This window comes from Ziziphus jujuba, chromosome 5 (genome assembly GCF_031755915.1).
Source record: "Ziziphus jujuba cultivar Dongzao chromosome 5, ASM3175591v1".
Taxonomy (NCBI): Eukaryota; Viridiplantae; Streptophyta; class Magnoliopsida; order Rosales; family Rhamnaceae; genus Ziziphus; species Ziziphus jujuba.
Genome location: NC_083383.1, coordinates 9,826,984 through 10,080,102, shown reverse-complemented (window position 1 = coordinate 10,080,102; position 253,119 = coordinate 9,826,984). Strand labels below are relative to the sequence as shown.

The window sequence follows — 253,119 nt, the reverse complement described above, 5'->3', positions numbered from 1 at the left end:
ATGTGATTATAGCAAACGAACAAAGAAAAGGAGCACGCACTACTGTTCTGAGATTTAACTTTTGTAAAGAAATAAACTGTTGTTATTTTGTTATTTATTTAGTAATTTCAGTAGAGATATAATTTCAATTACACATGAACTTTTTTTGGTGGAAATAACACATAAACTTTAAGGGAAAAATAAAAAATAAAAAAGAAGAAGAATAGTGATGTGCTTTTAGACAGTGATGGAAATTACACAAAAAAAAAAAAAAAAAAAAGAAAGAAACGAAAAGAAAAAGTGATGGAAATAGCACATCAAAAAAAAATTGACAATATTTAACCCGGTTGTAGTTGAAGATCCAGTGATTTTTTTTTTCCCTTTTTTTTCAACAATTGTGATGTATTATACCAAATTTATTTAAGAATAGATATGATAAATGATGTGATGATATATTTAATATTCAAAAGAAATTTATACAATTTTATATCGATATTAATATTTGAAATTCAATTTAAACCAAATAAATAACATTAGTAATGTTATCAATATTTATTCTGAATAAAAGATATTATCATTATTTTTATCTCATAAACGCTGATTTATGGTGAATATGGGACTTTAACTTTGTTGATAGCCTTTTGATTAATCTGCAGAGCATCCACATGGTTGGTCAGTCCAAAACCCTGCCCCACTCCTTGGCCTATAAATTATTTCAGTATTACAATGACTATTATGGAATTTTAGCCCTGTTGGATGCCTTTGGATTAACCTCCTAAGCCTCGGGTTCAACATACCTCCCGAGTTGAACTTGATTTCCCTCACCACCTTATTACCAATTTTTGCTTCCTCTACCAGATTTTGAATCTCTCGTTCACCCAAACTTGAAGCAAAACTACAGTAGAAATTTTTTTATCAAAATTTTGATAAAATATTAAATTTTAAATATCAAAACTTTGATAAAAAAATTTGATCATTTTATAATTATCTCCCAAACTTATCTTTTTATTAACAAGCCATGAAAATTATGGGTTTCAAGTAGTTCCCTTAGCCTTTTGGTGATGGGATACCATGTGCTTCAGTGACCAAAGCTGAATCAGCCATGACTAAATTTGTCTACATATGAAAATGGTGAGGACAAGACTTATCACCAGGAGTTTTAAAGACCATTTTAATCTTGAAGGTCGATTTGTAAATAACGGTATCATTCTTTCTTTTTTTGAATGGTGAATCAGCTAGCTATATCATACATATCCATTATAATAGTGAAGAATTTGAGTGGATACTCAACATGGAGAGCAATATCATCATTAAGTACTGAAATTTTTTTACTCAGAAGATAACGAATCTTGTTTTCTTCAATAGTCATATAATATAAAACCAACCCAATTTTTCTTTTTTTGTTAGCATTAAAATTTTAACCAACCTTGTAATATTTTCAACAAAAAAAGGGGAAAAAGAAAAAAAAAACTTAGAAGATAAAGACTTTCAGCTCAGTTTGACGTTAATTTAGCAACATTTTAGTGCCAAAAAATACAAAGCAAGAGAAATTTCCCAAATGAAGTATTTTATATTTGGATTTACCTGAATATAAATTTGATAATAAAAGCAATAAGCTTTTTTTGAAATAATAAAACCAATTACCAAATAATATATCTTAAAATATTATCGGTTGATATATTTATATAATCTAAATATAAAAAAAATATTTATATATTATTAATTATCATATTTATATAATTTAAATAAATTAATTAATTAAAAGTTTAAACCAATTAAATATTATTATATTATCTAACATATTATTTATTATTAATATCCAACATTTCAAGGGCGAAAATGCACTTCAATATACTTTAAATTTATCTTTTATCATTTAGGGATTTGTAAATTTTTTTTTTTTTTAACGCCTCATACCTTGTGAAACAAAAAACTAACTCTTTTGTCCAAATCTGTTAAAATATAACAAATTATGTCCAAATGAATCACGGCCAACTCATATGACTCAAATTTTTCTTCTTAATTGATTTGGGTAAAAGCTTTAATAAAAAAGAAATTTAAATAAATAAATAATTAAAAAGAGGAAGAAGAAGACAAAACAGAACATGCACCCAAACCCCAAAAATTAAAAAGAGCATCAATTCCAATTAGTATTGCAGCAAGGTAAGCACCAAAAGCTTATGTTCTTCTACAATACAGATTTTAATTTGCATAACTTTTTTTTTTCTTATTTTTTATATGTTTTTCCATACAGGTAAGTTATATTTTAATTGCATATTTAGTTTATTATTCTAGTAAAAAATCTTTTAGAAGCACATATTGCTCGAGGGAGCGATTGACGCGTGGGCATAAAGATTTTTATAACACAATAAATAATTTGATTTATTTTCAATTAGGCCTTATCCTAATCTATTCTAACCTCTTTAGGGGTTATTATTTTCTTAGTCGCTCAACACATGTACGTTTTTACCGATTAGGAAGATAAAAACAAAAACCATAAATAAGAAAACATGGAATCTTAAAGAAGCAAAAACGTCAGTTTTTGATTTTATAAAGTATCGAATGTAAAAAATAATTTATAAAACCCTAAATGAGAAAAGATAAATTTAAAAGGTATTTGAAATGCATGTTTCCCATAATTTGATGATAACTTTAGCATGATAGACTAAATAATGAATTTGAGCACCTCATGTTTATCCACAAGTAGTCCATTCACAATTTAGAAAAAAAGCATACAATGTGGCGTTTTACCACACGAGGCCCCACTGACCAAAAGTCCTAACCCACGTACTAAACGAGACCCCTGTTTTTGACTCTCACCATCATCTTGATTTTACCCATGAACTAATAACCACCACTCCAATTATTTACCCAAAAAAAAAACAAAAAAAAAACCACCATTCCAATCTACAAACCGAAAAACTATAACATACCCATAATTTCTATCCCATAATTTCTATCCCCATGGCCCTCACCACCACTTAAAATTTATAAACCCCACCGAATCACAATTTAAATTAAACAAATTTTTTATTATTAATTTTTTTTCGGGTAAAGCTAATCCAACAACTTCTTCAAAAAAAGGGGGAAAAAAAAAAAAGAAAAAAAAAGCTGATCCAACAACACCGCACCGCTTGGTAATTTTTCAGATTCTGCATACTTTATATATATATATGAAACACATTTTTTATATTATATATGTAAAATACAAAATTTTTTTAAAATCTAATAAAAATAAATTAAAAAAAATGTACATTCATTCCACCATCGACCACTTTCCCTTCCCCTTTCCCACCAACTACTTCGATTTTGACAAAAGTCTACATCTTTTTCTCTGATATTTTTGGTTTTTATTCTTTTCCTCTCGTTGACTCGAATACCAACCCAACCCCACCATGGGCCACGTTCTCCTGCAACGCGGTGCTTTGTAAGTGATGGTGCTCCCCTTCGTACGTTACGATCAGCATCGCCGGATCATCTGGTGCTCTCTCCACATGTTTTCTAGCCGGACAACCTCTCATTGTGCTGCACTTATAGTAACCCCTGAAAACACGACATAACAAAAACAGGTCAGATGAAATCTTGACCCTCCAGATTCGGCAATATAATAAATTATATATAAAATTAACGGTCAATGCTGTGGAACTGTACTGTATACATATATATTATTATTCTTTTACCTTGGATACGGTGAGCCTTTGATCGGCTTTTGACCGTACTTCCTCCATGAGTACTCGTCCGGTGGAATATCGGCGATTTTCGAACTGATCGCCGGAACTCGAATTGTTTTCTTCACCCGATTTTTCCTGAATTCCCCAAAAATAAAATAAAAACAAAATTAATTTTTTAATTCTTTATGTTCAAAGAATCTTCTCAAAGCATGCTTTACGAAGCACTAATTTAAAAAAATACGTGTCATCATCTGATGATTGGATAACGGACGGGTGATGTTATGCTTTTTTCCTAAGATATGTTGCGGTATCGCTATTATGCGCCATCAGTACTAACATAAACCGGGTGCGTGTCGTCATCGGTCAAAATTAAGATAACAATCAAAGTCTTCTTCTTCTCTTTGTGAAGAAAAAGACAAAAATATATTGTATTGTGTGTATACCGCAATTTAATGTTATTATTATTTTTTCTGTTTCTCAAACACGCTGGTTGAGAAAGAGAAATAAAAAATAGAAAAAAAAAATTTCTTTACGTCTCTGTCATGCGTGCTGCGACCATTAATGATCACCAACCTCATTCACTGACCACTAACTAGGAACGCCTAAACTCGCTCGAGTTAACTCACTCACAAATATAACAAATTATGTTTAATTTGAAAATATTGAGTTTTACTGAGTCAACTCAGGTGGGGATACTTCTTTTACAATTAAGTATTCGGCGTCAGAGGCAAACTTTCAACGCAGGCCAGAAGCGCCACTGTGCGTATGCCAGAGGCTAAAAAACATATGCTAAATTGTGCAGTAGGGTGAAGGGAACCAAAATATAAAAAAAGAAAAAGAAAAAAAAAAAAGCGTACCTTCTCTTGGAACAATGGCACTTGCCGGATCCGGATCCGGATCCAGACCCGGATCCAGAGAACTTGGCCGAGGCATCGTCGGAGTGGTCGTGTTCGTGACACCTTTTCTTAAACGGCGCCGCGGAGAGCGGTGGTTTCCCGCCGGAAACAGTCGGTGCCGCCGGCGTCAAGAATATAGACCCTTGCTTTCCGTTCGAGACGCTGCCGTCTCCAGTAATAGCCGAGGACATGAACGACGAGCTCGACGACACGCTAAAGCTTTCCTTGGCGAACTCAAGCTCCGTGGTCTTATGATTGGAGGAGCTGAAAATATTAGGTTTTGTGAAATCAAGAGTCATACTCTGAGGCTGAGTTGTCTGAACAAAACTCGCCGCCGGAGTAATGATGTGATGAGCCGGCTGTGCGGTCGCCGGAGAAATAATGGATGCCGGAGGAGGCACATTTGACGAGGACAAATTGAGGTGCTGAGGTTGATGAGGAAGAGAGAGAGAAGCACCGGAAGAAGAAGAAGACGGAGGCGAAGAAGACGAAGAGGTGTGAACCGGTCCGCGCCTGAACCGGGCATGACCAGTGCGGTTCAAAAGGGAAATGACTTTTTTGAACTTGGAAACGGTTACGTCCGTGAGGTCAGTGCAATCCATACGGTTTAAGTGGTGTTTAGTCTGTTGCTGGTGAGATAAGAGACGGATCAGATTCTCCATGCCCTTCAAGCCTTGCGAGGCAGCTTCCTGTATAGCTTTCTGGTCGTCCATTTTTGTGAAGAACATGAGCTCCACCGCCATCTTTTCTTCTTCTGAAGATTTTTCTGAGAAAGAAAAAGCTTTTCTTTTCTTTTTCTTTTAAAGGGGGTTTTTCAGTGATTGAAGACGAACAAAGCTCTCTAAACCATAGAAAGCAGCCGAATGAGGAAGTGAAATTCTGAAAAATTGAAAGGCTAAGTGGGAAAGATGAAGATGAGCGAAGAGGATGATATAAGGGGATGGAGGTGACCGGATGACCGGGTAAACGGAAGGGATAGAGAGAAAGAGAGAGAGAGTTTGTGTGGTGTTGTGAGTCAAAGTTGTTATATGATCGGACGGCTAAGATGTGTTTGAAGATTTCTACGGAGAGTGGTGAATAAAGAAATCAGATGCTGGTCCGTTTTCCTTAAGCAGTGGGTGGTGGGTCCCAGTGCCGTGAAAAATCAAAATTCTAGACCAAACTGGATCTCTTTTTAATCTTTGTTTATTATTTTAGGAAAATATTTATATATTAAAGAAGGTTGACGAGGGAGACTGTAAAATCTTAATGGTAGAGGGCCTTTTTGGTAATTTTGTTCTTTTTTTTATTTTATTTTTTTTAAAGAGTTGGTAATTTTTAGGTTTATGCTTTTAATCCAAGTCCCAGATACCTGGCTTTTAGAAGAAATTAATGATCTTTCACTTGCATTTTAAGTGCTTTTATTTTTTTAAGTACTATAAATTTTATTTATTTTTTTTGGTGTCAGAATAGGAGACTAAGAGGATTACTGTATGAATTGATTAGTGAGAGAAATAATAATAGATATTATCATTTTATTCTTTTGGTTAAAGTAGGATTCTAATACCCTATATAACTGTATACAACTGTTACATTTTTGTTATGATTTATTTTAATAATTACTATATAATATATATTTTTATGTAATCAAACTTCTAATATTTAAGGTTATGTCAAAAAATAAAATAAAATATCACATATATGTATATATAAGGTTGTTGACCGTGTTACAGCACATTCAAGAGTAGAAGAAATATTTGCGATCTTTCATAATTTAAAATGTTATTATTTTAGATGTTATCATAATTTAAAGTTTACTTCGACTGGTTGAATAGCATAAACTTGATAATATGGGTAATATATGCCAACAAAAAATATGTCCAAAATAATAAAGGATTCGATAACTCCTCCTTAATGTTCAAATTTTGGTTAGTATCATATTAAATCACAATAGAATTATTGGATAATATAAAGAGAAAACTTGTTCCATATGAAAATGATAACACTATTTTTTTTTTAATAACAAGAAAAAAAAAATTAATATTTGTAATAAGACAATTCAGTTAAAGACAACAAAATATATTACTTTTGGTATATTTTAAAGAGCTAAATAGTAGTCTTGACCGGGTTCAAACATTCAGTTAGAAGCCAAGGATTTTGGTCAAGAGAGACAAGGTTCTGAAGTTCTAGTAACTTGAAACGGTAAAACTTTACTTCAAGTAAGCATAATCATACTTATTCAACATATTTGACTCGAACTTTCAACTTATTATGAACTTTCTTATTTAGAAAAACATAATCAACACGATAATATTTGAACTCGGAAGAAACTCCGTTTTAATTTAAGAGGCTAATACATATATATATATATATATATACAACCAGGCTCCTATCAAAATATATATACAATCACGTTGACATTAGATGAAGCAGACTGTAAAACCATAAAAATTTTATTTGCCAATCATTTTATTCATTTCATCCTTTCAACTAATAAATTTTATAAATATAAAATAATATATTTATAGTTCGTTGATTTTAATTTAATTTTCTCAAATAGAATTTTAATATGTTTTAAATTTATATTAGATATTGAATTGATTTGATTTTAAAATTTTAACTGATTCTTTAACTAATAAAAAAATCAACAATAAAAATCAAAATGCGTACATAACTATTAATAGTAATACAATAGGTTCTAAAATATTTATTAAATAAAATATTTTAAAATTTTCTTAATTAATATATCCATATTTGAATAAAAAATAAATTTAAAAAATAAAATCATTTGGTCAACAAATTTAATATATATTTTGATACATATAATATTTTTCAATAAATAATATATATATTATTAGACAATATTAAACTCATTTTTAATAAAAAAATAATAGATTTCTTACAAATTATAATTTAAAGTTTGAATCTAAAAATATAATTAACTGTATTAAATATATTTTAATTCAAATTTAAAATCTGTATCAAACTTCTAACGTTTAACTCAACCTAATTTTTACTTATTTATCAAAGTTAAAATATTTTCTAATAAGAGAAATTACTATATGTTTTATTAGATCAAGAAAGCTGACCAAATGTGGGGGTTCACATGGAGGCATTTCGTTTTTCTTATTTTAAATTGGAAACTGTTGACCAACTTTTGATTTTCTTAAAAACTGCGAATTGCCGGTTCGCCTTGCTTGGACGCTTGGATTTTCTAAATGTTAATCCAACGGTTGTGATATACAGGTAGAGTTGACTAGGACTTCTATTTAAAGCACGCGGAACCCCCCCAAAGTAGTAAATGGTTCACCATTGACTTTTTGCCACGTGCCACAATTTTAACGTTTCGTAGAAATTAGCTGGTGCCAATTTAATGCTCGGGAAAGTTTTGCGATATTACGTCCTCTCCGACTTGATGTAAAATAAAATAAAATATTTGTCTTTTTAAAAAAAAAAAAAATTAAATTTGAAACATTTATCCAAAATAAAAAAACAGATGGATTATAATTTATTACTCTTAAACTCTGTCAAATATCAATCTCTGTATTTTTTTAAGTAAATATTGATATAATTATTAATTAAGATTATACAACATTTGAGAGTTTTGTTTTGTTTTGTTTTATTTATTTATTTTTCTAAATATTAAAAATAAAATGTTCAAATTTAGATATTTTTGCAGAAAAACATAGCTTTTACTAAAAAATTTGAGAGTTAAATTTTTAGACTGATTATTGATGAATTTAATTTTTCCTTTTTATTTATCCAATATATGTATATATATATATATATATTATGTCAATGAGTGAAATTTGGTGAGATTAATCAACACGAAAATACACGTGAGATAAAAAAAAAAAGAAAAAGAAAACTCACTTGCAGATTTCTAATCTACCGATAATGTTAAGTGCCAAAAAAATATACAATTAATTTGATTTAGACAAACGAACAAAATTATAAATTAATAGTTGATAAAGTTATAACCCCTTTAAAAACGTAATTAAAAAAAAAAAAGGGTGATGGTGATGGACCAAAAATAAACAAACAAAATAGCAAAATAAAACAAATAGCCAGTACTGTTTGAATAAGATCTATTAATTTAGTTAATGATAAAAGTATAAAAGGAAGATCAAATCAACTTGAACAAGTATATTGCTCCTATTGATAGAACTTTTTTTTTTTTCTTGATCAACTATTTGTAGAATTTCTTAATAGGAATTATTAAGATGGCCGTTTACTTCTATAATAAAAAAATGTTTTATTTTAAGGAACATCCAAAAGTCGATGCCACTTTAAATAATTCAATAATCTTTTCAAATCTTCAAAATAATAGATTATATCCGATTTTGACTTTATTATTATTATTTTTTATTCCTCTAAAATAAAAAGAATATGTTTGCAAGTTGTCGATCTCCCAACAAATAGAATCATTTATTTGTGAGCATGTTTGATATGCATACAGATTTGATTCCTTATTGGAAAATATCTGTGAGAATTATAAAACCCCAAAAACTATGATCTTCCATGATTTTAATGTTTCTTTTATTTGAAGTGGTAGTTCCACAATTTATTGTATAACCTATCTTATTGTGTCTTACTATATTTTTTATATATATAAAAAAGTTTGAAAAAAAATTATATAAAAAATATATTGACTTATACATTGTTCGAGAACATAAATTATATAAATAATTTATATGAAAAAAAAAAAAGAAGTTCGTCACGAGTGATTGATCGATCTGGATGGAATCCATTTAGATTAGTCAAAAGTTTTACAATATAGTTATCTCAGTTTAATTTAAATTAATTGCTGGTTAGGATTATCGTCTATCCCACGCGTGCAATTTATTCAACACACATTGGGTTATTTTATGTTTATACTTGGCTGCTACAAAACATTTTGCATGTTTTTGTATGAAAAATTACTAATATATGCAGTTTGGAATCTTCATGCAAACTTGAAATAAATTAATATATATCAAACTTTATGTATAGCTTCTCGATTGTCTTGAAATTTCAACAAAATATAACCATTCATTTTCTTCCACTTGTGCATTTAAATATATATATATATATATATAATAATATACTTTGTTGTTATTATTTTACTTATTACATGTTAGTGGAAGTCTAGAACTTATAATTGGCCTCAGAGGGCGTATAGCAGGCGAAGTTTGGCCCATTTAATTACCTAAAAATTAATAACAAATGTATTTTACGCTCCTGGCTCCAATTGTCAAAGTTTGCTACTTATATTTTAATTTAACATTGCTATAACAGAGGACCACATAGTAAAGAATTTGACCAATTGATATTTCTACCTTTTGGCTTAATAATGTTCATGCATGAACTAATCAGCGGCTGAACGCAAGGTTTTCTAGTTCCCAAATTGCTCTTGACCAACATTAACAAATAAAAAAGAAATTAATATAAAATTTGTGTATATATATTTTGAACTGATAAGTGGGTTTGTGATGGAAAGCTTGTTTAAGTGGCGCAATATCATGGAAAAAGGAATACAAATGTATTATGCTTGACTTTTACATTGATTAAGTTAATTAATATGTATTTACTCAAATTTGGTGCTATTGAGCAGCCTTCTAGAGGGTATGTTTGAGGATTTGATTCTTTCTTAGAGATTACTTTGCCAATAAATAAAAAATATACACTTGCTAGAATCTGCAGTGTTCAATGTATTTCTCGTATATAGAAAGTATAAATCTTTTTTATATTATCTGTCAGCATATGCATAATAGTTGTTATTCTTTCCCACGGGTTAAAATTAACTAAAGGGGTTAATTAATTATGAAAAATTTCAGAAAGTTGACTTATAGCAAAAAAAGGTCGCAAGCAAGGTTCTAAAAAGATTATATTCCTTCAGGATCTTAATTTTAAAAGGCAATGCATTATAATTGTGGGTTTTGGATTTAAATATATCTTTTGATTAACAAGGACAAATTATTTTCTTCATATAATAAATAATTTTGGCAGGTGAAAGATTTTTGGTTAACATATCAAAACACACACGGATAAGACTTTGACTTATTAATTGAGGGAAATTCACGTGATAGGCAAAATAATTTGAATAGAGTTTGTTTGTTTTTTCTTCTTTTTGGTCATGGATGATTCAACCATAAGCAATAATTATTTTCTACTTTCAAACCATTTCCATTGAATTACTGAATGCTATATTTGATTTTAATGTACATGTCAAGTTTATCTCAATAATGTAAAATTGATGTAAACACTAGGCACAGAAATCCAAAACCAATGTTTCAGGGCATACTTATAACATATAAAATAGTCACAAGTTAAATTTATAACATGTTTCGGTACAACAATATGTTTAATGTTTAAGTATCATGTAATTTTTTTTAGTTCCTAAAATTTTATTTCGGGATACCTTATTTTTATTGAATATTCAGGTTAGTGTTTTCTGAAATTTTTGTTTAATTTTTAAAAATATAATTTCAATTTTCGCTTTAGTTTCAATTGTGGCCCAATTTTCGTGTTTGATACTGTTTGTGCTCTTTTCTCGCTTTTTGTTTTAGATACCTGGATACCATCCATATATGGAATTTGGTAACTTTAGGACAAGTGGTTCATCCATTATAATTCATCCTCTTCTCTACCTTGGGCTCTTGTGTTTTACTTCTAGCCATGTGTCCATTTTTCCTTCAATTGATTATTTATGTTAACAAAAGAATTACAAAGGAAAATGGTTCATCTAGTTCTAGGTACGGACTTGATACTTTTCCTTTTTGTTGACTGTAGTTCAGTTTGTTTAATGACGTTCCATTATTTTTGACATTTATTTATTCAATTATAATATTAATGCAAGAAACTTGAATTGAACAGTTTGAATTTGGGTTTTTGCTATTACTTAAATGGATCATTATAGATTCTTATAAAAAGCAACAAAAATACGTGAAAACATAAATAAATTTATCTTAAAATGTCAACATTTTCGTTCTTTTGATTTGTCAACTATAACAAAAATAGATGAAACAATTTAATTTGTTTGCAGATCACTTGGGAAAGTTGAATTGTTGTGTAATGGCTTAACCTTGTATATTTGGTAATATATAGAGCCAAGACTATTTTCATCCATGATTGAGTCCGGTTTGTCCCCAAGATACTTATGTAGCCTATTATTTTTGTTGGAGTTAAATAAATACAGATTGTGAATATACATAATTAAATTTCATTAATTCATGAAAGTATTAACCTCTAAATACAGTTATTAATAAAATATGATTTGTAATTCTGTAAAATAGAAAACTTAATACCAATGCCCATATTGGACATACTGGTTTTAAATCCTTCTCTGTCTGATCTAAATGATCTCTCTGAAAACTGTAACACAAATGCAACGTATATTTGCTCACTCATACTAACAAGAAAACCTAAGCCCTTTTAAAGACTAAAGTCATGTGTTAGTCACATGACTTACCTATTAATTTTTTAATGCACACTAATAATAACAATAATAATATGGGTAAGTCAAATGAGGCTCTAAAGAGAACTGGTTATTCAACCCAATAAATCAACTGAAGTATTATAGAAAGTATGTGCTCAAAAACTCTACTACATGATTTAATAAATAAGTTAGTTCTATTAATAATATAAATGAGCAATGCAAGTGAGTACTTGATTATGTTATATGTATATATATCTAATAGTTTTGACTAAACTCATGTTTTAATAATTATAATGAAAATGAATACAACTGAAGAAAGAGAAGAGGAAGAAGAAGAAGAATAAGAAGAAAAAATCATGTAACAATTTATGAAAAGACATGGATTTTAAAATTAGCTTTCGTCACTACTTAGCAATTTTTCTAAAGCACAAACAAAAGCTCAATGTATATATCAAAATACCGTTCTATTACAATATAATTATTAACTTAAAAGTTCTAAATGAAAGGATTGTTTCACAATTCATTAGGCAGATCCAAAAGCAAGCTACACAAAATAGGAAAAAAAAAAAATATTGATAATAGTCAACAGTGGATCCTCCACAAAATGGCTCTTGGATTGATCATGCCTGCAATTAAATAAAAATATTTGAACTGTTTGTACAAGTGTATTTACAAAAAACCGCAAACATTAAAAAGTTAATCATATATGTAGCCATGTCAATTATAATATTTCAGTTAGGCTAAGTGTTCATTTGGTAGAACCTTTTTTTTTTTTTTTTTTTTTCCCCAAAAGCTTTATTTGATGACCAAAAACATTTTTGTCCAAAAATGATAGCGTTTGACAAGTATCAATAAGCATTTGTTGGCAAAAAATAAAAATTTTAAATTGTTTTAAAAAAGTTCAAATTTTGAGCTTTTCTAGAAAAATATTTTTTCTAAAATTATATTGTAAACCCAATTAACTAAAGATGTGGTTTTTTTTTTTTTTCATTTACAACCAAACATTTATTAATTTTTGAATAAATTTTTTTTTCAAAAAGATTTATTATGCAAAACTTTATAGACAAAAATTCTACATTTATCAATTATACCAAAAAGACATTAAATATAGTTGAACCTAAAAACAAATAAAATTCTTAATATTAATATATGTGTATATATATATATATATATTAAGAAAATATGTAGCATGAATATATTATGTTATTTTTTAAAGATGGTGAAAACTTACCAGCTAGAGAATTTCATCCTCATCACTGAATTTATATCTCTATTATCTATTATGGATCTACATAAATAATAACACATATTATGATATTAGTTTATTCTTGTTCATACAAGAAAATTATTAGTAAAAATTTATACAAGCAATTATAGAAATAAATGAATAATAAATTACCTTTCTAGCAATTTAGGATAATTTTTTTTCATGCGATTGATTGTGGAATCTGCATCCTAAAAAGATTGCTATCTCTTTTGAAGGTTTAATTCTTTTTCCATATCTTTTTGATATCATATGTGATGGATTGTGAATATTTTTGGGTCTTTGCTACTTTTATTGATAAATGATTCTAGCAAAACACTTCTACTATGAATTATCTCCTCAATTGTTCGATTTAGTAATTCGAACTCATTCAAAATGAAATCATTATTCTCACTAGTAAGTGATGCATCATCTACTATAATAGAAGCTACTTGAGATAGCCTTATGCATCATCTACTATAATAGAAGCTACTTGAAATAATAGCCTTACATGCCTTGTTATCAATGACATGTCTTCTTGGTTGTTAATGTGTTTAATGCTATCATTCTATACTTTTTCAATCTTTGCATTTTTAGTCCATCTCATCGTAATATTTACTTGGTAAGTAGATAACTTGTTTAACACGAAAAAATGCCAAATATGTCTATAAGGAATTCCTTTAAAATCAAGTTGCCTATAAGTGCATGATACAAAATCTATTTGTTTGTTATAAGTTAACCGCTTAAAATTTGAAGAAAAACTTTCATCAAGCTTTTGCACAATATAATGCACCATCTCATCATTCTTAAATGTGAAATTTATAAAGACCTCACTTTGAAAAAGCTAAAAACTTCTCTTTGATTTCATCATTTGTGTCTCTATAGGCCATGAAGATTTTATCTTTGGTTGCTCATTTGCATCGACATGATTTGTAACTATCTCCTCATATTGTTGATAACTGAGAGATTTATTAAAACAAGTGATGAAATCTATCAATGAATTCTTATTGGAGATATATCATTTGAAAAAGGAATGTGAACTCTAAGGTAAAACTTCTAGACATTCTGACACTAAATTTATTAACATATGTAAGAATCCACACAAATCATTTTCCAATTTAATTTAATGTACCAAATTTGCACAATGTTTTCCAAACTCTTTCTTTAGTCTGTGAGTCAAAAATTACATGTTAGAACAAACTATATTTATCCCTGATAAGTTGTTGAGTCAATCTTCATTTAAATTGTTTAAAACATGCCAAATACAATAAGAGTGAATAGTTAAATGAAGAACATTAGAAATGACCTTTATCATCATTGGTTCTTAATCAATGATAATCACTTGTGGTGCAACCTTTACCATAACATCCAACAATTTAGTGAATAACCAAATGGAAGACTTTGTTTTTTCACCATTAAAAAATGTACATCCAAAAATGATGGTTTGTCCATGATGATTTACATTAGAAAATGGAGCAAATATCATACTATACACATTTGTGCTGTATGTTGTATTAAACACTACAACATCACCAAAGCAATCATATGATCTCCTTGTAAAAAGACCTAATCAGAAGCATCTAACCAGTGTTTGCTTCATTAAGTTCAAAGTCAAAATAAAATGTAGCACATTTTTTGTCTTTCTCTTAAAAAAAAGGAAAAAAAATCCTATCAATATTTTGAAGACTCCTAGATTCAATTTCAATGATCCTCATTTGTTGATATATTGATATATTTGCTCAGAATAATTGCTGAGTCAAAACTTTCTTTTTGTAGTGGAGACATTTGTATGTGGCCTTAGTAAATGTACTTTGATAAGAGTTGCAACTACATGATTATGTTCTTCTACAAAAAAACTAAAAATCCATTGTCCTGTTTGCTGTTTCACAATTGTTAACTAGCTTTATAACCTACTCGAAGTACTCCTCAATTTCTCTCAGTTGATCGCTCCATTGAATCTTTAAACTTCTTTTCATAACAATAATTCATTTTTCCTTCCTTGAAACAAACAGATTGTTTCCAAGCTACCTCATTTGTTCCTTTTTTTTTTCTTTTTTTTTGGGTATTATTGATCCTCATTCTAAATCCACATTTTCAAGCATATGTGTTATAAAGAGTAAAAGCCTGACCCATTTTGTAATGGAACAAAAAAAACCCTCCTCATAGACGTTCTCAAGCAAAAGAAAATTCCTTAATGGCTAAATAAATAACTGATAATCCAAGAACTATCATAAGAATAGAAATATTGAGATAAAAGATGAATGTTTTCAGTAACTAATTGATCTATCATACTGGCATATATTGAGTCTATATATGGAACCTTTAGGCTTTTTTTTTTTTTTTTAATAATGATTAAATTTGGAGTAGGAATGTATATATGTCTCTTTAACGACTCATTCAAACAAATATATCAACTAACATTCATACATGCAAGAGGGTATGAAGCTAATATGCATTACTCAATGGGTAGAAAAAGCTAAAAAAAGAAAGAATTATCTGTATACATATATAGAGTAAAATTATGAACATCCCATAACAGCTCCTAATTTGATTATTCCAAAATTTTTCCTTTTTTTTTTCTTTCCAAAATATAGAAATATATTTCTCAAAACTAGTCTAAAATTTTAAAAATTTCCAACTTCCTATCACAACTCTGTGAGCATCCATATATGCAAAGCCAAACGATGAAAAAAAAAAAAAAAAAAACACAGAGGGGAAAAAGAAAAAAAAGAAAAAAAAGAAAGAAAGAAGCACATACAAACACCTGTTCATGAAAGTCAAGTGGTGGTCAAAATTTGGAGAAGACAACAAATTCCAGCTGTTACTTGAAAGGAGAAATGCCCAAAAAAGGAAAAAAAAAAAGTCCTTAAAACATTTTCAGTTTCTTAAAAAAAAAAAATTCAAGAAATCAATATCTCTTCAGAGTATTACGTAAGAATGATATAGAAGCCAAGTATTGATGCTAGGAGTGGGCAAAAACCGACCTTACCCGACAAAACCGACCAAACCGAAGAATTTGGGTCGGTTTGGGTTGGTTTTTATTGTTTAGTCGGTTTGGGTCGGGTTATACATATAAAAATGTTAGATTTTCGGTTCGGGTTATGGGTTGGAAGGAATTTTAACCCACCCAACCCGAACCGAACCGTTTCATAACCAAAGAGCCATTTTGCAAAAAATTATTTTCATTAAATTATTTCTATGAAATTTTGTAAGCCATTGATCTCTCACCATCTAATTACCACCGTTGGATTTCAAGATGAAAACACAATACACAACAGTGACAGCACTCAACAGTCAACACAATCTCAGATTCTCACAAAACGAAATTGAAGCCCTAGCATTCACGTCGCCAATCGCCACTCGCAGGCAGCATCCTCCGGCCAGCCACCACCCGATTGAACTCCCAAGCAACCACTTGAACAACCGCCGGCACCGGACCCAGTCCACTCGTCGCCCTCTCGCCGATCGCCATTCGCCACCACTCGTCGCCCTCCCAAGTCCCAAGCTCTGCAGGTAAAAATCATTATATTTCTTATTATTATTATAGTGATTATTGATTGATTGAAATTGAAAGGAAATCTTTCATAATTTTATTTTATTTCGAGTTAGCAACTTCTATTTTATTTTTTTTTTCGTTCCTTTCTGCTTCCCTTCGGATTGGAAAATTAAATAGATCTTTGCATCTCACACAATTCAAATCTTGTAACACTCAACACTTTCACGAGGCTCACTCTACATCCTAATTACACAAACACTGAAACACCTATGCACAAATTAAACAATTTTCCGGGAAATTGCAATCATCCTTCACAACCCAATTAAGCTAAAAACCCAGAAATGAAAGCAATGAAACACAGAAAACAAAGAGACAGAGACAGAAAGAGACTGACTTAGCTGAAGCAGACAAACGGAGTCTGGGCTCCACGGGACTCGGAGAAGCTCCTCTCATCTCAATCGATACAGCAACAAGATGAGAATGGCACCATCTGATTCTGATTTAGAGAAAAAACAAACACAAGCAGAAAAACAGAAAAATAGTATTTTTATTACTTTCTGGAAACACCAAAAAAAAAAAAAAAAAAACAGATTCAGAGAAAGCAAATACAGAGAACTGAAAACGAAAAGTAGAAAATACCCAGTTGCTGTGATCTATTTAAAAGAGTGAGTAGCGGAGCTTTTGCTGGCTTAAAAAGAGTTAAAGACTGCCATAGAAGGCAGTTAATTCATTACTTTTTCATGCTCTTGTCTAAAACCCGGTAATCCAATAAAATATTGACTCAGACTAGTCAATGTTAAGAGTTCTTTAAATATATTTTCTAAATTTTACATTTTAGAGAATTAAATGGACAAAAAATCTTTTTCCTTTTTTTTTTTTTAATTCAATAAAAATATTCACCTGGTTTTTCCTCTTAAAAGATAGTCAAATTTCACTTTTTTTCTTTTCCTGTTATTTGGGTGATGTTTAAGTTTATTCTTTTCTTGTGTAATGGTGTAGGTGCAGAATGATTTGGTTGGGGATAAGTGATATAAAAAAGAACAATGATTAAGAAAACTAATAAGTGGAAACTTTTTGGGTTATGTACAATTTCTTTATCAAATAATAGTAATTTTGAATCTAGAACTTTTAAAAATATTTGAAAATTAATTTCTTTGTTGAACAATCTGTCATTGCCAATTTGATTCTTGCTCTTAATGGTTAAAAATGCATACTTGTACTCAATTATGTCATTTGCATGAATGATGGAAAATAAATATTATTTTTTTATTTCAATTTATTTATATTTATGCCCTAAAATCTTGTGCAAATCAGAGTGTTTATATTGTTGTTTGTTTGATTCAAATGGCTTATTTTGTTGAATGGTGGACTTGGCAGTATCTGTCCAATTATTATATAAATTCATCATAATAATGTTCATAATTATGTACAAGCTAAACTTAAAGTACAAGCTGCATATATATATATATATATATATATTTATATATTTATATATAATTATATATGAGGTTCTTTTCCTCAAGTCACTCAAAATTATTTATGCATAACTAAAACTTTTTGTCTTGATAAATATGAATAAAAACCTTAACCTGCATTTTTTGTTCACAATCGCAGAATATATTGGAAGAAAGCTACTTCTTCAGTCACCTTCAAGGACCAAACAGCTTGCCTGAATCACCTGTTGGACAGGCTTCTCAAACTCTCAGCAGTCAGCACTAATTTGGGCAGTGAATCTAATTCCTCTCCAAATGGTAGAACAGATGTGGCAGGTTTGATAAGCTTCTAATTCTCTGGAATTTATTCTCTTTTAATTTCCTTTGGTGGTTGTTTCCCATTACTTAAAGAATCTATGCTATTTTAAATACATAAAATATTATACATGGAAACTATGGAATGCTGTTTTTTCTAATCAGTCTTAACACTAGGAGTTTGGATGGAAGAAGTGTATAGCAAACTTTTTTTTTTTTTTTCTGTTTTTTCTAATTAGTATTGCAATTTTATTTTTTTTATTTTGCTTTGTGGTCTAATATATTTTTTTCCCCTGTTTTGTAGATAAAATCAAACAGCCTATCGTGACTTGCATAAATCGAATAGCATTCCTTTTCTTCATTTAATTCCAAGATCACAAACAATTGTGTGATTGTCTATTATTTGGAGGTAAGTTACTTAGCCTTTTTCTCGTTATTTTTGCATGTGGGAAGGTCAAAAATTGCTTTTGGAAAGTGTAGTGAAGCATAGGCTATGAAATTGTTTGCTGTGAAGTTTGGAGATTGTGAAGTGATGTGTGACTTGATTGCTGTGAAGTTGTTAATATAACCTGGCCTGCTGATTTTGACAGCTATATGTATATATATTTGTATATATATATATATACATATATGTATATGTTTATTTTGTTTTTAATAGGTTCTAGATGGATGAGGGCCACAATGATTTGTATGATATTAATGAATTGGAAGAGTATTTAAATGAATCAGATAAAGCTGAATCTCAACCTTCACAGTTGGATAAACCTTATAAAACACAAAAGAGAAAACCTTCTAAGGCTCCATCTTGGGTTTGGGAACATTTTGAAAAAATTCCAGATTATGATCCAAATAATCCTAGGTGCAAATGTAAACATTGTGGGGTAGATTTTGCATGTAATACCAAGAGATGTGGAACTAGTACATTGCGAAACCATTTGATGAACCAATGCAAAAAATACCCTAATAGATGGAGGATAAAAAGCAACAAGTTCTTTCATTTGAAAGTGGTAGTAGCAATTTGGTCTCTATGAGTACAACATTTAGTAAAGAGGCATGTAGGCTTGCATGTGCAGAAATGATCATCATGGACGAGTTACCATTTAGCCACGTTGAAGGAGAAGGGTTTAGAAAGTTTTGTAATGCTTTGAACCCTAAGTTTGAACCGCCATCTCGTAGAACAATTTCTAGAGATGTGTTTCAGTTGTACTTAGATGAGAAAAAATTTTTGAAGAGTGTGTTTTCATTGAGGAAGCAAAGGGTTTGTCTTACGACGGACACATGGACTTCCATTCAAAATAACAATTACATGACTCTTACCGCTCATTTCATTGATGATGATTGGAAGTTGCATAAGAGAATTTTAAATTTTTGTATTGTGCAAAATCATAAGGGTGAGACAATTGGTAAGGTTATAGAAAATTGTTTGATTGAATGGGGTTTTGAAAGGGTTTTCACAATAACGGTTGATAATGCTTCTTCAAATGATGTGGCTGTTAATTTTTTGAAAGAAAAATTAAATTATTGGAAAGGAAATGTTTTGGATGGTGAGTTTTTACATGTTCGTTGTGCTGCACATATTGTAAATTTAATTGTGACATTTGGATTAAAGGAAATCCATGATAGTATTGCTGGAATTCGTAATGCTATTAGATATGTTCGATCATCTCCTTCAAGGTTAAACAAATTTAAAGAATGTGTAGAGAAGGAGAAAATTGAATATAAAGAAACCGTGGTTTTGGATGTGTCTACTAGGTGGAATTCCACCTATTTAATGTTGAACTCGGCTTTGAAGTATCAAAAAGGTTTTGATAGGATGATAGATGCTGATGGACATTATCTTGGATATTTTGAGGAAGATGAAGTAGGAAGGAAGAGAGCCGGACCACCTCTAATTAAAGATTGGGATAGTGCAAGGGTTTTTGTGAAATTTCTTGCTACTTTTTATGAAGTTACCTTAAAGTTTAGTGCCTCTTTGACTGTTACTTCTAATATATGTTTTCATGAATTGAGTTTGATGTATAATGCACTTGCTGAATGGAGTAATAGTCAAAATCATTTGATGGCCGATATGGCAAAGAAAATGTTGATAAAGTTTGACAAATATTGGGGTTCACTTGGAAATGTCAACAAGTTATTGCTTATTGCCATTGTGCTTGATCCACGATATAAGCTGGAATATGTATCATATCTTTTTGAGGATGCTTATGAAAGTGGTATGGTTGAATCTTTGACTAGGGATGTAAAAGATACTTTAGTTAACCTTTACAACTTCTATAAGGAAATTGATTCTATGAATGGGAGTTCTAAAGTATCAAATTCAAATGATGGTCAATCAATGCAAGCACAACAAAGTGGGATGATGATGGATTCATTGGATGATGGAAGCATAGATGATCGTCGGCGTTTGAAAGAATCACAATTTAAAAAAAGAAAAATGGAAAAAAATGAATTGGAAATAAAGAATGAGGTTGATAAATTTTTGTTTGATCCATGTGAGGATGTGGAGAGTGAGAAATTTGATATTTTGGCTTGGTGGAAAAATAATTGGACAAAATATCGAATTTTATCTCAAATTGCAAGAGATGTATACGCCATTCCAGTTTCTACAGTAGCATCCGAATCTGCTTTTAGTACCGGAGGGCGTATTCTTGATGCATTCCGAAGTTCATTGGGTCCAAAAATGGTGGAGGCTTTGATTTGTTCTCAAAATTGGTTGCAATCAAAGCCTATGACGTATGATTATAGAGTTGAAATACCAATAGAAGATGTCGCATATTATGATTCTATTGAATCGGGTAAAAATTTTTTTTATTATTATTATTTGTAATTTTATTTTTATTATCTATTTTAGAGTTTTTAGAATTTTTTAGTAATATTTACAACTTCTTTTAGCTTACTAATTAATCTAATATCATATTTTAATTTGTTTAGGAGCATTTTGGGTTACAAAACAAAGTTTACCTCCACCTAATTGATATATGATTACTTGGTAAGTTTGTTGTTAATTCCAAATCATCAATTATCTTTTAAGTTAGATAATATTTTAGTAATACACTTAATGTTTATTGATTGCTAATTCTTTACATTTAATGCTTAATGTTTAATGTTTATTTATAATTTTAATGTTTGTTGAAGGATGAATGGAATTTGGTTTATTGAGGTAGTGAGCTTGTGGTTGCTGCTGGTGGCTTTTCATGCAATGGAGAATGTGGAAGAAAACAATATTTAAAATAATTTTTATTTTTATGGATTATTAGTTTATTTAATTATAAGTTTATTTAAAAATTTTAGATTTCAAATATGGGTTGTATTTTATTTTGTAGCTAATAATGGTTGTAGACTTGTTATATACTTTATTTGTTGATGTATGGTTTATAATTGGGTGGTGGTAGTTGTAGATTTGTATTATAGTTGTATGATTATGTGTTGTATTATTTAATATGTTTGATGCTTAATAATTAACTTATTTGGTATTTTTGTTTAGGTGGATGGATGTATGTTAAAATTATTTAATTTAAAGAATAATTTGAAAAGAATATCTAATTTAAAATATAGATTGATGATTAAAAAGGCCTAAAAATTTTTTTATACAATTTTTGTCCAAAAAAATACCAAATTCGAAATATATATATATATATATATATATACAATTTGGGCCGAGGCCCAACACGAAGCCCAGACCGGCCCAACCCGCAAATCCAACCCAAACCGATCAAATATGGTCGGTTCGGTCGGTTTCGGGTTGTATATTGGGTTCGGTTCGGTTTGGTTATGTAACCAACCCAAACCGAATTGGTCGGTTAGGTTTAAAAAAACCCCAAAAACCGAACCAATCCGCACCGAGCCCACACCTAATTGATGCTAGGTGGAGAAGACGATTCAACTCCTTCAAACCCTCTAAAACGAATAGAAGAAGCATATTCTTTTTTTTTTTTTCTTTAATGTGTTTTTATTGATTTTGTCCACCACTTTTATGTTTTATGTTTTTACAGCTTTTACTTAAAAAAATAAAATTACAAAAAATGGTCGTTTGTTGAAACTAACATGCTGCTTTTTTCAATTATTTAAGCCGGGCTGTTTATTGCAGATCAACTATATATTTCTATATGTATATATATATTTGTTGTTTACGGATCATTTCCATCATCTTAGTTTCTCTCCCTTTTTCGTTTTTTGGTTAAAAATATCTTATGTTCTCTTAAGGCCCTAGAAAATGTACTGATTAAAGTCTTATCATATGCAAAATGTATCTAATGTATATTGATTTTCACGTTCATACAATTTGTTTTATGTGATAATAAGGAATAGTTCCCAACTTAAAATTTCTATTTATTTTGTATTATATATATATATTGTTTATAAATTATGGATAGGGGATGCAATTTTATTTTTAACATATAACAAATACAAAATTTTATTTTTGGTAAGAGCAAATGAAGAACTTTTTTTTTTCAAATACAAATGTAGTATTCATATTGATATTTTTTCAATATATCATTAGTTGGAATATAAAAAAAGTTTAAATACATTTGGGAAATCGGTGGGAAAAATAGTAGTCCCTATAAATAATCGGTAAAATAAAAATAGATCATCTGTTAATGGAGCTTGAAGAATCTCTATTTACTGGTATATTTTTGTAATGAAGATGATGATTGCTTGAGAGAAGAGTTAGAGGAGAGAAAGAACGTGAGCTCAGCTTGTATATTTCATTTTCTCAATGTAACAGTAAAAACAAATATTTTTGGCTTACATCATAAATGTAATGAATGCTAATTTGTTATAAAGCACAAATTTGTATTTTCTCTCTCTCACACTTTCACTCACTCATACTTTCTTTCTTCTAGTTAGTTCTATTACACGTGGCATATGAGCCATTGTAAAGTACACATGTAAAGCCTCATTTATCCACATTTGCATTAGTCTCCCTGTCAGCACAGCAGATTATATTCCAACACTCCCCTGTAACTTCTGTGCTGAAACAACTCCAAGCTTTTCCCTCAAATAATTGAATCTGTCCCTTGGTAATGATTTGATAAATATATTTGCAATTTGTTTTTTGGAAGCACAATATGTCAAATCTACAATTCCATCCTGCAAGGCCTCTTTAATGAAGTGATACCTCCTATCAATGTGCTTGGTTTTCTGGTGGAAGACCGGATTCCTAGTGATGGCAATGGCTGAGATATTATCACAGCGTAGTGGTGTAGCTTCCATTTGCATTTCACCAAAATCTTCCAACACAAATCGAAGCCAAATTGCCTGTGCAGTTGCTTCTGAGGTACTTATATATTTTGCCTCAGCTGTAGGAAATGCTACATAATTTTGTTTAATCGAGGCCCATGAAAACACTCCACTTCCAAAACTAAAAGCATATCCAAATGTGCTTTTCATATCATCCACAGAACCAGTCCAATCACTATCAAAATATTCCACCAAAACAATTTGTTTTCCCTTGACATATTCTATTTCATAGTCTAAGGTACCTTTAACATACCTTAATACTCTTTTTGGTATACCAAGATGCTTCTTTGTGGGACAATGCATGAACTTTGCCAGTAGACTTACAGTAAACATGATATCTAGTCTTCTAGCTGTCAGATATAGAAGATTTCCCACTACCTTTCGATACATCTCCTCATCTGCAGCTCCACTTCCATCTTCTTTGCTAAGTTTCTCATTTGCAACTAATGGTGTGAGAATTGGATTGCAATTGGTTAAGCCAAACTTGCTCAGCAATGTAGAAGCACATTTATTCTGGTGCACGAAAATGCTGGAACTTGTTTGTATTACTCCCATTCCAAGGAAATGATGTAGCAATCCAAAATCTGTCATTTCATACCTTTTTATCATATCTTCCTTAAGCCAATGCAACATTTCATCATCATTTCTTGTATACACTATGTCATCAACATATATGGCTACAATGAGTATTCCTTTTTCTCTCCTAGTTTTTGTATAAAATGTGGCCTCACTTTGACTCTATTGAAAACCACCCTCACTGAAATATGCATCAATCTCACTATACCAGGCTCGAGGGGCCTGTTTCAATCCATATAATGCCTTGTGTAGTTTATACACTTTATCGTCATGCCCTTCAATGACAAAACCATCTGGTTGTTCTACATAGACCTCCTCTTGCAGCACACCATTCAAAAAGGCTGATTTAACATCAAGCTGGTATAATTTTCAGCTTTTGTGAGCTGCTAGAGCAATCAAGGTCCTAATAGTGTCAAGTCTTGCAACAGGGGCAAAAGTTTCATTAAAATCCACTCCTGGTTTCTGTGCATACCCTTTAGCCACTAACCTTGCTTTGTTCTTCTGAATTGAGCCAACTAGGTTGAGTTTTGTCTTGTACACCCATTTGACACCAATTACAGGCTTATCTGCTGGTCTATTCACCAACTCCCAAGTTTTATTTTTCTTAATCATTTTTAACTCATCTATCATTGCATTGATCCAGGACTGATCTTGTGCTGCCTCATTATAGTCTTCAGGTTCAACGATGCAATTGTTGCCTTTTGCTAGAATATCAGTCAAACTCCTCTATTTTACTGGTGTATGATCAAATTCAGCATGCATTTCACTAATTTCAGTGTGTGTAGAATCCATGCCAATGCTTCTAGGTGTACTTGAAATGTTCCTGCTGTTGCTTGTAGTTTCTCTTGAATGATGCACACCTTGTGCTGATTTTCCTGATGTACAGTAAGCATCTTCGAATGCTGAGTTCACTTCTTCTGAGGCTTTACAACCATCCTTGGCTACTGAAATTAACCTTCCTCCATCATTTCTCTCATCTTTCTTCCAATCCCATGAATTTTCTTCATCAAATACAACATCCCTTGATAAATCAATCTTTTAGCTATAGGATCAAATATTCTATACCCCTTCTCATAGGTTCCATAGCCAACAAAGATTCCTTTTACACTTTTGGAATCCAACTTTTGCCTTGTCTTAGCTGGTACATGAATGTAACAAATGGATCCATAGATTTTCAAATATCCTACACCAGGTTTTCTTCCACTATAAGCTTCAAAAGGTGTCTCACCATTCAAAGCTTTATAGGGGCACCTGTTTAACAGATACACAGCTGTATGAACAGCTTCTCCCCACGGATAATATGGTATTTGTTTATGATGTAGTATGGCCTTGGCCATTTCAATAACCATTCGATTATTCCTTTCAACCACTCCATTCCGTTGAGGAGTGTAGGCCACTGTCATTTGCCTTTAAATTCCCTCAGATTCATAGAATTTTATAAATTCTGTAGATAGAAATTTTGCTCCTCTATCACTCCTTAAACACTTAATTTTAAAACTACTTTGCAGCTCAACCATTGCTTTGAATTTCTTAAAATAGATAAAAGCTTCATATTTGTTTCTTAGAAAGTACACCCAAACCATGCGTGTACAATCATCTACAAATAACATAAAATACCTGTTTTTAGCAAGTGTCTCTGTCTGCATTGATCCACACAAATCAATATGAACTAGTTGTAGTGGCTGATTTGCTCTCCATGCACCATTCTTTTGGAAAACTTCTCTATGCTGCTTTCTAAACTGGCAACCTTCATAAACCTTCATCATTTCTCCAAGCTTTGGTAATCCCAAAACCATATCCTTCTTCTTTAGTTCAAGCAAAGCATTCAAATGAAGATGTCCCATTCTTTTGTGCCAGGTTTCCACACTGACCTCAGCTTGAACTTTTAATGCAACCCGCTCACTCGATGTCATAGTTAGTGGATAGCATCAATTTGTTTTTGCTTTGACTTTCACAACCGGATTTTCCAATGTAGGTCCATCATACACATGACACATTCCACCACCAAATATCAGATAATAGCCATGCTCATCCATTTGACCAACACTCAACAGGTTTTCTTTCAAACCAGGTAAATATAGTACCTCTTTGATATGTCTTTTTCCTTTGTCAATGTCAATCACGAGTGTACCTTTCCTAGCTATGTTCTCTAGTGTACCATTAGGCATTTGAACCCTTCCAAAAAAATTTCTCTTAACATCAATCAATAAATTGATATTTCCTATCATATGGTTGCTACAATCACTGTCTATGTACCGTTCATTGCTTTTGCTTGAGCTAAGTCTCACTAGCTGCATAAAACATATTCCTTGTCAATTCCATCTAGTTTGTACAATTGGCTTTCTGCGCATTCTTTCCAATTGTACATTCCCTTATCCAATGTCCAAACCTGTCACAATTATAGCATTTTGGCTTGCCTTTAAACCTACATTCCCCAAAATGGTATTTACCACAGGTTTTACATTGTGGTTTTGAATTGTTTTGACTGCCTCCAACCTGCCATCTATTCCCCCCGTGAATAGTATTTGCAGCATGTGTGTTTGTCATTTGATCTCCATGAAACCTTAGCTGAAATTTCTGTTTAGGTTCCCATTTCTTCTCTTTTGAAGACCATGACCTTTGAAACTTAGCTACATTAGCTTGTGTTACTCCCTTGTTTTGTATTTTGGAATTCACAGACAATGTAGAGAATGCTTTCTCTGTGGAATTTGTAACTTGCAGGTCAAATCTCTGCTCTTGACTCTTCAAAATTGCAATTACTTCTTGAAATTCCACTGATGTCAAGTCCTTAGTATTTTCTATCACCAAACAGATAGGTTCATATGCTTTTGTCAAGCTGATTAATACCTTTTGGACCATTCTTTCATTTGACTGTGTCTCTCCAAACGTTTTCATCTGGTTTATTAGGTCATTTAGTCTTGTAAGGTAATTAGACAGTGTTTCATCATCCTTCATCTTGGTGTATTCAAATTCTTTTCTTAAACTTTGCAATTTCAGAGATTTTACCTGATCTCCACCATGGAATTCTTTGTACAAGAGCTCCCAAGCTTCTTTCGAGGTCTCTGCATTTGCTATCCTTGGGAAAATTTAATCAGTAACAGCACCTTGAATAATTCCCAAAGCTTTTGCATCCTTCATGTAAAACTCCATCATCTGTTCATCATCTTCAATTGCTGAGCTTCCTACAACCTCTTCAGTTTTCCCTTTCAGCTTCCCAACAGAAACTGGAATTCCTTTCTCCACGAATTTCCAAAGTGCAAAGGATTTGAAAATAGTGATCATCTTGATTCTCCAGAACTCATAGTTCTCACCTGAGAATATTGGGGCCCTTACCTCAGATCCAGCCGTTGATGATTCAGATATGATGTTCTAGCCTGTCTACTCTTCAATCGAGCTTAGATTTCTCGAGCTCTATTTTATTATTTTTTTTAACACAGTGTTTACTCCCAACTTAGATTCAACAAGCTCTGATACCATGTTAATGGACCTTGAAGAATTTCTATTTACTGGTATATTTTTGTAATGAAGATGATGATTGCTTGAGAGAAAAGTTAGAGGAGAGAAAGAACGTGAGCTCGGCTTGTATATTTCATTTTCTCAATGTAACAGTAAAAACAAATATTTTTGGCTTACATCATAAATGTAATGATTGCTAATTTGTTATAAAGCATAAATTTGTATTTTCTCTCTCTCACACTTTCATGCACTCATACTTTCTTTCTTCTAGTTAGTTCTATTACACGTGGCATATGAGCCATTGTGAAATACATCTGTGAAGCCTCATTTATCCACATTTGCATCAGTCTCTATGTCAGCACAACAGGTTATATTCCAACATCATCAACGATCACCAAAAGCGGCGAAAATAGTTTGGTGACGTCAATAAATTCCGACAACATCTCTTTGAAAACCATACAGTCCTAATCGCCTAGGTACTAAACGACAACGAAAATTGTTAAACAACAAAAGGAGGCGTTTCTTGTTTCTTTGATCTCCTTCTCCTTTCGTCATTTCTATTCATCAACTTTATTTTTCTTTTTCTTTTTTGGAGTATATATAGATAGTAAAAATTCAAAACTATTTTATTTCGAAGGTTGGATTTTGATCCTTGCATCAACTATGATTGTAAGGTTTTATAGATTGTTGTGCCTCAGAATATATATATATATATATATATATACTAATTGCATGCATCGCTGATAATCCTTTTCATTTCACATTTCAAATTCGCCTAATCTACCCACAATTATCAGTTCTAGGTAAATTACTATTTGCAAATCCGTAAATTGACTTCCTTAATGCACTAATTGTCTGTACTAGGTTATCTTAATCCAATGCTTCTACAAAATATTAGCTTCATTTGAACGGGTTTCATTCTGGGCATATTTGATTTGTATGGTGTTGTTACTTGTTATTTGTATAGTTATTTCTGGATCATAGATAAATGGCTTTCTTATGGTACCAACCTGTGAATAATTGCTGACATATGTTAAGCATGTCGGTTAAGTTATTTTCATAAAATTGACAAAGATGATACTATGCTATATTTATTATGTGTGTTGTGGTTTTTTATGTGGTGAAATTCCTCATTGCTTGTTGAAATTTTCTAGGCACTTGCTAACGATTGAAAAGTAGAGCAAAACTAGATTTAAAAAGAGTGATGCACATGTTATGGCGTCTTAGTTGATTAAATACTAAACTCCCTTGACCTTGAGAGTAAGCAATAAAAGTTATGATGACCTAATGTTTGGATAACATTGAATTTCAAGGCATAGTTTAGTAATTGATCATATTATCTTTACGGGAAGAAACTTGTATCCACATATCACATTTACCTTTCCTCTCTATTTTAATGTTAATGAGTTTTAAAGCATATCCCTAATGGTTGTCTTAATTAGTGGTCCATTATGATATTATCAATTGCATTTGCAACAAGAAACTCATGCAAGTTAGGTGGGCACATGTAACAATCGTCTTCAATCTATATGGGAAAATTAATGGTACCATGTATAGCATTTGCTTTATGGTTATAAAATATCAATGGTCTATCAATAATGAATTATATAAAATGATAGATGGTAATGTCTTTAATGCCTGTATTTATATATATTAAGTGTCTATCATTCTCTCTCTCTCCCTCTCCCTCTCTCTCTCTCTCTCTCTCTCTCTCTCTCTTTCTCTCTCTCTCTCTCTATGGTTGGATCCATTTCCTCTCACCTTTTAATACTTTTGAGATTGATGGTAAATTAACATAGCAATAAATTATACTAAATTGTTTATGTTGACTTTCTGTTCTTTGTGTAAGCAAGCACGCTTTCTGTTTGGTTACCCTTAAGCTTTCGTCAATACTTTTATGGCCATATGTTGAGAAATTTTGTAATAATACCTCAGTATTTACCTTATTGTTTAGTACTAGATACTTATTTAATATGTGGTACTATAGTTGCATTTTTTTTTTTTTTGGTGAAAAGAAATTCATTGCCAGAAGCACCAAAAAACCTCCCAAAGGAAGGGAATTACACAGAAGAACCACTTCCAAGCATATCAACGGCCATCAAGTCCAAAATGTCTCGTGGAAGGGTACTTAAATTACAAAAATTCAAATCAAAACGCAAGCCATCATAAATGGCTTTCTTAGCTAGCACATCTGCAACACTGTTGGAGCTACGAGAGTTCCACCTCATCAACCAATTTCTCTTTGCGAAGACAGAACGAAGGGAAATCAAACCATACCTGGTCCCCCAAACTATAGTTGCTTTGGTATAGTATATATGCTGATATATAATATAACATGTTGGTTTGGTAGATGACTGTCTAAAAGATGCATTATGCATATGGGTTCAATTTGAAAGAATATTCTATGATGTTGTGTTCTAGGACACTATTTTTACAAATATACGTTAGTGCTATGTTAGAAGCCTGAAAAATATCTTCTGGTCATCTGATGTATCTTTTGGATGTATTTTTAAGATTTTTTTTTATTCTTTTTGAAAAACTTAGACAAAGTATTATATCTCCATCAACCATTTTGCAAGATCATAGACTATAAAGTTGTTCTTCTAGATAATTACACCAGTTGCTTTTTTGGGTCTCTCGTATTATGTTTTAGTGTTTGTGATACTAATGGCTTACTTTTTGGATATGAGAATAGTTGGTGTAATATTCTGGTGAGAAGCTGATATTTTTTGTTGCCTTAATAACTAGTTAAATTAAAATGATTATTTGTTTTAAATAAAAAGGGTGATTCATTGGTGGATTTATACATTCAAACCACTAAGGAAACTCCTCCATCCAAGTACAATCACTACCTAAAGCAAAGTGATTGGTGAGCTACAAACATTAGCAACCTTATTGCGCCTAAAAAGATTCTTTTTTGAGCTTTGATATGTTTCAATCTAATATAAAAAATCTTTTATTTTTGTTTTCTTTCTGTTTTTAAAGATTTACCTGAAGAGCAGAGTCGATCACAGTTGATTCTTAGAAATACTTCCAGGGTATTTATACTTCTATGAGGTTGGGATGCCATAAAAGAAAGCCTCCATGGGTTAGATTTAATCCATCAATAACCATTCTAGAAACCAAGTAGCAAAAATTGGGTTATAGTTAATTTAGTGAAGAATATTCTACTCATTATTGATTAATGATTTCGTTGTTCGTTGGTCAATCTACCATTTTACTTGTTAAATTCCTATTTTTTGACAGTGGTTCTTTCGAAGCGCAAAGTAGCATTTGCCATTTTTTTAATCCATCATAAAAATAAGCAATCATGGCAAAAACTTACTAATACATACAAAATAAAGTTGCTTGTATGCAATCAAAGCGAAACCATAAGCAAGTAGAAGCCTATTTGTGATTCTGCTCAGAATGCCTGAAGGTCGATCATGAAGACAGCTAGGGACATAACATTTGGAGATGTATATATATATGTCTTTTTTTCCTCTAATGTAATGCAGTGCACTTCTTCTTTCAGTTGTTCTAATCCAATTTTCTTGGACTATTGATGAAATTATGAAGGAACATTTAATCTCCTCAAATATTTGAGTACAGTACATCCAATTTCACAGGGATGTATATGAGCTGGAAAACTTATGTAGCTTTATTTTTCTGTATTACTTATACTGCAAATATGTCAAGTTTATGGAAATTTTCTCATCTGTGTTGTTCAGGTTCTCATCTCTAATGTGTTTGAGTAATATTAAGCTATTTCACAATCCATAAGCATTTGGAGCCTTTGGAAATTAAATCTGAATATCAATTTTACTTAACAACAGAGTATATCTCACTAATTTTTCAATAAACTCTTGGGAAACCATCTTTACTAAAATGATGATCGTGGAAGAGAATTAGATCTTGGTGTTGCAGCAAATCATTCAAGGTTGACTTATAACTTCGTAATTGTATCATGTAGACTGAATGAACAACAAAAGCTACCCAGCCACAGCATCTTCTGGTGTGTGTGTTTGTGTGTATATATACACATAATAGAATTCAAATCCAGCCACAGCATCTTCTGGTGTGTGTGTGTGTGTGTATATATACACATAATAGAATTCAAATCCAGACTGAAGTTAAAAAACAGAGACAAATGTTGCCACTTTGACTTTTCTAGAGGATTGATATCTTTTTTAATTTCGGTGATTAGCAGATGTTATGGATTCAACACCTATCGAAATACCAAACTTTACTTTTCTATTGAAGTTGCAAAACAAAGTTAGGAGCTGATAAATGCTATGTAATGAAGACACTAATGGTGGTTGTCATGACGAAATTAGCCCGAAGATGGTAGGTGGGGCTTTACTCACTTCATGGTTGATGATGAGATGAGAAGCGAAGAGAAGGAGATGGTGAGGACAAAGGCAAGCATAGAGGGTATTTGAGAAACATTGATACTGTTTATATATATATATATATATATTTTTTTTTTTTTTGACACAATCAAATAACAAAATCATCAATATTTTTAGATAATAAATTGCATTTCAAATTTCTATATTCCAATATTAATAGTAAAAAAAATAAAAATAAATTATATTGGTCATACAGTGAACTGCTTTATTAAAATGCACATCACTTTCTTATTTATAATGACTAATGCTATCAAATAAGTCTACTCAGATGTCTTAATATTTTATTAATTATATTAAATGAAATGTATTAATATTTTATTAGTTAAGATATTAATAGAATTTATTTATAAATAAGTAAATTTTTACAAGGATAAAAATAAAATTTTGATAAATTTATTTGATATTTTTAATATAATTTATTTATTACACCTCTAATATTATTCATTCATAATTACTTCTTGAGCCTCTATTGATATCTTAAATGCAAAATTTTTTAATTATATTTAAATTTTTTTGGTGAATTTTTAATTATATTAATTTAAAAAGTTCATAAACACTCCAATGATAATAAAACGACGTTAAATGACTAATATCATTCTATATATGTATATATATGTATGTAAATAACAAATATTAAAACATATACATTATTTGATTCTAAATAAGATTACATACTTGCATTTATATAATTTTGTATATATATTTTTATCTATATATAAAGAAAATAGGACAACAGCCTAACCAAGCATAATTAAAATTCGTTCATTTAAAAAAAAAATGCTATATTTGTTCAAAAAGACACGTTAAAAGTGTTTTGGAAAAAATAATTGTACGAAGAATCCTTTCAACTTTTTTTCTTGATAGAGAATCCTTTTAACTTTACTAAATATTTATAAACATGAAAAAAAAAAAAAAACAATATGACATCGGAAAGAAAATCTTGGAATTTGGCTAATAAAAATTGCAAGTGTGACATTTACAAAAGCCCATTCGATGCATAACACGTGGTTCACACAGAGCGATCTTGTGGGTTCCCATTCCAACTTTTTTTTAATTTTTTAAATAAATATTTGGATTTGTACGGTTAAGAAATAATTTTTAAATTGGCAAGATTTTCTCTTTGTTTTTTTTTTTTTTTTTCTTTGTATCCAAGCAGGCAAAGTCCACGGAGGCGAACAATAGTGGAAGATAAAACGACACACTCTTTTGCGTTTTACAGACAGGGAAGGGATTAGCTCCTCCATATTTCCATTTCCAGATATATTGTAACTGCTGCTCATATATCAAAGCAACCAAACACACTCTTTTTAATTTTTTTTTTTTGTTTTTGTTTTTCTATTTTTTTCTTTTAAAAATAAAAATTTTCCCAGAAAAATCGACGTCTCACCTAGAGGTTACGGAGGAATATGAAAGTTTGCTTTAGATCTAAGAGACGAACAGATTAACAGAAAGAGAGAAGGGAGAGACTTATTTTTTATTTTTTCTCCTGAAACCAAGCCAATTTGGTACCAAATTTTCCCAAACACGCTACCACGTCGGATTGGATAAATTCAGCCTGGAGCGAAATCCAGGTACGGACTCTATTTTCCATGATTTGTTTGGGGATCAAAGCTCTTCTATATTGTTTCTTGCGAATCGAGATGTTTTCTGTTTTCGTCGATTTGGATTGGTTTTTAGGGCTTCGCGATTCGGAATTTTGATTTCTACAGCATTGCGAATCGTGGTTTTTGTGTTTTTATTAGTGGATATTTATTTTTATTTTTATCTGATTGAGGTTGAGCTTGATTATTTATTGGCTTTAGTTCCTTTTGTTTCTTAGTTTTTGAGTGCGACGTGAAAATTTTCTCTTCGAAATGATGTTCTAATGATTTGCAGAACTTCTATCAGCAGTTAAAATGAGTGTGTGTGTACAATTTGAGAACGGTTTGTTTTCATGGCATTGAGTCAGGATCTAATGGTGATTGAGGCTTGTCGGTGGTGATCTGTTTGGAGTTACAGTGGGCGCGAAGAACGGAGTGGATCGGATGGACAAGAACAAGAGCCGTACCGATCTGCTCGCTGCTGGCAAGAAGAAGGTACATTTCTATCATTCACTTCATACATTTTATGGTTGAGAGTTTTAATAGTCAGAAGTCACAGTGAAGGAAATGAGAGGAAATCAAGTTCTAAGCTCTTTCAGTGTATGATCTTGGTTCTAGAGAATTGATATGAATTTTTCATTGCATTATTTATGAAGAGATTGACATGACTGAACTTTCTTGCTTCTCTATAGTGTATATAGTTGTCATTTATTTTATTTGTTGTTTATATGTCCTTATACATATATTTTATTTTTATTTTACATAGATAATCTTTTTTTGGGGTTAAGGGCTGCAGTGAGCTGAAGGGATGTGGGGTTTATTTTTTCTTTTATACTCTTTATTTATCTGATTTCACTTTGAGCAAAATTGAACACTAGAACTTTGGATTCTGCAAAATGCATTGTATGAATTTGGGTTAACAAGTAGATATGTTAATGAACGAGAGCAAACAACAACGAATTAGTGAGTTATGTATAATCTATTGTTTAAATTTGTTAAAATTCAATTGGTAATAGGTGAAATAATCATCCTTTGCCATCTTTGTGTAAGGTCTTTTGTTATGATATGCATTTCTTTTTTCTTTTTTTTTTGGTTCCATGTTTTAGCAATTTAACAAAGAGTTATGGGAGTTTAATTTTGGGTTTTGTTTGCTCGACCTAGCTTCAACAATTTCGTCAGAAGAAGGATGGTAAAGGAAGTGGAAGCCATGGAAAATCAACAAAAAAGTCTGGCAAATCAGAGAAGCATGAAACTGATGCAATGCCAACTGTTGCTGAACCTACTGCCTCATCAGAGGTTCCTGGAGGGGAAATTGTGGCTCGTGTTGATTCTGATTTGGCGGTTGGTGACTCATTGGAGTCGCATTCTATGGGAAAATCTGTTGTTACTGATAGTGATGTTTCTGTTGTGGATCCATCCACACTGGCCATTACACGTGAGGCAAATGAATCTGTACTAGCGCATGATCCTGAATTGACAACAGTGAAGATGGGGGTTAGTGAGCATGAAGTTGACCTGGTCCAAAATGGGGGGACAGGTACTGGGACAGTTGATGCTGAAGTGGCAGGAATTATGCCTGTGAATTCAGATGGTATGACTTCTGGAGGGAAAACCGAAGATGGTAACATGTCTGAATCAGTTGATTCTACAGAGGGAGTGACAAGAACTATTGAATCCCAGAGTGTGAATAGGGGAGATCTACCTTCTGAGGAGGATACCCCTGAGGCATCCGTGTTGCAGGCAAGAGAAGATCAGGTAACAGCTGTAGGTTGTGCTCTTATCTTATACTTTGTTTTTTGTTAATAAATCTATATTTTTGTTTTTTGAGAGAAACTGGCTACAACTTAGGAATGCTAATGTGTGGATTTGATGTGTAATTATATTCTCATTTGTTGCTGGGTAGGGGCAATGCAGGAAGCTGATGGTTTGGATGGGACACAATCTGACCGTAGCCGTGAAGTAGATCTCCAAGGACATATCAAGCTTCCGTCTGAGGTTGACATATCTGCTGAAACTTTACCAGGGATAGCTTTGTTGCCCACCAGTGTGGAGGCATCCTATGACGTTGATCAATGTGGTAAGGTAGATGATGTTTCTATTTCAGCTGGAGCAGATGTGTCAGATGGGTTTTCAGCTTCTGCTTTGGCTTTACCTGACGTAGAGATTTCATCTGCTAGTCCTGCTTTGGAGAATCAGCAGAGAATGGCTGCTGAGACAGGCTCATTTTATGAAGAAACGGCAGAAATATTATCCAGGTCTGGTGATTACGGAAACGGATGGGAAAACAGAGTTCAAGATCATACGGGAGATAGTTCAGTTGCAGAGGGGTATAATCAACAGACACTGGTTAGCCTTGAAGGGCCTGTGGAAACCGATGTGTCTACTACTGCACATTTGAGCTCAATTAGTCTTTCCCAACTCACTTGCTTTATTAGGGGGCTTAGTGAAGAAGATTATAGGTTTCTGCTTAAGTCAAGAGAACCTGTTTCTAATTCAGAGCTGGGGACCTCTAATTCAATTGTAGTGGACAATAAATTTTCAGATCTGTTGGACAGGCTAAAAGAAGAACTATTTCTTACAAATTTTACAAAAGATATTTTTCAATTGCAACTTTCTCAGCAATGTGAACTACAGGTGGAGTTTGATCACAAGCATCGTCAGTTGGTTGATGAAATGTCTCTGCTTAGTGCTTCGTGCAATGAAGTTCGTGAAAGGAACCAACACCTTACTGAGGAGCTTGCACATTGCAGATATGAACTTGAAGCTGTTACCAGTGGGCGGATGGAGCTTGAAAACCAGTTGAATGCTGCGAAGGTTGAGGTTGGAGATCTATCTGCTAGAGCATATGAATTGCAGAACAGTCTTGAAAGGTCGGAGGGGGATTTGATGAGCCTGTCATCAGAGTTAGCTGACTTCAAGAATTTGGTGGCAACTTTAAAGGGAGAAAATGAGAACTTAAGTGAAACTATTATTTCATTGACTGAAGAGAGAAAGAAATGTCTTGAGGAGAATGAGAAGCTTTCAACAGAGTTAGCTGACTGCAGAACGGTGATAACGGCTCTACAGTTTGAATCTTCCAACTTAACTGGGAATCTTTCTTCGGTGACAGAGGATAGAAAGAAGCTTGAGGATGAGAAGGAGCATCTATGTATTGAGAATGGCAAACTATCAACAGAATTGGCTGGCTGTAAGGATTTGATCTCTGCCTTGCAGATAGAAATTGATAACTTAAAGGGGAACCTCGCTCTTGTGACAGACGAGAGAGAGAAACTTGAAGGGGACAAGAAACTTTCTTCTCTTGAGAATGAGAGACTTTCATCTGAACTTCTTGTTCTTCAAGAACAATTATCCACAGAACATGGAGAACGAACAAGGATTGAGGTTGATCTCAAAGAAGTGAAGATGCACCTGGAACAACTCATGGAGGAAAATATATCTCTTACTAGCAGTTTGGATGTGCATAAAGCTAGATTGACAGAGGCTAATAGCAGAAGTATTGAAATGGCTGCTCAAGTTGGGGAGGCTGAGAATCAAGTTGAAATTTCTGAAGTACAAAGCAAGAGCCATGAAAATGCAACTCCTAGTGAAGACTCTCATCAAATTGTGAAGGGAGATGGAGTTTCCTTTCCTTTAGTTAAGAGGCCTCTATCTGATAGCTTTTCTGGAGAGGAAGTCTACAATGACTCCTTTGGCTTTGTGGCCTTGAAGATTCACTTGGAGGAGGCAGAGAAAATATTGAATCATCTTGAAAAGGCAATTGAAGGGGTTCATTATCAATCAACATCTTTTAGCAGGTCAGGAGACAAATCTAGTCCACCTGGAGTATCTAAACTTATTCAGGCCTTTGAATCAAAGGTTCCTCTTGATGAACATGAGGCAGAGGACAAGGCTTCAACTGAAAACCAGTCACCAGCAGCAGATCCATTTATATTAACAAAAGAGCATACTGGAAATTTAAGGGCTTTATTGGAGCAGTTGGTCCTGGATGCTGCAAATGCCAGTTTGATGTTCAAGGGGGAACGTGATAGTAGAGAGAATGCTGATGCTGCATTTAGAGGGCTAAATGATCAATATGAAGCTTTGAGGGAGCACAGTAACAATTTGGAGGCAAATGTCATTGAGTTTGAGGTTCTATATGAGTCTGTAAAGCAACATGGGGGCAACATTGAAGCGGCAAACAGTGAGCTTGTGGTTTTATGTGAAGCTGTTAAACAACAAGCTACTAGTCTTAAAGCAGAAAACAGCGAACTTGTAACTAAGCTGCATGAATATGAATCTAGAATTAGTGAAATTCAGAGTCAGTTGTATGATGTACAGCAAAATTCAAAAGATATGGCATCTGAGATTTCTAAGCAACTGGAAATTTTGCAGAAAGAAGTGGATGAAAGGGTGTTGATACTTGAGCAAGATCGGAATTCTACTTTTGCTGAGATTGTTGAAATAGTCCGGAAGCTTGATGAATCGGTCGGAAATTCTGGTTTGACTGTATCCGGCCCTCACGATGGCTTGGATGTAGTTAGTCTTGTTGCTGCTTCTGTCAATGCTGCTGCCAAAGTAATTGAGGATATATGGAAGAAACTTGAAACTGCTCGAACAGACCAAGAAGCTATTTATACCTCCTACAGAGAAGCAAACAAGAACTGTGATGATATGCGGCAAAAGAATGATCTGGCTGTTGGCATATTACAACAAATGCATAGTGACCTTAGAAAACTTCTTACCGACCTGCATGGATCAACTGAAGAAAATGAGTTGAGCATCGAAAATGAAAAGCTTTTGGAACCTCTAGATTATGACAGCTATAAAACCCTAATGGAAGAGCTGGACAGTTTTCGGAGTGAGAGGCTGGAACTGGAATATGTTAACAAGAAGTTAAATTCAGAATTGATTAAAATAATGGGAGAATTTGAAGAACATAAAAAAAGATGTCTTGATTCAAATGCTATTTCCAAGTTAACTGAGGATGTTGAGGGTGTTCTAAAACTGGAAGATACTGAGATTGACATGGATGCATCGCCTGCTTCACGTTTTGAATTATTGGTGTCTATCCTTATACAGAAGTACAAGGCTGATGATATGCAGGTATGCTTAGCTAGAGATGAGTACGGATCCAAGGTGATGGAATTGGCTGAATCGCAGGAGGAAATAAAAAACATGATTGCTTTGTGTCTTCAGTATGAAAATGAAGTATTTGTTCTCAAGGAAGGTTTAACTCAGGCTAATGAAGCCCTTAGTGCCGCTCATTCTGAGCTACAAGTGAAAATAAGTGAACTTGACCAGTCGGAACAGCAGAGATTATCTACTAGAGAGAAGCTTAGCATTGCTGTTGCTAAAGGGAAAGGTTTAATTGTGCAGCGAGATAATCTCAAGCAGTCCTTGGCAGAGACATCTAATGAACTTGAAAGATGCTTGCAGGACCTACACTTTAAAGATGCGAAGCTTCATGAGGTTGAAATAAAACTCAAGGCATATTCAGAGGCTGGTGAGCGTGTTGAAGCTCTGGAGTCTGAGCTTTCTTACATTCGCAATTCAGCTACTGGGCTGAGGGAATCATTCCTTCTCAAAGATTCTGTTCTTCAGAGAATAGAAGAGATTTTAGAAGACTTAGATCTGCCAGAGCATTTTCATTCGAGGGATATTATTGAGAAGATTGATTGGCTAGCAAGGACAGCTACAGGTAATCCTTTGCCTCATACTGATTGGGATCAAAAGAGTTCTGCTGGAGGAGGTTCATACTCTGATGTAGGTTTTGTTGGAATGGAGCCCTGGAAAGATGATGGACAGCCAAACTTAAATACAGGTGAAGATTTGAAAAGAAAGTATGAGGAACTTCAAAGTAAGTTTTATGGGTTGGCTGAACAGAATGAAATGCTGGAGCAGTCTTTGATGGAAAGGAATAACATGGTGCAGAGATGGGAAGAACTTCTAGATAGGATTGATATGCCAGCGCATTTGCGGTCTGTGGAGCCAGAGGATAGAATTGAGTGGTTAGGAAGTGCACTTTTGGAGGCACATCGTGAGACTATCTCGCTTCAGCAGAAGGTTGATAACTTTGAAAACTATTGTGGATCACTAACTTCTGATTTGGAAGACTCACAAAGGAGGATATCTGACCTTGAGGCATCTCTACAGGCAGTCATCCATGAGAAAGAGAATCTTTCTGAAAGATTGGAGATTCTGAAACAAGATCATGAACATTTATCATCAAAGGCATCCCAGTTCGAAGTTGAAAACAAAATGCTACAGACTGAAGTTGCTGGATTCCAGGAAAATGAGGCTGAGATGCTTGGGAATGAGAAGCGCATGGCAGAGTTTGAAGCTGAGAACAAGGTTCTGCAGGATGAGGTAACTAGGTTAAAGGAGAATGTGGCTGAGATGCTTGGGAATGAGAAGCACACTGAAGGCGAAATTAAAAAATTGCAGGGTTTGATTTGTGATGCTTTGCATGATCCTAGAACTCAAGAACAAGTTTCTGCTGGCTGCAGCATTGAATGCTTGGAAGTCTTATTGAGGAAGCTTTTAGATGACTGTGCAACCTTTTCTTTGGAAAAAGCTGTGCTTGATAGTGCAGTTGATGGGCTCCACGCTGATGCCACACATGATGGAGTGAGAAGCAGAAGTTGGGAATCAGATATAGCTCTCTTGAAGAAAGAACTTGAGGAGGCTTTGCATGATTTGATGTGCGTGAAGGAGGAGAGAGATGGATATGTGCTGAAACAACAAAATATGGCTTATGAAATTGAAGCTCTGAACAAAAAAAAGGAGGAGTTACAATCACTTCTTAATCAGGAGGAGCAGAAGTCAGTTTCTTTGAGAGAGAAGTTAAACGTTGCAGTTAGAAAGGGCAAGTTATTGGTGCAACAACGTGACAGTCTGAAACAAACTAATGAAGAAATTAAGACTGAGATGGAACATTTAAAATCTGAGGTTAACATCCAAAAAAATAAACTCTCAGAGTATGAACAGAAGTTCAGGGATCTGTCTGTTTATCCAGAAAGGGTTGAAGCCCTAGAATCCGAGACTTTGTTCTTGAGGAATCATTTGACTGAAAGTGAACACCATCTGCAGGAGGCAGGAAATACTTTGAGTGCGATTTTGACTAGCATAGGTGACATTGATGTTGGTGATATAGTTGATTCTGGTGATCCAATCAAGAAACTAAAGCAAATTGCAAAACTATGTGCTGATTTACGTTCAGATATGGCTTCTTCACAGCAGGAGTCTAGAAAGTCTAAAAGAGCAGCAGAGCTACTCCTAGCAGAACTGAATGAAGTTCAAGAGAGAAATGATGGTCTCCAAGAAGACTTAGCCAAAGCTGCAACTGAGCTTGCTGAAGTCACCAAGGAAAGGGAGCTAGCAGAGGCTGCCAAACTTGAAGCTCTTTCACGTTTTGAAGAGTTATATAAGGTTCACTCTGCGGAACAGAATAATCAATTCACGGAATGCATGGGACTAAAAGCTAGTGTAGATCAACTCAGGAATGGTTTACATGACATTAATAATTTACTGACTGATGTTTTCCACAAGGACTGGGAAATTTTGCAGAGTCTGGAGACTGGTATGAACTCATGTACCAAACCAAGTAATGCTACTGCTGTGGTTGGTATGCCTCATCTAAATATATATGGCGGCCTTATATCTGCCAATTCAGATGAAAAGGTAAACTAACTATGGCGTTTTCAGTTTTATCGTGGTTTATTTTGATATCTAGCGTCTGCTACACTCATTATCTACCTTGTTATCTTTCTATTATTCCTAATATCTATTATATTTGTTTGCATTTTCTCTCAGGATAATTTTTCTTCTATGGAGATTTGGTCAAACTCCATTAAGCAGGAGCATTTTGATGGCAACTTTGTCAGTGAAATCTGTAGTTCTGTGGGCCATCAACTGCAAGACCTCATGATTGAGGTTGGTGTGCTTAAAGAAAAGCTACATAAACATTCCAGTTTATTGCAGGAACAGGCTGCCAATCTATTTAAAGTAATGTCAGTTGTCCATAAAGAAATAAATAATCTGAATGAGTCATATGAAGTTATGAAGAAAAACATCATACATGTAGAATCAACTGAAAAAGAAAAGGACAAGGAACTTGTTGCCTTGCGTAAATATATTGCCCTGCTTTTGGAAGCTTTCTCTAGTTCAGTTGCAGAAATAGAAAGCAGAAAAGCTGAATTGCTCGGAAAGAATTTGGCTGCTGGAGATCTGGGGTTGAAATCAGCAAATCTTTCAGGTGGATCTTTCAGTTGGCAAGATGATGTTTCCTCTGAGGAATCTATTAGAACTATGGCAGACAAGCTGTTCTTGGCTGTGAGGGATTTTAGTAATATGAAAGCTGAAATTGTGGAAGGTAGTCAAAAAGAAATGAAGATTACTATTATTGATCTGCAGAAAGAACTTCAGGAGAAGGAAATTCAAAAGGAAAGGATTTGCATGGATCTTGTGAATCAAATTAAAGAAGCTGAAGCAGCTGCTGCACGTCACTCACAAGATCTACAATCTTCAAGGAATAGGGTGCATGATTTGGAGAAACAGGTTGAAGTGATAAGTGTTGAAAGGAGTTTGCTGGAGCAGAAAGTGAACGAGCTGCAAGGTGCACATGCCTCCTCCACAGAGTTAGAAGACAGGATCACATCACTGACTGATGTGCTAGCTGCCAAAGACCAAGGTCAGTTAACATTTACTTCGATTGTATATCTTTTTTGTTTCTTCATTATTTATAATAGTTAATGGTGATTCAGTATTAGTGTGTGAAATTTATTTGTTGACCACAGAAATTGAGGCCCTAATGCAAGCACTTGATGAGGAGGAGGTACAGATGGAAGATCTTACTAACAAGATTGAGGGGCTCGAAAAAGTTGTGCAACAAAAGAATATAGATTTGGAGAACCTTGAAGCTTCACGAGGGAAGGTTGTGAAAAAGCTTTCCATTACCGTGAGTAAATTTGATGAGCTTCATCATTTATCTGCAAGTCTCCTATCTGAGGTTGAAAAGCTTCAATCTCAACTGCAAGATCGGGATACTGAGATTTCTTTTCTTCGACAAGAGGTCACTAGGTGCACGAATGATGCTCTTGCTGCATCTCAGCTTAGCAACAAGAAAACTTCAGATGAGATCCACGAGTTTTTGATGTGGTTTGATATGATCATTGCTAAGGTTGGTGTGCACAATCTGCATCTTGATTTTGATGGTCAGTTTCAGGAGCAGAAGGACATTATTCAAAAGAAGATTGAGTCAGTTATTTCAGAATTGGAGGATCTACGGGAAGTGGCTCATAGCAAGGATACATTGTTGCTAGTAGAAAGGAACAAGGTTGAAGAATTGAAACGCAAAGAAGAAATTCTTCAGAAGTCTCTGCATGACAAGGAATCGCATTTAAATTTTCTTGAAGGTGTTGGAGCTTCTGGAAAGGCAACAAGCATGACCCCTGAAATATTGGAAGTTGAGCCTGTGGTGAGAAATTCTAAAATATGTTATTTCTGGTCCTTTTATTTATTTATTTATTTGTGGGTGGATATGATTTATTTCATTTGTGTCATAAGTTTTGAAGTTTTATATATCTCTTGCGTTTGTTCAACTTTGAGCTGGTTTATTGAATGTATCATGTTATCTTTTGTGGGAGTTCTGGTGAGGTTGTAAATGAACATTTTCTATGTTTTGACCTATAATATTGATCAAAATTATGTGAAAGCTGTTATGACATTTCATGTATAAGTGGTTGAGTTTGTGCATCATTGATTTACTGGGACGTTATCTTTTTACTTTCCGGTTTTTCTTTTGTTAGTGTTCTTATGTGATGTGATTAAGCTTTTCTGAATCCTTTACAGGTAAATAATTGGACAGTTCCTGGAACATCTGTTGCACCTCAAGTTCGCAGTTTACGCAAAGGCAATAATGACCAAGTTGCAGTTGCAATAGATATGGATCCTGAAAGTACTAGTAGGTTGGAGGATGAAGATGATGATAAAGGTATTTTTTAGACCAATCTTTTGCTCACCAGCAAAGGGAAAAAAATAAAAATAAAAATAAAAATAGAAGTAAAAAAAATATATATAAATTATTATATTTTATATTCTGTCAGATTGCTTATAATGTAGTTTCTTTGTTTGCTCATCTGTAGTTCATGGTTTCAAATCACTCACCACATCGAGAAGTGTCCCAAGGTTTACAAGACCTGTGGCTGACATGATTGATGGCCTTTGGTAGGCATATCCATTTCCATTCTTTTTAGTGTTTTGTTTTTAATCCTATCCGGCTTTCTTAAATGGTCTGAAATCATCCTGTGTATGCAATCTGGCAGGGTTTCTTGTGATCGGACTCTGATGCGACGGCCTGTTTTACGGCTCGGCATTATATTATATTGGGCGGTATTGCATGCACTCCTTGCAGCTTTTGCATTCTGAGAAGCCAACCTGGTTAGTGATCTTCTTTCATATTGTCTTCCAAATCTTCTATTAATTTTACTCTGTAGGTCGGGTGCCATAGGCTCGTGTTATTCTTAACTTATTATGGGTCTCTCGCAGGTTAGAATTTGATTTGAAGGCGAAAGGACTTGGGTTCTCCACCATTACTATTCTCTTAATGGGCATTAATTTTGTATGCATATCGTTGATTTTTCCCTTTTTCCTAGATGTGGTCAAATTGATCATTCTTTTTAGCTTAACCAGGCAACTGCGATTCCCCTTTTTTTTATTTCTATGAATCTCAGATTGCATGGTTGTACTCAAATAAGAATTCCCCTTTGTAACCTTTACAGAGTAGAGTAAAATCCAAAGGATGTATACCATAGATTTTTATTGTTTTACAGGCCTTTTTTTTTTTTTTTTATTCGTTTTGAAATAAATTTAAAAGGGAAGTTAGTTATACACGAGCACTGATTCTACCATGGAACGTATACGTGTACCCGATTTTTTTTTTTTTTTTTTTTTTGAGTTATAATACATTGGTTTCCATTTATTGATTGTCTATCTGAATTTCCAACACTCAATACTAAATTTAGTTATAGTGATATTGATTTGCAAGGAGACGTAGAAGTGGTAAAAATTACATTAGATTTGATGCAGGATGTTTGATTGTAAATCAAATGGAGAGACGGATTCGATTATGAAGAAAAGCAGTGAAAGTTCACAATTCTTTTTAATATTATTATTATTTTTTAAGTTAAAACCAAAGTTCGCAATCACACAAACAATAAATTGGTACATATGACTGATAATGATTATTGAAAAGTCCCAACTTGATCTTCGAAAGCTTTGACATTCCCTTTCGGATTCTCATTAAACCTTGCAACCCTGAAATGCTTTAGGTCCACTCCTTCAGCTTCACCACTCAGCACCAAGTCAGCTAATATCCTCCCCACAACCGGAGCCATCTTAAACCCGTGACCCGAAAACCCGCCTCCGATCACCAAGTCCTTCCCGAACTCGCCTCCCAAGAAATCCATCACGAAGTCCTCGTCCGGCGTCATCGAATACATGCACAACTGCGTCGCCACCGGCCCGGCCGAGTCGACCAGCCCTGAAAATCTTCCTTGGATCCATTCCTTCAATGCTGCCAATGAAATTCCGGGGCCCCATGGCCTCTTATCCGGGTCACATGCGTACCCGCCGTGAACAGCAACTTTTATCAGCCCCGGGAACTCCAACGACGGAGTTCCGTAAACGTAAGGCTCGCCGTAGCTGGCGAACGTCGGAAAATCGCCTCCGATGGCGTAGTCGGTTTCGTGACCTTCGTTAATCCTCCAGTAACAGACGGTGGTTTCCAAGGGCTGAATTGGTATTTCAACCCCAATAACCGTTTTAACTAACTTTTTCATCCAGGCACCAACTGTCACCACGCATTTTTTACCGCGGAACTTTTCACCGTTGCTGGTGAAAACCACCAAACCCCCTCCTTCGCCATCCCTTTTGATATCCTTCACCTCCATGTTGTCCCTCAAAACGGCGCCGTTTTTCAGTGCCAGCGTCTGAAACATGGACACCGCCTTCGTGGGCTTGATAACCCCGCCGTACTCCGTCGAAACTCCGACCCAATCCTCCGGTATATGGATCCGACCCGAGAACTTCTGGGCCACTTGTGCTTTGTCCAGAACCTGATGTGGAAGAGAATTTTTGCGACAGCTCGAAATGAGGGCTTTAAAGTTGGTGGCGTCGGCGGGGCCCATATCGAACTGAGAGGCTTTGAAAGAGACCTTGTAGCCAATTTCGGACTCCGCTTGTTCCCAGAGAGTGTAGGACTCTAAGACCATGGAACAGTAATAGTCCTGCGGGTAGGTGGGGCGTATGGTGCGTGACTCGCCGTGCGACGAGCCACGGTGGTGGAGGAAATCGAATTGCTCGAGGAGGAGGGTTTTGTGACCCCTTTTGGAGGTTTGGTAGGCGGTGGAACTGCCCATGATGCCGGCTCCGACCACTATGACATCGAAGTCTTCGCCGGAAAAGTTTAGCATCTTTGCTCAGGGTTTTTTTGGTGAAGAAGACAAAAGAGAGGTTAGTGTAGTGTACAAGTGGGTGGTTTGCTAGCCAAGCTCAGTGTTTGGGAAACTATGATGTGAGAGAACTCGTTTATAGCGTGGCCTTTCTTGAGCGTGAATCTCCAAGTTACCATTGCCAGCTCTGTTTTCGATAATTTATTTATTTATTTTTTTTGTTTTTGGTAAATCTGTTTTTATTTTCATTTATTTTAAAATATAATTATAAATATTACCTTATATGCTAATAATATATTTTTTTTTTACTTAAATAGTTCAAAAACATATATATATATATATATATGTATGGAAATTTTATGGTGAGTAAGTTCTGTACGAGGATTGCAGTATTAGTGATAGTTTTTCATAATATTAATGATGGTTTCTTAGAAAATCGTTACCAATATTATAAAAAACCGTCACTAATATTGTGGTCCACATGAGAACTATCCACATCATAGACAGACTATATATATATATATATTGGAATGGGTTTTTCTATCTGTCACAGCTAATAATAATTACTAGCAAAGTCATCCTTTTAAAATGTTATTTTTAAATAGGAAAGTGACATACGAATTTTATAGATGATGGTGATGCATATAACATTTTTTTATAAATATATATTTTTTTTATTATTAATGTTATTATTACAATTTATAATCAAAAGAGAAAAATCCAACATTATTTGACGACTTCGAAATGAGATTAAGTAATTTGAAATTATAATAAAAATATTTTTGGAAAGTAGAAATTATTAGGTATATATGTTATATATATATATATATATATAAGATTAATGGCAACTAGTATAATATGATTTTATTATTTTGAATGTTTGATTTATGTAACAAATTACTTGACAAACATTCTATATATTCTTTCTATAAAAATCGCTGTTAAACAAAACAACTTTAATTTGGCTTTTTTTTTTTTTAATTTATTTTTTTACTTTCTATAGGCTTAATTAAAACCCTACGTAATGCCGAAGGAAAAGAAAAGAGAATATTCATACCTGTCAATGTTTATCGTTTCCGAACCTCATCTTGTTTGCTTATGGGTCATGCTGTTGTTGTTTTTTTCCTGGTAATTATGTGTCATGTTGTTTGATTTTCGTTCTCTTAGTAAAATCAAATATTTAAAAGGTACAAGATAAAAGCTTTTGGAGTAATCCGAAACATTATTTTGACGTGTATTTATTAGGAACCAAAATATTAATTGCAAGTAAAATTAAAATGAGTGGAATTATTCCATATAATTGTGATGTGATGTGAAAGGTGATAGGCTTGACATAAATAAAGCTTTGTACTTTAATGTATTAGTCAGAGTGACCATTCCTGAACGTCTCAGGATGATTGATGATTGACTTAATAACGTGTGTCGCGTGGTTTTTTATTTTAATTATTTTTTTATTTGAAATTTTATATTACTTGTCCCTTTGAATGCTCCTTTATTTAGTTTGTATTTATCCACCGTTTTTTTTTTGTTTTTTTTTTGGGTAAAAGTTAGCCACCATTTAGTTGTGTCATTCATGGTGGAGATATGAAACTTCATGGATGATGCAAATGAAGCTGCGTGTAGTATTTTATTAGGCTGGCATTTTGCATTTGAATTTTTTTTTTTAATAATCTGTATTTTAAATTTATAAAATTTTTGATTTTCCTGTCAAATACTAAATAGAAAATAAAGGTGTAAAGTTCAATTCTCTATGATTTCTGTTCAAATTACAGAAATTTTCAAATAAAAATTAAAAAAATAATTAAAGATGATTATTATTTTATTAATAAGTGAGGAAATTTTTTTAAAAAAAATTGCAAATGTAATTTTTCACAAATGAAAATAAAATTTTTTGAATATAATAAATATTCTAAAAAACAAATAAAAATAAATAAAAAATTTGAATATGTAAAAAACATGCATAGAACATTAGAAAAATGTAAATGTAATTTTTCAAAAAAATATTAATAATTAGTACATATTTTAGAGATTAATGAAAAAAAAACATAAAAACCTAAATACATTTGAAGATTTTATTTTTATTGGTTTTCATTTATTATTTTTTTAGAATATTTATTATATGTAAAGATTTTTATTTTTATTTTTGAAGAGTTACATTTGCAAATTTTGAATTTTTTTTTACTAACTTATCAGAAAAATAATAATCATCATTAACATTTTTTCATTAATTTGTTTGTTTATAAATATTTGCATTTTGCACCATAAACTACAAATAATTTGCAATTTGCATCCATTGTTTAATATTTTAATAAAAGGATTAACTATGTCAGAATTTTGTGGGTTCAGAGTAAAAAAGTGCTAGAAAAAATTCTTAAGAGTGCAAAAGTGCCAACCCAATAAAATTTGAGGTGCAACATTATCAATATATATATATATATATATATTTTTCCTATAGGGGCAAATTCTATGTGTGAAAATGTTTGAAGGAAAGTAAATCTATCAAATGTATTTATTAAATGTTTTGTTCTTTTTGGTCATTAGGCTTTATTGATCCTGGAACTCCTACTACTTAAAGAGGTGACCAATGAGTTGTCCTTTATTGAACACGTTTTTTATATTTTGTTTTTTGGGAACTTGTATTTGTTAAATTTGAATCCCAAATGATGTGGTAAACATTTTGACAATGAGGTTTAAATAAGGTTTACATCACTTTATGAAATTCAGCCTATAGATATAATCTAACAATTAAGAATAAATTTTAATTTAATAAAACAATATAAATCGTACTGACTATATATTTTTATATCCAACGTTTGATAACTTCTAGCATCATGTTTTGAAATTCCTTTAAAGAAAATGAATTGATATATTTATTTATTCCAATTTATTTTTACTTAATACAATTTTTTTTAATTAATTGCACTTTAATATCTTATTCTTTGATCAAATTACACATTGGGCTTTCAAATTTAAAACATTAAATATTAGGTCCTCAATTAATAATTTGTTTCACACAAGACTCTTAATTCCTAAATTATCTAGCAAAAAATTTAAAATTGATAAAATTAACTAGTTTTTTAAATTTACAAACAAGAAAAAAAAAATTAACTAATCGATTAATGAGAAAACTATTTGATTTTCTCTTATTTAATTTGAGAATTGAGAGTTTAAGTGAAACAAATTATAAATTAAAAGCCTAATGTATAATGTTTTAAAATTGAGAGCCTAATGTGCAATCTAACCAAAACCAAAGGACACTAAAATGCAATTATTCAATTTTTATTTTTTATTTTTTATTTTTTTTGGGGGTGATACTCAATACAATTTTGCTACATTTAAATCCCTCCTAGATAACACGTTTTCCACATTTACTAAATACTAGTAACGAAAACTGTTAATTAAAATTTAAATTAAAAAAAATAAATATCGAGAATATATTTACATAAAAGCTTTATCACGGATCAAATTAAAAAGGTCTTTATTTTCTATACGACATAATTAGTAGATTTTCTTTCAAAATAAACATTGGAAAATAAAAAATTTGATAAACTAAATTTATAAATCTAATTAATTGTTATGAATATATTTAGACCGAATTAGCAATAAGTTGGCAATGACAGCCACATTGCGAATGTACCGTGTTAGTTCGTCATGGTGCACTCATAAAGGCAAAAGGTAAAAAGTGTAAAATGTAGAAGCATCTTTCCGCACCACCACCAAACTCGCTGGATCTCTTATTTGATTCGTGCCTGCAAAATATAAGAACATGAAGATCTTTAAAGTATCGGTGTGGTATTGGTTAAAAAATATTTCAACACTTAAATCGATGAAAATGGTTTTAGATACTAAATTTCTATTATGATTTCAAAGGATTGTATTTTTGTAATTTGATTGTAACGATGTTTATATATAATTTAGCATTAGGTTTTCATGTGTTGCAAAGAAACTGGTTCACCAAACTTTAAAAGGCTCGACTATAAAGTCATATTTTAGAAAAATAGAGTTCCCATGAAGAATAGATAAAAACGACGTCGTCGTATAAAATTAAGGCCTTTCCAAGATAAGCTAATTAATCTTATTTGAAGCAAAGCCTCATATGATCCATATGACAAGTTTGCCTAACCCAAAGTAGAGACTTATCCAGTCCGAGGATAGGACTCATCTCAGACGCCTTTGTTTCCCTCAAGAATGTTGTGACACCTTTGAGCCTTATAAATCAGGTCATTATGGCTTAGCCCAGCCGAGCCATACATCGATTTGACATACAAAATCATAAAAAATTAATATCCAAAAATAATTCAGCAGTGCTAGCTTGAGGCACCACTCGACTTCCCCACCTAAATTATTAGTCTTGACTTGGAATGATGATTCATGCCTCCACAAAAACAAAGATTCAAATTTTGGTAAACCAAATTATATAGAGTGAGAAATTGTGCATACTTTTTTTTAACTTTGTGTGCTATTGCGTTTGCGCACAAATCTCAAATCTCAAACCTCAACTAACATATTTTTTTTGTTCATAAATGGTGTAATTGGCTGTGGATATTGTTCCCTTCTGTCACCATCCATTATCTTCTAGATGTAGACATATAATATATGTTATGTCATTCTTAATGGTCTAACAGTATCTCCCCCACTTCAAATATTTAAAAAAGCTCAACACTCACTTTGAAAGCAATAGGACTTCCTTTTTTTATTTTTATTTTATTTTTTATTTATTTTTTTGTTTGGTGAAATGGATTTCATTACTCACAAAAGCAACTGGGCATTTTGCTGATGATGAATGAGGATATCCTTATGGAATCCTTCCAGCTGGTTTTTTGTAATGTTTTGTTAGGACCTCTAGTGTATGCCGAAATGGTGAAATTGGACCACCAAAATTGTTATAAGAAGACAAACAGTTGCATATATAGAGACAGTGATTCATGAAAAAGAAAACCCTTCTTCAATAACGACATTTTTGTCCAAGTACAATAGTCAATAGTCGCTGAGTTCTCCATATATGCTTATCTGGATTTACGTGTGAATTTCATTCATAGCAAAATGGTAAATTATGCTCCTGTATTTCTTCTTCTGACATAGTTATCCACAATTTTTTTTTTTTTTTTTATATATAAAACCTAGCAGGTTAAATTTTTACTGGTTCGTTCTCATTAGTAAGACAATTTTAAAATGAATTAGTCTACAAAGTAAACATACAAATAAAATTACAACATTAGAAATATATATATATATATATATATATAAATGTTAATTATGTTAATTAGTTGCTGAATCAAATAAACCACAAAAAAAAAAAAAAAAAAAAAGAAAGGAATAAGGAAACAGAATGACAAGAATTAATGGTATTAATATTAAAGCTCAAATATTTTTCTCTGTAAACAAATGCAACAACCAAGCATACGAATAATGGTATATTTCAAGTCTTCTTGTTGGGCTCAAAAACATACTTGATGATTGATTCTTTGATGGACAACAATTCAGGAAACTCTTGCTTCAACTTCATACCATCCATTTCATTGTTACTCCTTGGTGCTACAATTACCTTAGCTTGTTCCTCCAAATCAAAATTCTCCCATTTGAATTGTGGATCAATGTAGTCCCTGTACATATCTAGGATCTCATTATGGCTAATCACTCCAGGATTGGTGAAGTTCCAAATTCCTCTACAATCCCTCTTTGCCATCTCTATAGAGATTGGTAGTAGCTCATCAAGCACTGTCATGCTATTAGGTATATTCACCACCCTGTTGTAGCGGCTAATCTTTGTGATGAAGTTTCTTGGGTTGCTCAAATCTGATGAGATTGGCATTCTAACTCTCAAAGTACAGACATTGTCAAATTCTCTTAACAACTCCTCCACCTGCATATGAATTCTTATCATCTTCTTTCATACATATCAATTCCACTAACGATAGACCTACAGCGAAAAATTGAAGATGTAACTGAAAACAAAATTTTTGAAAGAACAGAGAATTTGTTACCATGGCCTTGGTCTTGGAATAGAAAGAGCCGGTGAAATTAGGCTTGTCCTCCTCTTTGAAGCCAATACCTGATCCAAGTGGATGGTCTTTGTCATACTCGAATATGCATCCGGTTGCGAAATTCATCATTAACAGACCATGTTCTCTGCAAACATCTGCCAAAGTAAGTGTTCCCACTACGTTAGTCCTAATGGTTTCAACCTTGTGAGATTCACACCAATCAACATTTGGTCTTCCAGTAACTCCAGCTGCATTAAACACATGGCTTGGCTTTACTCTTCTTATGTCGTCCATGATGGATTTTCTGTCTTCCAATCTTCCTTTTCCATACTCAAATACTATCCCACCTTCATTGCAAAGCTTCCCCAGTAAACCTCCAATCCACCCAGTTCTACCATATATCAAGAACTTCAGTCCCGAACCGTCATTTACACCGCTTAAATCTCTGCTCAGCCTTCTGTATCCATATTGAAAGAACCATGCATCATCATTGGAAAGGTTGACGAGTGAGATTCGTGGGTGTGGATTAAGAGCGGCGGCTACATTACCCCACCAATCTGGATTCCTAGTATACCATTCCATTGTCATCCTTAACCCTTCATGCCATGGAGTCCTTTCATCCCAACCAAGCTTCTTGAGTTTTTGATCGTCCAAGAAATATCTCTGATCATTGAATGGTCTATCTTGGACAAAATCAATTACTTCTTTGGTATCCAAACCAAACAGTTTGCAGATGTCTTCAGCAACATCCAACACTCTTCTTTCCTTCTTGGTGCCTATATTGTAGACATGACCAATTACCCCTTTGTGAAGTATTACATCGAACGCCTCAGCTACGTCCTCGCAATACAGATAGCTTCTCACATTTGATCCATTCCCATGAATTGGCAATTTCTCACCTTTCATTGCAAGGAGTATGAATTTGGGGATTAGTTTTTCAGGATACTGATTTGGGCCATAAACATTATTCCCTCTTGTTGTAATTATAGGGAGACCATAAGATCTGTGATAAGCCATGACAAGCATCTCTGCCCCTGCTTTTGTTGCAGAGTATGGATTGGTTGGAAGGAGCTGAGAAGCTTCAGGATTGCCAATGTCAGTCTCCATATCAGTCTCGCCGTAAACTTCATCGGTACTGACATGAATAAACCTCTTGATCCTCTGTGTAACTTTGCAAGCTTCAAGAAGAACATGGGTTCCATATATATTATTGTTAGTGAATTCAAATGAGTTTCCAAAAGAATTATCTACATGGGTTTGTGCAGCGAAATGCATAATGGTATCGATTTCTTCAGCCACCAATAGGTGATTTACAAGGTCTGCACAAGCAATATCACCCTTTACAAACTTGAAATTTGGAGATGAAAGAGATGGGTTGAGATTCTTGAGACTGGAGCAGTAATCCAGTTTATCGAGAGCCACAATCTTGTAACTGGGATAGTTCTTGATGAGCCGGTTTGTGACATGTGAGGCTATGAAACCTGCTGCACCCGTTAAGAGGATGCATTTTGGTGCACTGCCAGATGATGGTTCAGATAACATATCTTTTATTCTCTATATATTTCCAGTCTCTGATCACTGAATTTATCACAAAATCAGTTAAAAATAATAATAATAACAACAACAACAACAAAATAAAAAACAATGTTAAAGATTTCTATATTCTTTTTCTATGAACAAAACTGAAATGGATTAGAAGATACACCTTGAAGCAAAATAATAGAACATGGAGAGAATATAATGAAAGAATGGAATTAGTTAAAAAATAAGAGTAACATGAAAAATGAAAAAGAGTGGCTTACAAGTGATGTAGTAGAGGAATTACAAATGTTCATTAAAGAGAAAATGTAGAACAGATAGGAGAAATAGGTTTAGATCCAGCAACAACCTTTTATTTTATTTATTTATTATTTTTTTCTTTTGAAAATTTGACAATGCTTGATGGTCCCAAAGGGACCGTTAGAGATTTTTCTGGCGGGTCTATGATTCTGTTTACTTGGCTATAACATACCTCACGTGTTGTTTATTCCAAAAATTTTTGTTATGTCTCAGGTTAATTGTTTGATTGATTTGATTTAATCTATATAAAAAAAATAAAAAAATAAAAAAAAAATTAAACTGATGAAGAGAGTTGAAATTTAAATGGTTTAAATTAAATTTGGATACTAAAAACTAATTTGATACATAGATTCCATATTCAAAAATCAAAAGTAATCAAAATTGATAATTGATAAGATTTCATATTGTTTTTTTTTTTTTTAATAATCAATATCCATATTATAATATTTATTTATTTTTTTACTAAAGAATTAAAGAATGGGGAATTGAATTTGCCATAAGTTCTCAATTCAAAATTACCATACCAAGAAAACGATATCCCACACGGCAAGAATCATCTCCATTTTATAGGGATGAATATCATAAGTTGGATTAACTATATTGCACCATATCCTTAAATATACAATCTATTGGTTCTACTTTTGACAAATAATCAATGTTAAATTGGAATTTATTCTATTAGCAATATAATAATATATTAGAATCATCCAAAATAAAATTGATAGTTGATTACTTGTAACACAAACGTATCAGTATTATGTTTGTGCCCTCTTCCCTTGCCGTGACAGAATGAAAAAAAGGCATTTTCAAACATAAACAATTTCTTAGACATCAAAATCGAAAATAAGCGGCTCAGGTCACTTTGCTTTTGCTCTTGTCTTCTCCCTCCCTTCATCAAGCTTTCCTTTAATGGTTGAGGAAAGCATTCTTAGTATGGCATTTAGGGTCCGAACCCAAAGAATAATCTATCTTTATAGATACAAGATATTTGTTGCTGATCTAAAAAAAATCTTTTTTCATGGGTGTAGAAATATGGATTCATAAACTATCTATAGAAATCAAATAGACAAATACTTTTTAATCAAATCAAATATATATTTTTAATTTTGGTATTTACATTTTCATATATGTTTTACAAACTTTTGTAGCGATTTATGTGTTATTTTGAATTTATTTATTTTTTCCTTGAATGGAATCAATTAGCAATTTTATTTTGAATAGTATTATTTATTACTTTATTTTTATTCCAAAAAAAATTAAAAGAAAATCAGCACTATTTAAATGCTAATAGGATGGGTTCCTCTCTAACAATGATGATTCCACAAAAACTTGAGTTATAACCATTAGATCTCATTCATCAACATGACGTCACATGATTGATCCATATTTGGATCTCCCTTTCATGGAAATGGGCATGATACTTGGCTGTTCCACAGAGACTGAAATTTAACGATTTGATAAATTAAATTGGAAAACATTGTATTTAATATTACTTGTCATTCACTACGAATAATGGGATAGATATTTTGATTCCTATATGAACAGCCTAATAACAAGGTTACCGTCTTACCAAATAAAAGCCACGCATTTGTTCTATCCCCAATATATATATCACTATGTTTTAATTTATTATGTCCCCTGTTTGTTGAAAAAGTTATCCAAGGATTTATAAGAAGACCCACCAACCTGAACTGCCCGCTTTGCCATCTTCCCCAACTCCGTTGCTTTCTCTCTTGCCTGCTTCCCTCTCTTTCCTCCCATTAATTCCCTAACTCCTTTGCTGATTGTCTCCCTCTCCACTAGATTTCCATCTCTAGAAAAATTTGGAACTCGGAGTCCAACCTTGAGCTCCTCAACCAAGTACTTTGCATTTAGATGTTGCTCAGCCTGCATAGGCCATGCCAAAGTTGGAACTCCATTTGACATGCTTTACAATGTTGAATTCCAACCACAATGGCTTAAAAACCCACAAATGGTAGGGTGGACCAAGATCCATTTCTGGTCCACCCATTCCTTAACAATTAAACCTTTGGATCGTCCACAAGTCCACAATTTGTACTTGGAGGGTCCCAATCTTTTTTACGAACGACCCACATGTAGTTTCGGCCTGAAAGTTCCAACCCATATCCCAATTCCTCAAGCTGTTCTGGGGACAAATTAGCCTGAGAACCAAATCACTTGTTGGTTCAACCAATTGGCCCATGTTGGAAATGGGTTTGGTTCCTTCAATATTTGACCATGTAATAAAAACAGAGGACCTATACAAAAGGCCATGGTTTGGTTATCATACAAAGACAGCAATGAACCAACATGATCTTTTTCTAGCTCATAAATTGTATTAGCAATTACACCCCAGCTTCCTAAATCAGATATTTCAGCGTCCAAAAAGAATCTAGAAATCTCACCATTTGTTTCCCTCAGAGAGTTTGGCAAATCTGATGTGGTTAGCACAAATGGAAGTTGAACGCCTTCCACATTTCTTATTGTACTATCTGAATCCACACCTTCTCTGTGTGTTTGATAAATGGACAGAGATTTCTTCACTGCCATGGCAAAAGCTCCCATGCCATGAAAGGTCAACCGAGGAATGCCAAACCTCCGACATGATGCATTAGTCCAACCCAAAAACGAATCGGAAATAACACATGCAGGTTGATCTCCAAGCTTAGTCATGTCTCTAATGGTTTCTTCAAAAGGTTGTTAAAGAAGTCTTGTTGCATTGTAGAATGGAAGGATATGGTTAGGAGAGAAAATTGTGAAGTCCAGCCGCACCAACCTCACCAACCACAGCCGCACCAACCTCACCAACCACAGCCACCATTGTTGACAGCCACCATTGTTGACACCATTGCTGCACCGATCAACAATTGTGGGCTAAGATGTTGAAAATTGTGGCCTTGTAAGCCTATAAATAGGCTCCTTACCATTGCATGAAAACCAAGCCAAGAGAGCAATCTCAATCATCCCAAGTGAGGAATATTGAGAGAACACCTCCGAGAGAGAGAGTGTTTAAGTTCCAGAGAGAGCTTGAGAGAAGAGTGAGCAATTCCAGAGAGAATTGGAGAGTGCAGAGAGAGGTTCCACGTGAGAATCCTCCATGAGAGAAGTTTTTATTTTTGTATTCTATTTTTAAGAGATTAATAGAATTCTTTTATTTTTCTTCTCATATTTCTTCTCTAAAGTGGTCAGAGAACCACAACAAGTGGTATCAGAGCTCCAGGTCGAGAGCTTGGGACCAAAATTTGAAGAAACAAAGCTACTGTTCTTCAAGTTGGTGTTTCGGAAAATTGCTCAAATAATTAATTTGACAATCCCAGGTGAACGTAACCGACGAGAGGAGAACAACGAAGTTCGCCGGAGAGAAAACGGACGTCTCACGCGCCCGCACGCGCCGACTGACATTTTTCTGCAACTGTTCACGCGCCCACGCGCCGCACGCGCTGTCTGGAGGTTGAAGACGACCACGTCAGCAGCCACGTCAGCGAACCCCTGCCACGCCATCTGCCACGCCAGCGACACGTCGTCAGCCACGTCATCTGCCACGTGTTGACACGTCAGCACTATCTGCCACGTCAGCAATATTTTCTGAAATTACGGAACAGCCCCTGAAGTTTCGGAAATTACGGAACAGTCCCTGAAGTATTGGAAATTACAGATTGACCCCTGTATTTTCTGAATATGCGGAACAGCCCCTGAAGTATTGGAAATTACAGAGTGACCCCTGTAGTTTTCTGAAATTACGGTGCAGCCCCTGAACTATTGGAAATTACAGATTGACCCCTATAGTTTCTGTATTTGCAGGTTGACCTAGAAATTTTGTGAAATTACATTTTTGCTCCAAAATTTCTGGTAATTATATTTTGACCCCGGAAGAGTGAAGTCCACCATTTTCGGCCGTTCCGGACGCAACGGTTAACTCCGTTTTGCGAAATTCAGCTCCAATTTTGGTCAAGCCATAATGTCAATGGAAGAATCATCTTCGGGAGCTATGGTCAAGCTCACTGCCACAAATTATACACTTTGGAGACCTCGGATGGAAGATCTCCTCAATTGTAAGGATCTGTTTGATCCTATAGAAGCTAAAGGCGAAAACCCCGATCCCAGTAAAGTAGCAGAATGGAAGAAATTAAACAAGAAAACGATCGGTCAGATCAGGCAATGGATCGACCACAGTGTCTTCCATCATGTATCGAAGGAAACGGATGCATATGCCCTCTGGACAAAATTGGAGGACATGTACCAGGCCAAGACTGCTCGGAACAAAGCCCTGTTGCTTAAGCGATTGGTACATCTAACATTACAGAGTGGAACTTCTGTAGCCGAGCATACCAGTGAGTTCCAGAGCTTGGTAAATCAACTATCTGCTGTGGATTACCAACTAGGGGATGAGGATCAGGCCCTCCTACTTCTAAGCTCTCTTCCAGACAGTTGGGAGACATTGGTAGTCTCTCTCAGCAATTCGGCCCCGAATGGCAAACTTACTATGGTTATGGTTAAGGATGCCCTATTTAATGAAGAGGCAAGGAGAAAGGACATTGGCATGGATCAGTCACATGCCCTCGTCACAGAGAGAGGAAGACAGCAAAGAGGTGGTCGAGATAGGGGGAGAGGCAGGAGCAAGAGCAGAGGCAGATCTACAGACGGCAGAAAATCATCCTATAAATGCTATCATTGTGGCCTGGAGGGTCACATGAAGAAGAACTGCAGAAAATTGTTGAGAGAGCAGAGACTCCAAGGTAATCAGCCGAAGAAGGATGGAGAGACACTAGTCACTTGTACAGGAGAAGTGGCGCTCTGCTCCACCGAAGAAGAGACATGCCTTCATATATCAACCCAAGATGTTGAGTGGGTAGTCGATACTGCAGCATCCTACCATGTCACTCCACATAGAGATTTCTTCAAAACGTACAAAGCAGGAGACTTTGGTACGGTAAAGATGGGAAATTCCAGTTTCGCAAAGATTATGGGAACTGGTGATATTCAGATAAAAACGAATATTGGTTGTACAATCACTTTGAAGGATGTCCGTCATGTTCCAGACCTTCGGCTTAATCTACTTTCGGGAGCAGCCTTAGACAAGCAAGGCTATGACAACTACTTCAGTAAAGGCACATGGAAAATGACGAAAGGTACCATCGTTGTCGCCCGAGGACATATTTGTGGAACGTTGTACAAGACTCATGTGAAGATATGTGCAGACAGCCTCAATATTGCAGAAGGAGAGGCGTCTCAAAATCTGTGGCACCAGAGACTCGGTCACATGAGTGAAAAAGGATTGTCCACTTTGGCAAGGAAGAAGCTTATCACTGTTTGCAAGGATGCTGCGCTAGATCCTTGTAATCACTGCTTGTTTGGTAAGCAACATAGAGTCTCCTTCAGTTCCTCTGCATTGAGAAGATCAGAGTTGCTTAGTCTGGTGCACTCTGATGTTTGTGGTCCCATGGAGGTGGAATCATTAGGTGGCAACAAGTATTTCCTGACCTTCATTGATGATGCTTCTCGGAAGGTGTGGGTATATTTCTTGAAGACAAAGGACCAGGTATTGGATTACTTCAAACTGTTTCATACCATGGTAGAGCGTGAAACAGGAAAGAAGCTGAAATGTCTCCGTTCAGATAATGGAGGCGAGTATACTTCCAAGGAGTTCGATGCCTACTGCAGAAGACACGGCATTCGACATGAGAAGACGGTCCCTCGCACCCCACAACATAATGGAATAGCCGAAAGAATGAACCGAACCATTATGGAAAAGGTCAGAAGTATGATCAGTATGGCTAAGCTGCCAAAGCCATTCTGGGGAGAAGCTGTTCGTGGTGCCTGCTATTTAATCAACAGATCACCATCAGTACCGTTGAATTTTGAAATTCCGGAGAAAATGTGGTCGGGTAAGATTCCCTCCTACTCTCATTTAAGAGTGTTTGGTTGTTTAGCTTATGTACATGTATCCAAGGAGCTCAGACAGAAGCTCGATGCAAGATCTACTCCATGCATCTTTATAGGATATGGAGATGAAGAATTCGGATACAGGTTATGGGACCCGAAAACCAAGAAGGTTATTAGAAGCAGGGATGTAGTATTCCATGAAAACCAGAAAATGGAAGACATTGAAAAGCCCAGAATGTCTCCTAATTGTAGTTCTAGTGCCGAGAATTTTTGTCCTAATCCAGCACCAGCACAAATAGCCACAGAGGATAATGAGGTGCATGAAGATATACCAGAAGCAGACCAGGAGGGAGAAGGGGATATTGAGCAGGGGGAGACTCAATCCTCTCAAGCAGCTGCAGGGCCATCACAGCGGTCAGATGATGGTACACCTCCTGAAACCAGTGGTTTACAAGTTCGGAGATCTGAGCGAGGCCGAATTCCATCAAAGAGATTTCCAGAATCTGAGTATATTCTGCTTACTGAAGAGGGGGAGCCAGAGAGTTTCCAGGAAGCTGTTTCTCATCAAGAGAAGGAAAAGTGGCTGCAAGCAATGCAAGATGAGATGGAATCCTTGCAGAAAAATCATACTTATGAGTTGGTTGAGCTTCCAACAGGAAAGAAGGCACTAAAGAATAAATGGGTGTTCAAGCTCAAGAAAGATGGCAGCGGAAGGGTGGTGAAACACAAAGCCCGATTGGTGGTCAAAGGATTTCTTCAGAAGAAAGGAATTGACTTTGATGAGATTTTTTCACCAGTGGTAAAAATGACTTCAATTCGAGTCATTTTTGGTTTAGTAGCAAGTCTAAACCTAGAGCTTGAGCAGATGGATGTGAAGACAGCATTTCTTCACGGTGATTTACATGAAGAAATCTACATGGAGCAGCCAGAAGGATTTGAGGTTTCAGGGAAAGAAAACCTCGTATGCAAGCTAAAGAAGAGCTTGTATGGTCTCAAGCAAGCACCAAGACAATGGTATAAGAAGTTTGACTCGTTTATGGTGAGTCAAGGCTATAAAAGGACTGCAGCAGACCAGTGTGTTTATATTCAAAAATTTTCAGGTGGAAACTTCATTGCACTTTTGCTATATGTGGACGACATGTTGATCGTTGGACAAGATGCAATGAAGATTAGTAAGCTGAAGAAAGCATTGTCTAAGTCCTTTGATATGAAAGACTTAGGACCAGCTCAACAAATTTTGGGAATGCAAATAATCCGAGACAGGAAGAATAGAAGGTTATGGCTATCTCAAGAGAAGTATGTTGAACGGGTGATAAAGAGATTCAACATGGATAAAGCCAAACCAGTCAGCATTCCACTTGCAAATCATTTCAAGTTGAGTAAGAGATTGTGCCCCTCATCCAAAGAAAAGATAGAGGAGATGGCTTCAGTACCATATTCTTCAGCGGTAGGAAGTCTGATGTATGCAATGGTGTGTACCAGACCAGACATTGCTCATGCAGTAGGTGTTGTGAGCAGATTTCTTTCAAATCCTGGAAAGAAACACTGGGAAGCAGTCAAATGGATTCTCAGGTATCTTAAAGGTACATCGAAGCTTTGCTTGTGCTATGGGGGAGGTGATCCAATCTTAGAAGGCTATACAGATGCAGATATGGCCGGAGACCCTGATAATAGAAAGTCTACATCAGGTTATCTCTACACTTTTGCAGGGGAAGCTGTGTCATGGCAGTCAAGATTGCAGAAGTGTGTTGCTTTATCCACTACTGAAGCAGAGTACATTGCCGCAGCGGAAGCGGGTAAGGAAATGTTGTGGTTAAAGCGTTTTCTCACAGAATTGGGCATCAAGCAAGAAGACTACAAGATACATTGTGATAATCAAAGTGCCATGGATTTGAGCAAAAACTCAATGTATCATTCTCGTACAAAGCACATTGACATCCGCTATCATTGGATACGCGAAGTAATAGATCAACAGTTGCTGAAACTGATGAAGATCCACACAAAAGAGAATCCAGCAGATATGCTAACAAAAGTTGTTGCTCAAGAGAAGCTGAAGCTATGCAGAGACATAGCTGGAATAGATGGCAGATGACCATCAGTTTTAAATGCGGCTGGAGGGGGAGAATTGTGAAGTCCAGCCGCACCAACCTCACCAACCACAGCCGCACCAACCTCACCAACCACAGCCACCATTGTTGACAGCCACCATTGTTGACACCATTGCTGCACCGATCAACAATTGTGGGCTAAGATGTTGAAAATTGTGGCCTTGTAAGCCTATAAATAGGCTCCTTACCATTGCATGAAAACCAAGCCAAGAGAGCAATCTCAATCATCCCAAGTGAGGAATATTGAGAGAACACCTCCGAGAGAGAGAGTGTTTAAGTTCCAGAGAGAGCTTGAGAGAAGAGTGAGCAATTCCAGAGAGAATTGGAGAGTGCAGAGAGAGGTTCCACGTGAGAATCCTCCATGAGAGAAGTTTTTATTTTTGTATTCTATTTTTAAGAGATTAATAGAATTCTTTTATTTTTCTTCTCATATTTCTTCACTAAAGTGGTCAGAGAACCACAACAAAAATATGGGACATGTTTTCGCAGCCTTTCGGAAGGCCTTCCACTTTAGGGAATGGGATTTCTTTGATGATGATCACCGTGTTTGAGTATTCTGAAATGTAGGATTTAATGGAAGAAGAATTTGATGGTGTGGTTAGGATTGTTACTTTTAGGCCACGGCTAGAAAGTGCCTTTGAGAGGTCAAGAAGAGGAATGGTATGGCCTTGAGCCATGAAGGGAAAGATTAGGATATGGGGTTTGGAAGCCATTGTTGACACAATGAAGGTTTTCTACAAATATATATGGGATTCTTCACCATAAATATGTTTATATATATTGATGATTTCTTTGGCATGGAAGTGATACATATGCTAATGTAGCTTTAAACGTAGACACGACTTTAAACCAAATATAGGGGCGTGATGACCAACCTATCTATATATTTTGATATCAGAGTAGGATTTGGCATGGAAGTGGTACATATGTTAATGTAGGTTTTAAACGTGGCATGACTTTAAACCACAATTGTAGGTGCGTGATGATCAGCCTATCTATAAGGTTGAGTTATGTCCACTAATTTGGATTTTTAAACAAGGGAAATTTGTATCTTGAAAAGTTGTCCTCAAAAACTCAACGAATTGGAAAAAGAAAAATCCTTTGAAATACTTGATTTCCATTAATCACGGCCTTCTCGACGCCCAGTTGGAGATTTTGGTCTATAATATACACATGTGGAAAGAAATATTGTGTATGAATTAACAAATACAAAAAATGTTTAGAAAATATACCAAATTTCCTTAAATATAAAGTAAAATGCCTTGAAATTCCTAATAGAGTACATTTAAGGAGTAATAGAATCTGATTCATCCAAAAAAATAAAATAAAAAATAAAAACAAGGTAATAATGTCTGGTTAAAATGGAAGAACAATGCTAAAGGTATCCAATAAATGTGTCAAAAATATATAAGTATTTAATTATTTTTATCCTCTTTAAAAATTTATTGATCCATAACTAAATTATAATAATATATTAATTAATAAAATATTAACACAAAGTATTTATTTACATTTTAATATATTTATTTGATAGCATTACTCAATGGAAACCATAATCCTTTTTATAGAATGTCATACCACGTGTAAGGGCATTATTTCCCCAAAAAAGGAAAAAAAAAAAAAAAAAAAAAAAAAGAGAACAATAGAAAAGAAAAAGTATAAAGCGGTTTTTATTTTTTTTGAAATTTTTGTTCTTAGCTTCATCTATTATTGATCAATGCCTTATTTCAAAAAACAAAAAAAGAAAAATCTACTACGCCTCTGTTTATCAGAAATCCAAATTTTCTAATTTAATTTTAGTTTCCAAACCCTTTTACAGATTTTTTTATTATTACTATTGTTATTTTGTTAATATAGCGCCACTAACTTAAGAAAATTTACATGTACAAAATAAAGAAATTAAAAAATAAAAATCTATAATGTTTAATTTTTTGGGCGCAAAAAAGAAGCTAGCTAGGGTTATGAGACTTGCCCCCCAAAAAAAAATATATATATATATATATATATATATATATATATATATTAGGTAAAGTTTTGAATCATAGAGGAAAAGAGGAGAATTTTCATTAATGCCATTCTAAGTCAGTCTGCTAGATTTCTAGAACTAGCATTAAATAAAAGCCTCTTTTTTTTCTTTTTTTCTTTTTTTGGAAATTCATATATGTTTTTATCGCTGTGATCAAAGTATGATATTATTTTTCTTTTTTAAACAGAATTCTGGATCCTCTGTCTTACTTTTTATCTCTTGTTTCTTTCAGTATCAGTCTAATTTTACTTGTGTTGGACCTTTGGGGTTGTATTTGATCCCATTTGCTCCCATTTGCTACAAGTTTAACAATGCACTGATAAGATAACAAATACAAAATTACTTTAATGTTTACATTTGAATTAATATAGCATATTGAAGTACCAAAAAAGTATTTCACTTCCAAATATTATATGATAAGTTAGCTAAGCCGTAAATTATTTTTTATTTCAAAATTTTTTATCATCCAAACAGTGATAAAATGATAAACTGGTGGCAACTATCCACAATTGAAAGATATAATTAGAATGAAAAAAAAAAAAAAGTTTATAGTTTAACTTTAAAATTAACTTGCCCTATAATAATTGAAAGTTATACTATTTATAATATATATTAATTCCTTGATATTATACACTTTCTCTTGAAGTACACCTATTTATTTATTTATTTTTCTTTCTTTATTTTTTTAATATTAGAGGTGGGATATAAATCGTGTATCTAAATGCAATTTTTTTCATTACCAAACAAAAAAAAAAAAAAAATGCAACGGTATTTTTAATGCCAATTTTTGGGACATGACATGCACGCTCCAACGCAATGCCTAATCAGCCAACTTTCATGGTCCGTCCAAAAAAAATTTTTATAAAAAATGTTGATGATCATAGGCCACTCCTTATGCAAAAATATTAAGGTATAAATACTTTTATTAATAGTATTTTGCTTATTTGTCAACGACTTACAATTTTTTTTTTTCATGCCTGCAAGTTTGTTGTTTTGTTATTTTCTTTTTTTAAGTTAAAAATAAAATAGCATATTCTTCAATATATAAAATGCATGTTTTCTTAAAAATATAATGATAGATGCTGAACAATCAGAATAGTCGAGGAGCAATATTTAAAATTGACTAAATTTTTGTACTTATGTCTCATACTTTTGGTATAGATTTTGGTCCAATTGTCTCATACTTTTTTTTTTTTTTTTTTTTTTGGTTTTGGTGCATTACAATGACATTTTTTAAGTCTTATTTTCACCCATCAACTAAATGTTAATAATTTATATATAGCTACATACACACAAATAATTAATATATATGGATCACTTCTGACTAATTGTATTATTAAGAAATTGTTGTTCATTAACAAGTGATAAATATATATATATATATATATATATATATATATATATATATATATATATATATATATATATATATATATATATATATATATATATATATATATATATATAGTTATACACCTTCAGGCGGCTTCAGCAAAATGAATTAGAAAATAATAACTATTTTAAATCGAATGATTGAGCTTGGAGATCAAATCCTGATCATCACATGAGAGAAATTTCTGGTATTGAAAAGATGAAAGGAGACAAATCCATACAAATTAAACTTAGAATACTCATACAGATAGTTTTGTTTGTTCGTCTCTAATTACCTAATTCTATAGTTGGCATTTTGTAGACAAATATTTAACAAGAATTGCATGCCTCCAAATTATTTCTGGTCATGATTTTTAACTTAAAATTTAAAAAAAAAAAAATCAACGAAGAGAGTCGAGAAACACAGAATAGAATATTAGATATACTTATCCATAATACACTTAAATTAATAATGATAAGCACATACTATATAAGTTAAAAAAAAAAAATTTCAGAGATTAAATTCTAGAAATTAATCATCACTAATACAGGTTTAAGATTTGCTATTTGATTTCTGGTTATTGGTTGGTTGTTTTCTTCATGTGATTTGTGGCAAAACGAATATCGTTTATATGAAGGTTGAATTATTTGGGAGATTATATTATACATATATATGTATATAGCTAGTAATTTTAATTTGTCACACTGCAGCTAAAAGTTAAAAAAGAGCAGCCTGGATTGGAATCCTGAATAATGAAATGCATGCCCATTAAAAAGTCCATTTGTCAGTTGGAGCATTTTATTGATATATAAGACTCTAATTATGTTGTTTCCAATTAATTACAGTAACGACAAGCTAATAGTACATTGACCAACGACTTGTCAAGTTATTTTATCAATTTGTTTTGTCGAAATTGAGAAAACGGCCTTTCGTTGGGATTTTGAGCAAATTCATTGCATGTTTCATCAATTGGCCAACATATTGGGTAAGCTGTCGGTGAGTTCTGACCTTACATTTCTTTGATGGAAGAGTTCTGGCCTTCCTTATTTGACAGAAAGACTTCAAAATCAAAACAAATTACGATGAAGTTATTTATTTATTTAAAAAAAAAAAAAAAAAAAAAAAAACAAACTAGATAACTGTAATGATCAACCTTGTTGGTCTTGCTGCTTCTTGAGCGATTGTCCTTACATAAGTGTGAGGTGTGATAAGTTGAAAGAGTCTTCCTTTCCATGTGGTCAGTAGCAAAAACTTTTTGCATGAACTTAGGAAAAGAAAGCTATAAACAAAATTATATATATATATATATATATATATATATATATATATATATATATATATATATATATAAATCTTTTGTGATACTTTTACATCTGGTAGCATAAAAAAAAAAAAATTCTTATTTTATTTATTTTATTTAAATATATATTATTTTAAAAAAATATTAAAATGGTTGACAGATCATGTAATGATAATTTGTAATTAAATTGGGATATTAAAATGGTTGCTTTTATCTAATTTATTTATTATATGATGTGGCAAATAATTTGATAACATTTAACTAATTTATTTATCCATTTAAAATTTTATTTTTATTTAAATTATATAAATATACTGATCAATCATGTTTAAATATGTATTATTTAATAAATAAATTTAATAAATATTTTGATATAGTTACCATTACTGATTAAATATTAAGTATTAGGTGCCTATATTTTGTAGTGTACCATTTGTATAATTCATTGCTATTGATCCCAAAAGAAAAGAAAAAAAAAATTACTAATGAACTCATATACTCACATGGAATTTTAATTTGCTATCCTTAAATTTATAGTTTAAAAAAGATATTAATATTTACAATGAAAAAATATATTAAATGCAATTAATTGATAATGATCATATTACAATGATTTCTATTAATGATAATCATTAATAATGATAAATGATAAAATTCATTATTTTTTTAAAAAGCAGAGAAGCACCCTTATCTTCCAGACATTGCTTTTAAAAATTATTGATTTGATTTCTATAAATGATTTCATTGTTTTTAAAAATTATTGTACATTAAAAAAAAATGCAGAGCACCCTTCTCTTCTAGACATATTGTAATTATGATTTTATGGCCCTTTGCAAATTGTCGAGACACGTTGAATGAATGAGTTCCTTTTGCCACGTATGCTGCATGACATGCTTGAAAACTATAACGTGGCATTTTCGCTTGACTATTTACTGACGTCAATTGGTTGAAGAGATTTGACCATTTATTTATGGAAAAATTAAGAAGATTTTTCATTAATTCGTCTTAAACAAAAAATTTAATCTTAAGCCAGACAAACACTTCCCTTGGATACAGTAACGAAGAGCATTTTTGTCTATCTAAATTTTTTTTTATCATATCTAATGGACAAATGGATTTCTGAAAAAATCTTTCTGATGGTATTGTATAAAAGATATACTAAGATGAAGTGACAATTAAAAAATATAAATTGTTTAACAAACTCTTAATAGAAGGTTCATTAGACAGTAAAAATCATAAATTTAATTTTTTTTCTTTATCCTCTTGTTTTATCAATTCACAGTTTCTTCTTTCATCTCTTTCCTCTCTCCTCTTTCAGCATGCTGGTTAATATTGTTAGATAAAAAGTTTAAATAAACATTATTTCTTAATAAATATTATATCATCCAATTTTCAATACCTTTCAAATTCTTCATTATATAAACTTCAATTCACAGAGCTATTAAAGACACTTTAACAGAGCGTGTTCTCTATATTAGATTTTATGTTTATGATTATTAAATTTATTTGTTTATTAAAAACAATGTAATCCAACAAATTTTAAAATTAATTAAAATAAATAAATTAAAATTAAACGAATCAATATTGTTCTTATAAATAGATGTTAGGTTTATGACTACTTAGAAGATCAATAAACAAATCAATATTAGTGACAATTCTGACATTTTATCTTCTGTCCAATTAGCTACACAGTAACATGCGTGTAACAAGTATCCTGTGCCAGCGACAAAAACAAAAATTTCTCGAATCTGTACTCTTTTAATTATTGTTTAAATTAAGTGCACTTTTAACATTTCAATATGTACAATGAAAAACAAAAATTGAAAAAAATAACCCAGATTTTTAATTTATAATTGTCGTGCATGGGTCACGTTAGAAAATTGTCTCTACATAACATAGATAATCGTTTCTTTATTATATTACCATTTTATATTAGCTCTATAAATAAATATTTTGTTGACCAATTAATCAATCTTAATTTAGTGCGTCCCCAATTAAATTAGTAACGCATTTATTATGAAAATTTTTATTCATAGGCAATCTTTCTCAAATAATAATAATAATAACCATAATTGTCACGTAGATTATCTTTATTATGAGCTCTCCAATATCGTTTAGTACAAAATTACTGTTATTATAAACATTCAACAACGAATTATATGAAATTCAAAAAATATTTCATTCCAATTTAGATGTTGTTTGTTGACCTGCATATATAATTGTTTAATTATAAGTAATTTAAAAAATATTTAATTCGGGATTACACACAGTCGGTTGCAGTGTGTATATAAACATATTATATATATGTATATGTTGAGGAAGAAAACTAAACAGATAGAGAAAGAGAGAGAAAGCAAGCTTAGTTATGGAAACGCCATTGATGCCCCATATTGTAATCTTCCCTTTCATGGCAGAAGGCCATACTCTACCATTACTAGACCTATCAAAAGCTCTTTCATCCAAAAACATCAAAATAACCATTATCACAACCCCATCAAACTCCAAATCAATTCTTCAAAAAATCGAAAACCACCCAAACATAAATCTAACAGCGATCACTTTCCCCACCGTTGATGGACTTCCAGAAGGCTGCGAAAACACCTCCCAACTTCCTTCCTTCGATCTCTACCTTCCATTTCTCATATCCACGAAGAAACTCAAAGAGCCTTTCGAACAGGTTCTTCAAAGTATGAAGGATTCCAACGCACTTCCTGTATGTGTTATATCTGATTTCTTCCTTGGCTTTACGCTCTCTGTTTGCCAAGCTTACTCTGTTCCTAGGCTTGTCTTCCATGGCATGGGTGTTTTATCCATGTCGATAAGCAAAACTGCTTTTGTTCACGCTCCACATTTGGAATCTTTCAACTTTTCCGATCGAATAGACTTGCCTGGTCTGAATCTTCCATTTGTACTGACAAAATCGGATTTACCCGACGGGGTTGTAAACGCAGCAGATCTCAACGACCCGTTTATTCAATTCTTGTCGGAAGTCGGCGAAGCCGATATAAACAGCTGGGGAATCATTTTGAATACATTCGAAGAGCTTGAAAGAAGTCATATTCCACCCTTCGAAGCTTTTTATAACAATGGAGCTCGAGCTTGGTGCGTTGGTCCTCTGTTTCTGTACGGTGGATACAACAACAATAACAACAAACAATATGACAATCCCTCTTCTACTTGTTGTTCAGCGATGATAACGAACTGGTTGAACGAGCAAGCAGTATCACCAGGCTCTGTCATTTACGTCTCGTTTGGAACGCAGGCAGAGGTATGTGAGGCCCAGTTGGACGAGGTAGCTTTAGGGTTGGAAGAGTCTGGACACCCGTTTATATGGGTGGTCCGATCCAAAACGTGGAACCCACCGGAGGGATTGGAAGAGAGGATCAGAGGTAAAGGTTTGATTGCGAGAGAGTTTGTGAATCAGAAGGAAATACTATGGCATAGAGCCGTAGGTGGGTTTCTGAGCCATTGCGGTTGGAATTCGGTCTTGGAGAGTGTAACGGCCGGAGTTCCGATTCTGGCTTGGCCGATGATCGCGGAGCAGAATTTGAACGCTAAATTTGTCGTGGAAGGACTGGGTGCCGGGGTTGGTATGAGAATTAATGAGTGGGAATCGAAAGGAAATGGGAGCGTTAGTGTATGGAGGGAGGGAATCTGCGAAGGAGTGAAGGAGTTGATGGGAGGTGGAGAGAAGGGAAGGAATGCGAGGGAGAGAGCAGAAGCTTTGGGATGTGTGGCTAGGCGTGCTGTTCAAGAAGGTGGCTCGTCTCACAGAGTTCTTGATCAGCTTATTCAACAGCTAATTGGATCAGAATCTTGATTAATGTTGGTTGTTTCGTTACACAGATTTGCAGCAATATTATTCAACTTGTTTAGTAGTTTACCTTGTATGAATTTGGAATAATGTCAAGTTGTCAACTTGGAAACAGTTTATTTATTTATTTATTTTTCTCCTTTCTACCTCCTAGAAATGTTTTCATAATGTAGGGGCGATAATATATATTAGGTCAAGTTTGATTATGTTCGTGTCTGAAAAAATAGCTTATCTCTCAATTGAATCTGTCATATATATACATATATATATATATATATATATATATATATAGATTATTTTTGGATTCCATGATACAACTTGGTCTCGGTTACCTGTTCCCTTTCCTATACGTCCGATGAGATATTGACGTCTCATTCAAATGATATCTAGAAAATGTTATCCCCATTTGTTTTGTTTATTGCCTCTTCAATATTCTACAAAATCTCCTTCTTTGCATTGATTTTTTCTATGGTGAATTTTTAAGTCTTTTTCATTCTTCAAATGCTGCACATTCACAGTTTTATTTTATTTTACTTTAAATTTTTTTTCTTTTTTTTTTTTTTTTGGGTAGAATCTTAAAATCTGAAATTAATTAATCGTATAGTTCTTGGGATCTCTATGGTGGATTTCTTCCCCTTAGTTTTCTTTCTTTCCCTTTCCTTTCTGTCTTTGTGGGGGGTTTTAGATTTTTTGGTCAAAAGGGTGGTATTACTGGTATGAGCCATTTTGCATATGGCAATAGGGCTGTCCTTTGGTGCGATTTGCTTTTCATTTTGGTTTAAATTAACCAATAAAAACAATGAGTCTTTTTGCAGTTAAAAGCGGGTGACACTGGGAAAAAGAAAATAGTAAAAAGCTTGTAAAGATAAAAAACCTGATCCAAATCTAACTTTTATTCAACGTGGAACACGCACAAAAAAACAAAATGGAAAAAAAAAAAAAAGGAAGAAAAAGAAAAATCATGTACGCTCTGAAAGACGGTATACTAAAAAGAATAAATTGTATATTAAAAAATGTTTTTTTATTAAAATAAAAACACATAGGTCAGAGTTACGTACGTATTATCAATGGCGGTGTAATGACTAATTTATGTATTAATTAATTAATTTCTTGTGCAGACTAACGGATGGATTGCTGGTTTGAAAGTTAAATGTTTGACATAATTTTGCGATGATATGATATGCTATAAAAATGGTGGGGGAGGTAGTACCTACGAGTGGCAACTGGCTAGTGTAGGGTGTGGGCGCGGGCCGCCTCTCCTGTACCAAGCTGGGCCAGCGTCATCTGTACCGCGTTCTTCCTGCTAAATAAATTAATAAAAAAATCTTTTTAAATATTTTTAACACAAAAGAATAAATATTTATATTATTAATTATATGTATATACATGGGGTGAATACAGAAATAAATCCTTGTCTCTATCCCGATTCTAATTTGGATATAAGGTTTTTGCTCTATTTCTGTTTTAATTTTCAGTTTAATTAGGAATTCTTTAGCAGGTTATAGGTGGATCCCCATAGAAATTGAGGATGACAGAGCAAATTTGCACTTTTAATTAGCAAAAATCAAAAACTTACTATTTTTGTATAATCTTTCCATAAATTTTAGATACATAATAAATATAATTTTAAAATACTAAATATGGTTTAACATTTTAAATTTTTTATTATAATTTTTATTACGTATCAAAAAATTTATTAAAAAACTATGTATAGATAAATACTCCAGGAACCATTTAATTTTATCATGTAACTAGAATTCACCTTTTTTTTTTTTCTTTTTTTTTTTTTGGGTAAATTGAAGGCCTCAATTTTGTTGTTTTGGAGCTGTGCATTTGATTTGACTAATTAATGTGGAAGCATCATGCATCTCTTCAGTTTTTGCCCATTGAACTCGCTAAATGGTTCAAACTATATTTTATACATATATATATATATATATATATATATATATATATGTACTAGAATCCAAGTACCGTTTTGATGTTTCTATAGTTTGTTATTAAGACCTTCTTTAATATAAAGACTAGTAAACCACCTTTTAATAAGATAATGACTCTTTCTTCAAAAAAAAGTTAAATAAATAATAACTCTCTCTTTATACAGCAATGATTTATTAGAAAATATAAGATATGAATATATTAACATATTAAGTATTGGAAGTTCAATGAATTGATGATTTAAAATTAATATTCAAAATAACAATTTTCAACAATTATATATCATATTAATAAGTGCCAAACAAAAAATTTGAACGACTCCGAAAGATCAAAACTACTTTTTTTTTTTTTGGGTGAAATGGATTACATTAAAACGCACAAAGGCACCTCACAATGAGGATTACAGAGAAGCTGAACAGCCTAATCAATACAAGTTAAGTCCAAAAAACCTCTAAACATTGCATCAGACAAAAGGAAAACTAAAAAGAAAAAAAAAATATCTTCATCAAGAGAGGTCTTTGCCACCAGATCAGCTAATGCTGCCGAATTAGATAAAAAATGTTTGTATATAGATATGCTACAGATATTTATTATTTTTGGTTTTTTGCTGAATATATGCTACATTTAATATATATATATATATATATATATATATATATATATATATATCAAAAAATCTAATTAAAAGTTAGTCAATTAACCCATGCACAAACTTTTTTGATGGTGGGAAAAAATTAAACAGATTAGCCGAAAAATGAAGGCAGCTAGCTATAGCTTTCAATATATATAAAAAATATATATTGTCAATATATTTTTTATGATGTGATACCTCTCAATATACAAAATTTAAGATATGGTATCCAATACCTTTTAAGCAGATGATGATGATGATGGAATAGAGACCTCCCCAAATGATGTATTAATCCAATTTAATTTAATTTATGTGTAGTACGTGCGGTTGTTAAATATACTTTAAGGTGTAGTGTTTCTTTTTTGGAGTGAATGGGTTCAAAATGATTCTTTTCTTACGTAGTATATTTGAGACATCAAAGTGAAAAAAGAAAATATTACAACGACAAAAAAAATTGATGTATCCCATGTTTTTTCTTCTTAATAGAATTCATCTTTCTTGGGAAAAAAATTAATTAACTGTCTGTTGGTTTCATTTGTTATTGTTTGAATGAAATACTTGAATTTTTTAAACTCAATTGAACCAATCTATAGTTTTGCATGGCAGAATCTCGTTAATTCTGGTCTCTTTGATTATTTTGTAAGGTAGGTTTAAATTTTAGTTTTGAGCTGATCTGGGTTTACAGAAGGAACTAATCGGTCCCCAACCTATGTCAAAATCCTTTCCTTTTTTAATTCGTATTAAACTTTTAACCCGTTTGAACTCCCCCAAAAAATAAAAAATAAAAAGAAAAAAAAAACTTTTAACCCTTTTTATTAACCTTTTAGTGGTATGGCTAAATTTGAAAATTTTGAAGGGTGTTCATATATGTAACGCTTCGAGAACCTCAAACCTCATATATATACGGTGCTTAATGTGAGCAGGAAATTGGTTGGGTTTTCAAATCAGCTACTTTAGAGAGCTAAAAAAATAAATGGAACTACGGTTTTGCTACTTCGTATTCTATATGTATATATGTATATATAGCATATTGTATTCTACTAATATATATATATATATATATATACATAGCATAATTGTATTTATTCTGCAAAAAAATGAAAAATGGAAGGATGAATGTGTAAAAGTTTCATAGTAAAATTACAATTCTCAATCAAAATTATCAGGAACCAAGTCCAAATTAAAGCAACATATGATTTGAAAAGTAACGGGCAGATATCACACGTTAATTGTAACTCCGAAGTGTCTCAGTCCTGGATACATAAGGCGTACATTAATTAGAAAGAGAGAAACATGATATTTCAATTTGCAACTACCATACGTATATGAGGATTTATGGCATGATTCTTGATCACGCAACAATTTGTACATGGACTGATGGTGATGGCGATATATACAGCTGATCTAGCAAGGGTCCACCTTATTTTGGACAAACCAATGTTGTCTAACCAAATTCAATTTTTGAATAGATGGTGATTGATATGTTGGATGACAATCATGGCATTTGGGGTTGTATTGAATATATATATGATTATTAATTCATTTGGCATATTCTCCCAATAAATAAATAGTAATATTATAGATATTAAAATATTTATCAAATTAAAATATTATTAATGGATATATTTATATATTTTAAATATAAAAAATAAATTTTAAATAAATAAATTAATTAACATATTAACATATTATCTACCATATTCTTTAATAAATATTTAAATAACTTTACTATTATCCCATAAAATATAAACCTAAAGTTACGCAAATGTGAATTTATTTTTTTAGTTAATCACTTTGGTACATATCACCAGTGTTCTTCGAATAATAATTTACTCTTGATTAATGCATCCAAGTAAAATATTGTGGTAATTATTAGAAGTGACATGTAGGTCCTAAATTTTGACAATAGGTCGTCCTTTTAAGCTTTTACCATTGGATCTTCAGTTGTACACTCCCAAAAATAATAATAATAATAATAATAATAACTGATTTGTTAATCCTTGCTGTAAAATCATCTAGCATATCAGATAGAAGATTGAAAATTATTGCTGTTAGAAATATCTAAGCACCATGGTTTATATTTTGCTCATGATTGATAATAATGTTATAATTATCAACACATTTATTAAAAAATATGATATATAATATAATAATTAATTAATTTTAATATATATTTTTTTAATATTTAAATTATATGAATATGTCAATTAATAATATTTTAATATATATTATTTAATAAAAAATTAATAATTATTTTGATAATTAAATCATTACTGCATAATTAATTTCATTATTATAATAAATATGTAAAGTTGCCAATAAATACATTACTAAACTAAACATTAATTGCATATAACTGTACATATATATTGGTCCAGCCACTAAAGTGCTTTCAAGCTTGTATATATGTAGGCAGCATCAATTCTCAGTTTCCATAACTTAATCACCAATATTAGAAAAACTAGTATGAACTGTATATTCTCTACCAATACCTTTTGACACATTGTATATTATACGTATCTGGCTTACTTTCAGACAGAAAAACACCGGCAATTGTGGACCAACATTGTTATTTTACTTTAGTGCAATGAATTGGGTCAGCTTCCCTTTGTCCATACAAGCTTAATCTACTAAAACTGCTACATTTTATACTCTTCCCTATTTGCGTAAACATCTTAAAATGAACATTAATTTTTCAAATTTCAGATTCTGTCTTTTTTTTTTTTTTTCACCCAATATTTTTGTCAATTCGATTTTGTTTTGCTTACGGATTCAACTTCTCACTGTCACCGATCAATTTTGTATTATATGTTTTTTCAAATAATAAAGATCCTATCAAGCAAAATTCGATCATGGGAACCTAATGACCAGAAATGTAATAAAGCATCGATATTTAATAAGATTATTGCTTTTCAATTACATTCTTGTCCTCCACCTCTGCTCTGAACCGATGTTGAAGTTGTTTGGTTAGATAGAAAATTTTCGGTTTTAATAGATGGAGAGTTATAGCTGTACTGTAAATTGAATGTTTTATTGAAGTTAAAATGTATTATCCCCATTGCTTTGTCTGGCTTTGTCACTTTATTAATAAAAACAAGTTATTGATAATAATAAAAAAAAAAGAAAAAAAAAAGAAAGATATCAGATATTTTTATAGCTATTCATCTAAGAAGATGCAAATATTTGTATATAGTTTTAAAAACATTTATTCTGTAAACCATAAGCTACGGCGGAATTTAATCGTACATTGCCAAAATTAATCACCGGGCTGTACCAAGGACAGTGCCTCTGTTTTTGTTTAACATTTTTCTAATTTGAAGTCAAATAAACAATGCTAAGTTCTAATAATCACTTTAAATTGCCTAGCTAGAATTGGGGTAGAAAAAGTCACAAGAATAATTTTTTGCCGAAGAAAGTCTTATGAATAATTGATACTTATCTAGCTGTATTCTCTCTCTCTCTCTCTCTCTCTCTCTCTCTCTCTCTCTCTCTCTCTCTCTCTCTCTCTCTCTCTCTCTCTCTCTCTCTCTCTCTCTCTCTCTCGCTATATATATATATATATATATATATGCAAACTGAAAATTTATGTGTACCACAATTTTTTTTTTTCTTCGAGCAGATAAACTATATATTATGTGTCTTATATATAACTTTTATTCAATTTCACAATTCAGTAATTATTCTAAGATTTTGAAAAATCGTTATATACTATATTGTTAAATACTCTATTGCTTTCCTTCAATCTCTTGCAAAGACGGTCAAATATTTAACTTCAACATTGTGCATATGTTGAAATCAAGCCAAAATTTATATATACATACTATGTGACTGCAAATCATTGTACACGTACAGTATATAACATGAAATATTCTTCATTGTGAAATCATTGAGCCGGCAAAGCCCAAACATATTGAAACTATATTGTGAATTGGAAAATTAAGTGAGATGTGATTACATTGTACTCTCATATATATATATATATACCAATTTGCAAAATACATCCCATTAGTGCTTTGAAGCTTGTATATATATAGATAACATTTCTCTCCATAAGTTCTAACACCAATACTGGAAACCAATACCAAAAACTATCCTTTCTAGCAGTTATTTCCTTCTGATTGTTCTTCCACATCAATGGCAGAGTGGATCCACTTCGTTGTTTTCTTAAGCGCAATGAATTTGATTGGCTTCCCTTCGTTAACACAGGCCCAATACACTGGAACTGCCACATTTTACAATTCTCCTTATATGCGTAAACATTTTAAGCCAAGCATAAATTTTCTTTCATAGTTAAGGGTTGTATTTTTTTTGGTTTTTTTAATTCAGATTTTCTGTTCAGCTTCTTACTGCTATGGATACGAAGACGAAGGGGTTATGATTGCAGCAGCAAGCGATGCAATTTGGAACAATGGGGGTGCATGTGGGCAAATGTACCAAGTGACCTGTCTAAGTGGAACAAACTCAGGAGTTCCATTTCCATGCTGGGGCAGTGGCTCTGTGGTGGTCAAGATTGTAGATTATTGTCCTCCTGAATCATGTAGAGGAACCATTGATTTGTCACAGGAAGCATTTGCTTCCATTGCCAATACAGATTCTGGATCCATTAACATCTCTTTCCAACAGTATGCTAACTCTGCACCATACCCTTTTTATTTATAAACTCAATAAATTTAATTTTCTATGTTCATTGCTTTTCCTCATTCTTATGCTCTATATATGTGTTTTCTTATGATCATTTTGCAGGGTCTAATTTATTCTAAAGGGACATTAATATTCTTGAAGTAGGCAGAGATTACACTTGCTGTGTTAGTCTGGAATATTTGTTTAATTTATTCTGGGTTAATAAAATCCCATGAAGCAAAATGATTGATCATGGTGATAATTGAAAATGTAACAATTGAGGTTCATATTCATTAAGAGTAGTATAATTCTTATTGTTAGACCTATTGGTCATCTTCTCTAGATGTTGATGCTGCCGTAGATCCTCAAGAAAGTAGCAATTTAATTATGTCAGAATCAAGTTTATGTTCTTGCAACTTCCAACTCCCAAATTATGTTGGAAATTCATTCTTGTTCATTCCAATCAATTTGCACCGGTTAATAGCCTTGAGAAGGGGAAAACTGTCTAGCTGACAATCTTTAATTTGACAAAAACTTGCATATAGTGTTTATATTATATTTAATCATTGTATGTAGCGTAAATTCATCAATGCATAATTTATATAATATCAAAATAAAACATGTGGAATTTATAAAATATTTATTAAACGTATGATTATGAATGATTATTTCTGACTTTTCATATAATTGTCAGTCATTACATCAACTTATATTCATCAACATATATTTTACACAACATCAAGTAAAACAAAACATATAGATCCCATAAAATAATAGTTATTGTATGGATTATTATGAATTATCTTTGTACCATATCATCCGTACAGAGGTTGTGTGAGGAGGAAAGGAGAAGTCGCCTGCTTTGTTAAATGGGCTTCTTCAATGGATTCAAATTCGGCCTTAAAGTTAGGCGGCCTTAAGTTGACCTTTTTTCCTTGATGGGAAGCGTGGCCATTGGGTAGCCCAATTTTATCAAACATTTTTGTTTGTCCAAGTCCAAATGATTAAAATAAAATCAGCTTTTAGCAGCTTTATCTTAATTTCTAATAATAACAGTAAGAAAATTTATTCATTGTTGATAACTTTCAAGCAATAAAATTAAAATACCTTATTAAAAATGAGAAAATTTAAATACAATTATTAAATTGTAATTTACATTTTATGTCAGTATACTCAATTTACATATAGATCTTTAAAAATTATGCACAAAAGGAATAGCACCGCATAAAAAATAAAAATAAAAATAAAATAGTAAAAAGGGCGTTTGTGTAATTTTAAATATTTAATATAAACTTGATAAGAAATTTGCCCTAAAAAGGAAAGTGAATAATGAATATCCTAAAAGGGGCGAAATAGAAATATTAAAATTTAAAGGGCCTCGGTGAGTAAATTTGGCGTCTATATAATTGGAAAATCCATATTAGCCAAACCAACCGCAATCGAGGCGACGAAAGGTTGTACGGACAGCTGCTAGGGTTTTTAGCTATCGTCTTCGTGCAACTCCAGGTTCAGATCTTTCTCTACTCGTCTATCTTCCGCGCGTGGCTTTCTTAATTGCTCGCCTTTCGTTTCCTAATTGGTTTGTCTCTGCAATATTTTTCCCGGAAAATTTTACAAATTCTGCGGTGGAACGCAAATTCCCTTTATTTCTTATTTCCTCTATCAGTGTAGATTGGGTATATTTGTATAAATTTCTTATTGGGTATATTTGTATAAATTTCTTTGTCCAAAAAGCTTTTACGGGTTTGGTTTTATTCTGCTTCTTATTAAGAACAGGAATATTAATAAAATTGTATGGTTTATCGTTCTACTGCGGCTGGTTTCTTAGCTAGCTATTTTTATTCTGAGGTGTTACTTTCAAGTTTTACGCTTTTCTTTAATTTTTCTGTCTATAGGTTCTGATTGTTAATGATACCAACCCATTCATATTCGGATTTTATAAGGTCCTCGAGTATTTAATTTACTTACTCATTCTTAGATTTGTGCAGTTTCTTGTGTTTCTTCGTTAACTTTTTTGACTTATGTTGACAGATTTCTTAAACGATGTCTCGTGTGTATGTGGGAAACCTAAGTCCACGGGTAACGGAGCGGGATCTTGAAGATGAGTTTCGTGTTTTTGGAGTTATACGAAGGTAGCATAAGTTTTATTAACCTGTCTTTTAGTAATTATTTATCTATTTATTTATTTATGTATTTCATTTTAAGACATTTGGTAGAGTTTAGTTACTAGGTAATTACTTTTCTGTTTAGATTTTGTTTATATAATAGAAATTTAATTCCTTTTGTATTCTGTCCTTTAATCAAATGGTTGAGTTCTCTACTTTCATGCCTACATTGGTTACAGAGTCACTTTGATGAGCGAAGTAATTCGTTTAATTGGAGATTGGCTGAACTCAATTTATAATTACTGTAACACTTGCTTGATGTGAGATGTTATGAGCTGAGAACGAGATTAATTTTTGCATGCTGCATTTTATATTTATCTCTTGCACGAATGCCACTTTAAAAAGTGAGAATGCGGCAGAATGGTGAAGATCTTTTGTCATACTAATTTTAAAAGTTCCAGATAACTTTTGAGGGAACTGAACCACAGATTGTCATGTTTGTGAAAATCATTCATTGGACTGCCCAGGGTGCAGTTTTATTGATTTGTGTTAGATTATTTGAGTCTCTCAAGTCTAGCTGTTTATTGTGTGTCATAATATTAAATACTGTTCATAAAGCTGCCGAGATAGTATTGATGATTTTGTTATTGTAAGATGAAGTCATTTTGATATTGCTAAATGTGCAGTGTATGGGTTGCACGAAGGCCACCTGGTTATGCCTTTATCGACTTTGATGACAGTAGGGATGCTGAGGATGCAATTCGTGAATTAGATGGTATGCATAAAGTGTTTTAGTCTTTATAGCACTGTTTATTGTTGCTTTGTGCGGCTTATTTTCCAGCAAGTCATATCTTTGAAATTGCTTAAGCATGGCTTTAGTTTATTTATTTGTTACTATCAATTTATCTCATATTAGATGTTATCCTTTAGACATGTAGTTTAAACTATTGTTGTCATTTAGCTGCTACCATTTTTATTTTATCACTGTTATATGAATCTTCCATACTTCTTGGTTATAATTTTCAAGCAGGTAAGAATGGATGGAGAGTTGAACTTTCTCACAACTCTAGAGGCGGTGGTGGTGGTCGTGGAGGAGGTCGAGGACGTTCTGGTGGTTCTGATTTGAAGTGCTATGAGTGTGGTGAGCCTGGTCATTTTGCTCGTGAATGCCGTCTGCGTGGTGGTTCAGGAAGACGTCGTAGCCGCAGCCCCCCTAGATATCGTAGAAGTCCCAGTTATGGCCGGAGGTGATGTCATTTTCTCAAACAATTCTTGAATAATTAGATGTCATTGTAGTTGTTGGCTCTGTTGCAAGGTGTGGGGAATGAGAAGTGTATTTCTTTACTGTAATGCCTTCTAATATTGTTTATTATTTAATTTCCAGGAGCTACAGCCCTCGCTGGCGGTCCCCTAGACGTCGCAGTTTATCACCTCGTGCACGCAGCTATAGCAGGTCACCACCATACCGTGGACGTGAGGAGCTGCCTTATGCCAATGGGTGAGGCTCTTAAAATGCTAAATGATGTTTCACTTTTTTCCCAAACATGGCAGTAGGAGTTTTTTTGCCCCCCGAAATATTTGATTTTATTCTTTCATGCAATGAATAAAGGAAATTGAAGTGAAAAGAATATGGAACTTATCATTATTTTAGTAGAAGTGATTGAGCTGGAAGATGACTTTTTATTTGACAATTCCCATCATGTGGGTATGTCAACTAGAGATAGTCTCCCATTACTTTCTTTGCATGTGTATGTAGATTAGGGCGAAGCTAAATGATTAAAATTTTATGTCATTAGCACTGGGGATCGACTTGAATACATTTGCATGCTAATACAACTGTTTGGTTGCCCAGTATACTTTTGATGCTGCTGATTTTTTATTTTTTATTTATCTATTTGTGCATAAACTATTTGCAGTAATGGTCTGAGGGATCGGCGACGGAGCAGGAGTTAAGGATATTGCAGGAATGGTAACTTGGCTTTCTTAAGTGATACTGGAATTGAGTGTATGTAGTGTGCTTGGACATCAGCACAACTCTGTTTAAATTGGGGGACGCCCTCTGCCTCTACTCTCTAATTTGGTTAAGTTCCTCCCTTTCTTAATTTGAGCTGGTTTTTTGTTTATTCTCTTTTAAAATAGTTGTAGGCAAAAGGATATTAAGGTAATGATCATAACTTTGATTTGAGTGTTTTGAAGAATGCTCTGCTAAAAGTCTATGCTTTTCTTTTTTTGTGTGTTGAGGTGTCGTCTGGTTCTGCTACATTGGTTTTGTGCTTCTGTACTCCCCTGCGATTTCGTACTTCACTGCCCAGCTTTGGGATCTTCAATTTGAATGGTTGGGGGTCCCAGCCGGCTACATCTGTAGATGCTTCTTCTATTTTGATTGAATCTCTGCGGTTGTGATGCGCCTCCCTCAAACTATAGTGGCATTTGTTTAATTTAAACTTAAAAGGATTGAGGAGCTGCATCAAACACTTCTGGCAGGTACTTATATCTGTTCTACAGAAGTTGGGTTTTGGGTTCTCCATAAACATTAGGCATTCCTGCATGTGGCTTTATTGACACTAGTTTTTTGAAAAAAATTGAAAAAAGAGCTTTTGGGGTGCGTAGAGGAGGGCATTTTGTTTCAGTGTTGTTTCTTTCCTACTTAGATGACAGAAAAAGCAAGAATTAAACTCGCAAAATTTTGCCTGTACTATTGTGCTGCCCCTCTTCCCTTGCATTTTAAAAGATTGAAGCCTAAAACTAACTAAATCTGATACCTTCTTCCTTGGGCGATAATGTTGTGTGAAACAAAATTTAAAGGATTCTAATCCTTCGAACATATTACTCCAGTTGTGTGGTTTTAAGAAGTTGAGGTTTGGGGACCTTAGCAAATCATACGCCGGTGCAATAAAGAGTAAGAGGCCAGTACATGTTCAGGTTGAAAAGATCCTTGTGAAATGCGCCTTTTAGTGCTAAAGTGTAGCCCTGTTCTGCATTTGGGTATACGCCGGATTATTGACCTACCTGCCGAGTACCAAAGTTTTGCATGTCATGGGCCTCGCTTTCAAATGACTGTGGACTTGGTTTTGATTTATCCTAGCTACCTTATAACATGAAGAAAATGAAAATGAGGTTGAGCTGAAACATTGGTATTGTAGCATTTGGCTGTAGATGTGTAATAAAATTATGAAATCAGTTGCTTGTTGATGGAGTGAATTGGTTTTATTAAATATAAAGTATTTTACGAACTGGTTTCTAAGACTTTCACATGTGAAACTGGTTGTCTAATGTTTATTTGTATCAATGTAGACGGCTGCATCCGTGGTGATGAGTGCCTATACAAATTATATTTTGAAATCCATCTTTAACATCAGAGGCATGGGGCATACCCAAGAAAACATAGGAGGTTAGGTTTCTAGCAAATCCATAGAAATGCTAGCGATATTAATCATTGAGTTATTTGCAAATCAATATTCGTGGGTGGTGAATTTGGTGTCTCCATCAGATACCATTTTTTTTTGGTTGTGGGAATTGTGGAAATGGGATTTAATCAATTGAGACGACCTCTGTCACAATCAGAGAGGTTAGCGCATTATCCTTGGTGTTGGCGCCTGTCTCTATGGGAGTATACAAGTCAATTTTTAAAAAAATTGGACCAAAAAAGAAAAAAAAAAAGCCTTTGCCTCTCCATTTACAGCAAAAGGTTTAACGATTTTTGTTTTGTAGATTTTGCATGTAACTTGTGAAACAAGTGGGGATTAAATGTATTAACTAAAAAGTGGGGATTAAATGTCCTTCGGTGCCATATGTAGTATATTCATGGATTTCTGATTTATTAGGTTTTGCATATATTTTATTTTTTGGTAGTTTATTAGGTTTCGCATATGGCAGTTGGAAGAGACGCGGATTAGATTAGGTTTAGCCTCTTAATCATCAAAATGGTGTCGGCACATGCCAAGTCCTAAATGGTTGCACGTGTGTCACATGCAACTGGATAGTGGGTGCTATTTGTGCAAATGCCCCCTCCAAGGTGGATAAAATCCAATCCAATCCGTTTAATCCGTCCAATCCAATCCATTTTTAACGATTTGGATTGGATTTTTACATTAATTGGATTGAATTGGATTCAAAATATTATAAATTGTATGGAGTGGATTGATTATGGATTGGAAATATAAATCCAATCAAATCCAAATAATATATTATATAATTAAAAAATTATATATTTTTTATTTTTTTTATTTTTATATATTAATTTTAGAATATATTTTTTTTATTTTTATATATTAATTTTTAATTTTTTTTCCATTTTTATATATTGATTTTTAATATATATATATATATATATATATATATATATATATATATATATATATATATATATATATATATATTTATTTTTTTTTTCTTTTACATCCCCATATCCCAAGTTCCAAATCAAATTGTAAGTTGTAACCCTAAACTAAACATTTACCTTTGTGGCCAACCTCCAGTCCATCACCATCACCATAATATATATATTTTTTTACATCCCTATTATATATATATATATACATATTTTGTATCCAATTGTTATTTATATATATATACATATATATAAATGTTTAAATATAATTTATTGCTAATTTAATTGTTTTGATCTTTGTAGAGCTTACAGAATCAACTAAAATTAGTGAACCCGTTAATGTTGATTGACTTATGATTTATCAAAATTTTAATGTTAAAAAAAAAAAAAAAGGAATTATGCATTGATTATTGAGTGAATGAATTTTGCCGAATGTATTATTTTACATTATTTGTTCTAATAATTTTAATTTGATTTTATATGAGTGAAACGATGACATTAATGTTTGCTATTTAATAAGTGCATAATGTGTATCATTTGCTATATTTTTTTTTTCCATTGAAGACTGTGTTGTATTATTCTAATTGTATTTTATATTTTGATAATTATAATTTATTTTTTATATTTTATATTTGAAAATTTTTTATTTATATTATATATTTATAAATTAGTAAGTTTCAAACCGATTAACAAATCCAAACCAAATCGATCATAAATAATTTAATTTTGTTTGAATTTAATATTTCAATAATTTAATTTAAATTGTAAATTAAAAAAATTAATATATATAAATTAAATTATATTTTGATATAAAACCGAACCAATCCAAGTCACACGGTAGCAAAGTATGTATGTAATGCAGGTCCCGGACTTCGAGTGCTTGTGCTTGACATGCCAAGGTCAACTTGTATCGGCCTGCAATGATTATAGGCTTCCGTTTTTTATTTATTACATATGATGCCCCTTGACTAATCGATTTTTCCATTGGAATCAATGCATATGGAAAACCCCAATGTATCTCTCCTCCCTCCACCTGGCATATGCTGTCTTCCATACTTAGAGCCAAAAGAAAAAGGTCGGAAAAAAAGTAAAAAAAAATTAAAGATTTGCATTATTTTGTTTAGGAAAATTATAAAAAAGAAGTAAGTTTGTATCATAATCTGAAAAATAAATATATCAATGCATATGGAAAACCCCAATGTATCTCTCCTCCCTCCACCTGGCATATGCTGTCTTCCATACTTAGACCCAAAAGAAAAAGGTCGGAAAAAAAAAAAATGAAAGATTTGCATTATTGTTTAGGAAAATTATAAAAAAGAAGTAAGTTTGTATCATAATCTGAAAAATAAATATCTTTATTTTCTTTTAGTATTGAATTTAGAATCCAAGAATAAGGTAAAGAGAAATAATCAAATGATCAGTTAGGTTACAACTTACAACTTTAGCTTTCACAATAACTAATGGTTTCAACGTAAAAATTTAATTAAAAAAAAAAAACAATTGGTTTAGAATTGTTGGTATAAAAGTGAAATAAGTGGCACAAAGCAATTTAAATAGGTATGGAAAGGTATTGATATATAGTCAGAGAGCTGGGATTAATAAATAAGAGTAGCAGAAGTGCATTTGGGTGTGTTTGTTATGAATATGGTAATATTTTATCTCTCCGGACCTATACATTGAAAAGTATGGGCTGGTTGAAGCAAAAAAATAAATAAATAAATAAATGAAGCATGTGGCCTTTGCCCATCGCATTCAGCTGTGTGTTGTTTTCTCTCACTTTTTAAATGATGATAGCCAAGCCATGGCTTTCAGTCGCTATCTAATATCTTCCTTCCTGGTCTAATTTCTTAGTAAGTGTTACTCTAATTTGAAAAGACCATCGACTATTTTACTTGTTTAGTGTTCATTTTCCACTAAATTTTTTAATAAAATTGTGATGCTGTGTATTTGTTCTTCTTTTTTCCTTTTTTTCTTTTTAAGTAAAATATAATTGAATATTAAGAGCTAGCCATATGGACCAACCGGCGGTAAGGCAATCTTTTGGGATTTGGACTTCTACTATTGTGTTGCTGACATGGCAGATCATGGTTCTGCCACCTCAGTAAAACAGCAAGGTCCCACCTTGTAGGACCCATATTTTGTTTGAATAACGGATCGTGCCTCCCTGTTCAACCAATATCAAAATAAATAAATAAATAAAATACTGCTTGAAGCAAAATTCAAGTGAGACATCTTGCAGTCATAGGAAAAGAAATTTTCTTTCTTGGTTTCTGCTCCAATCAATCTTTCTTTTGCCCATTTAATAAATATTTTGTTTCATGGCCATCACGTCCTCTTTTCTCTCTCCCCCTTAATTCAGCATGCATAAAATAACTATCTGAGCTGTGTTTTGTTTTCCATGTTTTAGCTGATGGTTTTTTTGGTGGAATTCTTAGAGCAAAGTCAAAACACATAGAGACAAAAGTTATATCGTTCTTCCCCAAGTTTCATCCTTCTTCCAGCTGAAACACACCCAACCTTTCATTTCCAAAATTTTTCCTAAACTTTTGTGCTCTGAAACTCTCTTTTTTGCTTTTTCTTTTCCTTAATATTTTTGAGCTTCAAGCTGGATTCATCTCTTCAAGAAGTGATTTATTTTTTAGCTTCAAGCAAGCTGGATTCATCTCTTTAAGAAGTGATTTATTTTTGAGCTTCAAGCTGGATTCATCTTTTTAAGAAGTGATTTTTCAGTGAAGTGAAGACCTTGTTAGCCAAAAATGGGAAATTCAGAAAGTTGCTTTTTTAACACAACCCATTTGTTTACTCTTTCCCATCATCTAAGTTGGTTTTGTTGACTTAGTGAATCATTATATGTAAAACTACAATCATGGAGTTGAAGAAAGCAGAGAAGCTGGTCAGGTAATTCCTCTACTTTACCTTCTGTATTTTTGTTCATTTTCAATTTGCTTACTGATTTTTTCAAAATTCATAGGTTTTACCATGATGGGAGAACAGATCCTCATTTTACTTGGATGACAAACGAAACCCAGCAGCATCTGGAAAAGCCATTGCCGGTTTATAAAGTATCAGGGCCAACTTTGTTGAAAACAGAAGGAGGTGGTGTTGTTGATGGGAACAGTATCAATATTGTCAAATTTGTGAAGGTTAAGGTTTTCCAAGAAAACCATGAGCGATGGCAGCAGAGAATTCTTGATCCGGGAAGTGATATTTTCTTGCAATGGAACCGGGTTTTTCTCATCTTTTGCTTAGTAGCCCTCTTCCTTGACCCATTGTTTTTCTACCTTCCATCGGTACAAAATTTTGGTACCACATCGTGTTTGGAAACTGATTTGAATTTGAGAATTGTGGTGACTTGTTTTCGAACTCTTGCCGATGTTTTCTATTTGTTGCACATGGTCATAAAGTTTAGGACAGCCTATGTCTCTCCAAGTTCAAGAGTTTTTGGGAAAGGTGAACTTGTTATGGATCCAAAATTGATTGCAAGGAGGTATTTGAGATCAGATTTCTTCATAGATCTCATAGCTGCACTGCCTCTTCCTCAGGTATTTTTTATTTATTTATTTATTTATTTTATACATATTCAATTAATTTTAGTTTTTATTATATGGTTTTACACTGGCCTAAAAAGTCATTGATAAAATCTTTTCATATCACAACACAGAGATAGGTTTCTAATAAAAATCACCATGTTTTTACATTTTGCATTCTATAATAGGCCTTTTCTTTTTTTTTCTTTTTTTTTCTTTGGGTTACTCTATCAGTTTATGAAGCTGAATTAGTAGTAAAAGAAGCTTGTTTTCCTATGTGCAGATTCTGATATGGTTTACTATGCCTGCAATCAGAAGCTCACATTCTGATCATGCCAACAATGCCCTTGTTCTTATTGTTCTGCTCCAATATGTGCCTAGATTATATCTCATATTTCCATTAAGTTCAGAGATTATCAAAGCCACTGGTGTTGTCACAAAGACTGCGTGGGCTGGGGCTGCATATAATCTCCTACTTTACATGTTGGCTAGTCATGTATGTAACTTTATCTTACTCACAATCTGATGCAACTAATTGTTATATATTCCTTTATAGATGTGCTTTGAATGTGTATGCAGTTCTGTTGAGACTCTACATGCTTCAATAAGCAAAGATAAGTACTTGAGTTATTCAACTTCTTCTTTTAGGTCTTAGGAGCATCATGGTATTTGCTTTCGGTAGAACGGTATGCAACATGCTGGAAATCTATATGCAGAAAGGAACTCAGCCCTGTGAGATGTTTTGCTAAGTACTTGAATTGTGATACTTTAGATGATGGTGATCGCCAGAAATGGATAAATGGTACTTCTGTCTTTAGTAGCTGCACTCCGGGAGATTCTACCATTTTCAACTATGGCATATTTGAAAATGCAGTGACCAATAATGTCGTCTCATCGGAGTTCATCGAGAAATATTTCTATTGCCTTTGGTGGGGCTTACAGAACTTGAGGTATAATTTGCAAAAGTGCTACATCATTTGTATGGACAATTGGTTTATGATTGATTTCCTCATCATTGATACTATACTAGTGAAGGGTCAAGCAGGCCTGCGATGTTATCAGTTTATTTATTTATTTATTTTTCACAGCAGGTGTTTGTTATCTGCTTTTTAGCTTAGAACTGCTTAGTGTTAATTGATGATGTAGATAGTAATTGGCATTAGGAAGTAAAATATTACTTTATATTACTAAGAGCTGGGAAATTTATATCTTTTATTACATATGTTCTTTGTTGGATAGTGATTTCATTTTCTCCTACTTCATTTGAATAATTAGTAGAAGTAGTAGCTTACCGATTGGCTATTTACTTGCAATTCTGATACATCTCTTTCCTCTATAAAATTTTGCAGTTCGTATGGACAGAGTTTGGCCACAAGCACATTTATTGGGGAGACTTCTTTTGCCATACTCATTGCCATTTTGGGTCTGGTTTTGTTTGCTCACTTGATAGGAAACATGCAGGTATGCTGGAAGATTTAAACTTGTTTTCTCTGTTCTCAATTGTATAAATTATAGTTGATTGAAGCCTTTTGCTTTCTTTCATAGATTATGCTGTAATTTTATTCTGCTTGGACATCTCTCATGCTGATATAATAATACTGATAGAAACTTCTCCTATTAAATTTAAATCATGTCCCACCCTTAAAAAAATGTCATTGTGTCAAGAGTGAAATAAGCATATATACTGGTAAACTAGCTCTTCCTTATCTCTATCTTCTATTTATTTATTTATTTGTTTTTTGGCCTTTATTATTCTTTTGTGCCTTTTGGTCCCTTTCTTCTTGTTAAATATTCAAATATTTCTCATCACTTAGATATGTTACATTTAGTGCAGACTTATTTGCAATCCATCACTGTGAGACTTGAGGAATGGAGGCTCAAGCGTCGAGATACCGAGGAGTGGATGCAACATCGTCAACTCCCTCAAAAGCTTCGAGAACGTGTAAGGCGTTTTGTTCAATATAAGTGGCTTGCAACTCGGGGAGTTGATGAAGAATCAATCTTACGTGGATTACCAACAGATCTTCGTCGAGACATCCAACGCCACCTATGCTTGGACCTTGTTAGACGTGTAATTTCTTTCTCTGATAATCTTTTTGACTAATATCTCCCCATTTAATCACCTTTCCATGATGTGTCTCATATCCACAGTTACAATTTATCAATTAATTGTAAGAAATTATTTAAAATTGAAAACAATTAATAACTAAAATCAGCTATAAAAACAACATTTTGATGGCATGGAATTTGACTCTTGGAAGAACTTAAAATTCATCAGAGGCACAAAGTGTAAAAATGAGCAACAAAGTTGGTTGTGTAACAAGGTTTTTTGATTGGAGCTGTTAAATCCTAATCTGCAATAAGCTGATGTTAAAGATAATCTGGCATTTTTGTTGTAGCCAATATCAGTTCTTTCTTAATAACACTCATAATTTTGAGTATAAAACTATATTGCCAATTGCAGGTCCCCTTTTTCGCGCAAATGGATGATCAATTACTTGATGCCATATGTGAGCGTTTGGTATCCTCCTTAAGTACTCAAGGAGCTTACATAGTTCGTGAAGGTGATCCTGTAACAGAGATGCTTTTTATCATCCGAGGGAAGCTAGAGAGCTCGACAACAAATGGAGGTCGAACAGGCTTCTTCAACTCAATTACACTGAGGCCTGGAGACTTCTGTGGAGAAGAGCTACTTGCATGGGCTCTGGTTCCGAAATCTACACTCAACTTGCCTTCTTCCACAAGAACAGTAAGATCCCTTGATGAAGTGGAAGCATTTGCACTCCGAGCAGAAGATCTCAAATTCGTTGCCAATCAGTTTAGGCGGCTCCATAGCAAGAAGCTGCAGCATACCTTCCGTTTCTACTCTTACCATTGGAGGACTTGGGCTGCCTGCTTCATTCAGGCTGCTTGGCGACGATACAAGAAGAGAATGATGGCAAAGATCCTTAGCATGACGGAGTCCTCTTACACTCTTGATCTGCAAGTACCTGGTGAAATGGAACGAGAAGAGGAAGTCGAAGATACGAATTCTTCGCCTTCCTCACAACCAAAACAGAACCTCGGTGTCACAATATTAGCTTCAATGTTTGCAGCAAACACGAGGAGAGGAGCTCAGAAGATTAAGGATGCTGAAATGCCCAAGTTGCAGAAGCCTGAAGAGCCAGACTTTACAATGGAGCCTGATGATGAATAATACTTTCAAAACTTTTTGCTAAAACCAGACAACCTCCATGACTATAGGTGTCTGAAGAATACTTAAAAAAAAAAAAAAAAAAAAAAATTGATATGTAGAGATTCCAAAAAATGTGTCTAAAAGGGTAGAGAATAAATGATTCTCTTGCAATGCCACGGTTTAAACGGTAATCAAGCTTTGGTTGCAGAATATTGTATGATCCTCCTATATATATATATATATATATATAAAATATGTTGTTAATGAAAGTAAATCTTATATAATAGTTTAAAGAGTGCAACCCATCATTGAAGTATCATACAACAGCATAAAATTGAGTTCTACATTTTATGGAATTATATGTACGGCAAATAGTAGCTTTGTAAATCGCCAAGGACGAAGCTGAAGGAGCAACTCATAAAATCGTTAAAGGAGGGGAGTGATCGCTGGGCCAAGTAGCAATAGCCTGTGACTCAAGCGAGGGCATTAAGATGGTAGAACGATGGGGTCCAACTAAGGCAATATGGGTCGCCTTGGCTCCTCAATAAAATGGCCTAGAGAGAGAGTTTTAGCCCCATGTCGGAGGCTTTCTACGTCCGCAAGCCATGTCTCTGGTGCTTTTGTTCTCAGCCCAGCCTAAATCTAGTTAATTTTAGCAAGCTTAAGAGCATATGTTATGTATACGTAATTTACGAAATACCAGGATTTGTATTTAATCAATGTTTGCAATTACCTAATGCCTCCTAATCATCCTCTAAATAATACGATTTCTAAATTTTGAAGAATTTTATTGAAAAAAAAAAGTTTAATTAATAATTAGTTTAAAAGATATTAATTAATAGATTATTTGATTCATAGCTTAATAAATGTAAGAGGTGTCAAACGTGAAATTTATTAGTGGTATATGCTCAACAAATTTTCCATAAGACCCATATCTATTGTCCAAATTTTTGTTACAAATTTTACATGTTTATAAAAAGACAAAGATCCACAACCTCTTCTACAAAATTCACCCACCTCAGTTTATGGATTCTCTTGTCCACGGATCTTCAAGTTTGACAACAATTTTCGTTTGCAATTGGATTCCATTGACCATCCTGAAATTTTTAATCTATTTTTGTTTGGGAAAAAAAAAAAAAAAGAAAGAAAAAGTGTGATGCACATTTTCAAAGGTAAACTAGATGGATTTGCGATTTGGTGTCATAAAGCAAATATATGAATTCTGCTGCCACCTCCTTCAATGGAAACCAGACTTTTCAATGGAGCCCGATAATGAACACTTACAAAACTTTTGCTAAACTATACAACGTCCATAAGGATCGAAGAATACCATTTTTTTTTTTTTGGTGAATGATCGAAGAATACTTAAAACTGATATATATATATATATATATATATGTGTGTACGATATGAATTAATTAATTAATTAAAGTAAAATCCTATTCAATAGTTTAAAAGTACATTAAGAGCACGAACGAAGCCATCATTCTAAAGTGTCATAGAGCACTGTATAAAACTGAGTTGGCCCTTTTTTACTTGGTTTCAAGTTAAGTGCAGTATTGGCAAATCCCACATCGGCAAAAACAAGGCTCAATGAGCAACTCATAAAACTGGTCTAGAGCCGCACTGGCGCCGGGCTGGGTAGCGATAGCCTGTGACTCGAGCGAGGGCATTAAAATGTTTGTCCAAATGAGCTTTCTGGACACCTGGGCTTGGGTCTACTATATAAAGCCCACCCTTGCTGGCTCTGGAGCATAAAATTCCTCAGGCCGTTAGCGGGCCTCCAGTTCAGGGAAGAAACTGGTCCGACGTGGAGGAGAGGAGAGAGGAGTGGGCGACGGTAGCCCCGTAAAGAGAGAGTGAGGTAACGCCACGTGTAGGCGGCTCTCTGAGTGTGCGCCCATGGTGTGGCGCTTGTTAGCCGGTAGCAGCAGCAGCAGGGTGGTGGTGGCGGCGGCGCATGGCCAAAGCCTTGGTGTCTGGTGGGCCCGGGCTCATTTGAACAAACATTTTTTTGACCCCAGTCCAACTTCAATCAAATTGTTTTTATTTTTTTTTCAAGTTGTTTTGTCAGAGTCAGTTTTAATTTCTAATAATTCTATGGTAACTATCCCAAAAGATAAGGTGTTGCAAAATTCGTATAATGTTTTTATTATTATTTGTTTTTTCTTTATGCATGTACAACGTATTTTTATTATAAAGTTTTATTAAGTAGTTTAAGACTTTAAGTAGAGCAAGGACTTGTATTTAATTAATGTATGGGGCCAGGGTTAAACAAAATTTTAGTTTGAAAGATGCTCACTAATAGATTATTTGATAATTATACCATAATATAAGGGATATCAAATGTCAAATTTATTAGTAGTAGATGCTCAACAAATTCAACAATAAATGTTATGCCTACTTTCTTAATTACAAGTGAACCATTTGTTCCCAATATTTGTATAGCCCTTTTTTTTTTAATAAATTGGAAATTGAGTCCAGATTCTGTTTGTATTTGTTTAGATATTTCATATACGAAAGAACGAAAATATAGTATATTATATGTAGACAATAAGAATTAATTATTTATATTTTTAGATCAGAATTCTATGCGCATATTATAAAACACAAGAAGAGAGAAAAGCCTGCCGACACAACTTTTACATTTTTATATAAAAAAAAGAAAAACATCCAATACCTTTTTTACAACAAAAAAGTTGGAACGCAACCCACTCATTTCCATTGTTACATGCAAATACAATGACATCTTGCTCAAACACAACCTTTTCCTACTACATGAGAAAAGGATTTCTTATGTTTTTTTGGTTATCTTCCTTATGAAACCCGTGCTTATAGACTTTTCCTTTTTATTGTAATTCTGATTTGGCTTCTTTTTTTTTTTTTTTTTTTTCCCCATTAATAAAGAATATGATCTTGAATATGTTAGGATTCAAACCAAAGACAGGTTGTCTAAAAAAGAAGAAGAACTAATCTTTTATTCAATTCTATTACCCAATATGAGTCATGAAATTCAGCCCCCTCAATTTATGGATGTTTATCCATAGGAAAATAAAATAAAGTGTGATACACAATTTCAATGGCAAACTCTCTGAATTTATTGCCCTCGGCAAAAAGAAAACAAAGAAAAAAAAAAAGAAACAAAATGAACGAGATTACAAGAATCCAACGGTTAGCCTGTCAAATCAAAGATTTTCTTTAAGAAGCCAAATACCTTCCAAAATTTAATGCAGTGGACCAAAGCTGGCTTGGTCAAGGAAAATGAGTAAACAATTGCCCATAATCAAACACCCTAAAACCTTGCCAAAATCTATAAAATCCAGAATCAGCATATGGCCACATAATATCTCTGGCCCCTCCACAAAAGCAAACCCACCTATAAACTCAAATGGGAGAGAGAGAGAGAGAGAGAGTATTCCAACCAGAAACTTGCAGTCATTTCCATTTCCATTTCCCTTAATGCTGATCTGGTTCCACTCGTTTTGCCTGCCGACACTTTTGATATTGCATCCAACATAAGTAAAATGTGCCACGAAATTTAATATTTTTAAAAAGCAAAAGCCAATGGGACAATTCAGAGAGAGAGAGAGAGATTATTTGCTTTGCTGGCTGATAGAGAATAAATGTACAGAAAAATGTTCTACATGTCTCACTTACTATGAAGAAGGAACCTACAACCCCAAAAAACAAAAATAATAAAAAAAACAGAACATTAGGCAAGATCATCACCCTTACACTCCACTCTCAAACCTCTTTTTTGGGTTTTACAATTACAATATTTGGCTTTCTGAATCTGAAATGCCAAATCACAACCAAGTAAGAATCGATAATAGCTACAAGGAATATAATGAAAAGGAACGAAAATAAATATTCCACTCCAACCTATATATAGCAACCTAGGACAGTTTAATACCTACGGAAAAGATCAATGACCACTGCCCTTTTATAGGGATGAAAAAATATGAGGTAAAAAACAGAAGGATATGGTATTGGGAGCGAACCATTAATAGAGTAAGTTCCTATCCATTCAAATGGAACTATGGGCTATATAAGTAATTCATGTAATTGAATTGGAGGGTATGCCTGCACTGGTATTTTCAAAGGCAAATGAGGGCTTATTTTACTTGCAGCAATGCATGCATTCTTATTTTACTTGCAGCCATGCATGCATTCTTAGCTCATCTGCTCGCCAATTAGATCGAGACCCACAAGGAGGAAGGTGACCCCTTGGAAGAGTAAGAAGTAGAAATGGACTCCTTGTGCAGATAAGAGGCTCCTGACAGCAGCTGTGAGGAGGAGGAATGCCAAAGCAAGTTCTTTCTTATACATCTTGTTAACTTTCTTATCGGGTGCTGGTGTTTCTTCTTTCTGTTCGTTGAGTCTGTTCAATTCAGAAAGTTCACTCTCGGAAACTCCTCTCTGGATTTGTAACTGATTCATTGTCTTTGATTCCCTTTCAGCAGCTGATAGTAAGTCTGATTCTGATGACCTCCCGGCCTTCTTTGTTACAACCCATTCATAAGAGCTACCCAACTGGAAGAGTCCAGAGATCATTGCATTGAATTTGGTAACAGACATTGTGTTTTCGAATAGGAGGTAAGGAACTACAAAAGGCAAGGATTTTGGAGCTGGAAGAATGTTGAGGAATGACATAAAAACGGGAACATAACAGATGACCCACAAAGGTAGCTCGGCCTCTGGAACAAACATGCTTATTGGAACAATTATGCAGAACAATGTGAAGGAATAGAAAGGAAGGATAAGTTTCCTCAATAGAAAGAACAGCAATATCAAGTTTGTTTTCTTCCATGCTGCTATCTGCATTGTTATGAGGATTTCAAGACATTTAGTCGAGATTGTAAATTGGTAATAACCAAGAATCAAGTTGAGATCAAATGTACCTTAGAAGTTATAATTGCTGGAAGACACAATCTAAACAGTTGCATAGGACCAGAGTGCCAACGATGCTGTTGTTTCCTGTAAGCTTCATAAGACTCGGGAAGTTCACAAAGCACCTGAAGGTCATGTAGATTTTGATCTTAGAAACATAATTCCAAAGGAAATCCAGGGAGATAATTTACATATAGAATTAGAAAAATCTCGAATCATTTGAGTGTAGTCTGCGTCAAAGCAAAAAACCCAGTTATAATAATGTTCTATAGAGTAAGAAATTCCTAAATGAAAATGCCTCTTTCCAAACCATGATTTTACTTTAGTCACTCAGTCCTTTTTTCTTTTTCCAACAAAAACATTTATATGACGTTAGTAGTTCCATATGGCTACCTTCTACATAAGCGATTTGAAATGGGATGGCCAGATTAGTGGAAGGAAGAAGTCCGATATTACCTTTACATTGTTAAGGAAGATGAATTTCCAACCATTGAGATGGGCCCTGACTGCTATATCCATATCTTCTACAGTTGTTCTTTCCAGCCAGCCTCCAGAATCTTCAAGGGCTTTAATTCTCCAAACACCAGCTGTTCCATTAAAACCAAAGAAATTAAGGAACACCCCATTAACCTGCTGTTCCACCTCAAAGTGGAAACACAAATTAATGTTTTGGAGACGAGTTAACAAGTTCTCATCCTTGTTCACAAAGGCCCATCTAGCCTGAACAAGTCCTAGTTCAGGATTATCCTGTAACAAAGGTAAAAGATACAGGAATTAAATTCCTCAAAAACACTTCAATCGAACATTCATGACAAAAAAAGTATGCCATTTGTTATTCTCCACCTTGAAATGAGGCACCGTTTGCTTAAGAAAATCTGGATTTGGTTGGAAATCTGCATCGAAGATTGCAACAAATTCATAGCCCTTAATATAATCACAACCCATTGCAGACTTTAGATTCCCAGCTTTGTAACCAGTTCTAACTACACGATGCCGATAGATTATGTTGACACCCTTTTGGCTCCACCGAGCAACCTCTGCCTGAATTAACCATTGGATGCTCTCATCATTAGAATCATCAAGAACTTGAATTAGTAAACGATCCCTTGGCCAATCAATTTGACATACTGCTGAGATAGATTGCTCGTAGACCTACAGAGGCCAGTGGACAAAATATTTCAGCTTCATTATGAGTTTGAAGAATTACCGTGTAGTGGAATGTTACTTATGATTAAAAAGTGAACTTATCTATTCCACTTTTTTAGCCACATAACAGATCTAGATACAGGAGCCTAACAATTTGAATCACTTTAAACAGTGTTTGACAAAGACTAAAATTTTGTAAGCAGAAAAGTCATTATTCACTTTTAGTAGAAAATTCAATCACCAGTTGTAACTTTAACCCTGTAATGACCCCTGGACTATTTACACAAATCTTAAATATCTGGACTATTTACACAAATCTTAAATATCAAAACTTGATTTTCACATTATTTTGATGGAATTTGTTGCAATAATTAAAGGAGAACTTTGTCATATCAACGACTTCCCAATTTCATGAAATCCGAATGCAAACTAGTTCAGAAACAAATAAAAAAATAAAAATAAAAAAAGTCCCTTGTACAGAAATTACTTCTAACCAGAAGTAATAGATACCAACTTAAGAAATCAAAGTAACAAAAGCAAGTGTAAGTTTAAGCAGAACAAAGGAGGAGATAGAGCTCAAAAATTACCTCTTTCTCGTTACACATTGGGATTTGAACAAGAACCATGGGGTACTCATAGCCTGATTTCTCAAGATCATCCGTTTTGAAAAGATCCCCATTAATCTTGGGCTTGATCTTCTTAAATTTTATCCAGAAGCAACCTAAGCAAAGTATAGTACGATCTGCAGACTGGATAAGGAAAAGAACAACACAAAACTTAGAGAGTGCTTGAATAGGGGGTGCAATATAATCAGCCCGACATGTTAACCAAGCAACATAGACCGAGTGAAGCCAGCCTTGCAGTTCGGAAGGCCTAGGAATATGCAAATTGGGATTCTGAAAATAATGCCAACCTTTGAAATAAGCAACCACCTCAAAAGCCAGAACGGCCAAGGAAGTTACCAAGAACACTCTAATAACCCTAAACAGTAACTTTCCCTTTCCCAACCTCTCACTGTCCACAGCTACACCTTGGCCATAGATTAACCGCTTCTTAATGGTACCAAGCAATGCCCAAAGGACAGAGGCTAGCCAAGCTATGCAACCCACAGCTCGATGAGCCTTGAGAAGCAAAACCCATGTGACTTGCTTGGCATTCTTACCTCGGCTTTTCTCAACCGGCCGGAATGCACCATCGGGACCGTTAATCTCCACCACTGAGAAGTTTGAATTCTCCATTGTCACTACCACTGGTGTTCCTTTCCTGTTATCCTTTCCCCACAAATTAGAAAAATCCAGTCTTGGAGCCATTTTTCTCACACAGAGAAAAAATAATAATAAATAAATAAATAAACAGCAGCCCAAAAACTTGGCAACAACTCAAACGAATCAAAAACCTCCAAATACCCAAGAGTTGTTTCTCAAGACCCGGATCTGAAAATTGAGAAGTGGCCAAAAACCATTTGAGAACACAACCAGGAAATGACTGAATTTTCACTCAACTTGAACTCCAAGAATCCATTTTTTAGGCTCTCCAAAACTCTAACATACACGGCAATGTAGGCAGGAAAAAAGCCGAAGAAAAATGAGTTTGTGGCAGACTTTATGTACTCTCTCCGAAGCACTCTACAAGACACCCAACATGAGAAATCCACATTATGGGGGAAGGTATCTGCAGCTGTAAGACCCTAACTTCATGTGGGGTATTCGTCAAGCACAGCCCTCCATTTTAACTCCCCCAAAATATTACCATTTTATTATTAATTTATTATTTTAGCCCACAGAATCTGTCTTAGCCAAAAAAAAAAAAAAAAATTGAAAAAAAAAAAAAATATATATATATATATATAATATGCACTAGGATTAAAAGTTTACCAGCACATTATATTTGTTACCCCGAGTCCAAGAAAGCTGTGAAGTCCACGGATGAGTTGACTATTAGTAAAACATTCAACTCCTGGTTTGGTGAATTCTTGTTCCGCTGAAAACCCAGTTTTTATTTCGTTGAAAACAATGAAGAAAATGGGGAGACTCAGTAGCTAAAACACGTTTACTAATTAAAAAAGAATTGTCTGAAAGGAACAGTTTAGACTTTCAGAGAGAAAACAAATTGGCATAGCACCACCAACTGTCAAAACTGACTAAATCTACCACAACAAATCTATATACAAAAATAATGGAATAAAATTTATCAATTTAAATACTTTAAAACCAGATTAATCTCACTTTTCTTATTATATAATTATTGTTAACTAAAGATAAACATAATCTTTACTCAGAATGTAAGGTTGTTATACTAGGAATATTCTTCTATTCCTTTTTTACTTCATTTTGGACTTTTCTTTTATTATTATTAGTGTGGAAATAATAAAAACTGTTGAGGACAAAAGGACAATGATTTATGGCCAAACAAGGCCCGCTTCAATTTGAAAACCCAACACTACCCTTTGTTTTGTTGAGGAAAAATACTTTCAGATTAGGGTATGTCAGTAAATTTGTCCTTGCTTTTCGCTTTCTATTCCCAGTGGCACTTTGTAATCAACGAAAATATTAAGAAGAACTATTACAAGTATGTATATGTGTGTATATATATATACACATGGAAACTTTACGGTGGAGGTATTGATATATTTTTACGTTGTAGATGTTTTAAGAGACAGAAATTATTATTTTTGTGCAATAGTATTGATAATATATATTTTTAAATTATTAATTTTTTAACATTCACATAATAAAAAGATCTTTTATATATATATATATATATTAAGAAAAAAATAGAAAGTGTTGCCCGCTAGAAGTAATATATATATATATATATTACATAGTATACTTTATTTGGTTCTATATGTTTGAGGAAAAAAAAAAATGAAAGAAAGAAGAAAGATTCATATTTGGCTTTACTAGCATAATTATAATCAATCAAATGGCTTGGACCTATTCCTTTCCCATCTCAGTAAACAAATAATGGTGTTGAGGCTTTTATCAGCTTTGAGTTTGAATAAAAAAAATAAAAAAAAAGAAGAATAAAAAAGCAAAGCTCTGTTACTATTTTAGTTCACTAACATAAACCTTTACCTTATCCAAAAATCCATCATAATAATGACTTGAGGACTAAATTCTTTGGTGGGTTTTCAGGAGCCGTCTTGGGGGAGTTTATCTCTCTTATCTCACCCTCTTCGTTACCGACACTTATTCAAGCTTTTCAAAAGGGAAAGAAGCACCAAATATTTTAAGAAAGATTTGCTGCTTTCGCGGACCATCTCGATGTATATGATACTGATATATAATTATATGCCACTTTGTTTGCTTTACTATAATTGTATTAGTAAAGTAGTTTAAAATATATATGTGTGGCTGTGTAGTATAACTTCGTTGTTAAATCCAAAAAATAGGCTCAATTCATTTAAACCTCTTAAGTCAGAATTTAGATGCAAAAGAAATTACTGCAATTCAAACAATTATAATAAAAGTCCAGCTACAAATTTCATGAATTTACTACAAATTCTTTTCTTTTTCTTTTTCTTTTTCCAGACAAGTATTTTACTTTGTCTATTTCATGCAAGGAAAATAAAGTACAAAAAAAAAATAAATAAATAAATTTGATGGATCCAAAAAGTACTAGACATGTTATATCTCCTAACAAATAAATATTAATTCCCGACATGAAAGTGTGAAGCATTAGGTGATTTGGTATTTGTCTTTGGGTGTTTTGGTTGTGTTTATAACCTTTTTACTAAACCAAAAAAAAAAAAAAAAAAAAAAAAAAAAGGTCAATGTATGGGTATTTGATTGAAGCTGATTTAATTGCCATTTTGCGGCTTTCTGTCTCTGCACCTAGTGACGTTTAAAACATTGAACTAATTTAAAACTAATTTATTGCATTATAATCATTTCTAAATCTATATATATGAGCAAGAGGGACTATCACTTTCAGTTGGTGTAAAAAACTATTATTATATATTTAATAAACAACTGGGTACTAATAATAATAATAATAATAATAAGTGGGTATATATATATATATATGTTAGTTCTAAACATTTGAACATTAACTATTAAACTAATGCTAAACAGTGGTCCAAAAAGAAAAATGAAATGCTAAACTGAGATTCTTTTTATTTTTTTGGAAATACACCGAGATTCATATAATATCTTTTGTTCTTAACAATTAAAAATAAAATAAAATTTGTTGAATGACCTAATGACCTAATGCAAAATTATATCTATGTTTTTTATTCTTTTTAATATTTTTTTGAATGTTTAATTTTTATTGTATTTAGTTTAAAAATTATTTATTTGTTGGATATTTATTTTATTCTGTAAAATGGCTATGTACTAGAAATAATATTTCCAGCAATATAAATTCATTATTGGCGTTGATGTTCTCTGAACTTTTAGAATGAGTTTATAATTTTTAAATATATTGTAATAGACATGTAAAAAAAAAAAAAAAAAACTAGAAATTTTTTATATTCATCTCTTTTAATAATATCTTATCATCAAAAAAATAAATAAACAAAATATCCTTCAATAATATATTTTTTTAGTATTTATTTTTTTGATTTATATATCCAAGTATGCTAGATCAGAATTCATTCCATGCTACACAAACCGCCCAACCAAAGGACCAAGGATGGCCATCAAGTTTAGCCGCTGAGCTGGAGAAGAAAGGTTTGTAATGCCCACTGTTCATGTATATTTATATTTATTAATTAATTTAAAAATTTTCGAAATGATAAAGACCTTTTTTTTTTTTTTTTTTGCTTGATTCAAAATGATAAAGACTTTTTTTTTTTTTTTGCTTGAAAAAATGATAAAGACTTGCTTGAATTTTAAGGCCAGTTTGAAATATCAAATGGATTCACATTGGTATAGGAACCTTGCACAACTAATTTGAACCAATAAGATTCCCCTACATGATGTACTTTTTAGCAATTTTTTTCTTTTTATTTTTCTTCAAGAAACATTTTAGCAAATTGAAAGTGATTAGATGGGTCAGAACTAATGTCTATGTCAAAATAAAAGTATATATTAGCATAAATTTTGGACCAAAAAACACGTGTTTAGTTTAATGACAATCAACAACCCTACTACAATGCTTTAACCATGAAAGTTACACGTATCCCAACACATGTCATGTTGATTTCAATCACTTCTCATTGACTCATCATCAACATCATCATCCATATTTCATATCCTCAAAGATTCCATATTGGTTTCAATTCAAACATTGTCTAAGAAAAAAAAGAAAATTACACTCAAATTGGAGGAGCATGCATGTAAATGTGACTGGAATAACTTCAGATACAATTCAAGTCTTTGACATGAGCGACCCAAAAAATAAAATAAAAAAAATCACTAAGTTAATTATTTTTCTATATTTTTCACTTTTTTTCTTTTTTGTTAAGATTATATCACTTTAATAAAGAAAAAAGAAGCGGAAAAAAAAGAAAGAAGGGTGATTTCCCAAGTTCAAGATTTGGAATAAAAGAAAACAAGAAGGCACGCAAAGCTTAAAATTTGATCATTAAAGCTCACCCCCATATGCCACCCAACACCCCAATATCAATGTCCCCCTAAATTTAATAATCCAATTCAAATTGAAGCTTTGCATGGACCATTCTTTGTTCCATCACATTTCAAATTTCCCAAATTCAATTTTATGATTAAAAACAAAACAATAATAGCTTATTATTTACCCCATTTTTAATCCAAACAGTTTCTGCACTTTTTTTTTTTTTGGAACAAACATAACCAAAGAAAGAAAGGAATTAACAAAATTCCCCATTTGCAAAGACCAAAATTTTCATTTTTGTGGTCCACTTTCATGGTCTTGTTGACTGAATAAATCACAAAATGCAAACCCATTTCTTGAAAAATCTGAATTCCTAAGTGAGGTAGAGAGGAAGGAGATAGGACCCAAAAAAAAAAAAAAAAAAAAACAGAAAAAAGAAAAACAAAGAAATTTAATACCGCCATGATTGTACAATGGAAACAGGAAACAAACCCATGTGCATCAGAATTCCAACCAACATTTGAGAATAAACCATTTGGTAGATTTTCCAATTCATGAAACTGGAAAAAAAGTTTGCTCTCATTACTGAAAAAAAAATCTCTACTTTTTTAAGATCTCATGGAATGTATTTAAATGTGTTGGAAGAGCCTAAGCCACTGGCACTTTAATGATGAAAAAATGTAACAATTTTTAATCTAATTTTCAGACTAGAAATTTATAAATATTCAACTTTTTGGTCTGATGAGAAAGTATTGCATATCATTACCTGATGAGAAAGTATTGCATATCATGACCTGGCTTTCACTTTCCAATAATAAAAAGATTCTTTGATAGCATACTTTCTAAAGTTTTCACCAAATAAAATAATTTTCTACAGTTTTATGTTTACCTGTAAAAGAGAAATTGTAGGTTATTTCGAAGAAGCTTTTAACAATGTATTTATATAGAGTACATGCAAATGTGAATGTGCAAAGTAGAATAAAAGTCAGAATAGACATGACGGCAAATATTTTTAATAATATAATCAAATTGTTCAAAGATATTGTTTGTAATAAAAGATTTTAAGGGTATAAATAACTTCTAAAAAAATACTAACCCCTTGAGACATTTTCTTAAAAATTTAATTAAAATAAATGGAAAATTCCATTTTAAAATTGTTCAGAACATAAGTGAATCATCCTTATCCAAATCCAAAAATCGTGTAATCTGCATTTTTCCATTAGAATAGAAGGGAAATAACCATTTGAGAGACGACAATTACCAAGAGTTTTATCTTCAGATTACTTGTATAATTACATATATGAATAACTCTCTCTGTGCCGCAACTAAAATCATGAAGAATACACTGCTAGAAACATGTCTGAGAAACTACACATCGAAATGAATGAAAAAGAAAATTGGATTGAAATATGCTAATGATACAGAAATCTTCTTCCAATGTCAATGATCACTTTTTTTCTTTAAAAAAAAAAATAAATAAAAATTATTTACGATGAGCCTCAACATCCACCACCATTTTTGTGGATTTGTTCTTCTTTTGCTGATATTTGGCATATGAATACCACACCCCTCCAGCTGTGTTGATCATCAAACCTGTCACATTCAAAGCATGGATTTGCACACCACCCAAAACGACAAAACCAAGGGTCTGGGAAACAAAGAAAACCATTTGTTAGCAAAAATGCACTTTGCTACCTTAATAAGTATTTTCATATTTAATAGACGAAGGCACATGAAATATAATTATTCCCACAAAAAAAAAATGTATGAATTTTCATTACTCAAAAAGGATTTGGGCGTTTGAATTATTGTTTTTTGAACTATGTTCTACACCAGCCACTTTACAACATGTGATGTATAGAGTTGTGTACATACCGTGGACCCAACACCTTTGAGGACCCCAACAATGGTTGTTGTCAGAGCAGAATTCACAACGGTACACCAGAACATGGTGAAGTTGAGTACAATGCCCATCACCAACGAAACGAGAAGGATCACCAAAAAATATAATGAATTACTCTGCAAAATAAAAGACAAATTCCATTCCATGACATGTCCGTTTCTTAAGTACAAAATACATAATTAAGCTGCAGGATCTTGCTACCTAATGCTACTCTGTAACGTGGATACTTTAAAATCTATACTTAAAAGAGATCTGAATGAAAGAATAGTACCTGAATGATACCTGTACTGGATACTTGTAATCACATTTCCAAATAGTTTAATAAAACATAATTACATCGTAAAATTTTTAACATATCCCATACACTAAATTTAGGATACAGCTGCTTATGGTATAAAAAGAGGGGATCGTAATTATGGAGTTACGACAAGACGATATAATTCATGTCATACATGCGACTAATGAGGAATTACATGTGCTTATTGATAAGATTCACAAAAAGTTATATGAAATTAGTAATTAGTTATTAGTGGACCAGCACCATATCATATCCTCTTCTTATTTTATTTTATTTTATTTTTTTTCTTGTCTCTCCAACCGAGGACCGGTGGAGTATTACACTAAGACGACAATCCCTAAGCAATCTTCACATGAACCTTAAGAAGTGATTATTGAGGATGCAGGCCAGAAAATTCATTCATACAGAACCCGCCAAAACCAGTATGCACAACACAGCAGTTTTTGACATTTTGTTACTAAAATTGTCAGCAAGAGGTTATGATTTGATATCCTGTATGTACTGCAAGTTTCGTTTCATTTTTTTTTTTGGTTTTGTTTTGTTTTTCCCTTTCCAAACCTACCATAACATTAAAAATTGTTTCTGAGCTGGTTCATCAGGCCAAAATTTCATTTATACAGAACCCAATATTTTTTCACTTTGCCAAAACCATTATGCAAATCACAGCAGTTTTTGACATTTTGTTACTAAATTGTCAGTAAGAGATTATGATTTGATATCCAATAGTCACAGCAATTTTTGTTTCCTTTTTTTTTTTTTGGTTTTGCTTTTCCCCCTGCAAACCTTAACCTCCAATAAAATTTGTTTCTAAGTTGGTTCATCAGTCCAGATCACGATTTGTAGCAAAACTAAAACGTTTTGCAAGCCTTATACTACTCAAGAACAAGAAAATACACACAGGGAACTTTTACAAGCAGTTAAGTTTGCTTTTATTAACGAAGAATTTGAGATGTGCAAAGAAAACTAGTTAAGATTCTAACCTTTGCGAATAGTATTGATAAAGAATTTGGAAACTCTCCTGTAGCTATGATGAGAAACAACAAAAATGGAAGAGACAGAAAACTGTTATAAAACATTATCTCAACTGACGATAACCCATCCTCTGCACCAGACTTTTCCACCAAAACAAGGTACATGGTCTGCAAACAATATTAGGCATCTCTATATCAAAATATGTATTAAGAAAAATATAAAATATACAATTTTGAAGCTAGTACATATCCTACGTGTCATGCTCAAGTAAAAACTCTTTTCCAACCTGGAAAAAAACAGAAGTAAGGGCCATGCTATATCCGAAAAGGTCAAAAGAAAAATCTCCCAGTGCAGCTATGACAACACCTGCAGCAGTTAATATAACTGAAAGAGTGACCTGCAAATTGAAAACGACAGTTTAAAGAAGACAGTCTTATCCAGTAATGGGAATTTCTATTTGCTTGTAATTCAGCATTCTATTCATTCTATCCTTAGACATAATCACTACACCAACAAGAACAAAAATCGATGGCAACATAACAAAGTTTATCGCCAAGCCAAATAAAATACGAAAAATAGATACTTATGTCCGTTGCCCATATATTGCACAATCAAATGTAGCCATGCATAAGTTTAAGTAGCAAATCATTAAGTTTTACTTAGCTTGATAGAGTCAAAACTAATTGCCGTGCCTTATTATTGGATTTTTTCATTGAAGTTCAATTTTTTAAATGCAGGTAAGCACCATTGAATTTAGAGATCAACTTTCGCATTGAAATAAACAGTCTAGGTCCAACATATACCTAAATTAACTTTAGGTGCATAAATTATATATATAAAAAATTTCTATTGGAAAGTCTTAGCATTTATTATTGCATATAAAATGGGTGAACTACTCCCTTGGATGAAACTTCCCTCTTCCCTAGATGAGTGATCCCATAATTATAACTTCTTACCCTTTATCAAGATAATAAATCTGGACCAGCCAAGGTAACTCAATTGGATTCTTATGGATATCATAATTGAAGCGCATAAGCTTCTTGTTCGATGCATATGACACTTTCTTGATATGATTAGGCAAAATAAAAGGTGCAAATACCAGAACTGTTTGTATCATGCAAAACAAATGCCTATAACATCATCATAAACCATAGTCACTACAATAGAATTCCATCATAGAGTCATAGTTATCGAATAAGGTGCCATGAAAACATGATAGAAATGCAACAAGAGGTGAATGATTTACATGCTGATTTAGAAAAGGGCAAGTCAAACCTGCGTTGTAGGTCTCCCCTTTCCTGAGAAGAATCCAGCAATGAGTACAGCAAGTGGTGTGAGTCTCTTTATTGCAATATACATTGGAATATTAACTCCCTTCAAGCTTGCCAATGCAAATGCCACATTAGCATTATAGAATAGCGACACTAGCAGAAGCTTTTTAGCCGTTGCCATTTCTAAACTTCTAGCTTTTGTGTACCCTGTTCTTCGGCCAAAGTGTATAAGACAGGCAGTTGCCAATTGCTAAAAACAACTCCCCAAAAGAAAATCAAAATTAAAAAGAAGCCCAAAAAAAAAAAAAAAAGAAGGAAGAAAAACATTCCTAATAAAAAAGAACACAGCAATGAAAATTGAAAGGTTCTAAATTCCATTTGTGAGTAACCTGCAGAGTTAGAAGGGTCATTGAATTTGAATATTCCATAAGAATTGCTTTGTTGATAAAAACCATGGCCATGGAAGCAATCCCATACGACAATGCCGAAGACAAACTACATTAAACATGGGTAGCACCGAATTAGAACAAGCCTAATCAAAGAACCACAAAGATTCACCATTTAAAACCAAGATATATAATTGATTCTAATACCATCTTAATAAGAAGATAACCAATAATAAACTAACCTCAAAAATTGACTAGCTTCAGCATCACTACGATTCTCCATGACCAACCAAGACTGAAAAAGCTCGAACTTTCAAATACCCAATACCCTCTCTTTCACTATGCAATCGATCTCGCAAAAGCTGCAACCGAATCAAAATAAATTCTTGAAAAATTTAGCTAAATACTCAACCAAAAACAAAATAGGATCCAACAGAATCGAGCAAGTTGAAAAAATTACGAAAAAGAAATAGAAAAAAACCACAGGGGTGGTCAATGGGATCAACTGTTTACATAATGGTAAAGAAAAAAAAAGGAAAAAAAAAAAAAAAAAAAGAGAAGGGGTTTTGGAAATCTCGATGCGTTCAAAGTTAAAGAACGAATAACGAGGAAGGAGAAGGAGGAGGATATAGTGAGAGAGAGAGAGAGAGAGAGAGAGAGAGTGGGAAGTGAAGCGCGTGGAAATGGAATGGTTCTTGTGAGACGGAAGAAAATATATGCAAAGAGAGAAAAAAAGGGATAAAAGGAAAGAAGAGCGAGAAAACTATTTACCTTTTTCTTTCTTTGTTTACAGGTCCAATTCCAATCCGATGAAAGGAACAGCTGGTACGAGAGTCTCCAGCTAATCGGCAATTTCGCCATCGCCATCAGATGTGGAATTGTGGATTGGATGCCTTGCCCTTTTGTTTTGTTCCTAAATACCACTACACAGATGGTTCTTCCTCACGTGATCTCCGGTGGTGTATGCATGCACTACTATTATATTTTATATATATATATATATATATATATATATATATATATTTTTTTTTTTAATTTATAAAAAATTGTATTGCTCTCATAAAAAAAAAGGCTCCCTTATTGTCACACCCTTTGTAATTTTTAAATCTTCAGTTTACAAAATTTATGGACTAATACGGTCATTAATATTTATTTTAGTATTTTAAATTTGTTAAATATATTTATTTGACCAAACTTTATTAAAAAGTCTTTCTTCGGATTTTAAAAGTGGGTTAAAAACTAAGGTTATGAATTCTTATTAGAATTATGTGTTTAACTAGATTTTTTTTAATCATTTATAAATATCTTTTTTTTTTAATTGGTATTCAAATCTAGGATTTCATACGTATAGATATGGATATGAAAAATATTAATATTGCTTGACTAGCTTATTAGAGTAAAATATGAGAGATTTTATAAATAAAGAGGAGAGAGAATTCATAGTAAAACAGGCATCAGCCCACTTGAGACTTGAGTCTATATCATGTTATAAGTATGATTACTATATTTAGCAATCAATAATATGTTTGGGTTTTTGAATTTGGTGACATATTATATTTGTAAAATTCAATCAAAGCTGTTATTACTTACATTCACTCAAAGATAATTATAAATAAATAATAGAAATAGAAAACCCCTTGGATTCCGCACTCCACAACTAATCGAAATAAGTATATTGTTATTTGTTCTTTGCTACTACTCATGATTCCAACTTTGGACCACCAAATTACAATGTCAATGTCTCTACAATTTACCGTCGAGTTTGTCTCAATATTAAAGTGGAAAAGATCTAGTCCTATGCTAATACTAAATTCAACTACTGCATTTAAAGATCCCAAGATGTTCATATTTATTATTCACCAATAAAATAAAATAAAATAAAAAGACTTTCATATTTATTTAATCTGCGGTTTCTTCCAATTCCAAAGGGCTTTTATATTTGACCTAATTTCTAACCCATTTGATGACTTTGTTAGCATAAAAAAATAATAATAAAAAAAAAAATCCCCATTTTATGACTTTTATCTGTTACTTGTTCCAAATTGAATGCTCTCCAACCACTAAAGGAGTGATGGAGCATATATGGATATGCTGAAATTACATGCTCCTGAGGATGAAATATTATCTTAGAAGGGTGTAATCGATTCCATTTTACCGATTGAAACGTGATAACTCATGCTGCATATAATCCACATATATTTTTACAAACTACAACATCTAACATTCTAACTTTTTTATGGATTTTTATGATAATTTTTAACCAGGTTCTACCATCCCTCCCCTTTCCTCTACCCCCTACTAAACGAGAGAATACCCTACCTCAACTCCTTCCATCCCATATTATTTCCTTTCATCAACTTCCTATCGATCATACCCATTAACCATATCAGGTCTTCAGATCACAGAAAAGGTATAAGAAATAAGATTACTCTCTCCTGAATCCTTGAGTTCTATCATTGTACATATTAATCCATTTTGATTCAATCATTTGTTTTCCATTTATTGATTCCCACGTTCTATCTATGTAAGAAATGGCAAAACCAGTCCAACAAGTGAAAAACTTCAGTTGATGACTTTCTTATTATCAGGTCTTCAGACTACAGAAAATGTATAAGAAATAAGATTGCTCTCAATTGAACCCTGAAGTCCTATCGTTGTACATATTAATCCATTTTGATTCAATCATTTGAATTCCATTTATTAATTCCCAAGTCCTATCTATGTAAGAAATGGCAAAACAAGTCCAACAAGTGAGAAACTTTAGTTGATGACTTTCTTATTATCTGTCAGCTTTGGCAACATGTTTACACTACTCCATGGTCAGTTACCTGCATGCCTTATCATCAAATCTAAAACAAAACTGAACACGTCCAAAGTTCCAAAACAGCCACAATGCATACAAGAAATCAGCATACAAAAAGGTGAAAAAAAAAAAAAAAAGGAAAATGTTTGCTATGGCACTGTTCAATATCCAAACCCATCAAAAGTGGTTTTCACCTCGCCGCAGCTCTTGCACTCATGGATGAATGGTATGTGGTGCTTCTCTGTTTCCTATAAGAAGAATAAACATCATCGTATTGGCTCACCTCATTTGGATTAGCAGTTGCCCCAAGTCCCAACCTTCCTGAGCTGCCAAATCCTGGTTTACGATCTACACTTCCATCAGCATAAGTCCCCGTCTCAGGGTCCAACTGCAGGTTTGGAGGTGGAGGGATGCAAGCCCCCCCCTTGCGTACTGGAGATTCTCTTTCGTATTCATAATCGTCATCTTCACCTTTGGCATCAGATTTAATGGGTCCTTCAGAGGGGTTAACCTCTCCAATCTCTTTAAAGAACTTTGACACTCTCTCAAGAATCTCTGATTGGGAGACAGTGGATGGTGGAATAACAGTTGGGATGTCCAAAGGGCTCATGGGAGAATATGGTACCCCACTGCCAATCTGCATCTTTCTTACCATTCCAGGGATAAGACCAGGTGGGAACAAAGGGTATGCGGGCACTTTTTCAATATTGTTAGCAGATTGACCAGGCAATAAATGGGTTGCAGCTTGTTGATTTGGCAGTTGAACAGGAGATGTAATGGCCATTGCTCCTGGAAAAGTGACAGGAGGGACTGCACCAGGAAGAAATTGCTGGGATGCAACAGGTGGCAAGGTTTGACCAGGCAGTGCATGTTTATCTGAACGGTCTTGATCTGCCAAACTTGAAATAGCACCTTGCCTATCAGGCTGCCATTGCGACATGCTATGATTTGTTGTCTGCATTGGTAATCCTGCAGTTTAAATGACAACAAATCATTTATCATCTACCAAATATAATATTTTACCAGAACAAGAACAAAAGCTTTGAGTGCATAACTGACATAAATAAGCCATGTATTCAAACCATACTCACTCCAACCATCGTCTACCTCTCCCTTGGGAGGCATCCCATGGAGAGGAACAAGGTTAGAATCTTGACATCGCATGTGAAAAAATGATATTTTATAGAGTTGCCACACATGCACGTGTACTTTCAGGCACAACATGTAATGTATATACCTGTAGCTGGTTCGGCTGAAGCAGTGGACAATTCTTTTGAAGGCCCTGAAAATGAATTTGCTGAAATTCCACCAATCATCTCATTCCTAAGTGCACTGATAGTATCCTGATCATAAATGCTATTGGAAGCCCATAACTGCAAAATTTGCTGCAACTTTAATTGATTTTCTTCCTTGATTTGAGGGTTGTGATAAATCCTTCCAAGCATAGAACCTAAGACAGGTTTGAATGCATGGGCTTCATTATCAAGTTCATCACCAGTCCTCCGGTGTGAGCTGTAAATTGTATTGCAAACCCCAAGGAAAAAGAGAACAAAACAAGCAAGTTCAAAATAATTAATCATACTACCATAAATATACAAAAAACAAAAGCAAGTAATGAATCTGCAATTACGTCTTTGCAAATTAAAAAATCATACACTTGAGGCCGGAAGTAGACAAAGTTATAATAATGATAAGCAAGTTGGTTCTTTTCTCAACGAAAAATCTTGGATCATCTATACAAGGTCGAGGAAAAAAATAAAATAAAATACAAGAAAATAATGCAAACCACCAGTAGCATTGAACAAGAAAAAAGTAGTCCATGTATAAGCAGAAGTCCATTAAAGCCAATCCTGTTTTAGGTTAGGATTAAACGGGGTTGGACATTCAAATAAAAAGGAAATAGTGGAAGGCTTCAACAGTGGCAAATACAACAGAAATCTCAAATGGTGCTTTTGTTAGACAAACAGAACAAAATTGTAATAGCTTTTAAGCACTCATTATATCTATTTTTCTGACAAAATTTTTGAGATGACACATCTGTCTGTTCTTGTTTTCAAACATCACATCCATCATATAATTTCCTATTCCATTTAATTGTATGAAGCAGCTTTAAGCTCTATCAACCTTCACCATTCAAGTTTTTTAGTACAATAATAAACACGTCTCAGTTGATTGCCTCCCCTTCAACTACCTTATCTGTCAATAAGCCATGTTTGCCATTTTGATTTATAATCATGCGAGCAAAGTATGGAAAATAACCAACATTGTATTTGTTTCACTGATTCATATAGCATTGAATGTTTTAAAGAATACCTGTCGAAAAGAATATCATTGGCAAGGTATATTATATGCAGTTGCCTCTCCGAATCATCAACAGCAAAGACCCTGTCTCTAAGAGCCTCAGCCAAAGCCGGAGCAAATATAGACCTCTGCATGAACCAAAACTTGGCACCCTTAATAGACTCTTTAGTACCATTGAGACTGAGAAGCACATTATTAAGCTCCATTGCAACATCAGAAGGAAGTGGTCCGGAAAGCCCTTTGAAAGGCTTGGAAGACTGCTCATAATCCGGTCGACCACCATAAACCCCAAAGGACTGAGGATGCTGCTGCTCATAAAAATAAGAAGGCTGATGCATCTGGGGACCACCCATCATCGGGGGGGCATTCAAAGGTGAAGGACTCAGCATTGGATTAGGAGGAGGACGCATCATGTGCAATGATGGAGGAGCAAAAGGCGGCGGCGGAGGATTGAATGACCCACCACCAGGAGGAGGTCTGGTAGAAAACCAAAGCTTGTATCTGTAATAACCATGGCCTTCACCACCAAAGAGGAAGCCGTAATCAGGATTATCCTGCTGTTTCTCCCTTATCATGGCTTCGAATTCGGGACCATTCTTGGCCGAGTACTCAACCAGTTTGTCAATGCGCTTTTGGAGCTCGGGATCGGAAGGTGGGGCAGATGGTGGAGGAGCAGGAGCAGCGGAGTCATAGAACCCAAAAGGAGAAGGGACGAGAGGAGGATGAGGAAGGTGGTGGGGAGGAGGGTAAGCGGAAGAGGGTGGTTGCGGTTGCTGCTGGAGATGGAGGAGGTGAGGAGGGGGAGGGTGGGGAGGATGGGGATGATTGTGAACCTGCTGAGGTTGTTGCTGAAGATGGTGGTGGTAAGGGAATTGCTGTTGCAGAGATGGGTGAGGAGGAGGATGTGGAGGAAGGAATGGTGGTGAAGGACCATGGAATTGTTGCTGTGATGGTGCTGGTGGCGGATACCCATATGGTTGCTGCTGCTGTTGTTGTTGTTGTTGCTGTTGTTGTTGTTGTTGTTGTTGTGGTCGCTGCTGTTGAGCGAACGCCATTGCTGATGCTGCTCCGTAATCGTGTGGTTGCCGATCCATCGTCGGCTTTTCTTTGATTTGAAAATTAGTAAATTTTGCCTCCTGTGAATTAGTATTAGGGATTTTTTTTGAGTGATAATTTTTTGCTATACTATCAAAACGAATATATGAAAACGCTTTTAGAAATTAGTGGTTTTCATTTTTGTGGGAATTGAGAAGTGGAAGAGGAAAATTCCATACCTTTCTTCTTTCCCAAACAGCTTTTTCTTGCCTGGCTGGCTACTGGTACTGAGTCTGAATATTAGGGCTTTTCTCCGACTGTACGGCGGAACGAAGCGGGTTTATTATTATTATTGTTTTTTTTCTTCTGTTTTTTTTTCTTTTTTGAATAATTTATTTAATTTACAAACTAACCATCATCTTCTTTTTTATTATTAAAATTTATATTTTCATAAACACAAATAAAATTACTTTACATCTATCTGTTTTATTTTATTATTATTATTATTATTATTAAATAAAATAATAAATTATTTACACATTTTCAATTTTATAAAAACATAAAATTGATAAATATATACTTTTTAAAAAATTCTTTAATACTGTTTTTAACCAAATAATAAGGTAAAAGTTTTATACCAATGTTTATATTATATCTTTTAAAAAAATTAGAATTGATTGATCCCAAGGAAAAAAAAAAAAAAAAAACACACACACACACATAATTAGTATTGATAAACAAAATTACATTTTTTAATTTTTACAGCATAAAATGGCCAAAATCCTAGTCATTTTCAGTGAATATGCATTTTATTTGACAATTTTTATTTTCTGAAAATTCATTCCCATGCAGGCAAAAAAAAATTTGAAAAATTTACAATTTTCAGTAACAAGTTTCTCAGTGTGAATATATAATCATTTAGCAAAATAAAATGCAACGGACAATAAAATAGAGATTAATTTCTCTAAGCAAACAATTAGTTGTAAAAATGAAAATTAGAAAAGTTTTAAAATTTTTACTATGTACAATACAATAAAGATATATTTTAAAATTATTGCAGTGTAGTTTAAAAAAAAATATATATATATACTTTTTTTTTCAATAAATAAAATGAAATTGTAATTAGTTTGTTTTTTTAAAAGGGCAAAAAAAAGGGAAGACGGAGGAGATATTCCACGTCAGCATCCCCAAAGGAAGGTGCTAAAACCCTCACCATATAGTATGTCTCTGTAAACCCTCTTCTTCAACCCTCTTCTTCAGCTTGAAGCAGTGCATAATAGGCATTCTAGTATCAACTGCGAACACAAGCTGCTGTGGGCTTTTTTGATGTCTCAGAAAGCCGAGCAAATGAAATTGTTATAGCCAATGGCCATGATTCAACTGCAGAAGAGCTTCTCATTGGTCGTCTCTTCCACAGCCACAACCACAGTCTCTGCTTCTTCTTCTTCTTCTTCTTCTTTCTTCTTATTATCAAGCCCTTTCAAATCATCTCTCCAACCCCGTCCCTTCATGGCTAAGGTTCCTAATTTCGTCCTTTTTTTTTTTTTTTGGGTTCTTCTTTTCATTTCCTTCAATTTCTATTTATTTATTTATTTATAAAGTTTTATTTTATCATTTTGAATGCCTTCGTTTCTTGTATCTTCTTTGTACTTCATTGCGTGTTTCCTTGAGGCTTTGAAAGTTCTAAAATATTGGTGTGTTTTGGTTGCTGGAAATTTGTATGATACCAAAGAATATTATCGTTTTGATTATTTATTTATTTTTTTAAAAAAATTTTGTTTTTTCATTAACCTTAAGTTGGGATAAGTTTATGTTATTTTTTTAGTTGAGTTTCCATAAACTTGGCAATGAAAGCAGTAAAAAAAAAATTGCGATATTAGTTGGGATACGTTTATTGCATCATGCTTGTTCACTTTAAACATTGCGCATGCATATTTTCATTTTACGGACCGCCTTCTGTCCTGGGAGGTAGTTTTGGGGTGAGGAAGGCAAGAAAGCAAAAAAGTTTTATTTACCTCAGCCAGCCCTATATAACATCGATTTAGTTATGTTGACATAACTTTTTCAGAAACAAAAGCAACAGAGAACATCGTGTTCGTGATTCATGTATTAAATTTGCTTTTATAGTTTATGTTTCATCATAAATCAAGAACCCTTCTATTGTTTAATAATTGAATTCATAGACTTTTCTTTTAACTGTATATTCGAAGGTGATGCCAGAGAAATAATAAAAATACTTTTTTTTTGGGGGTATATTATGTTGATTTGCAGTCATAACTTTGTTGTGTGAAATTGGTATTTCAGCTGCAGGGTAGAGCACTTAATAACTACCCAGGAACTTGCTTATCATGCTCAACATTTGGGACTGGCAACAAACATAGAACATGTTCCTTGCTTAAGTATAGAAAGGTCAGATCATGTTCCATGATCATGACCAACGATGCAAAGTTTGGAAAAGGTTTTTATCCTATTCAAAGCTATGGTGATGGATTTAAACATTCCTTTACCAGTCAGACACAGTTGAAACCCGGATTCTTCAATTATATGGAACCTCTGAATATTTTTGGCTATAAATCTTTTGACAAAAGTATCAGATTAAGTTTACCTACTTACAGAGCTTTCACCAAAAGATTTTTTTCTCAAGTATCAAGTGCAGTAAATAAACTTGACGATACTGGTATCCGAGATGGCAAAAGTGGTCATAATATGTTCGCGTTGCAAGGGTATAAACGTCGGAAGCAAGCAAAGGTATTGGCTGCTCAGCGTGAAAGTAGAAGCACTAATTCTAGTATTTCCGAAGATAGTGATGTAGATGCTTCAAGCAAACAGTTAATTGTAGGTGGGGGCAAGGAAACCAATAATAACAAGTCTTCTAATTCTAAAGTCAATGTAAAAAAGAAGCAAAGAAGCAAGAAACATAGGGAACAAAATCCTGCTGCTGCTTCTCCAGAAGAATCTAATGCGCTGCAAGGTTCAACTAAAGGTACTTCTCAAGCAAAGAAATCTGGTATCAAGAAAAATGCCCAGAACCCCATACAGGCTTCAGAGGTTAGCAACTAGTAAATTCTTAGAAGAATCATGGTTAGTTGTATTACTCATTACAATTTTTCAACTAACACTGCAGTTTTTCAGTTGAATTTTAATGGGACTACACCAGTGGAAATGGCTGATGCTTCCTCAAAGAAACCCCTGCCTAGTAAGAAAGGTGGAAAGTCTAATAGAAAGGGAAAATCTTTAAAATCATCTAGTGAGTTACCACAGAAACATAAAGCACAAGAGATAGGCAATGTAAAGCCTCGGGGACAAATGACTCTGAAGCAGCTGTATCCCCCCACTGGGAAATCAGTTGTGGTGGTGGAGTCAGTTACAAAGGCTAAAGTTATTCAGGGATATCTTGGTGATATGTTTGAAGTTTTACCTAGTTATGGTCATGTAAGAGACTTGGCTGCTAGGTCAGGGTCTGTGCGGCCTGATGATGACTTCAGTATGGTTTGGGAAGTACCATCTGCTGCCTGGACTCATCTTAAGAGCATAAAGGGGGCAATTAATGGGTATGATTTTTCGCTCCTTTCAAATCTCAATGAACCTGGAGTAACAGTGACTCTAAGGCCTTGAGGTATTTTAGATAACTGATGTGTGGTTTGAAAAACCATCTTAGATTTTGACTATCAGGAGATGCCTATTTTGTGTCATTTTCCATATTTTTTATGGGGGAATGAGTGATGATGTATCAATCCTGGTACTTAAATTCCTTTCATTTTAATTTGTGCCATTTTCTTATGTTTCCTGTTATTTTAGAATTTTCATTGAATTTGTATGGTTATTGTTCTCATTATTGAGTTTTGTATGTTTCTGATTTTTCTCATTCTTCTGTGCCTTGTTCATCAGAGCAGAAAATCTAATTCTTGCATCAGATCCTGATCGTGAAGGAGAGGCCATTGCTTGGCACATCATTGAGATGTTGCAACAACAGGATGCTTTACGTGAAGGTCTTAATGTGGCAAGGGTTGTCTTTCATGAGATAACTGAGGCAGCCATTAAAAGCTCTCTGCTAGCTCCAAGAGAAATTGATGTAAACCTGGTTCATGCTTACCTTGCAAGGCGAGCACTTGATTATTTGATTGGCTTTAACGTTTCACCATTACTTTGGAGGAAACTACCAGGTTGCCAATCTGCTGGCCGAGTTCAGTCTGCAGCATTGGCTCTTATATGTGACAGAGAAATGGAAATTGATGAATTTAAACCCCAAGAGTATTGGAGTATTGAGACTGAGTTGAATAAAAAGGAATCAGGCTCACGAGTAAATGGCATTTCCTTCTCTGCACGCTTAACCACTTTTAATTCCGAAAGGTTGAGCCAGTTTTCCATCAGCTCACATACAGAGGCAAAACATATTGAGCAGCAGATTAGTTCAGAAGATTTTCAAGTGATTAGGTCTAAGATAAACAAAATACGGAAGAACCCCCCATCCCCATTCATAACATCGACACTTCAGCAAGATGCTGCTAACAAATTACATTTCTCCTCAGCTTATACAATGAAGGTTTGGGAGAAATTACGTATTGAGTTGACATTTATATATATTAAAACAACTGTCCTCTCTTCGGTTTTTATTGTTTAATTTTTTATTACTATTGTTATAAAATTTTCTAGGTTACTTAACCTTTGGTTGAGTTTCACTTGTGGGCAATGTTGAGACTTTTTCAGGATACTGTTATTAAAACTTTGACTCTCAGATTTTTGCTGCCTGTTTAGCTGATTTTTCTTTTAAATGTAATCTTCCATTAAATCTTGAGGAGTACACAATAAAGTTTCTTTGTGCGATCTCTTGAGGTGGAGTTTATCATATATTTTTGAATGGACAAAACTTAGCATTTTTTAAATTCAGGATATGCCTAAAATATCAAAATATTTATCATATCAAGATGCAGAATTATTTTAAAGCGACCTTATCTCTGTTCTCAATGTTTCTCATATATCTCTACCATCTTCATCATTGTTGTGTCAAAGCTTGATATTTAGGTGGAATTGCTTATAAATAGATCGCTTTACTTCTCATTGCATGTTTTTATCTTGGATAACCAACCCCCAAAACCAATCCAACAATGCAACAGAAGCTCAAGAAAATGAATTTTGTCCTAAAATGGTGTTACTTTTAGTATGGTCATGTGTATTTTCACTTTTATTCCTTTAATTTTTATACTAGTTTGAGCTTTAAGTAGTTAATAACTCTTCTTTCTATTTTACTTATTTACTTTTTTGCTTTTCCTAATAGAATTTATATAAATATGGATGCAGCTGGCACAGAAACTTTATGAGGGAGTTCAATTATCTGATGGTACAGCAGCAGGTTTGATAACATACATGAGAACAGATGGGCTACATGTAAGTATCATTTAGGCTGCAGAGATATTTTCCCGCAATGGGTTACTTTTATGTTGCTAATTCTGTTTTGTGACTAGTTTCAATTTTCTTATTTTTATTGGATATAATGATTATTGCAATATTTCTAATAATTTGACTCCTTTTCAGATTTCCGATGAAGCTGTTAGGGGCATAAGATCATTGGTAATTGAAAGGTGACCACTTTCCATGTTATCCACACCACTCTATTTTCAATTTTACAATGCTGAGCATAAACGTGCACTAATTTTTTTTAAATTTGATGGTGACATGTTGCATGTAAAAGTAGATTTTATTCTACTGTGCAATGTTAGTAAAAAAATTAGTTTAATGATTTATGTATTAAAAATCTTATCTTAATGAATCATTGGTCTTGATCAGTTCTTTATGGTTTCAGATAAACGGATTCAATGTCTCAACTTTCAATGCATTTTAAACGTAGGCAGCTCTACGGTTTTAGTCCTATATTTCTTTTCTCTGCAAGATTTAGAGAGAGAGAGAGAGAGAGAGAGAGAGAGAGAGAGAGAGAGAGAGAGTTGGTGAGGGTATATGGTAGTACATGTTAATCAAGTTTACCTTCATTTCTGCTTCAGACTAGAGTTATCAACTTATGATTCCTAATATTGCTTTTAGCTTATGCCACTTTCTTGGAATTGAAGATATTGCTAGAAGTTTCGAGGTTCTAATCAGGGCATGTAATATTGAGATGGCAAATATGCAATGTACATAATTATAAGATAGAATCTATTGAAACATTCTTGTAAAATCATTTATAGGTTCTTATCTTTTTCAGCAAGATCGCTTTTTGAATAGGCTTCATAAGACCACAAGGTTCAGTCTATGGGCTTAATAACCCTTTAGGCTTTAGACAACCAGATGGCACCCGGCCCTCCGTAAAAGAAATAAAATGTTTATTTTATTCTTATGTATTTTATCCATGTTTTCTGTATTGCACTGTTGTTCCACTTTTTCTGTTATTTAAACAATGATCTACTTTCTATCTTTGGTGGCTTACAAAAACAAAATTCTTTCTGCAGGTATGGGCAGGATTTTGTATCAGGGAGTGCACGGAAATATTTTAAGAAGGTCAAAAATGCTCAAGAGGCCCATGAAGCAATTAGACCTACGGACATTTCAAGACTTCCATGTAAATAACTATTTTTCAGGCAATATAAAACTGAATTTTTTTTTATTTCTTTTTTGTTTTAGTTTGAGTTTATACTGCAATTTTAATTAATAGTTAGTTAACCTTCTCATTAAGATTCTTTACAGCAAATTAATAGTTTCTCTACTGGCTTTCAGCCATGCTCAATGGAATACTTGATGAAGATTCCTTGAAGTTGTACACTTTAATTTGGTCTCGGACTGTGGCATGTCAAATGGAACCTGCTATCATTGAGCAGGTAAGAAATCAGAATGTTTTTCCTTTAAATTAGTAGAAGTTTAAAGCTAATTTCTGGTTTTTCCATTTAGTGGGTGTGGCTGTGGTGACACAAAAATGCTTTATTTATAATAATAATAAAAAATTGTGTTATGTTTTGCTTGCACTCTTTCAATGCTCCTGTTCCATTCATCATGTAATTTTAATTGTTTTAAATTTTTTTATTTAACCAGATACAAGTTGATATTGGAAATGCTGTTGAATCCATTGTTTTTCGATCGGCAAGTTCAAGAGTTTCATTCCGTGGATATCAAGCCGTTTTTGAGGTATTAGCTATTTTCCATTGTTGCTGTTGTTTGCAAAGACCATAATGGCGTCCATATGCCTTCACCAGATGTGTGCATTCCCTTTACTTGTTCATCTACTTTCTGGCTTGTGTTTCATGTTTTCAATGAGGTTCATCACATATTTTCAATGGGTTTTAGGATGTAGAAGCTGAAGCAATCAAATATGAAGAAAATGAAGGGAATGATCGTGATGAAGTGTTTGGAACACTCAATTTGTTGAAGGTACATAAACATATGAGTACTTCTTGTTTGAAATTCTTTACTTCTAATCATGCCTGATAGACTGGGTAGTGTAGGTTGCACTTGTCTGCTTGAACTTTTGGTAAAGAAGGTATTGTCTTTAATTTATAGTGAATGCATATTTTGATGTTAGTGAGGCATGATATGCTTGGTCACTTTTAATTGTGTTGTTCAATTCATATACCAAGTTTCTACTCACTTTGCTGTTGAACATTTGTAATTTCATGTAGATATGTTGTGAGTATACCTTGATTAACTTGCTCTTTTTGTAGTCTGGTGATCCATTGTTCATTCATGAAGTACAATCGAATCAACACCATACCCAGGCTCCTCCACGCTACTCTGAAGGATCATTGGTAAGATTGTATAATTTCTCTATTCTACATACCAGTAGCATTCACAAGTTATGAACCTTAGCTGTAGTAAAGAAATACACTTCATAGAAGTGGAAATATGACGAAGTCAGTTAAAGCTGTCTTTAAGGGAAGTAAGATTGCTTATAGCAAAGTTGAAACATGCTTTATATTTCTAGAAGGTCTTCGACCCATTATGTTGTCTATGTGATAATAGCAAAATCCACTCTAAAGTGGAGATACGGTGATACAAGGATCAGAAAAATGATATTCAATACTTAAACTTGTAGAAAGCTTTCAACTAAAAAGAAAACTCTAAAAGATATACAACCTGAACCTGGAATCCAAACTAGAGACATTTAAAGAGTCCCACCTTGCTATAATAAAGATTCCCCCATGTTCATGTGTGGTATTATGGGGGAAGATGAACTCCTTTTTTCGAGTACACATGATATCACAAGATAGCCTTAATCCTAAGAGATTCCTAATTGATGTCTATAGATATGTCTCAAATCTCAATTCCATTTCCTTGTTAAGCAAGGAATGACAAGAATGAAGACTTCTAATATTATGTTATGTTTATCTATTATCAATAAAGAATTCTGAAAACTTCTGATGCAAGAATGTATTTAGAAAGTTGGAAGCTAACTATATAAGAGTTGAAGATGAAATCACAGCATTTATATGCTCATTATGCAGATTGCAAAACTCACCAAAGTTTTTATGTTTTTTTGTTGCAGATTAAGAAATTGGAGGAACTTGGGATAGGAAGACCTTCAACATATGCAGCTACAATTAAAGTTTTGCAGGTATTATAATGGGGTTGCAAATGACTTACATTCTTTTAAAGTTTTCTTATACAAATATAAGTATAGTTTGTGCTGGTAATGGTATGTTATAAGAGTTGAATTGAAAGTTATGCGCTTATCTTGTTTAAAGTTGTCTAGTTTTATCATGCATTTTGACTTTTGATTTCTTTATGGCTACAGAATAGGAGCTATGTGACTGTGAAAAGCCGTGTATTATATCCAGAATTTCGTGGTCGTATGGTATGTATCTGCAGCTTGTTTTCCTGCCAATTATCTTTTGGGGGTTGGGATTGTTGTTGAATACTATAACTCTCTGCTGCTATGAGATGTTTTTGTAAAACTGTTCCTGATGAACCCTAAATCTGAGGCAATATATGAGAGTAAGATAAATGGTAATAGGGTAGGTGTGGAGTAAAATTATTATCGTAATGAAGTTGGCTAGGTGCATATCTTCCTTTACCAAGATATGTGCTTTCATAGTACATACCTTTTTTAATTGTTGCCTAATTTTGGTTAATTAGCAGGCCTTATTGGGATTCTGTGATTAATTGTACATATTTTCCATTAGATAAGATGGCAGGTTGTTGTGAGCTGATTTTCCAACTTTTTTTCATTTGGTAATTTTTAGGTGTCAGCTTTTCTCTGCCACCATTTTTCTGAGGTCACAGACTATAGTTTCACCGCTGATATGGAGACTGAGGTAATTTATTTATTTTGAATAATAATGAAATTAGGTACTAGAACTGTTTCCCTTAGTTGCCTAAAGGGGAGTTACTAGCTGTTTTCCCCCCCTGGTTTTAGCTCTGGAATGGTCAGTTTTCCTAATTGCAGAAGTTTTGCAGCTATTGACTTTTTTTTTTTTTTTTTTTAACTCTTGGTTTAGCTTGATAATGTATCTGCTGGTCTAACGGAATGGAAAGGCCTCCTAAGAGATTATTGGACCCGATTCAGCTCTTATTGTGACCGTGCCAATAATGTTCATATCCATCAGGTAAGTTGAGGTTGTTTCTTAGAGTACAAGTCTAAGTAATATTCAACTTTTCTCAGGAATGTCCACAGTTGTGATTAGTTTGATATCTATTCAGGTTGAGAAGATGTTAGAGAAAAAATTTGGGGATTTCTTGTTTGCATCTCTCCCAGACAAAAGCAGGGCATGTCCAAGGTAGGCATTCCTGTTCTTTCTATGTCGTAGAGGCAAGTGAATACTAAATCTATTATGATATAGAGCTGAGATTGTGACTTTTAAAAAGATTGTCTTGTTCATGCTTAGCTCCATTGTTAAAGTTCTTTGCTTTCTTTAATCGTTTTAGCCAGTAATAATCTCAGTAAACTGGAGAATTCTTCACATAATCAGTTAAAACCTTGAAAAATATTGATAATTCTTAGAACGACGACAAATTTTTTTCTTTGTCGATGTTCTTTGGAGATGTAATAGAACTATAGTTGTTGGCACTAGTCTTGCACTTTCTATTTAAGAGCTTTATTAGCTCCTTTGCAAAAACAATGTTCTAGTGTTCCTAATACATTTTTCCTGTCTCTTGATTTAAGTTGTTTTTAGACCCTTATCGAATGGTGAGCATGTAAATTCTAATAACCCATAATTGGCTGATAAGATGTCCACATGCTCACTATGGAATAACTCATAGTCTCCCATTAAACTTATATTTAACATGATAAGCATGAAGATGATGCAAACTGATTGCTCTAGAAAAAAATGAGTCCTAAAATTGGTTATTGTAGGTGAAGATTTACTCAAGATGTGCAGCTTCAATGTTGTTATTTTTTCATCAGATGATCTATTGAAAGTTATTCTTTGTTTTTTTTTCTTTTGTTTTTTTGGTTTATATTTAAAGTTACTTCTTGTGGTTTATACTGATCAACTTTTTGAATTGAAGTTTAGAACACTGCTTTAACACTGTATCTTGTCTCTGCTTATGGATGCATTGTTTAATCTTTTCTGGAATACTGTTTTACTATCTTCATCTTAATGTATCTCAGTTGTATGGAAGGAACTTTGATTTTCAAAGTCAGTCGGTTTGGTGCTGGCTATTTTATTGGTTGTGATCAACACCCAAGGTGCAAGTAAGTATGAAATGCTAGGATAAGCTTGCGTATGTTTCTGATTCTGTATTTGTTGTTACTCATCTGTGATTTTCGGTTATGGGCTTGTTGCTATTAGCAGCAGATTGTTGTGTAACTGAAAATTGGGTTTCAGTGAGCAAAGAGCTCGACTAATAACAACAACCAAAAGCAAAAAGGAAAAAGAAAAGAAGAGAAAGAGGAGAAAACAAGTCAAATAGTCGCCTAAAACTTTCATGGATACAGATGGCAAGAAAAAATTGGAACAACTAAGAACAATATAAACTAAGCCTAACTGTAGGTATATCCTAAACTAGAAAGGAAACCTTGTAACTCGGTTGTGAAGCCCTTTTATACACTGTGGGCCATGTTATGTGGGGAAAAAAAAAAAAAAAAAATCTGATTGGTATGTGCCGGGTTCATCTAATATAGATCTTAGTAATTATTCAAAAAATAAAACCTGACCTTTCATAAACTAGCAAAAAATATCACAGTATTCATATTTGTTTTGTTAATGCAAGTTGTCTTGTGGCAAGAGGAATTTATTATCTAATCTGCGGGTTGTTTTCTGCAAATAGGTACATCGCCAAGACATTATATGGTGAAGAAGAAGAGGAAGAAGAAGTTACCCCTCAGAACAATAGTGTGGAGGAGCCAAAACTGTTAGGTCTTAATCCAGGTTCTAGTGAAAAGGTAAAAAACGTTGATGTTTGTATTAGTTGGTTAAGAATACTTGAAGGATAGGAAATTATATGTAAATGTTTATTTTCCTTATTTAGGAAATATCATAATTGCTTTCTTAGTAATTAATTGAATCAATCATGTAAATAGGAGATTTTGATTTAGTTTCTTTTAATGTGTAATTTTAAGTTACTCAAGAAAAATATTTATTTTTCTTTGCATAGGTCGACACTAAATAATGCTTTTTCTTTTTCAGATTCTTTTGAAAAACGGTCCTTATGGATTCTATGTACAGCTTGGTGAGGACAGGAAGGGGTACTTACCTAAAAGGGCCTCTGTGTCTCATGTATGTCACTTGTTTTCTTTAGTGAACGAAATTCCATGTATGCGAAGTTAGATATCTTGTGTTCCCAAAATTTTTATGCTTATTCTGCAAGGAGCTTTGCCAAAAGTTCTGTGCTATGCTTATCTACATGATGCCCTTTGTGCTTATGCTCATGTATAGTTGATTTAGATACTAGTGCACCATATACCAATGCTTTAAATTGGAACTCATAAGGCCCTAAAATTTAGATAAATTTGATTTGTTTCAGATAAAGGATGTGGGTTCTATTACCCTCGAAGATGCCCTCGAGGTGTTGCGGTACCCTGTGACACTGGTTTGTGCTTTTCACTATCCTAATCAACTTCTATTTCTTTTTTTTCATTAATATCCTTGAAATCATTATTTCTTCTGCTAATCTCTTATCAGGGGAATCATCCAAATGATGGTGAACCAGTGATCTTAAAGTTGGCCAGGGTTGGATTTGCCGTTCGACATCGACGCACTATTGCATCTGTTCCGAAGGTATATTCTTTTTAAGCTTATTCAAGCTGTATGACAGTGATCAAACGAGAATGTTAAACACAAACATTTACCAAGAATAATGTTTTTGATAATCTGACATAATGCACTTGCAGAATGTGAAACCAAACGATGTCACCCTCGAGAAAGCATTGGAGCTTTTATCAGGTAAAGATGTAAGACGGTGTGGTCGACCTAAGAGTAAGCCAAAGGTTGAAGAAGCCATTGAAGCCATTGAAGCCACTGGTTAGTTACAGAGGGTTGCAAGCTTTTTCTAATGGTACTTGTTAGGCCGGTTGCTTTACAAACCAAATTTTTGGCTTTAGCTCAGCAGGATAATTTTTTGTTGGCTTGGTGGTTCTTTTGCCCTTTCACAAGCTAAATCATGAATTGACCACAGGAAGTAACTGGGCATCCATAGCCTGCTTTGTGATTCTTTTTCATAGGACAAAGACTTGATTATTTTCTGTTGTAATTTTATATAGCTTTTTTACAGGTTCAATTTTCAATTTTCAATTTATTAGTATTATTATTATTATTTTTTTTTTAACTTTTTACAGGTGAGAAAAGGCTACTTAGGGATCAAAATTTGATGAGAATGTAATCATAAACATTTATTTTTGTTGGTATAGATGTTATAACCTTAAAGATCATAAGATCTTCATTTTTGTAAACTGTGAAAGTTTAATACAATTGTTCTCATTATTTATTTATTTATATTGTGATAATATTGACAATAATACGTTTAAATGCCCAATTTTTATATAACTCTTGAGAAATTGTTTAGAGGTTTTCTAATTATTTATTCCTTATAAAAGTAATAATAAATTGGAAAAAAAAGAAAATAAATAAAAATTTGTAGGGCTGGTGGGCCGCCATTGTTATTAATCTGGGCTAGTGGGCCGCCATTGTAGTTCTTATAGAACATGAATTTGTAGTCCCTTACTGTTTATGATTCTAGTGGAAATAATTCTTAAATCTATCGTTCATGTTTCATATGAATAAATTTTTAAGCAAAAAAAAATTTATAGTCAAACAAAAAAAGGGAAATAATACAAATTAAGGTCAATAAAATTTAGGGATATAATTTAGAACTTTATTATTTTATCCGACAGGAAAAATAGTTTTTTCTTTTGTTTTTTTAGAAAGAAGAAGTGTAAAAAAAAAAAAAAAAAAGCAATAGCAATAATAATTTTTGTGTGGAAGTGAAGGACAATCTACCCGAACCCGATTGGGACTGGTTCTTTCAGTCGGAGAAAGTTTCATCATCGTCACCGAACGAAGCTGTATTTCCATCCCTATGTAATTTCCATTTTCTTTCTTTAAATTATTATATTTTTCTTTCGTACGATTTATTTGAGAGCTTTTTATTATTATTAATTATAATTTTTTTATTATTAAAAATCTTAATATTTTCAATCACATTTAGATTTTTTTTTTCCTTTTGTTTTTTTCAACAGAAGAAACGAACAAAAGCTAAAGAGAATTCGAGAGAATCCTATAGATTCTGCCCGACAATTGCAAAAATTTTGTATCGACTCCTTTTTCTTTTTTCTTATTTTCTTTCTAAATATTCCCGCACTTTCTCGGTATTCAAACAGAAACTAATCTGGGTTTTGATCTGTGTTTTTTTCCTCTCACTGTTGTGACAAAAGCTTAAAAAAGGGGAAAAATATATATATATATATATATATATATATAGTAGGAAGTGGAAAAAATAATATGCAACAGAGATTGAAGTTTCAACATCAACAGCAACAACATCAAGCAGTGATGCAGCAAGCCTTGCTTCAGCAACAGCATATGTATCATCCTGGTGTTCTCGCCGCTGCGATGACTCAGGTTAGCATCCTCTGGTGTTCTTTGTTCACGAAAACTGAGGATCTATTTATTGGGTATTTCTAATTTTCATCTCATATTCGTCTTCTTTGTTTTACTTGAATTGGGTATCATTTTACGGCTTTAAACCATTTTTGATACCGAATTTTGCTTCCTTGTAAGGTTCTTTTTTCCTCTGCTAAGCAGTTTCCTTGAAAACAATGGTTTGGGATATGAGTCAAACTGCTAGCTTTTGGTCATTATGATGGGTATTTGGTATATTACTTTTTAAGAGTGTTTACTGATCTAGGTATTTCTATGCAAGTGATTATTTTCTTGCTAATGGTCTAGACTCTGAATTGGGTTTGGTGTCATTTTGGGGAATTTTTTTTTTCTTTTAGGGGAAAAAAAAAAAAAATCATCTTGGATGCTGTATTAGAGTTTCTGAAGGTTAAGTTTATATTTCTTAATCTGAATTCTACTTTTGAATTTTGCAGATGGAACCTATACCAAGTGGAAATTTGCCTCCTGGATTTGATCCATCTACATGCCGCAGTGTGTGAGTGCTATGGGTGGTCCTTCGTCTTTTTATGGGATATTTATTTTTCTGTCCATTTTTATGTTTAATTCAATTCCACTTTCTCGTCTAATCGATCTGATAGCTTGACGAATTCAGGTATGTAGGAAATATACATGTAAATGTTACTGAGAAGCTTCTTGCTGAAGTCTTCCAAAGTGTTGGTTCTCTTGCTGGATGCAAGCTTATCAGAAAGGATAAGGTATTGCATTTTTTTGTTGATCTTGTACACCATCTTTGCACTGCGTTTCTCCCTTGATAATTTTTTATCTGATGGTTTTGTTGTAACATTTCAGTCATCATATGGTTTTGTGGATTATCATGATCGAGCTGCTGCATCACTTGCAATAATGACATTGCATGGACGTCAGCTGTAAGCATTCACTTCTTTTAAGACAGTATTGTCTTTTGCATAATCGATTTGTATGTTATATCCTTTTATGGGGGGAAGAGAAATGCTTGATGTAGTTTGTGAACAATTTCCATCTACAGAATTTTACTGATTGATTTTCATGGTCAATGCAAAAGCTATAAACTTGCCATTTAAATCCACATATTTCCAATGCAAAAATGACTAACTTGCCATTTAAATGAACCTGTTGCTAGTAAATATAGTTTCCAATTGGCATTTTAGGACCTTCAATATTAGTGGTTTTACTTGAACCTCCTTGCTTTAACTTCTAAGTTATAGATCTTCTTTTCTTAGTATCAGTTATAATGTTTTTCTCCCCCTAAATCTTGCAGGTATGGCCAGGCACTTAAAGTGAATTGGGCTTATGCCAGTAACCAGAGAGAGGATACTTCAGGTTACATTAACTGTCAATTCTTTTTCACTTTTTGGATAATGTTACTTTTAAAATTATCATTAGTACGTTCATGGGCTCATATCTTTTAGGAAATTTTATAACCATCAGGACACTTCAATATTTTTGTTGGTGATCTGAGTCCCGAGGTTACTGATGCAACTTTATATGCATGCTTCTCCGTCTACAATAGTTGTTCGTGAGTTTCTCATTGCTTTGGTCATTTCTTGTTTTATCCATTTGTATCAAATGTATACCAGAGCAAGGACATCAGGTTCTATATTTTCTCTTCACTTACCGCCAGAAACATGCACAAGACAGCAAGATAATAGGGATATGACATTTTCTAATTAATTGTTTAATCTTGTGCATTTTTTCGCTGGTCTGTGATGTTTATCAACTTATTTAATGAAGAATTCTTCTGATGCTTGGTTAAAGGTACCTTTTTTTCTCTTCCTCCCTCCCCGCGCCCCCTCTCCCCATTTTATTTTTGCAGTGATGCAAGAGTCATGTGGGACCACAAAACTGGCCGCTCAAAAGGATATGGATTTGTTTCTTTCCGTAACCAGCAGGTAATTTCTATCTTGTTACTAGACTGGGAAGCTTTAGGTAAAAATAATTCTCTTTGTTTAATCAGTGAACATGGAGATACGCAAAGTATTATATTTCACTATTAGAGAGAAAATTGGGATTTTGGAAAAATATAGTTTTTTAATTAGTGGAATGGAGACACAGTAAATGGCCTATTTATTTATCAGGACCAAATCTGGTTGGAGTCACTCTAGAGGTCTGGTTGCCAATATGCAAAATGTTTTCACTGTTTAAGTTGACAATTCCTTCTTGATAATATGATAAGCATTGTACTGATAAGTACCTTGTGGAAATGTTTTGCAGGATGCACAGAGTGCCATTAATGATCTAACTGGTAATATGTTTAATAATTTGTTTTGTCCATGTTTCTAACTTTTATTCATTAATGAATTCCATTGTTATATTTTTGTTCAATGTTAGATCTATTTTGTATTGTACTATCTTGTAGGCAAATGGCTTGGAAATAGGCAAATCAGATGCAACTGGGCAGCTAAAACTACTGGGTCCAATGAAGAAAAACAGATAAACGAAAATCAAAATGCAGTTGTACTTACTAGTGGATCTACAGGTAGGATAACTTTTGATTCAATTGGACCACATACTGTTGGATTCTGGTGAATTATAACAGAGGTTGTCTAACTTGCGTTGACATGATTTTGAATGCTTTGGGACTGTTTGAAACCTAATGTTGATTTTTCATTTTTCTGTTTCTTTGTTTCAAAGATGGAGGTCAGGAGAATTCCAATGAAGAGGTCCCTGAAAATAATCCGGCATACACTACTGTTTATGTTGGCAATCTGTCCCATGAGGTAATTAAAACAGGGGAATTAGCAAAACTGTTATCATTGCAGTGTTGTATTGCTATGTTTATCATTAACAAAATAAAAAATCAAGGTTACTACATATAAGTATAAACCACGAAAAACTGTTCTTTGGGTAATTGATCTTTTAAATATTATAGAATATGATAACTAGGTTTCATTTTTTAATTAATTATGCTTCCCCTAGTTTTATGACCTTTTTTATCGGATATCCCTGGAAGGGACTGGTTTTATAACCTTTTAGTAATTAGTGGCTTACTTCACTTGAATGATTATGATTTGTCACTTGCACGATCATCTTTACTTGTTTGTTAGTCAAAAGTCATTTCTTATAAATAATTGGTAAGAACCCACAAAAAGAAACCTTTATATTAACACCCTTGAAAATTTATGTGTGCTTAGGTAACTCAAGCTGAACTCCACTGTCAGTTTCATGCTCTTGGGGCTGGGGTTATTGAGGAAGTACGTGTCCAGAGGGATAAAGGTTTTGGATTTGTGAGATACAATACTCATGAAGAAGCAGCATTGGCTATTCAAATGGCTAATGGGAGGATTGTTCGTGGAAAGACTATGAAGGTACTAAATCTGCGTGGGCAGGTTTTCTTCTTCTTTATTTATTTATTTTTATTATTTATTTATTTTTTAAAAATTTTTATGGTCACCGTCCGAACGCAGTACTTTGTGGCTCCAATGCTTGTGTACAAGCACGAGAACACCTCCTCAAACCAGTAGTTAAAACTATGAACATTATATTTTCCCCTTCGGTGAAAACATGCACTGATTTGTGTATTTGTACATGCATGCAGTGCTCTTGGGGTAGCAAACCAACGCCTCCCGGTACAAGTTCAAATCCATTACCTCCTCCTGCTCATCCGTATCAGATCCTTCCAGCAGCCGGTTTGAACCAAGGCTATTCTCCAGCTGAGTTGTTGGCTTATCAGCGCCAACTTGCATTAAGTCAGGCTGCTGCCACTTCGATGGCCTTGAATTCTGATGGATCCCAATCTATGTATGATGGATATTCTAACACTTCAGCAGTGTATTACCGTTGATGCTGGGGCCAGTGAGAGTTTTGCCAAATTTCTATTTTCTTTGATAGCTTTGGTGCTATGTAATTTTTTCCTCTTGATTTCTAAGTACGTGTTGTTTTCTTTTTTCGGTTGTCTAGATGAGATGTGGGTTGATCTTCAATTACATGAATCTTTTATTTTTATTTTTATTTTATTTTACTTTTATCTCTTTGTTGTAATATATAACAGATCATCAACATATTTATGATATATTATTTTGTCTACTTGTTTGCCTTGCCCGCACTAGAGATTTTTCTAGCTTATCATTTTTCACCTGCTTTCTCCAGTATTTTATTGGCTGAAAATATATAAGTGAAAGCATCCTCTGATTTATTGCTTTCATCACTTAAAACAATGCTTTAACTGCATTTTCTCCTGTATCATTTGGAATTGTTCAAAAGTAAACTCTGACAGCAAATTTATAGCTTAGAAGACTACAGTGGAGAATCCCTATTGTTCTTTCCTCGCACTTTAATTAGCAAGGCTTGAATGCTGATTAAACAAAGCAAGCGAACGAGCTTGCAGAAGAATATCGCAAGGAAAGCTACTATTTGTTTCTTCTGATATCACCCACCTCAGTTTTTCAGTCCGCTTCTAGTCTTTTCTGAGACCTCCATAAGGCAATGTCAAAATTGGCAAGCATGTATTGAGTATCCAATTTGCAAACTGCAAAATATGGTCGGAATGATGGAATTGAAATGGTTTTTCGACCGTTTGAAATTATTAGGGCCACTATAACTGGTCCTTGGTCTACTTGATTTAACTTGGTGGTAAACTGGTGAAGAAGCATCAAGTAGGGATCTTTCTAATTTCTGAAGAAGCATTAATTTATCCTTTAGTGGGTTGGCAACTTGTTCATCTTATTTTCGATAAACAGACTAGGAGACTAAAATAAATAAAAATAGATAAATAAAAAGAACTAGGAAAGACCACATGCTTGCTCCGGAACCTTGTTAGCTACAAAGATAGCTTAAGAAAAAACCGTAATTCACAAAACTTTGGAATAAAGTAATATGAACACTGATTACTGTACAAAATTTTCCTTATAATTGTGTTTTGTTACAGTGATTGAAACAACTTTTTCTTTCCATGGATTAATAAACTTTTCGGAAATACTAGAAAGCAACAGATGGGTTTCTTGAGCTAGCAGTAGACTGATTCCTTGAGCTAGCAGCAGATCTTGAATATGGCTCATCTTCCTGCAAAACAACATCAATACAAGTGCTTTATAATATACTCCATCATCACATCACTTGTCTTTGCTAATAGATTGCCAGGAAATAACAGTATAAAAAATTGTTCAGAAGTTTTTCCCATCGTGGAATGGGAATGAAATTTTTCAAAAAGATTTTTCTGATCATAGATAGAAGGTTTAGTTCAAGCCAATGAGTAGACAATATGTTTGAGCGTTAAGCAAACATCAAAACTTACCAGCTGCACAGAAACTTGACTTTGGTTGGTTGTGGAGATAAAATTGCCATCCATAAAGCCCAGATGCATGGTGTCTTCAGCAAGTGCTCTCAATCTGTCAAGTTCTGGCAGGACTACCTTGCCAAGATCTGGTCTGTCTTTCCTCCTTAACTCTGCACATTTGAGAGCCAACTTGGCAAAGCTCAAGGTTTCTTGAATAGGCCAATCTTTCACAGCAGGATCAAGCATCTGTTCAAAACACCCTTTTTCGATAGCCCTTCCAACATGATGAGTCAATCCCATTGGTGGTTTTGCTGTTATAATTTGTAGAAACATAATACCAAGTGAATAAACATCTGACTTTACACCAAGCATGCCTGTCTGCTGATACTCTGGGTCAATATAGCAGAAAGTTCCGGCTGTGGAGGTCATTCGATACTGAGTCACTGTGTCAGCCACAGTTGGGGGTACTAGCCTCGCCAACCCAACATCACTGATCTTGCTAACCAAGTTTCGGTCAAGCAAGATGTTGCCTGGTTTCAGGTCACGGTGCACAAGTGGCTCTGGCTTAGTCTGGTGAAGGAACAGCAAACCAGTGCCAATTTCAGCTGCAATCCTGAATCTATGCTGCCAAGAAAGAGGTTTTGTATTTCCTCGACAGAACAAACGATCTTCCAAGCTCCCGTTAGCCATGAACTCGTAGACTAAGCAGCCATACTCGGGGCAAGCTCCTAGCAGGAGAACCATGTTAGGATGTCGTATGTTGCATAAAACCTCAACCTGCATTTAGATGGCTATTAGAAAACTCAACTGAAGATAAAATCAACCACAAGCATAATGAGCTTATTTGTATGCAATTTTATGGATTCGAATAGTAATGAATACATCTAAATAGATTTCTAAAGGCATTTTGAGGTTTCAAAATGTTTGCAAAAAATGAGTTGGTTACTCAAACTTTGATTCATTTAAAAGGCATTGCTTCTGTTTATCTGCATACCTCCTGTTGAAACTGTGATCTCCCATGAGCCGCATCAGGGCGTAGAACCTTAATTGCCACCTGTGTATGGTCCAGATTGCATTTATATACAGGTCCATAACCACCTTCTCCAATCCTTCTGGATTGAGCAAAGTGCTCTGTGGCAATCTCAATCTCCTCAATGGAGTACTTCCTGTACCGTACATCTGATTTCGCTAGAGAAGCCATTACCTTCTGCCTCTCTTCTGCTTCTTTGAGTGCTTTCATTTCTGCATTTTTCCTTTTCTGTGCTTCCAGGTCTGCAATCCTCTTAGATGCTTCTGCAGCCTCCATAGCCGCTCTGGACCTGGCTCTCTCCTTTTCTACAATTGCCAGTGCAGCTTCCTCAGCCAGTCGTGCCTCTTCAAACCGTTTCTCTTCTTCTATCTTCCAGAGCTGGAGTTCTACAGCCTGTAAGTGGAAAATGAATGACATCAGAGCTTGCTGTGGAAATCATGGAAAATGAAAATTTGTAAAGGATGTTTCTTTGTAATTTCTTATACCTTTTGTTTTGCTGTAAGTGCTTCTTTGCAGGCTGTACTATACATTTCCATTGTTTGCTTGAGTTCAAGTTTTAACCTTCTCATCTCAGCCTCAACTTCTTCCTGCAATTTGAACTTCAAAATTATCTCTAATAAAGCAGTAGTTGCACATGTACACACATAAACGATTCATAGATCAGCTAGTAGCGTAAATTTTCACCACAGAAGCGTTCTGAAAGTATGAGATCCTTGTCATGATAGACAAGGTCTGGTTTCAATTATACATTTGAATTGTTTTATGCACTTACAATTGACTGTGATGAGGTTGATAATCTGTCACTGTCATGAGAACATGAAGCATATTCAGGTGGAGTGGTGATGTCCACTGACCGCCGTCCATACAGCATAGACTCAAAACTGTGGTTGATGTCTATTTCTGTACTGTTCGATATCCGTGGTGTGGTTCTTCCTGAGTCCAAGTTTTCATAGTATGGAGAGTAACCACCACGATCAACACTTGGCCTACCAGAGCTGACAAAGGATATATCACTTTCAGCTAGAGATAACTCTCCATATGATTTAGCATTTGGACCTTTCCTCGTGAATGGAGACCTGATTTCCAATATCTAACTGTATGTTAGTCCTCACAAGATTGACGTATGAACCAACTATTTGTATATATATATATATATATATACATTTTTTTCCTTTATCATAGTTAGACAATTAGGCTCTTATCTATTAAAATTATCATCAATCTTCATAAACTTTAACTATTTAAGAAGAAAGCCTAATATACGATTAAACAAATATGAAGCTCTTATTGGAAAAGATTTTATGTCATTGACCTGATGGTATCAATTTCATCATATGTCTTAGTAGGCCGCTCCGGTGGTCTGTCATATCCTGGTAGAGGAGCCAACAGATTTTCCAATGAGCAATTACATAGGCAAAAGTTTGTGAAGGAAAAATATGCCTTACTGTGAAGAACTAACCTCTTGCACTTGAAGAATGATAATGTTGCTCATAATGCTCTGGATTCATGTTGGCTTGGGCGGGATGACTCTGAAACTGATAGCGTAAGGGGGAGACAGCTGGTGCAGGACGCGAAGCAGACCGTGTGGATTGAACCTTTCCTTTGGATACGACATATACATTGCAAAAATCTGGTGCTCCTTTCATTACCGTGCCTGGAACATCTGTTGCCTTGAATCTTTTAACATATAAAGGAGGATAAAGATAAGAAAATGTTGTGAGAATTTTCAAAACACTTTATTTCTAAAGAAATTTTTAATCTTAGAAGAGAAAATAAGGTTTTTAATAAATAAACACTAAATTGCTTTACCTAAGAAATCCAGTTTTTGATGAAGCACCAAGAATCAAGTTCTCAATTCCATTGACAGTTGTATATTCTATCAATGCTTTTGCTGCATCTATGTCTTCCAATACAATGTCTTTGCATTTTATCTAACACTCAGGAGAAAACAAAAAAAGAAAAAAAGAAAAAAAAAAAAGAAAAAGAAAAAACCAGAAACCATGGTAAACAATGTGCAAATTATATACTAGAAATTCATCTTCAAGTCTATTGAAATAAATAACAGTGGAAATTAGAGCTTTGGAATTCCGTTTCACTCACATCTTTTCGGGTACAAAAACATCGAAAAGGAAGGAACAATTCTCTGGTGTGGGGATCAACGTCTCTGCATTCAAGTGCATTTTCCTCATGCATACCGTCGTACATTTGGCTGAATTCTGCCCGGGGGGGGAGGGAATACAAACAAACAAACAAACAAACTCCATTAAAAGAGCAATCCTTTAGGTAATATCATAAGCATTAGAAATATGGTGTGTGTATATATATATATATATATAGTATTATGACATACTAGAATAAGAACTGGAAATAGAAGTCATTGAGGAATAGGAAGGAGTTTTGAGCTTGACATGGATGAGAATGACAGTCTGGTTTCTTTGTAGAAGATTGTCAATAGTCCATTTAAGAGCATTCTGGCTGTTCTTGTCTTTATCTATTGCAACTGCGACTAACCCATTTGCTCCTCCTTGTTTTTCCACTTGATATTTCTGCAGCCACATATTTCTGTCTTACTATTTTCTTTCTCTATTTAAATTCTTCCGAGAAACAAACAAACGAAAAGAAACCCAAAATGCCACAAATTTTGATACTCTCTTCTTGCTTTGCTTTTTAAAGTATGCTCTTTTCTCTATGGATCAATGGCATTCCTTTAGAATTACAAGAAAAAAATAATAATAAAAGGGTTCTCTGTAAAATCTCCTGTGTCTCTTCTCTATGGATGAGACCAGGGAGAGGCAACACAGTACCCTATATCTGCAGTGCTACAAACCAGAAAGTTTGTTTTTATTTTCGTTGTCAAAGATTGAAATGAAGAACCTGAATTAACATTGCTATATTGCTTATTTGGTTGTTTTTATCAATTTGATTCAGTCAAAATTACCAATCCCACAAATATCTCTATTTTTGTCTCAAATGCCACAAATACCTCTGACCCTCCATTTCCCAACTGGAATATTTGTCTTTCTAGAAGAGACCTCTCCATCATAATCGGATTGTGTCTGATATATGGTTTGGACCAAAAAAAAAAAAGGAAAAAAAAAAAAAAAAAAAAAAGGAACCATGCGTACAATCTAAGAGATACTTCTTCCTTGTAAATTGGCCATGGCTGGATAGTTTTTGCATGTGTACGTTGTTTCTTTGGTTGGTAAGCTTTGGCAGCAAAAGAATTTGATGAAACTTTCTTTTTTCGCTTTAAAAAATGGACTTAGCTTATTCTATCTATTTTTTCATCAAAAAAATTGATAAGTTTATAATATCTATATTTATAATTAATATTATTAATTTCAGACCTTTTTTTTTTTTTTTTCCTTCCTACATAAGATTTCATGAACATTTCAATAAAAAAACATTATCTTTAACAACTATATTATACCGATCCCTAGTGGCAGAGAATGACTGTGATACAGCGACATTATCGCAATGCTTTGTGTTGTGAATGACTGTGATACAGCGACATTATCGCAATGCTTTGTATTGTGTTGTATATATTCCAACGTGCTTTGGAATGAAATTAGAAAAATTTATTAAAAAAAAAATGTCTGCTGTAGACTTTCAGTAACAAAATTAGTGAATGGTGATGAGGAAAACCGGAAGAGATACACACCTGATGAATCAGGTATCAAACTTTCCTTTCAATATCAGAAAACAGAGAGACAACACGTATACTGTAAACATGGCATGGTATATTATAAGGTATTTCCATGTCAGTTTGTACAAAAGTTTCAATAATTAGTAGAAAATTAATTTATAGCGTTTCAATATCAAGATCCCCACCCAAAATGCTATTTTTAGATGTCGTTTCCACACAAGTTGGGTGAAGATCATAATCGCATACACCACAAGAAAACGCCCAGAACCTCCCCGGCTGTTTACAATAATCACACACATAAGCTTTGGCCATGTCCAACTTCAGAACATGGTCATGCTTTATATCTTTCACTACGGGAGGCAATCCTTCTCCTTCTTTTCTCAATGCTAATTCTAACTCTTTGATCCTTGTCTCTGTAAATGGGAAAGCCTTAGCCCCGTATAAGGAGAGCACGGCCCTTCCATTAGTGTTTAGAGCCTTCCCATCTGGTCCAATTAGAACCAGAGCTGGAATCGCGTTGATGTTGAAGATTCTACAAAGGTCTTGTCTTGTTTTGTCCTGGTATGGTATAGCAAGCCATGGCATGCTATATATGTTGAGTTCGAACTCTCTTAGATCTCTATCAGTAGAGACCAAGATGATCTCAAAGCATTGATCATTGGCATCCATGAGATCCTTGTATGCTTCTACGAGTTTTGAAGTGAAAGCACGGCAAGGAGGGCTCCAATGTGCACCAAAGTAGAGTCCAATTGTTTTACCAAGAAGTAAGGACACTGGTATCTGCAAAAATGGTGGAAAACACATGTAAAAGTAACATGCAAAAAAATAAGTAAATTAATAGTGAAAAGCATTAAGCTATACCTGTTTTCCATCTCTAGAAACCACGAACTTTCTTCCTTCATGTGCCAAAAGTTCTTCCAATTTTCCTCCTTCACGCTTTTCCTTATCAATAGCCCTCAGTTCTTCTCTTCTGCCCCTGGTGAATGGAAATGCTTCAACCCCATATTCTTCAATCAATCCAATCAGATCTTCTTCAATCGCTATTGCGTCCGAGATTAATGGAACAAGTGACGGAATGCGATCAACACCGTACTTATCACTCAATCTTTTATGCAGATTGATATCAAATGGGACTGCCAGCCATGGCATGCTCTTGAAATATTCTTGGAATTTGTTATCATCTTTGTCAAAGGAGATGAAGATGATCTCTAGCTCCTTGCCTCTCACTCTAAGTGCTTCATAGAGCTGTATCAGTTGGGGGGTAAAAGTTTTGCAAGGCCTACACCAATTTGCAGAGAAAAACAAGCAAACAGTCTTCCCAACACAGGATGACAAGGGTACCTGATGATTTCAAGGTCAAGACAAGACCTTTTTTAAAGTAATCATAACCAAAGAAACTGAGAAAGTCTTCCATATATATATATATATATATATATATCATCAACAGCCAAGCTAGCTTGTTAAAGTCAGTAAAGAAAATAGAGTTTCTTTCTGTAAAGGCCTTAAAAACTTCATACTCTGTACCCTTTGTTTATGACAAAAAGATGGTTTCCAAAGGTTGCCAAGAACTCGATTCTTTATTAACCAATACATCTTCTAGACAACCAGATGGATAGAAATATAATAAACTAAAGAATCAATATTTTGATAAAAACCCATGTTTAAAAATACCGTATATTTATTTATTTTAGAATTATCTGATCCAAACTTTTTTTTTTTTTTCCCCAATATAGATTTCACTTTGGTAGTATAATAATAAGAACAGGATCAAAAGATGGCCAAGCTAATATGCTTATTATACCCACGAAAACAAACAAAGGTGATAAGAGAGAGATAAGAAGGTCCAAAAAGAAGGAGAGGTTATTACCTTTTCTTCACCAGACAGTAGGTAATCGACCCCTTCTGATAACAAGATGGAAACAATATCAGTGACATCCATGTATTTGGCTTGCAAATCAAGCGGTGCTGCCATTGGAGCTACAAGCTGTAACTATATTCTTCTTCACCCTGTCTTTTATATCGGGTATCCCCTCGACTTCATCATAAATAATGAAAAAAGATATATAAGAAGCGACAAAATAAAGAGATTGATATTCGCAAAAGTAACTATATACTTTTGCAAACGAATTAGATATGTACAAAAATATTCTACCTCATATCTGCTAGTTGTTTTTTTTTTTTTTTTTTTTTTTTTTTGGGGGGGGAATTTTAGAACTTTTTGTCCAATCTCTACACCATATCAACTTGGTGGGTTATATTCCCAAGAAATACCCATCATTTAGGGAGTGATTTGCAAATATAAAACTTTTCCTATGTCAATATTTACGACTTTCTTTTTCTGGTTCACATTTGTTTTGGAACTTTCTTGGGAATTTTGAAAATAAGAATCTCAAACTTCTAACAACGATTTATATTTCGTGGGTTGGATGCTGGAATCAGTGATTGCAGCAAGTTTGCAAAAATATCAGTGCATATCTCTCTTGAGCTTGCCAAGTCAAATTGGCCTTAAGCCATTAATGAAAAACGAATAAAGTAGATGCTAAATGGATTGATTCCCATTTTGGAGGAATGAGAGAAAAAGACTTTGAAAACTGGCAAAGGATATAAACCCAGTTCTTTTTTTTTTTTTTTTTTTTTTTCTTTTTTACTATTCCATGAATTTCTTGCAAAAAGACATTAAATATTGAGATAACAAGGCCAACTTTCTTCCATAAAACTCTCTGAATTTTGTACCAGGAAGAGAGAGTAATGAACCCAGTTAAGGATTACGAAAGTAAACTTGTAGACAAACCCAAAAAAAAAAAAAAAAACCGATCAAAGGAAATCAAAGTTAAGCAGGAAGAAATTATAGAAGTACCTTGTTTGTGATTGATGATTTTGTTGCTCCTGTTGAGAGGAGAAAGAGAATATTGTAAAACTCTCTCTCTCTCTCTCTCTCTCTCTCTCTCTCTCTCTCTTCTTCTCTGGTTTTGATGAACTTGTCTCTCTGCCCATGCATGACACTCGTCACATAAGGTTATTTAAGCAAATAATTCTACTACCAGCTCGTAAATTAAAAGAGACAATATACTCCAAGAAAATAAAAACAAAAAGTTGAGGGGTCGAACTGAAAGTTTTATTATTTTAGGAAATGGATAAATCGCATTTGACACGTAAGACGATGATATACGTGTTTATTAGGTAGTGGACTCATTAAATGTTGATATTGAAGTATGTGATTAGTGATCTTCTTAACGTATATACCTTTCTGGATAAAAGTAGATCCTCCTCTGTGTCAAATTGTTGACATTCAATCTAGACGGTGTCGTTTAATATGAATGACCGATCAAATCCACATTTTAATTTTTTTAATTTCTTTTTTATAAATTATAAATCCCATCAACATCATTTGGTTAAGATTCAACATTAAGTCTTAAATTTTTAGAAAGAAAATATGAAAAATATTTTGGGGGGTTGCATCAATTATTAAAATAAAATTGTTGGTTTTTGCTTTAAAAGAAGAAAAAAAAATCCACCCATGATCATTTTTTAAATGTTTTTGGCTATGGAATTTTTTGAAAGCTGTGACGATAATGAGACCTTTTCAATTGTTAATATGCAGATACTTCCTAAAAAGAATAAAAGTATATACTGGTAGGTTTATGATAAGAGTAGAAACCAATAAAATATTATAAAAAGCTTAAATATAAGTAATTTTTTTTTTTTTAAGTAAATGTTAAATATCAGAAAAGTTATTGTCCATATGATTATCGGATCACATTAAAAGAATATTACTCATAAGAATCTAAAATGTTATTTCCTGAGTAGTCCTGATGGTTAGAGACACCAATATCTCAATCTATGAGCTGGATTCGAACTTCATCAGTAACAACAACAAAAAAAAGAAAGATGTTATGTCGTCTTCGCCATCTACATTACCAAAATATCTGTCTTTAAAGCAAACTTATTATGCATACGAAAATGGTCTATATAAATAACTTAATAGGAAGTGGGCAGCCAGCACGTTTATTGTGATTCCTTATGGTATTTTGGTGATTGTGCCTTTATCACAAGTCAATTAAGTAGAATTATTCAGCTTAAATATTATCTAAATAACAAAGAATTATTCTGCTAAAAAAAAATGAATAAAGTATAATTACTTACCAATGAGGAGAGGGGAAAAAAAAAAAAAAAAAAAAAAAAAAAAAAAAACACATACATTTTAGATTCAATGAAAAATCAAGAAACATTTGGTTTTATGCAAATATTGGTCAATCATTAACCTGTTTGAAAATATACTCACAAGAATGTATCATCTTTAGACTATGGAAAAGGAAGAAAAACCCAGTTTGTGTGATCACAATGCGCGTTTAAGCCAGCAGCTTGCAGATATTGAGAGCTCCATTCTGTGTTAGTGGCTTCCCAGGTCTCTGTTTAAAACCTTTGAAAAAGATGCTAAAAAATAAAATTATAAAATAACAATAATAATAATAATAATAAAACTATAATAGTAGTATCTTCTTCTTCTTCTTCTTCTTCTTCTTCTTTTTAATCATAAATTACGGTAGTATCAACGCAAAAATTGAATTAGTTACATTCATTCTTACAATCTAACAGCAGCAGTTACTTATAACTAGCATGGGAGTCAATTTCAACATACAACAATACGTCTCAGTGATGATTCCTCCATGATGAGTTCAGTCTTTTCCGCAGAAATTCTTCAGTTTTTCCTTCTTGAAGCCCTAGTAAACATTTCTCTAATGTTATGTGATTCTGTCTCCACTTTTGCCTTCTTAGCTTGCTTCCCAGCTCTTGAATTCTTAATCGTGCTCTTATTCTTCCCCTCCTGACAATTTGTGAAAAAGAGGTAAAAGGACAAGTGAGGGTAATTATATAAATAACTGATGCTGTAGACGGAAGCATATCCAAGAAATCACCGAATATCTTTCCTATAACGAGTTTGATGATTCCAAACAACGCAGCTATATCCTGCCCCACCAACTCCCCTCCCCCTTCTCTTCCTACTCTGCCTAATTCATCCTAAAAGCCTAAAAGCTTTAGTTGTTGGAAGTGAACCCAACTAGATATCAAGCTAACACAAACACACACTTATGATAGCTTCATTTGTCCCCTGATGTAACACATTGTTTGTGAAATTATACATCTCCAGTTATGAAAAAAAAAATATATATATATATATATATATGAAATGAAACAATTCATTCTCTATTTTATCTGTCAATTTTTTTCAATAGAAAGTTGTGATTTAGTTATTATCATATTATCAAAAGAAGTATTTATCTTCTCATATGATGGAAAGATTTCAACCAAATCTTCACATATGGGCATAGAATATACACATCAAATAGTTCTAGAGATCAAATGAAGTAGCATACTTGATTACTTGAATGCAATGAGATAATTCTTAGTAACTAATTGTTATAAGTTACTCAATTAATTGACCTTCCATCTAAGAGTTGGTACCTGCAAAACACTGCAAGACCCTAGATCACTTTCTGCAGCATCAGGAGGAGGATTTTCAATATCTGGTGCTTTCCTTGTTATCTCTAGTAAGTTTAACCTTTAAAAAAAAAAAATTAATAATTATAAATAAATACATTAATAACTGAAAAAATTATGGTGACAAGTATATTATGAAATAAGCATTCTATATGAAGGCTACTTGACATGATCAACTGCCTAAATTTTCCAATAACATTAGATTTACAAAATTACAAAATGATCTTTAGGCTATACCTCAAATGGTCACACAGATGCTTCAACCATGGCTCATCCTTCAAGTACTCACCTAATATTGAAGCTGCATCAGATACTGCACCAGTAACGGCAATGAATTAATGAAACAGCGAACTGGAACCATGTATAACAAGGTAGCTTATGGTGTAAAATAACAGAGCATAGGCAGCATACAATCACCAAGAAGATACAAATGAATTATGTAGGAACTCCTACGGGTGTTATGCACATCTATCTTGACAAGGAACCTGCAATTTTCTAGGCCATATGGCATTTTCTTCCCCAAAAAGTACATTATTCATCGCTCTGTTAATTTTAACATCGACCTGATCAAATTACTCCTGAGAGAGAGAGAGAGAATTAAAAAGTTACGTCTTAAATAACTCATCACTGAAATTTTACCTGTCTCTTTCTCTCCTTGTGCAGCATAGTTTTTGTCTAAGGTCAATAATGTCTGTTTTAGCTGACTTACCTGCATCCACAAAATAGAAAGATAAACAAAAAAACTAAAATATACCAACTTGTAAGGACCACAACATCAGATGAATACTAGATATCTGAAAGCTTTCAGTCATAGATGCATCTTACTTACACTTAAAAAATGAATGAATGAATAAAAACAGAAAAATAAAGTTTATCACCCAAAAAAATGATAAGCTCTTTGCAATAGGAACCCATTAATTACAACAGATGGTCAGAAGCACAAGTCAGCCCAGGACATACTCAAGACATCTTCCATGGTCATATGAAATGTCCATTTCCACTACATATCTATCTCTGGTATCACAAAAAGTTCATACAGAAACTGGCTTTAATAATGAAACATCGGCTCCTTTACATATAGATATTTGTATGTCATAGTAATTTTAATGAGACGTCATATCCAAATACTTATGCGAGAGAGGGAGAGAAAGAGCGAGGAAAAAGAAGTATTGAGAAGTACATAAGTTCTCATACATCAATATTAAGTATACTACCTTGCAGCACAACCAACTGAGAACTTTGGAGTCATCAAGCCTGAAAAATTTTAAGGATCCAACTTCTGTGCACCCAGAGAGACAGAGAAGAATGCAAAATATTAGCCCTCTTAACAAAACATAAAACAGAACCAAATAATTTGGACCAACAGCCTATGAAAATTCCAAAGGGTCTAGGATGGAAAAATTGAACCACTTTGGGAATCATATTTCAGGATTCAAAATTTTCAACTGTTTTTACATGAAAGTTACTAAAGTCAAGAATGAGGGAATCTCCAAATTCCCAATTTATACTCTCCACGTCTGATATCAATCTAAATTTTATTCCTGTTTTATAAAGCCATACATCATATTATCGATAAATCTAATAATGGGAGTGTATTTTCATTGATTTCTTTAGCAAACTTCTATATAAGCTATAAGACAAAATAAGTTAATGTTTTACCTTTAACTTCACAGACCACTTGCATGGATTTCTCTGCAATTGACAGTAAATGTTGATATCCAGGATAACCATCAATGAAGATAATTTCGTCTATTTGCCTAAACTTCCCAGGATCATCCCGCTTCTGCAGCATTTGGAAATGAAGGTTTCAAAAGAAACATTGATACCAGTAAGTTCAAACTAAGAAAGAAAAATGAAACCCAAGAAAGTAACTGATTTGTATGATTCTAGTCTTCCTAGACAACATAAAGCAAAAATCTCAAATAGTAAACTTTTGAAGCCTAGTAGAACCAGTAATTAGGCACATACAAATCTCTAAGTTTCTATTAGTTTTCCTCCACTGTTAATCTCAGGCATATTAGATATAATCATTTTTTAAGTCATGCAAGTGTTACGTAATCTTAACCCAAGTGAAACTGATATCTTGGAATTATAAAAATGTAAAAGAATAATAAAACAGGATTCATGCTACTGATCGCTATGAAAATTTAATTTAAGCACCATGAATGCTAAAAGTACCTTCATTCTGGCTTCCTCAAAAATGGGCAACAAAACAAAAACAGGATCAACTGGAGTGGCAATATATAGCCGGCCATCTGTACAAAATAATTACAATAAGAAATCACACATGTAAAATACACATACATGAATGGAAAAATTACTCATAACCAAAATTTAAATGGGGAGGCAATGGTAGGAAAAGAGAGTTCTAAAAACTTATTTGAACCTTAGTGGATCTTTAATATCACATTAGCTTTGTACAATTATGAAGCATAAAATTCAAGGTACCATAATGGGTGGCACACAACCATGCTCAGTCCACACTTTAAAAATTAAACATTCATATAAGCAAAATTTAAAATTTACAGGGCCAGGCCAGAGAAGTAAAACATCTACCTTCAGCAACATAATCACCCAGGAACCAAGAACTGTAGGATTGCTTAAACCAGTGAAGCTCTTGAAGCCCCTCATTGACAAGGAGATAGCATGTCTTGTTGCCTGCCAAATAAATAAAGCGAAAAAATTCAAACTTGGAACTTTTTTAGTTAACACATGGAACGCTCCAACCATAACATCCAGTTTCTAAAAGGTGCAAAATTAGAAAAAAGAACAAAGCTTTAAAATTTAGTGTGGTGAAGTCAGAAATCCACATGACATGACCACCCCAAACTAAACCGAGTCAAGAGAGTCATACGCAAAAGTAAAAAATGCAAATTCCAAATACTCAAATCTGTGAAAATAACAAAGTTTTGACAAAATAAAATTAAGGAACAGGAATAATATTCAAATGGGTAACCATGAAAATGTTTCATGAAATGCAAATAAATGGTGGGTTTTGCAGATAACCAGATTTGGGATGGCGGAGTGATAGGTAGCGTCCAACGCCATTTTCAGTGCAACCAGAATCTGAAACAACAAAATCAAATAAAGCATCAACAAATGTGGAGAGAGCAAGGAAGTGAAGAAGATAGAAATATGAGTAAAAATCAAAGTTGAGTGCTTTTATGAAGGCAGTGAAAAAGGAAAGCAGTAGTTTACCTGGAGCAACCATAACCCGAGTTTCATCGGAACCTTCCCACCAACCCATCGTTTTCCAAAACACACTCACAAGAACCTACCTTCGACCCCCCCACCACCACTACCACGCTCTGTCTCTGTCTCTCTCTCTCTCTCTCTCTCTCTCTCCACCAAAACGGCAGAACACACTTCTCTCCGCGCGCGCGCCAACCAGCCACCTCTTTAATTGCCCATGACCCATGTTTCGTGTAGTCATATTAATGGAGGCATTTGGGGATTGCGATCCTCAGTTCATTTTATTGGTCATTGGAATTTCTTTTAACAAATATAATGAAGTGTTAATTAAACACCATCTAAATTCTAAACTATAAAAAAAAAACAAAAAACATAAAAACTAAAAACTGTCTTAGAAAGTAATTATTTATTATCAAAATGATTTTCAATTGTTGCACAAAATTACACTAAAATCAACACTTTTGATCTAACTTTACTCTTTTTTTTTTTTCTTTTTTTTTTCTTTTTTTTTTTTTTGGGTACACTGAACTCTAAACTGACAAATGTGGGTCCCAGAGTCTATGTGTACACTGAACTGTCTCTCCCAAACTGAAATGAGTCCTCATCATGATTATTTTTTTCTGAACGTCCATTATAAAATGTAAATCGTCTGTTTAAATACACATTTTTTATAGGTGAAGAATATTTCTTTTTCTTTGTTTCTTCTGTTTGTTTTTTTTTTTTTTTTTTAAGAAGAAAAAATGTCATTTGGAATTGAGGATAATCGGCCTTTTGCATTGTATCTCTAATTAATGGTAACATAAATATACAACCCCATATTCCATAAAATGGAAAGCAAATAAAGAAAAATACTAGTAATAAAAATAAAATGGCAGACACAAAACACCCAAAAAAAAAAAAAAATCATTATTTTCTTATTCATTTTATTTCCAAATTCTTTTATGCCAACAGCTTTCTTTAATTTTTGTCCTCTACTTTCTTCCCTACTCAATTGAAACCAAATGAAAATAAATAAAAAATCAAACAAACTGATCAAACTTTTCACTGTTCATTATAGAATTTCTCCATCACCTTCTCCTTTTTTTTTTTTTTTTTTTTTTTGGGGCAGAGAATTAATTGTACATCATCATCAGCATCATCAACCAACAATGGAGAAAGAAAATTCATCTTCAGTCATAACCCTGGAAGAGTAAACATCCCAATCACTGGCATACGAAGAATAATCCTCCTCGCTCTCTCTCTCCTTCAACTCTTCAATCTTCTCCACAGCCGCTTTCCATACCCACCTCCTCTCCACACTCGCTTCGCAGCAACACAGTCCTATCTTCAACAGCTTCAGCATCTCACCTTCCCCGTTCTTCGTCCCCTTCATATCCTTATCAAACACCTCACCCGTCCACTCCTCTCTCACAACCGAGTTGACCCACGTTGCCAAATCCGAGTTCTCTCTCTTCCCTGCTTTCAGATAATTCGCGGGGAATTTTCCCGTCAAAAGCTCAAGAATCAGGATTCCCAGACTCCAAACATCACTCTTGCTCGTGATTTTGTCGTATTGAGAAAACTCTGGGGATTTATAGACCGCCATGAATTGTTGGGCATGGTCTTTGTTGATCACAGGGACGAGTCCGTACTCTGTAATGATGGGGTTGAAGTTGTGGTCTAGAAGAATGTTGGAGGATTTTAGATGGCCATGGGGTAGGGTTTGATTGGGAAATTCCTTGTACAGATAAGCTAATCCTCTTGCTACTCCTTTGATTATGTTCAGCCGAGTTGGCCAGTCAAGCCCAGCCTGCCCAGGAGCTCTTTTCCCTGAAAATTAAAACCAATTAAAAATGGTGTTCACTTTGTTTGATAATTGTCCAAGGAGATTTTTTTTTTTTTCTTTCTTGGTTTTAAAACAAACATTTACCATGGAGATGACTAGCCAAGCTTCCATTTTCAACAAAGTCTGAAACCAAAAGCTTTTCTTCTTTTCTGTAATAGAAAGCAATAAGAGGGTGAAGATTTGGATGCGACAACTTTCCAAGCCTTTCCATATGCTTCTGAAACTCATCCTTCCCAACATTGTTCATATGCCTAAACCTCTTCACCACCATGGCAGGTCCACCCAGGAGAACAGCCTTGTATGAGGATCCGAAACTCCCACTGCCCAGAACCTCAGCGGAAGCTCTGAGCAGTTCATCTAACTCGAACTTCTCTCTGTCGTGCTTGACAAGGTGCAATGTCCCATTTTCAGTGCCCCTATTGTACTTAACGTAGTCATCCGATGATACCGATGGTCGGTCCTCCTTTCCGTTGGTACCGAAAGCTTTGGTGGGTTTTGTCTGGTCGGAGAGTTTGGATTTTGAGGTCGGAGATTTGCGGGTTCGGAGGAAGAGAAAGATGACGATGATGGCTAAGATGGCTGCTACTGAAACGATCACGGCGATTATAATGGTGCGCTTGTTTGAGCTGGACTTGCATGGCCCAAGTGGCTTCCCACATAAATATATGTTGCCTGCTTACACATAGACATGGAAAATTATGGCCCAAAAGAAAGTTTTGTGAGGCAGACTAATAAAATATAAAAATAATTAAAGATCGACCGATTTAAGGTCATCTATTTGCTGTCAATAATAGATAGCACCAAACGTGCATGCCAATTGCGTAATTCTCTGTTAGTCTCAGATATGGTTGAAGATATTTGCCATCTTCTTGATGATTCACTACCTGTTATAATCATGCTCTGCCTCCTACATATTTTAAACATTTGAATTTTTTTTATTTTTTTTTCTTTTTTTGGTTATAATTTTCACGAAAAATACTTGGTTTTGACAAGTATCATATTGTTTTTAAATTGATGCAACTAGACAATAAACAAAGATGACAAACATGAAATTCTACAAGTACCGAAATGTTATTTTCATGACAAAGCATCAGTAAAGAAAAATATGCATTTCATACGTATTACGATCGGAGGAAATTATCTGACACTAACATAGAAATGAAAATAAACTGTGAATGAGCATAGACATAAACAAATCGATGACTTGAATACCTGCAAATGCACTTGGATCAGCGTTGCTTAGACTCGCTGGAATTCGACCTTCGAATCGATTATAAGACACATTCATCACCTTCCAATCGTTAGTCACCCGAAACTTTGGTATTTTACCTTCAAACTGGTTATCGCTAAGGTCCAACTCCATTATTCTACTCAATCCAGCAAGTGACTTTGGAACCTTCCCTTTAAACCCATTCCTAGCCAAATGAACTTTCTTCAAATACTTCATGCCTTTGAATACATCATCCCTAAGTTCACCAGCAAACTCATTATGAGACAAGAACAGTGATCTTAAACCGCGAAGTTTCTTCACTTCAGGTATGGGACCTCGAAAGCTGTTATTCATGACGCTGAAGCTACGTAGAACCGATAACTTCGTTAGCGTTTCTATGTCTATGATTCCGGTGAGTCCCTTGTTCTCGAGCTTCAATCCGTGGAAGCTGCCGTTGAGGCAAATCACACCGGACCAGCTGCACAAAGGGTTGGAAGTGTTCCAGTTATCGAAGGCATTGCCGCTTGATTGAAGATGCTTCGTGAACTGCAAGAGAACATCGGCATCTGTATCCGCGGATATGGACACCGCCATGGCAGATACCATCACATGGACAATCAAAAGCCAGTGGTGTACATGTATTGGTTTATCATGAGAAGCCATGATAATAATTAAGTTGAGGAGTTGCGAAAAAGAAGAGAAAGGAAATGGGAATTTACCCACAAAAAAAAAAAAAGAAAAAGAAAAAAGGATTATGGAGAAGATGGATCGATGCAGAGAAAGTGATGGGGAATAATAAGATGGAAAAGGGAAAAAGAATGGAGTTTGACAAAGTCCTAAGATTGATAGCTAATATGGCCTTTCGTTGTTGTTGTTGTGGAGGAGATTAGCTGGTGAGCTACATTTGCCGGCCATAGTGTCAGAGAATATGTTTTATATGTTTTTTATATTGGAATTTGATTGGGTCCAAGTAATATATTTATAAAATTTGTTTTTGTTTATAAATTGGTGAAATTTCTCGGTAATGATGATGGGGACGATAAACGCCATAGTGTTGCTTTAGCCGTCTTTACAATCCCAAGAACAATGCAATATCATTTTGTCTGTGTTATGCTTTTTTTTTCTTTTTTTTCTTCCTTTTTTTTTTTGTCGCATGGGTGCGTGTGTTTGTGTTTTTTTGTTTCAGGGACGAATTATATATGATAGATTGTCCACGGGCTCATGCCATGAAGCCCATCACACAAAATTTACTGATCTTGCACCAATTATAGTGCGTGTATTAGACGAGATAACTTGAGATTTGTATTAGTTTTTTTTTTATATATATATATAAAAAAGAAGATTTGTATTGGTTAAGATTATTTAAAAACACACAAAAACTAAATAAAGAATAAAAGTAAAGTGAAATGCATGTCTTTGCTAAAAGATATACACCTCATATTTGAATTATGACCTAAGACCAACCCCACCCATATTTGAATTATGATCTATAGGTACTAAAGCTTTGGATAGTGTAATTTAATCCACAATCTCAAAAGTATAGACACCAGGGTATACCATCTGCTAACCTCCCTTTTTATTGATATGTTAAGCTACATATATCAATTGCAAATTTTAAATTACACATTCCAACAGAGAAATGTTGAGGATCTAGAATATTATATATAGATATGTATAATTGCAAGCAATCTCTGCTTTATAGCCTTTAGGAAGTGGTAGATGTAAATAGTTACGTTATAGTAATCTTTTCGTGTTTTTAGTGTTGAACAATCTCCCACATTCACTATAAACGAGACTGACAGTTATAATTTGATGTCACCCACTTGATTAGATTCACTTTTCCTGTACAAATGTTTAATGTTAAACAAAGTTAATTAACAAATTTTCCAAAATATGAAAAAGCTATCAACTTATTGGACCTCTCAATAAGTAATTGATAGGTCGTATAATGTTTTCTCCTAACTGATATAAAACATAAAAATAAAGGAGACAATTTATTAATTTTTTATGTACAATTTTCTTGATTTTTTTTGTTCCAAAAAAAAAAAATTAATGATTTTCAATCATCTACAATTTTTTCCCAATCACACCCATGGAAAAATAAATAAATAAATAAGCAGACAGTAAGTGCACCTATGACACGTGTCTTCTTCTAAACCATTTGTGTTCTTATCAGACACGTGGCAATTTCGTATTACACTTGGTTGAATTTCACGTGTGGGTTTTCGAACACCACCAGTTCGGCACCAGGGGGAGTCTCTGCCCGTGAAGCATCTTCTATTCCACGTGTCTGTATCATTATCATCGCTCAACAATAGTTATTTATTTTATTTATATAAAATAAATATTATTGGAACTTTTTTCAAGTTCCAATTTTACTTCATTTTCCCCATTACTTAAAAATTTATAAAATCATAAGTTAAAAGGAAAAAGGGATCAAAATTTGTTAAACATAATTATTTAAGAGTACTATAAATCATTTGCATGCCATAATATTAAAAACAAATAAATAAATTGCCACATACAAAAAATTAATCAATATTGTAAATTACAAGGTTTGCAATATATTAAAAATGTAGAAGGTAATCCATTTTTTGTTTTTTCGATAATAAAGTATAATAACTGTGTTATTGAGCAAATAATGTAATGTATGTATTTGTTTTGTTATTATTAGTTTTGTCCGGAGATGTTTGAAGAAAAGAATATAGAAAATGACATGCATGCACAAATAGAAAAAGCAAAACCTTTATTCTTCACTTGGCTAGTAGATAGAAATGCAAAAGAGAGGTCTCACGAGATAAAGGAAAAAAGCTTCCTTAATTGTTATGAGCCAACTGTATCTCTCTAAATTAACCTTGATTTTTTATTTTTATTTTTTAATTCTTGTGAAACTGCATATAAATTTTTTTTATATATTTTATATTTTACATTTTTTTTTTTTAGTGATATGTGTAACCTTGCCTTATTAATTAGCATAATTGGTTTCTAAAAATAAATTAAAAAAATTGTTATTACAAAATTCAATTATGAAAATTTGATCATTAGGAGAATATTACTCGGAAAAAGATATGCTCTCGCAAAAAGTTAAGAACTAAATCGAAATTCAACAAAAAAAGAAACAATCAATCAAGCATGGTTTTTTTTTAATATTAAAATGCACAACACTTTTAATATATATAAAATATCAATCAAAAGTTAAACACCTTTCCACCAAATTATTTACATACCAATTAAAAGTTCAACAGCTTTCCATGGAATTATTTACAAATGGATCCAGTGGGTGGCAATAATTAAACATATTTTTATTGCAAAAAAAGAAAAAAAGAAAACAAAAAAACACATTTTTAAAGAGAAAAAAAATACAAATAAAAATAAAAAATTACGTCAAATTTGCCCACCATAGCTCAAAACACACACACACACACACACACACATATATATATATATATATGTATATGTATATGTTTTGAGCACACAATATTCTTTTTCTATGTTTCTTTTGGATGAGGGTTTCTTCATATACATTAAGCAATGTTTATTCTTTTAAAATTATTTCTATAAAGATTAATTAACAAGAAAGTGAAAAGGCTACAAATAAGCAAGGTTTTATTCTTTATAAATCATGCAAATATACGCTTGGTACCATGCCCCAAAATTATACATATATATATATATATATATACTCTTCCCAAGATATTGCTTCCTCTGCGTGGCAGCTCATTGCTTTCAATCACATACAAATTATTAACATAACCCTCCTTACAATCCTCATCCCCCATGAACACCATCACCACCATTTCGCCGCCAGCGCCACCGGACACGCACATCGACGTAAAATTCACCGGAATTTCATTTCCCGACAATTCGGGTGAACCACACCAACCAAAAAACATCCCTTTACTTCTTCAACCCTCCTATGGCAGATCGAAATCATCAATGTTCGACGAACTTCGCAACTTCAGGATAAGCCTGAAATGGTGCGCTTTGGATCACTCTTCCTTTTATGGAAAATCCATATCCTACACCACCTTCATCCTCCTCACCATCATCGTCCCCATCCTCACCACCTTCGCCGTCCACGTCCCGTCGACGTCGCCGGAGGACGATCCTTTCTCGTTCAACAAGCTGGTTCAACTTCCGGAGTCCGGTTTGGCCGCCATAGGCTTCTTCACTCTGTCCCAGTTCTTCAAGAAGTACGGCCTCCGGCAGCTCCTTTTCCTCGACGCTCTAGAAGACGATTCTCTTTACGTCCGTCGTGGTTACACCCGCGAGCTCGACAAGGCTTTTCGATACCTCGCTTGCATACTGTTACCTTCCTTTTTCGTCGCACTGGCACACAAAATCATTTTCTTCTCCACTGTGAAAATATCGTTGCCTTATATAAGTCCCGGCGTTCCTCTCAACTCCATTGTGTTTTTTTTGGTTTTGGCTTCGTGGGTTTATCGAACCGGTGTGTTCTTGCTTGTGTGCGTCCTGTTCCGGCTGACTTGCGAGCTCCAAATCCTACGTTTCGAAGGTTTGCATAAGCTCTTCGAGGGGTGGGATTCCGATTCGTCGGTGATATTCGAAGAGCATGTGAGGATTAGGAAACAGCTGCTTGTTACCAGCCACAGGTACAGAGTCTTCATCATCGCGTGCTTGTTTACCATCACCGTTAGCCAATTCGTAGCCTTGTTGTTGGTTTTAGCTTCCAAATCGGAGAAAACCTTCTTCAACTCCGGCGATCTTTTGGTAAGTGCTTTACTATACATATATATATATATATAATAATTATCATATCAAAATATCTTAACTTCATAAAATAAGATATACCATAACTATATATGTATAATTTTATTATTATATATGGATGTTTTATAAATTATATATAATTAGTTAATGTATTCATAAATTATATGTAGTTGGACGCTAATATTTATTGTGGTTTGGGTCACTGTAAACATAATAGTAGAACTGATTTTATATAGATATAAATATATGTATGTTAGTAAAGGGTGTTTGATGATGAAGAAATTAATTTGGTATGATGTGTATATGAAGGTATGCTCGGCGGTGCAGCTATGCGGGTTTTGCTTGTGCCTATTAGGGGCGGCGAGAATAACACACAGAGCACAAGGAATAGTGGGGATTGCAACAAGATGGAACATGGTTGTGACCGGTACATCTGCTGGATTAGGCGGCCAATGTAAATCCCAAGCCCCTGCCGCTGCTGACCCAAACGACTCGTCTGAATTTTCTGATTCGTCGGACAATTTCATCTCAGTGTCCCCACATGACCCGTCTTCCTTCCAGACCAGGCAGGCTCTAGGTCAGTATATATATATATTTTCAATATAGCAGGCAAATGCATGAAATGGTACTATATATAAATTGATAAGCTATGGTGGATATATATATAAATATATATATAGATATATATGTATTAATTGGAAATATAAAATAATATATACGTATGGTGCAGTGGGATATTTGCAACATAACAATGGGGGGATCACAGTTTTTGGATTTGCGCTTGATCGGGGACTGCTTCACACGCTATTCGCGTTTGAGTTCTCTTTGGTTCTCTGGATTCTCAGTAAAGTGGTGGTTTTGTATTGAATTTTTACTTACATACAATAATAAAATCACACACTTTTTTTTTTTTTAATTGTACCCGAAAAAAAAAAAAAGAAGAGAAATTACGATCCTAATGATCGTATTTGTAATTAAATATTCAAATGTTGCACAATAAGAAATTTGATATTATGAAATTTTTTTTATGTTTTTTAATTTGGAGCTTCTTCTGACAGAGATTGAATATTTTGTAATTAATTGTTGCTATGATTTATTGCAATTGATGATCATCTAAAACTCAACCCTAGCATGGAATTTAATACATATATGTAATACAAAATTATCCCACTTGTATACGACTTATTACTCCACAATAATATAATAAATGAACTTAAAATGCTACACACAATTATATCACTGGGGCAATGGGACTTTTTATCAAGTGGGCATGTATCATGACAGGATGACCACAAAACAAATTTCGAGTAGACTGACCTTCAGCTTATAAAAATACTAAGAGATTCCCAGACCTTCCAAAAACTCCCATTCCCAAACGTCATTGAATGTAAAGAGGTTTTAACTGTATGTCTTTTTCATTGTGCAATTAGTTTTCCTATTGGATTGGAAAAATATTAAAATACGAAAAGAAAGATAATATAAACTTATTCTATTCATGGTATATCTTTGAGTAATTAAAATGTGCTTTTCTTTCTTCTATATCAATTAATTTAGTAATTGTGCTTTCGTCATTCAAATTACCGATGGTGATCAACGAATACAAGTTGACAATCACCAAAACAAAGCGACAGCAACAGTAGGCAATTCAAATATTTAATTTCCAAAATTAGCTAAGTAGCAATCAAACCCAGATAACCAAATGCCTCCTCACCAAGAACTTGTTTCTCTAACTTTTTCTAAACTCCCAATTAACCAGAGAAGATGGACTCCCCTGCTGGTTATTCCGATACTAACATGGAAGGGTTGGGGGGACTTGGGTCTGGTATTGAAGTGCTCATCGGCTTTCTTATGCTGATTATAATTGTAGCACTCACTTCCTACTGCATCACCCGCATGCGCCTCTCTCCAATTCCTCATCACCACCCAACCAGCTTCTTCACTTCCAACACCAGCCGAGACTCGGTGGTTACCGTCGCCGGAACCGAAGTAGGCCTCGACGAGGCCACTCTCGGGGGCTTCCCAAAGCTTCTTTACTCCCAAACCATGTATTGTAGTGGCAAGTCCTCGACCGCTTTGTGCTGCTGCTCTGTTTGTCTGGCTGATTATAAAGAAAGCGATGTGCTCCGTGTCTTGCCAGATTGCGGCCATGTTTTCCATCTCAATTGTGCCGATTCATGGCTTCGGCTTCATCCTTCTTGTCCCATTTGTCGTAGCTCGCCGAATGCTATGGCTAATCCTCTATCTGATGACGTGGCTGTTCCTGTGCCTGTCCCTTTGTCTTCCCTGGCTATAGTTTGATTCAAGCTATTCTTATTTTCGTGTATTTTAACAGTTAAAAAAGATACAATTTACATGACAGGAAGTTCGGGTTTAGATTGTTTAGGGAGTTTTTGTATTCTTGTATGTCACGTAAAAGCACTTTAACTTCTAATGCAATTTACTCGATCTGTGAAACTTCATAAATTTTCTTTACCTTTGTTTTTCTTGGTTTTGCACTTAAAAGAAAATAGAAAACCGTTTAGAATCAAAATCTTCTGCGTAAAACCACACAGAAACTTTATAATCAGCATTTCAAGGGAAAGTTTGACATCAAACTCTCAACTAATATTCACATTACTTGGAGGATGTGTTAAGGTATTTTATTCACATTCTTGGACATCATGGTAGAGCTGGTCAAGGGTTTTCACAATATTCCCAAGGCATGCAATGAGCTTATCTCCTTGGGATCTAACAAATTCAACCTCAGATTTATCAAAAACAAATTCAGCCTTAGCACCCTTAACATCTGCAGCCCTATAATCTGCACTCTCAGCGACAATAGAATGTATCCTTTCTGCATTTTCTTGCAATATCAGAGCCATCATTTGCTCCTTCTCTTCAATGCCAGTTATCTCCTTTCCTTTCGCACGGCCTTTTTGGGCTTTCTCTTTCACACTGCTCCACTGAAGCTTTTCTTCTGCAGGGCTTTTTATAGGATACTCTTCCGTGCTGCTTTTTGGAACATTTTCATCAACAACGTATTTCACAGGTTTTTCTTCTACAAGGCTTTTCGAAGGCTTTTCTTCTGCAAAAGATTTGGTTCGATTTTCTACCGCAGAGCTTTTTTGATGTGTTAACCTCCGTTTTTGCTGCTTGGACCCTGATGAGAACAAATAAAAATACACCTTTTTGATGACTAACTATATGATTTATCCAAAATTAAGCAAACTTATAACATAATCTAGCACAATTGGTTGACCAAATATATAACACTAAAATTTTATCCTCTGTTTATCCACTAAAGATACCCACTAAATTTATGAATCTCAAAAAATTACAAAAATTGCAAGTGATTTTCAACCTCAAAAATCAGAGAACTAAAAGACAATACACATGACAGATATCCAATCCAATTTTGTTTTCTAAATCTAGCCACCCAAATCTATAAATTATTATTTTTTGGTTTGTCATGCAATTGGGAACTGTTTAAAGACTTAAGGTAGCTGTTAATCATTAAAAGAATAAGCAAATTTAAACATAACTTACAAGTTAAAAATTCTAATTACTCTACAGTTACTTTTAAATTTTATTAGAAAATTATTTTACCTACTTGGCTTGACCTTACAAGAAGTGAACCAAGATCAAAGATCCAAGTAAACTTAAATTCCAGAAGAGTTTAACATTTGCTACTCACCAAGGATGCACCTACATGAACATCTTACAAGATGGGGGTACATAAGTTTTTCAAAATTATAAAGCTAGACAAGTTATCCTAATTATTTTATCATTTTAGTTAGGGAACTACTTATTAGAATGACAATTTTCAAGGTGGGCATAAAGCTTGAGGATTGAGCAACGAAAATTAATTATTATAGGATGCTAAACTCACAAGACAATATGCTTAAATTATATGATGTCCTACTTTCTGGAGACTCTTCAGGGGAAGAAATTGGTGTCCTAGAAAGAGATTCTTTGGTAACTAAATATATGGTCGCCCCTTTCCACTGCAGAATGTATGCTGATATATTTTAAAAAGTTTAAAGCACTATTAGAGGGAATGAAGCATTACTAGCAATCTCCAACGTCCTGCTTCTGCCAAAAATGAAATTCTTTGTATGCTTGTCCTAACAATAAACCCTTCATGGTAATTTATCCAAAAAAAAACAAACAGGAACCATGGATGGCAATTTACTCAGAAACTAGATAATCTCCACCACTATATTTTCTTCTAACTCCCTTATTGCCCTTCCAATTTGAAGTTCTTAGCTTTTCTACAATACAAAGGTGCACATCTTTCGATTTTAATGATTATATTATTAGATGATAGATCATGTCTATCTAGGAATTCCACAGTCTAACTGCCATCTAAAGTGAGAAAATGACACAGACCCGACTGTGCTGCCATCGTTTTATGTCTTGTTTATGCATCAAAAAATTGACTGAGTAGGGTTTGGAGGAGAGTTTCGAAAACAAAAGAATTCCGAATGGAAGTGATCAATCTACGTTTATGGTTAACAGAGATCAACTAAAGATCCATGTGGTTTTAGTATAGCCATTTACTGAAAAAATACTAGTGACATTACAGCTTCAGTCAGACGTATTACTATTGTGTCACTATAATAAATTTTCATCTGCATAATTGCACATTTACCACACAGCACCATAAGATATAAAATTGAACCATACATGCAGAAAGACAGATTACCATCCAAATACATTAACCAAATTATAATAAACAACTAAACAAGTTAATTTCATAATGTTTTCAGCCAAATAAAGCACTGAGTAAAAACTCTACCCTTTATAATTTCTAACAATGTGAGTTTTCAATCAAGCCCTTAATTTCCACACTAGCTTAAAGATTAAACTAATATTCAAGTTTCGAATTGCAGAGGCATACTCCAAAGATACATCTTTTTCTTTTTTCTTTTTTTTTTTTTCTTTTTTTCTTGGCATTGGGAATTGAAGGCATACCTAATTCTTTAACAACATAATGCATCTCAAATCTCGATTCCGGGTCATTATCCGGGTCGGTATCCGATTGATCCTCTCGTGCCCTAACAAGATTATCGATTGCTTGGAACAGCTCGCCATCGAAATTTTCCGGAAGCCCAAACTCTTTTCTCGTTTCGACATTCAAGGACCAATAGGACTCGCCCCCAGACTGCAACTCCAAATGCTTGATTCTGTTGTAATCGAGAAGCAACGAGTCCCATTTCCTGCGACACTGAGACGAATTCCGCACCACACCAAGAGCTGTGCATGTCTCCGCAATGATCTTCCATTTCTGGAACGTAGACAGAGCTTTCAAGCAATCGGCTTCGACGGCGGCGATCTCGTTGACGAGAATGAGCGTGTCGATCGCAGACCAGTCCGGTGCCACCTGCGATCGAGTTTGTCTGGAGCCCGAAACACGCCGCGATTGGCTGTTGCTGCCTTTCTCTGCCATTTTCGCATTGGCAGTCTGTCGTCTTAGGGTTTAGGGTTTGGATTTGAATGAGATCGAATAGCGAAGAAGGAAGGAACTGAACTGGAAATTCTGAAGGTTTGTCGGAATAATCAGATTCTGCTGCTCACTTGAGACTATACCAGCAGCACCACAATGATGATTCCGAGGACCCTAAAACGGTGCGCTTAGGGACATTGGCTTGCTACGGTATCAATTTGTAGATGGGTGGAGGACTAAATTTTCAATTATTAAATAATCAAGTTGAATTATTTAAAAAAAATATATATATATATATATATTGATAATTAAGGTGAGGGGAAGGCCTTTGTATATTTAAAGATTTAAAATATAAATAATAAGTTAACATTAAATCACTCTGATGGTAATTATTATTATTATTATTATTATCTTGTTCGAGCATTACTTTGCTGTTTACTTAGGTGTAATAGCTGACATGGCTTGAGGCTGGTCTATTTAAATACGTTTCCTACATTATTGTTTTTTTTTTTTTTTTTTTTGGGTTGGTAATGAATTGGATATTCTTACCCATCAGGCCCGTCTTTGGGGTAAGGCTACCAAGCCCATTGTTTTGGACCCCTAATTTTATAATATATATAAATATATTTATATACACCTAATTTTGTGTGTATATATATATATATAGTTAAAGCAATGCTCCCAATTAAAAAGTTTGTAAATGATTATTAAAAGTATTTTAAAAATAAAAATAAAAATAATAACATTTATGTGAGTTTTTTTAATATTAATTTATTTTTTTATCATTTTTAATAAGGTTAATATTTATATGATTTGATGAAATAGATTAATAGATGATAAAATTTGGTGGATTAATTTCAACAAGTTTTGAAAAAATAAAATTGCAATAAATGCATTAATGGTTTGTCCAACCTAGTTTGTTCACAAATAATTGTTAATTACTTTAATGCATTTTCAGTTTTTCCTTTAATAATTACGAGTATATATTTTCATTAAACAAAAAAAAAAACAAATTGATATCTCTTTCTCTTTTGATATAACATGAAAAATACTTCTAAAAATTAAAAAACCTTCATTATATTCAAATGTATTTAAAATATATATATATATATATATATATATATTCAAAATAAATTGAAAATTTAACGTAATACATTATAGTCTTTTTTATATTTTCTCTCAACTTCTAATAAATATTTTAGTGTTAAATACTAAAACAACATTGAGTATAAAAATAAACTTTATATAAGTTGATGAAATAGATTTATAGATGATAAATGGTGGATTAATTTCAACAAATCTTGAAAAAATTAAAATTGCAATAAATGTATTAACGGTTTGTCCAATCTAATTTGTTGGCAAATAATTGTTAATTATTTTAATGTATTTTTCAATTTTTTCTTTAATAATTAAGAATATATATTTTCATTAAAAAAACAAAATGGTATCTCTTTCTCTTTTCGATGTAACATAAAAAATACTTCTAAAATTAAAAAAGCCTTCATTATATTTAAAGATTTTTTTTAATTATATTTAAAATAAATTGAGAATTTAATATATTGCATTACCATTTTTTTATTTCTTCTATAAATTTCTGAAATAGAATTATAATTTTATTTTATATATTTAATGTATAATTATTTTTTTAATAAATATGCTAAGCAGTAAAGCAACATTGGTTATGAAAATAAACTTTATATATATATATATATAAGAATTCCTGCGAGGCCCTATCTTCCATTCTTGCCAAAGGCCCCATGTAAGCTTCAGCCGGCCCAGTTACCCAGTGACGGTTATCTATTGAGAATGAGCCTCTATGTTGTCAGATAATATTTATAAACTATTTTCTAAATTTAAATATGTAATTTATTAGATTATCATTAATTTAAAAAGTTTAAATTATTAAAATGGTGGTTTATGTGATTTGAATATTTTATACTATATTAAATTATCATTAATTTTAAAAAATTTAAACTGTCAAATATATTAAACTATATTTAACATATGTTGCAGTAACGCATTCTCCTAGTTTATATATCTTTTTCTTCTTCTTTTTTTATGCTCGTCCTTTGTGTTTATCCAAGTTCTAAATTTGGTAATCGAATGTTTTATCTAAGTTACTAAACCTTACAATAAAAAATTAGTATGATTTTAAATTTTATTATGTAAGTTGACAGAGTTCCATTTCAAATATTTGGCAAAGTTTAATAGGAAGATTTTTTTTTTTAATTATTATTATCATCAATGAAAACGAGATAGGATGGGAAAATTTTATATTATACCCATTGACTGAGATGGAACGGGGACAAATATAAAAAAAAGTTGAAATATTAACCGTTAAATATTTATTTTGGTATAAATTTTTTATGAGACAATTAATGGTAATATCTACATCCCTTTGTATAAGAACTTCAGCAAAATAATTAAAATAAAAAAGGATAACCTTCCTTTTCATGGGAAATTTTGAAATTTATGGCTAGTTTTCCTTCTCTGATTTATAATTGGATAAGGAACTAAAGCCGAAGAAAAAAAAAAAAAAAAAAAAAAAGAAGGATGGATATGAAAACGGATTACGTGGATATTGAAATAGCTAAAACGTGGAGGATGAACATGTTATCCACTCCACTTTGCTGTCATCCTTATGATTTCAAACACCAATAATAAAAATGATTTTTCAGTAAATCATTTTCCAAGCATTTTGTATTTTTATGTGCTTTCACTCATTTTCCAAGCATTTTGTATTTTTACGTGCTTTTACATAGAAACCAGTCAAATAGATTCGCTCTTCCATAGAAAATCACAGTAAAATACAAAAACAAAACAGAATATATCGTAAAACTACAATTTTTTTGTTTTAATCCAAAATTTTCCTATGGAGCCTTAAAAAATGATGTTAACGTGTTGCACCCCTTGCTATTACCCTTTTGGATGCTAATATAAAATGGAAGTATATATTATTCATTTTATTGTTACATACATAATATCTTATAAGTTTGTCATTTTCAAATCCTCAATGGTTATGACTTTTAATATTTCTGCATAATTTATATAATTTTTTTTTAATCAACATATATATAATTGTTAAAATTACGAATTAAGTAGCTTTGATATTCTCATATTTTTCCTATGAAAAAGACAAAAAACCAAAGTTATATATATATATATATATATACACAAGCGGCTGCTTTCCTACTCTTCTAAATTCTCTTCTCCTATTTCTTTCAATTTGTTTGTTTTTTGAAAGCATTACTTACGTAGCTATACAAGCTTCTCACTGTGCAGAACTTTGGTTGGGAGAGCAAGGCCTATCATTCGAATTCCTCACTCATCTTTTGCCATATCTTAGTTTTCACAACTTGTAGTATTCAGTAAGCATATACTTTTCAATATTCCAATTTTTTTGTTTTCCCCCATATATTTTACTCATTATTTTGATCACACAATTAAAATAATTATCACCATAAAACACTTTTCCATCACCATGTCATATATCATATAAAATCTTTATCCATCAACTATTATACTTTTACTTTTCTCTGTCTCCATCTCCATCTTCTAGGTCTTTGTTATCATGGACGTTATCTTCTTCCATAATTCTAAAGTAAAATTAAATTCTTTTTTTTTTTTTTTTTAACTTTTACCGGTTCATGAATATAAAGTTGAATGAAGTTCAGTAGAGGAGAATCTGGTGCCAACACCATTAAACTTTTCCTTTAAGATGGTAGGTGAGGTTGTTTTATGGAATTTAATTTGCGGAATATTCCATTAAGGGTAATTGTATATTAACCACCGAAATATTGGAACCTAGACGCAACGCAATCCAAAGGACAAGGAAATCTAGAAAACACAAGGCTTTTTTTTCACTTCGTGTCAAATTTGTAGACCTAATCCCCAAAAGGTGTGTTTTGGTTTTCGGAAGGGGTGCCGAAATAGCGACCAGATTCATTTTTATTTTTATTTTTTGTAAATTGGGTCTTGATCGACTTTTCTTGACTTTCGAAGCACGTCTTTGTGGTACCGAGACTTGGTAATGTCAATTTGGGCAATACTACATTAGTTGGGTGTTTAACGCGTAAAAGGATTTTGCCCCAATGACTGTCCAGGTTCAATGAATCTTAAAAAGTTATTTTACAAAAATTGCTTGCACATCATGTTTATATTATTATACATGCATGGCACATAAGAAACATATTGGATGTGCCTTTTTCAACGGAAATTCTATTAAAATTTGGTCTTTCTAGATTTCGTATGAGTAATGGGCAAAGATTTAGAATTAATTGGAATCTTCCTATGGATGTACTTGCCCTGTTTTGTACAGATAGTTCCACCGTTTCAATTTACAGAGAGACACCAGCTTCAATCTCCAGTCTTCCTCGGTTTTAAAAAATAAAAATAAAATAAAACTACTCTTTTGCAAATTTTATATTTCCCAAAGTACGTGTGGTAATAGAATATTAATTAATATATTCATATAAGTTAAATATGAATAAATAAATTATTAAATAAATAAATATTATTATATTATTTAATAAATAATTAATAAATCTAATATTAATATGCATAATAATATAATTAAATTAATTTTTTAATCTAAATTCTATAACTTATTGTTCATTGTCATTGAGTTTAGGCATAATCAAACTCCTATGAAAACCTATAATTAATAAATATTATTCTATATGCATATCAAAGACTGATTTGAAAATGAATATAAGTGCAGCATAAAAGTAAACAATATATATATTTTTTCTTTTTTTAATTGGACTTGGTGGAGACTTCTCAGAGTGAGCAAAATACTAGATGGATGGAAGACCAAGACCCGGATTCATATGACACGCGTAAAATTGTTCTCATTGCTCTCAAATTGTTTTTTTTTTTTTTTTTTTTTAATATTTGATTTTCCAGTCAAATTTAACAGCTAGGACGTTTCCTTTTTTGCTTTTTAGCTTTGAACTAGTTATTACTTCAATCTTTGAAATTTAGCAACGGGAATCGGGGACCATATAGACCCAAAAATAAAAAAATAAAAAAATAAAAAATCTGGACTATTTATCTTGGTATTGTATTGGGTCGATGGCAATTTCTGTCAGTCCTCTGCTGGTGGAAAAGAAATTACAACTTGTATAATTTTGCTACAATTTCATAATTTTGAAAATTTCTTAAAATTAAACAAACACAGAATAAGTTTTTTTTTTTTTTTTTTTTATCTCAATTTATTTTATCATTACAGTGACGACAATATCAATATGGAAAAAAACAACCATATATGGTTATTAGTTTGTATAAATCATATGCATATATAACAACTATAAATGGTTAGATATTGCCTACAATACCAACCCTATATGCAGTTATTCTTTATGTGATTAGTTTATTCATTACATCTGCTAAACCAATTGGACTCGAATAGGATTATTATAGGGAAAAAAAAAAATAGTCAGAGGATGCGTATCCAATAAATTCATATTGTAAACTATAAATAAATTATATAGATTAGGAATTTTTTTGGTGCCAGGTTGGTAAGAGTTAGGAGTTGGTCAATCACGCGGTACAAACTATCAAATTTCCAATTGGAGATAAATAAAACAATGGTAATTTTCAAATTTTAAATTTCATGTATGTATGATGATGGTGATGATCATGCATGTATACATACATACATTGACACACATACACATTACATATGTTACAAAATGGGATCACGTGGCACAGTGGGGGATCCCAGTCCTTGGGTAATGGTTTGTTTGTGCACCGTGTCGCCTATAAATTCTCTCCATCTTCCTACCTCCGTGTAAACCATCACAAAGCGAAGAGACAGAGAAGGAGGAGAAAAAAGGCAGAGAGGGAAAGGGAGAGGGAGAGAGAGAGAGAGAGAGAGAGAGAACCCAAACAGAAAATTAACCCAAATTTCGAGGCTAAACCCTAAGCGTGTTTAGCTTCCCTCTCTTTCGTTTCTCTGTTTTTCCTTTTGCACCCCATTGCTCTTTTAAACCTTTCAACTTCTCGGCTTTCGCTTTGAGAGATCACAAGGGATTTTTTTTCTCTCACACTTTCTCGAGAAAATTTTCTTCGGATTTCATTGTAAGTACAGCACATTCATCTTATTTTATTTTATTTTTGTTCTTTGGTTTTGGAATGTAAAATCAAAGCTTAGACAGTCCTGGTGTTTTTCTTTGCATCTTGATCTGTATCGTTTCCTTTGTTATTTTTTGGTTTAAGGTTTTATGAGATTTTTTTCTCTCCATAAAACCGGGAAGTTTTATGCCATGGAAAAAAGCAAGGAAATGTGGGGTTTTCAGCTTTTTTACTACAAAATAAAAAAAAAAAAAAAATATATATATATATATATATATATATATATATATATATATATATATATTTGTTTGATTTTTCCCAATTGATAAAACCATAAATGAACAATGTTTCTCAATGCATTCGAGTAATTGTACCAATTAGACTTTAAGTTGAGTTTCCATTTCGTTTCAGCTGACTCTGAGCTCCATTTTGTGCTTTGGGTTTGGTGGTCTCGAAACCACCCATTGTTTGAATAATCCAAAAATAAAATGGAAATTCAGTGAGGATTCTTGTTTTTCATGTTCAATCTCTGTGCCATCACGTGGGTTGAGATGGCACTTGTTCATTATTCCTTTTGGCGCTTTTTGACTTGGTGACTTGGTTTTGGACCAGCTCTAGGAACTTCAGGGTACTGAGAGGTCAATCCCTCTGTATGAGGCCTTGTGTAATCTGTGTGGAAAAATCTGCAATATAACTTGGAATTTAGTGGGAAATAATAAATGGTCTATTTTATATGTGAAAATTTGTAGATTATTTATGTTTTAAGTGTCTAGACTATTTTATCAAGAAGGTTGTTGATTTTTAATAGATATAATTTTTTCAGGAGTCAAGCAAACATGGTATTCTGGATTTTTGGATATGGTTCACTTATATGGAACCCTGGATTTGAATACGATGAGAAAATAATAGGCTACATCAAGGATTACAGGCGTGTATTTGATCTTGGTAGGTTCCTTTATTCATCAACCCATATGACAATAAGTTATTTTTAAACTCTTGTTTGGCTGGACATTTTATCATAGTGGCTTTTCGTTAATCTCATTTTCTATTTTCCAGCCTGCATTGATCACCAAGGCACACCCGAACATCCTGCCCGAACTTGCACGGTGGAGCAAAAAGAAGGAGCTGTTTGCGTAAGTAGACCCAAACAATTACAAAAATATGTTTTTAAGTATATAGAACGGTTATGAGGTCATGTTTGGTCTATGTTTTTTCCCCCAATTATTTCTGTTCTATGGATTAGTTACCATTTGTTTCTGACTTTTGACTTCTTCCTATAGTGGGGTGCCGTTTTTTGTGTTCGAGGAGGCCCTGAAAAGGAAAAGAAAGCAATGGAGGTAAGGTCTCTATAGGTTTTTCTTTTTTGGTAAATTTGTTAGTATCACGTTATAAGTAGATAGCTATGATAGAGAAAAACACTAACTGCAGATGAAAATGGCATTACTCATTGGTTGGTTACTAACACAAGATGAACAATCATAAACCTGCTACTCGTTCCAAATTAGATCTATTATGCTTCCCGCTTATTTAATACTTCCTGTAATATTAAAGGTGAAAATGTCACTCTAATTTTTCTATTTTTTGTTGATGTAGTATTTGGAACGAAGAGAATGTGAATATGATTCAAAGACTCTTGTAGACTTTTACAAGGTAAGGTTTTTGATTTTACTAGTGTTTTTTTTTTTAATTTTTTAAATAATTTTTTATTGCCTTGAAATGTCGACTTTGGACAGTTTTGTACTCATTTTCCTTGGCTTATGCTTTCTGTAATCAGGAAGGGGACTCCTCCTTGCAGCCTGCTGTAACAGGAGTCATTATGTAAGTTGCTTTGTGTCTTTATTCTCATATGTGTTTTTACCAGTTATTTGTTTATTTTTTTTGGGAATAGAAAGTAAGTTATCAAACTGCTTGGACAATTTACCTAAATATAAGCATTGTCAGCTTGATTCCATCCTAATCAAATGGATCTTGTTCTTTTATTTGCAGTTTCACATCCACTCCAGACAAGGTATCCAACAAATACTACCTGGGGCCTGCTCCGTTAGAGGATATGGCCAGGTAAAGTAGATGTCATAACTTTTTTTTTTCCTTCTTATGATATTAATTTATATATCATATTCAGATATTCTGGTGGAATTCTATTTCTAATGTTTCCTCTCATCTGTGAATTATATTCTCTCAGGCAAATTGCCACTGCGTTTGGACCCAATGGAAATAATAGAGATTATCTTTTCCGCCTAGAGAAAACCATGTTTGATATAGGTGAGTTTTCTTTTCGCACTTGCGGCAATGAATAAATAGAACCTTCCTTGTCGTTTTCAGGATTTATAATTTCAGTTTCTTATTTCCTGATTTCGTACATAGAGGGTAAGATGTTCACTATCTATATGATGAGCAGGCCATGAGGATGACTATGTGATCGAGCTTGCAAATGAAGTGAGAAAGGTACTCGGAATTCCAGGGAAAGGAATTTTGATGGAGAAGTTGGTTGGGGTTGGGGCACCTCATATCCCACACGAAGCCCATATTCCATCCCTTCAACTGCACCCACTTCCAGAAGCTATTGCCATGGACTCATAACTTAAGAAAGCAAACAATCAAACGGAATGGATATCACGGAGCCGGACCTTGAGCCAGAGCCTGAGTCTGCTAACCCTCGTTTCTTCCTTGTGTTACTCCCGCTGGTTTATCCAAGAAGATGGCACTTTTCCTAAGTTTTTTTATTATATTTTAATTTTTTCCCCTTTTTGGAGTTACATCTATCTATGTTGCCCCTTTAACAGTGCTCCCTTTTCTAACCTTCTGAGTAGTTTAGAATTGAGTGCTGCAAACGGCTTGTCCTGGAACTGTTAAGGAATAACTAACAAACATCTTTGTTTTTTAATACCTTTTTTGTTTCGATGTTTTAGGATGTCATTTTATTTGGGCTCAACTAGCGTTGTTATAGCTGCTTGATGGCTAATTTTACTTTTAATGAAAAAAATTGATGTCGTTACTTTATTTTAAATCCATCCCAGCTGTATGATTCTCCATTTTAAGCAAATTTCAAATTGAGTATTGTGAATTGTTATATTCTACCCACTACCAAAATTATAAGAAACAAAAGATAAATTTTCGTTTCTGTAACCGGCTAATTGTTCGAAGTAAATAGATGACTAGCATTTTCCAATCAACTTTTTGTCTTGAAGTTTTTCTGGAACTTTGTATCTGGGTTGCAATAATAAACCAGACTGGCTTAGCTAGAGGATGAGAAACGTCAAAATAAAAGGCGTAATCTTGAATATTTGATTATGAATAGTCTATAAAAGGCATCAATCAAGATAAAGCTAATTGCTGAATGTTGGATCATGCATATGGTTAGTGACTGAGTCGCCTACGACACCACAAGATGTTTAGGAAAAAAGTTGTTTCTTTTCATTAACTTATATGGATATTTATGTAATGTTTGATATATAAAATAGTTATTCTTGAAAAAATAATAACACTTACTCATAGAAATTAAGGGGAAAAAATGACATTCCGATTAGTTATTATCTTGAATTATGTGCAATCTTTAATTTTCATAATTTTTTTCTTCTTAAAAATATCAAATTCAATAAAAATTAATTCAATATATATTTTTAGTATATGATAATTAATTTTGATTTGAGTATATTTTAAATAAGGTAAGAATTTTTATCTTTAAAATAAAAAAAAATAGCAGCTATCAGCTCTTTAAAAAGAATAGTTATTTTTTGAAATAAAAGAATATATAGAATAAATATTTTTTAAATTTAAAACATATCAAATATAATAATAATTAATCTTATAGAATAATTATTCTATTCTCATATTATTTTTGCCCTTACTTTTAAAAATATATATGGATGATAGAATGGAAAAGGCAAAAGGCATCAGACAGGGTCGATGGCTAAAATTTTTCCAGCAGAGTTGTATGGCTAAACATTTTCCATCAGAGTTTGCGTATGGAATTGGCACGGCCAAGGCAAATTCACTACATATTTTTTTTTTTTTGGGTTTTTGTTTCCTCCTCTGTTTGCGATGAAGTAGCTCTACAAATATTTTAAGAGTATTAGGTCGATAAATCTGACTCCTATGAACCACCATTATCATCATCAAGTGTTGTAGACCCATATATTTATTAGCAGTGCTCATACTAGGATTTTGGACAACGTTTTGATAAAACGTTCATTTTACATTGTTTGAGACCTTTTCTTTTTAGGTACATTTCTATAATGTTTATATGAAAAATCTATAATTGGGTTACATATTGGGAAATTCCTACTTCACTTTATATCAGTTAGTGATTTACTGTTTCTTTTTTTTTTTTTTTTTTTTTTGGGGGGGGGGGGTAAAATACATCAATGAGTGTTAAATAAGCCTAATTCATTAAAAGAAAAAAAAAAGAAAAAAGAAAAAGGAAATAAAAAGTCGGTTTTTACCCTAAGAAAAAGTCGTAGCCCAGCCCAGCCTCACCTAATGGGCTTCGCAAGTAAGTCAGAGCCCATCATTAAGTAGGTCCAAATGTTTGGTCCAACCTAACAGAAATAAAAATAAAGAAATAAAGAAAAAGAAAAAGAAAAAGAAAATAAAAAATGAAGAAAGAATGAAAAAGAACTTGTTGCACAAGTAGGCCTAAACGAGAATAAAATAAAATCGAAAACACAGTGTCTGAGACTCTGAGTGTTGGTATTATCATCTTTGCGTGGAGTGTGGAACAGAGCTATTTTTGTGTTTGTTAGGGCTAATTTATTTTGTGTGTGTGTGTGTGAGATTCAGTGCGACTGATATGGATCCGATGGCTGATCTGAACGCCCCTCATTCAATGGGCACCACCATCATCGGCGTCACTTATAACGGCGGTGTTGTTCTCGGAGCCGACTCTCGCACCAGCACCGGTACCATATCTTCTCGCTGCCTTCCTTTTTTTTTTTTTTTTTTTTTGTTTTTCCAAAATTTTCTTTTTATTTGTTTCGGAAAATCAAAGTATTTTCTTTGGGGGGCACAAATTTATGAGGTCTTTCTAATGGACCTGTTGAAGGGTATTAAAATTTACAATCTTAATTTTCTGTGTTTCTCTTGTTTGAATAATTTAGAATTTAATTTAAGAAACCCTAAAAAAGAAAAATGTTAACTTTGTGATTTTATGCTTTTTTTTTCTTTTTCTTTTTTTTTTTTTTTTTTTTTGGTCAGGGTTTTATGTTGCTAATCGTGCTTCCGACAAGATTACGGAGCTCACTGATAATGTCTATGTTTGTCGCTCTGGATCGGTATTCTATCTTTCTCCTTTACTGGTTTTTAGTTTGTTTTTGTTGTGGGGGCAGAAGATGTTAAAAAAATTTAGGATTTATGCTATGCTAACCAACCCCATTTAGCTTGTAATTGAGCAAATTTAATGGCTTTCATTGAACAAATAATAATAATAAAAATTTTGATTAAAATGGAGAGCTTTGATTTTTGAAAAAGAGTTAAATTCCCCTTGTTGTCTTCCTTTTTGTTACAACACTCAGTTCAGAGATGAATGCTACACCTTTAATGCAATTCTACTCACTTAAATTTATGGATCTTTGTATTGGGCAGGCTGCAGATTCGCAAATTGTATCGGACTATGTTCGATATTTCCTTCATCAGCATACGTGGGTTGATTGTGTTCTTTTATTTATTTATTTATTTTTTTCCTTCACTGTTCTTCGTTATCATATGAGGTGATGACAAGTCCATTTACTTTGTTATTGATGTTAAGCCATATTGCTATCTTAATGTGCAGAATACAACTTGGGCAGCCTGCAACTGTCAAAGTGGCTGCAAACCTTATCAGGCTTCTATCCTATAATAACAAGGTTGGCAACATCCAGTACAGTACCTTGATCTTTTTAAACGAATGCTTGTTTTGTTGCGTCTTTCTTGGATTCTGAGCTTGCTTTTAGGTTTCTCTCCTCTTTTGCTTCTTAGTGCTTATGCTACAGAGTAGTGCTTATGCTACAGAGTTTGTATGTATACTTGGATGAACCTTGTTGTGGTGTAAGTGGGTTTTTAGAACATTAATTTTATTGTTCTAAGGGTAATGGGTTACTTGTATCTTCATGGGAAAAACCAAAGACTAAACACTTTCTTTGGTCTGTTTGAGGTGTGTTGGTACCGGTTTGGTCTTTTGATTTCCCCGTATTATTCACCATATCTGGGTTATGAAGCTATGGTATCTTTGACCAAGCAAGGAAGTATACTTCATTTTCACCCAAAAAAATAAAAAAATAAATAAAATAAATAAAAAAATCAACATATTTAAGTTGTTAAGTGCACTGTGTTACAAAATGTCAATTTGCTATAGAAGTAAACTCTTTTTTAAATTCCACTTGAAATGATGATTTTAAATCATGATTCAAATGTGTGTATAATGCAATACTGATGCTTTTTTAAATAATACTTTGGAGACATTGTAAACTCTGTCATGAAAGCAATAACTATCGGAGTTTTATTTGTGTGTGTGTGTGTGTGTGTTAAATATAAAATGAGGGAAGGGGCTGTGAGGGGTTATGTTCTGTCGATGAATGTCTATCTTTTCACTAAAGCATTTCGTGATCATGTATACACTACTATGATTTACCATGATTTTCTGGACTTGGCAGAATATGCTACAAACTGGCCTGATAGTTGGTGGGTGGGACAAGTATGAAGGTGGTAAAATCTATGGGGTTCCCCTTGGTGGAACACTAATAGAGCAGCCTTTTGCCATTGGAGGTATGCTTGTTCTTGTCAAAATTACTAAACAACTTTCCTTACTTTTTGTTACTGGGTCTGATGCATATTCATTTTGTTATTTTACACGCTTATATGTGCTGTCTCACATCTTGCTTTCTTTGGTTTAGTAACATATAACATGAACCTTTTGAATCATACATAATCATCAAATTTGCTTTGGCTTGTATATTGATTGATTGGCTGGGTCTCGATGTGCTCCAGTTAAACTCCAACATTCATTCACTACCGACTGAATTTAGTTGCCATGTTAACCGTCCACTTTGTGAATGTTATAATTTGTGCTTTACTAATGTATGGTTGACCTGGGATAGTTTTGTTCTAACATAAACTGCATTAGCAACAGCTTTAGTCAGTGATTTTGCTCAATTGTGGATGTTTAATTTTCAGGATCTGGCTCCAGTTATCTGTATGGATTTTTTGATCAAGCATGGAAAGAAGGGATGACAAGGGATGAAGCTGAGGTATGTTTCTCTTGAAGTATGTGGGTGCAAGAATTAGTAGGTGCATCGATGAAATTTGTTGTTAACAAGATTTCTGTTTATGAATTTACACATATAAGTAAAAGAACAAGAGGAGAAAAGAAAGCAGTTGTTTTCAGTTGAAGTTTGTATTTGAGTTTTATAGCCTAACAGCTCTTTTGTTGATCTATGACAGAAACTAGTGGTCAAGGCAGTTTCCCTTGCAATTGCACGTGATGGCGCCAGTGGTGGTGTTGTTCGCACTGTCACTGTAAGAATTTTCTCAAAAAACGCTTGTTCAAAGTAGGCAATTACTTTTCGCAATTAGTGCAGCAAAAAATGACTGATTGTCTTGGTATGCTGTTCATTTGCAGATTAATTCTGAGGGAGTGACTAGAAACTTCTACCCCGGGGATCAACTTCCAATCTGGCACGAGGAATTGGAGCCACACAACTCATTACTGGACATACTGAACTCGTCAAGTCCCGAGCCAATGAACATACAATGATGATTTTGTATTTGGTCTTTAGAGCTACAATTAAATGTTTTTCTTTCTTTGCAAAACTTGTTACCCCGAACAGAAGCATGATTTACATCTCCATTTTGGGAGGACTTTGTTATTGTGTTTTTAGTTTTTATGTATGTTGCTTCAATCTACAGGCGAGTTTTAGACCAGACCTTTTGGTGAAATGTGCATTGCGTTATGTTATTTCTCTCTCGCGCACTTATTTGCAGATAGGAGAAATGGAATAAAAAGGATAAGAGCAATCTATACGGACTTCTTTTATTTGTTAATCAATTAATTTATCTGGTTAGAATTATATATTATATTTTGCCCTTTAGAAAACCCAATACTGTAATATATGTTTTCATTTGATTGAAATGGGAAGCTAGGTTGGACAACTTGTACCTCAAATGTATATGATATAATGATTTTAGTGATTGTTGACTTGAAATTAAAATGGAGGATTAAGAACAGAATTTCTTTTTGGGAAAAAAACAAATCAAGGAAACAAGAAATGAGATTTAAAATTAATTTCGAGTGTCAAAATAACTACATATAAAAATAACGTTATCGTTTTGCTTAATCATTTACACTATCCGAAATTTTTTATGCCACTTGTAGAGCAAAGGAAACATAAAAATTAAGAAGGATTTACCAAAAATAATAAAAATTAAGAAAGAGAAAAGATCACGTAATCTGGGGCAAGTAAAAGCAGATGATGGTAACCCCGCACGTGGCACGTGGTGGAATCAATCAAGTATTCAATTCAAAAAAGGCCTGAACTCTCTCCCCACTCTGCGCGATCATTCTGTTCTGTGTTTCAATCCCAAACAATGAGTGCAGTGGGTGTTGGGGGAGCTCAAAGTCTTCACAACGTCTTCGTCTATGGCAGCCTCATGGCAGACGATGTCGTACGAGTCCTCTTGAATCGAGTTCCTCCCTCATCTCCTGCTATCCTCAATAACCAGTCAGTACTCTTTTTATCTACCTCATATAACACTGTTTCTAATTACAAGCTTTTCCATTTGATTTGATGAATGCATTTTTTTTTTTTTTCTGGCACTGTGATTTGTATTTGTATTTGGGTTTGGTTTTGTTTGCTTAAATGTTTTGAGTATGTAAATTTGGCAGTCATAGGTATAGCATCAGAGAACGTGTTTATCCTGCAATTGTACCCCTCAAGACCAAGAAAGTTGCTGGAAAGGTTTGTTTACATAATTGTTTCAGTTTAACAACCATCACACTTATCAAAATCTAGCAGTTTTATAAATTAATATTTAAAAATTTGCAGTTTTATAAATTAATATTTGCTTAGTGGCAAGTTTTGATAATCTTTTCATGAAATTAAGCTCTATGCAGGTTTTGATGGGTATTACCGATCCTGAATTATATGTCTTAGATACATTTGAGGATGTTGAGTATGAAAGAAGCACTGTTGAGGTTTCCTTGACCGTAAGTATAATCCAAATGATCTTTAGATGTTTTTATGCTTTTTTTTTTTTTTTTTTTTTTTTTTTGGGTTGGGTGGTTCCAGCTAGTTTATCCATTATACGATATCAAGTAGATATGAAAAGTTCAAAATATAACTTGCAAAGTATTGAGTGGAAGATGGAGTTCGAGTACTGTACTTACTACCTCTGGAGTTTCTGATGATGGGGAATCTTCTTTCCTGTTTGGTCTTTGACAAAATTTGTGAAGAAATTGTTATCTTGATAGTTTGTGCTTTGTATTAAGAGTGCTGATAAAAAGGAGATTAACAATTTTTTTTTTTTTTCCAACTTTTGCAGGATAATTCCAAGAATGTGCTAGCTCATGCTTACATTTGGAGCAACAAAAATGATCCAAACTTATATGGCGAATGGGATTTCGAGGTAAATTTTTTTTATAAAATTCTTCTTTGTTTAATCTTTATTTTGAGGTAATTTTTTTTTTCAAACAAAGTTCTTCTTTGTTTGATCTTTTCAATATGCATATAGGTTTCCTTTTTATATTCTGCGACCTATAATCTGTTACATTTTCAATATGTCAATACGATATTATCATCACAGGTGATCATTTTCTATCTAGATGATCATCAAAGAATGCGTTTTTCAATTTTCTTTTGTTTTCCTTCTGTTCTAGTCTCAGTGATGTGAAATCTCTCTTTAATTGGCTGTGCTTAATGCCTTGAGGCTTATTTGATAGAATTGTGCTCTCTCTGTGCTTTCTCTCTCCATTTTTTTTCCCTAAGAAAACAAGTTTTGGTTGACACGCCGAAATGTTTTTAGAAAACACAATTTTGTAGCTCCATATTCCCAACCTTTCATAGCATAACAAAGTTCTGCATCTGCTGAATGAAAGTGTTCAATTTTGGCATATGTTTTATCTATTAATTTTCAAATGGATCTTTCTTCTAAAATATAAGTGAAAATCAAAGAGCATCTATGTAGGATTTAATCTTTTTACAAGTTGTCATTCTTGTCTGAAATTTGTCTATACCGCATTTTCATACTTACTTTTTCTCTCATTCTAATTAATTACAGGAATGGAAACGAGCACATATGAATGATTTTGTGAAGATGACAATGGGCTTTAAGGAAGAGCTGGAGCTCCCTGATTCCAAGTCACGAGTTGCCACATATGAGTCTTTCTTCCCGCAGGACGATGAAAACCGCCATACTTCTTGAAATTGTAGATTCTAATCCATGTAAATTATTGGTTTTCAATTTGTGATCCTTGGGGGGGAATTTTAGAGTTTGATTGATTAATAATATGTGGTACAATGGGAACAACATTTCGTTTTTTTGAGAATTTTTCATTTTATTCTTTTGTTTCAACTCTGATCCCTTAATCTTACAATCCATAATGAATTTATAATATTTACCCCCAAAAAAAAAAAAAGAAAGAGAAAATAATGAATTTATAATATAATTCTTGCTGGTACACTTGTTCATTCATTTTAATCAGTCAGCTCAGGAAAGTAACCAGAAACAGAAGGATAATTTTCCTGTTTTAAATTATTACCCAACTGAAGGAATTATTATAAATAATTATATTATCCCCCAACTTATTAAAATGATCTTTTTCTTAATAACAAAGAAATTCATCAAAGCTCCAAGGTAGATGCACGGCGGCGTATTCTTAAATATCCAAACTTCCCAGCACCTGGTGATGAACCCTCGAAAACATATGGCAAATAGCCTGTTGCACCCTTGTATCTCTGTTGAATCTGGAAAATGAGAAAATATACAAACTTGTAAAGATTTATACAGAGAGATGATTGACAATGTAACCTAAAAAAGTCTAGCCATTATGAAAATTTAGATTAAAAGAGCTAAAAGGTGAAAACAAAATAGAATTTATATCGAGTCGATAAAATAAAGGCAAAAGAAAATGAAACTTTTAAATGATAAAAGTTACCTCAAGAATTTGTTGGCTACTTTGTAGACAATTACGGCCAATTACACAAACTGTTCCTCCAGAACCTCCCCCTGTGATCTTGGCTCCATATAATGTGCCGTCGTCATGTTTAGAAGATTTGCCATGCTGCTTTTCCTGTACCAACTGTACAAGCCTGTCTGTCCCATCGGAGCCAAGTCCACAAGCACCGTAGCTGTAGTGGCACTGAAAAATAAAAAACAAAACACAATCATTTTGCATCCTTGCATAGTTCTTTATAGGGACAGCAGAACACAAATGGCTTTTAAAGCGCACGGTTTTCCTATAACTTGATTCTTGTGACAATACACACTCATTATATTTTACTTCCTAAGGTTCCTTCCCATTATATGCAGAAATAGAATTGTAAATCAATCTTACTTCAAGAGTTCGGAAAAGTTAGAAATTTGTATTTACCTGATACAATAGCTCTCCAAGAGATGTAAGTTGTTCATCTGAAGACGCCGATGTTAGCAATGCTTTGAAGGCCTAAAAAGAGTAAATGAAGAGATTCAATTCATGCTCTATCTAAGCTTGATATGCATTTGGTAGGTAAAGTTGATCAACTTTCAAATTGATTCCAAACCTTGACACGGAAATTCTCGTATATGGGATGTCTTGCAGATGCTGTTACTCCATAATTACGCTTTGGATCAATTACTGTGACTGCATCATTGTGGTCAACATAGTTCTCCAGAAATGTCTCACCAAGTATGGATTCTGGAAGCAGCTTAGCATACCGGGCGTCATATCTGCAATTCAAACATCAAATAAGTAAACAAATGAGGGATCAATATCCATCTCCTAGTTTGAGAGAAATTTCAACATGCATTGAATCATCTAACAGTTAGTACACTAATGGAAAGTGTAAAAACATTTTAGTTAATCTTTTCACCCTCAAACTTGGAAATAATTTAAATACCCCCTAAAATACCTTACCTGTGAGGTGACAAGTTGCATAGATAATCTAAAGAAGCTTCAGCTTTCAGAAGGTCAACACCTTCATCCTGTAATTCATCTGGGCTTAATCCACTTGGATACGAATTTAACCCATTTGCACTTGGCAGTAATCGAGACAAAGCAGATGATGCTACAGACTTTATCATCTTTCGACCCATAAAGGCACCTACTCTGACAGATCCATAGTCGGCACCTCCCACACTACAAATAAAGAGGACAGTGATGTCAAGGGTCAGGAACAACACAGAGTATTACACCATTGTAAAAGGGGAATTGAAGAGGTTAATAATCTGATAAAATTTATTTAAAAACGACATGGAATACACAAATAAGAACAACGTTTTCTCCAGTCGAGGGAAACCATATGGATGTACAATGTTTAAAATGTTAAAAGAATGAAAAAAATAATATGAAAAGAAAGATGAAATAGCCCTAGAATAGATAAACCTTTCTTATTCCTAATGTCAACTCTTGAGATGTACACATAATTAAAATTTTTACTTCATCGCTGATCCTCAGATCATATATGAACAATAAAGACAAGATAAAAATAGCATTATTATCCCTGACAAACAATAAGACCATTTATGATTTTCCAATGTAAATAACCACAATAAAAGTCAATACATATAGAAATATATGGATATTATTAATAGAAGTCCTACCTGTGCCGTATTCCTGAATCAATTCCCCAGAACCGAATATGCTCAGGAATTTCTACAAGTCCAAGAACCTCAGCTGGCTGCAAAAATAAAGAGAAATTCCAAAATTATTTCTTGTTCAGAAAGCAATCCAAAAAAAGGCAGCAGCAGCATCATTTGAGGCATGTGTACCTGGCACACCATTGCAAGAAGTTTGTCAGCTTCACCACAAGCTGAAGCCATCTGGTCCATAACACCACATGGAGCTCCAACAATATGATTCTCCACCTAAAACAATTTGGAAGAATAATCCATAGAACATACACAAGATATAAAATAACAAAATAGCAAGAATGTGGGAAACAGTAATGAATTGGATGCCGTGTTAAAGGTGATACCTTTTGGCAAAGCAAAGCAAGATCTCTGGGACTGATTGTTAATTCTGTGAAGTATAAAAAAAGGTTGAGCCATTTGTTATTGCAAGACAAGTAATGCAGATTTTAGGACTTCGGTTTTGATTCCTTGTGTAGAACTTTTTAATAAGATTAATACTCAATCTTCTACACAAATGTAGAACCTACTAAGAATGTTCTATATGCAGCATAATCCATGACCATTTCTGTCATATTTCAGAAAGAAACCAAGGATGCAATTTATATCTGATAAGAATTCATATAAACAGCAAAGCTAAAGTGATGAACTTACCATGAGCAGCAGCTATGGCAGACATGCTAGCAACCTCCACAGAGGCAGAAGAAGATACACCTTTGCCTTCAGGTACTGTAGAGCAAACCTGTGTGTTCATCATACTTGGGCGTTAGTAGCATACTCCTGTAATGTAGAGATAAACAATTGTGCCACATGCACACTACATGTAGTAAAGATTTGAATAACCCATATGAATGTGATGACTTTGTCACCACATGCATTAATCTAAGCATCAATGTTAATAATGGCTTGTTATTACATCCTTAATTGCCAGCCTCTAATCCATCTCAATAAAACATGAAATGCACCAAAAACTTCAGAACTCTCCAGATATGTCTAGCAGGTCTCATGTTTATATCCAAGAGAAAGCATACGTGAAAGGATTTCTTCTGTCCAAGTGTCATTTACCTTGAGCACTAGGAATATTTTAATATGTAGCACTGGCATGGGATTCTAGATATTTAACAACACATTACTTTCCAAGTAACCATGTTCTTTATCACTCTATTTATGCATATAATAATAAAAAAAAAAAGAAGAGAAAACAAAGAGAAAAGCAAGAAAACTGATGTTTGCAGTAGCAATAAAACAAAAATTCCCCAACAACATAAAATCCAAGCAAAACCGATGTTTGCAATAGCAATAAAACAAAAGTTCCCCAACAACATAAAATCTTCATAACTTTGAGAAGGTAGGGAAAACATATACCAGCATACTGATACTATCTTCAAAACGGACGTCTAATTCTGTCATTAAAACCAGAATTGCACCTGCAACATATGCTGCCCATCTAAAATACAAACCAAGTTAGTAGGATATAAAGGTAAACAAACATACACAAAAAGCATAAAAAGAAGAAGAAACCCACTTTTGAGAAGGATCTTGAGCAAAGTATCTCTTTGCCTTCTCATATGACAATGGCTTATCTCCATCCATAAAATCAGATAGATCCATGTCAAAGGTTGGGCCACGGTTGCTCAATTCTGAGCCATATGATACCTGATGCAACCAACCAAACAAAGAAGCAAATAAATCAGGGGGGAAAAAATCAATGCAGTTGCAAATTTTTCTATATTATATATTCTCTATGCTGTAGCAGACAATTATGCTCCATTAAAATAAGAACCCTTCCATATTATAACTTCAAAATTTTCTACATTATATATTCTCTACACTTTAAACCTGTTCACTATCCCAAAAGAACTAGAAAATTGATTCATCTTTTTTACGATGGAAGGAATAAAAAATAAAGACTTAATTCAAAAGTGTGACACATACAATTTGAAGGACAGGTGTTGGTCCTTGTCCTTTGGCATGCTGCCGAGCCTGCACTTGTTTCCAAAGTCTATGTTTACTCGGATGATTCCTTTGAATAGCAACATGGCAGGCTTCTCTAATTGGCATCTGTAAGAGAGGAAATAGGGAAATTAAAAACCACTTAAGCAGAGTTGACAGAAGTTTCCTGAAGCAAAAATTGCTATACAAATTTCTTCCAGGGCATTAAAATTGCATGATGTACAATGTCAGATATTATACCTGCAAGACAAGGCTTCCTGAATAGTCAGCAATCCCTCCCATTACATCTAAGCGCCCAGGTGCTCTTGTGACAAAAATGTCTTCCTGTATTGAAAATAAACATATATTATTACATAAATGTTAAGAGAATTTGTAGATGCTAAGAGCTCTGAATGTTTCCATGTATATGCTTGCATGTGTCATTGTGTGAACAAACTCATGTGTGTGCATGCACATGTATGCAATTGTGAACGTATGCATGCATAAGTCTTGAAATAAAAATAGAAATTCTTCCTAAAGCATATTTAAACTTCAAAGTCAAGATCTCAAGCAAATCATCAAACATCAACAAGAAATAGTCATTATGCTCATCTATATCAACCCTTTTGAAATAGACAATGAGTTGGGTTAAAATAGAACGACCTTCCAATTAAACAGTCCAGCTGCAGCCTTGCGCTCCCTCATCCAACGTTTTTCAGGTCCAGAGTCACAGAAACTGTCTAGTTCTGCTAAGCTCTTCAGAAAAGTCATTGTATCTGAGAGACCTTGAGGATCTCCATGGAGAATCTCAAAGTCCTCAACGAACCTGAAAGTGTTAAAAAAATCCATAAAATTAGAAAAGGCATGTTATAAATTCTATTATCAAAATAGGATTTAAAAATAAATAAATAAATCTCACGACTTCACTAGGGAGCTTCTCTCGCTTATCTGGAAAGTTGGTGATCCACCACGCACACCAAGTTCACTTTCAGCATTTGCATACCACTCAGGAATGGAAATATCTCGTCCAGGCACCCTTTGTAGTTGATACCCAAGAACTATGGCATCACGCAACCTTCTTGCCCCACTTAGCTATATTCCAAATAAGCAAAAATGGAATTAGGATATGAATTTTCTTCCGCCCTGAGGAGAAATATCCTTGATTTTCGTAACATGTTTTAATAGGAAATGTGATAATTCCAGCACCCAATAATTTTCCCTTCATTTTTCGGTTGGCACCATTTTGTACTCACTAACCTTTCATAATTATTTTCTATATGTCATCCCTGAGATTTGAATTTATAATTTTGTTGGCTATGAGTTTAAATAAGAGGACTGGAACTGATGCAAGAAGATTGAAATCCCCAGGCATTTGTCTACACTCTATGCTAACCACAATGATAATAGTAAAACTCAGCATACCTTATCTGATGCCCAGTTTTTCCCAATAGCCGTCTCCTGCAAGATGTGCGCTGCCACCTACAATTTTAAGATTTCATTAAGAAATAATTATCTATTGTCAAATGATTCAAACCAACAAGGATCACATATAAAGTTTCTTAATAGATGACAGGAAACTACAACGTAATTCAAGAAATAATGTGAAGCAGCAAAACTTTTGTTAAAAAAGGGAATATTTATAGATTTCCCCCAAATCACAAGATTTAACCAACAGCGAAATTCCATACAAGAAGAGAGTACCTCACCACCATTGATGCCACCTTCATAGCATGGTTTCAAACTGATTGCACGTAGAAGGTAAGGTTCCCAGTGACCAGTGAGTAAATCCCTCCTAATCATCTCAACCCCACCTTGATAATACTGTTTTAAGTTTAAAATAACAGATAAATCAGAGAAGACTATAACAGAAGATATGTGTTCACTAGCATAGGAGTTTTAATCAGAATTGATAATATATATATATATATAAATTAAAGTAACTATTGTACCTCGAGCATATTTCTCAAGAAAGGTTCTTCATTGAAATAATCTCTGCGTACAAAGACAAATGGCAGTTTGTATGCCAATGCTTCACTCACAGTGCCATATCCAATTTTTCCTGCAAGAAAAAAAAGTACTTTTAAATTTAATCCGCATCCATTAAATCCGCCTTATCTAGAAACAAAATTCAGTTCCTACCAAGCATACAGTCAGATGCTGCCATAACATCAGGTGTATATACATCTTTTGCAAGCTTCATGAAATTTGGAGGAAGCTCCTGGCCGTCAGAACCACCGCAAACCTGGTTCAAAGAACAATAAGCACAAATAATTGACATACAACAAAAAAAGATGTATAGATATGACGTGAATGATACCAGGCACAACCAGCCAGAAGGTAAATACTCCTCCTTCAACTTCCAGCCTGCAGGCTGCAAAGGCGAGAAAGCAATAAAGCAGTACACTTAGAATAAAGTGGAGGACACAAGCATTTGCAGCTAAGGCAAAGATTACATCAAAAAAATTTCCAAATAAAATGATTGGCAAGCACATTGTAAGAGAGCAATCTGCAAATTCAGTTGACCAGGTTGCAATATTTCCACATGTTAGTGAATTTGAAGATATACGTGATCTGTATATTAGTATAGCACTCCCTGATATTTGATGAAGGATTATGCACAAGATGAAACTTAAAGTAGGGCTATAGTACATAAAAACATGATCATTCTGTCACATACCTGTCCACCAAAGTTGAGGATAACTACTTTCACATCATCTCCGATTCCAAGTTCCTTCCTCACCTATATAACAAGAAAATGATTAATGACCTATATTATGAATTAAAAAGCAATATAAGAGTTTTAATAAAGATAGGGGAGATAGAAACCTCTTTGCGGGATTTGTACAACCTCCTAACAACCAGAGGTACATCAATCACATCACGGAAAGCAGGCACTGTAAAAGGTAACATACATTTTGAGAATATGTACAAAATTGAGAACAATAAAATAGTGACAGAAGACACTGTCTTGGAACAGCGAACATAAAATACATACTCGGGCAGTATCCTGGGAGGCGGATCAGAAACTCACAGTGAGAGTAATCTTCTGCGATCTGTATTAGTTCAAAAGACTCAAACTTTATCATAATTGAAAAGCAGAAAACGCCAGAAGGAAAAACTCAAAGACAAAAGAAAGTAAATTCTAAAGCACCATAACATCGAGCAAGTCAGACTAACAACTTCAAGTCCTTCTAGACAACAAAATTTATTCAAGCACACAAAGTTCACCTGCCAAACTATGGAACGATGATGGTTTCCAGCAGCCATCACATACTCTGCATAGATGAAGTCCCAACTACAAATGGAAACAGAGGATAAACAGAAAACAGATAAGACAGGTGAGAATAACTCATTATAGCTATTATCATAATAACTGGATGGTTAAATAACTAAGGACTGTGCAGACTTGTGTAACTTATTTCATAACCCATAAAGAATGTATAACTAATTGCAGCATGTAAGAACATCCTTATTCAATGATTGTTAGGCTGGTTCCTATAGAAATAACCGAGCACTGAAATCAGACGATGTTACTGTAGTTGATAAGAAGTATGCAAGAATCCCAGCAGTAACAAGTCACCTGAAGTTGGTAACACAAACAGAGCGAATTCCAGCATCTGCAGCTGCACGGCATGCAACTGGAACAACATCTGAGACCTGTTTTTTTTTTTTTTTTTTTTTTTTTTTTTTTTATCAGCACCACTAAATGTCACCAAATTCCGTCGCTTAATTCAATTAAACCGAGTAAACTAATCAGCAATCAACTAAAAAGAACAACAACAACAACAACAGAGTACCACTAAGTCAGCTTTGATGGAGTTCAGCCACTCTGCTTCTGTTTCCAAAATTTTAGCCCGGGGTACCACTGCTGTCTCTGAATACTAGAACCACCCAAATATACAAAAAGAAATAAAAAGTTAGAGGGAAAAAAAAAAAAAAAGAAAAAAGAAAAAAAAAGTATGAACTTTTAAAATGCACAACCAAAATAAAGAAGAATAAAAATATTGTATTTTAAGGAAAAAAAAAGTACCCAAAAAAAAAAAAAAAAAACAATTTCGAGTAAATTGCGATACCGATCATTAGCCAGTAACCACCAAAAAGAGGGAAAGAAAAAATGACAAAAATTTTTTGAGTACCTTCTCCAAAGAGGCAAGGCGATCGACAGTCAATGCATCAGCCTGAACTGCTCCGCAGTCAAGCAGCACCTGATAGACATTACAGTGTTCCATTAACAGAGTTGCATAAAATCATTAAAAAAAAAAAAAAAGAAGGAAAAGATCGTATCATTGTTGTGAATTAGCGAACTTTATATCAAATTGGCGTGCGATTGGTTCTTTACCTTGCGAATAAAAAGCCTAGGGGACTCTATTGCCGAAGTGAAAACGAAGTCAGGAGCTCCAGTAACGACGTGCACATCATGTCCCGCGAGAATTAGATGCCGAACCACCTATCACATTCCACCGATCACATCCTGATCAGCAACAATCACAACACTTTCTGGTTCCAATTTTATCTAAAAATTCATGCAATCATATATATATATATATATAATCAATTAGAGAGAAACAGACCTCAACGACGCGAGTGGCGTGGCCGAATCCATGGCCGGTTACATAGTAAGCGAAGACCAAGTGATTCCTTGACGCCGATACTCCATCATTCTCCGCATCAATCCTCATTTTGCCGATTCTGATTCCTTCGCTACTTCTTCTTCCTCCTCTGTATCTCTCTGACTAAAAGAGGTCTATTACCAAAAAAGCATCTCTGACTAAATGGTTCTAAATATAAACCCTGGACGAAGAAGAATAATAATAATTTTTCCGAATTAAATGGAGGATATGGATTTTTATTTCCTATATTTTATTTTTTACTTTTTCACATTTTTTATAAAAAAAATATAAAAATAAAAAAGAAATGGATAAGTACGGTTACGTTGTTCATACGGAGCTGAGGTGTTCATAGAATGGTTTGTCTTTATCCAATCTCGATTTCTTGTTCTTCCATGTCTCAACTCTCAACAGCTTTTTGGTCGTTGCAGAGATCGGTTGAAACTGCGTCGACGCCACCTCAGCTTTTCAAAGTTTAAAAATATTCTCTTCTTCCTTGTATCTTTTTCCGTCTCTAAATTCTCCTATAATTAGGGAAAAATTAGTCGTTTTAATTTTTTATCAAAATATTACGATTTCAAACTTTTTTTTTTCCACTTTTAAACAAAGCCCAGTATCCAAAAAATATCTAAATATGTTGGCTTTATAACAGGATTAACATTTCAATAGGATTTTTTTTTAATCGATAAGGGAAAAAAAAAAAAAAAGAAAAGAAAAATCTCAACGGACATGGACTATTTTCTTCATAATTTGTTATGCAGAGTATCTTAAAATATTTATTCCTTTTATTGTTTTTAAACACGGAATATATTTTCTCTCAACCAAATTGAAAACCAAAAAAAAAAACAAAAAAAAAAAAAAACCTTTTAGTTAGTCATCTAAATTCTAATAAATCAAATAATGAGGTATTAAAAGGTAATGGTTAAAATTGAAAACCGCATATCTATTTCCAATGAAAGGAAACAATACTTGTTCTATGTCACGTGCTATATATAAAATAGATAAATTAAAAAAAAGACATTTAAATGTTTTTTCCATTATTGAAAATGCGAGTATATCAATTTTTTTTTTAAAAAAGAGAGTGTGGATTTCATTAGCTAGGAACAAGACAAGAAACATTTTTATTTTCTTATGGATGATATTATTTACATGAAAACTACAAAAATTAATAAAGCTTGTGTCTTAATTACATGGTAGCGAGGTCTAATTTTATTTGATAAAATTTGGTTCATTAGTTTATTATCTGTACTAGTTGATCAAATTTTGTAAAACTAAACTAATATAGCCAAATTAAATATCTTAAAAGTTGAGTCTTTTCCTTTTTTTTTTTTTTTTTACTATATTATTAGTGATAGGTACATGAAATACTTTTTTTTCATAACGTAGATGTAATATGACGTGTTCTTTTATATTATAGTGCAATGCAACCAATATAAAAAGTGGCATGATTAAAGTCAACACCTTTTTAACGGAGGTAACGGTGGATTTTGAAGTGAAATGGCATACGACAGCAAAACCTATATTACGTGTGGCTAATAGTATTGATGATTAACCCATGTCCCATACTATGTGGGAGTTGCATGTAAAAAGCCAAGCCACAAAAGCTAGCCAATGAGAATGGAGACCACAACATATCCGTAATTCCATTTTGAGTAATGCTTTTTTCGCTAAAAAAATATTCCTTCTAGCATTATCATAAGCATTAAGTTGTAGTATGTACTTATGTAATACTGCAGTATGAGACAATTTAAAGTAGTAATAATTAAGGATGGACATGGATTGGGTTGGTTCGGTTTTGGATCGAAATACAATCCAATCCATAAATATCGATTTTTTTAATTTACAATTCAAACCAAACCATTGAAGTATTAAATCCAAACCAAACCAAATCATTTATGATCGGTTTGGTTTGGATTGGTTGATCAGTTTGAAACTTACTAATTTATAAATATATTTTTCAAATATAAAATATAAATAATAAATTATAATTATCCAAACATAAAATACAATTAGAATAATACAACATAGTCTACAATGAAAAATAAAGAATAAAATGTAGCAAATGATACACATCATGCACTTATTAAATAGCAAACATTAATGTCATCATCTCACTCCTATAAAATCAAATTAAAATTGTTAGAACAAATAATGTAAAATAATACATTCGTCAAAATTCATTCACTCAAGAATCAATGCATAATTCCTTTTTTTTTTTTTTTTTTTTACTTTAGAACTTTGGTAAATCATAAGTCAATCAACGTTGACAGGTTCACTAATTTTAGTTGATTCTATAAGCTCTACAAAGATCAAAACAATAAAATTAGCAATAAATTATATTTAAACATTTATATATATATATATACATATAAGTAACAATTGGATACAATATATGTAGATATATATATGATGGGGATGTAAAAAAAATATATATATTATGGTGATGGTGATGGACTGGTGGTGGGCGGCAACAAAGGTAAATATTTAGTTTGGCGTTACAACTTACAATTTGATTTAGGATTTGGAATATGAGGATGTAAAAGAAAAAAAAAATATATATATATATATATTAAAAATCAATATATAAAAATGGAAAAAAAAATTTAAAAACTAATATATAAAAATGAAAAAAATATTCTAAAATTAATATATAAAAATGAAAAAAATAAAAAATATATAATTTTTTAGTTATATAATATATTATTTGGATTGGATTGGATTTATATTTCCAATCCATAACCAATCCAATCTATACAATTTATAATATTTTGAACCCAATCCAATTCAATTGATGTAAAAATCCAATCCAAACCGTGAAAAATGGATTGGATTGGATAGATTGAACGGGTTTGATTGAATTTTACCCACCCCTAATAATAATGTTTATCAAAATTTGAACCACAGCTTCTAGATTAGGAAGTGAGATAATTTAAGGATTTCTTCCTTGCAAAGTTTGTTCATTAAATTATTACAATTTGATGTGATAAAATGATTCATTATAAATATTTTATTAATTGATGGACTAGTATGAAATAAGGAACATGTACAAATGAGCTCATAAATTAAACTCAACACAAAACAATAAAAATAATATCACTTTATTTCTCACATCAATTAGTTGATAAACGTTTTGATATTCTAGCGTTAAGGTCCATATTTGATGAAAAAGCAATTGCCTATATTTTGTTCATATATATATATACATATATATTGTTTTGGTTGGTGTTCTCTAAATTTATCCTAGGTGAAAGTGATGGGACAACTAATCAACCAACCCAACATACATTATGGAATTTGGGAGGGGAGATGTGTGGAAGCACCAAAATAGAATATTGGAATATGCTTCCTGAAAAAGAATTTTGCTTTCAAATGAAATTGTTCATATCTAGGATAAAAATTAAAAAAAAATTAGTTAATTGCTTATAGTTATTTTACCCCTATAGTTCCATCTTAGATAGATATAACTCGCATTTTTATAATTTAATTGCTTATTTTTGGGGAAATAAAAAAAAAAAAAAAAAAGAGAACAATCAAACTATTGGGCTCTGTTTATCAGGCCGTGCAGATTACCGGCCCAATATTGGTGGACTTATCATCTATCAGACCTGCGAGAAGAGTTCAAACCAGACTCAATATTTGGAGGGTAAATTGGTAAATTGATTTACCCATCCCAGTTTATCTGCCTATAAATGGATCTGAAACTCTTCCTTGTACGAAATAGTTGCAGTAGGGTTAGGGTTTCCGCCGAAGGCCAAAAGAAATTAGGGCAGACGCGGAAGAATTTAGCGAATTTACTACACAATTTGTAAATGTAAAGGGGCTGGAGTTTGGCTCTTTGGCTGTAAAATACAGTGCCATAGAGATGAATGCAGCTCCCAATAGAAACAAAGCTCAACCTTTTCCACTTAGCTGTTCGCTACGAATTTCTCCAATTCTAGCGGATTTCCTTGGTGAGGCTGATATATTCGTTTGAAATTCACCGTTTCCAATCATATTGCTATACGATTCGATTATATATGTGTATATATAAATATTTGTTTGAATTAAAATTACGTTATAAATTAAAAGTTGGGTCATATTCGAGTAGTAATTCAGGCAGCCCCTTTGCCTTTGCTATGACAAGGGAGGCGTTTAACTGCTCGTAAAGCAATATCTTTTGCTCTTCAGACTTGCTGAGATTTTCGTTGAAGCTGGTCTAGTAAGCCTAAGTACATTCTTGCTTTTGATTTCCTATTTTTAGAAATTTGAAGATTTCAATTCCTATTTGATATTCTGATATTTTGATTTTGAAGGAGCATAAAGTGTTGGTCATTCTCATCATCAATATAAAAAAAAAAAAGTAATCTAAATTTTTTTCCCCAAGAATTCACTGTCAGTGTGCTTATATTTCTTTGGCAATGTACATGTTTTTCTAATAACCAAAAAGCTTAATGACAATTTGTTACCAAGAGATGGGATTAGGCGTTATTTTGGACTGTTCCTATTGTTGTTGTTGCTGCTGCTGCCGGTATAATAGCATTCTTGCAGCTCCTAATCCATTCCATCCAACCCAAAAGCTGTAGCTGTACCACCACTGCAACCAAAATTGCACTCATCTGTGTCCATCATGTCCACCTCTTCGGCATCCATGGGATCTGACATTTCCTCTTCCTCTCCTCTTGATGTCACAGGAAGATTGTATTGTCCCCATGGAACAATGGCTAAGCATGAATTGGTTTGTTCTTTGCCCACTTCATACTTGTCTTGCTTCAATGTTTTTGACTGTCCCAACAAAAATATATCTGCCAGAAATTGAATTGGAAACTATAATTAACTTGGTTAATTTGGCAAATGATACATCAACATTCATTGATCAAAACCCAATGATGAAATTGTTTTGTTCAAATGCTTGAGCTTCTACGAAGATAAATAAGAAAGTAGGACATGAGTCTGTCTGTTGGCGGTGATTACCCTTTAGACCCGGAACCAAGTTAGAGTTGAGGATGATGGAAAAATCAGGTGGAGGTGGTAATCTCAAAAGCGGTGTGTCTGTAGGGTTATAGAGGACAAGGGCTTTCTCATCCGAGGGACAAATTTCTTCTGGAAAAGATTCTTGTGCAGCATGCTAGAGCTGCCCGTCGAGTGTGGTTCTTGTGGAAGACCATGTTCCACTGTCTGAGGTGCTGTAGTTCTTGAGTCTTCATTTCTAATCGGAAATATTTCAGCATCCTTGAAATTCCAACACACAGAAATAAAAATATAAAAAAAAACGAGAATAGCTAAATTTATGCCAAAATAAGGGCATTGTTCGCTAAAAATCAAAGCAACAATAAATTATAAGAACGGAAATACAGATTGAGAATCGATTGCAAGTAAGAACTTTTGAGAGAAAGACGTACCAGTCTTCTGGCTTTGGTGGAAGGCAAAGAGAAATAAACGGAAGAGAATTCCTCACATATATCATCAAAATCCTTGCGTTTCATTTTCGTTAAGATTACGGAGCGAATTTCCTAACAGGTTTTCTGCTTGAAACCTCTCTTTTCAGTTCAATTATTCCAACCCACACACGCCCTTTCCCCTTTCCTTTCCTCTCTTCCTTTTGGAGATTCTCTCAAAGTCTCATCTCTATGAGCTTCCTACCTGCCTTCTGTTAATCTTATCTACAATTCATTTTTGGAATTAATTTGGAGTGAATCCCTTTTTGCAAGGTAAGGTTTTGCCTTTTGGGTGGTTTCTTAGCGGTTTCTTCTTTCTCCAAATACACCCATTTCACGCGTTATTTTAATTCTTTCCTCTTAATTTTTAATTTTATTATTTTTAGTACCTTTGATAGCCTAAAGCTCAAACTAGATTTTAGTCCAATTATTGTTCACACTCTCATGAGGAAGAAAGGGACCCAACTGACTATCACCTGATTGATTAGTGACCAGCTCTCTCCAACTACTCAAAGCCTCCAAAATCCGTATTTGATTATTTATTACCAAATTATACAAATTTAGTTATGCTGTAAATTTTAACAAGCTTGAAGTCGAAGTTCTTCTTTATATACTAATAAAAAGCATTTGGTAATTCATATATCAAAACAAATTACTTTTCCTGTTATTAAAAATAATAATAATAATAAATAGCTAAATAGCCAAAATCTAGTTTGTTTTTGCCCTTTTTTTTTTTTTACATTTCGTCAATTCTTTTTCGTTTATTGATCACAAAAGACCAATTTCCTACCTTTTTGACACAGTCCTTGTTCACCAACTGAATTAACTACCTTCCCATAACTATATCTCAACGGCATTTTTCCCATCACCCTATGAAACTCTCTTATACATTCCCCTCTCCTCTTCCTGTGCTCACCTCTCCTACTACTCAACCCCACCTGAGCCACCTCTCCCATTAATCCTCGCCGTCCATCATCAATGTCATCCTTATCGTTACGAGCATCCCCCCAATCTCTAGCCCTCTCTGCCCCTACCAAAATGGGCCCAGCATTCACCTCGTCCCCCACCACAAAATTCATCAATATATCCTCGCAATTCCGCATCCGATCAACGATCTCCCTCATCCGATGCATCGCGGCCCCACCACCGCAGCTGTACTGGAACAGATACTCTGTTTTCAATATCATGGACTTGGTTAGCACGATCGAATACCTGTCAGGATGGACGGTGTAGATCCATTCCTTCCTCGACAGATCAAAGTCGTGCGATCTGGCAAAGAACCCGATCAAGCGGTCAGGGTTCGCTCCCCATATTCTGAAAGCGAAAGCAAAGGACTTCGAATCGATCTCGACGTCGTCGTCGCAGATCAAGACGGCGCGTGTCTCCACGGTGGGTCTAGGGAGGAACCGGGCGTTGAGGCTGCTGGAAGGTTGGCGGAACAAAGAGATGGCTGCGGAGCCGAACGAGGAGAGAGTGAGATTATGGGCCAATTCTTCAAGGGTTTGGGCTGATGTGGAAGGGTTTCCCCAGAGAACAAGCACCGCCGAGACGATCGGGGAGGCCGAATACGCGGCGGTAATTGATTGGAGGAGAGGGATGCGGGACTCCGAGAAGCCGTTGATGAGGATCGTGATTTGATCAGAGCGGAGAGTTCGTGGGTCCCGATGCGATGTGGGACCGCATGGATCAGCTTCAAGCATACGAAGGGAAAGCACGGAATAAGATTGGAAGAAGAAGAAGAAGAAGAAGAAGAAGAGTAAGAACAAACTCGTTAATAAGAGATTCATCTTCGTGTTTCTTCGCGGAATCCAAGTGACTTTGATTGGAGGATTGAAGAATGTTCCTTTTTTTGTTTGTCTGAGTTTGGACTTTAAAAATGATGGTTAAAGTTCAGTGGCAAAACTGATATTAAAAGAAGATTGAGGTGCGGTTTTGTAGATGAGAGGGTGGGTTGGTTCGTAAATTTAGTTGTTGACACGAAGGAAATTCTCGTCCATCAGATTGTCTCAACGGGATAACCAGGGAAAAAAGAAGCTGGTAAGACTAGCACAGTTGCTTGTGAGGAACTGAGCTCAAATGGCGATGGCGATGCCCTCCTTAAAGCTCAACTTTTCACGAATTTTGGCACCAAAGACGTCAAGTAGCAGGACATTCTTGAAGCCTGCACGTTGCTCACCCCTCCAGCAAGTTCGAGTCCAAGAAAAACAACCGGTATTCATTCATTTTTTTGAGCTTCATAATTTGCCCATTTGTTTACCTAAGCTATTTGATCTCGATCTCACTTCCTTTTTTGTATTCCTTAAAAGCTTGAGTGAACAACGTGGGTTCTTGTGGGTTAGTTTATTTTGTAACTGTAATTTATAAATGGAATTCTTCCGTGGGTCTATCGTGTGCTGTCCTTTTGTTTGCTCTGTGATATTTTAAATGTATAAAACATGTAGGTAAATAGATTAATATAGAAAAAAAGCCAAAAAAAAAAAAAGAAAAAAGAAAAAAGAAAAAAAGAAAAATTCTATTGAGCTTCTTCTTCTAGTGAATTTTTTTTTTCCGCCGAAATTTTGGCTGGTAGATCATAATTTTTAACTTTTATAATTTGGGTTCATTTTGAAGGACTTAAATCATGTTATTAAAACGGAGTAGGATAATGATCTCAATCTGAATATTGTGCTGTTTTATGCTATATTCTTGCTACATTATATCCTAGTGTCTCACTTTGGTCCAGTTGCTTTGAAGGCTGATGCAGGAATTTTATGTGAACCTTGCAATGGTAAAGGATGGTTAGTTTGTGACTTTTGCAGAGGGCAAAAAACCAATGTGAAAGCTGATAACAATCGGATATACCGGCGATGTCCATCTTGCAGAGCTGTAAGTTGGTTTAATCTGCACTTTGTTTTATAAGCTTATGAAATTCGATTGACTTGATGGGATTGCATTTTTATGGTTATCAAATCAAAATATATCTGCGGCAAGGTGAAAAGTGACATAAAAAAATTGTAGTTGTACATGGCATGAACTTGAGTATGTATGATATGGCATTAGATATGCTATCTGCTTATGGCTTTTAAACATGTGGTTTAGGAATCAAATTGAGGAGTACAATTCCTAGTTTCCAAGAATTGCTCTACAAAGCCTTTTTAGTTCGCTAAATCCATATGTTTCTTCTTTATGTGGCAAAATGGATCATGTGGAGTGTGAAAACTGTTATGTTGTAGGAATATCACACCATACTCCATGCCATGTTGTTGAGTCCTATCTTTTCTAAGGAAAGTTTGATTTATCTGTTAAATCTCAATTGATGCACTATTTGCAGTGTATCCTGCCTACCCTTATTTTGTTCCTCTCTTTTTTCCTTCTTCGTCATGCCTTCCTTTTTGTGTTGCATACGTCTATTGACTGGCATGCATTCATCCTACGGTTTCATGATGCCATTTTATGGAAATTCATGGAACAGAATGATTTGAAAGTTTTTGTTTCATTCTCCACATTTTGCTGCAGATTGGATATGTCTTGTGTTCGAGGTGCAAAGTTTTCAAATGTGTTACATTCCCAAATTACAATGATGGTGAAGACTTATCCTTTTGAGCGTCTAAGTATTGCAGGTTGGTAAAATGATTATATTTGTGAGTAGGATTTATCCAAATACTATGATTTGCAAGGGGTTTTATTTTACTGTTTTGAACAGCTTCAAGTTTTTCCTTCTATGTGATTCTTTTTTGTTTTTTCTCTCAAGAAGGTTCCATCAAGTACATCTGTAACTTTGCATATTACCCGTATAGAAAAACCAAATTGTTGGATATTAATCAATTGTATTTCTTTATCAATGAAAGTGAAATAAACTTTAACTGAAAAGTAAAAGGGCCATCTTTTCTATTATGATTATATTATTTTGGCACGTGGTAGTGTCTAAATTGCCGAGCAGGGTAACATCTTCCTTTCTCGATAGTTTTCAGTTTTCGGTTGAATCACGGGGTAGTTGATTACCATACAACCTTATTTGATCACTATTAAAAAAAAAGAAAAAAAAAAAAGGGGGGGGGGGGGGGGGGTTGATTTCAGCACCTTTTATGAAATAAACAATAATTTTATATCTGTACATTTTGCACACCGTGCATTGCCTTTTTTTCTGAGGCTTAATTGAAAAGAATTTGATGAGTCACGCTTGAGACATTAATGTTATACTTCCCAAAGCCTGAATTAAATGTGACCATGTGGAATGCGCTATATGAGAATTTTAAAATAAAGCTCTTTTGCTTAACTTGATATTTGTGCAAAATAGCTGTAAAATAATATTGTTAGGTTATACATGTGTTTTTGGGAAAATGAAAGGGAAAAGGAGGATGACAAAGAAAATATTCAGTACTCGGACAATATAATATTTCTTATTCATAAACAGACCCATTAGATGGTCTATTGATACAATTTTTATTCAGATTCATTATATCATATTACCAGCAATATCGTGTTCCAATGCTATAATAGAATGAATCCTGATTTTCGATCCTAATGGTAGTATGAACCCCTTGGGCATACATGTTTATAAGAAACTCGTGTAAACTGTTTAGAAACTGTCTCTCAAATCTAGTACTCATAATCTAATAACCAATATTAGTGGCAAGTTTTGATTTTGCTTGCTCATAATGGGTTGAGTAAAAAGTTGAATATCCAGCACAAATAATAGATATAATTTGGGTGTCATTTCAAATTCATTTATACAAGTGGAACCATTATTATTAGTTTGATGTGTTTGATTAAAATGCGAAAACTCAAAAACGCATAGGATGCTTTGGTAGTAGGGCTGGCAAAATTGCGGACTAAACAAGTGGAAGTTGAAAGTAGTTTGCTTAAGAGTTAAACATGGAATCGCAGCTTCTATAATATTATATAAAATATGCATTGGAGTTCATATTTTAGAGATTGCTTCTGACTTCTGAACTCAACTGTCCAAGGTCCTAAAACTCCTACTGCATTTCAGAATTTCATACTAAATACATTGCCCATTAGATGATTCAGTCCCAAAGCTCATAACCTAATTCTACATATAACTTTCCACATTGTCATTATCACGGCTAAAGTTTTGACCAATTCACCAAAAATAAATAAATTAATATTTCATCAAATTTATGTTAATTTTAATTTAATTTTTAAAATTATAACTTATATCTTTTTAGGGGATATAAAAGAAATTTTTTGAAAAAGTATGAATGAAATAATAAAATAGAAAAATAAAACTATTTGAAATAGGATGGAAAGTAATAATATTTTTAAAATCGTAAAAACGAAATTGTATTTAAATTAAATTTTAGAGGAGATAAATGAGATTAATAAAAAAATTTAAAGAAAAAGAAAAGGCTAAATTCCTTATCAAGTCTAGAGATCTTTTTCATTAAAGTTGTCTTGTAATTGAAAATATTTTTATCAACTGTTCTGCTTTTCAAGACCGATTATTATTTTGTTACCAAAAAAGAAAAAAAAAAAAGAGATTATTTTGTAGTATTTAATATTTAATAAATTTCAAGAAATGACTCGTTTATCTTATGTGGTTTTTTCTGTGTTAATGTTGAACTGGAAAAATATTTATTAAAGGGTTTTATGTAAAAGATGTTGCAACATGTAATATATTTATTTACCAAAAAAAAAAAATGATGCAATTATTTATTTATAAGGAAAAAAAAAAAAGATGTAATATATTTGGCTTGCCATTTCTTTTTGTGGTTCATTTGGTTTACTGGACAAGTCTCGAAAGACTTTTTTACATATAAAAGTAAATTAAAATAACACAAGAAGTTTCTATCATAAATGAAATGAATTCAATATGGTATATGTTTTCCTTGATTTTTATGTTGAAATGCAAATTTTCATCACCGGGATAGTCCATTCCAGCACTTAATCAGCTATTTAACATTCATTGCACTAGAGTTCCAAAGCTTTGTAAGATAGAGAGAGAGAGAGAGAGAGAGAGAGAGAGAGAAGGATTAAAAAGGAAATATCCATCCGCAACAAATTTATATTCATAATTGAAAATTATTTGGCAGCCGAAAGGTAACTGAACTCTAAAGCATTTGTTCCCCCCACCTTTTTTTTTTGTTTGGTGTAAATGGGGCCCAACTAAGCCCCAAACAGAGCAGAAGTGCAACAAAACCTCTCTAAAGGGCACAAAGTCTACAAATCACCATACAATCAGCTCTCAAATATCACTAAAACGCCGATCATTTCTTTGCCTACATTCTCAAGTAAAGGGAATTGTCAAATATACCATCATTCGTGACCATTGGCCTCATCAACAAGACTCAAAACAGAATTTCACTAAAATCCATGTTTATTGACCATAACATGTTTGGATTAGATCAAACAAATTGTACCTGTTTGAATGCCTGAAAAAATGCAACATTTGAAATCGGTTATCATAACACAGATACTAAAAGCAAGCCGTATCGTTTTTGATGAATTTCTTCATTGATTCTCAAAAGGGGTTGCTCTTACATCTCCATAACATCTTATTCTCTCTGTCTCTCTCTCTCTCTCTCTCTCTCTCAAATACATAGCCTCCCTCTAAATCAAAGTGGGTAAAAAAAAAAAAAAAAAAAAAAGGAGATGAACATATTTTTTCAAAACTATCTGCACATTGGGCTCTCAGGATGATGATAAAGAGAAATCTGGGCATCAGATGAGCCGCATTCCTCTTTGTTAAGCCTATATTTCTTGAAGCAAAAAGGGTCTCTCTTTTCCTCTACCATCTTCAATATACTTTCGAACAGAGAAACCTCACATGGAATCCTCAAAATACCAGCCTGTTCAAACCCAAATTCTTCCTCTGCTTCTCTCAACAGGATGTGAAATGCATGGTGACCCAGATACTCCATTGGAATAACGAATCTCTTCTGTTCTTCACCAACGCAAACCGCCAGATAGCCTTTGGGAACAGAAATGCTTGAAGCTTCACAGATTGTTTTATCTGATATAGAAAGCGTTCTTTTCAGGAACTTGATGCTTTTGCTTCCACTTCTGTTGTTGTTGTTGTTGTTGCTACAAATGGTGGTGGATTTTGATGAATTAGCAAGTTTTCTCCACTTCTTTAGGATTTGCTGAAGCCTAACAATGTCTCTGATCTTGTTAGACTTCTTTGAATCCATGATGTTGAAGCAGATTTTACAATATATATATATATTTTTTCCCTTTTGGGATTGGAATGGCCTACTTGCTAATGTCAACACAACGATTGGGTACTTTGAATTTATAGGGGTTGAAGCTTTTCAGTTTTTGAATTTTTTAAAAGCTCATTTTTCTATTTTCTAATTTCTATAAGATGGAATATGTTGGTATAGAATTTAAAATCGTAGACCCACTGAAAAAATAAAGTCTGTTAGTTAAATCCCAAAGTTGTAGCCTAATATAAATTTTTTTGAATTTATTTTTATTTTTTCAAAGGACAAAATGCTTTAAACCCAGATGGGGCTTGGTGACTGGAAATGAATTGGAGTGAGATTTTGAGTTTTTTTTTTTTTTTTTTTTTTTGCTGAAAGAGATTAAATTATAAATTAATCTATTCCTCTGGGTTATTGTTGTCAGTGAGTTGTGTATGTATGCATATGACCGCCTTAATTTCCAATTCAAACCGCCCCAACAGTCAAAGAGACCTCGTACAATTCAATTGTACTAGTATTCCTACTTTTTGTATTTTAATCTGGTTTTTTAAGTTTTCACTGTAATTGGTGGTCTTGGAAAAAGCATATTTAGGAGTCCAAGAACACACCTCATCCTCATGTGATACTTTCTCTTCCCAATGAACCAAAAGGAAATGAGATCAGGAATTCAATCTACCATAATTTTCTTTTTAAAAGAAACAAAGTGTCAGAATGTATCAAATGCAAGCATTAAGTCGCAAATAGTTATTCAAAATTCTACTTAGCCTTTGGATGGATATTTAACATTTTGTCGAAGGGAAAAAAATGTTGGTATTGTCTTTCAGGAAAAAAACAAAATGATTGGATAAAAAGTATTAACTTAAACTATATATTTTACGAGAATTTATTTAGATTTGCATATTTGCAACACGTGTGAGGAAAATGGAATAAATAGAAATTAATGAGAAAAAAGCTGTAGAATTTGAAAACATGTAGCATATAAAAATTTTACAAAGCTTTTTAAATGGAATCATCATTGATCCTGTCCAATAACTAGCTAGAATTGCATATAATTTTCATTCATTTTCTCCGGAATCCGGTTGGGTTCTAATAACCCAAATCATGAAACTTTAAAAAAGAAATATAGAAATTAAAAAAATATTACAAACATTTAATATGAAATTATATAGCTAGAAATTAATGCGTATGAGTAGATATTATGTGAATAAAATTAAAATTTAAAAGAGAGAATTGACATTTAGCTTGTATAAAAGGTTCATGATTAGGAAAATTAAAAAAAAAATGGTGGCGTAACGTGATCCGCACTCAAATCCAGTTATTGTTTAAACTTTTAATTAAAAACCCAATGCTTAAATTTAAATGTGTGTATATATATATATATATATATAATATTCGAAACATGTATGGCTGTGTGAGTGACTGTGTCTTCATTTAATAAAAAATATAACAATTACAAGGGTTGGGTTTGTTGAGAGCCGTATGGCATCCTTAATTCACTTCACCAGCTTTCGGATTATTATTAGTATTCTTAATACCTAATTACTTAAACTCTCTTTATAATAATAATAAAAAAACAATTAAACTCTTATTAAACTAATAGGAAAGGGTACACCATGTTAGGCTAATTAATTATAATTTTTCTTCTTCTTCTACTTCATCAAACATATACTATTGTCAGAGATAGAAATTAAGCAGCGTTTGGCAGACTCTGTGGATATCTTGATGTATCCATATGGTTTAGTCAAAAACGCACTTCAAATCCATTTGCAAAGACAGCAGCTTAAAATCATCTTCAAAATCAGCTGGTTCTGTTAAATTAGATTTATCCTACCATCAATTAATTATTTGATCATTTTAGGTAGCTTAAATACCAACTGTTATAATTCACATTTAATATCTTTTCCTTCTCATTTAATGTAAGTTTAATTAGTTTCTTCTATTTCATTTCAGTATAACTAATCTTTGTTTACTGCCTTAAATTGATGAAAATAATTGCAAAAAGTCTTTTTTATTTTTAAATTATCATGTCTTAGAGTCAATATATGATCCTTGACTTTTATCTAGTTGCTTTTTGAGGATATAAAACGGCTTTACATTTGGAAACAATCTTATTAGACTTTTTACCAGACTATGTGAATGATATTATCAGCCACGTTTTTATCAAAACTTAGAGCAAAAGATTTTTGCTTTTGCAGAATTAATTCCTAATTCACATATTTCTCTGATAGTCAACTATCATCTTAATTAGTTTGTTAATGTTTAATATATATACTTTTTCCATTGAAATAACATCGCAATTCCTCGTTATATATCTAAACATACGTGCCTTTGGAATAAATATTATTAATTATTAATTATTATAATGGATAAAGAATTCATTTCACTATACATATTCTTCTAATAATAATTTATAATTATTGATCTTCATCACCAAAAGATTTTTTGGCTGAATAAGAACGAAGTTTAAATTAATTGGCAGAGACTTTGTATTTGTATATATACACGCACCAACATATACTTTCAATGCCTGCCGTATATATTTCTTTAAAAAAAAAAAAAAGAGAGAGAAAAAGGAAATTACGCATAATGGAAATATTGGTTAGTCAAAAATTAATTAATTTCCACTTAATCCATTTGTACAGCCAGCAGATTATAAAAATATGATTCTAAATCATATACACAATCTGGTACTCTATTTTTGCATCAAGCATGTGGAAACTTTTCTTTATTCTAGGAGTAATCTAATGTAAATTTCTTATTTTGTTGCTTTTTCTCTTTTAAGCTTCAATATCATTCTTTATTTGCTATAATTAATTATAAAGTACAATTACAAAATACATTATGTACTTTTGGTTGTCTCATTAATCTTTGTTTTAATTATTCTCTAACAATTTCATCTCTGAACTATGTAATATGTCTAATATCTGGAGAAAAGAAGAAGAAGAAAATATATGCACTATATAATGTCTAATAAATCTTCTTTAATTAATTTGGGAACAATAATTAATCAAATTATATCCAGATTGACCTATTGAATGATTCAAATCAACTAAATGCATGATCTTTATAATTAATTTCATATATATATATATATATATATATATATATATTTTTTTTTCATGAAAAAAGTTTGTTGCATTAATGGTGCATCTGCAGGTGCTTAATTACTTAGTTTCGAATTTACTTATTAAGACTAGTATTAAGATATTTACTGAACTTATAAATTCTCAAAACCTATAAAACAACAGCGTCCATTTGATAATTTTTGGTGAGAATAAGGAACTTTGGATGTAATCTGAGTAGTATATGATTTAGATAAGCTTTTAGGTGGGACAATCTTAGAAGGACTACTTTGTATTATATGCTTTAATTGAATGATTGAATTGAGTTAGCAAGCAGATGCAAACTAATTAATAAAAATTCCTAATTAGCTGTCTTTCTATTGTTTGTATACTTGTAAATGTGTGTATCAGATGTGGACATCTAAATATAAAGTTGGCAATCAATGGTTTCAATTATTCTGATTAAATAAATTCCATAATTTAATTTCTTTTCCAACTGTCTTAAAATATAAATATAAATATGTATATATATATATATATTTATATATCTATATATCTATATATAAATATAATAAAAGAAACAATATGGTTCTCTTTTTCATATTTTTTAATTTTTCATAATAATAATAGGAATAAAGTTGGCAACAAAGGTAATTTTTTCAAGTATCAATTTAATAGGATTTTTTGCATCAATGCCTTCTGAGTTATTACCGTTTTTGCAATTTGCTCCTTAATTTTATATTTGTCACCCTTACTTTCTAGCCTTTGTAAATAGTGTTGCATAAGAATAAAACATTAACACAGTTTATTTTCTAATATTAAAACACATGTACCACTCATGTGCTTCCCTTTTGACTTCAAAATTCAAGGATAAATTAGATAAATTACCTAATTCTATTTCTTAAAGCTAAAACCCATTATTTTCATCACCATCCCAAATTTCAGCAATTATTATTCCAATCCATCCGTATAATGAATCCGGGGCAGCACCAATATGTGCCTCCATTAATCTGACTGAAGCTAACGTTGGGATTATTTCATGATGCGTGCAAAAGCAAGGAATCAAGTTTCACCAAGGTGTTTCACGAAAAGAACTTTCACTGGTTTTAATGATATCCTACCAAACCTATATAGTTACTGGTATCAAATCCAATAGTCTCTCTCTCTCTCTCTTTTATTTTATTTTATATATATTTTAAGCCTGATTATTTGGTCTATTAAAATTTAATGCAAGCTCTTAACTTTTGATGCTGATATTATGCAGGAAAAAAGAGGCACATAATCTTAACCTTTTTTTTTTTTTTTCTTTTTGTTTTTTTTTTTTTTGTTTTTTTTTCCTTCAATACAATGGAGATGTGTGTGGCAATTGTATTAGTTATCTTAATAAATTACCTTAGACATTGATCCACATTGTTGAAAGCAATTTTATCATTCCCACTTTCTGAAGCATGTTGCGCTACCTGCATAAATAGTTGTCATAAGCAGAGACAACTCAACCAACAATCATATTGATAATAAATTGTTGTTAATCAAAAGCAGATGAAGATTTGTTCTGAAACACTTAGTTGAATAGTATATCCTCTTAACTTAATGCTCTAATATTTGCATGAAGGTAAGCTAGTGGGCGTGAAACATAGTAGAGATCGGCAAGATCCATATTGGGGTTGTTCAACTTCCAAAGCTCCCTAGTACTTGTTCACAAAAGAGGTTAAAACCACTATTTTATTTTGTCTACATCTTCACAAATTATGCATAGGTCATGAACATAGAGAATATCAAAGAAAAAAAAAAAAAGAATGTCAATAGAAACTAAAGATGAAAAGTAAAATCTGGAATTAAATTCATGTTAAAAGCTTGGAATTGAGGGGAAAAAAGCAATTAGGTATATCAAACAAAAGAATTAGGTGATTTACCTAATTTGCCTTTGAATTTTGAAACCAAAAGGGCATATCACCAGGAAATAAATGGTTTTAACATTTTGTGGTTGTGCAACCCTATTCGTAAAGATTAGAGAGTAGACGTGAAAAATGTAAAATTCAGGAGACAAATTGCTAAAAGGACAAAAGCTCAAAGAGTATTAATGCAAGAAGCTCAATTTATTATTTTGTCATAGTAACAATAATAATATCAATTTATTATTTTTTGTGATGAGGTTTGAGATTATTTAATTGCTAAAGTTTTAATAATGTGATGTATCTTAAATAAATATTTATAAATTTTCGATGAATTTTAACCCCCCAAAAAAAAAACGAAAAAAAAAAAAAGAAAAGAAGAAGAAGAAATGTTTAATGAAGGCACATGGGCTCCTTTGAGTCTCCGCCGCATATGGGCCGTGATTCATGCTTCTGTGCAGTGACTATACGGGCTTTCTTTACAATTTATTAATTATTATTAATTAATTAACTATTATTATATATGAAAAAAACTTTTATTATTATTATTATTTTATTTTTTGAAATATTGTTTATTATTTTTATATTTCAATCACCAAACTGTGTTAAATCAAAGAAAAAGTAAAAAAATTGGCCAAAACAAAACAAAAATTAAAAACAAGGGGAAAAAGAAAAAAGAGAAAGAAAGAGAAAGAAAGAAAAAAAGAGGAAGAAAGAGAAAGAAAATGACATGGTCTAACTCTACTAACTCTACTTTTACATGTTGCAGAATGGATGGTTATCTATAAATGTATTTTTTTCTTTGATAAAAGGATGGTTGGTCACCTATGAGTATGCATCATTTTATTAATTATTCCCTCTCATAATTATATTTTGATCCATCTATGGTATTACGGTATCTATAAATGCGAACATCCATTAGGTTCAACATTATACAGGCTTTACAAAAAGTTAAATACAAACAAGCCCAAAAGTTTGGAAGGCAACGTCTAAGACTACAAATGGGCCAGCCAAAGTTCAATACTCCCACACTGTAGTCAACCATCATGTACTCAGAAAAGAGGTCAAAAGTTTGGCCAACTTCTTTTCCTTTACCTTTTCCTTTTTATCTTTTATATATATATATATATATATATAGAAAAATTCTATCATGTGGACGATTTACATATGAATTATAAGTATTGACAATGATTTTTGAAAAAATTTATCGTCAATATTATTCTTGTATGATAATATTAACGATGATTTTTGAAAAACTGTCGTGAATATTCATTGTCGATATATGGACTGTCCACACTATAAACAGATCATGTATATATATATATATGTATTTTTTATTTTAACTTTTTTATTTTATTTTGAAAATCCAAGATGTAACGGCCCAGTACCACCCGCATCAAGATATTGTCCTCTTTGGCCCAGGGTTCACTCCCTCTCTCCCCCTTGGCCTCAAGGTTTTGTCAAAACGCGTCTTAATGGTTAGAGGTCCTACCTCTTTAACCTGCCAGTCCCACTGGCCCGGGCCTCCCAGGCCCAATCAAAATATTGTCCGCTTTGGGGTATTCCAGGCCGTAGCCCCCCTCACGGTTTTACTTTTCGCAGCGAAAGCTGGAAACGCGTCTTGAAGGGAGAGGTATCCACAGCCTTATAAAGACCGCTTCGTGCCCCTCTCCAACCGATGTGGGATGTTACACAAGATTCCAATTAAATGGTAAAAGAAAATTGATAGGTTTTGTTTAAAGCATATTAAGATGGAAATGAATGAGATTAGATGATTCCAATTAAATGGTAAAAGGAAATTGATAGTTTTGTTTCGAGCGTATTAAGATGGAAATGAATGAGATTAGATGTTAACATCGAATCTTTAATAGAACAAAAAGGAAATTGATAGGTTTTGTTCCAAGCGTATTAAGATGGAAATGAATGAGATTAGATGTTAACATCGAATCTTTAATAGAACAAAATTGACGCTTCATAGATGGGATTGCCGTATTGCCAAGCCCAAAACATCATGCCGTTAATTTTTTTTTTCTTTAAAAAAAGATGTAAGATTGAAGAATGATATTCATATTTGATGGGGTAGATTAGGGGTGGGTATGGATTGGAATGATATTCATATTTGCCAAGGCCATTCTTTCGATTTGCCTAATAAAAGAATCCAATCCAAACCATTGAAGCTTTAAACTCAAACCAAGAGTTTTAAAGCTGAGAAAGAACATCAAGATGATGCCGAGTATTGAAGTACATAATGAGTGTTGCTTGTGAAGCTTCCGTAAGTCTTGAAGTAGAGAATGAAGAATGAGCAACTGATAGCTAAGTATTGAAGCAAAGAAATAAAGAATGAGTAGCAACTAATAGCATGTTGTGCTGTGAGTTTTGATGGCTATGATGATCTAAACTTGGTTAATGGTTATGGTGGTGGTGGCGGTAGCAAGTCAACATAATGATAAGGCAGATTGTTGTTTAGGGTTTCATTTCATTTGGGGATTTTAAAGATATGTTAAAAAATATATATTAACAATTAATATATAAAAATTAAAAAAATATACAAAATATATAATTTTTTAATCATATAATATATGATTTGGATTTGATTGGATTGGATTGGGTTTGTATTTCCAATCCAATAACCAATCAAATCCATAAAATTTATGATATTTTGAACCCAATCCAATCCATTTATATAAGAAATCCAGCCCAAACCGTTAAAAATGGATTGGATTAGTTGGTTTAAACAGGTTGAATTGGATTTTGCCCACCCCTAGATAGATAATAAACCACTTTCAAGACAAAAAAGCAAAAAAAGAGAATAAAAGCAATAGAGAGAAGTGGTATTGGTATTGGTATTAAGCCTGACATATGGCGTGTTAAATCGTATTCGTGTCATATTGTGTCATGTTCGTGTGAAATTAAGTTAATCCAAACACTATCCGTTAAGCTTTCGTGTGAATATAGATAAACCTGAATTTATTCGATAAATTATCTTGTAATCCATTACCAAACCTATTAACCCATTAACCATAAATACAAATTTGAAAATTTAAATTTCACTTAGTTTTAAAATAATAAAATCATATTTTTTTAAAAAAATTACAAAAATTTTCGTTTGTTTTTAGATTTTTTAAAAATTAAATTAAAAAAACAAATTAATACATGTTTAATAATAAATTAAGTAATTTTAATATTATAAAATTTATATAATTGCCAAAATATCCCTCCTTAATGGGTTTATTGTGTTGCATCCGTTAAAATCCGTTAATTTATTGGGTCTTATTGGATGACACTGATATGGATCCGATACGATATCATCAATCCAAATCTATAAATTACCGTATAGGTTCGTATCGTATTATCTTGTCTTGTGAAATTTTGCCAGGCCTGATTGATATTGATATTGGTATTGGGATAATAATTAAATTTGGACAAATATTTATCCACGTATATGTTCAATGCTAAGTTACATTTCTCTTCTTTTCTTTTCTTTTATTCCCTCAGAAATATAGAGGAGGGAAAGGAAATTCGAGACGGAGAGAAACAGAGTTGACATTACTTCCATGGATAATGGCAAGTTCAACCATATCAGGTGTGAACCATGTATTTAATAAATTTATAATTGTGCACATTTTTTAATGTATATAGATTCGTAGTTCTTTGGTCAGCAGAGGAAATATGAGACAGCTTTAACAAAGTTCTCTTGGAAGTTCATTGGACAAACAGAACAAATACTGTTTTTACTGCTTGGATTCCACTCATGAAATTATAAAAAAAAAAAAGAAAAAAAGAAAAAGAAAGAAAGAAAGAAAGAAAGAAAGAAAGAAAGAAAGAAAAGTCTTTACATATTTTCATATATATATATATATATATATAAAGAACATAAACATTAATTTTATTCTCATTTTTGTTTTTTCCAAAAATAATAATAATAATAATAAGAAAACTAAAAATTCTTCCTATGTTTTTTCCTTTCCCTTTCCTTAAAAATAGATTCCGAATCCAAACATATCTAATTCTAAATACCCAAAAAGAAAAAGAAAAGGAAAAAAAACATATATTTACGATTATCTGTGTAACATGTGGATGTATCAAGATAGCATTTAGAATGAAGATGCATAAGCACGGAAATTCCGGGGTTGATCACTTTCTTTGGATTCTCGTGGACATTCTTATACAAATTCCAATTGCTATTTGATCTATTATTCTCATTCTCATGTGCATGGGATAAGAATCTTTTAAAGGGAGTATTCTTAGTGATTGGGTAAACTTTTTTTCTTTCTCTCCACGAAACTTGGTGGTCAAATATGTTAATTTTGCTGTTTTTTTAATTTAATTTTTAGGTATATTGGAGCACTAGATATTAATGGTCTTTTATGTACTGCACCAAGAAATATATAGAAGAGGAAAGTGAGGACTATATATCTAATACATCTTTAGATTGTTCTTCTCAGAAATGAGAACAGAACAAGGTTTAAAATATTCGATATTTTTCTTCGATATTTTTTATTTTTTGAAGGGGTCGAAATAAAATGTAAGTTCAATATGAAAATTTGTAGAATTTCCATAATATCCATTGAAATTTTCAAAATTTCACAAAATTTCCATGGAAATTTTCATAAAATATCTACATCAAATCCTTAACGATTTGGTTAAAGAAATCTATAATTTGCATGGAAATTTCCAAAATTTCCACTGAAATTTCTAAAATATCCAATATTTTTAATTTTTTTTTAAAAAAATTCATAAATATTATTGATATTTAGTAAAACTTTTTATCAATTTAACTTTATTGATAATTTTTTTACCTTTTAATTGCTTTTTAGACATTTAGTGATATAAGCAAAATAGAATGAATTGAATTGAATAACATTAGTAAGTTCTACTTATTTATTAAATATCAATAAAGCAAAAATATAAAGATTATGAATTATATTTTTGAACATTGAAAATATTAATATTTGAAACTATAATGGAAGGTGATGATAAAGAGGGTAATCAAATGTACTAATGGATTAGAGATGCTTATTTAGATGATCATGAAAGGAATCTTGATCCATTGCTTAACAAGCTGAAAAAGAGGGAATAAATGTTCAAAAAGTGACTGCTAAAAAAGTAAATTCTAGTAGTAGTGATTCATTTCAAAGGTTTATGAGAGAGCCAACTAGAACTACTAGTGCTTCAGCTCCATCAGGTGGTATACATTCACAATTTGAAACTTTTAGTAGTCACTCTAGCTCCAGTGGTGATGAAGATAACTTCAATAAATTATCTGAATTAAAAGTTAGAAGAGGTAGTGGCCAAAGAGAATCACTAAGTAAAGAAGTTGGATTAAATCCATTTTCTGGTGAACAATATTACACACATGCAACACAAGATGAAGGTCATGAGAGTAAAGATACAGGTCAAGGATTCGGTGCTATTGGAAAAGATTATATACGTAAAAAAAAATCTACAATAGAGATGTCACAACAAGAAGAAGATTTAATTTATATGAATTTTGGATTTATGAGGATTAGAAGTCATTTTCATAATTCTTATTCAATATGTATGGAATGTTATCAAGTAGCAACTCATGGTTACCATCTCAAACTCAACCATCACAGAGTAGTAGTTATGCATATAGTCAACCAATAATGTAAGATCCATATGGTTGGTATATTAATAATTATATGCAAAATTATTAAGGAGATATATCTTTTCATAACTACTTCTCACATTTCACATCTTAAAATTAAAATGAAGAAGAAACCGATGATTTTCAACCACAAAAAACAGTTCTATGTGGTATTAAGATTACATTTATGAACTATAATGTAATTGTAATAATCGTTTTATATATTTTAATTAATAAATAATTTTATCATATATGTATTTTTTGATATATTTTTATTAATAATATTCACCTATGGTCATTAATGCTTATTATAAATCAATTCACTAAGAAAAATATAACATCCATTCAATATTTTAGCAATTTTATAATCAATTTGATAATCAATGGATTAAATAAGCTAATTCTAAAATTTCAATAAAAATTTTCACTTTTTAAAACAAATTTCTATCATTTTTTATAATTTTTTATTGATATTCAATATTTTCCTATATTTCCATAAAAATTTTTATATTTTAAACTCTTGATATTCCTATCGATATCGATTTTTTGAACATTAAATCAGCAAGCTATAACTTTGTTTCCTAGCTTGTTTTGGTCTCTAAGAGCACTAGCCAAGAACATGAAAATGGTCCTATGTGGAGAACATAAAAAAAAAAACCAATAATTTCAAAGTTTGGTTGGTCACCCACTTCTTAAGGCACCCCATTGAGTACCTCTGTGATTGGACAATTGGTTTTTGTTTTTCCGCAAGGCAAGCAACCAAAAAAAAAAAAAAAAAAAAAAAGAAGGAAATTCCACAAAGTTAAAAATTAATAATTTTCTTCTTTTTATAGAAGGCATTCATTATTATTTATCACAGTCAAGATAAGAGAAGCTTTTTGTTTAGACAATTGCTTAAAGGTTATGCATGCCTTTTGAATTTCTTTTTCGTTGTCCTGAACAATCATGCACATCCCACTATCATTTTTTTTTTTCGGGTTATTATTATTATTTTTTTTTTTCCTGTATTGCTCATTACGACTGACTATGACATAGATAAAGTGAAGTCTTTTTTTTTTTTTTTTTTTTAGCTGAAATAGATAAAGTGAAGTTTTGACAAAGTGAGACCTCGGTTGCGCTTTCCTCTTACCATACATTACTGGCTATTTTTTTCATATATGTAGACATAAATATTATTCACTTATCCATTATGGTTATGATAGACACCAATGACATTAAAATAATTTATATGATGTTTAAGTCAATTATTATATGTTTTGCACTCTATTCTTTAAACTATTAAATGTCCCATTACTTCATAAAATATTATTCTTTATTCAATTGATAAATTTGACAAAATTAATTATGTATAACTCACGCAACTCTTTGGAAAACAATTTTTTTTTTTGTTTCCTGTTTTAATTCACATTTATCTGGTATATATGTCTAATTTTGTCAAATTTATTAGATAAAAAATTATATAAACAAACTCGTATGATTAGTTTAGAATAGTTCATCAGTCAATTTGATTATTTTGTTAATTTTGATTTAGAAAGCAAATATAAAATATATCGTAATTCATAACGATAAAGTATAATTATCATAACGATAAAGCATAATTAACTCGCACGAATAGTATTGATAACATGACATTTTTATATATTTATAAAAGTTATTTTCCTCTTCATTATTATGTATTATGATAATGGAGCATGTATTACCCGTGGTTTACACGTTTTCTATTAGCAGCTTGTATACAAGCACATATATGTTCACGCTTTTGTGGTATATCTATACATAGCACATTGGATTGGCATGGGTTTCAGTGGTCCTACACCGAACCTTAAACTCTGCTCTTAGTGTAGTGGATAAAATGAGATTTACTAATCACATATTAGTAGGATAAGCTAATGATACAAAATTATTATTGCTAGAAAAAAGGAAATTAACATGGGCTTAGGTATAGCCGCAGTGCGTTCATAGTCCTCCATAATTCATAAAAGAGACGTGCCATCTCTTCTCCTTCATTGCCTATTAATTTACCTCCTTCATATTCATCATTTCCTTTATATATATATAATTTTTTTTTTCTTTTTTTCCTTTCCTGCGCCTTCTCAGATTTTCACTCTGCGTTATCTTCCACTCTTTACAATATAGCCCTGAATTTTGTTCTATATAACAAGAAAGCCCTCCTTCCTATAATATATGGTCTGGCTTCGTAAATTAAAAGGATATTTAGAGCTCTATACATTCTGGAAAAAAATTCAAAAAGTACTATTATCAGTTATGTTTTCGGAAATGATTGTTTTGGATATTATGTGTGTACGTTTGCAGATGAAAAATTAGTGCCCCATAGAGATTGGAGTTCATGGTATTTTCATATTTTTCATAATTCTCTCCCATTTGAGAATTTTGAAAGACATCCTGGTTTTGTTGGTAGCTTGGATCCAGCAAATCTGAGATTTTTTTTTTTTTTTTTTTGCCCCTGCTTCCATTTGATTAACACTTTAATCGGGCACAATCAAAAGTTGTACTTTTAAGAAATTAACTCTATCATCTAGAGGGGCCTACATATAATTAAAAAACAAATACTTCTACTTCTTTTTCATTCTTTTAGTTAATTAATTTAATCGATAAGTAAAGTTTATTAAGTCATATATAGGCACATATAAATACATATCTTTTTATATTATAAATCATCTACTAGGTTCTACAGAGTAATTTATGATGTACATTTGACATCCCATTAATTACATCATGCTCAACATGTATAATAAAATGACATGCATCCATTAGATCATTTCTATTTTTATTATATAAATATATATGTATATATATATATATATATATATATATATATTATATGTACCTGCATTGATTAAGTACACGATTACTCAAATAATATATTTGGAACTATTTTGAATCATTATATTTATTTTTTATCACCTTTGATTATATAATTGTATAGTTGATATATATATATATATATATATATATATAACGTTAACCGCAATCTATTAATTTATATTTTCCTAATCTTTGTTGAGTACCATCTTTATTTAGCATTTGAGACTATTCTTGCCTAATAATACATACCCAAAGTGGTATATACGAAATTCCACCCCTCTCCCATGTCTTTCGTGAGTGCAACTCCCTCGCGGATGCTCTTGCCAATCTGAGCTTCAATTTTGATCTTGGCTTTCACATATTGGAAACTATCCGAAGGATATTTCTCCCTTACTGTCATTAGATTGTAGAGGGAATATTTTGTCCCGTGATGTTCTTGTTTAGCTCTCTGTTGTAGCTCTCTGAGCTCTTTCCTTTCTGATTTAAAAAAAAAAAAAAAAAAAAAAGTGTGTCTTGCACAGTGAGTCAGTGACCATAATCTGATCTTTAGCCTTAAAAGGCTTAGAAAGGTATGGTGAGTGACATTAATCATCTAACTTTTCCTAAAGAAAGGAACATCCATTTTTTCAGGCCTAAACCATTTATGTGCATGATTGTGTGTAATACAATTCTGTCCTTTTCGATATCCTGTTTTACCAAGTTTGTGATGAGATGAAGACCATTTTCTATCACCTACGTCAACAACATCTGAAGTTGATCTAAGTCATCATTCATTATATCACCAAAAAAAGATCTGTCATAATTAATTAATTTCCAAAAAAATAATTAATTAATAAATCAGGTAATATATATATATATATATATATATATATATATATATATATATATATATATATATATATATATATATATATATATATTTATATATTCTCAAGAAAACTTGTCAAAATATTACCACCTTGATTATTATATTAATAAATTCAACAACATTATTTATTTTTTATTCAATAACTTAGTCAATATGTTTCAATAATGATTTTAATTACTCTGATAAGTTTGTAACTTTGACACCTACTAGAGAAAACGAGAGAAAAGGGTAAACTTGCATGTTTCCAAATTTCTGTCAAAAGTTTATAAGAAAATAAAAACTAAACAATTATGTTATCATTTTTTTCTAATAAAATTTCAAGTTTCAATAAAAAATAATAGCAGTCTTGGTCATTGTGTCATTTATTTAAATATAGAGAGTGCTATTGAAAAGGAAATTTCCATGCATGTCATCATCAAAAAATAATATATGCATGCACGCATGCATCTTTAAAAAGAGTAATTCAATTATACATTTTTTTTTAATGTACACAAAGATGAAAGGACCATGCATGAAGCAAAATGTGCTTTTGGGTATGTAATAAATTAGTTTATAAGTTTTTATATTTGAATTTAAAGATACTTAGGTGATATATGGTGTGAAAATAGTGGAAAAATTGTATAGATATGAAAAATCATGAAATTCTGTAAAAACGGAGGAAAATTGGTGAAAAAGATAAAGTTCCGCTATTTTCCGTTAGTTTGTCAGTTTTCGCTAGTTTTTTGTTAGTTTTCCGCTAATTTTCCACAAGTAGGAAAACGTAATATTTGGCTCAAAAAAAACAGAAGCGGTTTTTTTAAGACAGTTAATATGTTTATTCAGTATTATTCATATTTTTATATATTTATTAATTTAGTCGTATTGTTCTTCCACCGAAATAGACACGTAGATGAGCCGGTAAGTCGAGGATGTAATGCATACCATCTCAAGGTAAAGATGTTATTGGACATAGATTTAGCCGAAGTGGTGGTTGGACATATAGGCAGAGATGTACGAATCTATTGTCTTATGCTTTGAATTAAGAAGTTTTAATTTAGTGTTATGGTCTAATATCTTTTGATAATTATTTCATATCTTGGATATTATATTTTCTACTTATCGGTAATGATTTATTTATGTTATGATAATGGTGTAGTACTTATTTAGCAATTTTTTTTTTTTTAAGAATTTAATCCCAAATGAAAAGAGGCATTTTGAAATTGATTTTCAATCTTTTGTTTACATCTCATTTTATGAAACGTCTAAATGATTTTGAAAAGAAAAACAAACATATATCATTTTTTTTTAATTGGTTATTGATTTTACAAGTTAATACACTTTTTGTTAAATCCATCTTCATCTTATATAATATTTGTCTCCACTCTCAATTTTTTTTACGCCAATATTAATTTAAATAATCTATTAGAAATTTATTTTGCAAGTGAAGGAAATTAGTTTTCGACAGGAGTAAATATTTTCCGACATTTTCCAACAGGAGAAAATGTTTTCCGACAGGAGAAAAATGATTTCCACTTGGAGGAAAAAATTTTCGACAGGCAGAAAATTATCCAGAAGTTTGAATTGAGCTGTATATAAGGGGTTGGGTTTGTGCAAAATGGAATTCTAATAAACATGCCATATTTTATAAACGGTTAGTTAGATATCTTTACATCAAAACCATTTGGATTAACTTTTAATTGGTTAGTGATTTTAAAAGTCAAGACATTATTTGTTAAATCCATCTTCATCTTAATGGTTAATTTCCATTATAATAATAATAATAATAATTGAATTTAATAGAAATATATATATATATATATATATATATTATTAAGTGATTAAAATTGTAGAGATATCCTATTTTAAAGAAATGTTAGTAATAGTTCTACCATTACATGAGACTAAAAGATTTTATAGTTAATAAATCCATTGGACTTTCATTCATTGAGTTCATGATATATTTTATCTCCACTCTCATTTTCATTTTATTTTTTACCCCAATATTAATTTATTCATCTATTGGAAATGATTTTTCAACTGGAGAAAATTGATTTCCGATAGTAGGTTTTCTATAGGAGGAAATTTTTTTCCCTAGGAAGAAAGGTTTTTCCAATTGGAGGAAAGTTTTTCTGACAAGCGGAAAATTTTTCAGATGCTGAAAATGAGCTGGACCTAAAGGGTTTGTGCAAAAATGAATTATAATTAAAAATGTTCAAAAAAAATTTAGAAGTAAAGCATGTTGTGGATTTAAAAGCTACAGGCTCAGTATAAGATGCAAATCTAAAAAGTTACAAGCTCTTTTATACATAATACCATGATGGTTCGACCAAGTTCAAGTAAAAATGCACTCAGATCATTAAACAATGCTCCAGTTCTAAATGCAGTGGTCTGAATGTTCAACCTTGAAGAAGGATCTGTCACATTCACTTGATCCTCCAATTGCCTTGCTAGTTGCTATCAACATGCAACATGAAAAATCAAGATTTCTTTTAAGTTTAGCATCACCAATCCATGAATCAAACAAATTAAAAGCTTTGTAAGTACTATAAGGCCATGTCAATTAAGATTCTTGACCATTAAAATGACACACATTATGTTGCCTCCAAAAATTGGTTGCTATATTGAGAACCAAAAACATTACTGATATATAAAACCAGCAAATTTCAAAAAATTGGAAATCCATATTAAGAAATATATTAGTATGGGAAAATGAAAACGAACATATAAACTTTCAGAAGTCTGTTCAAGGAGCATTTGTCTTGTAGAAAGCATGACTTCTGCCAAAGATACAGGTGTGGAAAATCCTTCAGGTCTTGTTCCTGAACTACTAGGTGCAGTATTAGAACTCCTTGATTCAATTGTATGGGCAGCACCTGCTTAACCACCGGTTCCCGCATTTCTGCCTATCAGTACAATGTCGAAACAATTCACCAATAATGTAGGAATAACTAGCACGTATAACTTCATAAAATCTTGTAATGTTGAAATCTAACCCATGGCATCAAATTCACTTCTTATATGTCTCAGATATTGGGATAAAGTTGTCAAAGAATCGGGAATTACTTACAGAAACAAGTATAGCATAAATAAACATAAAACACCTCTTATCAGAAATTTTGTAAATCCCAAGCTAAAGAAACGAAAATTAACCAAATAAAAAATTTTCAAACGTACATTAGAAGGTAGAGACCCCAAACAAAATGCTGCTGAATGACCAAAGGCACCATGCAATCTATCTGATGGAACCCTCATGCCAACATGTTCAGGTTGTAGCTGTGTTGTGTCAAACATTCCAATAGCACCTGCTATTCTTTCAGGCCTTTGAGAGCCATGTGCCTTTAACATCTAACCACCATAGCAAAAAGTAATTAATTCAAGCTTAAAAATCTAATGATATTTTCACAACTACCTATACACGTATGCCTGCATTCTTGCATGTATCCTTCAAATCTGTTAAAAGTCAAAAGACAACCATAATTTTTTTTTTTTTTAACCTCCACGAGTGACCCTACATTTCTTTTAAATTTTAAGTCAAGCCATGGCATAATATTTCAATGTTTCCATTACTTTTGGGTTTTTGTTTTTTTAATTTCTTTTGAAAGAACGGTTACTTTAGGTATGCACCTCTAAATGGATTTGTGTTAGTGTTGACTTGAGAGAGAGAAAGAGAGAGAGAGACGTCTGGCGAACATTACATTTCACACATAATATCAGCAACACAAGCTATAGTAATTAGCTTCTGAAACTTACCCTGAAATCAAAGTCTTCACTGCCATTTCCAACATTTGAAAGTCCTATTGACGCAAGAACAGTAGAGACAATCTGCTTAGAAGCAAAAACGAAGGGACATCACATCATGAGCCATAATAGTGATCTACCTTCGTGAATTTATGGTCAAGTGGACCAATCTATGTTTAACTCCTCTAAAAAATTTCTAGATCAAATCATGTTTAAAAATGTAAAAAAATCATGTTAGGAAATAAGAGTTTGCATATGACAATGACTCATCACACATATGAAGAAAATACATATTTTGTTTTATATATTAATTATCAAAGATAGAGAACTAGATAAGTAGATACCATGTACTAAATAGTTAAGCAAGAACAAGGATAGACAATGGTCAGCACAAACCTATATTTCTTCATTAAAATAGAAAAAAAAAAAAAAAAAAAAACTTGGCAGATCCAAGCGTGAAGGCCATCAGTTATTGAGAGGTCGAAATGGAAGTGGAACCAAGCCCCTTTGACGAAGATGGGTTCAGCGGCATCTTTAGGTTGGAGCTTCAAAATGCGAGGATGATGGCGGTGCGAGGACGACGTCGGCCATGGGTTTTTCAAAGGTAAAACAATATAAACCCTAGTCTAAAGGTTTTGAAAGGGAAAGTAGGAAAAAAAAAAATTAAAGGGTATTTTAGTTCAAATATGTAAAAAGGTGGTTTTTTTTAAAAAAAAGAAAAAAATTTGTTATTTTTCAATTGTTAATTTATGAAGTGGTAATTTTTCAAAAAAACTCTTTCAGAATTTTATACTACACACATTGCCAATTAGATGATTCAGTCCCAAAGCTCATAACCTAATTCTGGCATATAACTTTCCACACTGTCATTATCACGGCTAAAGTTTTGACCAATTCACCAAAAATAAATAAATATTCCATCAAATTTACGTTAATTTTAATTAAATTTTTATTTAGAGGATATAAAAGAAATTTTTTGAAAAAGTATGAATGAAATAATAAAGTAGAAAAATACAACTATTTGAAATATGATGAAAAGTAAATAATATTTTTAAAATCGTAAAAAGGAAATTGTATTTAAATTAAATTTTGTAGGAGGTAAATGAAATTAATAAAAAAAATAAATAAATAAAAAGGTTAAATTCTTTACCAAATCTCGAGATCTTTTTCATCAAAGTTGTCTCGTAATTGAAAATATTTTTATCGACTGTACTGCCTTTCAAGACCGATTATTTCTTTGTTACCAAAAAATAAAAAGAGATAATTTTGTAGTATTTATTATTTAATAAATTTCAAGAAATGACCCGTTTATCTTATGTGGTTTTTTCTGTGTTAATTTTGAAGGAGAAAAATATTTATTAAAGGTTTTGTGTAAAAGATGTTGTAACATGTAATATATTTATTTACAAAAAAAAAAAATGATGTAATATATTTATTTATCAGGGAAAAAAAAAAACACTGTAATATATTTGGCTTGCCTTTTATATTTGTGGTTCATTTGGTTTACTAGACAAGTCTCGAAAGACTTTTTTACATATAAAAGTAAATTAAAATGACACAATAAATTTCTATCATAAATGAAATGAATTCAATATGGTATATGTTTTCCTTGATTTTTATGTTGAAATGCAAATTTTCATCACCGGGATAGTCCATGCCAGCACTTAATCAGCTATTTAACATTCATTGCACTCGAGTTCCAAACCTTTGTAAGAGAGAGAGAGAGAGAGAGAGAGAGAAGGATTAAAAAGGAAATATCCATCTGCAACAAACTTATATTCATAATTGAAAATTATTTGGCAGCCGAAAGGTAACTGAACTCTAAAGCATTTGTTCCCCCCCTTTTTTTTTAGTTTGGTGTAAATGGGGCCCAACTAAGCCCCAAACAGAGCAGAAGTGCAACAAAACCTCTCTAAAGGGAACAAAGTCTACAAATGACCATACAATCAGCTCTCAAATATCTCTAAAACGCCGATCATTTCTTTGCCTACATTCTCAAGTAAAGGGAATTATCAAATATACCATCATTCGGGACCATTGGCCTCATCAACAAGACTCAAAACAGAATTTCACTAAAATCCATGTTTATTGACCATAACATGTTTGGATTAGATCAAACAAATTGTACCCGTTTGAATGCCTGAAAAAATGCAACATTTGAAATCGGTTATTATAACACAGATACTAAAAGCAAGCCGTACAGTTTTTGATGAATTTCTTCATTGATTCTCAAAAGGGGTTGTTCTTACATTTCCATAACATCTTATTCTCTCTGTCTCTCTCTCTCTCTCTCTCTCTCTCAAATAAATAGCCTTCCTCTAAAGCAAAGTGGGTCAAAAAAAAAAAAGAAAAAAAAAAAGGAGATGAACATATTTTTTCAAAACTATCTGCACATTGGGCTTTCAGGATGATGATAAAGAGAAATCTGGGCATCAGATGCGCCGCATTCCTCTGTGTTAAGCCTATATTCTTGAAGCAAAAAGGGTCTCTCTTTTCCTCTACCATCTTCAATATACTTTCGAACAGAGAAACCTCACATGGAATCCTCAAAACACCAGCCTGTTCAAACACGAATTCTTCCTCTGCTTCTCTCAACAGGATGTGAAATGCATGGTGACCCGGATACTCCATTGGTATAACGAATCTCTTCTGCTCTTCACCAACGCAAACCGCCAGATAGCCTTTGGGAACAGAAATGCCTGAAGCTTCACAGATTGTTTTATCTGATATAGAGAGCGTTCTTTTCAGGAACTTGATGCTTTTGCTTCCACTTCTGTTGTTGTTGTTGTTGTTGCTACAAATGGTGGTGGATTTTGATGAATTAGCAAGTTTTCTCCACTTCTTTAGGATTTGCTGAAGCCTAACAATGTCTCTGATCTTGTTAGACTTCTTTGAATCCATGATGTTGAAGCAGATTTTACAATTTTTTTTTACCTTTTGGGATTGGAATGGCCTACTTGCTAATGTCAACACGACGATTGGGTACTTTGAATTTATAGGGGTTGAAGCTTTTGAGTTTTTGAATTTTTTAAAAGCTCATTTTTCTATTTTCTAATTTCTATAGGATGGAATATGTTGGTATAGAATTTAAAATCCTAGACCCACTGAAAAAATAAAGTCTGTTAGTTAAATCCCAAAGTTGTAGCCTAGTATATTTTTTTTTTGAATTTATTTTTATTTTTTCAAAGGGACAAAATGCTTTAAACCCAGATGGGCTTGGCGAATGGAAATGACTTGGAGTGAGATTTTGAGTGTTTTTTTTTTTTTTTTTTTTTGGCTGAAAGAGATTAAATTATAAATTAATCTATTCCTCTGGGTTATTGATGTTAGTGAGTTGTGTATGTATGCGTATGACCGCTTTAATTTCCAATGCAAACCGCTCAAAGGGACCTCGTACAGTTCCCTACTTTTTGTATTTTAATTGGTTTTTGAGTTTTCACTGTAATTGGTGGTCTTGGAAAAAGCATATTTAGGAGTCCAAGAACACACCTCATCCTCATGTGATAATTTTTCTTCTCAATAAACCAAAGGGAAAGGAGATCAGGAATTCAATCTATCATAATTTTCATTTTAAAAGAAACAAAGTGTCAGAATGTGTCAAATGCAAGCATTAAGTTGCTAATAGTTATTCAAAATTCTGCTTAGCCTTTCGATGGATTTTCAACATTTTGTCGAAGGGAAAAAAAATGTTGGTATTGTCTTTCAGGAAAAAAATAAAATGATTGGATAAAAAGTATTAACTTAAATTATATATTTTAGGATAATTTATTTAGATTTGCATATTTGCAATACGTGTGAGGAAAATGGAATAAATAGAAATTAATGAGAAAAAGCTATAGAATTTGAAAACATGTAGCATATAAAAATATTGCGAAGCTTTTTAAATGGAATCATCATTGATCCTCTCCAATCACTAGCTAGAATTGCATATAATTTTCATTCATTTTCTCCTGAATCCGGTTGGGTTCTAATAACCCAAATCATGAAACTTTAAAAAAGAAAAATAGAAATTAAAAAAATATTACAAACATTTAATATGAAATTATATAGCTAGAAATTAATGCGTACGAGTAAATATTATGTGAATAAAATTAAAATTTAAAAGAGAGAATTGACTTTTAGCTTGTATAAAAGGTTCATGATTAGGAAAATTAATAAAAATTGGTGGCTTAACGTGATCCGCACTCAAATTGTAAGAGCCTAACCCACCTGTATGCGATATTGTCCGTTTTGGGCCCAGCCAGCACAGTTTTGTCAGAACGCATTGCAAGGAAAAGGTATCCACACCCATTTATATGGCATGCTTTGTTCCCCTTTACAACCAATGTGGGATCTCACAATCCACCCTAGCACACCGATCCGGGTACTGGCTCTGATACCATCTGTAACAGTTCAGTCCACTCGCATGCGATATTGTCCGCTTTTGAAGCTGGCTCTGATACCATCTGTAATAGCCCAGTCCATCCACATGCGATATTGTCCGCTTTTGAAGCTAGGTGGTGAGCCCAATCCTACCCCTCATGGTTTTACTTTCCCTCATGGGAACGCGTCTCAGTAGTTAGGGGGAATCCTCTTCCAACTCCTACCTACCAGTCCCACTGGTCCGGGCCTCCCAGACCCAAACGAGATATTGTCCGGTTTTACTTTCCCTCATGGGAACGCATCTCAACCGAGATATTGTCCGGTTTTACTTTCCCTCATGGGAACGCATCTCAGTGGTTAGGGGGAATCCTTTTCCAACCCCTACCTGCTAGTCCCACTGGCCCGGGCCTCCCAGGCCCAACCGAGATATTGTCCGCTTTGGAAGCTAGGTGGTGAGCCCAATCCTACCCCTCACGGTTTTAATTTCCCTCATGGGAACGCCTCTCAAGGGAAAGGTATCCACACCCATTTATATGGCATGCTTCGTTCCTCTTTCCAACCGATATGGGATCTTACAATCCACCCCCCTTGGGCCCTTTCCAACCGATATGGGATCTCACAATCCATCTCCCTTGGGGCCCAGCGTAACCGATATGGGATCTCACAATCCACCTCCCTTGGGGCCCAGCGTACTCGCTGGCACACCGATTTGAATACTGGCTCTGATACCATCTGTAACAGCCCAGTCCACCAGCATGCGATATTGTCCGCTTTGGGCCCAGCCCGCACGGTTTTGTCAAAACGCGTCGCAAGGGAAAAGTATCCACACCCACTTATATGGCATGCTTCGTTTCCCTTTCTAACCGATATGGGATCTCACACAAATCCAGTTATTGTTTAAACTTTTAATTAAAAACACAATGCTTAAATTTAAAAAAAAAAAATATATATATATATATATATATAGATAATATTCAAAACATGTATGTCTGTGTGAGTGACTGTGTCTTCATTTAATAGAAAATATAACAATGAAAAGGGTTGGGTTTGTTGAGAGGCGTGTGGCATCCTTAATTCACTTCACCAGCTTTTGGATTATTATTAGTATTCTTAATACCTAATTATTAAACTCTTTTTATAATAGAAAAACAATTAAACTCTTATAAAACTAATAGGAAAGGGTACACCATGTTAAGCTAATTAATTATAATTTTTCTTCTTCTTCATCAAACATATACCATTGTCAGAGATAGAAATTAAGCAGCGTTTGGCAGACTCTGTGGATATCTTGTTGTATCCGTATGGTTTAGTCAAAAACACACTTCAAATCCATTCAAAGACAGAAGCTTAAAATCATCTTCAAAAATCAGCTGGTTCTGTTAAATTAGATTTATCCTACCATCAATTAATTATTTGATCATTTTAGCTAGCTTAAATATCAACTCTTATAATTCACATTTAATATCTTTTCCTCGTCATTTAATGTAAGTTTAATTAATTTCTTCTATTTCATTTCAGTATAGCTAATTTTTGTTTACTGCCTTAAATTGATTAAAATAATTACAAAAAGTCTTTTTTATTTTTAAATTATCATGTCTTATAGTCAATATATGATCCTTGACTTTTATCTAGTTGCTTTTTGAGGATATAAAACGGCTTTACATTTGGAAACAATCTTATTAGACTTTTTACCAGACTTTGTGAATGATATTATCAGCCAAGTTTTTATCAAAACTTAGAGCAAAGATTTTTGCTTTTGCAGAATTAATTCCTAATTCACATATTTCTCTGATAGTGGACTATCATCTTAATTAGTTTGTTAATGTTTAATATATATACTTTTTCCATTGAAATAACATCGCAATTCCTCGTTATATATCTAAACATACGTGCCTTTGGAATAAATATTATTAATTATTAATTTTTATTAATGGATAAAGAATTCATTTCACTATACATATTCTTCTAATAATAATTTATAATTATTGATCTTCATCACCAAAAGAACGAAGTTTTAATTTTTTTTTCGCTGAATAAGAACGAAGTTTTAATTAATTGGCAGAGACTTTGTATTTGTATATATGCACGCACCAACATATACTTTCAATGCCTCCCGTATATATTTCTTTTTTAAACAAAAAAAAAAAAAAAAAGAGAGAGAGAAAAAGGAAACGAATAATGGAAATATTGGTTAGTCAAAAATTAATTAATTTCCACTTAATCCATTTGTACAGCCAGCAGATTATAAAAGTATGATTCGAAATCATATACACAATCTGGTACGCTATTTTTTCATCAACCATGTGGAAACTTTTCTTTATTCTAGGAGTAATCTAATGTAAGTTTCTCATTTTGTTGCTTTTTCTCTTTTAAACTTCAATATCATTCTTTATTTGCTATCATTAACTATAAAGTACAATTACAAAATACATTATGTACTTTTGGTTGTCTCGTTAACCTTTGTTTTAATTATTCTCTAACAATTTCACCTCTGAACTATGTAATATGTCTAATATCTGGAGAAAAGAAGAAGAAGAAGAAGAAGAAGAAGAAAATATATGCACTATATAATGCCTAATAAATCTTCTTTAATTAATTTGGGAACAATAATTAACCAAATTCTATCCAGATTGACCTATTGAATGATTCAAATCAAGTAAATGCATGATCTATATAATTAATTTCATATGTATATATATATATATATATATTTTTTTTTTTTTCATGGAAAAAGTTTGTTGCAGTAATGCTGCCTCCAGGCGCTTAATTACTTAGTTTCGAATTTACTTATTAAGACTAGTATTAAGATATTCACTGAACTTATAAGTTCTCAAAACTTATAAAACAACAGCGTCCATTTGATAGTTTTTGTGAGAATAAAGAACTTTGGATGTAATCTGAGTAGTTTATGATTTAGATAAGCTTTTAGGTGGGACAATCTTAGAAGGACTACTTTGTATTATATGCTTTAATTGAATGATTGAATTGAGTTAGCAAGCAGATGCAAACTAATTAATAAAAATTCCTAGTTAGCTGTCTTTCTATTGTTTGTATACTTGTAAATGTGTGTATCAGATGTGGACATCTAAATATAAAGTTGGCAATCAATGGTTTCAATTATTCTGATTAAATAAATTCCATAATTCAATTTCTTTTCCAAATGTCTTAAAATATATATATATATAATAAAAGAAACATTATGGTTCTCTTTTTCATATTTTTTAACTTTTCATAGTAATAATAGGAATAAAGTTGGCAACAAAGGTAATTTTTTCGAGTATCAATTTAATAGGATTTTTTGCATCAATGCCTTCTGAGTTATTACCGTTTTTGCAATTTGCTTCTTAATTTTATATTTGTCACCTTTACTTTCTAACCTTTGTAAATAGTGTTGCATAAGAATAAAACATTAACACAGTTTATTTTCTAATATTAAAACACATGTACCACTCATGTGCTTCCCTTTTGACTTCAAAATTCAAGTATAAATTAGATAAATTACCTAATTTAATTTCTTAAAGCTAAAACCCATTATTTTCATCACCAAAATCCCAAATTTCAGCAATTATTATTCCAATCCATCCGTATAATGAATCAAGGGCAGCACCAATATGTGCCTCCATTAATCTGACTGAAGCTAGCATTGGGATTATTTCATGATGCGTGCAAAAGCAAGGAATCAAGTTTCACCAAGGTGTTTCACAAAAAGAAATTTCACTGGTTTTAATGATATCCGAGCAAACCTATATAGTTAATGGTATCAAATCCACTAGTCTCTCTCTCTCTCTCTCTCTCTCTCTCTTTTATTTTATTTTATATATATATATATATATATATATATATATATATATATATATATATATATATATATATATATATATATATATGTGAGATCCCACATCAGTTGGAAAGGAAAACGAAGCATACCTTAAAAGAGGGTGTGGATACCTTTCCCTTGCGACGCGTTTTGACAAAACCGTGCGGGCTTGGCCCAAAGCGAACAATATCGCATGCGGGTGGACTGGGCCATTACAGATGGTATCAGAGCCAGTACCCGGATTGGTGTGCCAGTGAGAACGCTAGGCCCCAAGGGGGGAGGATTGTGATAGCGTTCCCCAAGGGGGGAGGATTGTGAGATCCCACATCGGTTGGAAAGGAGAACGAAGCATGCCTTAAAAGAGGATGTGGATACATTTCCCTTGCGACGCGTTTTGACAAAACCGTGCAGGCTGGGCCCAAAGCGGACAATATCGCATGCGGATGGACTGGGCTGTTACATATATATATTTTAAGTCTGGTTATTTGGTCTATTAAAATTTAATGCATTGTGAGATCCCATATCGGTTGGAAAGGAGAACGAAGCTGGGCCCCAAGGGGGGAGGATTGTGATAGCGTTCCCCAAGGGGGGAGAATTGTGAGATCCCACATCGGTTGGAAAAGAGAACGAAGCATGCCTTAAAAGAGGGTGTGGATACATTTCCCTTGCGACGCGTTTTGACAAAACCGTGCGGGCTGGGCCCAAAACGGACAATATCGCATGCGGATGGACTGGACTGTTACATATATATATTTTAAGTCTGGTTATTATTATGCAGGAAAAAAGAGGCACATAATCTTAACCTTTTTTTTTTTTCCTTCAATACAATGGAGATGTATGTGGCAATTGTATTAGTTATCTTAATAAATTGCAAAGTAAAAGGGGTTACCTTAGACATTGATCCACATTGTTGAAAGCAATTTTACCATTCCCACTTTCTGAAGCATGTTGCGCTACCTGCATACATAGTTGTCATAAGCAGAGAGAACTCAACCAACAATCATATTGGTAATAAATTGTTTTAATCAAAAGCAGATGAAGATTTGTTCTGAAACACTTTGTTGAATAATATATCCTTTTAACTTACTGCTCTAATGTTCGCATGAAGGTAAGCTAGTGGGCGTGAAACATAGTAGAGATTGGCAAGATGCGTATTGGGGCTGTTCAACTTCCAAAGCTCCCTAGTACTTGTTCACAAAAGAGGTTAAAACCACTATTTTATTTTGTCTACATCTTCACAAATTATGCACAGGTCATGAACATAGAGAAAATCAAAGAAAAAAAAATGAATGTAGATAGAAACTAAAGATGAAAAGTAAAATCTGGAATTAAATTCATGTTAAAAGCTTGGAATTGAGGGGAAAAAAGCAATTCTGTATATCAAACTAAAGAATTAGGTGATTTACCTAATTTACCTTTGAATTTTGAAACCAAAAGGGCATATAACCAGGAAATAAATGGTTTTAACATTTTGTGGTTGTGCAACACTATTCTTAAAGATTAGAGAGTAAACGTGAAAAATGTAAAATTCAGGAGACAAATTGCTAAAAGGACAAAAGCTCAAAGAGTATTAATGCAAGAAGCTCAATTTATTATTTTGTCGTAGTAACAATAATAATATCAATTTATTATTTTTTCTGATGAGGTTTGAGATTATTTAATTGCTAAAGTTTTAATAATGTGATGTATCTTAAATAAATATTTATAAATTTTCGATGAATTTTAACCCACAAAAAAAGAAAAAAAGAAAAAAAAGAAAGAAGAAATGTTTAATGAAGGCACGTGGGCTCATTTGAGTGTCCGCCGCATATGGGCCGTGATTCATGCTTCTGTGCAGTGACTATACGGGCTTTCTTTACAATTTATTAATTATTATTAATTAATTAACTATTATTATATATGAAAAAAACTTTTATTATTATTATTATTTTATTTTTTGAAATATTGTTTATTATTTTTATATTTCAATCACCAAACTGTGTTAAATGAAAGAAAAAGTAAAAAATTTGACCAAAACAAAACAAAAATAAAAAACAAGGGGAAAAAGAAAAAAGAGAAAGAAAGGGAAAGAAAGAAAAAAAGAGGAAGAAAGAGAAAGAAAGAAAATGACATGGTCTAACTCTACTAACTCTACTTTTGCATGTTGCAGAATGGATGATTATCTATAAATGTATTTTTTTCTTTGATAAAAGGATGGTTGGTCACCTATGAGTATGCATCATTTTATTAATTATTACCTCTCATAATTGTAAGATGGTATTAATTTACACTCACTAATAAATAGGTTTTTGATCCATCTATGGTATTACGGTATCTATAAATGCGAACATGCATTAGGTTCAACAATATACAGGCTTTACAAAAAGTTAAATACAAACAAGCCCAAAAGTTTGGAAGGCAACGTCTAAGACTACAAATGGGCCAGCCAAAGTCCAATACTTCCACCCTGTAGTCAACCATCATGTACTCAGAAAGGAGGACAAAAGTTTGGCCAACTTCTTTTCCTTTACCTTTTCCTTTTATCTTCTATATATATATATATATATATATATATATATATATATAAATTCTATAATACAGACGATTTACATATGAATCATGAGTATTGACAATGATTTTTAAAAAAATTCATCATCAATATTTTTCTTATATGATAATATTGACGACGATTTTTGAAAAATCATCATTAATATTCATTGTCGATATATGGACCATCCGCATTATAAACGGATCATATATATATATATATATATATGTATTTTTTATTTTAAGTTTTTTATTTTATTTCGAAAATCCATGATTCCAATTAAATGGTAAAAGAAAATTGATTGGTTTTGTTCCAAGCGTATTAAGATAGAAATGAATGAGATTAGATGATTCCAATTAAATGGTAAAAGGAAATTGATAGGTTTTGTTCCAAGCGTATTAAGATGGAAATAAATGAGATTAGATGTTAACATCGAATCTTTAATAGAACAAAAAGGAAATTGATAGGTTTTGTTCCAAGCGTATTAAGATGGAAATGAATGAGATTAGATGTTAACATCGAATCTTTAATAGAACAAAATTGACGCTTCATAGATGGGATTGCCGTATTGCCAAGCCCAAAACATCTTGTCGTTAATTTATTTTTTTTTTCCATTTTTTTTTCTTAAAAAAAGATGTAAGATTGAAGAATGATATTCATATTTGATGGAGTAGATTAGGGGTGGGTATGGATTGGATTGGTTCGGTTTTGAACCAAAATACAACCCAATCCATACTTTCGGTTTGCCTAATAAAAGAATCAAATCCAAACCATTGAAGTTTTAAACCCAAACCAAGAGTTTTAAAGCTGAGAGAGAACAGCAAGATGATGCTGAGTATTGAAGCACATAATGAGTGTTGCTTGTGAAGCTGTCGTGAGTTTTGAAGCAGAGAATGAAGAATGAGCGATTGATAGCTGATTTGATGGCTGTGATGATCGAAACTTGGTTAATGGTAATGGTGGTGGTGGCGGTAGCAAGTCAACATAATGATAAGGTAGACTGTTGTTTAGGGTTTCATTTCATTTGGAGATTTTGAAGATATGTTAAAAATATATATATTAAAAATTAATATATAAAAATTAAAAAAATATACAAAAGATATAATTTTTTAATCATATAATATATGATTTGGATTGGATTGGGTTTGTATTTCCAATCCAATAACTAATCTAATCCATAAAATTTATGATATTTTGAACCTAATCCAATACATTTTGTAAGAAATCCAATCCAAACCGTTAAAAATAGATTGGATTGGTTGGTTTAAACAGATTGAATTGGATTTTGCCCACCCCTAGGTAGATAATGAACCACTTTCAAGACAAAAGAGCAGAAAAAGAAAATAAAAGCAATACAGAGAAGTGGTATTGGTATTGGTATTAAGCCTAACAATGTGTCATGTTAAATCGTATTTATGTCGTATTGTGTCATGTTTGTGTAAAGTTAAGTTAATCCAAACACTATCGTTAAATTTTCGTGTGAAAATAGATAAACTTGAATTCATTCGATAAATTATCTTATAATCCATTACCCACCCCGTTAACCCATTAACCATAAATATAAATTTGAAAATTTAAATTTTACTTAGCTTTAAAATAATAAAATCATATTTTTAAAAAAAAAATTACAAAAATTCTCTTTTGTTTTTAGATTTTTTAAAAATTAAATTAAAAAAATAATTTAACACATGTTTAATAATAAATTAAGTAATTTTAATATTATAAAATTTATATAATTACCAAAATATCCCTTCTTAATGGATTTATCATGTTTCACCCATTAAAACCGTTAATTTATTGGGTCTTATTTTATCATTTTAGCTAGCTTAAATACCAACTGTTATAATTCATATTTAATATCTTTTCCTTCTCATTTAATGTAAGTTTAATCAGTTTCTTCTATTTCATTTCAGTATAACTAATCTTTGTTTGCTGCCTTAAATTGATGAAAATAATTGCAAAAAGTCTTTTTTATTTTTAAATTATCATGTCTTATAGTCAATAAATGATCGTTGACTTTTATCTAGTTGCTTTTTGACGATATAAAACGGCTTTACATTTGGAAACAATCTTATTAGACTTTTTACAAGACTATGTGAATGATATTATCAGCCACGTTTTTATCAAAACTTAGAGCAAAGATTTTTGCTTTTGCAGAATTAATTCCTAATTCACATATTTCTCTGATAGTCGACTATCATCTTAATTAGTTTGTTAATGTTTAATATATATACTTTTCCATTGAAATAACATCGCAATTCCTTGTTATATATCTAAACATACGTCCATTTGGAATAAATATTATTAATTATTATAATGGATAAAGAATTCATTTCACTATACATATTCTTCTAATAATAATTATAATTATTGATCTTCATCACCAAAAGAACGAAGTTTTAATTAACTGGCAGAGACTTTGTATTTGTATATATACACGCACCAACATATACTTTCAATGCCTTCCATATATATTTCTTTTCTTTTTTTAAAAAAAAAAAAAGAGAAAAAGGAAACGAAAAATGGAAATATTGGTTAGTCAAACATTAATTAATTTATACTTTTTTTTTTGGCTGAAATAATCCATCTGCACATCCAGCAGATTATAAAAATATGATTCTAACTCATATACACAGTCTGGTACTCTATTTTTGCATTAAGCAAGTGAAAACTTTTCTTTATTTTAGATGTTGTCGTCATCTCTTAATCCTCTCAATCTAATGTAAGTTCCTTATTTCTTTGCTTTTTCTCTTTTAAACTTCAATATCATCCTTTATTTGCTATCATTAATTATAAAGTACAATTACAAAATACATTATGTACTTTTGGTTGTCTCATTAACCTTTGTTTTAATTATTCTCTAACAATTTCACCTCTGAACTATGTAATATGTCTAATATCTGGAGAAAAGAAGAAGAAGAAGAAGAAGAAAACATATGCACTCTATAATGTCTAATAAATCTTCTTTAATTAATTTGGAAACAATAATTAATCAAATTCTATCCAGATTGACCTATTGAATGATTCAAATCAAGTAAATGCATGATCTTTATAATTTATTTCATATATATATATATATATATATATATTATGTATTTTTTTTTTCATGAAAAAAGTTTGTTGCATTAATGCTGCATCTGCAGGTGCTTAATTACTTTGTTTTGAATTTACTTATTAAGAATAGTATTAAGATATTCACTGAACTTATAAATTCTCAAAACCTATAAAACAACAGCGTCCATTTGATAATTTTTGGTGAGAATAAGGAACTTTGGATGTAATCTGAGTAGTATATGATTTAGATAAGCTTTTAGGTGGGACAATCTTAGAAGGACTACTTTGTATTATATGCTTTAATTGAATGATTGAATTGAGTTAGCAAGCATATGCAAAGTAATTAATAAAAATTCCTAATTAGCTGTCTTTATATTGTTTGTATACTTGTAAATGTGTGTATCAGATGTGGACATCTAAATATAAAGTTGGCAATCAATGGTTTCAATTATTCTAATTAAATAAATTCCATAATTCAATTTCTTTTCCAACTGTCTTAAAATATATATATATATATATATGTATAATAAAAGAAACAATATGGTTCTCTTTTTCATATTTTTTAATTTTTCATAATAATAATAGGAATAAAGTTGGCAACAAAAGTAATGTTTTCGAGTATCAATTTAATAGGATTTTTTGCATCAATGCCTTCTGAGTTATTACTGTTTTTGCAATTTGCTCCTTAATTTTATATTTCTAACCTTTACTTTCTAACTTTTGTAAATAGTGTTGCATAAGAATAAAACATTACACAGTTTACTTTGTAATATTAAAACACATGTGCTTCCCTTTTGACGTTCAAAATTCAAAGATAGATTCGATAAATTACCTGATTCTACTTCTTACCGCTAAAACCCATTATTTTCATCACCAAAATCCCAAATGTCAGCAATTATTATTCGAATCCATCCGTATAATGAATCAAGGGCAGCGCTAATATGTGCCTCCATTATTCTGACTGAAGCTAACATTGGGATTATTTCATGATGGGTGCAAAAGCAAGGAAACAAGTTTCACCAAGGTGTTTCACAAAAAGAAATTTCACTGGTTTTAATGATATCCCACCAAACCTATAGTTACTGGTATCAAATCCACTACTCTCTCTCTCTCTCTCTCTCTCTCTCTCTCTCTCTCTCTCTCTCTCTCTTATATTTTATTTTATTATATATATATATATATATATTATAAGTCTGCTTATTTGGTTTATTAAAATTTAATACAAGCTCTTAACTTTTGATTGTATTAGTTTTGTTTTGTTTTGTTTTGTTTTTTTTTTTGTTTTGTTTTGTTTTTTTTCAATACAATGGAGTTGTGTGTGGCAATTGTATTAGTTATCTTAATAAATTGCAAAGTAAAAGGGGTTACCTTAGACATTGATCCACATTGCTGAAAGCAATTTGACCATTCCCACTTTCTGAAGCATGTTGCGCTACCTGCATACATAGTTGTCATAAGCAGAGAGAACTCAACCAACAATCATATTGATAATAAATTGTTGTTAATCAAAAGCAGATGAAGATTTATTCTAAAACACACTTAGTTGAATAATATATCCTCTAAACTTACTGCTCTAATATTCACATGAAGGTAAGCTAGTGGGCATGAACATAGTAGAGATCGGCAGGATGCATATTGGGGTTGTTCAACTTCCAAAGCTCCCTAGTACTTGTTCACAAAAGAGGTTAAAACCACTATTTCATTTTGTCTACATCTTCACAAATTATGCATAGGTCATGAGCATTGAGAAAATCAAAGAGAAAAAATGAATGTAAATAGAAACTAAAGATGAAAAGTAAAATCTGGAATTGAATTAATGTTAAAAGCTTGGAATTGAGGGGGGAAAAAAAAGGCAATTATGTACACCAAACTAAAGAATTAGGTGATTTACCTAATTTACCTTTGAATTTTGAAACCAAAAGGGCACGTGCATGGCACATACCTTTATCACCAGGAAATAAATGGTTTTAACATTTTGTGTTTGTGTAACACTATTCTTAAAGATTAGAGAGTAAACGCGAAAATTTTAAAATTCAGGAGACAAATTGCGAAAGGGACAAAAGCTCAAAGAGTATTAATGCAAAAGGCTCAATTTATTATTATCATAATAACAATAATAATATCAATTTATTATTTGTTCTGGTGGGGTTTGAGATTATTTAATTGCTAAAGTTTTAATAATGCGATGTATTAGATAAATAAATATTTATAAATTTTCGATGAATTTTAACCCAAAAAAAAAGAAAAAAAGAAAAAAAGAAAAAGAAATGTTTAACGAAGGCACATGGGCTCATTTGAGTCTCCGCCGAATATGGGCCGTGATTCATGCTTCTGTGCAGTAACTATACGGGCTTTCTTTACAATTTATTAATTATTATTAATTAATTAACTATTATTATATATGAAAAAAATACTTTTATTACTATTATTATTTTATTTTTTGAAATATGGTTTATTATTTTTATATTTCAATCACCAAACTGTGTTAAATCAAAGAAAAAGTAAAAAAGTTGACCAAAACAAAACAAAAATTAAAAACAAGGGGAAAAACAAAAAGAGAAAGATAGAGAAAGAAAGAAAATGACATGGTCTAACTCTACTTTTACATGTTGCAGGGTGGATGGTTGTCTCTAAATGTTTATTTTTTTCTTTGATAGAAGGATGGTTGGTCACCTATGAGTATGCATCATTTTATTAATTATTACCTCTCATAATTGTAAGATACTATTAATTTACATTCACTAATAAATAACCATTTTATTAAAGTTTTTTATCCATATGTGGTATTATGGTATCTATCAATGCGAGCATTCATTTTGGTTCAATAATGTACAGGGCTTTACAAAAAGTTAGATACAAACAAGCCCAAAAGTTTGGAAGGCAACGTCTAAGACTAAAAATGGGCCAGCCAAAGTTCAATGGTTCAACACTGTACTCAACCATCATGTACTCGGAAAGGCGGTCAAAAGTTTGGCTAACTTCTTTTCCTTTTACTTTTTACTTTTTATATTTTTATATATATATATATATATATATATATAGAAGTAAAAATTGTATGATGCAGATCATTTCCATACGAATTATGAGTATTGATGATAAATTTTTAAAGAATTTACTTTCAATATTTTTTTTATGTGAGAATTTTGACATTAATTTTTGAAAAACAACCACCAATATTTATTTTCAAATATGGAGGTTTACACTATAAATAGAATATATATTATTTTAACTTTTTTTTTTTAAATTTTGAAAATCCAAGATTCCAATTAAATGGTAAAAGGAAATTGATGGGTTTTGTTCCAAGCGTACGGCTTAAGATGGAAATGAATGAGCTTAGATGTTAACATCAAATCAATTTTTTTTTTTTGGGATGGTTTTTGCAGTATTGCTGCAGTCACTCGAACCTGGACAGGGATGGAACAAAAGCATGGTCTTGAACAGCTCGGCTGTGACCTGGGCTGCATTAACATCAAATCTTTTATAGAACAAAATTGACACTTCATAGATGGGATTGCCGTATTGCCAAGCCCAAAACATCATGTCTTTAATTTCTTTATTTATTTTTTTTCCCTTTTTTTCTTAAAAAAAGATGTAAGATTGAAGAATGATATTCATATTTGATGGGGTAGATAATGAACCACTTTCAAGACAAAAGAGCAGAAAAAAAGAATAAAAGCAATAGAGAGAAGTGGTATTGGTATTGGTTCTGGAATTGGTATTGGGATAATCACTAAATTTGGACAAATATTAATCCACGTATATAGTTCAATGCTAAGTTACTTTTCTCTTCTTTTCTTTTCTTTTATTCCCTCAGAAATATAGAGGAGGGAAAGGAAATTCTAGAGGGAGAGAAACAGAGTTACATTACTTGCATGGATAATGGCAAGTTCAACAATATCAGGTGTGAACCATATATAATTGTGCACATTTGTTAATGTATATAGATTCGTAGTTCTTTGGTCGGCAGTGGAAATATGAGACAGCTTTAACAAAGTTGTCTTGGAAGTTCATTGGACAAACCGAACGAATACTGTTTTTGCTGCTTGGATTCCACTCATGAAATTAAAAAAAAGAAAAAAGAAAGAAAAGTCTTTGCATATTTTCATATATATAAAGAATATATACATTAATTTTATTCTCACTTTTGTCATCTCCAAAAAATAATAATAAAAAAAAAAACTACAAATTCTTCCTATGTTTTTTTCATTCCTTAAAAATAGATTCCAAATCGAAAGATATTTAATTCTAAGTATGCAAAAAAAAAAAAAAAAAAAAAAGGAAAAAAAAAAAAACATATATTCACGATTATCTGTGTTACATGTGGATGTATCAAGATATCATTTAGATTGAAGAAGCATAAGCACGGAAATTCTGGGGTTGATCACTTTCTTTGGATTCTCGTGGACATTGATCACTTCTTTTGATTCTCTTGGACATTCTTATACAAATTCCAATTGCTATTCGATCTATTATTGTCATTCTCATATGCATGGGATAAGAATCTTTTAAAGGGAGTATTCCTAGTGATTGGGTAAACTTTTTTTCTTTCTCTCCACGAAACTTGGTGGTAAAGTATGTTAATTTTGCTGTTTTTTTAATCTAATTTTTAGGTATATTGGAGCACTAGATATTAATGGTCTTTTATGTACTGCACCGAGAAATATATAGAAGAGGAAAGTGAGGACTATATATCTATTTAAATCTTTATATTGTGCTTCTCAGCAATGAGACCAGGAAGCTAACCCTTTGTTTCCTAGCTTGTTTTGGTCTCCATGAGCACTAGCCAAGAACATGAAAATGGTCCTATGTGGAGAACATTAAAAAAAAAAAAAAAAACCCAATAATTTCCAAGTTTGGTTGGTCACCCACTTCTTAAGGCACCCCATTGAGTACCTCTGTGATTGGACAATTGGTTTTTGTTTTTCCGCAAGGGGAAAAAAAAAAAAAAAGGAAATCCCACAAAGTTAAAAATTAATAATTTTCTTCTCTTTATAAAAGGCATTCATTATTATTTATCAGAGTCAAGATAAGAGAAGCTTTTTGTTTAGACAATTGCTTAAATGTTATGCATGCCCTTTGAATTTCTTTTTCGTTGTCCTGAACAATCATGCACATCCCACTATCAATTTTTTTTTTTTTTTTTTTTCCTGTATTGCTCATTACGACTGACTATGACATAGATAAAGTGAAGTTTTGACAAAGTGAGACCCCCATATAGATATCTCGGTTGCGCTTTCCTATTGCCATACATTACTGGCTTTTTTTTTAATATATATGTAAACACAAATATTATTCACTTATCCATTATGGTTATGATAGACACCAATAACATTAAAATAATTTATATGATGATTAAGTCAATTATTATATGTTTTGGATTAATAAACTATTAAATGTCTCAATTACTCCATAAACTATTATTTTTTATTCAATCGATAAATTTGACAAAATTAATTATGTATAACTCATGCAACTCTTTGGAAAACAATTTTTTTTTTGGTTTCCTGTTTTAATTCACATTTATCTGGTATATATGTTTAATTTTGTCAAATTTATTAAATAAAAAATTACGTAATTGAACTAATATGATTAGTTTAGAATAATTCATCAGTCAAATACAAGATATATCATAATTCATAATAATAAAGTATAATTAACTCAAATGATTATTATCGATAACAAAATGACATTTTTACATATTTATAAAAGTCCTTTTCCTCTTCATTATTATGTATTATGTATTACGATAATGGAGCATGTATTACCCGTGGTTTACAAGTTTTCTAATAGCAGCTTTTATACAAGCACATATATGTTCACGTTTTTGTGGTATATCTATACATAGCACATTGGATTGGCATGGATTTCAGTGGTCCTACACCGAACCTTAAACTCTGCTCTTAGTGTAGTGGATAAAATGAGATTTACTAATCATATATTAGTAGGATAAGCTAATGATACAAAATTATTATTGTTAGAAAAAAGGAAATTAACATGGGCTTAGGTATAGCCGCAGTGCGTGCATAGTCCTCCATAATTCATAAAAGAGGCGTGTCATCTCTTTAAATCTCCTTCATTGCCTATTAATTTACCTCCATCGTATTCCTCATTTCCTTTTTATTTATATATATATATTTTTTCTTTTTCTTTTTTCCTTTCCTGCGCCTTGTCAGATTTTCACTCTGTTTGCGTTATCTTCCACTCTTTACAATATAGCCCTGAATTTTGTTCTATATAACAAGAAAGCCCTCCTTCATATAATACATGGTCTGGCTTTGTAAATTAAAAGGATACTTAGAGCTCTATACAATCTGGAAAAAATCAAAAAGTACTATTATCAGTTATGTTTTCGGAAATGATTGTTTTGGATATTTTTTTTTTTTTGATTGTTTTGGATATTATGTGTGTACATTTGCAGATGAAAAATTAGTGCCCCATAGAGATTGGAGTTCATGTTATTTTCATATTTTTCATGAATCTCTCCCATTTGAGAATTTTGAAAGACGTCCTGGTTTTGTTGGGTGGCGTGGATCCAGCAAATCTGAGATTTTTTTTTTTTTTTTTCCTGCTTCCATTTGGTTAACACTTTAATCGGGCACAATCCGAAATCTGAAAATCTCCACCTTGTTTTCCTGTATCTGTACATAATATTAGGATGTCACTAGCCAGTCAATTTTTTGTCTGACATCAAAATTGTACTTTTAAGAAATTAACTCTATCATCTAGAGGGGCCTATATATAATCAGAAAACAAATGCTTCTACTTCTTTTTCATTCATTTTGTTAATTAATTTAATCGATAAGTAAAGTTAATTAAGTCATATATAGACACATATAAAAAACATATCTTTTTATATTATAAATCATCTACTAGGTTCTACAGAGTAATTTGTGATGTACATTTAACATCCCATTAATTACATCATGCTCAACATGTATAATAAAATGACATGCATCCATTAGATCATTTATATTATTATTATATAAATATATACGTATATATATATATATATATTTTTTTTTATATGTACCTGCATTGATTAAGGAGACGATTACTCAAATAATATATTTGGAACTATTTTGAATCATCATATTGATTTTTTATCACCTATGATTATAAAATTGTATAGTTGACATATATATATATATATATATATATAACGTTAACCACAATCTATTAATTTATATTTTCCTAATCTTGGTTGAGTACCATCTTTATTTAGCATTTGAGACTATTCTTGCCTAATAATACATACCCAAAGTGGTATATACGAAATTCCACCCCTCTCCACACCCCCCCCCCCCCCCCCCCAAAAAAAAATAATAATAATAATAATAAAAGGAACTTAAAAGGAAATTATTCGAAACAAAAGATAAAGCAGAAGGAAGTGGCAAATGGGACAAAACCCACGAACGTATATAATTAGGATGATGTTTGTAATTTTGCGTCATAGTGGAGGGACGTATGCATTTTATGTCTACTTTAACCTTGTTGGTATTTTTATACTTTTATATATTTTTATTTTTATGGCCATGGATTAAGTTAAAAGCATGTTTGTGTACTATGCATTTAAAACAAGTCCACATACATTTATTTCCATTCATGTATAAATAGCAGCCAAGGCACCCCAAACTCAGAGAAGGAAAAAAAAAAAAAAAAAAATTATTTGTAAGAAGGAGAGCAAATAAACGCTCAAAAACCTCAAAACTCCAAAGAGAGCCAAAAAGTTAGTATTCCACTAGTTCGATCAAGAAAGATGGAATGGAGAAAATGTTATCTTGATGTTATACTTGTACCACTAGGTTTCATAATAATCACTACTTATCATATTTGGTTATGGCAAAAAGTTCGAACTCAACCGGAGACCACCATCATCGGAATCAATAGCAGAGGTCGCCGTTTGTGGGTCCAATCTATCGTCAAGGTATCATCCATTTTTCCTTTTCTTTCAGTTTCTTTCTACCCAAACAAACTATTTAAGAATTTGCATTTTCTTTCTTTCCGCACCACTAGATTTCTTTTTTTTTGGCTGGTTTTTTTTCCCATTCCTATTAATATACAATATTCGCTTACGTTACGTTACACTTCTATAACAAACTCCCCATAATTTCTTTGTGCATAGAATTATTAATTCGAACTGAATTTCTATCGTCATCCCTTTGGTGTGAGGCATAAATACATAATAATATTTTTCCACCATATAATATAAAACTGAATGATGGTGTTGGTTATTATTGATGATAAACATTGATAATGCTTTGTTTTTAATAGTATTTAATGGAGTTTGTTTGTGATTTCAATTTTTAGTTTTTTTGCCATATATACAATATATATATATATATATAGATAAGATCTGTTAGATTAAGAAAAATAATTTCAATGGTTAAATATTTTTATTTATATTTATGAAAATATTATTCGTATCATAAAATAAAATTTTTTTTAAATAATTTATAAAATAGATAATTTGTTTGAAAAAAAAAAAAGACAAGGTCTATTAAATCTATGCACGTATTTAGTACCACATTTGAGACGATGGTGGTACTTTTGTACAGCAAAACTATACCTTGTGGCCCGGAATTTTGAAACCCCATATGCATAATTATTTTTTTTGGGTGAAATCCCCATATGCATTTTTGTCTTATAAGGCAGACAGAGAAACACATATTTCACAATATGCAAAACTCAATCGAAATTCCACCATCTTTGATTCTCTATTCCACCAGGAAAAAAAAAAAAAAAAAAAAAAAACACCTTTTTTTTCCCCCTCTATTGCTTCACACGTCATCTCCAAAGCATCCAAAATAGTTTGTTCTGTCAAACCAAAATAATTATTTATTTTTTGCAAAATGCAGGACAATGATAAGAAAAACATTCTGGCTGTCCAATCACTAAGAAATGCCATAATGGGATGCAGTCTAATGGCAACAACTTCAATCCTACTCTGTTCTGGACTAGCAGCTGTTATAAGCAGCACATATAGCGTGAAGAAACCGCTGAACGATGCCGTTTACGGGGCACACGGAGAATTCATGGTGGCGTTGAAATACGTTACACTTTTAACAATCTTTCTCTTTTCATTTCTATGTCACTCTCTTTCTATAAGATTCATAAACCAAGTGAATATCCTAATCAATGCTCCAATGGACCCCACAATCTCTTTCATCACGACAGATTATGTGACAGATCTTTTGGAAAAAGGTTTCCTTCTAAACACAGTTGGGAACAGACTCTTCTATGCAGCTCTTCCTCTCCTTCTTTGGATATTTGGTCCTGTGGTGGTTTTCCTCTGCTCTGTGACAATGGTCCCTGTGCTTTACAATCTGGATTTTGTGCTACGAAGCAGTGAAAAGGGAAAGAGTAGTGTGAATGGGAATGGCAATCAAGAAGTTGAGTTCAGTGATAATGTCTGAAAGAAATTAATAATATTAATCATGTGTTATATATTGCGGGTTTTCCCACCTGATTTGCACGTGATCAGGATCCAAAATGAGAGAAACAGAGAGAGAGAGAGAGAGAGAGGTTAATTAGGTCATGGTTTGAGAACCAAAAGGAAGGTCAATTACTTTATATATATATTATATAATGTTGCGAAATAAAAAAAAAAAGAAAAAAAAAGTGCAATTGCAAAAGAATATGTAAGTTCAATTTGCCCTCTTGATATAAAATAAATGTCACATAATATATATATATATATATGGTATTTTTTTTTCTTTTTCTTTTTTTTTTAATTAGTTCCTGTATAGTAAATGATATTATATAAATATCTAGATCCATGGAAAAATGTAAGAAAAACATATCTTATCTCCCATTTTCAGTATAAAGGATAAGGTAAAACATGATGAATAAGTGACATATATATATATATATATATATATGTAGGGTAAAGAGTGTTGCCCAGTGAGTCAGTGACCATAATCTGATCTTTAGCCCTAAAGGCTTAGAAAGGTATGGTGAGTGACATTAATCATCTAACTTTTCCTAAAGAAAGGAACATCCATTTTTTCAGGCCTAAACCATTTATGTGCATGATTGTGTGTAATACACTGTTGTCCTTTTCGATATCCTATTTTACCAAGTTTGTGATGAGCTGAAGACCATTTTCTATCACCTACGTCAACAACATCTGAAGTTGATCTAACTCATCATTCATTATACCACCAAAAAAAGATCTAAGTCATAATTAATTAATAAATCAGGTAGTATATATATATTTATATATTCTCAAGAAAACTTGTCAAAATATTATCACCTTGATTATTATATTAATAAATTCAACAACATTATTTATTTTTTATTCAATAACTTAGTCAATGTGTTTCAATAATGATTCTAGTTACTCTGATGAATTTGTAACTTTGACACCTACTAGAGAAAAGGAGAGAAAAGGATAAACTTGCATGTTTCCAAATTTCTATCAAAATTTTATAAGAAAATAAAAACTAAACAATTACGTTATCATTTTTTTTCTAATAAAATTTAAAGTCTCAATAAAAAAATAATAGCAGTCTTAGTCATTGTGTCATTTATTTAAATATAGAGAGTGATATTGAAAAGGAAATTTCCATGCATGTCATCATCAAAAAATAATATATGCATGCATGCATCTTTAAAAAAAGTAATTCAATTATAATTTTTTTTTTATTATTTTTTTTATGTGCATAAAGATGAAATGACCATGCATGAAGCAAAAGGTGCTTTTGAATGTATTTCATTTAATTACTTGAAAATATTTTCACAAAATCTGAAAATAAGTTGATATCAAGATATAAAGGCAAGCAAGAGTACGAAGAAAGTATTCTATTTAATCTGCAAGCCCATCAATTTCATGCATTTTGATTTAATCAATTCTGAGTGGGACACTTTAAATTAATTTCTGATCCTTAATAATGTAGTGAGTCTCCCGAGATAGCTAGTATTTGAGACCATAAATTAACTGAAGAATCTATCTTGTTTCGTGCTTTCCATAAAAATATAAATAATAATAAAAATTAAAAAATTAAAAAAAAAAAAAAAAAAAAAAAACCTTTTCCTATCTTTCATAAAAGCCCCACAATCCGCAACCTATAGTCATTATGTTGCATGATAATGCACTTTAAAAAAAAAAAAAAAAAACTGTATAATTGGTATTGCCACTTACATTTTAATGTCTAAGTTTCAGACAAAACTCCAAAACATTATTATTATATATTCTACGTGATCTTTCCTTATTATAGTTGGGTTTGGTTTTCTTTGTTATAAAATTAGAAATGATTACCAAAATATTTAGATATAAATTTCTTATTAAATTTAAAATTCCACATAGAAAATTGACTGAAATAAAGCTTATTATAATGCTAAAACAAATTGACAGATTCATGAATTAGCTAGCTAGGTAGCTAGCTAGTTTTTTGAACTCACTTCTTTGTCTAATCATATACTAAAATCAATATTTATTCCTATGCAGTTGGCATTCCAATTGTTTCTAAGGAAATTAATGTGAATATGAAAAGTAGAATAAATGTAAATAACGTTCCCTAAAGAAAAATATCCTTTTTTTTATTTAATGATAAAAATTATATTCTTCAAGCACGTTTATAATTAGTTTTCGCAATGGGAATCGGTAATGAGTACGAACCGTATGAATAAATCACAGCGTTCATATGTGAACCCAGTAGGAGAGATCCACGAGAAGAAGCGGTGGGTCCCAAAAACAGTTGGGCCAGCATAGTAGTACAAGTTGGGCTTTTTATCTTGTGAATCGCCATCTGTTTAGCGGATTATGCTGCTTTTTATTCGAATGAATCTGCTTTTTAATCTACAATTTTTATTCGTTTATTTGGTGGAGTAAATGAAGGAATCAAATATTTTATTTAATTATATTATAGATATATATATATTTGATATTTTTGTTTAATTATATCGCTTATACTATTGTTTAGTATCTATTTATTCTTTGGAGCAATGTGTTAACAAAACAATCAAATAGCTTGTTTTTAACGACAATTAAAAAGTAGTCATGAAATTATTCTACCTAACTAGAATGTTAGGTTCACAAATCAGGATTCATGGAATAGTAGTTTCACTTTCTTTTTCTTTTTCTTTTTTTTACTTTTTTTTTTAAAAGTCAAAGATAACCAGTAAAAGATGAAAAATTCTCAGTTTAGTTTATCGATAAACCAAAAGGAAATAATTAAAATTTATATTGGATAATGTCTAGCGCATTAGTCTAACAATTACTTTCCAGCTTCCAATTTTTTCGGTGAATTATGCATAAAATTATGCAATTTATCATTTGATATTTGTCTGTCAATGATATTATTTAATGGATGTGAATGAAATAATAATTAAAGGAGAAAAGTGATAATTATTTGAATTCTAAGATGAAGTTTATAATATTATTAAAATCAAATAGATCTAAGTGAAACCTTAGAAAATGTAAATGAAATTAAACAAAAATAATATTCAAAGGTTATTATATGTGTAAAAAATAATGAAAAAAAAAAGGAGAAAGATAAATTTACAACAGATTTAATCTCCAAAGAAATTTGTGTAATAATTTTCATTGATTTTATGTTAAAAAAAAGTGAACATTAGTGGGTCATGTTGAAATCATGTTTGGGTTTGAAGGACTTGGACTGAGTTGTGATATTGGCTTTGTGAGGAACTGACCCATCAACTAACCGAATGGCTGGGCCGCAGCGTAACTGATGTGCTCTCAAATGAGAAGTTGAGGGACTTACGGTAGGAACCTCACTGAAAATCCAATCATGCATTTAAAAAACAAAACGGCAACATCTATTTGATGAGACTTTATACTAATCAAATTCCAAAAAACATTCTCTGTCCCAAAAAATCCCCTTAAAAAAAAAAAATCCAAAAATAATTCTCATATTGCAATTAGAGGAGCCCAAAGCCCAAACAAATGGGCAGCGAGGAATGGAAGTAGAAATGGTTCCCAGCCTTTTAGGAGCTTTATGAGCTAGGGCCAATACAAACAAGGACTTGTTTCCATTTGACCTAATTGCCCTTTATTTATTTTGATGCTTATTTTTATTTTATACTTTGTACACAAAAAAAATAATAATAATAAAATAAAAATTTGATGCTTATTTTTATTTTATACTTTGTACACCAAAAAAAAAAAAAAAAGGAAAAAAATTTCTAGTTGATGTAATATACATATTACATCCGTAGCCCCATCAAATTGCTTAAAAGTTAAAGGCATCTCCACCTGTAAAAATAGCAAAGAAATAAATTCACTTTGGAGATCTCAAGGGTTTTTGGAATTTATGGGTTTGGATGATCCTGTTGTACTCTTTCCCTTTGGGAAATTTTTTTTTTTCAAACATCTTTGGGAGAATTAATTTGATATTATTAATTAATAATCTAATTATCACAATAAACTAAGTAAAATATAAAAATATATCGATGACTTCAGAACATATATTTCATCATTATGTTCATTTTATGAACTAAACCCTACCTATCATTTAAACATAAATGTTTTTTGCTAAGGCAGACAGTAAAAAAAAAAAAAAAAAAAATGTTATTAACAACTAAAGTCTAGGGGATCAAATTATCCCAACACAAAGATAATTCTAAGGCACTTTTTCATCATCTTCTCATGGATAGCAGCACAACTGTTGTTTTTCTAAATAATGATCCTAGATTTGAATTATGATATTCCCATTGATAAATTAAAAAAATAAAAATTTCCCAACGAACAAGCTGCATCAATAATGCTTTTCAAGAAAAAAGACCCAAAAAGGATTTGTTAATGCAACCACTATTAAGCACTCAGATCTAAAATCTTAACCATCTTAAATTCATAGGGCCTATGAATTTTCGTCATGGCCGATAGTGAAGGTCTCATCTATGGTGATTTGCTAAATCTAAACGTAACTTTCATACAACATTTTAAAATTATCATATGCTTTTTTAGGCATAAGAAAGAGCTCCCACCTGGCAATTGAAAATTATAACTTTCTCAATTTTTAAAGCAGAGTCTATGAATTTCTTGAAGCCAGGTCAGTATCTTTTGCCCACTTGATCATTTTCCAATTGAAAGAAGTATTTGATAAACTTTTTAGGTGGTGGCTGTGACGTTTTTAGGACATTTCTTGATAACTCACCGTAGAAAGTTAGGTATTACCCGGTCTAAGTAAAGTAAAGTTAGAGGGAAAGAAAAAGAAAAGATAATAATAATAATATTATTAATATAAAGCAAAGCTCAACACTTTTATAACACAAAAAAAGTGAAGGTTAAGCTTCTTTTTAGCATAGGGATACAAAAGCATCCATCAGCATCCTTTTATTTTGAGGTCGGTGCCTGTCCAAATCAAGCTCCTTTGTAGCTTTGTCCTACTTTTCCCCATTAGCATCCTCCCCAAGTTGCCCTCTAATTACTTCCTCCACCACTAATAACCCAATGCAACCCCACCTCATTTATTATATCTGTTTATATGTATATAAGTACAGTTTTGATATAATGAAAGATTTACGAAGGACAACCTTTACAGCAATTAGATCTGTATAATTTTATGTAATTTTATAATCATGAATAATTATTTTTTATTTGATTTGGTTTTGTAATTGGATAATTTATAGGTTTTTCTTATATAATAATTTTGAATTCCAAATATTAAAATTGTACTTTTGTTTCCAATAGTATCTTAGGTTTTCTTAGGTTAGGATTGCAATATGCATGTGGAATAGTCCAGTGGTTAATAACTTAACAAGCTATATACATATATAGTTATTAAAACTGTTCAGATGGCAAATGGTAATGACCATGATAAGTAAAAGGAAAATTATGGATTCAATTAGACTTGCTACTAAAATCTCTCTTCAATTTATGAATTTTTTTTAAAAAAAAATCGGTTTTATGATTAATTGAATAACATATTTTTAGTTTCTTTTGAGAGAACAAAAAAACAAACAAACATATATATGTTTCCCATAAAACAATTTCAATTATTATAATCCCTCATTAGTTAAATATCTATGGAGGGGTGATTTTCACCTAGGTCAAGATTTCATGTAAATGATGTTAGTGCTAATTAACAATTAAACAATTAACATGCTTAATCAACCTATCAATCAAATAACGCAAAAACCTATACAAACTCACAGATAGATATATGCGAACATATTATACATTAATTAAACAGAGAACATTTATATTGACCTTTAAATGCAATTATTGATCCTTTAGATCCGTTACTTGTAAGACCGAAAACAATCAAGTGTAGTATTAAATTGACACATTTTGTTCTAACATTCTCCGTTGAACTTTACCAAATGGACAAAATAGATATTTCAAAGCCTTTTGTATTGCTACCAGTCTATTGTATCCAATATGTCACACATTTTAATAAATTGAAGACGTGCAAGTTATATGGCTTATTTCCCAATTTTTACACACCCAAAATAATAATGATAACTAGCTATAGATCTTTGAGTACAATTAGTCAAGTGAAGTATTATAGAAAATTTGTTCTCGACGACTCACTATAATAGCCAATAAATAAGCTAATTCCATTTTTGGTATAAATGAATTGCATAAAATTATATAGATTTGAACAGTTCACATATAAAATATTTATTATTCGTAAAGAAAAAATTAGTATTATCAATTCTACAAATAATTGTGGGTCGTACAGAATTTATTAGTTTTCATCATAAAAGCTTTTCTCTATCCCACGTTACTTAAATCTTAGATCTACGTATTGGTTAATAAATGAAATGGTCATGAAAGCTAAATGGTAAATTATTGGCTTTTAAAATTAGGGTTTGATGGTTAATAAATGAAATGGTCACGAAAGGTAAACGGTAAATTATTGGCTTTTAAAATTAGGGTTTGATACTTTGATTAACTTTAAAATTTATTAAGAGAACAGTTAATGAATAATAAATCTTATTATCATAAAAAAAAATAATAAATCTTATTTTTTTCTATTGTATATGAAAAAAAGTTTGGTCAACTTAAACAAAAAGAACAAAAAAAGGGAGAGACCATAAAATTCTATAAGCTTTAAATCGAATTTTTAGTGTCCATTAGAAATTACTAATAATTCAACAAATAATAAAGGATTGCACAAATTTATTCCTTTAAATAATAAAATAATATTTATTTATCATTAATTACTTAAAACATAAATCTCCTTTTTATTAATAAAATGAAAAGTAATATCATTATGGTATGTTGATTACTGAAAAGGAAAGAGGCAAATTATTGGAGTAGACGTTGTAAAATACAAATACCCCCAGAGTCCATACCAAACCTGAAAATGAGGCAGATTCTATGTGACCCACCAAAGAGATCATCACGTTGCGTGGCAGTACAGTGATTCCTTCCAGATTCCAGGGATCAACGGTCCACGTTCATTATTAACACCAACTTACTTTTTCAACCTTACTTCGACACCAAGAACTCTGGGTTCCTGAATTTACCATAAAACCCCCCAGACGGACCCCATCCAAACCCTGATTCAAAACACGTGTGAAAGCAACGGACCAACCACGTAATTTTAGGGAATCGACAAGGGCATTTTCATAAAAAGAAAGGAAACGTCAAACTTTTAACTTCATGTGCCGCCCACTTTTTTTTCTTTCTTTCTTTTTTTTTTTGCTTTTTCACAGAACGTACTTGTCTCTCACTGTCTCTGTGCCTTTTTTATTTTATTTTTCCTATTTATACCTCTTTGGATTTCAGCAACTTCTCTCTCTTACTCTTTTTTTTTCACACACAGTCTCTCTCTCTCTCTCTCTCTAACTAGATAATCTCACCGGAGGTAAATTAATATGGAGCATAAAGTGGCCGGCCGCGTGGTCCCGAGCACGGTGACTCAGTCCCAAACGACGTCGCTCTATAGTAGCTGCGGCGATATGAAGCGAAGCCCCTCGGAATTGGCTCTACAGGAGTTTCTCATCCTAACAAACGAGAACGAGGAGGAGAAAATCGGCGATTTGAGAAATCAAAGGGACAGATTTTTCTCCGAAACCGAGGGGTTTTTCGGCGATGTTTATTCTGTCGATTTTAGCTGCGGTTTTAAAAATCGGGTTAGTTCCATTTCCCTCGTTCACGCTCTTTTGCCCGGGTCTTTTTATGTTTTATTTTGCAAGCAATGACGTGGAAAAAAAGGAGGATTTTTTTTTTCAGCAGAAATTCTTTGAAAATTTGTAGATTGAAGTCTATTAGTTATTATTATTATTATTATTATTATTATTATTATTATTATAACCATTGTTTTATTGTCAGAAAAAAAAAAAGTGTTCACGTACTAGTATATATATTTTCATCCGTAGTTCATAGATGGTAAAAGAAAGAAACGAATTTGATAATATTACAAAAACAAAAACGAAAATATTGAAATAAGTGTGGAACAATAAATGGGGTCATCAATATATATCTAATCTAGGTTATAAAATTTTCAACCATTAATATAAGCAACATTTTTTTATAAATAAATTTGATAAATAACTTATGTTGTTGATCATAAATATTCAATTGCATGTAATTTACAAAACATTTTATTATTCGTAATCAATCAAATATTTCAAATGAAATTGATTTAATTATAGGTCAGAAATAGGAGAGAAAATATATATAATACCACCTAATAAAATGCAATTCAATAATTTAATATCCTTAGCATTACTTATATGTGTTACACGTGGCACTTGCAACTTCAAAGAAGAAACAAAAAATTTTAAAAAAAAAATGTAAAAGCCAAAAAAATGTTATAATTATTGGGTTACGATATTGAAAATTAATATATAAAAATAAAGTCTGATTGGATTTGAATCTTTGTTATTTTAATTCTGATAAAAATTATAATAAAAAAAATTAAAATATTAAATGATATAAATCATTTCAAAATTATATAATTAATTTTTATCGTTTATTAAAAATTTGTAAAAGAACCATAAAAAAAATAGGACAACCTGATTTTTTTTTTTTCCCTAATTTATAAATAAACTATAGAGATGGAGTCATAGGCCATGTCAACACGAATTGTCGGAATTTGGAAGCCAACGTGGTCATAGGCCATGTCAACACGAATTGTCGGAATTTGGAAGCCGACGTGGACTAAGGACCATGTGAAAAAACCTCCATCATAATTTTTTATGGAATTGCATGCCAAAAAAAAAAAAAAAAAAAAAAATTGCTGAATTTGGTGCGGCATGGTCGCAAGCAGAGCATTTGCCCATGGCCATAGATAGCAGGAATTTCTTACATATAATTTTTAATTAATTAATTGATTAATCAATTAAGTAATAGCAAGTTCGTCATCACCTAATTTTAGATAACCATTTTGGTCTTATAGAAGATGGGTTAATTTTATCGATCTCATAAACACAGGATTTCATGAATGGATTCTCAAGCGGTGAACTGATTGAAACCCTTATGTGCTCTCCAAATCCAACAACCAAGAATTCCAGCATCTCCGTAACCATGGATTCACAGTCATCAATATGTGGTAAGATTTTTTGTACACATTAGAAAAAGCCCCCTTAAATGGTTTCAGTTAGTTTATTAGGATATGTCTGAGAGACATATATAATATATCCTAGCCAGTTGTTATGTTGGAGAATCATTTCTTTTCTTTTGGTCTTTTTTCATATTATGTAATTTGGTGCAATTAATTTAGTGGGTTTTTGAAAAAATTGATCGCTAGCTAGCTGATATCGATTATTGCAGTGGGTAGTCCAATATCAGCCAATAAACCAAAAGACAGAGATGATAACCAAGCAGCAGGAGCTACCAGTACTGGTTCCTCTCGTGAACCTTCGGATGATGAAGATGTTGAGATAGAAGCTGGTCCATGTGAACAGAGCACTAAACCTGTTGATGTCAAGCGCTATAAAAGGTTCATTTTTCAATCGTTAGTTTTCATGGAAAAAATATATATTATTCTTTCTATAATATATATATATATATATATATATATATAATCATATACAAACTGATATAGATCATTTTATAATATAAATATATATATATATATATATGTATCATTTTATATTATATATATATATATATGTATATATGTATATGTGTATATATTCCTTCAGCCATTGTTATATATCTCTTTGGTTTCAGGATGGTTTCAAATCGGGAGTCTGCTAGGCGATCCAGAAAGAGGAGACAAGCACATCTGGCAGAACTTGAGTCCCAGGTATTTATATATTCTAATCCCTTTGATATTGAAGGAAAGCCAAATACTTAAAAGCTTTTTTTTTTTTTTTTTTTTTTTTTTTTTTTACTTTAACAATGGGATTTTTATTCATTTCGTTATGTAGTGTGTGTTGTGGTTATAAAAAGCATATTACTTACTTCTTTCAATACGAGAATGTTTTGTTTTCAGGTTCAATTTCAGTTTCTATTTTTGCCTTTTTTATTTTTATTTTTTACTATAATAATATTCTTGAATGTATATGTAGTCCAATCATTGTAATCTCTTTCGGTATAAATGATCATTTTACAAATTCAATTTTTTGATTGTTCCCGATCAAAAGGTTGAACAACTGAGAGAAGAAAATTCAACTCTATTCAAGCACTTTACAGATGCTGCTCATCAGTACCGTGATGCTGACACAAATAACCGAGTACTAAAATCGAATGTGGAAGCTATGAGAGCCAAGGTATCTGTAAATATATCATTAATTAGAAAAGTAAACAATAGGAAAGGCCAAAAAAAAAAAAAAATTATTTTGCCAAAATTTCATTCTAATTAAATGTCACCATTACTTGCAGGTGAAGTTAGCAGAAGATATGGTTGCTAGAGGCTCCTTAACCTGTAATCTCAATCAACTTATTCAAACTCATTTGACTACACCACAACAGCTTGGTACTCCTAGTCTTCGTAGGGCAGCACACGTGTCACCAACCATCAACGTCCCTGGAGACCACGACGGTTCGTTTTCTGGAATCACAGGGCAGAGTAATTCAGCCCTTGGACTTGGAAACTCCAATATCAACAATAACAGTGTCAATTCCACAATCATGAATAATGATAATATAAGCTGTGTTTCCGATATTTCTCTCTGCTTCAACTAGGATATACTTCTGTGTTATATGCCTTAGGCAGGTTCAGTTGTTGTTAATGTTGTTGTTGTTGTTGTTTTAGATTTTCTAGTTTTGTTTTAGTGGTGGTTTTGTTTGTCCTGTATTTTATAGTAATTAGTGAAGTACAAAAACTTTGTTGCTTTTTAGTGGTTTTTATTTATAGATGGTGGTGATTCATGGATCCAAGAAGTGTTTGGATCAGAGTTGTTTGGGACATCCTTGAGGCTTTCCCTGCTGGCTTTTTAAGTGTTTATAAAACCAGCCTACTAGAAAGTAGACATGGTTCCAGAATTTCTGAAAGGCAGTTAATTTTCTTTTTAAAAAAAATTGATTTGTCTATTTTTATGCTTTTTCATCTTATTGATTAATGGTACCAATTCTTTACCCCTAGATAGGTTCTAACGGGAGGAGTGATTTAATAGCATGCATTATTGCTAGCTGAAAGTGGTGCTATGAGAGTGTGACACATAACTATTTGTCTTTCCCTAATAATTGGATAAAGTAAATCGATAGATATGGATCCAACTTGTAACTCATATCCAACAAGGTGATTCACAAAAAGAAAAAGAAAAGAAAACATGAGCAAGGCACACTTGTCTTCCAATTAAAGTTGTAACAGCTTCATATATATATATATATATATATATATATATATATAAATATATATCCATTTGGTACCACTGTGGGTACCGACCTTAAAGTACATTAGTGATTTGACAAAATAAAAGGGCATAGCGTATTTATAGGGGACAGTAATAATTCCGAATCCAAATCCAAAAAGATGGTATCAATAACGTTACAGATAAATCAAATGGATAACGCTACAATAGAACCCCTTAAAAAAAAGGTTTAGAGTGAAAAATATTTCACAGCTTATAGATAATATTATTTAATTATAAAGAATGTATTATGCTTTTATGAAATACATTGGCTAATTTATAGATAATATTATTAATTTTTAAAATTTTATTCATTTTATGGATTATGTTATTCAATTTAAAGATCATATTATTAATTTATAAATAATGTTACTACTTTTTAAAATATTACTCATTGGATAACATTATTCACTTTTTAGAATATGTTATCCAGTTTATAAACCATGTTACTTGATTTTACAAGGATTGTTTAAGTGCAATCCTTTTAAGAGGTTGTATTGTTAGAAATTTTCATATCAAATTTTAAAATGAAATCAATCCAACAAACAAATATTTATTTAAGAACTAATTCTTAAAAAAGTCTAGTTTATATTAATCTTTTCTCGATTTGAAAGTTATATTTTTACCTATCATACCAAATGTTTTAAATTGTAAATCATCACTGAAATAGAATAGTATTTTTGCAGGTGCCTTATGTCACGGACTTGTTTGTTTACCCTTCAAGCCGTGCGGCCTTAGTTGCTATTCCGACCCTTTGTTGCAACTAAGTAAGCCTTTTGCCCACTAAAAGAGAAAGCTAAGCAAAGAAAGCTAGAGCACAAAGAGAGTTTGGGAGAATGAAAGTATATTACTTGAAAGAGAGCTTTACAAGTATAGATGAGATTTCTTGGATGGTTTGGCCAAATGAGGCCTCCACCTATTTATAGGCATACAAAGCTTAATCCTACGGCTATAATTGCTTTAATCCTACGGTGGAGAATGGTTCCCACCTACTTTCCCACCTACTTTACATAAAATATCTAAAGAAGCATCTAGAATGGATATGTACATGGCTTGACCTAGGTGCTTGGCCCATTGTAAGGCCCAAAATAGGCCCAAAGTGGATTATAAGGCCCAAAATGGATTGCAAGGCCCAAAATGGAGAGAATGCTCACCAAGTGTTTGATGAAATGCTTCAACCGTGACATTCTCCCCCACCTATGCCGTCGACGTCCTCGTCGAGCTTGCTTCATGGAACATCTTGATATGATCTTCAAATTGCCAAAGCGCGATAGCAGGTTCCCAACTTGCTTCGCTATCGGGAAGTCCCTTCCATTTCACCAAGTACTCATGACTCGGATGGTTGTCCCTTCCACGAACTACTCGATCAGCTAAGATGCTCTCCACATCCTTGTCATAAGTGTTGTAGACCCCTATTGGTGCTCGCTTGGACTCCCTTCTTGTATGGTCTTCCTCATCCTTGTAGTATGGCTTTAGACAACTTACATGGAAGACCGGGTGAAGTTTGAGTGTAGGAGGTAACTCCACCTTATAAGATACCTTGCCCACCTTCTTGACGATTGGAAATGGTCCCTCGTATCGGCGAACAAGGCCTTTGTGTAGTCCTCGGGTAGACTTGTGTTGGGATGAAAGGATTTTGATGAACACCAAGTCTCCCACTTGATACTCCACGTGCCTTCTTTTGGCGTCCGCCCACTTCTTCATTTTCTTGGTGGCCTTATGAAGGTACGACCTTGCTAAGTCCACTTGTTCATGCCAACTTTTGGCGACCTTGAATGCGGCAGGACTCCTTCCTCCATACTTGGTAACAAGTGTTTGTGGAGTGAGTGGTTGTTGCCCCGTGGCTAACTCGAATGGACTTTGATTGGTGGACTCGCTCCTTTGCAAGTTGTAGGAGAATTGGGCAACATCTAGCAACTTTGCCCAATCATGTTGGTTGGCACTCACAAAGTGCCGTAGATATATCTCCAATAACGCATTAGCTCGCTCGGTTTGCCCATCGGTTTGTGGATGGAAGCTTGTAGAGAAATGCAACTCCGAGCCCATGAGCTTGAATAACTCCGTCCAAAACCTTCCGGTGAACCTTGAGTCTCGATCACTTATAATTGATCTTGGGAGTCCCCAATACTTCACCACGTGCTTGAAGAATAGCCGTGCCGTCTCCTCAGCTGGACACTCCTTTGTCGCGGCAATGAATGTAGCATACTTGGAGAATCGATCAACTACTACGACTATCGTGCTACATCCCTCGGACTTGGGTAAGCTAATGATGAAGTCCATGGAGATGCTCTCCCATGGTCTCTCCGGAGTTGGTAGTGGCTCCAATAAACCTGCGGGTTGTCGCTGTTCCACCTTGTCTTGTTGACAAACAAGGCAGGTCTTTACATACATTTCGACATCGTCCCGCATTTGTGGCCAATAATAGTTGGTCTCCAACAAAGCTCTCGTACGCTTTTGCCCTGGGTGGCCGGCCCATTTGGTGTCATGGCATTCCTTGATCAAATTCTTCCTTAGGTTGCCCCACCTTGGTACGTAGATGCGATGCCCCTTAGTGTAGAGAAGGCCGTCCTCAACCCAAAACCTCTTAGTCTTGCCCTCCATGGCAAGTTGTAGGAGTTGCTTGGCCACAACATCACGGTCCATGCCCTCCTTTAGTAGGTTGGGTAGTTCCCCTTGGAACTTGGTTATCGATGCTAGTTCGGCTTTCCTACTTAATGCATCGGCAACTACATTGGCTGTACCGGGCTTGTATTCGAGCTTGTAGTCGAACTCGGCAAGAAAGTCTTGCCAACGGGCTTGCTTGGGGCTTAACTTCTTTTGAGTTTGGAAATAGCTTGTGGCCACATTGTCAGTCTTTACCACGAACTTAGACCCCAGCAAGTAATGTCTCCAAGTGCGCAAGCAGTGGATGATGGCGGTCATCTCCTTCTCTTGGACCGTATACCTCCTCTCCGTGTTGTTGAGCTTGCGGCTTTCAAATGCGATTGGATGCTTTTCTTGCATCAACACGCCCCCTATGGCAAAGTCGGAAGCATCAGTGTGCACCTCGAATGGTTTGGAGCAATCGGGCAATGCCAACACGGGTTCCTTCATAATAGCCTCCTTCAAATTCTCAAAGGCTTGTTGGCATTGGGTGGACCAACTCCATGTCTTGTTCTTCTTTAGCAGATCGGTGAGTGGTGCGGCCAGGGCAGAATACCCTTTGATAAACCTCCTGTAATAGTTAACGAGACCAAGAAAAGATCGCAGCTCACTCACCTTGGTTGGAGGATCCCACTCTTGGATGGCTTTCACTTTGGCTTCATCCATGTGCAGCTTGCCATCCTTGATCTTATGGCCGAGGAAATACACCTCATTGGTTGCAAACGAGCACTTCTCTCTCTTCACGTAAAGCTCATTATCCTTTAGAACCTTGAACACAATTCGTAGGTGGTGGATGTGCTCCTCTAGCGTCTTGCTATAGATGACAATGTCATCCAAATAGACCACCACGAATTTGTCCAAGTAAGGATGGAAGATCTTGTTCATGAGAGTGCAGAAAGTGGCGGGTGCGTTGGTGAGACCAAAAGGCATGACGAGGAATTCGTATGCTCCATATCGAGTAACACACGTAGTCTTTGGCTCATCACCCTCCGTAATTCTAACTTGGTAG

At 32.8% G+C, this 253,119-nt stretch overlaps 31 protein-coding genes, 2 long non-coding RNA genes, 1 other non-coding gene and 1 pseudogene across 52 annotated transcripts; 17 read left to right on the top strand and 18 right to left on the bottom strand.

Moving 5' to 3' along the window:
• Nucleotides 1-3,113: 3,113 nt before the first annotated feature.
• On the bottom strand, nt 3,114-5,545 carry LOC107406622 (probable WRKY transcription factor 17). The gene is made up of 3 exons (XM_016013767.4): nt 4,508-5,545; nt 3,660-3,785; nt 3,114-3,522 (listed from the first exon to the last, which is right to left on the bottom strand). Exons 1-3 carry the CDS (start codon nt 5,287-5,289, stop codon nt 3,330-3,332), a joined length of 1,101 nt encoding a protein of 366 aa, XP_015869253.2. The 5' UTR covers nt 5,290-5,545; the 3' UTR covers nt 3,114-3,329.
• Nucleotides 5,546-16,598: 11,053 nt separating this feature from the next.
• Nucleotides 16,599-17,546, bottom strand: LOC132803932 (uncharacterized). Its single transcript, XR_009639219.1, has 3 exons — nt 17,321-17,546; nt 17,076-17,177; nt 16,599-16,692 (listed from the first exon to the last, which is right to left on the bottom strand). It is a non-coding gene; the product is annotated as an uncharacterized LOC132803932 (long non-coding RNA).
• A 3,812-nt stretch (nt 17,547-21,358) lies between these two features.
• On the top strand, nt 21,359-21,918 carry LOC125423103 (uncharacterized). The gene is made up of 2 exons (XR_007241739.2): nt 21,359-21,418; nt 21,565-21,918. It is a non-coding gene; the product is annotated as an uncharacterized LOC125423103 (long non-coding RNA).
• An 11,334-nt stretch (nt 21,919-33,252) lies between these two features.
• Nucleotides 33,253-44,478, top strand: LOC107404776 (trans-Golgi network-localized SYP41-interacting protein 1). 4 transcript variants are annotated; one of them, XM_016011773.4, is made up of 10 exons: nt 33,253-33,664; nt 34,042-34,168; nt 34,835-35,428; nt 35,588-41,332; nt 41,465-42,341; nt 42,448-43,127; nt 43,502-43,643; nt 43,795-43,876; nt 43,975-44,089; nt 44,198-44,478. In XM_016011773.4, the coding sequence occupies exons 2-9, from the start codon at nt 34,118-34,120 to the stop codon at nt 44,075-44,077; spliced, it is 8,274 nt and encodes a 2,757-aa protein (XP_015867259.2). In that variant the 5' UTR covers nt 33,253-33,664; nt 34,042-34,117; the 3' UTR covers nt 44,078-44,089; nt 44,198-44,478. The 4 variants fall into 4 exon arrangements, with proteins under 4 accessions (XP_015867259.2, XP_015867258.2, XP_048331430.1 ...); XM_016011772.4 differs by having other exon boundaries at nt 34,835-35,441; nt 35,577-41,332; XM_048475473.2 differs by having other exon boundaries at nt 33,969-34,168; nt 34,835-35,441; nt 35,577-41,332.
• Nucleotides 44,479-44,791: 313 nt separating this feature from the next.
• On the bottom strand, nt 44,792-46,267 carry LOC107429922 (probable sarcosine oxidase). The gene has a single exon (XM_016040694.3). The coding sequence runs from the start codon at nt 46,120-46,122 to the stop codon at nt 44,893-44,895; it is 1,230 nt and encodes a 409-aa protein (XP_015896180.1). The 5' UTR covers nt 46,123-46,267; the 3' UTR covers nt 44,792-44,892.
• Nucleotides 46,268-51,418: 5,151 nt separating this feature from the next.
• Nucleotides 51,419-54,046, bottom strand: LOC107404774 (trifunctional UDP-glucose 4,6-dehydratase/UDP-4-keto-6-deoxy-D-glucose 3,5-epimerase/UDP-4-keto-L-rhamnose-reductase RHM1). Of its 3 annotated transcripts, none has more exons than XM_016011769.3 (3): nt 53,888-54,046; nt 52,086-53,663; nt 51,419-51,964 (listed from the first exon to the last, which is right to left on the bottom strand). In XM_016011769.3, the coding sequence occupies exons 2-3, from the start codon at nt 53,625-53,627 to the stop codon at nt 51,521-51,523; spliced, it is 1,986 nt and encodes a 661-aa protein (XP_015867255.2). In that variant the 5' UTR covers nt 53,628-53,663; nt 53,888-54,046; the 3' UTR covers nt 51,419-51,520. The 3 variants fall into 3 exon arrangements, with proteins under 3 accessions (XP_015867255.2, XP_015867256.2, XP_048331119.1); XM_016011770.4 differs by lacking the exon at nt 53,888-54,046 and adding an exon at nt 53,791-53,870; XM_048475162.2 differs by lacking the exon at nt 53,888-54,046 and having other exon boundaries at nt 52,086-53,772.
• A 1,206-nt stretch (nt 54,047-55,252) lies between these two features.
• LOC107429914 (probable UDP-glucosyl transferase 73B6) lies at nt 55,253-57,119 on the bottom strand. The gene has a single exon (XM_060817115.1). The coding sequence runs from the start codon at nt 56,595-56,597 to the stop codon at nt 56,082-56,084; it is 516 nt and encodes a 171-aa protein (XP_060673098.1). The 5' UTR covers nt 56,598-57,119; the 3' UTR covers nt 55,253-56,081.
• Nucleotides 57,120-68,914: 11,795 nt separating this feature from the next.
• LOC107429921 (UDP-glycosyltransferase 73B5) lies at nt 68,915-70,633 on the top strand. The gene has a single exon (XM_016040693.4). The coding sequence runs from the start codon at nt 68,979-68,981 to the stop codon at nt 70,431-70,433; it is 1,455 nt and encodes a 484-aa protein (XP_015896179.3). The 5' UTR covers nt 68,915-68,978; the 3' UTR covers nt 70,434-70,633.
• Nucleotides 70,634-77,130: 6,497 nt separating this feature from the next.
• On the top strand, nt 77,131-77,746 carry LOC107429915 (EG45-like domain containing protein). Its single transcript, XM_016040685.2, has 3 exons — nt 77,131-77,248; nt 77,336-77,618; nt 77,740-77,746. The coding sequence occupies exons 1-3, from the start codon at nt 77,131-77,133 to the stop codon at nt 77,744-77,746; spliced, it is 408 nt and encodes a 135-aa protein (XP_015896171.2).
• A 1,218-nt stretch (nt 77,747-78,964) lies between these two features.
• Nucleotides 78,965-81,919, top strand: LOC107429958 (serine/arginine-rich splicing factor RSZ22A). Of its 4 annotated transcripts, none has more exons than XM_016040739.4 (6): nt 78,965-79,122; nt 79,648-79,748; nt 80,408-80,496; nt 80,752-80,968; nt 81,106-81,219; nt 81,638-81,919. In XM_016040739.4, exons 2-6 carry the CDS (start codon nt 79,660-79,662, stop codon nt 81,672-81,674), a joined length of 546 nt encoding a protein of 181 aa, XP_015896225.1. In that variant the 5' UTR covers nt 78,965-79,122; nt 79,648-79,659; the 3' UTR covers nt 81,675-81,919. The 4 variants fall into 4 exon arrangements, with proteins under 4 accessions (XP_015896225.1, XP_015896224.1, XP_024934985.1 ...); XM_016040738.4 differs by having other exon boundaries at nt 80,749-80,968; XM_025079217.3 differs by having other exon boundaries at nt 79,081-79,195; nt 80,749-80,968.
• Nucleotides 81,920-84,889: 2,970 nt separating this feature from the next.
• LOC107429923 (probable cyclic nucleotide-gated ion channel 14) lies at nt 84,890-91,039 on the top strand. Its single transcript, XM_016040695.4, has 7 exons — nt 84,890-86,949; nt 87,023-87,593; nt 87,862-88,074; nt 88,227-88,528; nt 88,928-89,039; nt 89,413-89,649; nt 90,043-91,039. The coding sequence occupies exons 1-7, from the start codon at nt 86,918-86,920 to the stop codon at nt 90,772-90,774; spliced, it is 2,199 nt and encodes a 732-aa protein (XP_015896181.2). The 5' UTR covers nt 84,890-86,917; the 3' UTR covers nt 90,775-91,039.
• Nucleotides 91,040-94,326: 3,287 nt separating this feature from the next.
• Nucleotides 94,327-98,543, bottom strand: LOC107429956 (probable xyloglucan glycosyltransferase 5). The gene is made up of 5 exons (XM_016040735.4): nt 97,377-98,543; nt 96,487-96,795; nt 96,100-96,390; nt 95,655-95,768; nt 94,327-95,571 (listed from the first exon to the last, which is right to left on the bottom strand). Exons 1-5 carry the CDS (start codon nt 98,097-98,099, stop codon nt 94,927-94,929), a joined length of 2,082 nt encoding a protein of 693 aa, XP_015896221.3. The 5' UTR covers nt 98,100-98,543; the 3' UTR covers nt 94,327-94,926.
• Nucleotides 98,544-103,684: 5,141 nt separating this feature from the next.
• On the bottom strand, nt 103,685-108,065 carry LOC107429952 (UDP-galactose/UDP-glucose transporter 7). Of its 2 annotated transcripts, none has more exons than XM_016040731.4 (8): nt 107,905-108,065; nt 107,376-107,495; nt 107,137-107,242; nt 106,752-106,997; nt 105,763-105,873; nt 105,485-105,643; nt 104,179-104,322; nt 103,685-103,951 (listed from the first exon to the last, which is right to left on the bottom strand). In XM_016040731.4, the coding sequence occupies exons 2-8, from the start codon at nt 107,414-107,416 to the stop codon at nt 103,787-103,789; spliced, it is 972 nt and encodes a 323-aa protein (XP_015896217.3). In that variant the 5' UTR covers nt 107,417-107,495; nt 107,905-108,065; the 3' UTR covers nt 103,685-103,786. The 2 variants fall into 2 exon arrangements, with proteins under 2 accessions (XP_015896217.3, XP_024935150.3); XM_025079382.3 differs by lacking the exon at nt 107,905-108,065 and adding an exon at nt 107,594-107,858.
• A 1,819-nt stretch (nt 108,066-109,884) lies between these two features.
• LOC107429951 (uncharacterized) lies at nt 109,885-113,663 on the bottom strand. 2 transcript variants are annotated; one of them, XM_016040729.4, is made up of 4 exons: nt 113,512-113,663; nt 112,250-113,373; nt 111,174-111,448; nt 109,885-110,905 (listed from the first exon to the last, which is right to left on the bottom strand). In XM_016040729.4, the coding sequence occupies exons 2-4, from the start codon at nt 113,329-113,331 to the stop codon at nt 110,127-110,129; spliced, it is 2,136 nt and encodes a 711-aa protein (XP_015896215.2). In that variant the 5' UTR covers nt 113,332-113,373; nt 113,512-113,663; the 3' UTR covers nt 109,885-110,126. The 2 variants fall into 2 exon arrangements, with proteins under 2 accessions (XP_015896215.2, XP_048331397.2); XM_048475440.2 differs by lacking the exon at nt 113,512-113,663 and having other exon boundaries at nt 112,250-113,505.
• Nucleotides 113,664-114,428: 765 nt separating this feature from the next.
• On the top strand, nt 114,429-126,711 carry LOC107429950 (uncharacterized). Of its 3 annotated transcripts, XM_048475744.2 has the most exons (22): nt 114,429-114,790; nt 115,577-116,320; nt 116,405-116,823; nt 117,161-117,815; nt 118,571-118,657; nt 118,805-118,851; nt 119,713-119,822; nt 119,978-120,078; nt 120,290-120,382; nt 120,542-120,625; nt 120,916-120,999; nt 121,737-121,805; nt 121,986-122,045; nt 122,434-122,505; nt 122,689-122,796; nt 122,891-122,967; nt 123,804-123,887; nt 124,463-124,577; nt 124,822-124,911; nt 125,159-125,224; nt 125,317-125,412; nt 125,526-126,711. In XM_048475744.2, the coding sequence occupies exons 1-22, from the start codon at nt 114,638-114,640 to the stop codon at nt 125,658-125,660; spliced, it is 3,549 nt and encodes a 1,182-aa protein (XP_048331701.2). In that variant the 5' UTR covers nt 114,429-114,637; the 3' UTR covers nt 125,661-126,711. The 3 variants fall into 3 exon arrangements, with proteins under 3 accessions (XP_048331701.2, XP_048331702.2, XP_060673280.1); XM_048475745.2 differs by lacking the exon at nt 114,429-114,790 and having other exon boundaries at nt 116,182-116,320; nt 116,397-116,823; XM_060817297.1 differs by lacking the exons at nt 114,429-114,790; nt 115,577-116,320 and having other exon boundaries at nt 116,684-116,823; nt 117,166-117,815.
• On the top strand, nt 126,560-131,313 carry LOC107429919 (RNA-binding protein 208). Of its 2 annotated transcripts, XM_016040690.4 has the most exons (14): nt 126,570-126,711; nt 126,870-126,940; nt 127,065-127,251; nt 127,725-127,786; nt 127,904-128,006; nt 128,101-128,177; nt 128,549-128,610; nt 128,719-128,806; nt 129,104-129,179; nt 129,502-129,532; nt 129,647-129,766; nt 129,922-130,007; nt 130,422-130,595; nt 130,826-131,313. In XM_016040690.4, exons 3-14 carry the CDS (start codon nt 127,132-127,134, stop codon nt 131,069-131,071), a joined length of 1,245 nt encoding a protein of 414 aa, XP_015896176.1. In that variant the 5' UTR covers nt 126,570-126,711; nt 126,870-126,940; nt 127,065-127,131; the 3' UTR covers nt 131,072-131,313. The 2 variants fall into 2 exon arrangements, with proteins under 2 accessions (XP_048331704.1, XP_015896176.1); XM_048475747.2 differs by lacking the exon at nt 126,870-126,940 and having other exon boundaries at nt 126,560-126,711.
• Nucleotides 131,314-132,009: 696 nt separating this feature from the next.
• Nucleotides 132,010-136,570, bottom strand: LOC107429916 (U-box domain-containing protein 52). Its single transcript, XM_016040686.4, has 10 exons — nt 135,883-136,570; nt 135,633-135,748; nt 135,342-135,463; nt 134,992-135,209; nt 134,845-134,902; nt 134,305-134,608; nt 134,018-134,119; nt 133,497-133,925; nt 132,521-133,279; nt 132,010-132,288 (listed from the first exon to the last, which is right to left on the bottom strand). The coding sequence occupies exons 1-10, from the start codon at nt 136,088-136,090 to the stop codon at nt 132,205-132,207; spliced, it is 2,400 nt and encodes a 799-aa protein (XP_015896172.2). The 5' UTR covers nt 136,091-136,570; the 3' UTR covers nt 132,010-132,204.
• A 614-nt stretch (nt 136,571-137,184) lies between these two features.
• On the bottom strand, nt 137,185-140,201 carry LOC107429957 (probable nucleoredoxin 3). Its single transcript, XM_016040736.4, has 4 exons — nt 140,036-140,201; nt 139,046-139,213; nt 138,040-138,519; nt 137,185-137,958 (listed from the first exon to the last, which is right to left on the bottom strand). The coding sequence occupies exons 2-4, from the start codon at nt 139,148-139,150 to the stop codon at nt 137,335-137,337; spliced, it is 1,209 nt and encodes a 402-aa protein (XP_015896222.2). The 5' UTR covers nt 139,151-139,213; nt 140,036-140,201; the 3' UTR covers nt 137,185-137,334.
• Nucleotides 140,202-141,645: 1,444 nt separating this feature from the next.
• On the bottom strand, nt 141,646-146,079 carry LOC107429940 (uncharacterized). Of its 2 annotated transcripts, XM_016040718.4 has the most exons (10): nt 145,876-146,079; nt 145,684-145,743; nt 145,234-145,335; nt 144,856-144,932; nt 144,337-144,460; nt 143,892-143,956; nt 143,317-143,386; nt 142,915-142,990; nt 142,642-142,738; nt 141,646-142,003 (listed from the first exon to the last, which is right to left on the bottom strand). In XM_016040718.4, the coding sequence occupies exons 1-10, from the start codon at nt 145,922-145,924 to the stop codon at nt 141,878-141,880; spliced, it is 846 nt and encodes a 281-aa protein (XP_015896204.3). In that variant the 5' UTR covers nt 145,925-146,079; the 3' UTR covers nt 141,646-141,877. The 2 variants fall into 2 exon arrangements, 1 of the variants encoding a protein (XP_015896204.3); XR_007241476.2 differs by lacking the exons at nt 141,646-142,003; nt 142,642-142,738 and adding an exon at nt 143,089-143,220.
• A 284-nt stretch (nt 146,080-146,363) lies between these two features.
• On the bottom strand, nt 146,364-149,790 carry LOC107429917 (probable LRR receptor-like serine/threonine-protein kinase At4g31250). Its single transcript, XM_060817298.1, has 3 exons — nt 148,907-149,790; nt 147,779-148,366; nt 146,364-147,678 (listed from the first exon to the last, which is right to left on the bottom strand). The coding sequence occupies exons 1-3, from the start codon at nt 149,565-149,567 to the stop codon at nt 147,008-147,010; spliced, it is 1,920 nt and encodes a 639-aa protein (XP_060673281.1). The 5' UTR covers nt 149,568-149,790; the 3' UTR covers nt 146,364-147,007.
• A 2,703-nt stretch (nt 149,791-152,493) lies between these two features.
• On the top strand, nt 152,494-154,661 carry LOC107429928 (uncharacterized). Its single transcript, XM_016040703.4, has 3 exons — nt 152,494-153,635; nt 153,945-154,212; nt 154,366-154,661. Exons 1-3 carry the CDS (start codon nt 152,682-152,684, stop codon nt 154,500-154,502), a joined length of 1,359 nt encoding a protein of 452 aa, XP_015896189.2. The 5' UTR covers nt 152,494-152,681; the 3' UTR covers nt 154,503-154,661.
• Nucleotides 154,662-155,032: 371 nt separating this feature from the next.
• Nucleotides 155,033-156,087, top strand: LOC107429934 (putative RING-H2 finger protein ATL71). The gene has a single exon (XM_016040712.4). It carries the CDS (start codon nt 155,397-155,399, stop codon nt 155,931-155,933), a length of 537 nt encoding a protein of 178 aa, XP_015896198.1. The 5' UTR covers nt 155,033-155,396; the 3' UTR covers nt 155,934-156,087.
• A 65-nt stretch (nt 156,088-156,152) lies between these two features.
• On the bottom strand, nt 156,153-159,316 carry LOC107429930 (trihelix transcription factor ASR3). Its single transcript, XM_016040705.4, has 2 exons — nt 158,589-159,316; nt 156,153-156,774 (listed from the first exon to the last, which is right to left on the bottom strand). Exons 1-2 carry the CDS (start codon nt 159,061-159,063, stop codon nt 156,275-156,277), a joined length of 975 nt encoding a protein of 324 aa, XP_015896191.1. The 5' UTR covers nt 159,064-159,316; the 3' UTR covers nt 156,153-156,274.
• A 5,518-nt stretch (nt 159,317-164,834) lies between these two features.
• On the top strand, nt 164,835-168,142 carry LOC107429933 (gamma-glutamylcyclotransferase 2-1). 2 transcript variants are annotated; one of them, XM_060816925.1, is made up of 9 exons: nt 164,835-165,141; nt 165,944-166,080; nt 166,192-166,268; nt 166,416-166,472; nt 166,729-166,785; nt 166,910-166,953; nt 167,122-167,193; nt 167,318-167,397; nt 167,534-168,142. In XM_060816925.1, the coding sequence occupies exons 2-9, from the start codon at nt 165,972-165,974 to the stop codon at nt 167,713-167,715; spliced, it is 678 nt and encodes a 225-aa protein (XP_060672908.1). In that variant the 5' UTR covers nt 164,835-165,141; nt 165,944-165,971; the 3' UTR covers nt 167,716-168,142. The 2 variants fall into 2 exon arrangements, with proteins under 2 accessions (XP_060672908.1, XP_060672907.1); XM_060816924.1 differs by having other exon boundaries at nt 164,836-165,141; nt 165,959-166,080.
• Nucleotides 168,143-169,730: 1,588 nt separating this feature from the next.
• On the top strand, nt 169,731-173,028 carry LOC107429931 (proteasome subunit beta type-6). The gene is made up of 8 exons (XM_016040706.4): nt 169,731-170,033; nt 170,329-170,405; nt 170,716-170,771; nt 170,903-170,975; nt 171,762-171,873; nt 172,282-172,355; nt 172,549-172,623; nt 172,727-173,028. The coding sequence occupies exons 1-8, from the start codon at nt 169,925-169,927 to the stop codon at nt 172,859-172,861; spliced, it is 711 nt and encodes a 236-aa protein (XP_015896192.1). The 5' UTR covers nt 169,731-169,924; the 3' UTR covers nt 172,862-173,028.
• A 558-nt stretch (nt 173,029-173,586) lies between these two features.
• On the top strand, nt 173,587-175,674 carry LOC107429935 (AIG2-like protein D). The gene is made up of 5 exons (XM_016040713.4): nt 173,587-173,825; nt 173,990-174,062; nt 174,218-174,310; nt 174,646-174,729; nt 175,381-175,674. The coding sequence occupies exons 1-5, from the start codon at nt 173,692-173,694 to the stop codon at nt 175,522-175,524; spliced, it is 528 nt and encodes a 175-aa protein (XP_015896199.2). The 5' UTR covers nt 173,587-173,691; the 3' UTR covers nt 175,525-175,674.
• Nucleotides 175,675-175,742: 68 nt separating this feature from the next.
• LOC107429927 (L-arabinokinase) lies at nt 175,743-184,995 on the bottom strand. Of its 3 annotated transcripts, none has more exons than XM_016040701.4 (30): nt 184,792-184,995; nt 184,431-184,650; nt 184,199-184,306; nt 183,996-184,064; nt 183,657-183,740; nt 183,440-183,516; nt 183,088-183,154; nt 182,855-182,912; nt 182,686-182,753; nt 182,537-182,599; nt 182,177-182,230; nt 181,999-182,101; nt 181,809-181,918; nt 181,561-181,680; nt 181,282-181,338; nt 180,779-180,951; nt 180,523-180,685; nt 180,121-180,204; nt 179,863-179,988; nt 179,453-179,583; nt 179,293-179,374; nt 178,582-178,669; nt 178,275-178,318; nt 178,069-178,164; nt 177,901-177,977; nt 177,215-177,436; nt 176,862-177,027; nt 176,693-176,764; nt 176,258-176,461; nt 175,743-176,066 (listed from the first exon to the last, which is right to left on the bottom strand). In XM_016040701.4, the coding sequence occupies exons 2-30, from the start codon at nt 184,536-184,538 to the stop codon at nt 175,944-175,946; spliced, it is 2,997 nt and encodes a 998-aa protein (XP_015896187.1). In that variant the 5' UTR covers nt 184,539-184,650; nt 184,792-184,995; the 3' UTR covers nt 175,743-175,943. The 3 variants fall into 3 exon arrangements, with proteins under 3 accessions (XP_015896187.1, XP_015896188.1, XP_015896186.2); XM_016040702.4 differs by having other exon boundaries at nt 184,431-184,603; XM_016040700.4 differs by having other exon boundaries at nt 184,431-184,592.
• A 3,564-nt stretch (nt 184,996-188,559) lies between these two features.
• Nucleotides 188,560-188,681, top strand: LOC112493486 (small nucleolar RNA snoR77). The gene has a single exon (XR_003057968.2). It is a non-coding gene; the product is annotated as a small nucleolar RNA snoR77 (small nucleolar RNA).
• A 28-nt stretch (nt 188,682-188,709) lies between these two features.
• Nucleotides 188,710-190,361, bottom strand: LOC107429932 (uncharacterized). The gene is made up of 3 exons (XM_060817260.1): nt 189,774-190,361; nt 189,608-189,674; nt 188,710-189,570 (listed from the first exon to the last, which is right to left on the bottom strand). The coding sequence occupies exons 1-3, from the start codon at nt 189,926-189,928 to the stop codon at nt 189,319-189,321; spliced, it is 474 nt and encodes a 157-aa protein (XP_060673243.1). The 5' UTR covers nt 189,929-190,361; the 3' UTR covers nt 188,710-189,318.
• A 153-nt stretch (nt 190,362-190,514) lies between these two features.
• LOC107429929 (glycosyltransferase family protein 64 C3) lies at nt 190,515-191,671 on the bottom strand. Its single transcript, XM_016040704.4, has one exon. It carries the CDS (start codon nt 191,665-191,667, stop codon nt 190,642-190,644), a length of 1,026 nt encoding a protein of 341 aa, XP_015896190.3. The 5' UTR covers nt 191,668-191,671; the 3' UTR covers nt 190,515-190,641.
• Nucleotides 191,672-191,741: 70 nt separating this feature from the next.
• LOC107429936 (uncharacterized) lies at nt 191,742-193,741 on the top strand. The gene is made up of 3 exons (XM_016040714.4): nt 191,742-192,091; nt 192,614-192,745; nt 193,376-193,741. The coding sequence occupies exons 1-3, from the start codon at nt 191,957-191,959 to the stop codon at nt 193,460-193,462; spliced, it is 354 nt and encodes a 117-aa protein (XP_015896200.1). The 5' UTR covers nt 191,742-191,956; the 3' UTR covers nt 193,463-193,741.
• A 2,438-nt stretch (nt 193,742-196,179) lies between these two features.
• LOC107429949 (protein SMALL AUXIN UP-REGULATED RNA 9) lies at nt 196,180-197,123 on the bottom strand. Its single transcript, XM_060817704.1, has one exon. It carries the CDS (start codon nt 197,008-197,010, stop codon nt 196,492-196,494), a length of 519 nt encoding a protein of 172 aa, XP_060673687.1. The 5' UTR covers nt 197,011-197,123; the 3' UTR covers nt 196,180-196,491.
• A 20,116-nt stretch (nt 197,124-217,239) lies between these two features.
• Nucleotides 217,240-218,212, bottom strand: LOC132799201 (protein SMALL AUXIN UP-REGULATED RNA 9-like; annotated as a pseudogene).
• An 18,172-nt stretch (nt 218,213-236,384) lies between these two features.
• Nucleotides 236,385-238,449, top strand: LOC107406318 (uncharacterized). The gene is made up of 2 exons (XM_048476071.2): nt 236,385-236,679; nt 237,611-238,449. Exons 1-2 carry the CDS (start codon nt 236,512-236,514, stop codon nt 238,166-238,168), a joined length of 726 nt encoding a protein of 241 aa, XP_048332028.1. The 5' UTR covers nt 236,385-236,511; the 3' UTR covers nt 238,169-238,449.
• A 7,004-nt stretch (nt 238,450-245,453) lies between these two features.
• LOC107406320 (basic leucine zipper 9) lies at nt 245,454-249,147 on the top strand. 2 transcript variants are annotated; one of them, XM_060817657.1, is made up of 7 exons: nt 245,454-245,798; nt 247,102-247,219; nt 247,441-247,609; nt 247,843-247,918; nt 248,045-248,107; nt 248,259-248,384; nt 248,497-249,147. In XM_060817657.1, the coding sequence occupies exons 1-7, from the start codon at nt 245,541-245,543 to the stop codon at nt 248,797-248,799; spliced, it is 1,113 nt and encodes a 370-aa protein (XP_060673640.1). In that variant the 5' UTR covers nt 245,454-245,540; the 3' UTR covers nt 248,800-249,147. The 2 variants fall into 2 exon arrangements, with proteins under 2 accessions (XP_060673640.1, XP_015868915.1); XM_016013429.4 differs by lacking the exon at nt 248,045-248,107 and having other exon boundaries at nt 245,457-245,798.
• Nucleotides 249,148-253,119: the final 3,972 nt, after the last annotated feature.

Coding starts and splice junctions, on each gene's coding strand:
- LOC107429936 (XM_016040714.4), top strand. CDS start 191,957: ATGGCGATGGCGATGCCCTCCTTAAAGCTCAACTTTTCACGAATTTTG. Junction 192,092..192,613: donor GAGTCCAAGAAAAACAACCG/GTATTCATTCAT, acceptor GTTGCTTTGAAG/GCTGATGCAGGAATTTTATG. Junction 192,746..193,375: donor GATGTCCATCTTGCAGAGCT/GTAAGTTGGTTT, acceptor ATTTTGCTGCAG/ATTGGATATGTCTTGTGTTC.
- LOC107406318 (XM_048476071.2), top strand. CDS start 236,512: ATGGAATGGAGAAAATGTTATCTTGATGTTATACTTGTACCACTAGGT. Junction 236,680..237,610: donor GGGTCCAATCTATCGTCAAG/GTATCATCCATT, acceptor TGCAAAATGCAG/GACAATGATAAGAAAAACAT.
- LOC107429928 (XM_016040703.4), top strand. CDS start 152,682: ATGAACACCATCACCACCATTTCGCCGCCAGCGCCACCGGACACGCAC. Junction 153,636..153,944: donor TCAACTCCGGCGATCTTTTG/GTAAGTGCTTTA, acceptor GTGTATATGAAG/GTATGCTCGGCGGTGCAGCT. Junction 154,213..154,365: donor CCAGACCAGGCAGGCTCTAG/GTCAGTATATAT, acceptor CGTATGGTGCAG/TGGGATATTTGCAACATAAC.
- LOC107429934 (XM_016040712.4), top strand. CDS start 155,397: ATGGACTCCCCTGCTGGTTATTCCGATACTAACATGGAAGGGTTGGGG.
- LOC107429951 (XM_016040729.4), bottom strand. CDS start 113,331: ATGGATCGGCAACCACACGATTACGGAGCAGCATCAGCAATGGCGTTC. Junction 111,449..112,249: donor AATGATATTCTTTTCGACAG/GTATTCTTTAAA, acceptor TACAATTTACAG/CTCACACCGGAGGACTGGTG. Junction 110,906..111,173: donor TTCAGCCGAACCAGCTACAG/GTATATACATTA, acceptor TTTAAACTGCAG/GATTACCAATGCAGACAACA.
- LOC107404776 (XM_016011772.4), top strand. CDS start 34,118: ATGGACAAGAACAAGAGCCGTACCGATCTGCTCGCTGCTGGCAAGAAG. Junction 43,644..43,794: donor GGATGAAGATGATGATAAAG/GTATTTTTTAGA, acceptor GCTCATCTGTAG/TTCATGGTTTCAAATCACTC. Junction 43,877..43,974: donor GACATGATTGATGGCCTTTG/GTAGGCATATCC, acceptor GCAATCTGGCAG/GGTTTCTTGTGATCGGACTC.
- LOC107429957 (XM_016040736.4), bottom strand. CDS start 139,150: ATGGCAGCACCGCTTGATTTGCAAGCCAAATACATGGATGTCACTGAT. Junction 138,520..139,045: donor TACTGTCTGGTGAAGAAAAG/GTAATAACCTCT, acceptor TGAAATCATCAG/GTACCCTTGTCATCCTGTGT. Junction 137,959..138,039: donor TTTCTAGAGATGGAAAACAG/GTATAGCTTAAT, acceptor CCATTTTTGCAG/ATACCAGTGTCCTTACTTCT.
- LOC107429935 (XM_016040713.4), top strand. CDS start 173,692: ATGAGTGCAGTGGGTGTTGGGGGAGCTCAAAGTCTTCACAACGTCTTC. Junction 173,826..173,989: donor CCTGCTATCCTCAATAACCA/GTCAGTACTCTT, acceptor TAAATTTGGCAG/TCATAGGTATAGCATCAGAG. Junction 174,311..174,645: donor CTGTTGAGGTTTCCTTGACC/GTAAGTATAATC, acceptor CAACTTTTGCAG/GATAATTCCAAGAATGTGCT.
- LOC107429921 (XM_016040693.4), top strand. CDS start 68,979: ATGGAAACGCCATTGATGCCCCATATTGTAATCTTCCCTTTCATGGCA.
- LOC107429922 (XM_016040694.3), bottom strand. CDS start 46,122: ATGCTAAACTTTTCCGGCGAAGACTTCGATGTCATAGTGGTCGGAGCC.
- LOC107429919 (XM_048475747.2), top strand. CDS start 127,132: ATGCAACAGAGATTGAAGTTTCAACATCAACAGCAACAACATCAAGCA. Junction 127,252..127,724: donor TCGCCGCTGCGATGACTCAG/GTTAGCATCCTC, acceptor TGAATTTTGCAG/ATGGAACCTATACCAAGTGG. Junction 130,008..130,421: donor TTGGCAATCTGTCCCATGAG/GTAATTAAAACA, acceptor ATGTGTGCTTAG/GTAACTCAAGCTGAACTCCA.
- LOC107429956 (XM_016040735.4), bottom strand. CDS start 98,099: ATGGCTCCAAGACTGGATTTTTCTAATTTGTGGGGAAAGGATAACAGG. Junction 95,769..96,099: donor TCTTCCTTAACAATGTAAAG/GTAATATCGGAC, acceptor CATGACCTTCAG/GTGCTTTGTGAACTTCCCGA. Junction 95,572..95,654: donor CAGCAATTATAACTTCTAAG/GTACATTTGATC, acceptor ATAACAATGCAG/ATAGCAGCATGGAAGAAAAC.
- LOC107429952 (XM_016040731.4), bottom strand. CDS start 107,416: ATGGAGAATCGTAGTGATGCTGAAGCTAGTCAATTTTTGAG. Junction 107,243..107,375: donor GAAGCTAGTCAATTTTTGAG/GTTAGTTTATTA, acceptor TGTTTAATGTAG/TTTGTCTTCGGCATTGTCGT. Junction 105,874..106,751: donor AGGGGAGACCTACAACGCAG/GTTTGACTTGCC, acceptor TTCAATTTGCAG/GTCACTCTTTCAGTTATATT.
- LOC107429940 (XM_016040718.4), bottom strand. CDS start 145,924: ATGGGTTGGTGGGAAGGTTCCGATGAAACTCGGGTTATGGTTGCTCCA. Junction 142,991..143,316: donor ACAAGGAGAGAAAGAGACAG/GTAAAATTTCAG, acceptor TTACTGGTGCAG/TATCTGATGCAGCTTCAATA. Junction 142,739..142,914: donor CATCTGTGTGACCATTTGAG/GTATAGCCTAAA, acceptor TTTTTTTTAAAG/GTTAAACTTACTAGAGATAA.
- LOC107429929 (XM_016040704.4), bottom strand. CDS start 191,667: ATGAATCTCTTATTAACGAGTTTGTTCTTACTCTTCTTCTTCTTCTTC.
- LOC107429917 (XM_060817298.1), bottom strand. CDS start 149,567: ATGGCTTCTCATGATAAACCAATACATGTACACCACTGGCTTTTGATT. Junction 148,367..148,906: donor TGATCCAAGTGCATTTGCAG/GTATTCAAGTCA, acceptor ATGTGTAAGCAG/GCAACATATATTTATGTGGG. Junction 147,679..147,778: donor CTTGGCTAGTCATCTCCATG/GTAAATGTTTGT, acceptor TTTAATTTTCAG/GGAAAAGAGCTCCTGGGCAG.
- LOC107429933 (XM_060816925.1), top strand. CDS start 165,972: ATGGTATTCTGGATTTTTGGATATGGTTCACTTATATGGAACCCTGGA. Junction 166,081..166,191: donor CAGGCGTGTATTTGATCTTG/GTAGGTTCCTTT, acceptor TCTATTTTCCAG/CCTGCATTGATCACCAAGGC. Junction 166,786..166,909: donor CTCTTGTAGACTTTTACAAG/GTAAGGTTTTTG, acceptor TTCTGTAATCAG/GAAGGGGACTCCTCCTTGCA.
- LOC107429916 (XM_016040686.4), bottom strand. CDS start 136,090: ATGTGGCTGCAGAAATATCAAGTGGAAAAACAAGGAGGAGCAAATGGG. Junction 133,280..133,496: donor GATCACAGTTTCAACAGGAG/GTATGCAGATAA, acceptor ATCTAAATGCAG/GTTGAGGTTTTATGCAACAT. Junction 132,289..132,520: donor GTCAAGTTTCTGTGCAGCTG/GTAAGTTTTGAT, acceptor GTTGTTTTGCAG/GAAGATGAGCCATATTCAAG.
- LOC107429949 (XM_060817704.1), bottom strand. CDS start 197,010: ATGGATTCAAAGAAGTCTAACAAGATCAGAGACATTGTTAGGCTTCAG.
- LOC107429915 (XM_016040685.2), top strand. CDS start 77,131: ATGGCAGAGTGGATCCACTTCGTTGTTTTCTTAAGCGCAATGAATTTG. Junction 77,249..77,335: donor TTACAATTCTCCTTATATGC/GTAAACATTTTA, acceptor TTTTCTGTTCAG/CTTCTTACTGCTATGGATAC.
- LOC107429914 (XM_060817115.1), bottom strand. CDS start 56,597: ATGACTAAGCTTGGAGATCAACCTGCATGTGTTATTTCCGATTCGTTT.
- LOC107429923 (XM_016040695.4), top strand. CDS start 86,918: ATGGAGTTGAAGAAAGCAGAGAAGCTGGTCAG. Junction 86,950..87,022: donor AAAGCAGAGAAGCTGGTCAG/GTAATTCCTCTA, acceptor CAAAATTCATAG/GTTTTACCATGATGGGAGAA. Junction 88,075..88,226: donor TTTACATGTTGGCTAGTCAT/GTATGTAACTTT, acceptor TTCTTCTTTTAG/GTCTTAGGAGCATCATGGTA.
- LOC107404774 (XM_016011769.3), bottom strand. CDS start 53,627: ATGTTATCTGAACCATCATCTGGCAGTGCACCAAAATGCATCCTCTTA. Junction 51,965..52,085: donor ATTCCAAGACCAAGGCCATG/GTAACAAATTCT, acceptor ATTCATATGCAG/GTGGAGGAGTTGTTAAGAGA.
- LOC107429950 (XM_048475744.2), top strand. CDS start 114,638: ATGGCCATGATTCAACTGCAGAAGAGCTTCTCATTGGTCGTCTCTTCC. Junction 121,000..121,736: donor GCTACTCTGAAGGATCATTG/GTAAGATTGTAT, acceptor TTTTTGTTGCAG/ATTAAGAAATTGGAGGAACT. Junction 122,506..122,688: donor CCGCTGATATGGAGACTGAG/GTAATTTATTTA, acceptor CTCTTGGTTTAG/CTTGATAATGTATCTGCTGG.
- LOC107429927 (XM_016040700.4), bottom strand. Junction 184,307..184,430: donor ACGCCACTCGCGTCGTTGAG/GTCTGTTTCTCT, acceptor GGAATGTGATAG/GTGGTTCGGCATCTAATTCT. Junction 180,686..180,778: donor AGAAGCTCCCTAGTGAAGTC/GTGAGATTTATT, acceptor TAACACTTTCAG/GTTCGTTGAGGACTTTGAGA.
- LOC107429958 (XM_016040738.4), top strand. CDS start 79,660: ATGTCTCGTGTGTATGTGGGAAACCTAAGTCCACGGGTAACGGAGCGG. Junction 79,749..80,407: donor GTTTTTGGAGTTATACGAAG/GTAGCATAAGTT, acceptor CTAAATGTGCAG/TGTATGGGTTGCACGAAGGC. Junction 80,497..80,748: donor TGCAATTCGTGAATTAGATG/GTATGCATAAAG, acceptor ATAATTTTCAAG/CAGGTAAGAATGGATGGAGA.
- LOC107429930 (XM_016040705.4), bottom strand. CDS start 159,063: ATGGCAGAGAAAGGCAGCAACAGCCAATCGCGGCGTGTTTCGGGCTCC. Junction 156,775..158,588: donor TTATGTTGTTAAAGAATTAG/GTATGCCTTCAA, acceptor TGTTCTCATCAG/GGTCCAAGCAGCAAAAACGG.
- LOC107406320 (XM_060817657.1), top strand. CDS start 245,541: ATGGAGCATAAAGTGGCCGGCCGCGTGGTCCCGAGCACGGTGACTCAG. Junction 247,610..247,842: donor GATGTCAAGCGCTATAAAAG/GTTCATTTTTCA, acceptor CTTTGGTTTCAG/GATGGTTTCAAATCGGGAGT. Junction 248,108..248,258: donor CGAGAATGTTTTGTTTTCAG/GTTCAATTTCAG, acceptor CCCGATCAAAAG/GTTGAACAACTGAGAGAAGA.
- LOC107406622 (XM_016013767.4), bottom strand. CDS start 5,289: ATGGCGGTGGAGCTCATGTTCTTCACAAAAATGGACGACCAGAAAGCT. Junction 3,786..4,507: donor TGCCATTGTTCCAAGAGAAG/GTACGCTTTTTT, acceptor TGGGGAATTCAG/GAAAAATCGGGTGAAGAAAA. Junction 3,523..3,659: donor AAAGGCTCACCGTATCCAAG/GTAAAAGAATAA, acceptor TCGTGTTTTCAG/GGGTTACTATAAGTGCAGCA.
- LOC107429932 (XM_060817260.1), bottom strand. CDS start 189,928: ATGAAACGCAAGGATTTTGATGATATATGTGAGGAATTCTCTTCCGTT. Junction 189,675..189,773: donor TTCCGTTCTTATAATTTATT/GTTGCTTTGATT, acceptor TGGAATTTCAAG/GATGCTGAAATATTTCCGAT. Junction 189,571..189,607: donor ACCTCAGACAGTGGAACATG/GTCTTCCACAAG, acceptor GGGCAGCTCTAG/CATGCTGCACAAGAATCTTT.
- LOC107429931 (XM_016040706.4), top strand. CDS start 169,925: ATGGATCCGATGGCTGATCTGAACGCCCCTCATTCAATGGGCACCACC. Junction 170,406..170,715: donor ATGTTTGTCGCTCTGGATCG/GTATTCTATCTT, acceptor TGTATTGGGCAG/GCTGCAGATTCGCAAATTGT. Junction 172,356..172,548: donor TGACAAGGGATGAAGCTGAG/GTATGTTTCTCT, acceptor GATCTATGACAG/AAACTAGTGGTCAAGGCAGT.